General features: G+C 41.4%; 5 protein-coding genes across 20 annotated transcripts in view; 4 read left to right on the top strand and 1 right to left on the bottom strand.

Annotated features, from left to right (window-relative positions):
* The first annotated feature begins 67,264 nt into the window (after positions 1-67,264).
* Positions 67,265-231,525, top strand: rxraa (retinoid X receptor, alpha a). 5 transcript variants are annotated; one of them, XM_015976012.3, is made up of 11 exons: positions 67,265-67,557; positions 111,196-111,309; positions 163,174-163,436; positions 190,499-190,649; positions 199,303-199,482; positions 205,079-205,263; positions 214,817-214,946; positions 219,867-219,999; positions 223,424-223,515; positions 230,985-231,090; positions 231,228-231,525. In XM_015976012.3, the coding sequence occupies exons 1-11, from the start codon at positions 67,530-67,532 to the stop codon at positions 231,373-231,375; spliced, it is 1,530 nt and encodes a 509-aa protein (XP_015831498.3). In that variant the 5' UTR covers positions 67,265-67,529; the 3' UTR covers positions 231,376-231,525. The 5 variants fall into 5 exon arrangements, with proteins under 5 accessions (XP_015831498.3, XP_070408328.1, XP_070408327.1 ...); XM_070552227.1 differs by having other exon boundaries at positions 67,299-67,557; positions 163,174-163,412; positions 205,094-205,263; XM_070552226.1 differs by having other exon boundaries at positions 67,299-67,557; positions 163,174-163,412.
* LOC139070303 (zinc finger protein 862-like) lies at positions 120,610-123,324 on the top strand. The gene is made up of 2 exons (XM_070552224.1): positions 120,610-122,603; positions 123,028-123,324. Exons 1-2 carry the CDS (start codon positions 120,852-120,854, stop codon positions 123,184-123,186), a joined length of 1,911 nt encoding a protein of 636 aa, XP_070408325.1. The 5' UTR covers positions 120,610-120,851; the 3' UTR covers positions 123,187-123,324.
* Positions 231,526-235,337: 3,812 nt separating the features above from the next.
* Positions 235,338-241,798, bottom strand: wdr5 (WD repeat domain 5). The gene is made up of 14 exons (XM_015976048.3): positions 241,612-241,798; positions 240,701-240,804; positions 240,406-240,514; positions 239,926-239,999; positions 239,285-239,374; positions 238,546-238,635; positions 238,386-238,469; positions 238,243-238,298; positions 237,382-237,428; positions 237,212-237,287; positions 237,049-237,082; positions 236,382-236,456; positions 236,221-236,308; positions 235,338-236,148 (listed from the first exon to the last, which is right to left on the bottom strand). Exons 2-14 carry the CDS (start codon positions 240,776-240,778, stop codon positions 236,048-236,050), a joined length of 1,002 nt encoding a protein of 333 aa, XP_015831534.1. The 5' UTR covers positions 240,779-240,804; positions 241,612-241,798; the 3' UTR covers positions 235,338-236,047.
* A 577-nt stretch (positions 241,799-242,375) lies between these two features.
* On the top strand, positions 242,376-251,131 carry LOC107396327 (bromodomain-containing protein 3). Of its 2 annotated transcripts, none has more exons than XM_054744158.2 (10): positions 242,376-242,533; positions 246,961-247,263; positions 248,374-248,511; positions 248,598-248,733; positions 248,810-249,069; positions 249,169-249,297; positions 249,702-249,884; positions 250,403-250,515; positions 250,580-250,854; positions 250,954-251,131. In XM_054744158.2, exons 2-10 carry the CDS (start codon positions 247,069-247,071, stop codon positions 251,046-251,048), a joined length of 1,524 nt encoding a protein of 507 aa, XP_054600133.2. In that variant the 5' UTR covers positions 242,376-242,533; positions 246,961-247,068; the 3' UTR covers positions 251,049-251,131. The 2 variants fall into 2 exon arrangements, with proteins under 2 accessions (XP_054600133.2, XP_015831481.3); XM_015975995.3 differs by having other exon boundaries at positions 248,810-249,075.
* Positions 251,132-262,554: 11,423 nt separating this feature from the next.
* The window catches only part of vav2 (vav 2 guanine nucleotide exchange factor), a 286,917-nt gene continuing 261,113 nt past the window's right edge, over positions 262,555-288,358 (top strand). For all 11 annotated transcript variants that reach the window (XM_015975985.3, XM_015975978.3, XM_015975950.3 and 8 more), the window contains exon 1: positions 262,555-262,980. In XM_015975985.3, coding sequence (XP_015831471.1) covers positions 262,777-262,980 — 204 coding nt within the window. In that variant the 5' untranslated portion in view covers positions 262,555-262,776. The remainder of the gene's footprint in view (positions 262,981-288,358) is intronic.

Raw genomic sequence — 288,358 nt, 5'->3', positions numbered from 1 at the left:
AAATAATTAGTGACTGCTTGTTAGAGACTTCATGTCCCACATGGTTCGCCCCTACCATCATATGGGACGTGAAGTCACGGATCCTGCCTTTATTTGGTTTAATACATATGAGAACTCAAGACTTTGCAGAAAAATGTTGCATTTAAAGGGTTGCATTATAGGTGGTTTCCTGGATAAATGTTTGATATTCTAAAAAGTGGTTTTACCTATCTCATCCATGTCACAGCTGAGATTATATATGATAAAAATAATTTAAACAATATGTTCTTAAAACAACTTAAGTTCAATACCTAATTTCAATTAGCTCAAAGAAATTAGATTATTTGATTTTTTCTTTTTTTTTTTACTCCACAGCAAATGCTGACATTATAATTTATTGTAATGCAGCTGTGTTAGACTTGAGTTTAATGTATAGATATTTGGTAGATCTCACATTATTCATTTTATTGCCTCATTACTTCCTATTAAAGTTTTAACGTTCTTTATGTAATTCCTGCAGGGAGTTTTTCCTGTTTCATCTCATGAAGAACACACTGTAACTCCAGCTTCATAAATCAGTCCAAGGTCCGTAACTAAATGAGTCAAGTTAATAGGTGGAAGTCTTTTTACTTTTTACCCCCTTCTGAGTCTCATGGGCCCTTACCATATGCACCTTTGTGATTCTTTGCAAATGGATCAGGGAGTAGGACACATGAGCGGCTCTCTAGAGATCTACCTCTGGCACTCTCAGGTGATCTGCCTATGTGGATCTGTTTACCCACTGAGCAGCTGCCGTGGGAGGTTTGAGCCCTCTTAAAACTTCACGTCCAGCTATGGTTACAAGCTGCAAAGTCAGTGGAGAGAACGAGGTGGCTTAGAGCCAGGGGGTGCTGTGGATCTCCTGCTGTGGGTTCAAAGAGAGGTCCCCAACAGCTGTAGCTCTCAAGGGAGGTTGCGGGTGTTGTAGGGACAACTCAATCTTACCTCAAAACCCCATGTTGCTGTGTTTGGCTATACAGGCTTTCAAGGAAGAAATATACACTTCTTAGATTTCATCAAAGGAGGAATTACCTTGATAAGTTTCATAGGCTTTACAAGGACTTTGTTTATTTACGACACAAAGCTGTTGGAGCTTTGTGAAGTTCTAGAGGGTACAAGTATTGTGTGTCACAGTTAGAATTTGTTTAATACCATCTTTACAATGTGCACTAACATGATATGAGGTTATATTAGGAAGGCAGTTTCTTTGAAAATGTCTCTAACCTAAAATGGTGATAGTAGCACTGAAAATGACTTCTGGATCCACATTGTGGGAAATTTTAGAGCTTAAAAACCATAAGTTCTTAGTTTGGTTTTATGTGCACTTTTACAGGCAAAGTTATTGGTATTGGCTAGACATCTTAAAGTCAGAAGAAGCTTAGTATGAAAATGTGAGGGTGATGGTTTAGTGCAGTGTTTCCCAACCCAGGCCACACTGTCCTACATGTTTTCCATGTCTCTGCTTCAGCACACCTGATTCACATTGGCTCCTCAGGCCGACATCAAGTGCTGCAGATGCATGTTAATCACTCATTCATTTAAGTCAGGTGTGTGGCAACAGGGAAACACTGGTGTTTTAAAGGGCAACATGGAAAACATGCAGGACAGTGTGCATCGAGGACCAGGGTTGGGAAACACTGGTTTAGTGATAAAGTGTTATTATTTTAATCGACTGGAATGTTAGGCCTTGTCCACATGTAGCTGCCTTTTTTTTAAACAAATATCCGCCCTCCCAAAAAGCAGCGTCCACACCACCTTGTACTTAGAAAAACCTCCATCTACACGTAACCGCATGAGTGCATTTATTCATAGGCATGCCAGACCTGTAGGCAGCAGTAGTTCCCCCAAATCCTATCCATTTCGTCATCCTGCTCAACTTCAACTGAACGTGAAACATGGCGCCTAGCTCATTTGTGTAGATTGTTAAGGTGGTAGAATTGCTAAAAGACAAAAAGCGCTTGAACGATTGATAACGTGACCACAGCTCTGAGGGCATCCATGTTATAGTGTGAACACAGGTCGCACGTGGGCCGTCAGCATTTTTGTTGCAGACAGGGACGTTGTGAAACCTAAAACTCTGGCTGTTTCTGTCCACACAGAAATGCTTAAAACAAAGAAAGCACAAATCTTCACTTTGGCCGTTGCGTAAATCTGCTTTTTTTGTGTGGATGACAGGCTAAATCGTAGAAAATTATCTTCCCTTTGGGAAATACCTGGCTACGTGTGGACAGGGCTTTAGTCGCAGTGGTCAGCAGTAGCTCAAGAGGTTGAGTGGGTTGTCCACTATTTGGAAGGTTGCAGGTTCGATCCCGAGTCTAGAAAGAGAATTCTGCTGATGTATCCTTGAGCAAGACACTTAACCCACCTTGCTTGCTAGTGGTGGTCAGGAAGACTGGTGGTTCCTGTGCTTCATCAAATATTAAATCAGCTGTTTTCATCATCTAAAACATGCAGGAAATATGCTGGAACCAGACTGCAGCACCAGGTATGTCAGCTCAAGTTCCAACAGACCGGTCTGCCCGTCTGAAGTTGCAGCTTGCAAGAGAAAATTTGAACATGTGACACCAATTCTGGCTGCTCTTCATTGACTACCTACTGATTTTACAATTTGTTTGAAATTTATTTTAATGGTTTTTAAGACTGGGTGGCACCGGCCTATTTGACTGAGTTGCTGCAGCCGTATGTCCCAGCTCTGCTCTGAGAGCTAGTTGCGTGTGGCTCTTAGAGCTTTGTTGAGGTTAGGCCCTCCTCATTGGTAGCGGTTTTTAAAATGAAGCTGAATACCCACCTTTATGATCTGGCTTTTAACTTTGCAGGTTAGATGTTGCTGATCTTTCATATGATTTTATTATATCTTTACTTGTTGGTTTTAATTGTCTTTGGTGAATTTATCTATTTTAATTTGTTACTGTGTAGCACTTTGGTGACATGCTTCCTGCCTGTAAGGTGCTGTATGATTAAAGGATGATGATGATGATGATGATGATGATGATGATGATGATGATGATGATGATGATGAAGTAGAATATTCTGGCCACAGGGGGGCGATTGAGGCTGGATCGCCTTTCATTAACCCTGTAAAAGGGTCATTTTAGCACATAGCGGCTCAAAAAAAGGATTTAAAGATGTGAAAAAGTTGTGTGGTATCCCTGCAGAAGTCCTGACTAGATTCTGGAAAATCCATCTAATTTTATTTGTGTGTTCCATTTGGAGCTCAAAAAATAAAAATGCTTTTTTTATTTGTTTGCAAAATCTTTTTATATGTACATTTATTCATCTAGCAGAGGCTTTTCTCCAAAGCCACTTACAGTTGAACCTAAACATGCATGATTTTGGTCAGTGGGAAGAAACTAAACCACCCAAAGAAAACCCACACATGAGTGAGGAGAATATTCAACTCTATTTGGAATGGTCATTGAACTTGCAACCTTCTTGGTGCAAGGCAGCGCTGCTGACAGCAGCACGACCATACAGCCAATGTTCCCAAAGTTTAGTTGTTTTGTAATTACATCTATCTTCAAGGTTTTAGAGAAGTGGACCCCCTCTGCAGTGCTGTCCAGACTTTTTAAAAGTTGCAGGTGACAAAAAAAAGAAATGTTACAGGATGACGATCATTCTTTCTTTGTTAATGCTAACGCAGGCCAAACCCCAGGCCGACCAGGGAGAATCATGGCATCTAATATGATGTTCTTCAATGATGCTAGGCCTGCACCCTGTGTGGTTCAGACCCAATTTTTAGAGATATTTCCAGAGATTATTGGTAAAACTACACATTTAAAATATTCTTGTAGCTTGCTGGCCAAAGTTTGCAGTTGCAGGCCACACAAAATCACTCTGAGGGTCACAAATGGCATGTGACACTTTGAACACCCCATAATCAAATGTGTACTACACAACCACAGTGAGACGTGTGCATGGTTCCACCTAACAGGTTGAATTAACATTATTACACCTTTAGGGAACTGGACTTAATCTTTGCAGCCTAAACATAAGCACACTTCAGGTGTTAGGAGTCCATTTCCTTAGCTTTGATCAGCTAATGATCCTAAGTAGATCCTTAGATAAGGTAAAACTGTAGTACATGTGTATCTGACTTTTCAATCACCCTGCCTATTCTTGTCTCCCCTAGTTAGAATGTCCCGGTAACATGAGACTACATAAATATTTGTCTGACATAACTGTGGGCCCATTCAGCTGATGCTGTGGCTTCGGCTCAGGAACAATAGCCCCCTTATCCCCAGATGTAACTCTACACTCCCCTCCCTGGTCATTATTGATGGCCTAGTAAGTGTTACAGTTACAAACCAATTACTCTGCCATTAATGTTGGATGAGTTGCTCTACAAGTACAGCTTGATGTTTATCGGTTTTCCTCTGTGGTTGCCTTTTTACTTTCATTAAACTGCACACACCTTCTCCCTCACATGGTTTCAGTCTCTGATTAGTAGGAGGTGAGAGTGACAGCTGGCAGTCTTATATGCAGAACACAGGACATTACTCCCCCCAGTTCAAAAGGTAAAGAAGTCAAAAGGTGAGCAACATGTCCTCCCTGTGACTTTGGGAAATCTGTTGACCTGGTAAGGTGATATCAGGACACCAAAAAGGGAAAAAGCAGTGGATGGGAGAGAGAGAGGGGTGAGGATCGGATGAGTTAAGCTGCCACCTCCTCGTGTGGTTTTACCAGGAAAACGAAAGTCTGAGCCTTTAAGTTAATGAACGGTGGGACATTTAAATATTAGCTCCTCTAATATTTTCCCCCACTGTCAAGGAGCAAAAGTGTGTCAGTGGTACCCAATATGTTGCTTTTTTGTGGGGAGATGAGAGACAGTTCACAGATCAGGTCAACACCTTTCACATCGCTGTCAACAGCTTCTGCGGAGAGATCTATTAACTCTTGCTGTCTGTCACAAGAAGACACCAGAAACTCACACTTTAAATGTTTTTACAGCCAGAATGAAGAATAAAAGAGAAATAAATCAATGTGTTTTTTCTTCACAATATCAAAAAGTGTAGCCATTTTGCTATAACCAAAGCAAGAGAAATGATATATTTCTTGTATATTATTTCATCATATATATGGGCAAGAGTCTGAAATGTAAAAGACACATTTTGATAGCTGTTTAAAACAATCAAAGCACATTTATGGACACCTGATGATGTTGTAAAATGGAGATGCTAAACCAGCAGGTCATATTGACACAGTTTTACCTTGTGTTTGTGCCAGCTGGTAGTTTGGATGAAAAGAGCAGTCTTTACTATTGTTTGAGTTATGATACATTTTCATTGTTTACAATATTTTCTCCTGATTCTACCTGTGGTGCTTTGTGATTTATTTATATCTTGCCAGTGTTCGGCAAGCCTCACCTCTGCCAGTGTGGCCCAGGGCAGCTGTAGCTACATTGTAGCTCATCCCCACCAGCGTGTGAATAGGGGAATGACTGAATGTGTTGTGAAGCGCCTTGGGGGGGCTGTAGAACCCTAACAAGGCTCTATACAAATACAGGCCATTTAATCCACTCAAAGCAAGAAAGAAGTAAGCAAATCAAAATTCTTCAGCCGTCTATCAATGTTTTAGATCCTGATCCGATACACGATTGCATACTGTAGCGTGGTCCAGTATCAGGTGGAGATGTCAACAATAGGGTTGTCACGATACTAAAATTTCAAACTCGATTCGATACTGGGGGGAAGAAACTTGATACTCGATTTCGATACTATTTAAAAAACACCAATTTATTGAACAAGTTTATTCAAAAAATAACATTCCTCAATTTATATTGCAAAAATTAAATGTTAAGAATTAAGTGTGTAAAGTGCTTAAACCTTTCAAGTATCATCATTTATTAAAAGGTGTATACAAAAACTGGCAAAAGTTAACACTTTAAATCATGAATTGTCTCACTATATATACACTATTTGCAGAGTGATGTTTTGCTGCTTAAACTCTGTTTAAGGTGCATTTTTGTCATAAGATGTAATGCCATATGTTTTGTTGTGTACTTTTGAACAACTCTGTTGGTCAATAAAGGGAGAAAACGAATTTCTCCACAGTAGGACAAAGGTACATCTACCGGTAATCTTAATAAAAACAGATTGGCGCACGGCAGTGACGTCATTAAAAGCGCCGGTTAGATTAGCCGCAGCTAGTCTGTTTACGCCTAGAAATCCCAGACCCGCTCCAAACGAACAGGGGAATCACGTTAATGATTCCTAACAAAACCTTTCGACATGAAGATGTTTTGGTGCAGATAATGTCTTATTTCGAGGCTGCACCATGGGCGCCCGTCCGCACCTGTTATATGGATATACACTGACGGCGATTCGCCGATGGATCTACGCTAAATACCCCGGGGAATCCAAGTAGCACCAAAGTTGTCAGCGTGAGTAAACAAACGTACTGCATGCTAGAAATGAAGTCCGGGTTGCAATAAACGGGAGTTTTCCTTTAAGCACATAAGCGTGAATATGCAACTACGTGTCGGACTTGGTATGCTAATTAAGTTGGGCTGTGAAGCGCCTCCCAAATTCGCTGTTTATGTTTTTGTTTATTTATTTGGCAGACAAAACTTGGATTGGAGACAACTCGCATGGGAAATTGCAATGTAGCCTTGCGGCGTCTTCTTCTGTTTGTCTGGGGGGCTGAGGCTGCTTTACGGCATCTGGCTGTTGTGCGTGTCGGTGTACTTGAAGAAGGCTGTGTAGAATAGTCCATAATATCGATATCACAGGGATGGAATATCTCATTTAGATACCACTTTTAGCATCGATTTATATCTAGGTATCGATTTTTTTGACAACACTGGTCAACACACACATATCTAAATTTCTCTGGGCGGTGGTGCTGAAGCAATACATCAGCAGCATGCAGAGGAGCATAACCTTAAGAATATGATGAAGAGGAAGCAGGCATTTCCTCTTTGAGAGGGATGGTTTCCGCTGCATGTCCTGCCTGATGAGTGAGATCAGATCCTCTTTCCTTGAACTCTGCCACTACATGATGCACACTTCCCAAAAAAGTTTCACATGGTCATCATTGGATTGATGAAGAATAACCCATAATTACACGTCATATTCAGTTTTAAACTGGAATCACATTTTTTCTCTCTTTATGCATCAGTGATCATTCATGTTCATCCTTGTCAGTAAGGTTTAAAGGTTTTCAAGTGAATAAATGCTGAAAACCTACGTGAACAATAAAGGGACAGGAGCTGTTTAGCTTCTAAATATCAACTCTCCTTTCTTCTTCTGAGGTCCATCTGGTGGGTGTAGAGCAGGAGGTGCTTTATCCGAGTGTCCAGCAAAAATGGAGGGGGTTGAGAGCAGCTAGCTGAAGTTTATAGAGATTTATGACTCCTTTCCCAGATCTTTATTGCCTCCTCCTCTGTGGGTAGTCCTGAGAGACCCACGGTGAGAAGCGACCAGCACCGGGGCTCCTGCAGGTGGGCCTGCCAAAAAGCCCTGTTCATCCAGACTTGTTATGGAGACAAATGGTGTCACGCAGCTCTGCAACCAGACAACAAACAAAGACGAGGAAGAGGAACTGGAGAGATCAACAGTTGCCTGCTCAAAGGGCTGGGGACTTCAACTTGGCCCTCAAAGACTAAAGAGATTTATGGAAGCCTTGGCTTTGCTTTACTGGCTCAAATTAAATCCCTGTCATTGTGGAGTGTTGTGATAAAATCCTGGCATAAGAAACATTTGAACTTGATCCCAGGATGATTATTTTGTGATGCCTAGCCTAAAGCAAGCATTGCCATTTATTTTCTGTTGTTTTCTCTTTTTGCATCATCAGATTTAATTCAAGCAGCAATAGTTTAAAAGCATCATTTTGTCAAATTAATGACAGATGTTACAAATAACACCAACAAATCCAAAAGTGGTTTGAATGAAGGCAACTGGTTTCTTAAAAATGTTTCGCTTCTCATCCAAGGAGCCTTGTCCCCTCTGACTGGAAATGGGAGGGTAAGTTGAAAAAACTGAGTTGTTTGCTAAAATGTACGCTGATATGTCATCCTGTCTCAAACTGATCACTCTAGTCAGAAAATTTCCTATTTTTTAATGTGACTTTTAGGGATACCGATCTCATTTTCCATGAAGAATCACGGTGAGCTTGATTTTTCCTTCGACATCTCCTAATGCACGGCGTTGGTACTGTTGATAATGACAGAATCATGTTTATTGCAGTAGGACACACTTCTTGAGTACCTCACTCCATGATAAGCCTGAGTTAGCTGGCAGAGAGGCAGTAAGTGCACTAATAGCTGGGTACAGTGTGTCCATGAATATTGGATAACTCCACATTTTCATCACATTGACTCTTCCCACTTCGTATAGAGCAAGAAGTGCTAATTAGGCAGAACGTCCCTATGTAAAAGCGTGGTGTTGGTATTCTGTGCTTTAAAGAGTCAGGTAGAAACAGTAGAAACTGTCACCGAATGAAACTTTCAGGCAAAAGAAAAAATCAGAATTCAGAAACCCAAACTGAAACATTAAAGCTTTTTCAGTTGGATCTGCAGGTTAAAGTTGAAGGCGATGTAAAGCAAAAAGTCAAAGAAAGAATCCTAGAATCTTCTGATAAACACAGTAAAGACCAAGCAGAGTTGAGATTGTATATTTAAATAGAGCATCACAGCTTATTGGTCATAAGTAAAGGTAATATCTTTATTGAGCTCTTAAAGCACTAAATTTCCTAAACCCTACACAGAATAGTGACAATAATCACTTGAACTAATGTTATCATCTAAATTATTTTTATTCTTAACTTGAAATAATCACCATTAGACTGGGAGATCAGGGTTCGATTCCTGGTCGGGTCATACCAAAGACTTTGAAAAAATGTGACCCAGTGCCTCCCTGCTTGACACTCAGCATTAAGGGGTTGGATTGGGGGGTTAAACCACCAAATAGTTCCCGACCGCGGCTGTGTCTGCTGCTCACCGCTCCCCCAGGGGATGGGTCAAATGCGGAGAACAAATTTCGCACACACACCTGTGTATGTGAGACAACTAATGGGACTTTAACTTTAACTTTTATTATTAACATCATTACCCACAGTAAATTGTGTTTCTCTGCTTTGCAGCAAGAAAATGGAACAAAATTATTATTATTATAGTTATTTTGTCCTATAACATTCACTGGAAGAGCCATTAGAAAATTAACCTCTGCCATTTTGTTTTTCCAAGAACAACAAACACTAAACCAGTACCTGCATGCAGCTAATGAATTAAAATGGACCTGACAACCATTTACATTTGTTTTCCTGGGCTGATGCTGCTCCATTAGGCTGTAGCTATCTTCGCCCATCATCTCAGACCCTTTTTGCCAAGCTGGAGGAGAACTTTGTTTGGCATTTGGAAGCACTAGAGTAAAACGCAGTTAATTACATTAACTATGGATCCAAAATGTTTAAATCATCCTCTGTTAATGTAGGTGCACAGTTAAAACAAACAATGTCATTTTAGCATTTGAATCGGTCGCCAAGATCCATTTAAAACCATGTTCTATTTTCTGTAAAAAGATTTCCGAACCAGTTTTGGCTAAACATTAAAGTACAAACCACAAAAATGTTGATTTAGATTTAGCCACCTGTCACATCAGTGATGGATGCAATTTTTAAGTGTTTTTGGCATTATTGTTGCATTTTATTTGATGATACAATAATAACAATAGATATGTTCGATATTGGCTTTGCTACCCTTATAGTCTTAATCCTAAAGCTACTTAAGTGAATTTTCAGAACAAGCTAGGTTTTGAACGCAAATAAAATAAAGCAGCTAAAGTGAAATAGTGTTATTTATTTTAAAATATTTTTAGGTGTGATTTTTTTTCACAAAAGTAGAATAAGTAGAAGTAGAAGTCAGTTTTGGTGCAATGAAAAGAATAAGATACTGAATTGAAATTTAAAGCTGCTTTAGCAGAACAAGCTAGGTTTTCAACGCAAATACAGTCACGAAACACTTACCCCTCCCAACTTAGACGCTTCTGCCAGAACCAGAGACCAGCGACGCTGAAAGAAACCAGGCGCCCTTTTCTAGGACCAAACATCTTTTGTTGTCCAGGACTTCAGACGGTGTTTTGCTGTTTGCGACTCTGGTAGTTTGTCCTAAAGTTGCAGTGGTAGCAGCCCGCTGTTCCTCCTTCTCTGCCATTCCCCTGCCATTGTAGATTTAATTTCCGATAACTCGATACTGAAATATGCTGGGTCCCCCCTCATAAAAGAAGAAAGACTAAATTATTTCAGGTAACTAACATCACATATATCTCATCATTCATACTTAAATTTTAAACAGTATCTGTGCAAACTTTGGTCTAATTTAGGCCAGTTGTGTCACACAAGCAAAAATGTCTCTAAAACTAAACCTCAGATATGTCAGATTCTGGAATTTTGACTGAGGAGAAGTAGCTGAAGAGTGCAATGTATAATATGTGCAGGTATGAAACTTTTAAATATGTAGTGTAAAAATTCTTTGGAGTCCTCTGAGTCTGAAAAGCTCCATAGTTGCAGGTCATTTATCATATAAAATAGTAAAACAATTACATTTTGTATTCTTTGAAAAAAATTACATTTCAATGCCAATATCAGTGGCTAATGAATGTAGGCCGATAAAATTGAACACCCCTAGTTAAAAACATTCATGGTATATTTAATTAAATGTGAAAATAAATAATTAGAATGTCTTCAGTATTTGTGTATTACTGTATTTTCTGGACTATAAGCCGCTACTTTTTCCCCACGCTTTGAACCATGCGGCTTATAATGAGGTGCGGCTTTACTGAAGATTTTCCTTCACCTGCCAGGGGGCGCTTTAGCAGAAAGTGAAACAGGTGGAAGTCAAAAGTGGAAATCAAAGAAAGTGCTCATTTTAATTTAGCACATGCAAGCAGCCGGCACAACGAAGATTTGTTTTCAAATCCATACCCCCTCATCATGAAAACTACACGTATGAGTTCATATGATGCCACATTTAAGTTGAAGGCCATCGATCTGGCAGTAAAGGAGGGAAATAGTGCTGCTGCATGTAAGCTTGGCATGAATGAATCCATGGTTCTGCGCTGGAGATGTTAGCGGGAAGAACTCATTCAAGCCAGCTTCACCCGGGATGATGACAGCAACACGGAAAGCGACACTGACATCGCCACAGAAAAGGTATGTGACGAAGCTCTTCTGAGGCTGTTCAACTCCGACACTGAAGAAGAGGACTTTAATGGCTTTAGTGCGCAGGAGGAGGATGAATAAACTAATCAATAACTTTTCTGTTTTGTTTGGTACTGATCAGTTCAGTTACGTTCAGTTAAACTACGTTTTCATTTCAGTAGATATCCGGTAGATATCTGCGGCTTTTAGCCCGGTGCGGCTTATATAAGTACAGTTCCATGTGTTTTTAAAACTTTGTAGGTGTGGCTTATATTGAGGTTCGCTCTATAGTCCGGAAACTGCGGTATTATTATTATTAATATTATTATTATTATTATTTTTTTTATTATTATTGTTGTTGTTGTTGTTGTTGTTGTTACTGATGTTGTTGTTATTGTTGTTGTTGTGTATTGTATCATTATTAGTATTATTAATATTATTATTATTAATATAATTAATATCATTATTATTATTATTATTATTATTGTTGTTGTTGTTGTTGTGTGTTATTATTAGTATTAGTATTATTTTGTATTATTATTATTATTGTTGTTGTTGTTGTGTATCATTATTAGTATTAGCATTATTAAAAGCAGTCTTCTGCCTCAAGTTTTAGTAATACTAAGTCTAATTAGTAACTGTGTTTTGTTTTTAGGCAGTTCATTGTAAGTTCTAGTTTAGCCCTCTTACCTATCCAAAGCATTGAAATTCTGTTTTAAACTGTGTTTTTCTGTTGTCCATTGTAGTAGTTTTTACTGCCTTACTTTTAGTCTCCTTCAGCTTAATCTTTGTTTTCACCGGTAATTCCTGGCTGGCAACATTTAATTCTCTTCTCGATGTTTTCTTGATATTATGTCAGTTTTCTGGTTTTAGTATATGTAATTCCATTTTTAAGTTTTGTGTTTGTTTGTCTTGTCTGTTCTTGTTACTCTAAAAACACACTGAGTTGCCTTTGTGTTGGAAATGTGCTATATAAATAAAGCTGTCTTGTCTTGTCTTCTACATCAGTGTAGAGAAATAGAGTGATGTAACTAGAGTTGTATTTTAATATACTGTAAGTAGATCACTTGTTATAATCAGAAGATGGGCTGTTTTTATCATCAGGGAGTTTAATTAAACACTCTGTATTGACTTTGAGACAAGAAAAGAGAGAGAGTTGGGATCGTTTAAGAATCTTTAATTTCTTAATTATAAATTCTTAACAATCTACCAGGACTAACTCTGTGATGGATGAAAATGGATTTGGATGTTGTGTTGGTGCGTGTGTGTGTGTGTTTTGTTCAGGATCTTTAGGCTGACGGAGCGTATCTGGTTGTTATGACTATGGACCACGAGGCTTCGGAAGCTGATGACATGAGCAGCTATTTTGCCGTGTACGTACCCTGTGGAGTCTCCCAGGTAGATCAGGAAATGCCAGGTCCTAGGACCTCGGATGTGTACTGGAGCTGATTGAAGCAGCGGTCACAGCACGTCAGAGCCCGTCTGAAGGGTCGACCCCGGTACCATCGGCAGCGTCAGCTGGTGGTGCTCTTATTTTGAAGGGATGTCGTCTTGTTGGTAAACAACGGAACTCTCCAGTAGCTTCACAGTTCTCAGTTAAAGAAGAAAGCACATCTGGCCAGGCTGTACTTCTCTTTTGATGACGGTGGAACCCCGTAGGACTTCCAACTGAACAGAACTGAAGTCAAAATGGAACTGAGCTTAAAATGGCATTGCCTTGTTTTATATCTCTGATGTATGTATGTTGTTGATAAGTTTTAGTAAAGCGGATTGGACACTTTAAGTCAACAAGCCAGATTCTCTTGCGGCAGCCGAAAGCTCTGATTGGTTGGAACAATGTGTCATGCGTTTCTATGGAGATGAGGGTCAGTCTGTCTGTGCAGTAGTCCTGTTTTCATTAAACACATAAATCATGACATCTTTATTCCACAGATCATTCACTTGATTATTATTGATCAACATATGTTTCGAATAGCTTTAATCACAAATTAAGTACTTTGATTATTGAAAAGCGTTCTTCTTCTCCTTCTGGCTCTTCTCCTGGAATGTAAACAGTCTGAGGAACACCCGACCTTGGCGTTTTCTACACGGGTGTTACTGTGTACAGGGGCAGCTGTGTGGAGCTGAAAATTATGAAGTTCATAACGTTACATCAGTTTGGGTTAAATATGATGTTGTCAGCTGAAACATTAATCACTGCAGTAGTTTTCTAAAGGGAGGCTCTCATTTGCTTAGATAAACCCAGGTGAAGACCTTTCTGGGTGTGCAGTACAATCACACAGTAAAAGGAGCAAATTCCACTACTGATAAGAGTTGGGATTTAAAAGCACTTCTCTTAATCTAAAGATCAGCAAATGCTTCATAAATTGTTTTTAATAAGAAAATCTAAATAAGGCAATAATTTATAAAAAGGTAAGCTGCACTATGATTTCTGATAAAGTTCTGCTGAAGGAAATGCTGCGTTTGCAGTTTCCCATCGAGGCAAACCCCCCTGCCTTCCCCCCATTCTTCTGTCTAATGAAGACCAGAGCAGAGGATATCTAGACCTCAATCAGCCACAAGTCCACTTCACATATGTTCTGATGAATCTCCGCTCAACTGCTGAGCCCAGCGATCTCATGGGATCACGCAGCTGAGCCTTATCAGCATTCCTCAGAGGACTCGGTCAACAAAACCACATGGCCAGCGCTGACAGGCAACACCCGCGGTGTTTGATCATGTGATATTCTAGGAAGACGGAGGCTGGAGTGTTTGCGCGATTGAGATGCAATTTGTTAAGAAGCTTGGAGAAGACTGTTGATAGAGTGGATGTAAAGAAGGCTTTCTGAGTTAGGCCTCTTTGAGTTTCGCAGCAGAGTTTGGTAATACAAATATTGAAAACCGTTACCTTTATTTGTCTAAAAGAATGCATCATGTATTGTTTTGCAGGTCCAAGTTAAGTCCAACTAACTATACAAAAATTAATATAACGTTGCTAAAAATAATACCGTAATTTCCGGACTATAGAGCGCACCTCAATATAAGCCGCACCAACAAAAAAAAAAGGTTTTCTACACACACACGCCGCACTCAAATACAAGCCGTGGCCCAGCAGCCACATGCAGGTCTCCGGCGCACAGTGCATGTACGGCCATAACATAAGATAATTAGACAGAAAGACGCTACACTGAGGTTTTTCGTTGTTGTTTTAATTCAACAAAACGAATTTTGAATCCGATGAAGACACACGAGAGCAGCAAAAGAAGAAGCAGAAACACAATAAAGAAGTCAGCCGTAACAGATCACTGCACAAGAGAAAACCACATAATGTACTGGGACAACACAAGGATCATGAACACCGAACAACAGAAATACAAAAGATGGATAAGAGAAGCTATCGAGATAAGGAGACGTGGATGTGGGACCATGAACAGAGACAATGGAGTTTACTCGTTGGATCGCGCATGGGACTGCATCATCGGAGAGGGGAGAGCGGGCAGCGGAGGGCAACAACGTCCTCTGCTGCCCACGGATAAACGAAGGAAGTCACGCCACCATCGGCGTCAGCCTGATGATGTTTGCAGCCGCAAACGAAACGTTGCAGGTAAATAAACCTTTTCTGTGTTTTGAAAAGATCTGAAAGATTGAGCTCTGTGACTGTCATGAAACAACTGCATTTCAATTTAGTCACAAAGTATTACAATTACATCTCAGGCTGTTTGCAGTTTGCCTCAGTTTTATTGTCAACTCGGTCTCCAAGCCTTCCCAAACTCCACTTACCTCAAATTCCTCTCTATTTCTGACTCATGGAAGCTAAATTGAAAGGGTTTCAGACATTTGGAGCAACTCTGATCATTTTGAGACATCTTAGAAACCACCCTGAGACTGTTTGTAATTCGTTGGCAACAATCTATGCCCAAAGACACACTGGTGTGTGTGTGTGTGTGTGTGTGTGTGTGTGTGTGTGTGTGTGTGTGTGTGTGTGTGTGTGTGTGTGTGTGTGTGTGTGTGTGTGTGTGTGTGTGTGTGTGTGTGTGTGTGTGTGTGTGTGTGTGATTGACCCTGTAACATGTACAGCTTCAGCGATTTGCAGCTTCTTATATACAGTAGCTATAGTGAATACGGTGGTAAAAGAAGATCAGGCAATATGAGGCTCGTTGGTTCAAGTTGTGTTCTGCAGAAAACAATGACTTATGTTCAGTCTGAGCAGAACAAGTTAAGGCAGGGCTGACTAGCTGCAATGCGCTCTACGAGTAGGAGGGTTGAAGAGGTGGGAGTCCAGGAAGAGGGCAAATTTTATTGTCTGTGAAACTGCTGACTTTCAATTCAGAAGGGAGTTTTTAACTTCCTATCATTAGCAGTTGAGACCATTTTGTTAAAACCAGAAAAGTTTTGGACATTTTAGTTGAAATCTTTTTGATGCAAAAGAGAACTTGGTTTTGCCTGTGGAGAGCTTGGATGAACCACTGGATGGATTAAAGAAAAACTTTCCAAAGGCAATCACGGGATCTTAAACTTGACTTGACGTATGGCGTTTAGCACCAGTCAAGAAGTTGCCATAGCTAATCACCACTGGTAAATCCAAACATGGCTATAACTCTGTTGATGTTACGTATGTTAAAGAGCAAGTCACCCCCTATCAGACTCTAACACCACCTACACTTCCTGTTTGAAAAATGCACCAATTGGAAGCGCTGACAGGCGGACTGAGAGGGCATCACTGCAGCCTGGAGATTCTCCATTAGATATTCTAGCCTCAAACGCACACACTAATACAAATACCCTGTTCAGACAAAGAAACAGCAGCGCACTTTCTAGTCTGGAGGATTTCCCCGGAGGAAAGAGAGGACTTGCTTGTGGCCATCAGAGGTTTGTCCAAGAGTTGAGAAGCAGGGGGACACCCTGGACAAGTTTCCAGTCCACCACAGGGCCTGACAGAGACAACCAGATAAACTCACCTCGGTTTCACACTGAAAGCATTGGTGGCGCGGAACGGCAGCGGAACGGCAATGCTTCAAATAGAATCCAATATAGTCTACGGACTGTTTCAAACCAGCAGCAACGCAACATTTTCCAGGTGAGTCCCTGAAGCGGCACGCCATGCCACTAAACATAGTTTCAATGTAAAATCCCTGGTAAAAACTTCAAAATAAAAGTTCTGCAGTGATGCAAATTTCATATATATGAAGCTTATGTGTGACCCAATGGCTTATTTACACACAGCATCATTCCAGAACTGCAACGGTGTGTTTTTCATGGCTTTATTCCTGGCAGTGCAGAGGAACAACATCATATATGACATCAAACAGCGATATCAAACATGATGTCCTTCTTTTTAGTTTAATGGCGGATTGCATAAGCAAACCTTGACGTGAAGTCTCGAGGGATCTTGTGATCTCGCGAGTCCAGCAAAGAGCACAGCAAGGAAGCTGTGCTGCTGCCAAGACTCTCTCGTTGTGAAAAGGGCCGCTTTGAAGTTCGTGAGTAAACCGGTCCACTGCTGTTTTGTGCCGCCGATGCTTCCAGTGGGGAAACCGGCATTACTAACACCTGGGGACAGTTTTGAGTCTCAAATCAATCTGAACATGCATGTTTTTGATCTGTGCAAGGACACCGAAGCACCCGGAGAAAACCCCACTCATGCATGAGGAGTATACGTGTAAACTTCATGCAGAAAGGAATTCAAACCTGCAACCTTCTTGCCACAGGGCAGTAATACTACCATGATCTCCAGCACAAATATGCATAGAATAAAAATAATTCCTGCATAATCCATTTTATTTTTCATTGAACACCACTGCAGACATTTTATTGTGACCTCTTCAGATCAGGTTATTGGTTCGAGGAAGCTGCACAAATGCCATATTCCCTCTCGCGCAGCTTGACATTAAATATTCAGTGTTCTGTATATTCTGCATCAGCTCCTTCAAATACTTCAGTGGAACCATATAATGTATAGGGCACTCAAGGCTGAATGAAATATTCAAATGCATGTTTTACTGCTGCATCATTGCATTAATAAAAAATATTCCATCCATGCCTTTCTGCACTGCAGCATCTCCAGCCAGATGTGGTCAACCACCCTCAACTTCACTTTAAATGTAGAACATTTCAAATATTAGCATTTGATCGTTTTATATCACAATCTTCTGCTTAGAATTTCTGGAACTGATCTCAACTGCCTTATTAAACTCTCACGATTTTCTTTCATTTTGCTGAAAAGATGATGGGATCTTCAAATTAAGAGGCACATGCCACGGAGAACGATCTGAAAAAGAAATTAAAAAGAAATGTTAAATAGAAAGTTGCAAAGGGGCTTTTCAGGACAGTGTCATCACAGAAATCTGAGCTGATGTTTAAACGGAACGCTCGTGCCCTGGCCTAACCCGCGCAGGACGACCTGAGTTAAACCCACAAGCTGCTGCAGTGTCGCTGTGATTTATTCATCGCCAACCTCAAGGAGATGTAATGAACTGAAGAAGAGTGTTGCCAAGAGACTGAAGCAAATTTGGTGGTTTTGAACTTTCCTGGAACCTGCTGTCGTTTCTTTCACAGGAAAACGCTGTCACTTTAAAAGCTCTCTGAGATGCAGTCCTGCTTCTCCTCGCTGCATGTACACCTCCACCAGAAAAGGGTGTGCACGTGAGAGTTAACAGAATTATGCACAATTTTTTTTCTAACTTTTGCTTTAATTATGACTCAAAGTGTCTTCTTCATGAAATATTCATTTATTCAGAAAATCTCCCAAAGTGGCTCAGACGGTCCGGTGAGGAGATGCGTACTGTTTCGTCATGGGTGTGTCACGTTTTCACGGTACATGCCCATTTTTTCAGGGTTTCTGCTCGAAAGTAACAGGCACCAAGCGAGAAAACAGGAAGTCAGCCAGCTGAGTGGTTTCTTTCTTTTGTCTGCTCTGCACTTTAACCCATAGACGGAAATAGAGCTATGGAAAGTGTGACTTCTGCCACAGGAAAACAAAATGTTCAGCGCGTGTCAAAAATAGTGAAAAACAAGTTCAGTGTCTGGTTTTTGCAATTGGCAAGAATGTCACAACTCTTCCTTTAAAGAGCGCTGCACATTTCGAGGTTAAATTGATTTGGGGTTTAAGATAAACTAATCTTCATCTCCAAACCTGTTGGAAGAGAGCTGAAGCAAAACCACTGTCTCCAGCTCTCTGCATGACTGCTGTTTCTTGCATAGCCTCTGCCAGCTAGTTGTTTTACACTTTCAACATCCTGCACATGGGATGCCGCGAGAGACTGACACTGCTGTTTAGCCGCTGCTTTATTTACAGTCAAAACCTCTTTCTTATGACCCAAAGAATGGGAAGTGAAACGTGCTTTAGAGTCTGATTTAAAAATAGTAACCCTTAATGCTTTTTGGCTCTTTCTTGCATGCACGATGACTAGAATTCAAAGCAGATGCATTTTGCAAGCAAACAAATGATCTGATAATAGAGAAGTGAGTATTTTGGAGAGTGAGGGTCCAGAGGAAGGTCAGAGGCCCCGGTAAACAAATGCCTGTTTATCCATAAACAAATCACTGTGGCCTGTTTAGGGAGAGATGTTACCCCAGGTGACATGGCTCCTCGTCTTTCCCTAAATAAATAATCAGTTTTTTGAAACAAATGAATTGGAACGGCTGAAAAAAGGAAGAATTTTAACCAGAGGCACCTCAACATGGAGGTTAGGGAGACCAAATCTATACCATTAGGTTTTCTGTCCCCCCCGGTCAGACATCGTTATTGAACCCGGTCCTCTTTGCCTTAATTTGTGTTTTTATGGATTATTTTTGCACAAGTTCCAATGTTTGTTTGAGCTTCACTTGGATGCAGATTTAGATGACCAGATGGAGACACAAAACTGCAGGAAAGTATGCAAATATCATCATTGGTAACACTTCACAATAAGTGTCCCTTTATTAATGTTACACAATGCATTATTAAGCATAATTAAACTATGAATGAATGAATGAATGAATGAATGAATGAATGAATGTGTTTATTTCAGTCAATAACATCTTCACACAAAAGAAATTGACCTCCAAACTTAAAACTTAAACAAAGCAATGACTGAAAGGGTTTGGCTGAAGTGAAACGCTTATCTAAGGCCAAATTACAACTTAGTGCATCTACCACACATAATTTTACAGTCAACCGAGTGAGAACAAAATAGTTACAATCAATTATTTACAGTGAAATTAATGATTATTTCACATAGTTTATTTCCAAATCATTCCATACATCTACTCCTCTGACTGAGACACATCTACCTTTTATAATTGTTCTAAATTTACTTTTCTGATAAACACGGATCCTCAAATAATAGCAAGTCTCCCGGAGTTGAAATCGGTCCTGAATGCATTCTGGGAGCTTGTATTAACAACTGCTATTATGTAATGCATTACAAAGCAAACATCCCCTGACCTTTAGTCCTAACAATAAGGACACTTCATAGTTAACAATACCGGAAATGTTCCTAAAGTGCTCCTTTGTTTGTTAATGCTTAATAATGCCCTAAGTGACATTAATAATGGGACCCTTATTGTAAAGTGGTACCTAATCATCAACTTCATTAATGAAGTGCTTCTAGCGACCGAAAAATTGCGCAAACATCGCATTTAAAAGGGACCATTACAATTGTTTAGAGAAATAAAACACACATAGCTAAAAATTAGCAAAAACACCTTCACAGAAAATATGTAAAAATCATCAGGTTGCCCACAAAGGCAAATGAATCAAATCAATCAATCAAAGATACTTCATTAATCCCAGAGGGAAATTAGAGATTCAGTACACACACTTCAGAGATTAGACATACATGGGCAAGACACATGACAAGAACTGGTGACTGTGGTCATTCGCAACCCTGAGTCGCGCTACCTTAATGTAGCGCGACTCAGGGTTGTAATGTCCGCTTCCGGTCGGCAACAAGATGGCGCCTGTGCTTGGCTTAGCCGCAGTCACCGGCCACTTTTTCAAACTTTTCTCCACTAACCTCCTCTTTTCCACCTTGCTCCTGTCTGCGATCTTCTTCAGTAGTGTCCCGCTACCATCTCCCATGATCGCCAGACTCTTTTGTCCTTCCGTTCGTTCACGATCGCCCAAGATGCACCGAGGACGTACCTCCCTGTTTGTTTATCTGAGTGGGGCAATGGCAAACGACGGTCCCGAGCTGCGCACCTCCGGCTATGTTTGTCCAGTCCCGGGAAAATGTCGGAGGAAAAGAGGTAAACGAGCAGGAATCCAGATGAGAATAAGACTTCTCTTAAAGTGTGGGTTATCTAGTAAACATTGGCGCAATCTTCTAGCTTCTTGTCCTTTGTTTGGTGACCTGAGCGCCACTTCCGCATTCCTGCCAGGCCGCGTTGCAGCGCAGTTCATCCGTCCAAGTTTTTTAAGGTCGGGTTATCCTCATTCCTCAGTGGTTTCTCCTCCTGTTCCCTCCATAAGTGGTTTTTATAAACACTGTGGATCTAACCCTGCTAATTTACGTCCACTAACTCCAGCTGTTTCTGTAGTTTCTGATTCCTCCACCTCACTCAGCATGGCTCTATTAAATACCCGCTCTGTTAACAATAAGTCTTTCCTGCTCAATGATTTAATTCTCTCTAAAAACCTGGATTTTCTGTTTCTGACTGAAGTTTGGCAGCAAACATCTGATTATTCTGGTCTGATTGAACTCTGCCCAAGTGGTTATTCTTTTCTTAGCGAGCCCCGCGGTTCTGGTCATGGTGGAGGCTTAGCTGTTGTTTTCAGAGACCATCTTCCATGTAGCTCTATAACCTCTGGTCACTTTGCTTCCATTGAATTGCAGCTGATTAAAGTCGGGCGTAAGAACCCGTTCTACTGTGCTGTGGTCTATCGTCCACCTGGTCCAAACAGTTCTTTCCTTCAGGAGTTTAGTGACTTTCTATCCTCCACTGTGAAGCTGTCCAGACTGGTGATTGTGGGTGATTTTAACATGATCCCTCCGATCTCTTTGCCATGAATTTCTCCAGCCTCATGGACTCCTTCAGCTTTATCCAGCATGTTTCTAGCCCCACACACACCAGGGGGCACACTCTAGACCTTGTTTTTACCCTGAGTCTAAATGCTGACAGTTTTTGTCCTGAGGACGTTTATATTTCAGATCACCATTGCATTTTCTTTAACTTGTCAAGTTTCTGCATCCCCACCTCCTGTTCGCTGTATGGTTAGTTCTCGTTTTCTTAATGAGAGCACAGCTAGCAATTTTTCTGCTCCATAGCAGCTTCAGACCCATCTCTAAACTTCCGTTCATCTCCAAGATTGTGGAAAAGGTTGTGGCTAAACAACTCACAGCTGCTCTTGGTGAACAGAACATCTATGATAGCTTCCAGTTAGGTTTTCTACTGAAACAGCTCTTCTTAGGGTATCTAATGACCTTCTGACTCACAGTGGTGCAGGGGACTGTTCTGTTCTGGTCCTGTTGGACCTGACTGCAGCCTTTGACACTATTGACCATCACCTGCTACTGGAGAGGCTGAGAGGCTGGGTAGGCCTATCAGGATCTGCTCTGATGTGGTTCTCCTCTTATATTTCTGAGCGCTTCTTTTCTGTGGCCGTCTCCAAGTTTAGGTCCTCCACCACCTCCCTTACCCATGGTGTCCCACAAGGTTCTGTGCTGGGGCCTCTGCTCTTCCTCCTCTATCTGCTTCCTCTTCAGCACATCCTGAGCTCCTTCAAAGGAATCTCCTACCATCTTTATGCAGATGACATCCAACTGTGCATCTCCTTTAAGCCCCATGAGATGTCTAAGCTGCAGCTGTTACACACCTGCTTAGACTCTATCAAAACCTGGATGGATGGGAGTTTTCTTCAGCTGAATGAAGATAAGACTGAGATCCTCATCTGTGCCCCAGACAAGGGTAGGTCGGGTTTTCACAGCATCTGTCTGCATTCCTTCGTGGGGGTTTGTTGCTAGCCTCTCAAGGCTGCTAGGGCATCTGATTCGGGTAACAAGACTTTGTTTGGGTCAGGCTGAGATAATTTTCCTCTCTGCCTTCAGTCTTTAAACTGATCATTCCAGTCCGTCAGTGAAGCCAATTTGGGTTTTTAAACTTGTCCATACCATCCAGTGACCCTCTCCGAGATGACATCCATTTTGCGCACTAACACCGGTATCGCAGCTAGAACATTGTCCAGCTTACGATTCACCTCGAGTAACGTCCCAGTCTGTGAAGTCTCCATACGGACGGTGCTTTCCGTGGGTGCGGGTCGCCCTCCAATTGCTCCCGTCTTCCAAAATTTCCAGAAAACCAGATATCCTCCCACTCCAATCAGGAGAAATCCAGTGATCATCAGGCCGAATATCCACAATGACATCCTCAATGGACAGCAGGGAGAGGCATATGATCTTCCATTCCCTCCAGGAATCCAGCATATACCCCGCCGGGTATGTCCCCTGTGGGCATGTGGGAGCCCGCTGCTCCGTTCTCATTGCTGAATAAATCTTATCAATCGCGTTGAATGACCAATTTATCAAATCCATGGTTAAAAATAGGGTTTTTCAGAAGAAATGCAGAGAAGTGCTCTGTGGACAGACAGGACAAAGAGCCTTGGGAAAAAAAGATAAGGGAGCAAAAGAGAGAAGCGTCTGTACTCTGCGAGTGCCAGGAAGAAGTTGTAATGGTATGTGTGTTTTCAGCCGGTTTTTCATAGCTGACGTCAGGCAGAGAGAGGGAGCTTGTTCAAGAGCTTGGGGACCAAGCCCCTCTGGAGCCACACCTAATCTGTGGAAACCCCCCACAGGTCAACATGGTGTGATCCGGCTCATGGGAGGGAGTGTATCGAACCAAAAGGTCAGTTAGGTATGATGAGGCAGTACCCTTCAGGCATTTAAAAGCAAAAGTGAGGAGTCAACTGGATTTCGGAGGCCAAATCAGGTGTAATACTTTCATGGCGTTCAGGGCCCATTGGGAATCTGGCTGCAGCTCTGCAACATTTGAAGCCTAGAGGTGTGGCCTGGTTAACACCACACATAGGGAACTGCAGTAGCCCAAGTGTGATTTCATAAAAGTATGAACCACTGTTTCTAGATGGTACCATTCATTTGATTTCAGCCAGGCAGCAGAGGTTTAAAAAACACAAGTTCATGTGATTCTACAGCTTGAGACCCAGATTGAGTTTTAGGCTGCAATAGCAAATTTGGAAAACAAATTAATGTTCTAACATAGCAGAGCTAAAATATATATTATGGAGATTTTTTTATTTATAAATAAAACAAAAAAACTGTCTACAAACCTCTGCCATTAACATGTTTCGGATCGAAATCAACTACTGGACAATCCAGATGTCCGTCTCACTAAACCACAACACTTCAGCATTCCCCTGGGTCCTCTATTAATTACACACTTGCATATTTAGTAACAGAACACCACTGGTTGGTATGAGGGTTTCTCCACTCAATAATATCAGGAGAAACAGCCAGCTGCTACCACTTCAACTTTAGGACAAACTACCTGAGTCCCAAAAAGAAAACCTCCATTTGAAGTCATATACAACAAGAGCCATTTGGACCTAGAAAACAGTGACAGGTGTTTAGCACACTCTCGTTTTGTCCAGCATCATGGTTCTCTGGTTCCAGCAGAAGCGTCTCAGGGACAACACACAAGGGGAGGGGTAAGTGTTTTGTGTTGAGAAGCTACTAGCCAACCAGACTTTTACTTTCTCCAGATATGCCCAGAGAGTCTTCACAGCACCACCTGTACCCTGATTCAGAGGGCAATAGCTTAGTCAGTCATCATCATAGAAGTGGATTTTAAGCATGTGTATCCAGAATGTTACTCCTGGTGCCAACAGGTAAAGGGAAAACAAATGGTGACCCAGAATGGGTTTAAGACACTTAACCCTTCCACTTTCCTATCAGGTGACCTCGCCAGGACTGGGGGTGGTTAAACACGCTTTATCCCTCTGGAGGCAGGCGTTGCAGATTTGCAACAGTTAAAACCTACCTACCTGGTTACTCCACATATGTATTTCATGAGTATTTTTCAACTCAGAAGTACCTCTGAAGGACATAGTTGTTCATCCTTTTGTCAAAACTTACTTTGAGCCTGAGTGGGTTAAAGTTTATGCCTTTGCAAGGGTGAAGTGATGCACCCCTTAAAAATATTAAAATGAAAAATAAAAATACACCAAAAGTCCATCTGACCCCATTAACAGTGCGGGAGGGTTAAGACATTTCATAAACTGTAATATCACTGCAAATGTTAAACAGATTTTCTTCTTGCAAGTTAGTCACAAAGTGTCTTCAGTCTTGATTTCTTTGGGATTTGTTTTAATTGTATTTGCAATTTTCTGATGCAGCAAATATTAGCTTCATCTTTCATGTCTTCAGTGAGGCATGACTCAGTTTTTCTAATAACAAATACATTCCATTAGAAAATTCAGTCTACTTAACTTTGGCTATAGTTGCCCCCAAGAATATTACTGTTTTCATTTGAAAACTTTCTGTAGACTCCCCTGTCTTAAATGCAACTACAAATCAGTGTGAAATGGCCTGTTGTTGATGGTGTAGTTGTATGGATTTCCAATGTTGCGGAGCTGTGAGGAACAGAGGGGCAAGGCTCTCTGCTGCAGTCATGGAGCATGTTTGCTGTTCATTTTGTTGTGCTTGACTTGCTGGACTCCTGGGTTCAGAAGGGGGTGGAGTTAGAGGACCTGAGGTTAGGAGGTCAATCCGAAAAGAAACAGACAGAAAATGTGCAACAATACCCTCTTTGATTCTAAGGAAAAGCACTGTTATTCAGAGTGAAGCATCATGTAGTAGAACTGTATGCAGCTGATGGCAAGAAGGAGCCTTTTTTTTTTCTAATTGATCCATTTTCTTTATTTTAGAAGAATATTAACATTCCAGCAAGAAGAATCTTACCATAAATAGGAATTGTGTATTTCAACCAAAGAAAATGCAAGTACCTTTCAAGCTCTCTGTCAAAAACTGGGAACCTGTAGCAGACAAGTAAAAAAGTTTCTGCAACAGTTGATTTTCAAATACCAATTTTTGGATCTTATATCAACTCCAATCCCATAAAATCTACCTGGGGCTCTTTCAGGTCAAATATAATAACATTTCTGCCAAATTACCAGTAAAATGTCAACTGAATGGTGGTTTAAAAATTTGCTGAAGCCAAAATGATCATTTTGAGACTGGGGGTGCTCTAAGGTACAGTAGCAGCACTCTACTTTGTGACTCAACTCAGACTAGTTGTTAGCTTATCAGCTTGGTCCAACCATTTCTGCTGAATGGATCTAAAATTTCTTGATTGACTGGTTTGTCTGTAAACTTTGTGGTTTAGAAAGCATTTTTTTACATCATTAATTGTTAACTTATTAAATTTGAGAGGCTTGAGTGTAATCTTACCTTGGCGTGACTTTAACTATCAGTCTGGCTAATTTATGACAGGGGCTCTATTTCCGTTCAAGTGAAGAATAAACTCTAAGAGGTTTATTTGCCCTTTCATAAGCATTCTTCCTATTTTTTAAGTATGCTGGGCAGAGAGTCCAGAAAAAAGAAGCTCCCTTTTCAGACAAGCATCCTTGTCTGGTCAGGACCAATAAAAGTGTCTCCTTCTTCTAGTTACATTGCCCAAATCCATTTACATCTTGTTCTCTTTCTATTAGAAATAAGTGTATATTATGATACAAACAACTTTTAAAAGAACATATCAGATATTTTGTTTGATTTAGTTTAGAAATTCAAACATCAGCTGTCACTCTTGAAAGTTTTGCTGCACGTTGTCATCAGTTGTTGAAAAAATACTAGAAAACAGTTTTCCACTTTCATCTTTTAGGGATGCATTCCTATTGGAAATGGAAAGTGGCCTGTATTTGATATACCTCCTTATACCAAGTCCTAGAGCCCCCCAAGGTGCGTTGAAACGCAATCAGTCATTCCCCCATGCACACACAGATCGACATTTGGCCACATCTGCACTAGGGCTCAAGAACAGGGCGGGGCTGACGAGTACAGGCACCGCCGATCCCTCTGACCACCACCAGCAGGCAGGGTGGGTTAAGTGGCTTGCCCAAGGATGCAAAAGCAGCAATCTCTGCTGCAAGGATGACGCAGGATCGATCCTACCCTGAGCTACTACTGCCCCTTTTAAATTAGCATCAGTTCACTTTTTTACGAGCAATGACTGAAAATTTGTATTTCTGTATCATTCACCAACATGTCTTTAAAGGTGTGGTTGACTTTAATGATTATTTCTGATTATAATTGGTCACTCTGAGTGTTTCATGCAGGCTGAACATGAAAACAGTCTCCTACACCTATGTCCTGCATTAGCTTCTGATAGAAAATAGACGGTGAAACTGTGGGATTTGAAAACCCTGGTCACTCTACGTCACACTGTGAATACCCATACTGACTCATGGACTAGCATTAGCAACTCATTCTCACAGCAGAAACTCCTTTAGGCTTGTTATTTGTGAAGTTAAAACATCCATGTCCCCAAGCAAGCCATCAGTGGTGGCATCACTTTGTTGTTATTCAATCCGAGGTAAGATGTCAAAATATCAGGAAATAAGACTCCAAATCCAGAGGCCCAATCCCAATACTCTCACTGCACTCTATGGTCTCCAAATTCCAACACAGTAACGGATTGTGGGTAATACCCTTTTCCCATGTCCACATCGATTCAGAATTGGCCAAAGTGCGGATCATGGGTGCAAAAGGGGTGTAGTCAACTTCCATACATGAGGATAGGGACATCCTATGCACTAGCACCCCTAGACTGAAATGTGCAATTGAAGGGCGCAAGGGTGGAAGTGCAAGTATTGGGATTGGGCCTCAGACTGGTCCTGCTGGGTCAGGGTTTTGTGGGCTTTATTGTGCCCTGAGTTCCGGCTGCAAGGTATTCATTCCTACTAGAGACCACTGCAAATGCAGTGATGCACCAATATGAAATTTTTGGGCCGATCCCAATATCCGATATCAATATCACTGTTATGGCCTATAACCAATATTTGCCAATGCCGATATACTGACATTAATGCTTCTAAAACTCACAGGAAGAGATAAACAAATGGAAACAAGATGGAAGAACTATTGGTTGTTAATATCAGCCCAGTTTTATTTATTAGACCGATACCGATATATGAAGTAATGACTAACATCGGCTGATACCGATATTGATGCCGATATATTAAGCATCCCTAGCATTGATCAAACGAGTTATCCACACCTTTAAATGTTATTTTGAGCTAAATCGTTATCTCTCCTAAACCAAATTCTTATTAAATTTCAGAGGTCTCCTGAGATGATCAACCAGTAACTCTTAAACAATCATTCCAACTTGCTATAGAGCACTTGTTCTCAGTGTTTAATATGATCTCTCCTTTTGTGCCACAATGTCAGAATGTCAGAGATGCCACTGACCAACTATAGCTGAAACAGTGGAACAACAACAGGAAGCTCTTTCTCACCTAAACACATCTTTTGTGACGCAGCCATATTTGATGTTGTTTAACAAGAAAGCAAAGAATATTATTTATGTCATTTACTGATAATCAACTGTTCCTGCTGGGAAGACACAACATTCATTCTGTTGCATTTTATTTCAGAGTAGGACTATTTATGTTTAATTCTTTTTTCAAGCAAAGGTCATATTTGTGCACATTCTCTTTATGCTCCAAACAAAAGTGTAAAAAAATTGTATCTTCAACCCCATGTTTCATCTGGAAAAAGTTGCATGATTTTATTGATGCAAACTGGAGTTGGTTAGCATGTAGGAACACTGAGATATCATCACAATTCCAATTAATATGGCAAGAGTGTAAGCAAACAGGTGCCTATTTGCACATCAAGAGGTAACAGAGAAACATTAGCATCCTTTTATTGTTGGGGTTAGGTCAAGTTGAAGACTGATGATGTTATATTCTTAGATAAGCATGTTGCACTTCTGCTCTATTTTTAAAACACAATAACTTTCTGTAAATTGATTCAAAGCTGGTGAAAATAATTTAATGGATGCATCCACCTGCTGCAGTGACACAGTGAAGACAGTGGGAGATTTTAGTGAGAAGGAGAGCTAATAGGAAAAGATGAAAATTCTCAGGCAATAGATGGGTCCGTTTAGGTGTTTAAATCTCTGTTTTTCTTCGTGGTTTAATTTAATCGGGATTTTACAGCTTTTAATTCATTCATGTTAGTGTTTTATCTTTGGATGTTTATTGCAATAGCTATAATTCTATTTAGTTATTTCAGGGGAGATTCGTTAGAGATGATTTTATTAATGTCGTCATCGTTGTCATCTTCCTCCGCTTATCCGGGTCCGGGTCCGGGTCGCGGGGGCAGCATCCCAACTAGGGAGCTCCAGATCGTCCTCTCACCAGCCACCTCCACCAGCTCCTCAGGCAGGACCCCAAGGCGTTCCCGGACCAGATTGGAGATGTAACCTCTCCAACGTGTCCTGGGTCGACCCGGGGGCCTCCTGCTGCCAGGACATGCCCGAAACACCTCCCCAGGGGGGCGTCCAGGAGGCATCCTGACCAGATGCCCAAACCACCTCAACTGACTCCTTTCAATCCGGAGGAGCAGCAGTTCTACTCCGAGTCCATCCAGAATGTCCGAGCTCCTCACCCTATCTCTAAGGCTGAGCCCGGCCACCCTACGGAGGAAACTCATTTCGGCCGCTTGTATCCGCAATCTCGTTCTTTCGGTCATTACCCAAAGCTCATGACCATAGGTGAGGATTGGGACGTAGATCGACCGGTAAATCGAGAGCCTGGCTTTCTGGCTCAGCTCCCTCTTGACCACGACAGATCGGATCAGCGTCCGCATCACTGCAGATGCTGAACCAATCCGCCTGTCGATCTCCCGATCCCTCCTACCCTCACTCGTGAACAAGACCCCGAGATACTTAAACTCCTCCACTTGAGGTAGGACCTCTCTCCCGACCCGGAGTTGGCAAGCAACCCTTTTCCGGTTGAGAACCATGGTCTCAGATTTGGAGCTGCTGATCCTCATCCCAGCTGCTTCACACTCGGCCGTGAACCTACCCAGCAAGAGCTGAAGGTCAGAGCTGGATGAAGCTAGGAGGACCACATCATCCGCAAAAAGCAGAGGCGAGATTCTCCTGCCACCAAACTCGACACTCCACACCACGGCAGCACCTAGAAATTCTGTCCATAAAGGTAATGAACAGAACCGGTGACAAAGGGCAGCCCTGGCAGAGTCCAACCCTCACCGAGAACAGGTCCGACTTACTACCGTCTATGCGGACCAAACTCACGCTCCTCTGGTAAAGGGACTGAATGGCCCTTAACAAAAGGCCACCCACACCATACTCCTGGAGCGTCCCCCACAGGGTGCCCCTGGGGACACGGTCATAAGCCTTCTCCAAATCCACAAAACACATGTGGATTGGTTGGGCAAACTCCCATGCCCCCTCCATCACCCTTGCAAGGGTATAGAGCTGGTCCACAGTTTCAAGGCCAGGACGAAAACCACATTGCTCCTCCTCAATCTGAGATTCAACTATCGATCGGACCCTCCTCTCCACTACCTTGGAGTAGACCTTTCCAGGGAGGCTGAGGAGTGTGATCCCCTATAGTTGGAACACACACTCAGGTCACCCTTCTTAAAGATGGGGACCACCCCGGTCTGCCACTCCACAGGAACTGCCCCCGATGACCACGCAATGTTGCAGAGACGTGTCAACCACGACAGCCCTACAACATCCATAGCCTTGAGATACCCAGGATTTTATTCATGTGTTTTCCTAAAACAAATTAGATTTTTTTTCAATTGTTGTTCAGTCTTTGTTTATTTTACCTTTTTGTAGCTGCAAATTTTCAATATTTTGCCTATTTATCTTTTCAAAAATTATACAGAATTCAATACCAGTCTTAGTCTTGTCTTCATGAGTAAATTATATAAACTTTCTTAAAGTTTATTAATCATTAAACATTTTCTTCCCTTTCCAAATGAAGGTGTTCCCCAGCATCCTGAAAGGCTTTGAAAATACAGATCGTTGTCTCAAAATATTGTAAATATTTGCACAATATAAAATGTTTGTTTTTTCATGTTCAAAACCTGTTTGATTTTCTGCAGTTTTACCACAAACGTTGGATGTGAAAATCTGTCAGATATCGGTAGTACCTAGGACTTTGGGAACTCCCATAAATCCTTTTGTCTGATATTCAAGAACGAGTCATGAAGGTAAAAGATCTGGGATGGGAAGCCAAACACTCTTCAGATCCTCTTGGGGAATTTCAAGACATTCCCAAAACCAGAGATTTATTTTATTATTATTATTTCGGAATAGGCCTTCTTCAAACAGATTTTACACTTTAGTTAGATAAAAGCTTTATTTATTTATTCCTAATTTTCCTTGGTCAAGATACCCCCCACCCCAACACAAAAATGGTCACTGCTCAGAATTTGATTGCATCAGCTGGTTTGCAGTTCAGAGCCCTCCAATGCTCTCTGAACTGGTTTAGTGGTCAAAAAGCAAAGACAAGAAAAGGAGAAAACAGAGGCCTTAGAGATTTTCTAAATAAATATATTTTCAAAGTTGGTGAGGTTGACGCTGGAAGACTAAAGCTAGAGGTCCACATCTAATGTCCTGTCTCGGCTGGCCTGGTCATAAATGAGGGTTGGATTGTGCCTGGACAGGAAAGTCATGAGCTTCTGCTCAGATTCTGCTTTGCCACATAGCACATGCAGAGTTTACAACATGACAAGTGCTGCAGCATTAATCTGTGGACATGTGACCTTATTGTTAGGCCAAGTCAACAGCTAAGAATTTTGATACATTTTAAAGTTGAGCAAAAACGATTTGAAATCATGACTTCCATGATGATCTTCACAGGAGCTCAAGATACAAGCAATGTTTCCAGTTCCATGGCCGGGCCGTGACGTAATCCAAGAGGATTCGGGTAGATGGGAGCTGTTCCATCCAGGACTTTGTATGCTAGTGTTAGCTATTTGAATTTGATGTGTGCAGCTAGCGGTAGCCAATGGAGCTCAATGAACAGAGGGGTGACGTGTTCTCTTTTAGACTGATTGAAGACCAGATCCGCCGCTGCATTCTGGACCATTTGAAGAGGTCTCACAGTACCAGCTGGAAAACCGGTTAGAAGGGCATTGCAGTAGTCAAGGCAGGAGATGATAGTAGATTACATCTGGAGCTGGGTGGCAAATTGCGTTAGGCACGGTTTGATCTTTCGTATGTTATAAATATTAGTCATGTTTAACATTTATTAATCTTGCCGGTAAAAGAAATGTTCCTCTTTGTTGTAGAAAGCTGCAAGTTGTTTCTTATCTTTACACTAAAATAACAGTTAGATGATATCATACTTAAAAAATATTGTTTGTGTCTTTTAACTTCTAAATCTGTTCATATCACATCCCCCTGAAGACCCATTCATCCTCTTTTCATATTCCTGCATTTTCTGCTTAAAGCCTAATTTAATTCTTTTTAATCTTGGAAAATCATTCAATATTTATGTTTCATAAACAGGAAGGACAAAATAAAAGTAAGAACAAATACCCCACCCCTGAGGTGTAAACTTGTGTGGTAAACAATGAAAAGACAATTCCACGCTTCTTGTTGATTTTCCTTCAGGCATGTTGGCCCTAGCGCCGTGTTTCTAGATGAGTGGAACAACCAGCGCTGACGCGAGGATCCAAATATTTTCAAATCATGCAGCCCCCTCATGACTCCACCACAAGCACACAGAGGGTTGTTGTCTGAGTCCCACACAGCTCCAGTTAGTCTGATTGTGTGTGTGTGTGTGTGTGTGTGTGTGTGTGTGTGTGTGTGCGCGCGCGTGTGCGTGTGCGTGTGCGCGTGTGCGCGTGTGCGTGTGTGTGTGTGTGTGTGTGTGTGTGTGTGTGTGTGTGTGTGTGCGTGCGTGTGTGTGTGCGTGCATGCATGCATGTGTGTGTGTGTGGGGGGGGGTGTCAAAACAAGTTCTGTCCAAGATTCTGGGGATGATGTTGTTTGTGTCATTGCTGCTGCTGCTGTTAGACATTTAAATATGGATGCTGCAAAAGTGTCTATACAGGCTTGACTAAAGAAAGGAAGGAAAAAAGATCTCAGAAACTCAGGAAATGTGAAATAAAGATGGAGTTTTCCCTAACTCTATGCCAAGGCTGTTTTTCCTGCATTGCAGTTATTGAAACAATAACCTAAATAAATAAATACAATATTACAGCACCAGAAGATCTTAACTGACACTATAAGCCTTAACCACCCAACTTTCAGCAAGATAAACACCTGTAAAGATGTTTGGCATCTTATAAAGGAACATAACGGTCTGCTCACTTTATAAGATTATGGAGAAACTACCCCATTTAAGCAACCAGAATTCCAAATCTCATAATCCCAGACTGCTTAGATCAAAACATAAACTTAATGGAAAAAAAAATACACTAGTTGGAAAATCACAAACAAACATAGTGCAAATCATTCTAACTCTAAATCAAATATTGTGATTCACTAATTAATGAGGTCATAAAATGAGCTGGGCGGTGAAATGTAAAAGTACAGATGTGTTTTTCCCTTTAAGAATGACCTGGATTATAGTTGAGATGTTGAACCTCCAGGTAACTTTATGGACCTATTGTGGGGCCTGAGGGGTTCGTTTATGTGGTAAAATGTAGTGATTATGCTAAATGTCAATGTCTGGAGACCATACGTGTTTGTCATTTACCAAAGAAAAGTGTACTTGGGTAACTGAAATGAGCTGTTTTATCCCCTCCCTGAAAACACTCATCAGGTGCTCTAGGTCTCAACCATTGCAATCAGCTGGTGCATGAACACCTGTTTCCAACTAGTAGCACAGCATAAGTTTGGTTGCACAACTGAAGCGTCAGCGGAAGCGTCAGCCCTTGTGTCTCAGCCCCTCCGGTGTGAAGACACTCCGGAGTAAAGACATACGTGTCTACCTGAGCGTGTCCACAGAGCAGGTACACAGAGCAAACAAACTCGACCCAGACGCTGCTCCATCGACACCCTGCAAAATGTGCCATTATCCTATACCTGTGATCACTGGCTTCAGAAGAAGGTCAACCACAGCAAACCGCTTTTGCAATCTTCAAAACCTCCGCTCGCTAAAACCAACTCCCCCCGAAGACACCCACCTGTCTATGGGACTTTGGAACTGCCAATCAGCTGTAAACAAAGCAGACTTCACTACCGCATATGCAAACCACCTGTCACTCGATGCACTGGCTCTCACTGAGACCTGGATCAAACCATGTGACAATGCTACTCCATCTGCTCTCTCAATTAACCACACTTTCTCCCACACTTCTCATTTATCTGGCCGAGGTGGAGGAACGGTCATGTTAATTTCCAACAAATGGATATACAGTCAGTTGCTACCCATCACTAAATACAACTCCTTTGAATACCATGCCATCCAGGTAACTACCGAAAAAAATCTTTTTGGTTGTCATATATCGCCAACCAGGTCAACTCGGAGACTTTCTTGATGAACTCGACACCCTGCTCTCCTCCATTCCTCAGCACGACTGTCCCACAATGGTCCTTTGAGACATGAATATTCACCTGGACAATCCAAGCTCATCAGGCTTCCTGTCACTAATGTCATCATTTGATCTAAAACTAGTACAAACCTCCAACTCACAAAGCTGGAAAAGCACATGACCTCATTTTCACTAGAATTGTGCCATAGACACAATCTCTGTCACACCGCTGCATCTTTCCGATCATTACTTCATCCATTTCAGCACGACTACAAGGGAGGTCCACTGCTTCCTCCCCAATGGTCTCATTCCGCCGCAACCTCTGCAATCTGGCACCCAACCCCTTCTCCTCTCTTGTTGCCTCGACTCTTCCATCTCCCAGCACATTCTCTGCTTATGAAGTGAATGAAGCCACCGAGTCACTCTGCTCCACACTCTGCTCTTGTCTTAACAACTTGTGCCCTTTAGCCACTAGACCTGCTAGATCCTCTCAGTCACACCCTTGGCTACATGATACCCTCCGGTCTCTACGCACCAATCTTAGAGCTGTGGAACGGAAATGGCGCAAAACAAAAGATCCTGGTGATCAATTGAAATTTCATGAATTACTGTCCTCATTCTCTGCCAGCATCACTGATGCAAAGAAAGCTTTCTACACTGACAAAATTCTCAGTTCTACTGACTCTCAGAAACTATTTTCGACATTCAAAACTCTGCTCACCCCTCCGTCTCCACCTCCTACCAAGAGTCTGTTAGCTGACACCTTTGCCTCATTCTTCACTGACAAAGTGGCAGCTATAAGCAAACAGTTTACTCAACTGGCCACTCCTGAACATTCGCTACCACAAACTCCTTCTAGCCCAACCATCTCAAGCCCTACTGCCTCATTTTTCTCTTTTTCCCCTCTCACTGAGAACTGTGTGTCCAAGCTTCTTACGTGCAGTCACCCTACTACATGCCCACTCAACCCCATTCCGACTAAGCTGCTCCAAGCTATTGCTCCTACAGTGGCCACAGCAGTCACAAGTGATCAACGCTTCACTGACATCCGGTACATTTCCCACCTCTCTCAAGCATGCTCAGGTTAAACCGCTGCTATAAGAAAAAAACATCTTTTCCTCTAAATCATATGGAGAACTACCAACCTATCTCTCTCCTCCCTTTTCTGGCCAAAATTATTGAAAGGGTGGCTTTCAAGCGGATCACAGAATACCTCTCACAAAACTGTCTGCTTGACCCTTACCAATGTGGGTTCAAAAAGTGCCACTCCACTGAAACTACTCTGTTAGCAGTGACAGAATCCTTAAAAGAAGCTGGAGCAACTGTCAAATCCTCAGTGCTTATCCTGCTCGACTTATCCGCTGCATTTGACACTGTCAACCATGGCTTCCTTTTGTCCTCACTCTCTAGCATGGCCATCACAGAGAAAGCACACGCCTGGTTTGAATCGTACCTCACAGGATGACCATTCAGTGTATCTTGGCTTGGACAATCTTCTACCGTACACCATCTTGCCACAGGAGTCCTCCAGGGCTCTGTACTAGGACGTATTCTCTTTGCCATATACACCACCTCACTGAGTGAGATCATTCGATCACATGGCTTCTCCTACCACTGCTATGCAGATGACATCCTGCTCTATGTGTCATTTCCACCGGACGACCACACTGTCTCTGCACGAATACCAAACTGTCTCTCTGACATGTCAAAATGGACGAAATCCCACCATCTCCAACTCAACCTCTCTAAAACTGAACTACTTGTCATCCCAACAAAACCATCCATACAGCACAATATCTCAATCCAAAATAACTTCCTATCTCTGGCTCCTTCAAAGGCAGTTCAAAATCTGGGTGTTGTGATTGATGAACACCTGACCTTTAAAGATCATTTTGCCTCTGTTGCTCGTTCATGCCGCTTTGCGCTGCATGACATACGAAAGACCAGACCATACCTAACCCAACATGCCAACCAGCTCCTGGTGCAATCTACTGTCATCTCACGCCTCGATTACTGCAATGCCCTTCTAACTGGTCTTCCAGCCTGTACTGTGAGACCTCTTCAAATGGTCCAGAATGCAGCGGCGCATCTGGTCTTCAATCAGCCAAAAAGAGCACACGTCACCCCTCTGTTCATTGACGTCACCCCTCTGTTCATTGAGCTCCACTGGCTACCACTAGCTGCACTTATCAATTTTTTGTATGACCTTCTTCACCACTCTCTTTATTCTGCTCTTCCCACCTATTCCACCTTCCTCAGGATCCACTGATTTCCCTCTTTCCTATTCACTCTCTCTCTCTTTCTTACCATTTTTAATCACAATTGTCTATTTTTTGCTCATTTTAAATATATTTTAACCATTTTGTAAATTCTTTTTTATATTCTTACATTTTTTGTTTTTGTGAAGTGCTTCGTGATTTTTATTTTGAGAGGCGCTATAGAAATTATATTTTCTTCTTCTTCTTCTTCTTCTTCTTCTTTTTCTTCTTCAAATTCAAATTCAAATTCAAATTCAAATTCAAATTGCTAACACTAGCATACAAAGTCCGAGAGGGGTACGGCTCCCATCTACCTGAATCCTCTAAGGCTTACGTCTCGGCCCGGCCGCTCCAGTCATCACAGGTTCATCGGCTAGCAGTGCCTACACCACCCTCAGGAAAATCCAGACTCTTCTCATGCATCATTCCACAAATGTGGAATGACCTTTCAAGCACTACCAGAACAGGGGCTTCCTTTATGATTTTCTAGAAACTCCTGAAGACCCTGCTCTTCAGAGCATCTTCTAAACTGGTACTCTCCCTGCACCCGTCCCCCTCTCTACTGTCCACTCTTTGTTCCCTCCTCTCCATGATTCATCATGCTGCCTCACTGCCACCTATGACTGACTGGAAATTGTTTGTTGTTGTTGTTGTTGTTGTTGTTGTTGTTGTTGTTGTTGTTGTTATCATCAAGGGCAACATGCCGATTATCGCTTTGGACAAAAGCGTCTGTGAAATACACAAACATAAACATAAATATAGTTGTATAGGATGAAAGAAAGGACAGTGGTGGTGTCACTTTATTTTTAGTTAAAAACTTAAGGGTTGCAGGGATTTGCTACAGAAGGAGTGAAGGCCACTCATGAAATAAATTATTTGAACAAACTGGTGCCTGAAACCAATACATTTCAGGAGAATCTGCTTCTGCAACTTTTTACAATCTTCCTTTTGTTTGGGTATTTGAGGGTTAAGAGCCCCCAGAGCAATGAATTCTAACAGTCATGAACTACAAAAGTACCACAAGTACCTACAAATTGCTGTGCAAAAACAGAACCTTTGAGGGATTTTGTTTTGTTTCTTTTTTGCTTGTAATCGGTCACTCTAGAGCTTTCCATGCCGGCTGAACATGAAAATTGTCTTCTACACCTATCTCCTGCCTTAGCTTTTGATAGAAAATAGAAGGTGAAACTCTAGGATTTGAGAAGCCTGACAGATCTACGTCACAATCGCTGAAAACCCTGAATGTCTGGTCATTGCCCCTGAGAGCATGGTTCCCCTGATTAGTCTAAAACTTGGTCATTTGTCCTCTGAAGTCAAGGCAAACCTAAGGAATTTGGGTGGTGTTTATGACCAATCAATGTCTCTAGAAGGCCACCCAAAAACATTGGTCAGAGACAGTTTTAATCACTTAAGAAATATCTCCAAACTGCAAAGGTCGGTGTCAAAACATGAACTTGAAATGGTTATCCATGATTTTATCTCCTCCCGTCTGGATTACTGTAACGAACAATTCACATGTTTTAACAAAAAAGCCCTTGACCGCCTTGAGTTGGTCCAGAACTCTTAAGCAAGGCTCCTACCTGAAGCAAACAGAAGAGCTCACATCACTCCTATTCTAATGTCTCTGCATTGGTTACTGATTAACTTTAGAAATCATTTTAGGATCCTGACTATAACTTTCAATGCTCTACATGAGTGTTATATAAATAAAATTTATTTACTTACACACAGGGGCGGATTTAAGACGGAAGAAGATCTGGGGCTTAACACACACACACACACACGCGCGCGCACACACACGCACTAGTCAACATCATATATATTTGTCTTGTACCACATAATTTTTAATCTGAAGCTACATATTAAGCATATTCAGGGCAGAGTATTGTTCCTGTTAGTGTTTAGTGTGAGATGACAGTAAATATTCCCTTTCTTTCTCCAACAACTTTACCTGATAGTAAGCTAACTTTAGGCAAACCAGCAGCACAACAAATATTTTCAAATAAGACTCACAACCCTGAGTCAACACCAGTCTCATCAAAGCTGGGGTTCTGATGTTGTACTTTTTGACTAAAAAATGTCCTTATGTTCATCTTCACACATGCGTTTCAGGCAGAGACAGTAGAAGAAGCCAGGCACTGTAGAAGAAGCCGGCTGCTGAAGGGCTTCTTCTTCAGTGGTGGAGGCTCAGGCAAGCTGTATACAAACTACTGCTAGCTGCTCCCTCTCTGTTGGACTTTGGTACTGCATGTTACTTCCACGCTTGAGATCCGGGGCTTTTCATAAAACATTCGGGGCTTGAGCCCAAGTAGCCAGGCCTAACGCCGCCCCTGCTTACACATCAGTCCTGGACTCACCCATCTTAACAACGGGGAAGGCTGTTGTGGGTTTAGGCAAGGCAGCTTTATTTATAGAGCCATAGGCATCATTTTAACCGGGGATGCCGGGGACATGTCCCCGGCAAAATTTGTGATTGGCAGCTGTGTCCCCCCCACTTTCAAAAATGCCTGCTGATGAGGATTTTTGTTTTACCAGCTCAGATCTTATACCAGGGGTCGGCAACCTATTCCCATCAAAGAGCCATTATTACCCATTTCCCACGGCAATTTTGGACGGACCTTAATAAGCAGTGACTTAAGTGAAGCAGGCAGGTCGCGCTAGAAAATTTCGTTTAAAAAGACGTCATAAATGTGTTCCCCTGTCATTTTTATTTATAAAATATGAAGTAAAAACTCACAGTTTAATTTTCATTCATTTGTCATTAATATGTAGTCTACACCCGTGCGTTAAGTGGACCATCTTCCAGTAAAAGCAAAGCATCCAGCCCACCTCTCCAAATGCGTAAAATGTGCATCACAGCCACTAGTTAGGCGCGCTGCGCGCACCATCAGCTACGTCAGCCCAGACAAGAGCAGAGCAAATAGAGAAAGAATAGAGGATAATTGTGTCTGGACGTGGATGGAGATTACATTTTACAGCAGCCTGATCATCATTTAAATACGTAAACCATCACCTGTCTTCTAGTCCACGCTATCAGCATTATTTTAATTGGTGTGTGTGTGTGTGTGTGTGTGTGTGTGTGTGTGTGTGTGTGTGTGTGTGTGTGTGTGTGTGTGTGTGTGTGTGTGTGTGTTCTTTTAAACAGTTTCACTTCATGTAGGCTAGGAACGTTTCACCTGCCGTGGCCCGACCGCTTCTGCTCCACATAAACTTTGTGCGTGATCAAATGTCTCTACGCGTCATGCGTCTCCATATTAGAGACGGGAACAAGCGCTGTTCAGCCAAAGTTTCATAATTTCATAAAAAGAACATTTTTCCAAGTGACACATCCCTCAGAGAGACCGGGTTTCCAGACTGTTTCAGTGGGAGGAAATCTTATCGCATGCGCCGTGGTTCTGCGCTGCGAACCCCAGATCTTCAGCTCACTGTCCACCGTGGGCGCTTCGAGCCGCGCTGAACACAGTGTCCAGTATAAAGCTCTGATGTTCTGATCGGAATATTTTACCTCCGCGATGTGCGTTAACGATTAAAATGTCAGCTCATCCATGCGCATCAGTGTGCGTCGGGGTAATTCTTTCAAACATCCTTGAGTTCATCTGTCAAAATAAACAGTCAAATGGAAATATATGTAACCTGCCGTTTAACTGTTTTGCCTTCCTGTGAAGATTGTTGCAAAGAGAAACAATTAAACTTGATTAACCCCAGAGCGCATGCAGGAAGGTTCCTCCCACTGAAGCGAGTGTTTTCCCAACCCTGTCTTTCAGAGAGACTTGTCACTTAGAAAATGTTCCCTGATTATGAAACTTTGGCTGAATAGCGCTTGTTCCTGTCTCCAATGTGGCGACACATCCAGGAGCCGTCTGAGGAGAATCCCAGAATCTCACATTGTCTTCAGCTCATAAAGTACCTATATGATTACGCACAAGCGTGACCGGTCAACCACCGCAAACCAGGTTGGACCTGTTCAGGTTTACGCAGACAATCTTTACATTTAGAATTGGCATACAGATGTAAAATTAATGCAGTAAAATATAAAGCATTTTATTTAAATATCCATTCATCATTTTACAAGCACAGAGAGCCGCATCAGATGGATGGAAGAGCCGCATGCGGCTGCAGAGCCACGGATTGCCGATCCCTGTGCTAGCCTACTTTATTGTCCCCAGCAATTTTTAAACCCCACTCAAGTGTATGGTTATTGTCCCCAGCAATTCTGAAAACAAACTGACGCCCTTGTATAGAGCACATTTCAAACACAGAGACAAAGGTGTTTAACAAATTATGAGTGTGTGTGTGTGTGTGTGTGTGTGTGTGTGTGTGTGTGTGTGTGTGTGTGTGTGTGTGTGTGTGTGTGTGTGTGTGTGTGTGTGTGTGTGTGTGTGTGTGTGTGTGTGCGCGTGTGTGTGTGTGTGTGCGTGTGTGTGTGTGTGTGTGTGTGTGTGTGCGCGCATGTGTGCGTGTGTGCATGCGTGCGTGCGTGCGTGTGTGTGTGTCTGTGTGTGTGCACGTGCGTGTGTGTGTGTGTGTGTGTGTGTGTGTGTGTGTGTGTGTGTGTGTGTGTGTGTGTGTGTGTGTGTGTGTGTGTGTGTGTGTGTGTGGCCAATATGTGTAACAGACAAGCTGAAACTATTGTCACAAAAAAGTGAACTAGTATTTGTATTTGAGTATATCTGTTAAGTATTTAAGTGTTACTTAATGATCATTTTTATCAATAACCTTGAAATGTAGCATACCACCACTGCAAGGAAAAATGCTGTTAGTGACTTAGAGATTAAAAGGCCAAATCATGCAGATTCTCTGTTTTAAAAGAAAACTTTATTTTAAACACACAGCCTGATGTGTTGATAAAAAGAAAAAAACAAATGTGTTTATGATGTAGACACCACAGATATTTGAGTTACGTAAATATGACACCAACAACAAAGCAGAATAAAGCAGCTACAGTGAAATAGGTTTATTTTTATTTAAAAATATATTTTAGGTGTAATTTATTTTCACATAAATAGAAATGAGTATGTTTCGGTGCAATGAAAAGAATAAGAAACTGAATTAAAATTTAAAGCTGCTTTAGCAGAACAAGCTAGGTTTTGAACGCAAATACGGTCTTGGAACACTTACCCCTCCCCTAAAGTATCTTCCCTGAGACGCTTCTCCCAGAACCGGGGACCCACGATGTTGGCGGAGATGAGATAGTACTAAACACCAGGCGCCGTTTTCTAAGTCCAAACATTTTTTTTTGTTGTCAATTACTTCAGATGGTGTATTTCTTTTTGGGACTCTGGTAGTTTGTCCAAAATTTGAAGTGGTAGCAGCCAGTTGTTTCTCCTTCTCTGATGTTATTGAGCCATGAACCTCTCACACTAATGGTGCTCTGCTGCTAAATAAGTGAGTGTGTAATAAATGGAGGACCCAGGGAAGTGCTGCAGTGAGAATGGTAACCGGGTGGTCCAATAGTTGCTTTCAGTCTGAAAAGTGTTCTTGGCGGAGGTTTTTAGACAAATGCAAGAATCCATTTTATTGATTATTTAGTTGTTGTTGTTTTTCTTCTACACAATACAATTCTAGCTATATTATGTTAGAACATTGTTAAGAGGCATGAAAACAGTTTTAAGCTCACTTGTTTTCCAAATTTACCAATAGAGTTTAAGGAGGATAAATCATTGATACAAGTTATCTTGGACAAACATACTCTTTTGGAAAACATGTGAACATTGTTCTCATAAAATACCTTGCTACTTGGCACTGTACCATTTCAGCTGATCATCTGTGGGCCAGAAGCAGTCAATGTAATTATAATTGTAAAGACTATACAAAAATCTGTACTGAAAATGATAGCTAACCATGCTACCTGTCAAACCTCTATCAAACCATCTTGAGAATGACTCCAGTGAAGCCACATGAGGGAGACATGAACGAAAGTGGGGGAAAAGCAGATCACGAAGGGCTCCCTCACAAAGCCTGGAGCTGTGAATGTGAGAAATGACTGTTACGCTTTCTTCACAGAATCCCAAGATCGAGAGGGATTTTAGGTCTCTGTCCTCATGGGACTTGAAAAAAGCGATAGAAGGTTATTTTTCGAGAAGCAAAGCAAAGACAGGAGGGGGCAGAAAATACAAGTAAGTAGACTTTCTGAGGTATTGTGATCCTGAATGGGACATCAACTAGAGGAAAATAACAACCCAGAGCTACAAGAGCACAAAACAAAAACAGGACCCATCGTGATAACCCTCTGCCCACCGTTTCACACTCCGATTTCCACAACAAAAACATCTGCACTGAATGCAACATGCCCCTGGGTGATGGTCAGAAATACAAGGGAGGAAAGAAATAACAGTACATGAAACATTTTCATTTTCATTTTTTGTTCGTTAGTTAAAATAACAAAGAACTCTCAAAAGCTATAGGGAAAAGAATATCACTCATGCACCTGCCTTTGCCCACATGTCAGTAACTTCTAGTGAGAGATTAATTGTTGCTACCTACAGCGACTCAGCAGATGCAATCCCCCTCCTCTTTCACCAGAAGAAAAAATGGAACTGAGCAGTTGGGTGCAGACAGGGCATTCATCTCAGGAGTAATTATGCAATAAGTTGTTGACATGCTTTTTGTTATGCTCCTGGGTGTGAGATCGGATGAACGGAGGAGCGGTCACCTTTCTTCTGCTACTGATCCAGTCGACTTTGGTATAAAAGTAGAACAAATAGACATCACTTGGACTGTATTTGAATATTTTGTATGCAGACATGATCTGTTTTACTATGTTACAGCCCAGCAAAAGGCTAAAATTCAAATTTAAAAGAATTCAAACAGATCAATCCCTGAGGTTCTGGTATCGGTCCGACCCAGCCCTACATAGTCTTAAAAAAGGGAGGATTGGAAAATGAAGAAAGTAGGATAAAATTCTGTCCTGGTTTCAGTCCTGCGGCAGAAAAAATAATTGTTTTTTTTTTTGTCCCGATGTCCCAAAAACCTTGAGCATACATTATTATTTCTCTGTATTGAGGCTAATTTTATAGTCCCCATTTAGATTATTATTCCAACAAGCTCAAATTTTGTGATTTCTTGAGGTTTATGCTTTATGTTAGAGAATTCTAAAATAATAGGAAGACAGGTCATACTTGAACCATGACATTTTGAGGATGTGCACAATTCTGGATGCATTCTATACAGGTTGGAGGAAATGGGTGGAGACGAGGATGTCGGTCCAATTCCGTGCATACATTCCCCAGTATGTGCAAGCTACTATTGAGCAATAAACAAAGTTAAACAATGGAAATAAATTATGCAAACAAACACAGTTGTTGGCAAAGCAAAGAAATCCCACCAAGGACATCGGTTCCTCGGATTATCCTTAAAGTGTCAAACTGATTTAGTTGTTTCCAGGCAAAAGAAAAGAAAAAATCTGACACCATCCCCAGTGTGCCCACAGCAGGCGAGCATGAGAGAGGGGAGGCAGCAAGCTGAAGCCTCCCTGGCTGCACACATAGCTTCTCATTGTGTAAAATTAAATATTCCATCTCATCCTGTGTGTGTGTGTTTGTGTGTGTGTGTGTGTGTGTGTGTGGGGGGGGGGGGGGGGGCAAAAGTAATTCAGGGTATTCGCTGGGAAAAAACAGGGAGAGGAACTTTTTTCCCCTCTGTCTTTATGGAAATTAGATAAATTTAGAAATAGGTGAGGAATAAAATCTCCAACACTAAAGATACAAAAGAACCTAAATCCATCCATGGATGAATCATGTTAGGAGGAACAGGAGGAGAGAAAACTAGGGAGGGCATGTGGAGCGGTTGGTCAGCTGCTGGAATATTTCCAGTAAAATCAATGCTGATGGGTCAATTATCATCTGTCCTGTAAGGCAGGGGTCCCTAACACTATATGCATCTGAGTTCAGTGAAGACAGCTTTTCCATGGGCCAATGTGGGGATGACGTGCACAACAAAAAGTGCAAGACTTAAAATTGTATCATTGCACGCATAACAAAATTACAATTATTGTGGATTTTATTTATTCAATGCAACACTGATATAAGTAATTATAGCAATTTTACCCCAAAAATGACTGCAAACAAATCTCAGGAAAATCTAGAAATATCTTAAAAACTATTTAACTAAAAATTGGTTGCACTGCGATTGTTACAGATACATTTGTGTTTCGTGTTTTTTATCTAAAATTCATCAGCAGTGACTTCATCTTTATCTGATTTTGACACAAATGATAATCATTTAATTAAAAGCCTGATGGAAAAATTACTTCAAACTAATGAAAGGAAATCACTTGTTTGCTTCGGATTTACAGAGCTGCATACTCCAAACCCAGTATTCACCCATTACTCAGCTTATCAGCTTTCCATTTAACCCCCTGTGTCTAATGTGTTGGGAATGACCTATCACGTTGCTTAATGCATGCACAATGTTTGTGAATAATGAATGTTGCTGTTCTGGCTGACATGATGCCAAAAGGTGTACAGGAACTCTTTATGTTTGAGTTTGCATATCTTTAAACCAAACTGTGATGAAAGATCTGCTTTTTTTTTCTGGAGCTGAAAGCAGTTTAAACACATAAAATGTGTTAATTTTCATTCGTGTTTATTTTTTGTTGTTCTATTTTAGCCCGTGAATTTTTTCTTTTCTGAGAAACCCAAGATGTCATCATCTTTTAATCTGTGCCGCTGTTCCCATTTGACCAACTGTCCGTGTTAATGTCCCATCGGCCCTTTTGGGCCCATTCATCTTCTTTCTTTGTGCGGATGCCAGTGAGGCATCAGGCCATGGGAACCCAGTGTTCCTAAAGAGCCAGCTTCTATTTGCTGACAGTGACTGAATGAACCTGAGTTTTATTAATAAACAAAAGTTGACGAGTTTGTGGCCTGAGAATCTACAAGTGATTAGACCCTTGTTAGATATTTGCCAGAGCTGGGCTTTGGGAGTCACAGCCACAGCTAGGATCATTAGCGCTGGAGCAATGGATCCCCAACTAGCCTGAGGCTGCTCATCAGTACTTGTCAAAAAAGATGGCATTAGTCACTGTCCAGATGACAGAAGCTCTTGTAAAGGATATCTCACCCCCTGTGGAGAGCCAAGTGTCCTCACAATTAGGTTGCTGACCTCCGGAGTGTTTCTGGTCCTGAGGGGGAGGAATGGGGATGGCTGAAGATAAGGATGGGCCAGAAGTGGGGGTGAGGGCATACGAATCACAGGGCCTCTCCTTTCTGAAGAGGCCCAAGCTGAACTGCCCCTGACCCCATCTGTACAATGAAGTTAGCGGTCTGGTGACTCCTGTGTTCTCTGATGAAGTGGCAGATTCCCAAGTAGAGGAGGGAGAAAGAGTGATGCAAGGCCCCTCAGAAAGAGAAGAGGAAATGTTTATCTGTTTGTTTGATGAGTGCGAGTGTGTGATGGGAGGATGGGGGAGGTTAGAAGGCAACAATGAGAAAAACATATCAAACTTTGGCAGGTTTTTGATCTGATCTGACAACGGTTGGATTCTCTCTGTTGTGGGATGTAACTGACAGCAGCTCAGTCAGAGAGGAGACATGTCCAAAAACTGGACATTTGATGGGTGATCGTACTTTGATGTTGAGGTTGTCTGGGTCTTTAGTCAGAGTTTAGTACTGCCTTTTTAAGATACTTTATTCAGTGTACTTTTAGAGGTTGGGTTCATTACATTGGCCAAGACAGATAGATGCATACATCTAATGGATTTTAAAAGAGATGTGTGAAAGAATGCAAAGATGTTCAGATTTTCTAAAGTGTCTACAAATAGGAAATGAGAAAACTAAAGACTGACCCCACCTCACCTCCTCATAAACAAATAATCATTGTGAGGATTTACTCTCTCTACAATTTCTCCTTCCTTCAGGCCTTCTCTAGAACATCGTCTCGTCTTCCTCCGCTTATCCGGGTCCGGGTCGCGGGGGCAGCATCCCAACTAGGGAGCTCCAGGCCGTCCTCTCCCCGGCCTTGTCCACCAGCTCCTCCGGCAGGACCCCAAGGCGTTCCCGGACCAGATTGGAGATGTAACCTCTCCAACGTGTCCTGGTTCGACCCGGGGGCCTTCTGCCGGCAGGACATGCCCGAAACACCTCCCCGGGGAGGCGTCCAGGAGGCATCCTGACCAGATGCCCAAACCACCTCAACTGGCTCCTTTCGATCCGGAGGAGCAGCGGTTCTACTCCGAGTCCCTCCCGAATGTCCGAGCTCCTCACCCTATCTCTAAGGCTGAGCCCGGCCACCCTACGGAGGAAACTCATTTCGGCCGCTTGTATCCGCGATCTCGTTCTTTCGGTCATTACCCAAAGCTCATGACCATAGGTGAGGATTGGGACGTAGATCGACCGGTAAATCGAGAGCCTGGCTTTCTGGCTCAGCTCCCTCTTCCCCACGACAGATCGGCTCAGCGTCCGCATCACTGCAGACGCCGAACCAATCCGCCTGTCGATCTCCCGATCCCTCCTACCCTCACTCGTGAACAAGACCCCGAGATACTTAAACTCCTCCACTTGAGGTAGGACCTCTCCCCCGACCTGGAGGTGGCAAGCCACCCTTTTCCGGTCGAGAACCATGGTCTCAGATTTGGAGGTGCTGATCCTCATCCCAGCCACTTCACATTCGGCCGCGAACCTACCCAGCAAGAGCTGAAGGTCAGAGCTGGATGAAGCTAGGAGGACCACATCATCCGCAAAAAGCAGAGACGAGATTCTCCTGCCACCAAACTCGACACACTCCACACCACGGCTGCGTCTAGAAATTCTGTCCATAAAAGTGATGAACAGAACTGGTGACAAAGGGCAGCCCTGGCGGAGTCCAACCCTCACTGGGAACAGGTCCGACTTACTACCGGCTATGCGGACCAAACTCACGCTCCTCTGGTAAAGGGACTGAATGGCCCTTAACAGAAAGCCACCCACCCCATACTCCTGGAGCGTCCCCCACAGGGTGCCCCTGGGGACACGGTCATAAGCCTTCTCCAAATCCACAAAGCACATGTGGATTGGTTGGGCAAACTCCCATGCCCCCTCCATCACCCTTGCAAGGGTATAGAGCTGGTCCACAGTTCCACGGCCAGGACGAAAACCACATTGCTCCTCCTCTATCTGAGATTCAACTATCGATCGGACCCTCCTCTCCAGTACCTTGGAGTAGACCTTTCCAGGGAGGCTGAGGAGTGTGATCCCCCTATAGTTGGAACACACCCTCAGGTCACCCTTCTTAAAGATGGGGACCACCACCCCGGTCTGCCACTCCCTAGGAACTGCCCCCGATGACCACGCAATGTTGTAGAGACGTGTCAACCATGAAAGCCCTACAACATCCATAGCCTTGAGATACCCAGGACGAACCTCATCCGCCCCCGGGGCTCCGCCGCTGTGTAGTTGTTTGACTACCTCAGCAACTTCTGCCCCCGAGATCGGACAGTCCATCCCCAGGCCTCCCAACTCTGGTTCCTCCTCGGAATGCGCATTGGTGGGATTGAGGAGCTCCTCAAAGTATTCCTTCCACCGTCCGACTATAGCCTCAGTTGACGTCAGCAGCTCCCCATCCCCACTGTAAACAGTGTGAGCGAGTTGCTGCCTTCCTCTCCTGAGGCGCCGGACAGTTTGCCAGAACCTCTTTGGAGCCGATCGATAGTCTTTCTCCATGGCCTCACCAAACTCCTCCCACGCCCGAGATTTTGCCTCGGCAACTGCCACTGCTGCACCCCGCTTGGCTATCCGGTACCTGTCTGCTGCCTCCGGAGAACCACAGACCAGCCACGCCCTGTAGGCCTCCTTCTTCAGCCTGACGGCTCCCCGAACCTCTGGTGTCCACCAGCGGGTACGGGGGTTGCCACCACGACTGGCACCGGCCACCTTACGACCACAGCTAGCAACAGCCGCCTCGACAATCGCAGAGTGGAACAAGGCCCACTCGGACTCAATGTCCCCCACTGCTCTCGGGACGTGGTCAAAGCTCTGCCGGAGGTGGGAGTTGAAGACCGTCTTGACAGGTTCTTCTGCCAGGCGTTCCCAGCAGACCCTCACTATGTGTTTGGGTCTGCCAGGTCTACGCGGCATGTTCCCTTGCCATCTGATCCAACTCACCACCAGGTGGTGATCAGTTGACAGCTCCGCCCCTCTCTTCACTCGGGTGTCCAAAACATACGGCCGCAGGTCAGATGATACGACTACAAAATCTATCATCGACCTGTGACCTAGGCTGCCCTGGTACCAAGTGTACCGGTGGGCATCCTTATGTTCGAACATGGGTGTTCGTTATGGCCAAACTGCGGCTTGCACAGAAGTCCAATAACAAAACACCGCTCGAGTTCTGATCAGGTGGGCCGTTCCTCCCAATCACACCCCTCCAGGTCAAGCTGTCATTGCCCACGTGAGCATTGAAGTCCCCCAGCAGGACAATGGAGTCCCCTGATGGAGCACTATCTAGCACTCGTCCCAGGGACTCCAAAAAGGGTGGGTACTCTGAACTGATATTTGGCCCATAAGCACAAACAACAGTCAGGACCCGTTCCCCGACCCGAAGGCACAAGGAAGCTACCCTCTTGTCCCCCGGGGTAAACCCCATCACACAGGCAGAGAGTCTCGGGGCTAACAAAAAGCCAACCCCAGCCCTCCGCCTCTCACCCGGAGCAACTCCAGCAAAGTAGAGTGTCCAACCCCTCTCCAGGTCTCGGGTTCCAGAGCCAATGCAATGTGTCGAGGTGAGTCCGACTATATCTAGCCGGTACCGCTCAACCTCTGCCACAAGCTCCGGCTCCTTCCCCGCCAGCGAGGTGACGTTCCATGTCCCAAAAACTAGTTTTCTTGTCCGGGGATTGGACCGCCAAGGCTCCCGTCTTGGTCTGCCACCCGATTCACATTGCACCGGACCCTTCATGTTCCTCCTGCGGGTGGTGGGTCCACAGTTGGACGAGCCCATGTATCCGGTTCGGGCTGGGCCCGGCCGGGCCCCATGGGCGAAAGCCCGGCCACCAGGCGCTCGCTCACGGGCCCCAACCCCAGGCCTGGCTCCAGGGTGGGACCCCGGTAACCCTCCGGGCCGGGTACTCCGACTCTTCGTTTTAACCGCCATGAAAGATCCTTCGAACCGTTCTTTGTCTCACCCTTCACCTAAGACCAATTTGTCATGGGAGACCCTACCAGGGGCACTAAGTGCCCCAGACAACATAGCTCCTAGGATCATTAGGGCACTCAAACTCCTCCACCACGATAAGGTGACGGTTCAAGGAGGAGAACATCCTGTTCCAAACCTTTAATTATTCATTTCCCCACAAAAAATAAAACTTTTTTTTTTCTTTGCCAAAAAAAATCAATGAAGGAAATTTTTATTCAAATGAAACCACTTTTACAGCTTTGTATCAGCAGAATGATGATGTTTGGTGGGTTTGGGGTTGCTTAATGATATAAAAGCAAAACAGTTGAAAACAATGTATTTATAAATGATATAAATGAGAATTTCTTTTTCTTCATCATTTACAACATATTCAACTTAAATAATAAAAAGGCCAGATTTTACTTTTCTATTTATTATCTTCCTTAAAGTTGTTCTCTTGAGTTTTTGATTAGCATGTTTGCTGAAAACCGAGAAAACACTTTTGATTTTGAACAAACTCTACTAAGTATTTAAAAATTCAGTTTATAGAAATTATTAAAGTAATACTTTGTATCTCACTGTTTTCTATTTCCAAATGAAAACTCCACCCACTAAAGGACAAAAGCACAAAAGACTCTAAAAAGCTATTTGCTGGTTCAAGTGCGCCTTAAAAATAAATGTTTGAGTTTATGTTTGTTTCTGAAAGTCAAAGAGCAATATGTAAGAATTCTACAGTGAAATAATCACAAAACAGTCGAATTTCTTAAGGAAGTTTTCATTAAAACAGATTTCATTCTCAACCGGCTGGGAGGTGACAGTGTTTCTCCATTTAAAACAAACCAAAGATGTTCCGTAGTCACTGTGTACGATCTGTGAGCGCGCACCGGCATTTGTAATTGGACACCAGCAGGCAAAGTGCTCCAGAATTGTTTAAAGAAACAAAGCCAGTAACAGTAAAGGTTTTTTCTTGTAACTCTAAGAAGACAGCATTGTTTTGTTTTGTTTTACTCTAATATTGAGTGAAGCAGGCTAGAGGCTAACGTTGGGCTAACAATGCCAATGGTAATGGTGATTTAGAAGCTAACCGTCGACTCTAAAAATATCTCAAGGTACTTCGTCAATTGCCAACAACTTGATATTACAATGAAATGTATGTGTGAAGCGCAGGGCCATGCAGAGACTTTTGAAGGGACGGGTGCTCAAAGTTAAAAACGGGGCACAGAGCAAAATGTTTAAACAGATTCTGTCATGACTTGTGGAAGGCGTCTAACCCAAGACACGCAGAATCAGCACGGGAGTCAGGAGGTAAGAAATTAAAGTATTTTATTAACAAACGGGAACTAAAGGAGCACTGAAAACCAGTGAATGATGCCGTGGGCGATAGTTCAGAGTCCTTAGCTCAGTGAGCTGCGGGGCAAGCGGGGTGCCGAGGTGGACGAGTGTGGCGATCCAGCCGGGCGGGAGGTGAGGAAGCAGAGAGGGGGAGATGCAGGAGCTGTGGAGGAGGATGGGACGTGTTATGAAGATCCGTGATTCTTAGCAGAGTTGGTGAAGGTTGTGGTGATAATCCTAGGAGGGCAAACGGACAGCGCTTCAGGAGCAAGTTCAAAATCGTAACCCAAAAAACAGTCCAAAGTCAAAATCCAAATAATCCAAACACACGAGGGCAAACTACTAAGAGCAAACAAGTACGAGTGGCAGGCGTTACCAAAACTGGAGTAATCACCCAGCTTCGAGTGGTGTCTCCATCCTCCTTTTAAACCCGAGCTCCTAATGATTAATTCGGCACAGCTGGTTCCCCTCTGCTCCTCACCTGTGGAACACAGAACCTCAAAGATGGTTAATTTAGGAGGAGCACTCACCTCGGCACGAGGATCATGACAGATTCACGAGTTTAAAAATTCAGATAATGAGACCCTTGGTTTCAAACAACATAATATAAGCTAGGAAAAATATGCAATTAATTGAATAAATAACTGTTTTTAGTTTTTAAAGTTGGCTTATATCCAGGGATGTTACAGCTACGAGGTAAATAGTAATGGTAAATGGCCTGTATTTGATATAGCACCTTCTAGAGTCCTGGAACCCCCCAAGGCACTTTACAACACAATCAGTCATTCACCCATTCACACACACATTCACTCGCTGGTGGGGATGAGCTACGATGTAGCCACAGCTGTCCCGGGGTGCACTGACAGAGGCGAGGCTGCCGAGCACAGGTGCCACCGGTCCCTCCGACCACCACCAGCAGGCAATGTGGGTTGAGTGTCTTGCCCAAGGACACAACGACAGCAACAGACTGAGCGGGGCTCAAACCTGCAACCTTCCGATTACTAGGCGAACACTTAACTCCTGTGCCACCGTCGCCCCAGCGAGGTGGTCATGCAATGCATTAAAAAAGTAGAAAAAATGGAAAACACCCAAGTTGTCCTTCTATCTGTATTTGAATTTGAAATTGACTAAAGACATCTCATGTAAGAGGTGGTAAAATATGTATCAAATAAAATAAGTAACGACAGAAAGTTATCCAGTGTGATCTACATCTATGTTAGCTGAGATCTTTTCCTGTCTGTAGGGAATTCTTGATCCAAGGCAAGGCAGCTTTATTTATAGAGCACATTTTAAACACAGAGACAATTCAATGTGCTTTACAACTAGCGTGACACGATATGAAAACAACATAAAAACACAAATTAAAATGCACACAGATAGAATTACAGTTTAGAGCTAAAGGAGAAGACAAAGTTACAGGGCAGATTACAGTGGAGATGATGCAGCATAAGAAACGATTTATTTAAATGCTGATGAGTACATCAGGGTTTTTAGTTTTGTTTTAAACAACACTAGGGTTGGGGCAATTCCATGATCTCCATTTGATCTCAACACTAAACCTGAGAACTCTGCTACCAACAATATCCTTTACAGAATATCGGACTGAATACCACCTTCTCTCCTTATAAGGCCACACACACACACACACACACACACACACACACACACACACACACACACACACTTACAAATAGAGTGACATTTCATACCATTTCCAGAATACTGCACATACTATGGCCATAAGTTTGGTTCATGGTGCTGATCCAGAATATTTCCCTCATTATTTATTTCTAGTGTTATAACAACAATGTAATAGTCAATAATAAAAATACATAATAAAGTAATAAAATGTATGAATTTATGCTCACATTCACTTCGACCATCTCTTTGCGGGAAGCAGAATATTCATCACGTTTAACCCTCTCATGACCATAATTATAAATGAGCTACCTGTTTTTTTTATATATATATGTATATATTTTGTTTTATTTTATTTTTTTATGGCTGTAAAATTGTAAGAAAACGTGCAAAATGTTTGTAATGCTGCTCTTATTTTCAGAACAACCTCAGCTTTCAGTGCCTGGTTTGTATTTAGTATGTATGTTTATTAAAGTCTGTAAAAATGCATTTCTAATGTAAAAAAAAAGAAAAACAGCAGATTTGAATATTTTTCATTTATTACTAATTAGGAACATCAAAAGGATTTGGGCAATCAATTTTAAACGAACAACTTAAACTCTGAACCGTTTTGCAAACACGTGTACCCTGGCCTCATGTTTACCTGTTTTATGTTTCTGTTTTCTAATTTTCTGACTGCAGCCCTTTCTGCGACCACAGGTAGGTCTATGCTCTGGTTCAGAGAATGGGATGAAGTCAAATAAATTTTAGGTAACATAAAGTAACACTCATACATCACAACTGTAGGTAGATTTCTACCAGCATTATACCGATCAATAAGCCAGATAAAAGGTAATAATAAAATGTGACAGCTAAACATTTCATACGAAAAGTCAATTAACAAAATACCGCACTGATATAAAATTATATTTTCAGCTAAATAAATATTTATAGTAAATATAAATTATGCTGGATTGCAGCTGAATTTTACATTTAGTAAATAGTTGAGAGTTCAAATAAAAACAAGTTTGATTGTAATCTGTCCCTCCTCACATTACTATCTACAGAAACTAGCCTGGCCTGCCAGACTCGTCCTCTGTTTAACTCTACATAGAGAAAGAGTCTGATAACTCACAGGCAGAGAGGCACATGAGGGGCGGGACTAGGCAGTTCAAAAATAACCAATCAGAAAAAAAAGACAGAAATGCCGACTGTACCGCGCGACGCTGTAGATTTTTAGCTGTAGTAAAAAATGGCTTCTGGCGACAGAGAACATCTTTCTTTAGAAAAAAGGCTTTAAGCGCTTCTACTTGTTGTTTCAAAGGCGTGTCCAAGTCATTTAGAACAGAGGAAAGAGCCGCATCGAACTCCGCTTCATGTTTATGACAAACTTTACGTCCCTGCGAAAGATTCTGCTGTTGTGTCCTTGGGCGAGACACTTAATCCATCTTGTCTACTGGTGGTCTGGAGGGTCTGGTGGTGCTAGTGCTTGGCAGCCTCAGGGCAGCTGTGGCTACATTGTAGCTCATCACCGCCAGGGTGTGAATGTGTGTGTGCATGGGTTAATGACTGATTGTTTTGAAAAGTATCAAATACAGACCATTTATAAAGTTTTCTATGCTGTTCCATCTCTGACCTTAGCTGGGTTTTAAGGTGAAAGCCTGACTGACAGTGAGGTGATCAAGCATCTGTAAGCGTTTTCCCAAGAATAATGATCCAACTTGGATCAGACTGTGTAAAAGTATGCAGAGATAGTTGTGTGACATTGTGTTTCTGGTGTGTGTTTTCTCTGTGCAAACGACGCGGGCATGAGATTTAGCTGACAGGCTCCTGTCATAGTCCACTGCTCCAGTCCACTGAAGGACCCTCTCATTTGTTGACAGCACTGCACTCCTCCTGTTTTTATCTGAAACTTTTCAGGCAGCTCAATGATGACACGTCTCTATTTCTGCTGAGGCCCCCAAGCCTCACCAAGGCCTCCTTACAGATTGGCATACTGGGACTACTGCTTTGCTTGTCTCCAGTGAGCCTTTTGTGATTTGAAATCCTTTTGAATTATTATTTTTTATGTTGGGAGAAGTGACACTTTGGTACAAAAGGCAGAAAAAGGATGAGAATTTAGCATTTTGTCTGAGAAGAATACAGTATCTGTGAAAGAGAGATGTTTACCTTGGCCCTTTTCTTGGAGCGCAGAAAGTTAAACATTTTAAAGGTCATCTTTACTCATATCTATCTGCAGTGGTCTCTAGTAAGAATGAATGCCTTTTAAGTCATTTTTTTGGGGGGAAACCTTCTGTGCACCTGTTTGAGGACAGAGAATTCAGCTGGAAGAGAGATTGGCAGACCACGGCAGGATTTGGCGTCTTACTTCCTGATATTGGGACATCTTGCCTTGGATTGGATAACAGCAAAATAACTCTACCACTGACTCTGTTTGGTTTATGTTATGGATGTTTTGTCTCCATGAATAACAAGCCTGGAGAAGTTCTGCTGTGTAGTGGTGTAGCTGAGATATTGACCTCTCTTTTCTTGACCAACAACTCCCTTCCCCGTCGCGAGTCAAGAAGGGTGAGTCTATGAATGATAATGTGACGTAGATCTATTTTCTGTTCATGAGAAGCTAGTACCGGAGGTAGGGCTAGGAGATTATATTCATAATCAGCTTGCAAGTTCAATTCAGAGTGACTGTTCCTTTTAAAAATAATAACTAATTTCTACATATGCTGCTTTCAAAGAGACAAACGAGCTTTCAATTTTCAATCTGCACACTTTCTTAAGGTTTTCCAGAGTTTTGCTTTTGGCTGATGTGCAGTGTTTCCCCAAAATATTCTGGATATCAAACAAGCGGAAAAGGGCCTGAAATAAATGTCTTGAATGGTGTGTGGATGTCCTGCCTTAGGGGAAAATAGAAAGCATGCATCAAAAACAGAGAGATGAGCCATGTATAGTTTTGTTGCAAATAGTTTTGGTAAACTACCAATTTAGGTGCCAAAATCCTTTTCTGCATTTGATAAATGTATAAATTAAGGAAAAGAAATAGGAAGGAAAGGAGTTGGTGTGACAGGCTGCTGGTGACAAGCTTGAAAACACATATTGGTTTCTAAACGTGTCTATTGAGTGTTGACACAACACTGGTTTATCCCATGGGTTTAGGAGCCTTTTATTCCTTAATGATTTGCAGGACGGAGTTCCATGTCTTAGTAAACAAAAGCCCATGCCCAGGTGCTGGGCTGAAAATAAATAGAGCAGATATAAACTGAAAGACCTTCACAAAGAAAAAACTATTGATCAAGACCAGTTTAAAATGCAAAAAATATACAAACTTGTGGACTGATTTTAAATCTTAGCACAACGCTGCGGAAGTCAAAGAATCGTAAAAAGCTTTTATAGTTCAGATAAGTTTAATCATCCATAACAGGCTTGAGCTTTTAAAGCAGTGAAAAGTTCTACTTTTGTTCTAAATGTTTTTTAACAGCTACTGCTTATGCAACATTTTCAGCTTTTCCTTTACAAAGTGCAGCTAATCTGGAAGCTTCCTTGCCTCTGAGGTGTGAAGGAGCTCCTGCTTTTCCCTATAAAAAAGGCCTGTTGTCAAGACAGAAGTGGATGTAGGTTACAGGATGGAGATGGAGGGAGGTGGGGATGGGGGGGGAGCAAATACAGACGAAAAGGGTTAATGTTTGGGATCAGCAGCCCCTTGAAGTGCAAGACAGTGGTAGGAAGTGTCCAGATTTATGGTGCTCCGTAGCCGTCCGTTGTAGCCGCCTTCACCGTGACAGAGGCCAGCAGACAGAAGGAGTGGAGCAGTAAATCACGAGAGTGTGGCTCACACACACACAAACAAACACGCACGCACGCACGCACACACACACACACAATCTATTCTTACAGCTCTCAGGCAGAGTGTGTGAAGGAAGGGTGGCTCTCCAGGAATCTGCTGACATGATAAAGCTGTTCTTTGATGTAAAAAAAATCTGCTGCGCTCTTTTACAAAAAAAATATCTGGCTTTAACTTCCGAGTTTTAAAAACTCACTTTATTCTCAGTGTATACTCCAACTTTTACTCTTACATTTTTTTTTGTTGTAAAGGCAAGATAGTTTTACTGCAATAACTGAGAAAGGGAAACTGTTGGGTGTGAAAATGAAATCAGAACTTTGAGAAATGTTTCTAACTTATTGGTTGTTTATCAACAAAACATCTTCATCAAAACAATGTAACATCAATTCTTTTTAGCGCAGCTGGATGCGAAAACTTCCTCAAACAGTATTTTCAGGATGACAATTACTATTATGCAGCTTTGAAGCGGCTGGGATGAGGATCAGCACCTCCAAATCTGAGACCATGGTTCTCGACCGGAAAAGGGTGGCTTGCCACCTCCGGGTCGGGGGAGAGGTCCTACCTCAAGTGGAGGAGTTTAAGTATCTCGGGGTCTTGTTCACGAGTGAGGGTAGGAGGGATCGGGAGATCGACAGGCGGATTGGTTCGGCGTCTGCAGTGATGCGGACGCTGAGCCGATCTGTCGTGGGGAAGAGGGAGCTGAGCCAGAAAGCCAGGCTCTCGATTTACCGGTCGATCTACGTCCCAATCCTCACCTATGGTCATGAGCTTTGGGTAATGACCGAAAGAACGAGATCGCGGATACAAGCGGCCGAAATGAGTTTCCTCCGTAGAGTGGCCGGGCTCAGCCTTAGAGATAGGGTGAGGAGCTCGGACATTCGGGAGGGACTCGGAGTAGAACCGCTGCTCCTCCGGATCGAAAGGAGCCAGTTGAGGTGGTTTGGGCATCTGGTCAGGATGCCTCCTGGACGCCTCCCCGGGGAGGTGTTTCGGGCATGTCCTGCCGGCAGAAGGCCCCCGGGTCGACCCAGGACATGTTGGAGAGGTTACATCTCCAATCTGGTCCGGGAACGCCTTGGGGTCCTGCCGGAGGAGCTGGTGGACAAGGCCGGGGAGAGGACGGCCTGGAGCTCCCTAGTTGGGATGCTGCCCCCGCGACCCAGACCCGGATAAGCGGAGGAAGACGAGACGAGACGAGCTTTGCTGCAGGTATTGAACACTTGTTTAATCAATACGTTTGCAGTGGTCTCTAGTGGGAATGGGGGGGCAATCACATGCCCCAGACTCGGTGAGTCAGCAGTCGAAAGTGGCTACAGATGACAATTTGGACTTCTAACTTCTGATATTTGGACATCTTACTTCAGATTGGCTAGCAACAATGTGACTATACCACTGACTCCATTTGCAATGCAAATTTCATGTTTTATCTCCACAAATAACACAAGCCTGGAAGAGTTCTGCCATGTGGTGGAGTTGTTAATGCTAACGGTTAGCTTCTACTAATCAATATGTTCTCTGCTGTTTCCTGGATACCCCATCACAAGCTAAGACAGGTGAGTCCATGAGTGCTAAGTGACAGTGTGACGTAGAACTGTCAGGCTTCTGAAATCCTAGAGTTTCACCATCTGTTTTCTATCAGAAGCTAATGTAGGAGATAGGTGTAGGAGACTATTTTCATGTTCAGCCTGCATGTTAAATGTAGACTGATTGATTATAATCTGAAATAATCAATAAAAAATGTTTATCATCTGCCATTTTGACATTGTCCCAATGGACCACCGACCCCCCGTCCTCTGACAGCCGGCAGGTTATAAAAATGCCAAGGCTGAATTGTCGTCCCAGTCCCCTCCAGACTCAAAGACCAAGAACCATTGATACAGTCACTAATGGGCCAGTTCTGGTGATCCTGTGTGATTAAGATTGTTTGATGAGTTTTAGTAACAGGTGTACTAAATAAAGTGCATTTGAATTCAGTTACATTGAATCTCATAATATTGTGTTGAAAAAACTTTTGTAGAAATAAAAAAATTAGAAGCTATAAAATGACATGAAAATCATCCATTTGTTATTTTATTGTTTTGGGGGAAAAAATAAACAATTCTACTCTGGACACAAAAAAAATGATTGCGTTGTAGGTGTTGTGTGCAAAACATCGGCTTCTGTGAGGTTCCCTAATACATAAAAATAGCACTATTTCTCCTTTCTGCGTCAGCTGGGCTAAACGTATTTCTGGTCCCAATATCACCAAAGGCTGTTTGTGAAACCAAGAAAAATCACTTTGATTTTGGCAAATAAAAACGTATCATTTCTATCACATCCGCAATATCCCGCCGCCTCACAGAGGTTTATTATTAGCTGTGGTCTACTACGTGTGTGCAAGCGACTGTCGGCGCTTGTTGGTGAGCAGGCAGGAAGCCACAGAAGAGGTGTCTTGTTACTCCACTTCACTCTAATGTTCCTCTCAGTGAAATTACTCTCTGTCACTTTCAAGCACCGCTGAACCTGGTCCCTTTTTTAACCATGTAGCCTGATCGCTCAGTGTGCAGAAAGTGCACATTGTCAAACACAGAGAGCAAGAGGTGTTTAACCGTAATATCCTCTGCCTGATGCTAACGCTGGCATGTGTTCCTCAGAGCTTGATGGTGTTAGCAGATAGGGCTTTGACTGCTGTGCCCACGCGGACTCTGGCCCGGTTAGATCATCCATCCTTTCGGCAGACATGAGGCCCCACTTGCTGAGCGTGTGCTGTGTCCTGTGTGTACACAAGATCTGTGGCCTCAGCGGGGAGTGTTTACCCAGCTGAAGTCCAACAGTGTCACACTCTCTCCCATCTGTACTGTGGAAAACTGGAAAGGAAGTAATTCACAACACAACTAATGAATGATGAGTCTGTGAAGTTGGGGTTTTACTAAATCTGTTTAAACAACAGTTTCACTCAACGGAATGTAAAAAATGTAAAAGCTGCACTAGCAAAAGTGTCTTCAAAAGTTATTAAAGTCTAGAAAAGAAAGTTGCCTTTGTTTGACTCAAATATTGTCATTTATGTAGAATCAATTTTCTTCCATTCAAAATTGATAGTCCAAAATTTTAAAAGATCATAAATGTATTAGGGATGGAAAATTTATCGGCATCAATATCGGTGTTGGCCGATGTTAGTCATTTTTTTACATGTCGGTATCGATCCGATTAAAAAAAACGGGCCGATATTATCAACCGATATTTTTTCCAACTTGTCTCCATTTGTTTGCCTGTTTCAGAGGGCGAAGGGGGTGATGTGTATTTGTTTAGTCACGTCACAGTGACTGTAAAGCGTAAATGTGTGTGTGGTGTGTACATTATAACGTAAATTCAGCTTGAATAATTTTTATTCTATACAATATCTGCTGGTTTTAGAAGCATTTATGTCAGTATATCGATATCAGCAAACATTGGTTATCGGCCATAACAGTGATCTTAATATCGGATATCGGTATCGGCCCAAAAATTTCATACCGGTGCATCACTAAAATGTATATATTTTCAGTGTGTTTTCTTCCTCTGAATCTATGAACCTGTAATTAGACTGAGTGGGACCATTTGTGTGTGTGATGATTGTTGAAAAGCATTTTGCAGGATATTAAAATATACGACTTGTACAAGCTAGTCTGTGCATCCTGACTACGTATTCTGCGTTTCAAAGCAGTTTCTTCTGTAACAGCTTCTGCTGTTGTTGTGCACTACTTTCCACTTCAAGGACTGTGTGTTCTGCTTTTCTAAAATCTTTTTTAATGACTTTCCTGCCTGCTGCTGTTTGGTCTGCACTATGAGGTCCTATCTACACCAATCAGAGATGTTTTATGACAAGGGCCTTGCCTCACCACTGGTAACTAAGCCACAAAATTGTTAGCCACTATGATAAATGACTTGCACTTTCATTGTGCTTTTCTGAATCAGAGGACTCCTTAGTGCTACAGTGAATCATTCATCCATTCACACACTGATGGTGATGAGCTACAATGTAGCCACAGCAGTCCTGGGAGGCACTGACAGAGCAAGCCTGCCAAAGAAAGACCCCACCGATCCCTTTGATCACCACCAGCAGGCAAGGTTCTCCAAATTGTATGATTTTGCAAGGAAATTCAGAACCTCCCTGCAAATGCCATCTGCAATTAGTCAACAACAGTCACAGCCTAGCGGAGTGTCAGCACTAAAATTTTAAACACAGGAGAAGTTCTAGCTAAAATAACATCAAACCAGATAGAGCAGTATCAGAACAGGGGCATTGTAAAGGTCACAATTTACATATCCATCTATTTTGGTGAACGTTTTTAGAGGAAAGAGGAGTTATTGGATATTTTAATGCAATTTAATCTGCAGGTTTTGGTGGGAAATAATCAAAGCAAATAAAAAGATGATGGGAAAAATATCAGCCATTGTCATCTAGAGTGTTTGACTACACCTTCAACCCTTTGTACTGTCATCATTCCCCCCCTCAATCTGTCAGCTCCTGCAGCAGTAGGTCCATAATTGTGCAATAACGCTGGCCTGAATTGTAGGTAAGAAGATGATGCTCTTCAGGGAGGATGATTCTCCCCTCCAAGATAAAACCATCCTCAGCCAAGTGCTGACAGGATTTATTGGTGTGTCTTTTTAAATGTAGCCAATTTCACTTTAATATGATATTAAAGAATGATGCATGCCCGGGCTTGACATATTCCCATCGAGGAAGTCTCATCTGCCACAGGCAGCATTCAGAACCCTAAGATGGAACTTTGGTAACCGGGCTGATGGCATCGTCGGTATAGATGGCAGCCCTCAGAATAGATGGCCCCCAATCTATTGGAAAAATATTGTGCATTTTTTCCCCTTTAACTGGGATTTGTGCATTCCCTGAATTTGATGGGCAGACATCAACAAGGGCTTTATCAACCCCATGAAATAAGTTATTGACAGAGTGAGCAGAATTTTATGTTCAAGGAGAAATTGATTTGTAAAGGTGCCAGTCGAATCCTGCTTTGTACAGATTCTTAAGTGATTCCAGGATTTAAACTGAACAGGGAAAAATGACAAGGATCTAGACAAAGTAATTTTGAAATCCTGGCTTTAAACTGTTTTCAAACACGTTTTGGAAAATTTTAATCCAACATGAGACATACATTTGAGAGAATTTAAAGCGTAAAATGTCATAAACATGACTACGCATGTAACGTAAGAATGTCTGATCAAACTTTGAGGTTGGAGGTTTTCTCTTTTTTGCCAACACTACCAGAGTCCCAAAATGAAAAACATCATTTGAAGTCACGGACAACAAAAGATGTTTGGATGTAGAAAATGGTAACTGGTGTTTAGTTCTCTCTACTTTCATCCGGCCTGTTATTTGATTACGTATGTGTATGTTGGGTCCTCCTTCCTGCCTCTGTGCTCGTCTCCAGCATTCTCCGTGTCAGCTTGTGTTGATTTCCGCAGGGGAAGTTGCCTCATTGCTATCCCAAGACAAAGCCCTTACCCTAGGGGGGTTAAGGAATGTGAACCCGGGACATTGACAATTGGGACCTTCCTCTTGGGGCAGACAATGCTGAACACCTCCGAAGGACCTAATGATCCTAAAACACTTTTAGGCTCCCCTTAGCTCACCTTTTTCTCTGCTGTGCTCAGTCAACTGGTCACATTTAAGTGGAATCAGATTTTCAAAGACAGATGTCACTTTACACCTAATCATTCAATCTGCTTAATGTTTTTTTCTTCTCTTTGTGAAAGTGGGCCATAATATTTTTGCCCAAGTATGTGGGTGCTCTTTGATTGCTTTAGCAAACTATCTCAGGAACCGCTGGTCATGTATTTATCAAACACTGAAATAGATCGCTAGCCCCATTTCCATTATCCAAACTTCCAGGTCATTATCCCGGACCTACGCAGCACGTACATGCCTTTATTTCACGGGACTGGACCAAAAGTACCATTTTCTGGGCCGTTTCAGGGATCATCCAAGTACCTGAACTGAGGCATGAACTTGTCAAAGGCCTGATAGAGTTGCTGATTGGGACTTGTGATTAACTAACTCAAAAATCTGAACATGGTGCAAATGTTCATTTAATTCAGTAATTCAACTTAAAGCTGTTATGGTGAATCTACAGAACAAGCTAGGTTTTGGACACAATAGCCTAGGGCACACGGAAGACAGATGTGCTGCGCCATGTCACACCCGCGACGTCATTTTAAAAAGAAGGCATTGTAGTTACTGACAGTGGCTACACAGGGAGCACAATCCCATGCCCCAGAAACACTGATCCGCATGGAGGCGCTGAAGACAGTGCCAGTGCTACTTCAAGCGCGGCTGTTTACGAAATCGTGGAGTATTTTACAACAGACATTACAACGCGGAGCGGCTCTGTGGCACAAACCCAACTGCCAAAACAGGGACGAGGAGCTTATGAATGCTACTTGATTACAGTATTGATAACTTTAAAGTACTATTGATTTTAAAATATTCTAATGAATTGCGTACTTACCCATTTTTATGAAATAGAGTCTCGCAAAGCACGGCCAATCTCTCTTCCAGCTGAATTCTCTGTCCTGTTCTCGACTCCCGCGTGATGTTGTTACTATCGCATGATTTTCCAAGAAACGTTCAGCGGCATAGCGAGTCGTGTGTGACCATTTGATTTCCCAAAACTGCAGCGTTTTCATGGCGCAGTGAATCTGTCATCTGTGTACCCCGGGCTAAACACGGTCACAGGACACTCACCCATCCCCTCGGGTATCTTCACTGAGACGCTTCTGCTGGAACTGAAAACCCGCAATGCTAGATGAAACTAGACAGCACTAAACACCAGTTACCATTTTCTAATCCAAACATCTTTTGTTGTCCGTGACTTCAAATGATGTTTATCATTTTGGGACTCTGGTAGTTTGTCCTAAAGTTGAAGCGGTAGCAGCTGGCTGTTTCTTTTTCTCTGATATTGAGTGGAGAACCTCTCTCATCAGTGGTGTGATCTGGCTAAATACATGAGTGTGTAATGAATGGAGGACCCAGGGAATTGCAGCAGTTCAGCCAGACCAACAACCGGATGCTTCAGTAGATGCTTTTGATCCAAACTGTGTCATTGGCGGCAGTTTTAGACAAATGAGAGAGAACCACTTTATTATTTTTTTTCTTCTTTCTTTTAATCCCCACAATATATTCGTAGCTATGTTGATAAGATGCATGAGTAAAATGTTTTAAGCTAATTTGTTTTCCAAATTTGACATTGGAGCTTTAAAAGATGAAACTAATACATGAGATAGACTCAGTTCATGCAAAGCCAGATATTTCAAGCCTTTATTTGTTGTAATAGTGATGATCATGGCTTACAGCTGATGAAAACCCCACATTCAAAACCTCAGAGAATTAAAATATTGTGAAAAGGTTCAATATTCTAGACTCAAAGTGTCACACTCTAATCAGCTCATTAATCCAAAACACTTGCAAAGGGTTCCTGAGCCTTTAGATCAGGGGTGTCAAACATACAGCCCGCGGGCCGGATCCGGCCCGCAAACGGGTTAAATCCGACCCGCGAGATGGTTGTGTAAACTTTGTTTTCATACTTTACAACGTAGAGTGAAAATAAACGTATCTTTGTGAGCAAGTTTTCTCTGTAATGAGTATAAATAAAACAAAGTTGCGCTCAAGGCTCACACAAGAACGTGAGTCACATCCTGAAGTTGGCTGCCACTCAGGATGTGACTTCTGATACTGATGTTCTGGTGAAAGCTAAAAGATGTTAAGTAAAATGAGTCAAATATACTTTAAGTGCTGCATGAAACTGATCTAGCCATGTGATCTGTAAGCTCTTTGAATCACTGAGGAATGTTTTTTTTTTTTTTTTTTTTTCAAATTTTCAAGTAAACTTCAGGTGTTGTACTTGTACTAGTTTGGATACACTGTCCTCAGGCTCCAGCTTTGTTTTATATTGATTGTATTAAAACAAAGAAAACAATCTGAAGTTGTTTTTAATTTACCGGTCCGGCCCACTTGGGACTAGATTTTCCTCAATGTGGCTCCTGAGCTAAAATGAGTTTGACACCCCTGCTTTAGATGGTCTTGCAGTCTAAGTTCAATTACTGAAATAAATTGAAGTGTTACTGTTGAAGCAGGATGGAAAGATAGAAAATAGGCAGCTGCTTTAAAATAGTTTCTAACGTAGCAGAATCCCTCCCACAATGTCTGGTGCTTTCTTTTGCTATAGAGCACCCACTAAAATGGCCTTTCTGCTGATCACTGAATGCTGGTTTTTAAGTCTCACAGCTGATCTCCCATTGCCCTGAATGGATTAAATTGTGGCAAACTTTGAAGAAGAAGAAGAAGAAGAAGAAGAAGAAGAAGAAGAAGAAGAAGAAGAAGAAGAAGAAGAAGATCTTTTCTAAAGCGCCTCTCAAGATAAAAATCACGAGGCGCTTCACAAAAACAAAAAATGTAAAAATGTTAAAAAAAAATTAGAAAATGATTAAAAATGTATTTAAACTGAGCAAAAAATAGACAATTGTGATTAAAAATGTAAAGAAAGAGAGAGAGTGAATAGGAAAGAGGGAAATCAGTGGATCCTGAGGAAGGTGGAATAGGTAGAGGAGAGCAGAACAAGGAGAGGGTGAAGAAGGTCATACAAAAGGCAGCTTGAACAAGTGAGTTTTCAGCAGCTTTTTAAAGGAGACCACTGAGTCCACTGATCTCAGGCTCAGGGGGAGGGAGGTCCAGAGTCTGGGAGCCACAGCGGCAAATGATCTGTCACCTTTGGTCTTCAGCCTGGTGCTGCACAACCAGTAGGCTTTGATCACTGGACCTCAGGGACCTGCTGGGGGTGTAGGGACTAAGAAGATCACCAATGTATGATGTGCTTGTCCATGTAAGGCTCTATATTATTGACACAATAAAACGTTTTTAATGGCATTAACGCATTAACATTGATGCCTTTTGGTGCTGATCAGCGAAGTCACCCACTGCAGCAATAGTGATGTACTGATGACTTAGTACCCTAAATCTATCTATTTCATCAAGGAATGTTAGGCTTTTCATTTTAAATTCAACAAAAAGGATTGCGATCTGGAGTGATTTTATCATGAATTATAGAAACAGACAAAGTATTTAACCAACTTTCACCTTTTTGATTTAGTCAGTGATTTGTTGGGAATGATCAAAACCTATATTTGTACATTCCTCTGAACTGAGAACTGTCGTCAAAGCCACAGAAAGAAGCCATGATGCCTTCTACGAAAGCACAAAGGACACCAAAAGGCCCATTTATCACCCACTTAAAGAGGAGAGCATGGGGGGACAGACTGTCAAAGCAACCCCAGCAAAGTGTAACGTAACAGCGGTGGTGTCCCATCCCCTGAGGCCACTTAACACACCGCATGAAGTTAAGAAACAAAAGGACATAACTGAGCAAAGATAAAGCAGTTTAGATGTGAGCGAAGATTCAAGGCCACGGCGACCATCACACCTCAGGCGTAGAAAAGAGCTAAAGGAGCCACCAGAAAAATTATGTGGATGAAGGTGAAGGGTCAGGCTGCTATTAATCACGGCTTGAGTCAAGGATTAAATAGCTCGATCCAGACGAAAGATGAGAGAAAGCGTCCAGATTGAGGTGTTTAAAAGGATCGTCTGCCTTATATTATAGATTAAGTGCTCGAGGCAAAACAGCCTTTTGAACTAAGCACAAATATAACTCACTGATCATCCAGCAATCATGATTAAAAAGTGTTCAAGCAGCGGATAGACGAGGGAAATATTCAACAAAGAACCAAGGCAGAATCAGACACTATCATTCTTTCTGCTCACATCTGCAGCTCTGTACAAAAACACACCTTGGATCGGTGCCCATTCAAACTTCAATTTACTCTTTTCTTACACACTCGTCTTTGATCTCCAGTGTGTCATGGCTTGCATTTATTATGAATCACACTTTATTAAAAGCGTGGCAAACACCTTTGAGTCCTTAATAAAAGGAGGCTCGTAACAAGAGAGCCAGAGGAAGCGGCCCTGAGTGAGACCGGACATGGAAAATGTAAAACCTGCCATGTTAGAGGAGACCAGGTGCACACAGAGTTGTGACTTGTGTAAACGGTTGTGTTTAGAACTGTTTAAGTCAGTATCTTAATGGGGCTGCAACAACTGCAACAGACTGAGAATGGCCTTTGAAGAGGAGTTTCCAAAATGTCTCAAAACATTTTGAAAATGTTTACAACTTTCAAACTGGTCACAGAGTCATTGGGGTCATGAAAGTGACAGAAACTCCATCTACAAATAAAACATAATGTTTCTAAAAAGTTGTTTTACTGTTCTTTAGATTCCTTTTCTGGTGATTTCTTTTGGAGGGTATTTGCCTGTGCCGCTTGTAGCTCTAAAGTAATCAGTTTCCACATCAACCATACAACATTTAACATCTAAGCAGCGTGGATCATAATGGAAATGTGTTCCCCACGACCACGGCGGCTCGTCCCTTCCTGTCGTGTCACACAGCTCCTGCAAATGCATTTCTGGGACTGTGTGCCTGGTAGTAACCAGGGGTTGATGAATGGCCTGCATCTTTCTGAGTCAGAGGACTCCAAAGCGCTTTACACTACATGGAATCATTCATTCACTCACACAGCGATAGTGATGAGCTACATTGAAGCAACAGCTGCCCTGGAGCAGGGAAGGGGAAGTGTCTTTGCCCAAGAACACAACTGGCACTGACAGAGCCTGGGTTTGAACCAGCACCCTATTAATTACAGGGCAAACTCCTAACCTGATCTAAGGCAGTTCACCCTCCCCACCTGTTGCTGTGGTCAGAGGGACTGGTTTTTCATTAAACTGTTTACCAGCCCATTCCTAACGGTAACATTCCTAAACCCCTTTTTCATTTTTCGTACAAAGATATTTGCTATGAATGTGCCTCCAATATTTATTTAAACTCAAGACTGAACACATGATTGTTGATCCAGAGATCCACCAGTAATTCCAAAGTCCAGATATAAAACTGGATGGGATCACTCTTTCCAGTCTGTTGCACCTCAATTATGGAATAAACAACACTGTTTCAGCAGTCTGGAGTCATTTAGACTTTCTGATTAAAATGTCTTGTTTTAGTAATCTGTTACTGTTGGTTTTTTAAATCATGTTTTAATTGCAATGCTCTGTTATTGAGGCACTTTTATCAGTAAAAGACAAAAATAAACGTAAGTTTCTGACTTTTTTCTGTGAATTAGACTCAAATTTAAAGGAAAGGGAGTAGAAAAATCTGTGCTGAGCCAACACTCCTGGTTCAGCACATGTGACCAGGTCAGAATAACAGGAGATAAGAAATGAATAGGTAGCTGCCGCTCAGCTGGTGTGGTGCAGAAAACCTCCAACTGGCGAAAAACTGCGCGTTTCTTCTAGTCCTTCTCGAGGATTCCACATGTTGCGTACCCAAGGTCTCATCGTTTTTTTTTTTTTTTTTTTTTTTTTTTTTTTATTGTTTGCGCCGCGTCGCTGCAGCCCGGAGCTCGTCGGTGGGAGTACCCCCTGCCTGCGCAGGTCCCTCTTTTGCTGAGCCGTTCCAGTAGTTGGAGTTGTTGTACAACCGGAGCGCGTCACTGAGCTGCGAGCAGCTGAGTGCGCAAACAGAGGCAGAAACGTTAGGTTATCTTCTGATACGGTCACACATCGACCTGCCACTTCTTCTGCCGCTCACAGCAGCAGTGGAAGAAGAAAGGAGAAGCAGCAGCAGCAGCGTCCCGGTCCGGCTCGCGGAGCTCGAGCTGCCGCTTGTGTGGGAGAAAACTCCCGAACACGCTCGCCTCAGCTGGCATGAGCTAACCGACGACTCCGACATGGAAACCAAACCGTTCCTGTCATTGGGTAAGTTTGTTTGTTTTATGACAAAGCCTCGCTGAGGTGTTTGTAAACGGATTTAGTTGCTCTCGCGCCGCGTAATTCTTTTGTTTCTGTTTTGACAGCGCGTGCGGCTCACCCACATGTTTGGAGCTGCTCACGCGCTTTTATACATCTCTTTAAATGTTGCTAACTGATAAAACTTTGTGTTTTATCGTTTATCTGAGAAAGAAAAGACCCAGATAAGTCAAAGTTAGGTTTAATTCCTGAAGCAACTGAGTGAGCTGATGACAACTCTGATAAGAGCTCAGACTCGCGTTCGTTTCAACTTCTAAACGTTACAAAACAAACTACTTTAAATGTGGGCCTATTTTTGTTTGTTTGGTCGCTTTAGATCATAAAAAATGAACACATTCCATTTTTAACCAGCACCTAAACTTCTTTTGAACTTACCATTTCTGAGAAAATGAACTTAATACTCTATTTTGACCTAAATCTGGAAGGACTTAGCTTTCTCATAAGACGTGTTCCTAATATATAATATAAGAGACCACTTTAATAACGTCGGTGTAACCATTGATAGGTGCCGGTAACCTCACATGTGACCTCTGCACTTAGCTCAAAGTTTACATCTGGACCATGTTTTATGGATGACGTTGTTGAGCAAAGCGTTGCATGGATCATTGTGCAAGAAATGGCACATTTTATGTTCAGCTAAAGCTTATTTTGCACAAATGTCAGTTTATGTTCATTTGAAGCTTCCGGCACATCAAAGTCAGGAAGATCCAGGTGTTTAATCTGAGGTCAGATCTAATTTGCACTAATTGGCCCATTGACGGCCCATTGACTCCCCAGCTTAAACACAGGCACACTCACCATGCTGTAAATCATTAACACTGACTGCTACTGTAAGTTTGCTAAAGTGAACACAGGAGACCCTTGTCCCCCCATACCCTCCCCCAGTATTGTGTCTGCTGCCTTTCTTCATAAGAGCATCATGTTACACCTTGACACACATCACCAGCTGCATCAGGGAGATTCTCAGGGACCTCCTGAGGCACTGGGCAGCTTTCTTCAGTTACAGGCTCTGCTCACTGACACTCCCGCCACAACACCCTTTATGTGGCTTCCCAGAAATACGCTAAACCGCCAATGCTGCACACACTGGCAGGCTGTTATTGCAGGTGCATTGTATTGTGTATCTGTAATGAGAATGATTAGAGTTTCATGCTGCCTGAACGTGCACTAGAACTGCCCATGACAGCATAAACAGACTGGAAAGCTTTAATCTAACAGTCTTTAATGGTCGGTGTAAATCTGAACCCCTTTTCCACATGTGACAGATCTTTAGTGGTATTCTCTTTGAGTCTTTAAGTGATCATTTATGTTTGAAATCACACCAGCAAAAGCAGAATGTTCCTTTGGTTCTTCAAGGACACCCTTAAAGTCCTTGGATTTATTGATTATCCGCTTACTCAGAGTAATTATCTAATGTCGTACTCCATTAGAAATCCTGACATGCATCTTTTTGAGATGACAGCGAGCACATTTTACAGTTATAGATTGGTTGTTGGCCGTGATGACGACACCTGGCTTTTGGCAGCTGATGCTCTGTACTGCATGTGTACTTTGTGCTGATGTGGTCCCACCATCAACTATTGCCCCCTCCCTGCACGTGCACACACACACACACACACACACACACGCACGCACGCACGCACGCACGCACACACACACACACAAACACACACACACTGACATCAAGCAATAAAGACCAAATGGATGACATTGGAAGGAGAGTGTGTCCTTCCATCCCAGCATTAGAGGGATGATCATGACAGTGTGTCAGTGAAATCAACAGTGAGAGATGCCAAAAAAAATCACAAGAGAAAATACATTTAGTCTGTTAATATTGATTTCTCATTTGTTCCATTGCTTTAACCAAATGTATCAACACCAAGCCTACTTTCTCTTCTTACAATAGTCATTTGTTTAATAACATTTATAGTCTTGTCAAATCTATCTTTTTATTTAAAAGCATGTAAATCACAGTAAACTGCACAATGACTGTCTCATTCTCAAAACTATGATCACCCCTGGATTTTTAACGTTGTTTAGACTATAAAGAACCAGTTTTGGACACAAAAATAATAGAAACTGTGAACAAATATGTTGGAATTCTGCAAAAATGGCGACACTTTTCTAATAAGTTTCATCTGAGTCATGGGGAGCATGACTCACCTGTGACAGTTGCACAACTGTTTTGTAATGAAGTCACAAATTGTCTTACTACACTAAACTGAGAAGTGTTCCAGACGGGGTCCACCGCTTACTCTGACTTTTTAAATGAGGAATAACGCTGCATTAATTAACACCAGTGCCCTGCAACTCACACAAGGACTTTTTGAACTTCCGCAACTGTTCTTGGACATTTTTGAAATTCCCTGTTCACAATATTCACCATCAGTCACATGAGGGTGATATTCTGGTGTGACACCTTTTTGTGTCACATTTTGAGTATGTTAAGATCTGGAATCCCATAAAACTTGCCTAAAGTTCTCAGAAAATGACTAACAAAGGTTGTTAAAGTTACAGTGAGCAGTTTCCAGGTCCTTCGCCCTAATGGTTGAAAGTGGAATCACAACTGCCGTGAACAAATCCGCTGTAGTTTGCTGTAGCTAGTGCTAACAACAAGCTAACACTAACATAAGCAAACTAATAATAAAATAAGCCACAACGTAAAAAGATCCACACTGTTGGACAAATATTATTACTTACAAGTTCAGTAGCAACAAAGCCAGGTCACTATCAGTCTATGATTTCTTCTTGTGCTTTTTTTTGAAAATGGGCAAACTGAAAATGCTAACCGCTAGTGTCACAGCGGTAAAGGTAAAGAGCGCCCTCTAGTTTGTGATCAGAAGAGAGCTGCAGAGAGGTGCCAAATAGGAGGATCTTTTGTGATGTCAGTATTCATGTTTCTCTCATTGCATCATGGGACGTGGGTGGCAAGAAACAATGCATTTTGCCTATAATTTGGTTGTTTTGCATGTTTGGAGGAGGATTCAGAAAAAAAAGATGGATCATTCTTGCTGTGTGATTGATAGCTCGGCCCGTGGGAGGCTTGATAAAAAAGTTTTATTGGAATTTCCTCTGTAAATGACCGCAAAATATGAAAGAGATGATAGGAAGCGATCCGAACTCTCAGAAGAAAGCCTGGACTCCTGCAGCAACGGACAGTTTGAGGCTCATTTAGTTCACGGTGAGTCCATGTAACTAAGTAAGAATTTGTTAATTACCGAAGATTTAAAAAAAAAACATTCATCTTTGTGTAATTTTAAATCCAGAGTCATGTTGTATTTGCGTTTTGAATCAGGTGTCAACCCGCGATCATAATAAATAAATGAATACTGATTAATGAAGACTTACCCAGCTTTGCAGTTGCAGTGAGGATATATCCTTTTTCTTTAGCCATCACCCACAGATGACGTAAACAACGCTGTGACTTTCCTCGTCAGCATTAACTGCTGCAATTTGCATGTCCATGGTTTCAGACGAGATCGGCTCAGCTTTCCTTAAAACAAAAAAATCGTAGGCCTCCAGATGATTGAAGATCTTTAATTTTTCATTAGTGAAGGGTCCAGTGCTTCCTGTTGAATAGGAATAAATGTCTCCCCAGCAGATTTGTGGAAAAACACTGGTGAATCGGACTGACGTTTTCTGTCATCCCAGAGGTCCTATGGACTTTTAACAACTTTAATTTTCTCTTTGATAAACATTTTAAGCTTCTCTCTAAACTTCCTCTTGTCTTTAGACTAACTCAACGATCACTGAGATCAGTGTTAAATCTGTTGTTACTTTAGGGATGATTGAAAGGGTTCATTGGCTTTATCTGTTTGGTTATAAACCACAACAAAGGGTCATAAAAACAGAATATTTCCATTTTCATTCCAACATTCAGTATTATAAATCATCAAAATGCCTGAAAATAAAACAAATAAAACAAAATAAAATACCAGAGCCACATGTTTACTAAAAAAAAGTATGGTGATTTGTTTTTGTTTTCTTTTTTGGTCTGATCTCGGTTAGGAACTGACTTAAAGCCAATTTCAGAGGGAACACAGAACTAGAATAAATAACACCTGAGGCTAAATAAGAAATGTCTAAAATTAAGAAATTATGATGTAGACATTTAGATATTATTCTTAAATATGAATCAAATCTATGGCGAAATACCCAGGAACAAGATAATTCATAAGGTTTCCATACAAAGCATTATTAAATATCTGTACGCTGACCTTAAATGAAGAATAAATGTAAGACACAGTCAAGGAATTTTAATGGACATGATTTGTTTTTCTGTAGAGCTTAAGCTTTTAGCGTTTCTTTACTTCTGACTCTGACACTTTTGACTTTTGGATTTCTCATCACCCTTTTTTCACTTGTCTGAGCATCTGATACCTACATAAATTCTCTGACCCTCATTTCCAAAATCAGTGAAGTTCACGGTCTTTGATGAGAAAGTGAGATTCATGGTGGTGTTTGTCTTAAGTTAGGGGGCTGAGGGCTACATTCCTCGTCTGGCAGTAACTCAGGAACAAAGGTAATACAGGGTGTGTGTGTGTGTGTGTGTGTGTGTGTGTGTGTGTGTGTGTGTGTGCGTGCGCACGCGCACTTACGTGCGTGCGTTTGTGAGTGAGTTTGTGTGTGTGTGTGTGTGCATGCGTGCGTGCGTTTGTGAGAGTGTGTGTGTGTGTGTGTGTGTGTGTGACACTGCCAAAAGCATTTGGCCAAGTTTGTCTTTTACGGCCGTCCAGTTTTGTGTTGCTGATGCGATGCTTTTGCTCTCCTTTTGAGAAAAAAGGGGTCCACAGCTGTCATTTTTATTGGAGGAGTTTTATAGCAAGACTTAATGGCTTAAAGTGACAGCTCGCTCTCCCTCTCTTTTCTCCTTTTTTTCTTTCTCACAATCTCACTCATGAGGCCTTTTAACTGAAGCAAGCCAAAGAGAATTTGCTCGCCTTCTGTGTGCCCACCTTTGACTTTCCCACCCCTCACCCATGCTATCATCTAAACTATAAAACATGTTTTTTTATTTTGCAAAATTAGGAAGCACATCAAGAACATCCTGCGTCTTGTTTTTGAACACGTGTGTTGATCATAATTAGAAAACAATATAACTTTATATCTAGAAAGAGGTTCCTTTGGTTTGAGAGAATTAGTATGATCATTTTTTCTCTGCAGTGAATCCAAAACCGTTTTAAAGCTGGACGAATCTTAGGATGACTCAAAAGCTCGTTAATTATTTGTGTAAGGAGCTGCTCTCGCAGGAGGTCTTTTATTGATAATGGACACAATGACCTTTGCACCTCAAACCTTGACCTTTGCTCCCCATATGCTTGATCATTTGAGGAATTTGCCTTTGGCGTTCAGTCCTTTTTTTTAAAGAAACAGTTTAAAGACAGTAACTTGTTGGTCCTTTGTGCCTCACTTTCTTTGATGATTTTTTTCTTTTGTCTACTCTGTTTTTGTTGCTTTGTGCTGTTAGGTTTCAGTCTGAGCTGAAGTGATTGGCATATCTGAAATGAGTCTATAGGAGTATCAAATGGTCTTCAAACACATTTTCTGTTCAAAACACTGAATAAGTTAAAAGTTGGTGTTTACATCTTAAACCCAAATAATGTGTTGTATGCTTATTTTCTTTATAAACAAGCTGCTAATTATTGTTGGGATCCTTTCCATTTACTTATGCTTACAGATGCCTGGTTGTTGCTCAGAGAGCTTTCTCTCCCTGAGTATCAGAATGGTTTTGGCACCGCTGGTTTCAGGGTTTACTGAAGGTCCTCTGAGTGTCTGAATGGCTTTTCTGCAGGCTGGCATTATTCAGGATGCGTACAGCCACTCTTTTGAAGTGGAAACATGGTCTCAGTGGGGATTTGGCCAGATCACACTCATAATTTGTATTGAGAGGAAGGTCAGTTCGCCCTACTCCATCCACAGCTCTCCTCTCTCTTTTCTGTGTGCATCACTAAATGATTTGGGGATTGACTGAGAAAGGCGATGGAGAGGAACTAGAAGTTCACCTAGAAACTCGAGTATGCGTCTTCCCGTGGCACTGGGTCCATTCTGGCCCATTTGTAGGCCAGACGCCTCTTATTGCTGATATAAACAAAATATATATATATATATATATATATATATATATATATATATATATATATATATATATATATATAGTTGACAACTTTTGTTTATACACATACATGTAATCAGGGTCCGAAATTAACACTCGCCACTCGCCAAATGCGAGTAAATTGCTCCATTTGGCGAGTAAATTTTTGAGCTCTACCTGCCACCTGGCGAGTAAATGTTTGCACCAAATTAGTTATGTTTATCAGTCATCTAACACGGATTTCTGATACTTCTCCCGCCTGCATGCAACGTACACAAACGTACGCGAAACGTGAATGCCGCATCCAACGTCATTTCCACCATCCCATTCAGTCAGTTTATCAAGTTAGCCGTTAGCTTCGTGTTAAAACTAGTGGTGAAATGTGGCGGTTTTTAACTGGAGTCAGCCAGCCTTCCAAAAGAAAACTCATCGAACTGGAAGAAAAACCACCAGGACCAGTGGCAACCAGAAGATTTTGTGAAAAGTGGCGAACTGGAGACGGCGGAGTCGTGAGACAATGGCTACATTATGATGGCCACGTAGCGTTGCTGACTTTCACAGACAGCTGTCCCTCGGCATTCTTCAAATATCCAAAAAATGCCCATACTTCCGACTTTGTCTTCTTTGAGGGATAATAAATGTCCCAAGTGCCGTCTCCTCTGGCCATTATTTCAGCTTTAGCTTAAAGAAAGTTTTGGTCGTAAACAACAAAGTGTGCATGTGCCGCCGGCAACTTCAGCAGATGATACGGTGGCTGGTAAGGGTCACCGCACCTACACCGCAGCCACGGTAATCCACCGAGATAATATATATATATATATATATATATATATATATATATATATATATATATATATATATATATATATATATATATATATTTTTTTTTTTTAAACAAGACTGTTATTATTTATTGTCAACTTTTTTACCGGGGTTTACTGCTACACCGGTTACCGTGACAACCCTAGGACACACTTTCAGATATTCTCATGGTGAAGCTGTGTTCTCCAGAGATCAAGGACTAGGACCCAAATGAGGCTGTAATGCTTTGGCACAAAGATGGTGTCAGAAGCAGGAGGCCAGACTTCATGGACAGAGAAAACAAGGAGTTTGACTAGATTTCAATGAAAGAGTTCATAAAAACGTCTCTAAAAATAAATAAATAAACAGTAAAAGTGACAAAAGAGTTGTTTTCCTTATTAATTGATGTTTTAATTATTTTGTCACTCTGTTTGGAATCAACATAATATAGAATAACATGCTTTAGGTAGATCTAAATCATTTATAATTTTGGCCGGTAAAAAATATGCTTGGCCGGTAGATTTTCATCATCTACCGGCCAACTTGGCCGGTGAGTAAAAAATTTAATTTCGGACCCTGCATGTAATTATTGTCCATTTGTCATTATCGAGAGGAACTCCTCAATACACTGTGCTATTGACTTTAGGCCATATTGTCCTACTCCAGCTGATTATTGAGTCCCACTTATTGTATGCTCTGCTCTGTTCTTAGTCTTTTTGATTAGACATGTAATAAAACAATCTTACTTTTCAATCCTACTTGAAAGTAATGATTCATTATGTAAATGATCAACAACCAGTAGGGGTGTGTATTGGTAAGAACTTAGCGATACAACACATATCACAATACGGGGGGACGATATGATGTATTTTGACACTAAAAACCAGACTGAATTGATGGAATTCAATTGGAAATCTCCAGTCAGACACTTTCAAGACACATACAGTGTTAACGCGAGATCTTGTCAGATCAGAATAAGAGCGATAAAAACAGCTGCCACCTAGCTGTGACAGCTGGAATTGCACCACACAGAGGAAGTACAGAAAATGTCTATAAGTAAATTGTAAATAAAGAAAATCGAAGCACTGATTTTAAATACTGAATCAGTATGAGAACACGAAAAATTGTGATATTTCAGTGTACCAATAATTCCTTACATAGGTAAGTAATGTTATTTTTAGGGCTGCACGATGTTAGAAAAGCCTGTGGCATGCAATAACAGTGATTGATATTGCGATGACGATATTACTTGTGATAAATAAAAACTTAACTCAGGAAATAAATTATCAAAAACAAAGAAATAAAAAAAGGGCAAAAGAATCATAAAGATTAGAAAAGCAAAACATTTGAGGAAAGGGAAAAAGAAAATGAACAAGAAAAGGCAATCAGTGGATCCCAGGAAAAGCAAAATCAGCAGAAAGAGCAAAACAAAGCTAACTCAGATGTTTGCTAACCATCAAAATTAAGTGCCGTCAAAAAACATGCTTCCGTTTGACTGACAGAATGCATTATGTGTAGCAAACTTTTGAGCTGACCATTCGTTGTCTGTTCTTTGTGATATGCATATTGCGCATTGCTGATATCGCGATAATGATATATTTGCAATATATTGTGCAGCCCCAGTTATTTTTCATATTTCTTACCCTACAGCAGGGGTGTCAAATATACGGCCCGCGGGCCGGATCCGGCCCGCAAACGGGATAAATCCGGCCCGCGAGATGGTTGTGTAAACTTTATTTTCATACTTTACAATGTAGAGTGAAAATAAACGTATCTTTGTGAGCAAGTTTCCTCTGTAATGAGTATAAATAAAACAAAGCTGCGCTCAAGGCTCACACAAGAACTTGAATCACATCCTGAAGTTGGCTGCCACTCAGGATGTGACTTCTGATATCGATGTGCTGGTGAAAGCTAAAAGATGTAAAGTAAAATGAGTCAAATATACTTTAAGTGCTGCATGAAACTGATCTAGCCATGTGATCCGTAAGCTCTTTGAATCACTAAGGAATGTTTTTTATTTTTATTTTTCAAATTTTCAAGTAAACTTCAGGTGTTGTACTTGTACTATTTTGGATACACTGTCCTCAGGCTCCAGCTTTGTTTTATATTGATTGTATTAAAACAAAGAAAACAATCTGAAGTTGTTTTTAATTTACCGGTCCGGCCCACTTGGGACTAGATTTTCCTCAATGTGGCCCCTGAGCTAAAATGAGTTTGACACCCCTGCTCTACAGTCTTTGCCTTACTCTCTCGTTAAACTAGTGTACAAACAATTTTCTGATAATGTGGGACAGATGTAAGATTAGACCACAGTGGATTTCTCTGTTTACAAGTTCTGTTGTTTTATTTCTGTGTTGGAGGATTCATTCGTATGTAACGTGATCAAAAGCTGGAATAACAGGTTTGATGTTTTTTACAACTCAAAAAAGAAAAGGAATTAGAAAACAGATCCCCACAGTGACTTTTTTTAAATACCATGGTAAATCGAGGTGTGCAAACATTAGTTTACCTGTCGTCTCCACTCATGCATAGTATGTGTGTGTGCATGAACAATCTGGATACACACAGTGGGGTAATTAAGACTGTGCTTCATGCTGCTTCATCACAGTTTCATTTTGAGGTCACTGGCAGTTATGGGAGGCGTCTCGGTACGCCCCACGCCCTCCTCTTTACCCACTACAAAAACCACCGCTGTTAAGATTGTCTGTCACCTTTCCAGATGCCATGGGGCAGGCTTTCACACACCGCCGGGCACGGGGCCACGGAAAACCCACAGTGTGCACAACACCTTGCTTGTGTTCTGCGTAATGCATGTGTGACTGTGTGGAAATGAGTAAATGTTTGGGTGTAAACAGAAAGCAGCAGCTCTGAGAGCTAAAGGGTGACGCTTGTTTATGCATGTATGCACATCTGCAGGCAGCTTCGGTGTAGGTGATTTTACACTTTCTGTGGATTGCTGTTCCAGGCTCGCTTTTAAGTTTTAACAGTCTGCAGTTTGTAAATAAAGAGAATGTAATGATTTACAAACCTATTAAGAAGCATATTTAACAGGTTTAACAAAGGCTCGTGTTTGATTTGATGCCATCAAATCAGTTAAAACTAGAAACACGTTGTGTGTGAAAGCTGAGGAAATCTGATTTACTTTAGGACTTCTCAACTAGAACTGTTTGCAGCCTTGTTTTAATCTAGAATTCATTATATTATACATCCGGAGTCAGGTGAAGAGGCAGCTGGAAAGACTGAACAGGAACAAGGCTGCAGGTCCAGATGGTGTCAGCCCCAGGGTACTGAAGGCCTGTGCAGAGCAGCTCTGTGGGATTCTGCAGCACCTTTTCAACCTCAGCCTGGACCAGGAGAAGGTTTCAGTCCTGTGGAAGACATCCTGTCTTGTTCCAGTTCCAAAGAAAACTCGCCCATCAGTCAATGACGACTACAAACCGGTTGCCCTGATATCCCACATCATGAAGGTCCTGGAGAGACTCCTGTTGGTCCACCTGAATAAGCAAACTAGGACATATCAGGACCCGCTGCAGTTTGCTTATCGCCATGGAGTTGGAGTTGAAGATGCCATCATCCAGCTGCTTCAAACAATCCACTGTCATCTGGACAAAGCAGGCAGCACTGTCAGGGTCATGTTCTTTGATTTCTCCAGTGCATTTAACACAGTCCATCCTGATGTACTTTGCCAGAAACTCCAGAAGACACAGGTGGGGGCCTCAACTATCGCCTGGATTAAAGACTACCTGACAAACAGAGCACAGTTTGTGAGGCTGGAGAACTGCACATCAAACCAGGCGATCAGTAACACTGGAGCACCACAGGGGACTGTACTCTCACCATTCCTTTTCACCCTGTACACCTCAGACTTCCAGTACAAATCAGAGACCTGTCATCTACAGAAATACTCAGATGACTCTGCAGTTGTCGGGGGTATCAGAGATGGACAGGAAGCTGAGTACAGAGAGCTGGTGGAGTGCTTTGTGGCATGGTGCAGAAACAAGCATCTGACCTTGAACGTGAACAAAACAAAGGAGATGATTTTAGACTTCAGAAGAAACAGGGTGGAGTCAAACACTGTTTCCATCATGGGAGAAGAAGTGGAGGTGGTTGAGGAATACAAATACCTTGGAGTTCACCTGGGCAACAGACTGGACTGGAGAAAGAACAGCCAAGCTGTTAACAAGAAGGTACACAGCAGACTGCACTTCTTGAGGACACTTAGGTCCTTCAATGGCTGTAGCAAGATGCTGCAGATCTTCTACAAGTCTGTTGTTGAGAGTGTAATCTCTTCAGCTATCGTCTGTTGGGGTAGCAGCATCAGAAGCAGGGACCTGAAAAGGCTCAACAGCCTAATAAAAAAGGCTGGTTCTGTTCTGGGGACGACTGTGGAACCACTGGAGGAGATAATGCAAAGAAGGATTCTCCAGAGAATCAAGAAAATGATGGACAACCCTGAGCATTCTCTTCACAAGACTGTCCGACAACAGAAGAGTGTCTTCAGTCAGAGGCTTCTTCAGTTTCACTGCAACACTGACCGCTACTGGAGATCCTTCCTGCCAACAACCATTGTAATATACAATAACTTTTTGATGACTTGATTATTATTATTATTATTATTATTATTATTATTATTCTGAGCTACTATGGCAATCAATTTCCCTCTGGGATTAATAAAGTATTTTTTAATTTAATTGAATCTTTTTTCTTCATGTATGAATTTATTTAGCATCAAGCATTTTTTGGCTAAACAGCCGTAAAGCTCTACAGTAACAGAACTCACTTTGACACTGGTTTGCTGAAATAAGCATACTCATATCCTTCTGAGCTAATAAATCTTGGCATCTTCAAAATTCATTCAAAATGTACATTTTTCAGATTCTGAGCTTTAGCCCTGAACTGTTTTAGCCTTTATGGATTTTTAATCATTTCCGTTGCTTGATCTATTTTTATATTTGGGCTCCAGGGTTAGAAAAAAGAAAAAAAAATAGATAAAAGCTGCACTGATGCTGAATTGTGTCAGTCTGCTGATTATTCCACATTTCCTATTATTGATTAGCATATAGTTAAATACTTTGTGTCTATTCAGCACTGTGAGTCGCCTTACTTCTTTTGTTTGTTTTAACTTCATAAAGTTTAGACTTAGAGTCAGGTAAGGTTATTAATCAACCAACCAGTAAATCCACTCATATTTTTACACAATCAATCTTCGTTTGTGCATAATTAGCCAATTACCAAACAGGAAATAGACGCAGCTGCAAACTCACTGCAACCAACTATTTAGGTCTTTAAGTTAAAAGCCTTCTCCTATAAAGTGTCCAAGTTTACTGTTTAAATGGATTTTTATTTAGTTATCTGGTTTATATTTTTGTCAGGTGCAGACTGTTGACCACAAACCCCCCCAAAAAATAAACTACTTAAAATGTCATTTTGTACTGGTCAAGGTTAGCTCCATTCACAGAAAACCACGTACCAGTCAACAGCTAGTGAAAAAATGAGTTTGTTTCAGCTGTTTTGCAATTTTTACCTAAAAAGTGATATAAAATATTTTGTCTTCATTCCCATTTATTACAGAATTGAAATGAAACAGTCCCAACTAACTAATTTGTTTACTTTTCTGCGTTTTTGTTCTTGAAACAGACTTGTCTTGTTGTAAGTTTCAGCTCAAAGGACTCTCAAACATTAGATCATTAATAAAAGCTCATTCCGCATGTCTTGCGTAACAGAAATACCTCAATGTTTGATTGTTACTGCATTTCTTGGCGTTTCTCAAGCTTGTTGTTTATAATGATGATAAATTGTGCTGATGTCTGAGTAGAAGCATACACCATTACTGCATTTTTAAGTTCTTTGTTTAAACACAGGAAAGATTTTTTTTACCTTGCTGACAATGTTGATCACTTCTGCGATCTTCATCAGAGCTAGCCACTAATGTTGGCGCCACTTAGCTCTGAAAAAGAACTTAAAATGCATTCAGAAGAAAAACACGGAATGAGTAAACCATTGCTGTTGGTCAATAGAGCATTTTCCTCTATTCAAAAGAAAAATATTGTCCCAGTCTGCAAAATCTGGTCTTCGGTGTCACCTTTTCTACACACTTAGTTCTGAGTAGCTCTCTGAATAGTTTTAACCATCAACCCAATTAGTCTTTACTGCCTTAATTCATGTTTATGTAGTTTTTCAAAGTTTTTCAAAGGAACATGCTTTTAAATAATTGTTTAAAATCAGTTGCTTAAACCTCTGAAAAATACTTTAAAGGGACTTTTCGGACTTTTTAATTTTTACGCTCACGATTGCCCCCTCAGGCCAAAAGTGTAACGGCAGCTTCAATAGTAGGCTCGTGCACGAGGCGCGCATGCTGTACGTGCACACTCCTTAACAAATATAACAGCTGAGACAGTCCTGTGTGTGTGTTTGTGTGGCCCGGAGGACAGAGGACAGGGGAGCGCACAGCTAATTAATTAAATAATTTGGTTGTGTACCTTTCTCTTCAGCACAGCCGACAAAGCTTTAAGATGGGTCAGCCCTCCTGCATGCTCAGATCATTCCCTTCCCTTGCTTGAAAAATTGTTCCAAAATGAAAGTTGAACCCACATCTTTTTTATCTGTGAATCCAATGCCATTCGGCGAGTCTCAAATAAAAATGTGGGCATCTTACTGTAAAAAAATATACCATTAATTAGGGATGCAACGGTATGCGGTAAAATACCGGACCGTTCGGTACGCCCTGCACGGGACAATCCGCCCTCCTGTCCCGCGGGACTTCGGTACTCCCATTGATTTTGCGCTGCTCTTTTATTTCATGCTTGGCACCATGCGCATTTGCCGGTCCAGGTAGATGAAAGGCCCACCCCCAAGTTAATGTCCAATCACCGTTGTGCATCCGCGTCCTCACTCACAAACTCTTACTACAGTAAGTTGCTGGCTGAGAACGAAGAGACACGAGGAAATGGCGAGCTGCAGTGGAGTTGAAAGGAAAGAGTTTGAAGAGGCACCAGGCTCTTTTAAATCTTTAAATTTGGTTTTCAACATTTAATGAAGACGCTCAACCGACGTTATTCTGTGCCCAGTCGCACACATTTTAGTCAGGTCATCATCCCTGGTCTTTACGACAAAACGCGCAACGCCATCGAGAGTGATTTGGCTAAGGCAGAAAGCCTCGCACTGACAACTGATAGTTGGACTTCTCAGGCAACGCAGAGCTACATGACTGTGACAGCTCACTACATGCTGGACTGGGAGATGAAAAGCGCCGTGCTGCAGACTCGCCCCCTCTATGAAAGCCACACAAATGCGCATTTAGCAGAAGAGATAAAAATGCAGTCACCGAGTGGAAGCTGGAGCGGCCAAACAAAACTATACCCGTCGCCACAGATAATGCTCCAAACATTGTTAATGCAGTTAATGAAACTGTTGAGCTGGGACCCCAGATTAGCTGTTTTGCTCACACTGTGAATCTCGCTGCAAAGAGGGCTGTGTCAATCAACGGTGTGTCCCGCCTCCTTGGGAAAGTGAGGAAAGTTGTCACCTTTTTTCACCACAGCACCACAGCCAACCAAGCACTTGGTTCATTTATTCCATACTGTGATGTTACAGCACAAGCTAACTCCTGTTTGTTAAAACGCAAAATGCACTTTTACTTTTGCATTGCTTACCTCATGTATCACGTATCATGGTTGGGAACCATTAGAATATTTTCAAGTGTCTTTGTTTACATTTTGTAATTTTTTTTAATATATTTTGTATTGCATACAAGTGATAATTGAAAGAGGGTATTAGTGTTCAATGCAGAGAATGTTAACTTATTTCATATACTGATGTTCTTACAATTGTGACATTCTGTTTTCGCTCTGAAGAAAAATAAAATGCATGTTTTGGAATAAACGCTGTCTCCTTCTGCACAAACATGTACCGAACCGTCCCGTGGACCGTGGCCTAAGTACCGAGGTACGGACCGTACCGTGGGCTACCTGTACCGTTGCACCCCTACCATTAATGTAAAAAAGAAACTCTAAATAAACTATGTTCACACCCAGAATTGAACCCAGGTCTTCAGCATGAGAGTCAGACATCTTACAAGGTGAGCTACACACCAGTAACATTCATAGTATCTGTAACTTTTATATCGTTGATGACACCTGAAACAACGTTGAACCAAAGAACGGTTCTGAGCGAAAATGGCTATTTTGTTGCTAATTTGCAGGAAATATCTGGAAGAAAGTTCAACAAAAAGTAGCTAAGGGTCCTCAGAAATGTTGCTAGGTTCATCACTAGGCGTTAGAAACAGCGACAAAGTCGCTGAGTTGGCACTTCCTCACTCTCTGCTGCTAAAGCTACTGATAGCAAATGCTACGGGCTGTGCCTGAGCGTGAACGCGCATGAAGCAGCCTGCTCGACCCGAGCAGCTCTCTTTTTCTGTGATTTTACAGAAAAACAGGCAATCACAGTAAAAATGTCAGGGCTCATTCTACAGGACCAGGGCATTGCAGGAGAATGTATGAAGAAGACATTTATTATTTCTATACATGTTTTGGCTGTCAGACTTCCATAATGCCCCTTTAAGAAGCTTTACCACCTTGAGTTACGTAAAAATGTGACAACTAATACGTGCGACAGCCGTATCTAGTGGACAACTTTTGTTTCTGCTCATACCTGTAGTTATCATCCATTTATCGTTATCGAGATGAAATCCTCAATATATCGTGATACTGATTTTAGGCCTTATCGCCCAGCCCTAGATCATACCAAATACTTTAAAATGTCACCCTGCTTGACACTCAGCTTTAAGGGGTTGGATTGGGGGGTTAAACCACCAAATAGTTCCCGAGTGCAGCCACAGCTGCAGCTCACCACTCTCTACGGGGATGGGAGGAATGCAGAGATGTAATTTCATCAGTGTGTGATGATGACTAATGAGTCTTTAATTCTATTTTCCCCATTTGCTGCTAGATTTATTTTGGTAATTTACATTTACTAAGGCTTCTCCCTCGTAGTTTATATATCTTTACATTTCTTTTGGTGGAATTTAAAATCTAAAATTTGCTGCCGAGTCTGCCAAGACAGAAAGTTTTTCTTCAAACTGAATGACCTTGATTCAAGGAAAAAAGGGGTTTGGTTTCATCTTTCGGAAAGCCTAACTAACCTGTGAGGGCAAAGGCTGCACATCTAATTATGATCAATAGAAAATTCATTACAGAGCATATAGAGTAATCTGGATTATTGGTGAGATGAAGCCTGCAGAGAGGCTAAATCATTGACCTGGGTCTGCGGAGATTCAGAACTTACCGTATTGAGGTCGAACAAATTGTTGCTTTCACTGTAATTTCTCTAATTGTGAAGCATCACAGAGACTAGAGAGAAGATCACATGTGAGATAAGAGTTTCTCTGTGGCTTTCTGCTCTGCCTGCAGTACCGAAAGAGCGATTAACAGTTTGTTGACGCCTGCAGGTCTAGCGTGTTCATACATCCGGCCAGACTGTTGCCTCTCGGCCTCAGCGGCAGATACACACACACTCACACCTGTGTGTCAGCACACACACACACAAACAGGCATGTGCACATACACAGAGCGTCTGTAAAGAGGTCTGAAGAGCTCTGTCACCTATGGTTAAACACCTTGCTGCGACGTCTGGTTTCTGGAATGTTCTTAATGGCAGGAAGGTGAAGGGCGTCGAGAGTGGAAGGGGGAAGGGCTGTCAATCTGGAAAAACTGCACAACGGCGACACTTTAAAACTTGACTTTGTCTGAAAACGTCTGCAAACAAAGATTTCATCTCTTGATTATACTCTTGTATCTTCCTTCCTTTTCCTCTTTGGTTTTTATAAAAAGTTCAGTTCTTGATCCTATTTAAGTTGTTCAGCTCAGTTGGTGTCCTGGTGAAATAAAAAGCAAGCGGTTTCGAATCAGCGATTTAAGGTAGCAGACCTGTTTGACTACAAGCGCTCGTGGAAGTTTTTGAAGTTTGTGTGGCCTCTTTAGAGGAGAAAGTGGAACAACCAAGTTCACTAGTCAACTGAAGACAAGCGGGCGTGCAGGTGCTGGCCATGTCTTCATCATCGCGGTTCAGCATACCAAAGTGTTGACAGCATTTACAAGCAGCTCTCACAAGTTCAAGGGACAAGTTTGGGATCTTCCTAGGCCTGCAGCTATCGATTATTTTAGTAATCGATCAATTAATTGAACAATCGGATAATCCTAATCCTTTATGTTTCCATGAAAATGCGGTAAAAATGTAAACAGAGCAGAACTAGTTGTGAAAAACAAATCAATCAGTATATTTATATCACAACATTTATTTTATTCAGTTCCTTTTCATTTGCTGTCATTAACTCAGCAACATCTTTAGCTGAGAAGGATGGATTTGCCAGGGCCAGATTGCTGAATCCTGCAGATGCAGATTCCTGAAATAGAGAAAAGAAATCTAGTTTACCAGCAGCTGATTGTTTTTCTAACAATAAAATAAATAAACTCCAAAAGAGTTAAACATTTAAACATGCTTTTTCTTTTTGCAATAAAGATAAAACTGCAATGTTACAAATAAAATACCTGAAAAACATGCATGCAAAACCAAAACCGACAAGCAAGTGTTTAGTGACTTTTATCTAGAGGCACTATATAAAATATAATATCATCTTCTTCAAACATTTTAGTCTAATTTTCATACTGACTTGCAATAAAACACGGAGAAAAATAAACACTTGTTGGCTTTTAGGGGTAGCAGCTAAACATTTCTGCTAAAAGCAGCTTCACCCTGTTTGGTTCTGATCTGGGTTCTACCAGCTGATCGCTTCCTAAGGATCTCAGGTCCCTGCTGAGTGTATATATCTGAAGGAGGTCTGACATGTATTCTGACCCCATGGAGGAAGTTTGATTGCATCCAGTCCTTAACTTTCTCCAAACACTAATAGAGTGAGTCTAGAGGACCGCATCACTAGGTGATAGAGCTAGGTAGATCTGGGTGTCATCTGCATAACTATGATAGGCAATATTGTTATTGTTTATGACCTGACCCAGGGGGAGCATGTAGAGATTGAAGAGCAGTGATCCAAGAGTTTAACCTTTGGGGACCCCACATGTCATGATGATCTGGTTTGATTTGTGATCACCAATAGAAAAAACAAAGTCAACAATTTTTTCCATTGATTTTATTGGATTATTCAAGTATTCGTTTCAGCCCTACATCTTCCTGAAAATTAGTTTTTGTTGCATCTTTTAAAAAATTTTGTTTAGTTTAAGCTAAAAACAGTTTTTTTAATTTGCAACAAAACTACCTTTACATGGAGAAAGTGGCAGTACCAGATTAGGTATGTGTGTATATTTAGGTTTCATGTTTGCTTTAACAGTTTTCTCAGCTTCCACTTATGATCATTTGCATAATCTGATTGCCATAATATGTGTGGATTGCAGCAGCATTAGCTGCTGAGATGTCAGCCGCAGATAAAACACAGCTCTGCACAGTCATGGGAACCGAGCCAATCAGTGTGCGGCCGCCGTCAGTTTTGATACGCTGTCACTTGTTACTCATGGACCTGGAGATTTATTAGCCAGCCCAGCGATTAGTGGCCAACACCTGAGCCAAAATGACTTCCTGTCATCTGGCGAGAAGTCCCTGACACTCTGATTTCATGATCTGATATATGCGGAGCGGAGAGAGCGGCGGTGCAGCTGAGAGTCACTGCGCTGTCTGCGAGAGTTAAGGTCAGAGGTTGTGGCGGGGTCAGCCTCTGTGGGAGAGAAGCAGCTTCAGCAGATATGACAGCATTTGTCTGGAGGTGAGGGGAAAGGAAAGGTGATTGAAAGGAAGGGAGGGAGGGGCAGTCCAAATCAGTTTTGAGCCGGAGGGAAAAGGAAGCTAGACGGATGTTGTTTTCATTTTGTTCTTGCTTCATTCTCCGCATAGCTTTCTTTCTCATTAATGCGGCTATTGTTAGTAACGGAATTAATTGTTAATTGATCCAAAAAGCAATAAAACAAGGCAGCTGGTTTTACTCTCTGGCACACACACACACACACACACACACACACACACACACACACACACACACACACACACACACACACACACACACACACACACACACACACACACACACACACACACACACACACACACACACACACGTCTGAGCTGTAGAGAATGAGAGTGGATGTTTATTACAGGATCCTTGTGGATGCTATAGGTGCCCTGGGGGCTATTAAAGCCTTCACTTAAAAGGCCCTATCTGAGAGCAGTAATGTGGGCTGCTTGAAAGAGACAGGGGGTGCAGAAAGGGAGAGAGGAAAATGAGAAGTCCTTGGAACAGCCGAGCAGAAGGAGGGAATAAACACAATGAGCACATCTGGATTGCCTCAGCAGAATATTTGTGCAACATCTGGAAAGCTTCCCTGGAATTTAAGGGTCCCCTCCTTTTTATTTCTTCTCCGTCCTGTTTTCTGCATCTTCAAAGCCACTTACCTTGGTGGAGCAAGCGCGTAAATGCTCCCAAAGTCGTGCACATTGAGCCCCCTACGCAGGTTTTATAGCGGGGCCAAATTGGGCCCATGTGACCAAGTCCCCTTTATGCAGCGGGTTGGCTAATTAAGTGGTGAAGGAGCAACAGGGCACCCGGCTGCAGATCCAGATGGAGGACCAACCTGAGCTAAACACAACCCCTCATAAAAGCCAAAAAAATATATAGATAAATAAAGAAAGAATTCTTCCTTTTTATTTTAACTCAAAGCTTAAAGAACTGCCTCTGTTTGCTTTTCTGTGCATTTCTGATTTAAAAAAAAACAAACAAGAAAATCTATTTTTCTGTTTTATTCAAATGCAGACATCTTTTGTTTTTGCATTAAACCTATTGCCTGTTTTACCTGGAGTCATACTTTCCAGCACATAAAGAGATGCATAGTGAGGTGTTTGTTTGTCTTCGTTGTGAGTTCACGAGACGTTTTTCTCTCTCGTTTATCGCTGGCAAAACAAAGCCTGTGTGATTAAGATTCAGAGGAACTCCGAGCGCCTTCTGTCTTACCTGGGCCAACCCTCTCACAGGTCGCTGACAGGCAGGTACCAGCACTCACAGAAGGAAGGGGGAGCATTAGAGGTGTACATGTTAATGTGGCGATGGAGGTGATCAAAAGGGATGCATCACAGCATTCTGATGGGGCTCAATGACGCCCAGATCCCACCTGAGTGCTCCAGTATGCACCATCAGGAGGAGGGCAGTGATCAAGAGGAGGAAGAAAAGAGGCTGTGTTGAAAGAGGGATGGAGGGAGGAGGGGATGCCAAAGCGGATGATGATAAATGACGGTGAGGAGACAGAGGAGAAACGTGAGGAAAACAATACAGATGTAACCTGATTGTGTAAGGAAATAAAATCACTTTTAGTTTGAGATGTAACAGTGGTATTTTAAAGCCTGTTTCATGTGGATCTGCTTTCTTTCATCATCTGACTATCATTTGCATGAGACGGCAAATATCCTTCCTGTCAGTCATCTTGTTTTATGTGAATAAAACCAAGTGGATTGTTCTTTTCTTGGCCCATGCTGGCTTACATCTTTCCACCTGGTGGATCTGATATGTCGTGCTCCTTTCCAGGAGTGCTTATGTTGATGATCTAGCTGTCTGTGTTTGTGATGTTTGATGTAAACACAGGTCAGGTTGTGCTGTTCTTCATAATTCATATGTAATTTTCTAGCACAGGCAGCAGGAACAGATGAATAAAAAAAGGTTTGATGGCATTTAACCAGGATTTTCCCCCTAACGTTCCTCTTCCTGGGTCGTGCCTCTTTAGAAATTTTTGAATCTGTCATCACCAAGGTCATGTAACCCGCACAACCTCTGCAACAGGAAAACATTTCCCCCGTGCCTTCAGGTTTTTGTGCATGCAGATGATCTGCACGGCCTGGCAGCCTGACCTCGCTTTAGCTTGTCCACCTCCCCGTCCTTTGATCCAAATGAACTCTGCTGCCTTTGACTCTCCTCTTTGCGAGGGTGCACCTCTTTTCAGCTCTAAACTGAGATGACAGACTGTCACTCCTAATTGTCATTTGAGATAAAAGCTTTTTTTTTTTTTGTTTTTCTTTCACCCTGGAAGGCAGAAATATTTTTTTTTCTTCTTTTATTATTTGAGCAGCCAATATGCTTCAGCAGCTCATCGGATCTGGAGGCATCTTGCAGGTAGACGAGCGCTGATGTCATCCGTGGCATTTCGGAAGTACCTCACTCTTTGACCTAAAACTCTCCAGCGTATCAAAATAAACCAGATTCTTGTTGCTGCAGCTTCTGTTTTTGGTTTGCGTGAGGGCTACTCACTTCCCAGCCAAACACCCACCATATATCTCCAAATAAATATTTTTAGCTTAACAAACGGTTTTATTTTCCATCCAAAATGTCTCATAATTCACAAGGAAGTGATGGTGTATATATCCTGACAACAACAGAATCCTGAAGCTTCACAAAAGAGACGGCGCACACGGTTGCTGTGGTGCATTTTTAAAATTTGAATATTCATACCTGACATTTTAACCTAATGTGCCAGGTGGCAGTCTGTCCACAGATCAGCTTCTCCTCCTGGGGGAACAGCAGTCATTACAAACAGGTGATTGGAGAATTAATCTTTCATTTTCATGATTAAACCCACACTGATGCAGCCAGAATAAAAACCTCTTGACAATAGAAAATACATACAGACTTGCTTTTTTTTTCAAGTTCCTAAATCCCATATTTTTAAATTAATGTATCTGATTTCTGCGATGGACTGGCACTCTGTCCAGGGTGTACCCCGCCTGACTGCACATTGATTGCTGGAGAGAGGCACCAGCCTCCCCCGTGACCCTACGTGGACAAGCGGGTTCAGAACATGGATGGATGTATCTGATTTCTAAATTTGACACCTAAATAGTGTAAAAAAGTTTCTATTCATTGGAACTTTAAATGATTCAGTTCAGTGCTTGCAAATCTGCCTGGAAATAAATGAATAACAAATATTTCATACAAACCCATATTAACAATGTACTACACAGTCTCATATAAAATAAAGTATAAACATATTACAATGGTCTCCTCTACCTGATTGATCATCATGATCTTCTGCATGAGGAAGTCTCTCTGCTGATTTGTTGATATTTATGTTTTTCCCTGAGAAGTTCAGCTGGATCGCTTCCAGCTACACAAAGTTTACTGACTGATGTTTGATGATTGAATAATTGTGTGGCCATGCGTTGCCTAAACAGGCATCGCTTTATTAATTTTTACAACTGAATGTCTCATTCAGCAGCTACAAAACCTTCACTTTACACACATTTCTCCTCCATCATGTTGAATAGACTTGTTGATTGTTAATTGGGTAATGACACATTTTTTGCAAACAAAAAGTTGTTTTCTCAAACATCGACAGCAACTAAGAAATGGTTGTGCCATAAAGCAAAGTCCACACTGGAGGCATCAGCGGTGCAGAACGGCAGTGGAACGTTGCTGCTTCAAATAGAATCCATTGTAGTCTATGGAGTTGATCCACACTGGCCACAACACGCAAATTTTCAGGCGTGTTCCAGAAGCTTTTCACCGCACCACTAAAGCCTGGTTTTTGGTTTTGCATCAGCTCCAAGCGGGAAAGACGCACACGCATTGACAAAGACGTTTTGCCTTTGGATATCTCCATCACCAGAGGAGTGTTTCTTTTCTTTTTTTTTTTTTTGAGTTTTTTCGCGAGGTGTTCTTCAAGCTGCTCTCTGTCTCCCACTAGATATGTTTGGCTCTCTTTATTTTTAAGGCACGATGGCGGTGCTGTTAATGAATTTTAAAGGAAGCGGCGTCCTGACCAACCAAAAGCTTGCGCTCTCTGCCTCGTTCGACGGATGTTTAGAAAAGTGGGGTCCATTCCATCCTTGCGTGCTAGTTGGAGAGCCCTCACAACAACGGATAATGGCGTTGCATGTCTCCATGCAAACGCAGAAGCGTAAACTAGGCTTAAAGATAGGACTGGGTTCTATTTTTACTGCAAGCAGCTTCTTGGATGCATCAGCTTCCACAGACATTGGACTAGACAGGAAATCACACACGGTATCAGTGTAAAAGGTCCGGTAACTGTTCAAATAAAAGTCTATTTTCATATCTTTGTAGATTACGTCTGTACATGTGACCTAACAGCTTATTTACTCCCAGAATCTTTGAAGAAGTGCAGTGGTGTGTTTTTCATGGCTTTAATTCTAGTAGTGAAGAGGCACAACGTTATATATCACATCAATCATCGATATCAAACATGATCTCTGTTTTCTTCTTCTTGGTTTAATGGCGGATACCATAAACAAACCATGACCTTTTAAGTCTTGAGGGATTTTGTGATCTCGTGAGTCCAGTGAGGAGGATGGCGGAGCAGCTGAGACTCCCCTGGTGTGAAATAACTCTTCGTTAAGCATGTGAGTAAACCGTCCTGCTGCCGTTGCCTACCACTGATGCCTCCAGCGTGGACTGTAACTCACTGTAACATCCTTCCCCCCACCTGTTCATTATCGCCACATCCCACATGCATAAGAGGCTGGAGAAGCCAGAAAAAGTTATTTTATTATAAATGAAAATTGTTCTAAAGAGTAAAAGCAAATAATTTTTTGTTCTTTATTACATTCTGCTTAATGGTTAATGTCCAATTTTTCAACACTGAATTTTCTTTATACTTTCTCACAGAATACCATATCACTGTTATTAATTTCTTTTTTTCTTTTGTAATCCACAGAACATTTCATTTCCCAGTTCTGAATATTTGCAGGCACTTGGAAATCTGATTAAAATTTTGACCAATATTTTGAATTTTTTATAAAATTACTGTAGGTCAACAGCTCAAGGTTCATTAACAAGAAATCAGAAAAGTTACAAGAAAATCATAGTTTTAGACCCTTAAATATATTTATTTTTTTCCTTCATTTGAATGAACACTCATCTCCCCAGAATGATCAATTTGCCACTTGAGGTCACATATTTCATTTGTGTTTTCTTTAAAAATCCAGCGTTACCATAAAGGAGCCACCTGGTTTGTTCAGCTTCTACAACTCTTTGATTTAGCTGCACTTTGCTGATCCTCTGACCCTGAAAGCCTGGAGGTCAAACCGATTGGGGAGAAGAGCCACGTGCTGGTCTGGGTCATCTGGGGCCTTTCACAACATCGATTGGCTCAGATCTGTTGGGGAATCCCGTGTTAGCTCTTTGACAGAGCAACAGATTTCAGTCCATTCAGTGACACTTACACGTACAGGATGACTCCTGTGTGTGTTTTCTGTTTTCTAATCACCACAGACTTGCATGAATGATTTGTATTTGGTATTCTGGGCTTCACAGGATTGACTGAGCTTATGACGAGCTTAGCCTGCAGTCCTGTGTGTGTGATTGGCAGGTGTGGTTTCCTCTTTGGGAACACCAGGCTGGGACAGCGCAGGGAAAAGTTGACGGGGCTCCAGTGACATTTGCCTTTTCATGACATGTCACCCTTTATCATAGTGTGTGTGCATCACATTTTTAAATTAGACGTTCGACCAGAAAAATATGAGTCACGATAAGACCGCTTCAGTCAGTGTCACTATTAGATGACCTCAATGTTGATGTGAGTTTCCCATTATTCGGAACTTTCTGTCACAATCTTCATTTTTGAATCTTCTCCAACAACTTTGGGGAAACCAAAGACTTACATCAGACTGTGGTGCTACTGAGTAATGATGTTTGGTAGTAGTTCATCGTACTGCATTGATTAAATTTGACAAAGAAAAGAAAATGTTGCCATTTCCACATTTATGGAAATGGGATTTTGGTAAAATGAGGAAAAAACTCAGCTCTCAATGGATTCATCTGACTTCTACAACTTTTTACTACATTCACATATAAATGTATATGAGTGTAACTGTGTTAAATATAAATTAAACTGTAGACCTGGTAGGGCTGGGCAGTAAATCGAAAATTTATCGTTATCGAAATTTCTGACTCTTATCGAGATAAATTTTCCCATGTCAATAAAATTGATAATTAAAAAATGAAAAGATGTGTAGGTTGGCACCGATCATGTCCCTTTAAGAAGCTGTACCACGTAAAAATGTGACTCAGCTAATACATGTGACAGCCTCATCTATTGGACAACTTTAGTTTCTGCTCATATCTGTAGTTGTCGTCCATTTATCGTTATCGAGGTGAAATCCTCAATATATTGTGATATTAATTTTAGGCCATATCACCCAGCTCTAAGACCAGGGATATTCAATTCCGGGCCTTGAGGGCCGATGTCCAGCATGTTTTTATGGTTTATTAAGTCAGACATACCAGATTCAGTGGTTGAATCACCACCACTGCAGTAGGGGTTGCATGACAAGTTTTTTTTAAGTCTACCGTCAAGTAATGAAAATCGAGTCGACTAGTCGTTGGTGATGTCACACACCTGAAGTGGCTGAAATTGACGGTGGGTGCCCAAGCGTTTTCTTCCGACTCACGTGTGTGTGTGTGGGTGGGGGGGGGGGGGGGTCTGTTCGCTGGAGTTTTTGGCAATTAAAATTGCACCCACATTTTCTAAGTTAAACACATCTCTTTTAACGACGGTAGTTTCTGCATCTTGCTTCAGCCCTCTCCCCCCTCCCCCTGCGCAGCGGCCGTAAACTCACTGACGCGCCTGCAGCCTCTCAGAGGTTCTGCTGCTCTAAACATTCAAATAATTATTTCATTTTCTGTTCCTCACTTCTGATTACCTTCAATAGTGTCTGTTTGTTGCAACCAGCAGGTACAAAAACGAACTTGTTTTCATTTGACAATTTTTCTGTCCTATCTGTTTATTATCTTCCTGCATCTCCTCTCAATCCTAAAGAAAAACTGCTACCTGGGTTCATATATATTCACCTTATGAGTTACCTTTGAACTGCAGTTCTAAAAGATCTACCGACCGCAAAAACAGCGGAGTGCTCGCTGCACGCCGGCCGCACTAGTGAGGTGCGTCACCAGAGGACAAAACAGGTGATGCGCTCCGCTCCATGCATCAGGCACAAATAAAAGACAGAAAACATAAATTAGATTCAATTCAATTTTCAAAGATTAATCGATTAATCCCAGAGGGAAATTAGGGAAAAGGAAATGAGCCGACACAAACGATCGCGTGTTGTCAAATTAGTTTTTGAGGTGGCGACACCTAATTTGATAATGTTACTGTGGCCGTGCTCAGGGCGTAGATTTCTGGAGCGCGTCAACGATCAGAGCTTTGCATGCGCAAGCTGGTTAAGGTTAGGATGGCGTGAGGGGAAGGTTAAATTGCAAGAGGGTAAACGTCACAATTCGGTCAAATGTCCGTTTTACGGCAGGTGTCAGACCAATGCTCTGGCACAGCACGTCTCCTCTCAACGCGCAGGGGCTCGTCACCTGCTGTCTTTTCCGAGGACGGTCTTGTCGGTCATTATCACGTGACAGCAACTAGTCGATGAAAGGCATAAAAAGTCACTACAGAGCAGTGAAGTCGACTAGTCGATTAGTTGATACTACCTCTACACTGCAGCAGCTCATCAGGCTCTGCAGAACCCTGTTAACTGATTGAAATCAAGTGTGTTGAAGCAGGGTTAAAACCAAAACGTGCTGAATACTGGCCCTTGAGGCCTTAGACATTTTGCAGATGATGTGGTCCTGTTGGCTTCATCAGAACCTGATCTTCGGCTTTTGCTGGAGCGGTTTGCAGCCGAGTGAAGCAGCTGGGATGAGGAATGACGCAATACTGAGCCAGTGTAACAAACACACAGTGCCGAATGTATCAGGGGTGTTTTTTTTTTTGCAGATTTAAGGTACATTTGTGTGCAGCGCAAGATGCCCAACACTGCCTGTAGCAGTGAAAAACACACCGTGTAAAAGAAGATCGAAATGTCTACAGCAGGGCTATTCAATTCCAAGACTCACTGCCAGCATCTTTGACATTTCTGTTGATCATGGTTCCCTTGGCACATGTCATAAAACTTATTCATCAAAATAATTACATTTTATTATTGCATCGGTTATTACAAAAGTAACAGTTACTAATAAACAGATACATGGATAGCAGTGAATGTGTGCTCAGAGTTGCACAGCTCTACGTGCATCTTTCAAAGGCGTCTTAGACATTTTCTAACCTTTAGTGCCCTGTGCGCATTTGTTTTTATTATTTGTACTTTGTATACATTTGAATATTGGTGTCATAAAATTCCTTCATCACTGTTAAATTCTCAGGCACGTTTGCTGCCAGTTAAAGAAGCTAAAGTATTTGATATCTTTGTTTCGTAGAATTTCACTATACTCTGTGTTTAGCCAGCATAATGGCCAGTGTATGTTACAGCCATTAGTCTGTCACAATGAAGCTGTCTAATGCTGGAACCATGTCCCGTTCTGTTATGATCATTTTCATGCAATCGTGGACTCTGGCTTTGTTTCCTGTCTCAGAGGGGAGAGCTTGCTCAAGTCCTTTTAATACTCACAATGAAAAACCTCGCCTCCAACCAGCATGCAGTGTAGCATCACATTCGCTCTGCCATGCCTCAAACCCCACAGAGGAGAGATCATTTATAAAATGAAATCTACATTTGTTGTGTAGATGACCACATGCTGTAGAAGCTTTAATCCTCCTGCAGTCGATGTCAGTTGTGACTTGACCTAGTTTTGCTTTTTTTCTGTTTCTCTTTCACCCATTTTTTCTTTTCAATAACTCTGAACTTATCTGTTTCTCATTTGATTCTTTTCACTTTTGTTCACCTCCATGTTTTGTGGTGTTCTCTCTTTACTAAGGATTTGGCTTTACTACTCATGATCCAATGATGCATGCAGGATCGTGCAAAGGTCCTGCATTAACCAGGGAGTCAAAATGTTAACCATTCAAAGTGATTGGGATTAACACTCATTGTTTCTTATTGGAAAATAGCTGCATATTAGCCCTGCAGTAGCTCAGGAGGTAGAGCGAGTTGTCCAGTAATCGGAGGGTTGCAGGTTTGATGCTGGCTCCCACCAGAGAATGCTGCTGTTGTGTCCTTGGGCAAGACACTTATCCCACTTAATTCCTGGTGGTTGGAGGGACCGGTGGCATTAGTGTTCAGCAGGCTTCGCCTCTATCAGTGCGCCCCAGGGCAGCTGTGGCTACATTGTAGCTCATTATCACCAGTGTGTGAATGTGTGTGTGAATGACTGACTGTGTTGTGAAGCACCTTGTGGGGTTGTAAAACCCTAAGAAGGCGCTATACAAATACAGGCCATTTACCACTCATTTGGAAATTCATTCATTTGTGTAAATTTTGTATGATTATAATTTCTAATTCACCCGTAAGTTGTGATTAAAAAAAACTTCGACATGTTTTTCTTTTTCTTTCTTTCTTTCTTTCTTTCTTTCTTTCTTTCTTTCTTTCTTTCTTTCTTTCTTTCTTTCTTTCTTTCTTTCTTTTTAGTGACTTTCCGCCTGGCGACAGCAGCCCAAGAAAATAGTTTAAAAAAAATTTCCAATGGCTGTAATGGCAGTAGTGCATTCATGGACCAAAACTTAAAAATCTAGTTTATTCAGATCAACGGCTGATATTTTAGTACATCTCTTCTTCCCAGGGCATGACCTCATTAGCTCAAAGGTTATTACCTCAAAGGATGAGCCAGTATAGTTGACATATAACAGGTAGATTTGCAAAAAGTCTATTTGTGAATTTAAAGCTATAATGGCTAAAACTAGAAAAAGACCCCCCTTTTTTTTGTTAAATCTTTTAAAAATATATGAATTATTTAGCACCAACAAGGTGATTTCTAAGGCATTATTAGCTGGAAACATGATGGTAATATACAGTGGGCATGGAAAGTATTCAGACCCCCCATTAATTTTTCACTCTTTGTTATATTGCAGCCATTTGCTAAAATCAATTCAACTAATTATTTACCTCATTAATGTACACACAGCACCCCATATTGACACATAATTTTAGAAATTAATGCAGATTCATTAAAAAAGGAATTTGAAGTACAACATGGTCCTAAATATTCAGACCCTTTGCTCAGTATTTAGTAGAAGCACCCATTTGAGCTAATACAGCCATGAGTCTTCTTGGTAAAGATGCAACAAGTTTATTACACCTGGATTTGGGGATCCTCTGCCTTTCCTTCTTGCAGATCCTCTCCAGTTCTGTCAGGTTGGATGGTGAATCTTGGTGGACAGCCATTTTTAGGTCTCTCCAGAGATGCTCAATTGGGTTTAAGTTAGGGCTCTGGCTGGGACATTCAAGAACAGTCGCAGAGTTGCCATGAAACTACTCCTTCATTATTTTTGCTGTGTGCTTAGGGTCAATGTCATGTTGGAAGGTAAACCTTCGGCTCAGTCTGAGGTCCTGAGCACTCTGTAGAAAGTTCTTGTCCAGGATATCCCTACTTGGCCACATTCATCATTCCCTCAATTGCAACCAGTCGTCCCGTCCCTGTAGCTGAACCCCCCCCCCCCCCCACATCATGATGCTGTCACCGCCATGCTTCACTGTGGGGGCTGTGTTTGAGAAGTGATGAGCTGTGCCTGGTTTTCTCCACACAAATTAAAGCCAAAAAGTTCTATCTTGGTCTCATCAGACCAGAGATTTGTGTTTCTCACCATCTTGGGTCCTTTAGAGGTCTTTTAGAAAACTCCATGCAGGCTTTCATGTGTCTTGCACTGAGGAAAGGATTCTGACAGGCCACTCTGCCATAAAGCCCTGACTGATGTTTGACTTTCTACAACTTTCTCCCATCACCTGACTGCATCTCTGTAGCTCAGCTATTGATCTTTCAGTTATTCTTTACCCCTCTCACCAAGGCTCTTCTCCCCCGATAGCTCAGTTTGGCCAGATGGCCTGCTCTAAGAAGGGTTCTGGTCATCCCAAACGTCTTTCATTTAAGAATTATGCTCTTGGGAACCTTAACTTCAGCAGATGTTTTTTGTAACCTTGGCCAGATCTGTACCTTGCCACAATTCTGTCTGTGAGCTCTTCAGGCAGTTCCTTTGACCTCATGATTCTCATTTGCTCTGACATGAATTGTGAGTTTTGTAGACAGGTGTGTGGCTTTCCTAATCAAGTCTAATCAGTATAATCAAGTGCTGCTTTGACCAATTAAAACTTGATGTTGTGTGTGTATTTGTGTGTGTGTGTGTGTGTGTGTGTGTGTGTGTGTGTGTACATTGCAAGCTTCATCTGTTACAACATAAGCATTTTATAAGTTTACAGTCAATAATTTCTCACTCAGCTTGTGACTGAATCCCAGACATGACTTCATTACATGCATTTAAATGATAAAGGTTGAAAAAGTCTGTAGTTTGTTAAAAAAAAAAAACTTAAAATTTCAGATCTATTTAAATTATTCCTTAAACTTGAATACCCAAAGTTGGCCTAAATCTGTCATTTCAACATTAAACTACTGCATTTGCTTGGGATTGAGTTGGTGAAAAACACTTCAAACGAATCCATCAAACATAAAAAGGATTTTGTACTGTTTTTGATTCTAAATTCGCCAAATAATTTGGTTTCTGGCACTTTTTTTTATATTGATGCCTTATGAATCCCAGCGTTTAATTTTGGCCTAATCCTGCTTATGAAAAGGAGAATAAAGGGCTTAGGGGAGTCTGTCTGCTTTGCAAAAAGAAATCATTTGGATTTGAGTAGAGAATAGATGGTGTTATTAGATGAATAAATTGGTGCTTATCTACAGTCGTGTTGCGGCTAGTATGGCACACCCATTAGTGGAACGCTGCGGAAGCCTGTTGGAATGGGTGGCATGCCTCCATTCCTGAAGAGCACAGAAGATTACTCAGACTGCAGAATAATACTGTTGCTCATTAACAGCCTTTTCTGAACAACACTTAACTGTTCGCACATATTTCTGGCTTGAATCCATACAAACTATTTTTAGCATTGTCTTTCAAATCCTTTACAGACCGTTATGCCACTGCAGACATAAGTCGATAATATAGCTCGAGTGTTAAAGCTTTCCATGTCAAAGCTCTGAGAACAAAGCACTCTGAGTTAATGCCAGTGGAAGAGAAACTTATCTTTCTTTTTTAATATTTTTTGTTCCATTTTCACAAAGACGCGCTTTAGTTTGGGAATTATATTCAGCATTTGCAGATAAATGGTCTCATCACTGTAGGCATTTCTCCTTTGTGTTGTTAGGGAAGAAAAGATGTTTGTAGAATCGTTTGAATTGAAACTGGAGAAAAATCCAAAATATCTGATAGTTATAGTATTATATTCTTGTTTTGCAGTCATGTTTCATTTAGTGTGAGAAACTTCTTTTCAGGATTTTTCCAATAATCTTTTCAAATTTTTTATAGCTGCTTTTTCCTGTTTAAGGGCACAGGCTTACTGGGCATTCACTTGACATGAGGTAGGGTAGGCTAGACACAAGAACATCGTAACACCTTACATCAATTTTATAGAGGTCCTTCAATCATATTTTAATACATTTACAATGGGCTGTAGTGGGAATGAGTGCCTTGTAAGTCATATTCTAGGGAAAACAAAGCTCTGGTGCACATGTTTCTGCACGTAGAATTAAACCAGTGGAGAGTAGCTTCAGACGACATGATGTCTTTTTTTCTGATATTTCGCCTTTGATTCGATAACAGCAACACAACTCTACCACTAACTGTTCTGCAACGTTGATGTTTTATCTCCTCAAAACACAAGTCTGAAGGAATTCTGCGGTGTGGTGGAGTTGCTAAGGCTAACGGTTAGCTTCTGCTAGTCGACATGTTCTCTGCTTTTCCTGGACGCTACACCAACAACAGCTTTCCCCTTTGCAATTCAAGACAGGTGAGTCCATGAATGTTAAGTGACAGTCAGCGCATTTAGATGCATACCAGAAAACTGAAGTATTGCCCTAAAAAAAACCTCACATCCGGCTGAAAGCGAACTGATTCTAATCAAGCTGAAGCACCTAGATAATGTGGTAGCAATTCGACAACACTCTGCATGTAAATGTGTCAGTCAGACTAATACAGGTTGGACGCGCACATTCTGGAGGTGACAAGACCATGGAAGCGGTCTTCTGACTAGACATTCGTCACTAAGCAATATGGCTAACACCATAAAACAGGACAGTAAGTACCAAATAAGCTGTGCTGCTGGGTTGTTGTTAGACATGCCTAGAGTCAATGTGCATATCCTGTCTCAATTCACTCCCGCCAGCCTCCGTTAACTGCTTGCGTTGCTATAAGCTAACCAGAAGAATGGCGACATGAAAAGGGGCGTGCCACCACCTATTGTACTGGAGTGGAACAAACTTTATTTGAGAGGCCATTTTTTTTATGTGCATGTAAACTAGGATAAAGACTCTCAGCTTATTACAGTAAGATTGACCAGGATCGACATAGATGTCGGTCAGAGCACATGTAACTGTACTGAGTGTGACGTAGGTCTGTCAGGCTTTTCAAACCCTAGAGACTCACTGGCTATTTTTTATCAGAGACTAATGCAGAAGATCAGTGTAGGAGACTATTTTCATGTTCAGCCTGCATGTTAAACTCAGAGTGACCAATTATTTAGAAAGATTTAAACATGGTCTCTTGATGAAGGACCTCTTTAAGTCAGCAAATAACAAATTGTGTATTTTTTGAACTTGCAACTAGTATCCCAGTTGAGAATTGAACCCAAAACCTTCATCTTCTAACTGTGAAGCAGCAGTGGTAACTGTGCAACCCCACAAATACACTCATGGTTTTTACACGTGATTCAAATCCTTGAAAGCATTTAAAAGGCATGCGTTTTATTGAATAAACTGCTTCTGAAATTGATGACTAATGCACACTGTTAATGTAACGTACAGCTCTGAAGTGACCCACATATGCAGCAGGTAGAAGGTGACGCCACATTTAGCAGGCTTTGTTTACAGACAAAGTCACGCGCTCTAACCAGTCACCCAAATGGAGATCTCCCTTGTCCAAGTTGCCAGGGTGCATGATCAATCGGGTCACAGTGACAGGACACACACACTGTCACAGACGCATGACATTCTGTCTCAATCTGCCCCCCTGCTGATATTCTGCATTCCATATTCTGCACTTCAGGCTGTGTGTGTGTGTGTGTGCACGCACGAGCGTGTGTGTGTGCGTGTGGGGCGTCTTGTTCTGTGTGAAAACGAAGCGGTACAAGTGATAATGCTGCAGGATTTCATAATTTTATCCTTCTCAGCAGCAGCACTGCAGGTGCTCTCCATGTCCAAAATGTGCGTAAGCCAGGTCCTTAGTCAACTTTAAGTTGTGCACATTTTTCCGCTAAGTTTTCTTTCATAAATCTGAAAGTTTGCGTGGAAAGTTGCTTACGCAGTTTTCCGACTCCATTTTGTGCGTAAGCAAGCTTGATAAATGAGGCCCCTGATCTTGAGACTGGAGCTAAAGTGATCAGTCAGGCTGACTGCCCTGTTCTTTAAAAGATTGCTGTTAAGACCCTATAATTGCTTTGCAAGAACGTTTAAGTTCAGCTTGACTCATTGTGAAAACGCCTGTGGAATCAGAGCTCTGTGCTTTGAACTTGCCTCTGTCATATTTTCAATGTTTGTGACTCAAAAAAGTTATTTTAGCTAAAGCGTTAAATTGTTTCTTTGCTCTTAGTGCACACATGCATGGCAGATGTGGTTTCAGATATTTTCTCCTTCATTTAGTTTTGCTTTTATCTTCAACACAACAGGCTCAAATATCAGAGTTTTAGTAAGTGAAGAATTAGTAAGAACACATTTCTGAATTGGCTGTTTTTCTTTAAAATGGCATTTTAAAATAACCTAAACATGAATCTCTATTGTGTAAAAACTTGCTTTTGGTTAGTTTAGAAAGAAAAGATGCTGAATATGTTAGGCTTTTTTATGTTTAAACGGTTTCCCTCTGGGATTAATAAAGTATCTTTGATTGATTGATTGATTGATTGATTGATTGATTGATTGATTGTGAGGACGTCAGCATGAGTGATCAGGCGGCTGCTTCCTTTCATTGTTTGAGAGAAATAAATCCAATCTAACAGGTGGCATCACTGTCACCCATAAGATTAGTAATTTGAGTTATGGTTTTTTGCATTTCTTTGGGCAGAGTCTGTAGAAATCAGAACTGAGTCTTTTGTACTTTGTAAAGAGAAGTGTGATTTAGATGGCTCATGCAGAAACTACATTTTGCATGATTGAATAGTGCTGAATTACAGTTATTGGAAAAGTGAAAATGTACTTCTTTGAGAGGCGAAACCATAAAAGCAAATGCCAAAAAAGACAAAAGGCTTTTGGAAAGACAATGTTCTACCTCAGCTTGAGCGATCTGAGAGTTTTAGAAACCAGATGAATACAAAAAGACCCAGGGTGTTGCTTTAGAAAGCTTCAGCCTTCAGTGCTGGATCTGGGCTAGAGAGCATATTGTTCATAAGAAAAAAAAAAAAAAAAACATTGGTGGCAGTACAAGTCCTTCCTTTTGTTGTGTCCTTGGGTGTTTTGCGCTTTCTGTGTTTACATCCTCGGTGTTGTGAATGTGAGATGTACTGGGCTGATGTGGGAGGATGAGGTTAATGGGAGGCTCTGCAGAGATGGAAGCGTGGGCGTGTGGAGTCAATTTAGCAGGCTAACAGGAAGCGTGCTCCGGGATTCAGGCAGGCAGTGAGTGGGACACAGGTCGCCGCTCTGCCCTACACCACGCTTTGTGCTCCTCATCTTTTTACTGCTGCAGATGCATAACAGAATATTTATTAGTTCCTCATGAGGCTAAACTTCAGTTAATGGTGGAGGTAAAGTTCTCTTGATCACTTTAAAATGTCGACCGGAAGACTTGGAGCCATGAACGAAGACCAGAACTTCAGCAGCTAGTTTTGACTTCAGATCAAAACGGCACAAACCAGAACGGCTCTTGCTAAATTCTGGATGAAAAAGATCCACCGTGATCTATTAGAGGAAGCCCATGAACTTGAGTTTTATCTCTCCTTCTGCGGTGGTAATATTTTACTGCTGAGAAAGTTCCAGTGTGTGATTTGCCAAGGGCTGTTTGTGTGGGGAGATAGTCTGTCATGTGAACAGCTACTGTAAAGATCAACAGAGGGATAGTAGATTCTTAAAGGTTTCATGCATCTCTTCCTGTGTGAAAAGAGCCTCTTTTACCATCCTAGTTTTTTTTCCTCACAAATTTGATTAGAGCCATTTGCCCGAGGAGCTGCTCTGGCGGCCAGACTGCAGTGAGACCCTTGTTCTCCTATTTGGCCCGGAGAAAAGTTCTGACAAGCACAAGTAGCCTTTGGACCAGCCCTTGTCTTTCCTTCCCCTCTAACCTCATTTACTCCTTTTTTTGGTTTTCCCTTCCTCCCTCATGTCTGTCTGTGGCAGCTTACCATTGGTCTGGCTTTGGTTCCATCATGTCGCAGCCATGGAGACGAATGACTGTTCTAAATCATCTGCAACTGGAACTTTGGTGTCATCTCCCCAAAACATGGTGGCAGTTTAATGTTTTATGCTGTCCAGAGAGGACTGTACTTTGTCTTTTTGGAAGGAAAGTGAACTTGTGGTGGTGCAACAGAGGAGAGTCCATGTGCCGTTCACTTTTAACTAGTCCCTTAATGAGTTTGCCGACTCTTAATCAAGTTTCAGATTAATGTTAGTGCAGGTGTATGCTTTGGCAAGCCAACAGCCAACGAATTCAACCACGTTTGCAGTTGAGCTAGATTATCAAACCTTTGTGCACAAAGCTTGATTATAGTGGTCATCTCACAGAGATAAATGCATTGGTACTTAGGAGATTTTTGTACTTTTTTAATTCTGCAGCAACAATTTAGTCAATTTGTCTCGTCTGAATTGTGCCCAGAATATAATAAGACTGACATCTCTTTTTTTAAAGTTTCAGTCATGAATTTGATTCCTAGGTTGCCAACCTCTTCTTGAATTTCTCACACAAGCTGACTCACAGAAACCAAAGGTAGTACCTCGCTGTTGGGGACAATTTGCAAACAGCATTCATGGAGGAGTTTCTAAAATCTCAAAATATTTGTGAAATCCTCCATTTTTTAAGGGTGTTTTGGGTCTCTGGAAGTTTGAAAATTCAGTGGGTGGCAGGATAAAGTTATCAAAATGGTCAAAGCAAGCACGCCTCTTTTAGGATGGATTGGTGGAAATCTGGAAAGAACGATTAAGACAAATTACAAATAAACTGAGACAATGTGTGACAAAATTGCAAGATAAAATTCTGCTTTACAGTCACATAGCTGTCACGTTTATCCTTCATGAGAAGTGTTCTCGATCCTTGCAACAAGGATGCAAGCTAATAATTCTAATTTTTCTACATAGAGGAGAAGCTTCTACGATGAAATGTTGCTTTGGATGAAAGTTACTTTAAAGCACTTACCGTAGACATGCACGATCAAGAAGAGTTCAAACTGATTTGTTGATGAGCGTGTTCGGAATAATTACAGTTAACATTTTACTTTTACAGGGATTCTGTTTTACGTGCCCTACCTGTCTATAAGGCTTTCACCGTTGAGACTGCCCTACCAAGCCCAACTGCCAGTTTCATTTTCCTTAGACTGTGTGAAAGTACAATCTTAAATTAGTATCAGACTTTTAGTTCTTATTTTTCCTTTTTTGTTTCTTTTTTTACTTATTCATTTCAAAAGTAGCCAGCTAAGTGTTTAACTGTGCTTCAATGAATAAAGCTGTCCAGTTCTGTTTTTTAACCTTTTATTAGAGGCTCTTTCATCTGTAACGGTTGGTTCTGCAACATTCAGTTGCTATGAGTAACACATTTCAGTCACCTTTGCCTTCCTTTCACGCAAGGACGACTCAGTGTCAGAGTCATTTTCATTGTGATTCTTGTTTTTTTAAAGCGTTTTCCTGCAAGTGATCTGGGTTGTTGTGGCTGAACCTGAAAATGTTGTCTTCCTGCCAAGGTCTTCTGATTTAAGCTTTTGCTAACAAAGCTTTAAGGTGGCCGATGTTGCCCTTGAGGTCCAAAACAAAAGTGCACATGCCTGGAGAAATGAAAATTAAAATATTTTCCTTTTAAATTTTATACGCCTCAGTTTGGACCTGCTTTGGAATTTTCTGAGGAACATTTGATATCAGTGCAGACAGAGAAACATGTGTTAAATGCAGAAAACCATGATTAGCTCATAGGTATCGCCTCCAGTGGTTTCTTCAAGGTTTGCTTTGTTGTTATGAGAGATCTACTTAGGATTTGCTCAGCTAGGGATGAATAAGAGCTCGGAGGCATGTGAGAATGTGGCCTCTTTTTATTTTTTTCCTCTTCAGAATGGATATGTTCTTAGGGGGGAAGGAAGACAGTTTGCTGATGGAGCAAATATGTGCAGGAACATGCAGAATTCTCTCCATGCCGATGATCAGGATCAGACGGAGGCGTAGAGCGTCAAGAGTTTGATTACAGGATGATGGGCGCTAAAGTGCCTTTTAGCTCTTCACTGAAACAGGTCTACAAAACCAGAGTTTCATCAGCAGCTCAAGTACTCTGTCAGAGTCGTGACTTTGAGAGAAAATCTACAATCATCGACAGTTCGCGGTGCTGAGCCTGACTGTGATGATTACCATCCTTACTGACGAACATTCACTTGTTTATCCTTTTGCAAATTATTTTTGGGGGCCAAGGCAAAGTCCTTCATTTGCTTGAGTTTTTTTGGCAAAAAATAAAAAATAATAAAAAGATTTTATTCCAATTTAATGAAAGAAAAAGCAGCAGATGCTCCAGGAAACCAATGAGTGGATTTTACTTGGTGAAAACAGAAGAACGTCTCATGGACATGGAGAAATAACTTGATGGTGGAGAGGAGATCTTTCTCGCAGGTTTCCTTTACCCTCACACAGATCTTGTGAGATCTCCGTTAGAGAGCGGCTGAAGGTGAAAGGCATTCCCGGTGCGATTGATGGTTTGTCCCTCTGTGTGCACTTTACCGCTTCTTTATCCCCCGGAGTCTCGTGGAGGAAGGGCTCTACTTTTATTGCACCTGGGAGATGCATTGAAAGCCTAATGAACTTTAACCTTGGGCTTGATTGCCATGGCAATGTCGGGCACAGAAACAATTGTCAGAACAACTCAGAGCTGAACTAGAATAAATACTTTGCAGGACTTCCTGGATCGTATACATCCCTGCTGCACGTTCACTCTAAATAAGAACTATCTGTAAATGGAGATATTACAGTTTTTGGTCTTGATTTCTCGGTTTTGTACCAACAGCAAATTTACAACCCCATATGTAATTAGAACCTTGTCATTAAGTCTTTCTTTTATTAGGCCTTCTATCAATAAAAGCTCTGCTTTCATTAGCGGAGCGTCTTAAAGGCTTGCCTTCATTACCACAAGGCTGTAAATGCTATATGTGATTTCATTAGCAGCCCAGGCTTAATGAGGAATCCTCCAGCATGTTTACATTGGTTTGATCGCTGCACAGGATAATGAAGTTTGGCTGTTTGTTGCAGGAAAAGTTTGAGCTTTCTCTCCTTTAAAGTTAAAATTTGATAAGATTCGATGATGCAGTTATTAAAGCCAGTCTGCTTAGAAGTGAAAAGCAAGATCAAATACTTTGCAATCAAGGCCCTGCTCAGAAATATATGTGAAGTCATAATGATGCAGTGTGTAAAAGCAGATCTAATGACCAGACATGTACCAACTTTACCACTCATGACAGCAGATCCCGAACCTGCACGTACACGTCTGCCTGCTTTCATCATCCACTTCAAGACCCGAAAAGTTAAATCCTTCGATGAAAATAATTCAGTGTGAAGCCAAGGGGAAGAAAAAGATGGATATGTGCCTCCTAAATCTGTGGTTTGTAAAATATTTTTACAGCTGTCACATAGCTGAATGTTTCATGAGCATTGTAATTATATTTCTTGGAAAAAGGTGGATTTTTAAGTCAAGTAATGAATCAAAAACAACTGACAGTAGTTTGATATAATTTAGCGAAGTGTGTTTACATTGAAAATAGTGAAGTATATAGTTTCTTTTTTCCCCCCAAAAGTCGCTGAGATCGTGTTAAGTTTCAAACTAATTTGTCCCATTTTCCTGCACTTCCAGCGTTCCGTACTTTTACTCTGTCCCGTGGGAACATTATTCCAGGGGATGGCTTGCAGTGTGAGGCATTTTTTTTCCTCTTCATTTTTAGTGGGGGGAGCTGCTGTCTCCTTAATTTACTTTTGATTTTGGAAAAGTGCAGTTTGACTGGTAGCCCGGGCTCATATGCTAATGCCTTAATGTTCAGTGACACTGCTCAGAACTCATACCATGTGTCATTGTTTGCCCTTCAACCCCTTTTGTACAGCCAGAAATGTTTCTTTAAGAACTGATTTATTTGACAAAGATGGAGAAAATTCAGCTTTGTGCGAGTTTATTTTTCACTCTCTATCTTAAACTGATTTTTTTCAACTCAGACATTGGATGGAGTCTTCCATGCCTAAAGTTGGCACTGTTTCTATCAAAAGCTTGGAAAGAAGCCATGTGTACTTATCATCTAGATGTTTATTTAGTTGATTATAAGTGAATAATTTTCTACATTTTATGAAGCATTTTAATGAAATAAAGATTAATTATCCTCACTTCCCTTTTGGTGGCAGCTGATAATTATTTTGCCTGTGTTTGTGTGCTTGTTCATTTCTTTTCTGGCTAAAAATGTAATGACCTTTATTGGTATAGCACCTTCTGGGTTTATGCAACCCCCCCAAGGTGCTTTACAAACAACCAGTCATTCACCTACGCCTGCACACATTCACTGGTGGTGATGAGCTACAATGTAGCCACAGCTGCCCTGCTGTTGTACACAGGTGCCACCGGTCCCTCTGACCACCACCAGCAGGCAAGGACACGATGACTGTGATAGACTGAGTGGGGCTCAAACCTGCAACCTTCTGATGATGAGCCAGGAACTTAAAATTACAAATTTTATTACAAGTTCAAGCATTAACTTCAGGATAGAAATCTACAACTCTTGAATTTTTGAGTCAACTGGATTCAAGATGGCCTACAGAGTTAATTAAACACATAAAGATGACTCAAACTTTGCCATTTTACAGGTATTCAGTTATAATGTGATGCTATTACCCGAGAGGCATGCACAACACATCCCCTGAGTGCAAATTATTAGTGCAACATGGCCATTTAAACTTGTGTACTTACGGAAGACTAGGCAATTTTGGCATGCTTTTACCACCTCCTAGTGTCCGTTTAGTAGAACCGAAGGCAACATTTATCTCCTCGCTGTGTGTTTGTCTTTTTACCACCTTAAGTCCATCAGACCTGACCGGCACTCTAAAGTTGCAAATGCAGTATTCTGGCCATAGAGGGTGGTGGGGGTCTGAGTGACTTTTCATTAATTTCATTTCATTGCAGGGCAGCAGTAGCTCAACAGGTTGAGCGGTTTATCCAGTAATTGGAAGGCTGCAGGTTCGACCCCGGCTCCGGACAGAGAATTCTGCTGTTGTGTCCTTGGGCAAGACACTTAGCCCACCTTGCCTGCTTGTGGTGGTCGGATATCGTGTTAAGTTTCAAATTAATTTTGTTTTCCTGCACTTCCAGCGTTCCGTACTTTTACTCTGTCCTGTGGGAACATTATTTGGAGGGACCGGTGGCGCCTGTGCTCGGCAGCCTCGCCTCTGTCAGTGCGCCCCAGGGCAGCTGTGGCTACATCGTAGCTCATCACCATCAGTTTGTGAATGTGTGTGTGAATGGATGAAGGATACACTGTAGTGTAAAGCGCTTTGGAGTTCTTACTCTGAGAGGTAATACAAGTGCGGGTTATTTATCATTTAACCCAGTGAAGAGTCATTTTATTACATACTGGCTCATGAAAATGATTTAAAAATATGAAAAAGTTGCAGAGTATCCCTTTAATTCAATATATCCGCCACAACCGACTGGTGTAGGAAAATGCAAAGCTAGCTAAGTCAATTTACACAAACTCAGCTAAAGTGTGTTGTAGCGAAGAACAACTGGATGGATTTCATTCAAACTAGCCATCGGACATCCATCAACAACTTAGATTTCTGAGTCAAATTAATTCAACATGGCTGCCTCAGGTGACTGATGTTAGCAAACTCTAAAAGGGTTTTACAGATATTGAGCTAAAATTCAACATGTTTGTAAAAAATTGAACACAAGGTCCAAACTGTTGTGAGTGAAATTGTGTGTGACGTCACAAAATTTCATAATTCCTCTACATAACATGTTCTGAAATAAAAATTAAGGCTGGAAAGAATGCAGACTTCATTTTAAGTCTAATTTAGTTCCTAAATAATCTAGATACTGTTTGAGTGACTCTAAGTGTAATTTGGTCTGTTGCCTTAGAAAAGTGGGAAAAAGCATTTTCCAAATCTGGCAGTATTTGTTAGCTTTAGCTTAGCATAAACAATGTAAGTGAGTAATAACAGCTAGCATTTTGCGTGGAAACAGACCAAATTTCACTTAGGGGTGGAATATCCCTTTAACCTTCAGTCATGATAAAAGGGACTCTTAACAGAAATCTCCCAAATCTGGCAGATAAAATTTATATTACCACATCAGATAAATGTCACCCAAGCTCAGTGTTAATCTGCGACACATTTATAGTGTTTGTTTAGAAACCGTGACAAGTCTTTTTAACTTGCTGGCTGTCGTTGGCAGAATTACCTACATAAATTATCATTGCATTTTATTCATGGCCTTCCAGCGTACCATTATCTCTAATGACATCCATAAAACTGGATTAAAGAGGCGTCACTGTATTTTGGGGCTATTTTCCAACATCTGATATTAATTACAGTTATGGTGCTCGGTAAACAATAGGATAGTAGATCTGAGAAACATGTTTGCTCCTTGTTCAACATTTTCAAAACTCTGTTTCATCTGTTTTACTTCATTTGCAAGATGATCTCAGTCTGTTCATGTTTGTTCTCACTCGAGTTGAGTCTATCTCTCTTAAACGAATCACAGCTTTGAAGAATGGCATCAGACATAAAACGCACCCTTGGTCGCACATCTACATAGCCACACACACACGCATGCACGCACGCGCACACGCTCCCACGTAACACGCACTTGTGTGCTTGCAAAAGCAGGAAAATATCAGCATCCCAGACAGCTTATCATGAGGAACTAATTCAATATCCCTTTGCCTGTTTTAAATGTCACTCTGAGCTCATCTGGAGTGACATGTTTTTCATGCTGGAAATAAAAAAAAGCTTTATTGGGCTCAAAATTGAGTGATGCGGGTGGGGGATAAGGGAAGTAGGGGGTGGTTCCTGTCTGCTGGTGTTGATGTTTGCTCAAAGGTCTTCAGACGGAGCAACTAAAGTTTGTGTGTTCATAACTTTGTCTAAACCAGCGAGATCTCCGTGAGCCGCCCAGTCGATGCAGACAGATGAATTCAAAGTTCTCTCACAAGTTTCTACTTTGGCTTAAAGCTAAGGTGTCAGTCATAGGGCGAAGCACCTCTCATATTTGTGAAGTGTGTTTAAGAAACATCATGAATCTGAGATCGTCATTGGTGTCAATGTCATTCACTTTGACATGCTTTTGATTGTTATTTGGGATTCGTTTACCCGTTTTGCCCCTTTTTTCATCAGTTGTGTGACACAAAGGTGATGTTAGGATGCAGTAAGAAAGCAACAAAACAGAAACTTCTTACTAATCTTATATTTTAGGGTTTTCTAGAGTTTGTTCTTTTTCTCTTTTACTGCACGATGTCATTGATCAGTGAGGGCTTGGCTGGAGGGGTTACTGCCCCCACAGTTGACTCTCCATGGAAAATTTACTGGCCATTTTACGGGGTATTTTCAGGAACTTTCGGAGTAGCTGAAGAGGGGTAGGGAAATGGCCCGGTGCAGTTGCCGAGCAGAACTTTTAGTTAACTCTCACAGTGATTTGTTGTAACTCGGTAGGAAATACCATCCGCAGATGCCATCCAAAACAACATTAGAAGAGTTGTTTGTGAAGCACGATGGAAGAAAAAGACAGTAAGCAACAATCATGCTGATTATAAATCGCCATAACTAAACTCCCACTACCGACAAACACTGTGGAGTGACCTCACAACAACATAATTCATTGAGCTTGTGTAAAAAACTGAGCTTATTCAGGTTATTGAATGCCACATTTTACATCACGCAGCTGCTCTCATCCTCTGAATGGATTAAATTATGAAAAACTTTGATAATGAAACTTTAAATGTTATTAATGTTACTGTGGATGCTGTTTAGCGCTGCTCAGTGACACCACTCCCTGCCGAACGAGTCCTGATATGCTAACGTCTGTGCTAAGTCCTGAAAGGGCTGAATTTCAATGGAAACAAAACAGCTGAGAGGACAGAGCCATCCCATCTCCCGATCAGTTTCCCCAACCCAGAATTTACCCTGAAGTTCCCACAATGGAAACTCGCCTATTGTGCCTATTAAAAGTGACCCCTGTGACCTCAGACACAGACAGTAAGACGACCTCCTTCATCCCCTCCAGGCATCGCCTGGTGTGGCATCTTTGCACACTCTTCTCTGTGCCCGTATGTCACCAGACCAGCATCTTTTCCAGGTCCTCTGCTCTGCAGGCTCTGACATGCATACAGATGCTCCGCTGACCTGAACAGTTAGGAGGTTAAAGCGAGATCCTGTTGTAATTGTAATTATGAAAAACACGGGCTTGGCTGCTCACAGCATTTGAGGCAACCCCTCATTTCCTGTTGATTGCAAAAGAAACACTTTTAATTCTTGTTTTGTTCATTATCTTAATTATTTCCTTTAAAGCACCTTTTCATCTCTCATTTCCCAGGGTTTTTGAAGCCCCAGTGCTCACTGGCTCCTCCCATGCAGCGAGGTCGCTCATCAGAGGCATGTTCATGTTTCAGCGGCGTGTGTCCCCTCCATCAGCGTCGTCTATCCTCAGGTAACTGTACAAACACGCCTGTTGCAACTTGGTCTTTCTCTTTTACCCTCACCTTTCACTAAATTATGACCTCCTTGTGTCCCTGTTTAAGCTCCTTGTTTGTTTTCTTCCTACTAAGTAAATCTCATCGTCATGAGGATCTTGTTTCATCAGTGTACCTCGTGACCTGATGGGACCTAACAAGATGTTCTAATCACTAAAAATGACAATGTCATATATTTTCATTTGTTTTCATTCGACAAAACAAATCAAAATTATTTAGCTTTTTTAAAAACTTGAGATAATTGAGTCCCTTTTTTCAAGTTTGGAGTACATTTCTGTTCTCATTTCCTTTCAGTGGTGCAACAACACCCCTCCACACGCACACACACACACACGCACACACACCATCACCTCCAGTCAGAGGTGGGGCTCTGGGGCCTCCTTGAAGGCAGCGTTCAGTCTGTTTTTTATGATTAATGGTGTCTTTGCATGCCGAGTTGTTTCTGATGGACAAGTTAACAGAGGTGTTTATAGATCAGCCTCTTCCTCCCAGCAGAATGTTCTGATGTGAAGCTAATCAATTACGCAAAACATACCAGTGGACCTGATACATTTATCATTCCTGCCCCAAGGCGTTCTTTCTCTTCCTGTAGCATCAGTGCTGTGAGTTATTGTGCTGCACCATGACGTGAGGGCGAAGCATGATGTGTGCGTCAAAATCTAAACATGAAAAAGTAACTTTAAGAGAGCTTCTGATTCATTTTATTTTAGTCCAAGAACCAGAGCTTTCTTGATGAGCTCTTTTATTGGGGTAGTCTTTGTCAGAAATGCAAGCCTTTTTTAAAAATAGAAACCAAGTGCTTCTCCTCATCCATTTAGTTCTGAGTTAGTTCAGACTTTGGTCTCTTTGTTCCATTTTGCCATTCACTATAAGTGCATAAACCTAGTCCTTGTTCCCTCGCCATATTATTTTTCTCCTCTCTTTTAAGAGCTCTCAGCCACATAAGTGGCTCTAATTTGTTCAGTCGTCCACTCTTTTTAAAAACAACTCACGTGAACATTTCTTTTAGACACTGCTGCTGTGTTCATGTTCTGTTTTTCTGAAATAAGCCAGCAAAGGAACTTAATGTCCGTTCACTTGGAACCATTTTTTACTTTAGTAGAAGCATTTTGTCCTTTTTAAAGGATGCATCAAATGGTTTGAAAGGGTTCAGTCTGACTGAAAACTTCTCTAAATAAAATAAAATAATTCATTCTTTTAAATGTAGTTTGTTTTTTTAGGAATAAAAGATTAAAATCCTATTGACTATCCTTAAAAAAGCTCAAATATTTTTTTTTATTTCAATTGTTTTCTAGAGTGTTTGCTTTAATTGATTTTGATTGTGAATTTAAGCTCAATTGAGCCAATTTTTGTTTTGTTTCATTTTCAGACGTTTTCTTTTCTCAGGAGGAATTAAGGAGCAGGAAAATATTCCTGCAGTTGAGACATAATTTCCATCTGACTCAACAACCCCTGGAGGCAATGATTTATTTGTTTTCTTAATTCTTTTATTTTTATTTACAATTTAAAAAGATTTAAATATCTTCCCACCCCAAAGGAATAGAAGAAGTATTTTATTTTTATTTATATTGGTAAAAAAAAGACAAAACCCCTCTTTTTTCTCAGGCAAACACTTTTTCATGGACAAGTCGAAACACGGCGAGGTGCTTCCACCAACCTCTCCCCCATCTTTGTGTATTTTACTGTTATCTTGATTGATTGCAACATAGTTTACTGTCACAGCTTGTGGCAAGGGTGCACGTGCTCCCAGAACAAATCAGACCATCTGGATTAGAAGAGCAGTCTTACTGGAGTATGTCAAAGGTTTTCCTTATTAGTGTTGTGGATATTTTAGGAGCTGTGGCACTTTTAGTTCCAAGTCACATTGGATAATTTAGTCTGTTGCAAAAAAGTCTTGAGTAGAGGTGGGGTCAAAGTGCTGAAGCAGTTTACCGTTGCTGTCCTTTCTTGTTGCTTTTGCACTGCTTGAGATGTCAGAGTAATTCAGTTGCATGTTAGGAAAGGAAAAGGCAGAGTAGCTGTGTGTTTAGAGGGTGGAAAGCCGCTCCGGAGTCTGAAGTTTATAGACTCTGTAATAATCTCGGCTCTAATTATGGAATGTGTTGCTATAAATCCAGCAATGTCCCGAGATTGTGTGATTGTCCTCCAATCTCGACATTGGGGCCGCCCGTCTGCACCCACAATGACAAGTTGCTGGGGGAGGCACGAGGCGTGCAGCGGGGACCGAGCGGGAGGTTTCTGGGAAGGCGAGCGAACCTCGCCCGGGGGGAGTCGTTTTCAGCTGTGATCTGCTGAACTCCAGGCAGCGCACTGATGTGGCCGGGCTCTGGTTTCAGCGGTTTTACATTGTTTGGGCTTTTCAAAAACAAACTCTTACTGGAACGGGACCGTGAGAAACTCAGCTTTTCCACAGATTCATTTTTTTAATAAAAGCAATGAGGAAAAAGGGGAGTCGTGATGGGGAAATATGTTTTCTTTTTTTTATTATATTTTTTGGATTTGCGGCATATGAGGTGAGGGAGAAGGAGGACGTAAAAAGAGAGACGGCACTGAAAACAGGACTTTCTGAAAAGACCCTCACAATGCAGGCCTTGTGCTGTGATTTGGTCTGTCCTCACCGAGCTGAGCGGAGGAATGGAAAAGATTATCCGCAGGAATGTCTGGGGTGCCCTCAAACAGAGCGGGCCGCGTGACTGGCCAATGGGAGAGAGGCTTCCAGAGCGGCGGGCTAATTTTTTCCTGATGAACTCAGCCGCCTGCTCCACAATGCAGTCTGATTGCCAGGGCTGAACTCACATATGGTCCGTGTTTGCAGGGTCCAAATGACAGGACCACTTCTGCCTGGAGAGAAAAGGGGGGTTGGAGGTCCCATGTTTGTTAGTGACGCCCCCTTCTTTTGTTTCGTTACCATCACAGGGCCCAGAAAAACCAAATTTGACTGTCCTGGACTATCTGAGACCACTTTTTACTTATTCTTCAAATAACCCTAATTCCAAGTAGCATCAGTCCAGTCTCACTTCATCACAGCCTCAAAATTATCTCACCCTTTTAAAAATCCTGCCAGTAAAAGTGGAACCAGTTGACCGTTTCTGCCTGATTAGAAACTGTTTAATCTACACCGTTCAGGACCAAGCCAGAGTAAACTCCTGGAAAATGAACGTTACTGTGACTAATGTTTGGTTTTAGCATCAGCGCTGCAGTAATAATCCACATGGTGGGCCTTAGGAGAGAGGCAGCATGTGTTTGTGGACCTTGCGGTCACACAGCAGGGCCTGAAAACCAGCAGTTGGTGTAAAGGGTGTGAGAGAAGCTTCAGCGAGGAGTTCTAGAAGAGGGTAGCGGGTTACGGCGAGGGCTGACGTCGGGTTAAAGTGGGTCCTCATGTTTCCCATTGCGGGGTCCTGCAGAGGTGAAGAGGGTCACAGAGAGGGGCCTCATTATCCTCGCCATGCTCTGTGCTCCCTGCTCTCTAATTGGCTGGCTGGAGTCCACACTCTCCCAAGCTGCTTCCTGCTGGGTCAGAAGCCAGATCTGCTGGAGGACACCACCCTTACTGGCGCTGGACTCATGATGTGGTACTGTTTTAAAATGGACAGATCACCACTTATCCTGAGTTTTATCTGGTTTATTTTGAGATGGGGAGTAGAGTTTCTCACAACTAGGATGTGAACTGTCAAGCTGCAGTAATTGGCTGTTTGAATGTTTAACTTATCAGTTACTCAGAGATAGACGGGCTGTTTTTTTTCTCCTTGTGGAGTTCAACAGGGGGCCTGAACACCTGATCATTTTTGTCTTCTGCAAAGTTAACTGAACAGACAGAGGTGAAACTAAAGTGTAGTGTCATGAAAAAAGTAGTCAGTGAGCATCTTGAACAGCCCTCGCATCAGGGGAGCTTCTCTCAGACCACACACACTGTAGATGTCCAATTAAAAGATGCTGAAAAGTTGCAAACACATAAGTCGCTCAAAAATATTTATTCGAGACACTTTAGAAATAAAAATAGAAATTCCATGCATATGTTCTGAAATGCTTCCCTGATTTATTTTATTTTTTTGTAAATTACATTTTCAGCTAAAATTTCTCTCCTAAAAAAGTGTTTTATTAGGTTATTATGAAGCTGTTGATAGATAAATATAAATGTTTCATGAATATTGACACATTTTAACAGTATTACAGCAAAATTTTGTTTCAGGTGTTTAAAAACCTGCTTATAAATCATTCTTTCTTTGAAAAATGGTCATTCTGGGAAAAATAATGTCCTCGCATCGGTGTTTCGTGTGAAAAAGACTTCATAGATTTTCCTTCTCTTTCCTATATAGACTTTAAGTTCACAAAATATATATTTTTACTGACACTGTTCAAAACCCACCAGTTTCATAGAATAACTGTTTCCTATTTGACTCACATCTTTCTTCTTCTGGTTTCTTTGGGTGTAGAAAAATAAGTTGGACTAAGGTTAGCTTGCTTCCTCTGTTTCGTGTTCCTGTGAAGAGTTCATTTGCAAAATTAGATAACTTTAATAGTTGTTTAATTATTTACTTATGAACATTTTTATTTGCTGTTACAAATGAAATCTTCATGTGTTTTTGGTTTTTGTTATTTTATTGCAGTTCCAGTCAGTTTAGATATTTATATAATGATACCAAGCTGACAAGAACTACTGAAGGCAGTTGATGTTCCCATATTTCTCTCTCTCTCTCTTAATAGTTTTGACCTTCATAGCAAATTGTGACAAACACATCAGATTACTTAGCTCACATCATCATGCTAAACTCTCATTCTTCCATATTTTGACAAAATTTCATCTCTGAGATTTTTGTTCAAGAATATCTAAAAAATCTTAGGGTTCTTCAGTCCTAAATGTTTCCCAGAATTCATTTTATCCCAGTAAATCTTATATATACACTGCCATTAGAAGAATATACCTAGGCAGCATGGCCGCTGGTGGCCAGCTGCCACTGCAGCGGGGTGCATCTGCAGAGGTGGAGGTCTCTGTGCTGCCTGGTACACACTGATGGCAGCCATCCACGGCGGGTCACTAGAAATCAGAGCGACTAAGCCTTTGATAACTCTCTGAGCCTTTAATCCCCTCGCAACACCATCACAGTGAAATGCTATCTCATTGTTACCGCTCAAACCCAGCAGAGAGCCAGGAGAGCAGGCATCCAGGGACATGAGGGGGGGGGCAGGAGAAGCGGTCACATCTCTGTTGTCATACAGCCATTGTCATCCTGTCGGTGTAAATGAGGGTGGTAATTAGGCTGGAGAGCTGATCTAAATTCTCTAAGGTTATTAATATGAGTTTAAATCGGAGGCGTAGTTGTGCAAAGGAAGCAACATTTAAATTTAAACTATCAGGAGAAAAGCATAATTTAATGTTTAATGAACTTGAGTGCGGGGTACAAATGTATCTATTGTTCACTTTAAAATCAGAGAGAACTCCGCTTTAAAGCCATTTCTTTTAGTTATTTTTAGTCTGATATGTTCTCTGAGGCATTTTATACAGAAGAGGGAAGCTTTCATTGTGTCACAAATTCCAGTGCTCCAGAGTTTTGAGTTTATCCTGACCCCTTGAGTGAGATCAACAGAACAATGTGTGAGGCTTTGTGTCTTGAATAATAATTTTAAAAAATTGTGAAAAAAGAAATCTTGCATTTTTTATTAACATCAATTAACCATGAATAAGGAAGTTCTTGTTCTTAAGGCCCCATGTTGCCAAACGCAGAACATCATGTTGATCACAGCAGTGCACATTTGCTTCTGCAGGAATATTTAGGCAAGTGATCCAAAGGCATGAATACAATTAAGGCTGTATCTCTCTCCTCCTGATTCAGTCTCTGCTCTGACCGTCTGATAGGAGCTCCAGAATCAGCCTGTGGCGTCGCTGAAACATTTTGAACTGCTTGAGCCTGATCTTGAGCTTCGTGTTTACACCAGCGGTGCTGACTAAGTGTTGAGGGACACTGGCCTCATCTAAGTTCTGATAAACAATGATGTGGGGTGATGTGAAAGAGCCAGATTGGCAAGGCAGCCGTAGCGATGACAGGCCGTACCCCGTTCTGTAAACACCAAGAACTGTGTACTTTATGGAATAAATGCTTCTTGACCAATAGACAAAAATAGAACTCCATTTTTCAAAAAGCCATATGTGTTTTGAAAGTAAACAGTAACAGTACTGCAAAATAAGACTCAATTTGGAGAACCTTCATCCATCATATCACCTCCTTTGTTTTTCCTTTGCTTGAGTTGATGGAAAATCAGAAAGGTTTGCATGGAGCATCTGGATTTACTCCAGCTGGGCCAGATATTTTTCCAAGACCAGACCAAAGAAAGAAGCTAATTTATGAGATTTATTTATCCCATAAGTCTCATTTTCATTGCGAACCGAGCGTTTCCTTTTGTTATGTTTTGCCTAAAATAGCTGGTGTTGCTTTGGTTATGGAGGAGCATTTTTCTTGCCCTCTGTTGCTCTGAAAATCAAGTAGAAATTTGGACATTGTATTTATTGAAAAATTCTTATGCTTTGTTATCATGAGCTGAAAATAGTCAGCTAGTTTCAGGTCATCTGCTTACTGTGGTCAACCACTTCCCTCCACGGTAAAAGGGAATTTGAAAGGCAGTGCCAGCAACACATCATCGTACTCTACGCTTCCCTTCAGCTTCAGAGGGGGTGACTCGGGGTGAGAGAAAACACAGACAGTCAGTGATGATGGGGGCGGGGAGGGGGAGACAACTGTTGGTATTTTGACATTAAAGTGATTTGACACGCTTGGCATTATAGCTGGCTCGGTGGTGGGGGGAGGGAGCAACAGTGCAACAGAGCGCTTGATCCGAATGTCACCAATGCCGATCTCATGAAGTGGAAGGTCAGAGCACAGCACCTGCCACCCCAGCTCACACAGGGTCCACCCTTGCGACCCCCCAAAGGGCAAATCGCGATTTGAGGGGCGCACAGTTGGGGACAAAGGGTCAAATGAGCGTGTGTGTGAGTATGTGTCTGTGTATGAGTGCAGTGAGTAAAAGCAGGGTGGTGGAGACCTAACCTCTCTGCAGCACAGCAACAGGCCCACCCGAGTGTGCTAATGCAGGCCAGGACATGCTGGGATGTGAGAGGTGGAAGTGGGGGAGAAGTGTTTGCAACTCCCACGTGCTTTCTCCTCAGAGGAGCGCTCCTTGAGGTGTACAGAGAAAAGAAGGGTGGGAGTGATGGTAATGCAAAGGCTAATGGAAATGTCTTGTCAAAACTCGGTGTTGGCTTGTGAAGTTAGCTGCCCTCAAGGACTGTGGACTGTGGCCGGTGTGACAACATTAGAGCTGTAGCTCCTGTATTACCAAACAAACACAACAACTACTTGGACAGAGGAGGTCTGAAAGTCTAAATAGTGTTAGGGATTACAACAAAATCCGGTATCAGTTGAAGGACGCTTAAAGCCAGCTGCTTACAGCTTGTATCCTTCTAACTCCTGTTTCACACTGAAAGCATCAGCGGTGTGGAACGGCAGCGGAACGTTGCTACTTCAAATATAATCCATTATGGTCTATGGAGTGCTTCAAACCAGCCGCAACACAATTTTTAGGCACATCCCAGAAGCGGCGCACTGCTGAAGATAGGATCGGATTCTATTTTTGTCACAAGCCACTTCAGGGACATGTCAATTTCCACAGTTAGCATAGGGCTAGACAGGAATCACACATGGTTTCAGTGTAAAATCACCGGTAATTTTCAAAATAAAAGCGATACTGCAGCGATGCAATTTCATATATATGAAGCTTATGTGTAACCTAACAGCTTATGTACTCAAAGTATCGATCCAGGAGTGAAGCGGTGCGTTTTTTCATGGCTTTAATCCTGGCTGTGGAGATGAACAACATTATACTGTATATGACATCAAACAGCGATATTGAACGTGATCTGCTTCTTTTTGGTTTAATGACAGATCAAGTCTTGAGGGATCTTGTGATCTCGCGAGTCCAGTTACGAGCACAGCGAGGAAGCCGTTCCGTGGCCAAGACTCTCCCAGTGTGTAATGGACCGCATTGAAGCTCACGAGTAAAACGCAGCCGTTCCACTCTGCTTGATGCTTCCAGTGTGAAACAGGGTTTAGGCAAGGCAGCTTTATATGTAAAGCATATTTTATACACAGAGGCACTTCAGTGTGCTTTCCATTATCAAGAATAACATAAACATTGAAAGTAACATGACAGCACGATTAAAATGCAGTAATTCATTTAGATCAAATTAAATCAGAAAAAGCAAAGTTCAAGGGTGAGCAGTTACAGTGCAGAAGTTGCAGCATAAGAAACAGTAATTCAAAGGCTGATGAATGACGGTTTTTAATTTTGATTTAAAAGTTTCTAGAATTGGGGAACATTTGAGGTCATGAGGAAGCTGATTCCATCTGTGTGCAGCACAGTAACTAAAAGCAGCTTCACCCTGTTCGTGTGGTGCGAGCTTCTAAAAGCTGACTGTTTCCTAAGGATCTCAGAGTCCTGCTGGGCATATATACCTGAAGGAGCTCTGATATGTATTCTGGCCCTATGCCATTGAGTGATTTATAAACTAGTAGAAGTTATTTGAAATCAATGATGTAGTTTACTGGTAACCAGTGTAGAGATTTAAGAACAGGAGTGATGTGTTTGGTTCTCTTGGTACTTGTTAAGACTCTAGCAGCAACATTCTGAATAAGCTGCAGTTGATTCACAGCTTTTTTGGGAAGACCAGACAAAAGACCATTGCAATAGTCCAGCCTGCTGTAGATGAATGAATGCATGACTGAGTTTCTTTAGGTCCTGTCTGGACATGAGACCCCTGAGTCGTGCCATTTGATGCAGATGAGAAAACACTGATCTAGTTACAGCCTTAATGTGACCAATGAAGCTCAGGTCTAAATCAGTTATGACACCAAGATTTCTAACCTGGGTCTTTGTCCTATATATATATACAGGGCCTGAAATTCACTGCGGGATTGCGGGTATTGCGCGTTATATAGTTGCTTCTCGCAAATCCAGTTTTATAATGCGGGAAAGTCCCGCACAGCCTGCAGCGAATGTGGACGTTTGTATCGGAGCCATTAAAATCCCACAACATCGAACCCGTTCTTCATCTTGGTGATTGGCGGCGCGCTGGATTTTTTTTTTCTCTCCACTTATCAAAATACGAGCTCAGTCCCTTGCTAGCAGCAAAGCAGTGCTTCGGTTGTCGGATTTAACGCCTGCATGCAGACATGGACCGCTGGTTAAAACGGAAATCTAACAACGAAGGGAACCTGCTCCCAAAAAAACTGTACAAGAAATCCCCAGCACGGAAGGCAGCGAGGGAGGAGGCGTTGGAGGCAGGGCGGGTGGCAGCGCCGATTCCAGCGATGCTGTGAATGAGACGGATCCTCCGGACTTTCAAAAAGGTAGTGCCACTGAACGTAACGTTAGCAAGCAGCCTAAAGATAAGTTTCAGGCTAACTGGCTCAGACTGTATCCCTGGCTTGAAAATAACAATGGTGAAATGAACTGCTCCATTTGTAAGATGTACGGCGCTGTGCCTTTTGCAAGTCGATGCTACAAAACATCAACTTTACGTCGTCAAGCTGATGGTGTGTCTCACACTGCAGCAATAAAAAGAAAACGTGAGGCGGATTCAGCTAAAAGTGTAATGACCAAAGCTATCGAAGATGCACGTTTACAGTCTGCTGCAGAAATGAAGGGGCTCCTGAAAACTGCATATTTTATTGCAAAAAATGAAATGGCAAAAGCTAAATTTTGCCATGTGGTTAAATTCCTGAAAGAAATGGAGTGTCCTGCTTTCAAAAAACTTACAGAAACATCAAGCTATGGTAGCTACATCAATGAAAAAGGACTGTCAGAAATGCAGCAAGCTATTGCAAGCACACTTGTGGAAGATATTGACAAAGCTGTTGAAAGAAGTCCCGTGTTTTCATTAATATTGGATGAATCTACTGACATTAGTAACACCAAACGACTGATTATCTATGTCAGGTTCATAGATGACAACAACGTCAAAACAAAACTGATAAGGAATTCTGAAATTGCTGATGGAAGAGCAGACACTATTGTTGAAGATGTAAAACAGCTATTGACAGAAAAAAAACTGGATGGAAAAAAACTTGCTGCAGTTTGCACTGATGGAGCTGCTGTAATGACAGGATGCAGACAAGGAGTTATTAAAAAGCTCAGAGAGCTATACAACCCAGACCTGGTAGGAATCCACTGTACGGCTCATCGTCTCGCACTTGCTGCCAGTGATGCAGCCAACTCTGTGCCACAGGTGAAACGGTTTCAGCAGGATTTGAGATCAATTTTTATTTTTTTCAGTAATTCTGCTGTCAGAAGCAACAAGCTGCATGAATTGCAGAAACAGCTGGATGAACCCCAACTGAAGTTCACCCAGCCGCATGCAGTAAGGTGGCTGTCAATTCACAATGCCGTGTCGGTAGTGTGTAGATCACTGAAATCCCTGAGAGATGTCCTGGAGCACATGGCTTCCTCTAATGCACAAGATGCTGACAAAGCTAAAGGTCTGCTACTAGCTGTGAGACAGTTTAACTTTGTGGCTCTTTGTCACATGATGAAGGACGTACTGATGCATGTAGTCCTTCTCTCAAAACATTTTCAAAGAGAAGATCTGGACTTCTCCACAGCACAGCCAATGGTTGAAAGTACCAAAGAAGCCCTGAAGGAAATAATCGTCCACCCTGGCCCTGCAGAAACTGAATTCTTCAGCTCTCTTGATGGAAACAAGTTTAAAGGAGACAAAATTTTTGACTGCCACACCCAAAAACCAGCCTTTGATGACATGAAGAGCAGGTACGTGGGATCTTTAATAACAGAGATTGAGAGAAGATTCCCCTGTGAGACACTGGATGTTCTGTCATGGTTTACGATTTTGGAGCCAAAAAAAGCCATTATGGCAAAAAAGTCCAATAACTTTTCTCATTATGGCCTTGAAAAACTCGACAACCTTCTTGCACACTTCTCAAACTATGTAAGTGCAGTGGATGGACGCTCGGAGTTTGCCTTGCTGAAGCAAACTATGGTTTCCAGTGACTCGTACGCCTCATTGACCTTCCAGCAGTTTGCAGAGGCTGTTTTGAGTGACCATCGGGGTGTGTTCACTGAAATGGAGAAGCTCATTAAGATCGCTTTAGTCATCCCAATTGCCAGTGTGTCATGTGAACGCGGATTCAGCACACAAAACAGGATAAAAACAAGATTCAGAAATTCTCTGAATAACGCAAACCTCTAGCCTAGTGAACTAGACCAAATTCTTGCTTTGCAAAGAATGGTCTAGGCATGCTCCATTGGAACCTCAACAGCTCCTACCAGGACTCTGGCTAGCCAATCACAACTCTCTAGAGGGATTTCAAACACATAAAGAGCTGTGATTGGTCCGTAATCGTGGGCCAATCATAGTGCTCTATCTGCTTAGTGAACAAATCACAGAGCTTTGTCCGCTTTGTGGGCCAATCAGAGCACTCTATATGCCTGGTGGGTGGGATGATGCAACAGAGTGAAACAAGAGTATGTCACATTCATTGTCCAGTGGAATGCGGAGATCATTTGAAAGACAACGGTAGAACCCGCCCCACAACCGAGAGCTGTCAATGGAGCATGGCCAGACTAAATAATACATTTATTTAGTCTGGCTTGCCAGGCTAGCAAACCTCACCAATCTGATGCTGATTTCAGAGCTTGGCCCTCCGCAAGAGCAGTTTGATTTCAACAGAGCTTTCATCAAATGGAAAGAGATGAAGCAGAGGAGACAGAAGACAGAGAGGACAGAGGACCAAGCGGAGCGTGGGAGAACCCCGCTCCAAAACTAATTAGTACTGTGAGCTAACAGATACATTAATGTACATAGTTGCAATCGTGTTTGATGCCACATCAACGAAACTGTTTGTGTTAAAAGTTAAGTTAATGAAAATTCATCAGTTTGAGATAGAGGAATTCAGAGAAAGAAATCAGAGTAAGAAGCGAAGATGAAGACAACAGATAAAGAAGCACAAACAAGAGCAAAGATGCAGCCCAGAGAGTTGGACAACAAACTTCAGCAATGAAAATTGTTAAGATAATTTCTAATACCAGTGCAGCAAAAAGGAGCATTTTTATTTGATTTTTATACTTCAAAGTTATTACAATGGAGAAAGATGCAGTGTTAGAGGCCAAGAAAAAGACAACATTCGGACAAAAGAAAAGAAGGCCACAGATGCAGCTATGAGGACCACTAAGCAAGATTAAAAAAAGTTAATAAATGCATCAATCTGAGGTAAGAATACAACAATGTTAAGGCCTGTTGTTAATCCCACAAGTAGTTCCTGGAAAGTTTATATTTATTTTTTTAACTTCTGTGTGAGGAAAGAAATCAGGCAGAGGAGATGAAACAAAGAAAGGGACAAGAGCAACGAAGATGAGAATGCTGCAGGAATCCAATGAAAGCTGCTTATAAACGTGATGTAAGGTATGATTAGTACAACATAAGACTGCACATTTGGTAATCACCCCCCCCCCCCCCCATATATATAAATTCCCCCTGTACAGACATATGTGAAGGGGGAATTCCCCCCTGTTTTTAGAAGTGAATTTCAGGCCCTGATATATATATATATATATATAGGTATATATATATATATATATATATATATATATATATATATATATATATATATATATATATATATATATAGGGATGAGAATCAGCTCCTCTAAATCTGAGACCATGGTCTTGATTCGGAAAAGGGTAGAATGCCTTCTCCGGGTCAGGGATGAGATCCTGCCCCAATTGGAGGAGTTTAAGTATCTCGGGGTCTTGTTCACGAGTGAGGGAAAACTGGAGCATAAGATCGATAGGCGGATTGGTGCTGCATCTGCAGTGATGCGGGCGTTGTACCGGTCTGTCGTGGTGAAGAGAGAGCTGAGTCAGAAGGCGAAGCTCTCAATTTACCGGTCGATCTACGTTCCTACCCTCACCTATGGTCATGAGCTTTGGGTAGTGACCTAAAGAATGAGATTGCGGATACAAGCGGCCAAAATGAGTTTTCTCCGAAGAGTGGCTGGGCTCTCCCTTAGAGATAGCGTGAGAAGCTCGGTCATTTGGGAGGGGCTCGGAGTAGACCCGCTTCTCCTCCACATCGAGCCAGTTGAGGTGGCTCGGGCATCTGGTCAGGATGACTCCTGGACGCCTCCCTGGTGAGGTTTTCCGGGCACGTCCAACTGGGAAGAGGCCTAAAGGAAGACCCAGGACACGGTGGAGGGACTATGTCTCTCACCTGGCCAAAGAACGCCTTGGGATTCCCCCAGAGGAGCTGGCCCAAGTGGCTGGGGAGAGGGAAGTCTGGGCCTCTCGCCCTAGGCTACTGCCCCCGTGATCCGACTCCGGATAAGCGGATGAAAATGGATGGATGGATGGATCCGTGTGTGTGTGTGTGTGTGTGTCTTATGTGATATTAAGCAGTGGTCTAAGAATTGAGCCTTGTTGCACCCCACGTGTCATGGTGATCAGCTTTGATTTATGATCACCAGTAGAGACAACATAACCCTTTCTTAGCCATATTTTCCTCCAATTAAAACAGTTTAACCACAGGAAGAAATAGGGGAAGAAGAAACATTTTTTTCAAATAGTGCCTCTCAAGATAAACCTCACGAGGCTCTTCACAAGAACAGGGTCATTGCTGTAATCATTTTGGAACTGCAAGTGCACTTTGATGCTATTACAGGTTGTCAACATGTCAACTTAAAGCTGAATTTGCAGATGTGCACAGTGTTATCATAAAATGTATCTTGTGCATTGTGAAATAGTTTCTATACATTTTTACTATCCAGCGTTAGGGTCAGAAGCCAGTATAGAATAGGGGTTCTGAAAAAATCTCCAAAGATCTAAATAAACTCTCTCTTTTTTTTTTTGGTCTGCATGTTTTGCCATAATTTTAACAAATGTCAAAATCAGCGTTCAGATTTGGGTGTAAATGGTCCATCATTTGTTCATTGGTTATTGAATCTACCTGCCTAAAATCAGTCCATAACACCAGGGATCAGCACACCCAGCTCTCTGTCGTTATCTGCCACTGGTCTCGCATTGCATCCAACCTCGATCTGTTCCCATCAGGTGATGGACCCGCATCTGTGGCTTTAGTCCAGTTAACCAAAGTGTGACGACTAGATTCTTACAGATGAGCTCCCCTCACTCCAGTCCTGGCTCCAGGTGTCTAGTTTTGCTATTCTGAGCACACATCATGAGTGTCTCTGAATAACTCTGACTCCTAATCAGTTTTGCCATAAGAGACCCTAGTGACGAAGCAAGAGATGAAACTTCTGATCAGTTCTTCATCTGCAGCAATGAGAATACCTCCCCATGTATATTCTAACCCATACCCATGGTCACAAGGTTTAGATCATGACTAAAAAATGAACACCTATACAGAAGATGCTTTGAATCTGGGTGCTTGGAGTAGATCAACTGTTTATAATCTGTTTCAGTATCCTGGTTTTCTTCCTTTAGAATATTTCTGGGCCAATCTCACTGGGAGGAAACCTTATGGCAGCAACCCAGTGAATGAGATTCCTCAGGAGAAACTGGAAGTGTTGCTGAAGAGTGTGCGTGTTTCCCTCTGGGACCTGTTACCTCGGCGACCTGAGTTGGATAATGGATGGATGGATATTTTCATTATTCTCTTGTTTAACTGGGCTATTATCAGTATAGGCGTTCTTTTATAAAAGTTGGGGTCACCAGTTGCTGATGCCATGATTCTGTTGTTAAGTCTAAAAATCATAGTAAATAGTTGCTCTACTGACCCTACAACTAACACCTTCTCAGGTACATTTAAATACACTTGCTATTTTACTCAGTGCATTATTTAAAACTAATTATTTTTACATCAAGCCATCTGAGGACATCCAGAGGAAGCTATGGCAGCAACTACATTTATACAAAAACTGTGTAAAGTTACAACAAAAAAAATTCTTCAGTGTTTGGCTTTTCATCAGCCTTCCCCTTTCTGCCTGCATTAGCCCAACACGACTCGGCCAGTGACCTGCTGTGATGGGAACCTCATTTACTGGAATTACTCCTCAGCCCAGTCATACTTCTGCCCACCCTCCATGAGTTCCAATTGCAGGGTTACCTGACGCATAGTGGGGGAGCTGTTGGAGAAAGCTGACCTTTATCGTCTGCCCATGTAGATAGCCAATGTGTGACAGAGTAGGAACCATGAAAAAAATGTGCACCAAACGCCACAGGGCCATGGTGTCCACTAGTCCATTACAGTCGCTGATATTGAGCTAATTGAGTGGTGTTGTTGTACAACATGACTTTCAAATGAAGAGAGGGTGGTGTAAAGTGTGGATGTGATGGGTTGTAGATTCAAAGTTGAAAGATTAACACTTTATTTGTGTATTTAAGATGGAGGAAATGTAGTTCATTTTTTTTACATTGTCAGAAATAATTTATATTTATATTAAAACACTTTTCCTATCTAGTCATGCGTTTTTCTGTCTTTTACCCATGTTGCCTGCTCCTTCCTGATGGTGGTTCTGCTCGGTACAAATGTGTTAATATAAAGGTTTGCACTAAACTTTGTGAAACCATCTAAATGATCTAGGCTGTCTGTTACCACTGTTATGATTTGCCCTACAGCATCTGGACAAGAGCTTAGTGCCAGAAAGAAAGTAAAGCCGCGGCCAGCCTAAAGCAGGATCAGCCTTTGGGTTCTGTGTCTGTGTGAGTGCTTGTGTATGTATCCCTGCATCTCCATGTTCTCATTCAGAAGACTCTTTATCTCTTTGCCAGCTATAGTGGAGGGTTTTTGTCCCACCAAGGTGACAATCAGGAGTAGCACCATCCAAAAATGACCTTCTTTCATCCGTTTGGTGTTTTTAACCTCCTGGGCAAAAGGGCCATTAGGATGTGATTGAACATTTATGTCAAAAGCAAAACAAGCAGGAGCAGCTGCCTGTAACCCAAGCTGATAATGAGCATGTATTTGTTTTTATTTAACACCCTCCCTGCCATCTGTTTTGTGTATTGTGATACGCCGGCCGGGCACGTGGGTTTGCGCCTGATGATTACACAACGACCCGGCTAGTTTTGCGCCGTCTCACCCGACACCAGCTCGTTGCCAGATCCATTATTCAGACCTTGCTGGGTGGCACAGCGCCTGAATTGAAACAAGATAAGCAGACGAGCATGATTGAGCGTCAAATGCACATGCAGCAGAGAGAGAGAAAGAGAAATACAAATTGTCCACGCATGGTCACATTTTGACTTTTAAGTGGACACACACTTAGAAGCACACTTAGAGGACGGTATGTCTGGATGCAGTTATGTTTATTACAACAAGAGCTCTTTGTGTTTATCTGCCTCCATCTGCCAGCAGAGGTTGCAGGGGTTAAAGGGGAATTTAGAGCTTGTGGGGAAAACAAACAGGTCTATTATCATTGATGGTGCCTGGGCGTTAGATGATAATGAAAGGTTTTTCTGACTACCTGTTCACATAATCACTATTTGAGAACGCAACACTTTTAGTTTGTGGGAGGGGGGAAATAACGCTTAAGCACAGCAGCTCTGCAGGTTACATAACGATTATAACCTCATCCTCTGGGCTGTGTGCTAAAGTGATGTTTATGACCTGCCTTTACAGCAGCTTTCTGCAAAACCTGAATGAGTTATCTCTGAAGATGTTGATACTGTCTGAAGGAGAGATGAGAAGTTGACTTTGGCCTGATTTAATGGCTGTAGCTGGTGTTTTATCTCTCCAGTTGTTACTTAATATGTAACCATGTCGTCCGACAGCGTTTGTGAGTCGGCACAATTCAAAACAGAGGTACTTCCAGCAAGTTATGGATTTATCACCTTTTTATTTATTTATTCACCCCCCACCCCCCCTCCCCCGTGTCCTGTCTGGCTGTGAAGCAAACAGAATTAATGTCTGAATGCTGGTGATAAGTTACAGATTTTACTCTCAGCTAGAGCATAGTATCAACGCATCTGCTTTTAATGTCACGCCTGATACATAAAACTATTTTTATTGTTTTTTTGAATGGCTTGTAATTTCAACCGGACACAAAGACAGAGGTGAAAGAGAAAGAAAGAGACAAAAGGTGGTGGTGTTGGTGGTCGGGGGGGGGGGGTGGGGGGGGGGGTGGAGGGGGGGGCACAAAAATAAACAATCAATGATGAACAAGAGTCTGCCTCTAGACCTGCAGGAGAAAAAAAGACAAAGAGACACACAACAATACATCAGGAGCAAGCTATCACTGCGTCAACTTGATGAAGAAATATAAAATCAACATTGTTTAACTGAACAATCACACGATAATAAATCACTGTGCATTTAGTGCCAACCACAGCCTTAAGACATGTGTTGAACGTGCCCAAGTCCATACTTATGAGAACACCATGTGAGCACTTGTGTGTGTACATGCGCTTGTATATGTAAGGTTTCTCTATAGGAGCGTCCAATAGAGTGTGAGGTGCCACAGATCTACCCCCCAAAGATGCGTAGGAGATGGAGGTAGCTCCAAGTCTCAGAGATCCAGGAGCTGCCCCAGAGCACAGGGACCCCAAGGAGACCGTGACCAGAAAAGCCCCCGCCCCCCTCGAGAGGCGCAGTGGATTGCCCCGGGAGTCCACAACCAGCAGCCGGCAGAGTCCCGGGAAGAGCCCACCCGCAGCCTCCCACCCCCTAGCCAGCCAAGCCCGGGACCCAGGGGCGGCCACCCCCGCCGGGGACCCAGCAGAGCCTAGGGACCCAGATCCCACCAGGCAGCCACCGGGACTGATCAGGCAGACGCCAAAAATCTTAAACTCTCTGACTCGGGAGCCACAAACACTCAGGCAGACCAAGGCACTGCACTCCACACCAGGTGTGGCAGGGGGAGGGGAGACGAAGATGTTTAGCATCAAAAGAAGTCCCAGGAGAAGGGAGGAGGAAGGGTTAGGGTTTATCACCTTTTTATGATGTTGACGGTAGATATCTCATTTGAATATCTCAAATCTCTTGATCAAAATGTTATGAGCAATTTAACAATGAAAACAACAAGAAAAAGAAATCTTAAATAAAAATGAGGGAGCTGACGCCTAGTGACAGAATGGATGATGTTCAAGAATATCAAATTCAATAACGTCCTAGTTAAAGATCCACTTGTTAGTGTGTGAATTTTGTTCTCAACCTTTGACCAATCCCCTGTGAGAGAGGTGAGCTGCAGACACAGCCGCGCTCGGGAATCATTTGGGAACCATAATTTTCTCTTTTCCCAAAACGCAGCTAAAGGGATTTCTAAGAAGCCTCATCTGATCTCATGAATCTAAAAGCAAATGTAAGTTTGTTTTATTGATCTTTGTTGCCTTAAAGTGGGAGTGTGTAGTTTCCTGGCAGTAGGAGGCAATACATACAGTTCAGGGTAGTTTTACACCGTATCGCCAAAACAAAAGTGGAAATGTTACCTGTGGAGCAGAAAACATGCAACCTCGATGTGACTCCTCAGACTTTGATGGTCTTTTGGTTAGTTCCATCGGCAATTGTAGTTTTCTGGCGCTGTAGTTTCCAGATCGGCTCGGGGTCCTGCGCCTGCCGGTGACGTCATCATACTACGGCAATACCACTCAGCCAACATATATTGCATTTCTTTTTTGATTCTGTTCTTTCACATAGGTTTTGGAAAGAGCCGCCAATGTTTTTCAACAACTGGATAAAATTGTATTCATTTTCAACATTTTCATGGATATTTCCAGAGATTAAAGGTAAAAACTATATATTGCCTCTTTAAGTCTTGTAGTTCTGACATTTGTCTTCACAAGAAATGCATCCAGTCAGAGTCAAATGAAAAGAAATATTGCAAAATAACAATGTAGCTATCAAAGCACAAAAGAGGACTCCAATGCAGAGCTCACACAGTTTAATAAGCTGAAGGGATTCCTGGCAGTACAGCACAACTGAACAAGTCCAAAACTAACTGAATACACTCTCACTAAGGCCCTGTCCACACGTAGCCGGGGATCTGCCAAAACGTAGATATTTTTCTACGTTTTGGCCTGTCATCCACACGAAAACGGAGTTTTTTCACACGAAAACGGATCTTTTTAAAAACTCCGGCCAAAGTGAAGATCTGCGTTTTCTCCGTTTTGGGTGTCTGCGTGTGAACAGACAAAACCGGAGTTTTAAGGTGCGCAACGTCACTTTCCGCGACAAAAAAATGCTGACATCACGTGTGCGACCTGTGTTTACACTAGCCGGCATCATGGAAGCCCTCAGAGCTGCGCTCTGTCACTACCCGATCCATCAATTGTCCAAGCGCTTTCTGCTTGTTTGTTTTTGCAAGCGGAATTACTTCTCCTTGCGGAAGACCACAGACGAAGGACGAGGTTAAGAACGGGGAAGTACTGCCGCCTAAAGGTCTGGCATGTCCTTAACAACGTATTTATCCGGGTACGTGTGGACAGAGTTTTTTTTTAAACGAGGTGGTGTGGATGCAAGTTTTTGGAGGGGCGGATATTCGTTTTTAAAAAACCCCGGCTACGTGTGGACTAGGCCTAAGTGTTACTGAGAGCAGGTTCACTTTATTCAACTGTAGAAGACAAACTGGCAAAGGGATCTGTTTGCAAAGAAGCATAAATGGAGAAGCCAGGACTAGGGCTGCAACAAACGATTATTTGGATAATCGATTAATCGGATGGGGTCTCGACACGATTAATCGATTAATCGGATTACATGGGGAAATTTTTAAAAACTGCTAGGGAAACGTTATTTCTCTCCTTCCTTCACTTTATTTAACACAACATTATTAGAAAACAGTTCAATAGCAGAAAAACAACATGCCATCACCTAAATTGTCTTATAAGGTGTATAGACAGAGACCCTAAGCTACATCTATCTGTGACCTAAAATGCTTGGTCCAAGTTAAACAGCTTAAGGGCAATTCTCATCTGTTTTGTTTGATCTCATCTGTTGACATTTATTTTAAATGTAATTAAACATAGGCTGTGAATTAATCAAAATTGATCACTATTTCCAAAAATGACTGAAAAAATACCAAATAAAACAAAAGTAAATGAATGCCATCCTCCTTGCGATGATGCCCTGGGCAACTGCCATAAAGTCACATCAAGAAATGCTGCTGATCATTCCAATGATCTTAAATAGACTCACATTAGGCCACATGAAAGCAACTGAACCCAAAAATATATTAACCAGTACATAACTGCACTCTCACACAACACGCCTGCAGCAACAGTTAGGACTCCTCCCTCCCTTTTAAAAGCGTTTTTGCTTCCGAGGACATTGTGGTTGTAAAACCACATGCTAGTAGTCTGGCCCCGGTGTGATCAACCAGTTTCTGCGGGAATGTGACGGCAGAACCAGGGCCAGATTAACACTTTGTTGTACCCTGGGCAACAATATTCAAGGGCTCCATCATCACGACCCGAGGATCACCATAATGTGGTCACATACAGAATATTTTACTGTAATATGCAATAAATATACTCAATACTTGAATGCCTGACAACACGTAACCCGCCCAGAGTAACCTTTGACCCACCTCGTGTGGACTGACCAATGAGGAGAGGGTCTTAACTTGAGGCCCTCTCTTCATTGGTCAGTCTGCATGAGACTGACTCTCAACTGACGTTCAGTCAGGCAGCGAAGCGTCTCTGTGCAGCGCAAAAGCCCGGGTGGACAGGTTGTTTAATATAGGGTGATCATATTTCCATTTCCAAACAAGAGGACAGGGGATCTGTGCCTATGACGTCACACTATGGCAACGCCACACAAACCATGTTGAGACACATTTTTTGTAAGAACTAAATTAATATCAGATTCTACCAATAAAAGGGCTCTAAAACAATTCATATGTAAATATTTTGCATATTTAATGCAAAATCTCATTTTTCTGCTTTAGTGCTGCAACAAGGTTTTATTAATAATAAATTATTATACCTTTTGTTTTACTACAGCATCGGTACGCTTCCTGTGCACAGATTATTAAGGATGCTTGTTTCAGCTGTGAGATTAGACGATAGGATCAATGAAAAAATAAGTTGTCACACACTCCATGGAAACTTTCAGAGAATCCACAAATAGTGGCGTTCAAATGGTTTGGGGGGGGGTGTCATTTTGCCTTGGCCCCCAAAATGTCTTGAAACGGCCCTGGGTGTGACTGAGTTTTGAAGGTGATCTGAATTGTATCAGATGTATAAATATGACATGTGTATAACTTATTGTTTTATACAGGTAAAAACGTGTAGTGGAGATATATCTACATTTGACTTTTCAACACTTTGTTTTGTTTTCTTGTTTTTATTTAACTATTTTCCTGTCCTGTCTGTCTCTCATCTTCCTGCATCTCCTCATAATTCTCCAGAAAATCTGTTGCCTGGATTCTTACCTTTTCACCTCATCAGTTACTTTTGAGCAGATCAAAGAGATCTCCTGACCACAAAGCGCAGAGCGCGTTTTCGATGCTGCGTGCGGAGCTCATCACCACAGCACAGGTGATGAGCTCCGCAGTAGCGCGCTTCAGGCACAAATAAGACAGAAAATAGAGAACATGTGCAGACAAGAACGATCGTGTGCTAATTATAGTTTTTTGGTTTTGCCACTTTGAGAATGGACCGTGCGCTGGAAGCAGCTGCCTGGATCGCTGCGCAACATTGCGGAACCGGTTCGCAGCAGCGCAAGTCTGCAGGCTCTCCCTCGCGCTGATCTGCCGGTACCGGCTCTCTCTCGCGCTGATCTGCCGGCTCTCCCTCGCGCTGATCTGCGGCTCTCCCTCGCGCTGATCTGCGGCTCTCCCTCGCGCTGATCTGCCGGTACCGGCTCTCCCTCGCGCTGATCTGACTTGCTCTGGTCTGCGCGCAATGGCGGGCGGGAAGGGGGGGGCTTTTGGAAGAGTTGTGCGACACAACGAATCGATGACGCAATTCGTTGCCAACGCTTTTAGTAATCGATTTTCATCGAATTTCTCGATTCGTTGTTGCAGCCCTAGCCAGGACACAGGTGCAAGACATATGGCTGATTAGTGAGGAGCCTCAGGTCGTGAAGCTGCCTGCAATGAGACAGGAAGTGAATACACAAAATAAAACAGGAAGTACCAGAAATACAATAAAACCAGAAACATGACTGCAAAGCATTCAACCTACAGAACCAATCATGACAGTAGCAAACTAGAAGGAAAATCTTTGTCCCATCAACCATAAAAACGCTAAAACAGAAATCAGACTGAGCAGAAGTAGCAACATCTGGAGAACTGAAGCATCACAGAAACAGGGACAAGTGAACAAACTATACATGTTACGTTTCAGCTGACATTAAAAGCAGCAGTCGTTTCAACTATCGGGGCCAGGAAAGTTTCCTCATGCAACAAAGAAGTGTATTACAGGAAAAACTGGCACATTTAACGTCAAGGCCGGGAAAAAACATCAGTTTACACAAAACATCTGTTTTTGGAAGCCCTGTGTAGCGCAGCCGATGAGAATTAATTTCTAATATAGAATACTTGCCAAAGTGTTCTTTAAAAATACAAGAAGCTGAAGCTTTAGGCAATAAAAAAATATGTAAGAAGCTTCATGTACAAATTAATCTTGCCAGATGTTTCAGTTCTCACATTTTTACTCTACATGAACCTGCACTTAAGGTTTGAATGGTACAAGCAGTGCCATCTCCAAAGTATGTGTAGATCAATAATTAATGGGATGCTGATTTATCTCTGAAGAAAATGAGCTGACTCTACCTGAAGTTGTTTCTTTTTTTACTTGCAATCGCAGGATCAAGTTTCTGTTTGTTATTCCTCATGTCTTGAGTCAACTAAGTCCTTGGGGAAAGTGTGTACTCCTCAGACAAAGCTATGTTCCTGTATGTGTGCTCCTGGGAAGATGCAAAGGATCTCAAATGCCAAAAATCAACAACATGGAGAACTTCTGTGTAGGATACATTATTAATCATATTTATTAAGAAGGCTACAATAATGATTTTGTGTATTTTGTTAACATGCATCCCAGTTTAGCCTCTGACCAGACCTGTGCCGATGAAATATTGATGTTAGACAATTTCCATTAAACTCTATTGAAAAGGATAAATGTAAACCTTTCTGACTCACAGAGCAGCTCATCCTAAGATATTATTATTATTATTATTATTATTATTATTATTATTATTATTATTATTATTATTATTATTATTATTATTATACAGCTGATTAGCAACATTATCTTTAATTCAATTCAAATTTATTTATATAGCGCCAAATCATGACAAGAGTCATCTCAGGGCACTTCACACAGTAAACATTCCAATACAGGTCAGTTCATTAAGCTAATCAGTAAAAAGTTTCCTATATAAGGAACCCAGCAGATTGCATCAAGTCACTGACTGGCGTCAGAGTCTTTACAGCAATCCTCATACTAAGCAAGCATTTAGTGGCAGTGGAGAGGAAAACTCCCTTTTAACAGGAAGAAACTTCAGTATAAGCAGCCATCCGCCATGACTCACTGGGGATCGAGAAGACAGAGCAGACACACGCACACACCAACACCATCCCACACACACACACACACACACACACGCACACACACACACACACACACACACACACACACACACACACACACACACACACACACCACATATATACCAAGTAATGTTTCTATGGTTACATTGTGATTTCTTAGTACATATTCTATTTGGTGAGAGATAAACTTTATTGTGTTTATCCTAGTGAATATATAATTGAACGGGTAAACTAGTAGTAGCACATTCAATGTCAAAGAAAGTAAAATGTTTTTATCAGGAGAGGGAGAATGGTTAAGTGGTTAGCAGCAGTGTTCAAGCTGATGCCCCCCTCCATGAGGCCACCACAGCTCAGCAGAACATCAATGTAGCTTCTTCTGGGGAGAAAAACACTTAGAGAAAAAATAAAGTTAACAGCTGAAATTGCAGGAAATAATACAGTTAAAAAGCAAATTGTAGAAGAAAGTAGCAGAGTGTGGAAAGTGGTCATTGTGTCCTCCAGCAGCCTAAGCCTATAGCAGCAGAACTACAGAGATAACTGGATAACCTAGCCTTTTAGATTGAGGCATGTTGGAGGCAGGGCAAGGGAGAGCTGTCTTTACCGACTGTACACTCCACCTCCCTCTACTCCCCCACTTGTCCAGATCTGGGCTAACATCAGATTTTAACCATAAGCCCTATCAAATAAAAATGTTTTAAGCCTATTCTTTAAAGTAGACAAAGTGTCTGCCTCACAGACTAATGCTGGGAGTTGGTTCCACAAGAGAGGAGCCTGATAGCTAAAAGATTTGCCTCCCATCCTAATTTTAGATATTCTGGGAACCACCAGTAGACCTGCAGTCTGAGAGCGAAATGCGCGGTTAGGAACATATGGAACAATCAGGTCACTGATGTATGATGGAGCTTGATTATTAAGAGCTTTATATGTGAGAAGAAGGACCTTAAAATCTATTCTGAGTTTAACAGGTAGCCAATGTAGGGAAGCTAAGACAGGAGAGATATGATCTCTCCTTTTAATTCTCATCAGAACTCTAGCTGCAGCATTTTGGACAAGCTGAAGACTTTTAACTACATTCTGTGGACTTCCTGAGAGTAATGAATTACAGTAATCCAGTCTTGATGTAATAAATGCATGAACTAGTTTTTCAGCATCACTCCTGGAAAAGATGCTTCTAATCTTAGCAATATTCCAAAGGTGGAAAAAAGAAATCCGACAAACCTGTTTAACCTGGGATTTGAATGACATGTCCTGGTCGACGATAACACCAAGGTTCCTTACTTTGTTCTCTGAGAATATTTTAATGCCTTTTAGGTCAGGTGATTGACTAAGCAATTTCCTTTTCTGAATTTCAGGTCCAAAAATGAGAACTTCAGTCTTGTCGTGATTTACAAGCAGAAAGTTTTGAGTCATCCAATTTTTTATGTCTTCAAGACAAGCCTGTATTCTAATTAACCAATTATGTTCATCGGGGTTAATGGATAGATATAACTAAATATCGTCAGCATAACAGTGGAAGTTTATCCCATGCTGTCTAATGATTTTACCAATTGGGAGTTTATATATAGTAAAAAGAATTGGTCCAAGCACTGAACCCTGTGGTACTCCACAAGTAACCCTGGAGTATGAAGACGATTTGTCATGTACATTTACAAAATGAAATCTATCAGACAGGTAGGATTTAAACCATCCTAGCGCCGTTCCTTTGATCCCTACAACATGTTCAAGTCTTTCTACAAGAACATTGTGATCAACTGTGTCAAAGGCAGCACTGAGATCTAACAAGACTAGAACAGATACAAGATTCTTATCTGAGGCCATGAGAATGTCATTTGTAACCCCGGCTTTCCACGGGAGCCGTCAGCAGCACGTTACTGCAGCAGCACGTCATAGCTGCTGATAGGAACCGCTGTGGTCAACAGAACCTTTTCCACTGGAGCCGTCGGCAGCCGGCAGCAGCGCGAGTTGGCCGCGTCTCAGGAGCAGCATGTCGCGGCCTTTACGCGCCGGTTCTATTTCCTACGCGCGACGCCTCTGAAACGGGTCAAGTTCGACATTTTTGGGGAAGGAAAGACAGGAAATCGGACGCGGAAATGGAGAGAAGCTCCCGAGATTTTCAGAATAAAGAACGTACTGCCTTCCGGTCGCTTTACTTTAAAAAAGGTTACTAACTGTGCGGCCCCGTGAGAAGTTATCACCTAGCTAGCGGTCTCCTTTGTTTTTCAGGTCCGTATTGGCGATTATAAAACGGACAGAACATAAAAACACAAATATTTTGGAGCCATGTTGTAATTTTCTCCTGCTTGTTGTTGTGTTTACTGACGAAGTCACTCGTGTGACTTCGTGCTCTGTCGGTGACAGTTGCTCCCCTGCTGATTCGCGTCTCGTGGGAAGGGCCAAGCAGCAGCTTACGCGAGCAAGACGTGCTGCTGCAGTAACGTGCTGCTGACGGCTCCCGTGGAAACCCGGGGTAACTCGCACTAATGCAGTTTCAGTGCTGTGATACTCTCTAAAACCAGACTGAAATTCCTCAAACAGAGCATTAGTGTTTAAATGCTCACATACTTGGTTGGCCACTATTTTCTCAAGGACTTTGGATAAAAATGGAAGGTTAGATATTGGTCTATAATTCTTTGGGTCATCTGGATCCAGAGAAGGTTTCTTAAGTAAAGGTTTGATTACAGCAACCTTAAAATCCTGTGGTACATATCCATTTACTAAGGATAGATTGATTATATCTAGAATGGGTGCAGTAACCAAAGGAAATGCATCTTTAAATAATTTGGTTGAAATTGGATCTAAAACGCAAGTTGAAGGTTTAGATGAAGCTAATATTTTTGATAACTCTGAAAACTCAACTGGATCAAAACGGTTCAAACACAGATGAGGTTCTACAGTTACCTCTGATGCTGCCTCACTTACTGAGGAAGAAGAAATTGCATCCCTAAAAAGAAAACGTCCCTAAAAAGTTTTGTGAAAATGAGGAGGTGAAGAGGGCATGTTTTCTGCATCAATCTTTTGACCAGCTGATCTTCTGGTCCCCTCTGGAGTTCAAAGGTTGCCTGTAAAGTTTCACCTTCACTCTAATGTTGCAGTGAAGTTTGTTAACAGGCCCATCATCTATTAAAATAGCTTTCATTTGAGTCAGTATTACAATTATAATCACCTGTAAGTTGCTTTGGACAAAAAAGTTTGCTAAATACTTAAACAATTTAATTCAGGTTGTGACTCAGGATTAATCAGAATGTAAAGTAAGTTTTATTTAAGCAAAATTAGGTTGAATTTAAACTTTAAGAAATGTCTCCAAAACATCAAATCATGGCTTTAATTCACCAATTTTTTTAATGCTCCATCTATTTTCCTTTTGGTTAGGAGTTCCTACATAAAAAAACAGCTGACTTTTCTGCTCAGCCACTATAGAAATGTTGTTAATCTCTTGATCATGTGATGGCTCTTTCACAGCGCTGTTGGCCCCTTTGCATTTGACCTCCTGACCCAGAGAGTCTGTCTTTTTCACCTGCTGTTGCTAATCTTGCTCTCAAAAATCCACTTTCGTGCTCGACTTATGACCACATGAGCGACTCTTGCTTGCCGCTTTACCCAAAATACATCCAAGTTGTGAAAACTCTTGAGTTTTCATCAGCAAATTCTTCTCCGTGTTTTCTGCTATCCTCCATCCTTCTCCTCCCCTTCTCTCCCAGCAATATCCCTGAGGTACGAGGGAAATGGAAAAAGAGGAGTAAAAAAAGAACTGAACGAGAGAGATGAGATATTCTACAGGGGATTGTGGGAACCTACTGATAAAGGCTTGCATCTTAATCCGTCCTAAGGCCTGTCTTACGGTGTACTGTGAGCTTTTATGTGATCATTAGGAGTGTGTGCTCGTATGCACATCCACGTGCATGCTGTAGGTGTGTGTGTGTGTATGTGGCTTTTCGTATTTGATATGTTAATGTTGTCTCTTTGCATTCATTGATGCAGCTTCTCGGTCCTTTTGAATCATTTATTTCAAGGCTCTTTAAGATCCTCAGCAGAAACACGACACACCTGTTCACTTTCACGGCAAAGGCAGCACTCCTCCACACACTGAGTGCATAACAGCTTGTTTTAAAGCTCGTAAGTGTATTAAAAGCACTAATTAATATGCTGCAATTCTCGTCTAATGCGGTGCACAAGGTAGCGATTCCTCATCCCCCCCTCAATCTCAGAGGTTACGCCTTCGGCTCCCTTGTTCCTCATTGAGCTTTAGTGGAATTTGGTTGATGTGTGCCGAGGGGAGGAGAGGAGGGAGGCACTCATCTTGTTTCAGTGCTTTATGAGGCGGACGTGTATGTCTGTAATTGCGGTTATGGGTGATTAAACTCTCGATGCCCCTCAGGATCCACAGCCAGCTATCAGTCAGCGTCAGGCCGAGCCACGTAGCGGCCATGCTGGTTCATCTGAGTGAACTTGTCAGACGCTGCTTTGTGGCATTCTGTGACATAAACATGCTGGAGATTTAACTTATGATTTTATTATCTAGAAGGGAAATTGTGAATATGTTGGGTAATTGATTTTTTCAACAAAATGTCCAAATAAATTGCCTATAAAACCAGGAGTTTAGTTATTTCAGTTCTGCTAAAACTTGTGATTCCTTCAAAATACTCACTGTATCAGTATGTTTGGTGTTTTTTTTTCTCTAATGTTTTCTATCAATAAAGATTTTATTATAAAAATGTCTCCAATCCATCGTTAGCTTTACGTTTCTGGTTGAAAGTGAGGAAAATATGTCTATTTTAGTCTAAATATGTATTTTATCTGAGTGTGTTGAATGGGGAGATTTAGAATTAGATTATTGTTATTTCATTGTTTTATGTTTATTAGGAGAATGTAATAATACAGTACTCAAGAGTATTTAAAATGGTAAATTCAATGGTTTAGTATAAAGTTTGCTGTCTCACTTGTTCTTTTTAAGTTTTTCAGGCTTAATATTGACAAACAAAACGAGGTCAAGTGTAATGGCAGAAGTCTTGCAGCCAAATGTGACTGTACATTTTATCACAACGTTTCACTACAGGGCCATGGCCTTCACTGAGGGTAGAGAACCAAGGAAGCTCTTTATGCACAAGTAAAATATTAACGGGAAAAAAATGTATTAGAACTTTCAGGAATGTTAAAAAGAAAAGCATCTGAGTTTCTCACAGTTAAAGAAGTGCAGGCAGCAGGTCATCGTGGAGAAACAAGGATAAATAGCTGCTTACTTTAGAGAGTTTATGATCCACCAAGAAGCCACTACTTAAAATCAAGCAGCATGCTACAAGCTTGTTTTCACATCAGGTCTTCAGCACCAGCTGGTGCCTGCTTAGATGTGATAAGACCATTCATCCATTCATTTGTATGAACTTACTCGTTCCTGTTCTGGGCCACAAAGAGTTGCTGCCCATTTTTCTGCTGGTTTATATCTGACAGCTGACCAGTCAGTGAACTAGTACTTTTCCTTACACTCAAAAAATAATAACAGTGATAATAATAATAATAATAATAATAACAGTAATAATAATAATAATAATAATAATAATGATGGATTCGATTTACATACAGCTTTTCTAGGCATTCAAACACGTTGCTGGTGATGGTAAGCTACTTCGTAGCCACAGCCACTCCGGCTGTGACAGAGGCTGCCATTCACGCCATCGGCCCCTCTGACCACCACCAACTTACATGTGGGCAAGTTGGGCAAAGTGTCTTACCCAAGGACAAAACAACAGAATACCACAGTGGGAGCTGGGTTCAGTCCCACAATTCTCTTAAAACTGAAAGACCCGCTCTACCTCCTGAGCTGCTGCTGCCCCTAACTCACACTCTGGTCCATGACAATAAAATATAACTGATGAGCTTCATCCTTGCTCTGATATTATCATATTATCTGATCTATCATAAAACCTAAATACGTCAAATAAAACAAAATGTAAAGTAAAAATAGGCAGGATTTGAATATGTTGTTTACTCGTTTCATCAATACATTTGCAGTGATTTCTAGTAGGAATGAACACCTTGTAAGTCATATTCTGAGAAAACAAAGCTCTGGTGCACTTGTTTCAATAACAACAAGTTCAGACAGTATTTGGACGTCTCACCTTGGATTGGATAACGGCAACGCAACGCTACCACTGACTCGGTTTGCTCTGCGACGTTTAATGTTTTACCTCCACAAATAACACCAGCCTGTAAGACTTTCTGCTATGTGGTGGTGTTGCTAATGCTAACGGTTAGCTTCTAGTAGTTGAGATGTTCTCTGCTGTTTTCTGCGTGTTAAACCAACAACAGCCTTCCCCATTGCAAGTCAAGGTGGGTGAGTCTATGGACGTTAAGTGACATTGTGACGTAGATGTCAGGCTTTTCAGATGCTAATGCAGGAGATAGGTGTCTGAGACAATTTTCATGTTCAGCCAGCATGAAAAAGTCAGATTGACTGATTATAATCAGAAAAAATTATAAAAAATAGTTTTTTCAGAGAACCACACCTTTAAATCCATACACAGAGGTGTGATTTGGAGAAGGATTAAAGGTATAAAAACTGACGAACACTAACATGTTTTGTTGTGTGGCTTGCTTTACATCCCCTCCTTTTCACTGACGCTGACCATTTGATCCAATGGTCCATTTAATTATGTCTCCAGTTGTGGGATTGAGTTTATAAAAGATCTGTTATTTATCTCCAAGGCAACCTATGACCGCTGGACTCTTGTCATCTGCACTGTTTTGCTCTGATAGTCCTAATAAAAGGGACAGTTTCATTTAGGGGAAGGTCTGCTGGAAGCCAGGATGCTCAAGCTTTATTCACCTCCAGCTGGGTCCAGATGAAACACAAGTGTGTTTGTGTGTGTGTGGTAATGAAGAGACGTGTGTGGATGTGAGTTATCTGTCAAAATGGCCTCCTTCTATTAGTTTGCTGACTTGGCAGCGCCCTTGTACGCTGTTGAATTTGGATGTTTTTTCTCTGCTCCCTCCTCCGGGCTGCGCCCTCAGAGGGAACAAGAAAAAAGAAGGACTCGCTCCCTCCTCTCACCCCAAGGAACATTGTTAGTCATGGCAGAGTGATCCTGCATGGGAGGATGCAGGGTCGCGGGGGCAGGAAAAACAACTTTTGTCAAGCAAAGAAAGAAAGAAAAAGTCAAGAAAAACACAGTGAGAATTAGAAAAGTGAGAAGCAACAAAAATAAAAGTGAAGAAAATGCTCCTGTTGCACCACTTCTGGAGCTTATTCCTGGACCTGACTGAGACAGAGTGTCAGGGTCAGTTCAGGCCAGCCTCGCTCCATGGAGGGCTCCGTCTGTGCAGGCTGGGTGTTGATGCCAGTGTGATAGCACACGAGGACCTCTTACCGTGTGAATTTCCTTTTTATATCACCACACTTCTTTTTTCAACAGCTTTATTTACGCTACAAAAGTTATTTGCAAAGCGTAAGTCCTTCCTCATAGTGTTTTATTTCTTAACCAAATGAGTTTCTGTTCTACGTTAGTAGTCCCAGATTATTTATGGCAGTTGGTGTAGAGTTGTAAAAGACCCAAAATGTTACTACTCTTTGTGTTTTTGTGTATTTTAGTCACTTTCTCCTTTCAGTGGGCAGATTTAAAATAATAAATCTATCTGGACCGGGTGGAAAAACCCAAGCTGCACTTCCTTTCTGAAAGTCTTACTGGACAGCATGTGTTTTTTGGAAAGCTGCCAGTGAAAATGCAAGAGAGGGGAAGTCAGCAGACTGAATGTCTTCTGTTCACCGTTGGTCACATTGACTGTGTCAGGCCGGCCTTTGAGGCTTGTGATCCAGGTGGTCTGTTCTTCGTTGCACCCTCTTCCCCCTCCCCCTCGCCATGTCCAACCCATGCCCACAAACATGCCTGGCATCAGTGGCTTCTTCCCAGGGTGGCGGTGTCTTTCCTCCGCCAATCGCAAAGCCCCTCGGCAGTGGTCACATCGGTGCGAGCCAATGAACAACACCTGTTTCTCCCCAGCTGGGCTGCCAGTGCCAATCATAATCACAACTTTATTTGGACTCTGTCTGAAAGCCAAGCCTAACACATAATTGTTGGCATCCAAGACTCACACTGCTAAAAGAAATATGTATTTCATCCTGTACAAAGGTGCCTTACAGGACACAACTTGGCTTGTGTTGCATCACTGCATTGGTGGGAAAAAAGTATTTTGCTGCAAAGCAACCTTTGATAGGACTGAGAGAGCATTGTTCACTGGTGAGACTGTGGAAGAATGAGTCACTTTTCTGCTTTTAAGAGTGTGAATGCTTTCCTGACTGTACGAACAGCTGGAACTGATAAACACAATCGCATGTGTTTGGGTTTACAGCCGTGGCTTGCTCTGTAGGCTTCTGAGGATTCACAACGTTTAGATGGATGGATGGATGTACTTTTTCATCCCAGCCTGGGAATTTTCTCTGATGCAACAACAAACAATACAACAATAGACTTGTAAGGATGCAAAAACAGAAACAGAGCTGTATCATTTTTTATCTGTAAGTATAATTAAAAAATTGCAGATAAAATGATTTAAAATGTGCAGACATTAATCTTGCATTTAATCAAATCATTTTCCCTTTTTATTTAATGCATTTCATAAATCTTAGACCAGATATATTTGAATAAACAGGATCTTTAAACACCAAATAAAGTTCCACATACTTTAACACGAAAAGTCTTTTTGTAGACCTTATTGTGTCTTTTCCATTACATTAAAACCACCTTAAATCCTTGTCACACAATGCATTTCTCTTAGTTTAAGCTTTAAGTTTATTGGAAAAACTTTAATGCACAGATTTGCTAAATAATAACTGTTTTAAAAGGTTTAGTATTTCAAAGTTTAACTTATACATAAAAATCTGGGCTGTGATGGGCACCTTGCCACTCTTGTGCTTTCGTCAAGGAACTCCTTGTAACTTTGACCAAAAGAGCCCGAGGATGACAACAGGAAAAGGTGGTTTTAGGACTCTCCCGTTCATATTCTGGCTACAGGTGCAAATAGTAAAGCCCGATTCACATGGCAGGATCGTTGTGCCGATTTTTGACCCGATCCTCCCATTCTGACAATTTTAAGAATGAACCCGACTATCAGATAATCCTACCATTTGTTGTGTGCTCTGGTGCACTTGGAAGGATTTATGGACTGCTCTAAATGAAACATGTTGGATTGTCTTGGTCTGATTTTCAGAGACAAACACTCCTCCCCGCCGTGTTTGTTTACTTCAGTCACATTTTACGTCACAAGATTTCTCATATAAGTGGGAAATTTCCATCAGTGAAAGTGGTGCATGTGTAGTAATTGCTGAGGTGCTGCTCACAACACACCTGGTAAATCCGTGATGTTTTATCACCACACAGGGATTCGGTAGAAAATTGTTATACAGCTTAAAAATTCTGTTGTGAGAACCGGGCTTCGTTTAAGCATCACTAAAAATAAGGTTGCAGGTCTTCTTCTAAACAAATTTATAATCCACTGATAGGTTGTTGTTGTTGTTAGCGCACTTCCCACTTTGTCTATGATAAATCGATTTCACTCAAAATCCACCAAAGAAAACATTTTTACGTATTTGAGGCAAACTGCTGTAAAAGCAGAAAAGCACATTTACTAACTTCTAAGTCATCTTTGGTAACATAATAAGCTTGTACCCAAAGCACCTTACTGCTTTAGAAATAATATAATATTCATGGATGTTTAACTGGGTAATTTATTTTACTCAGACCAACCATCCAAACAAGCTGCATTAGTCACATAAATGCAACGGTTTCTTAATCACACTGACACAAACCTTTTCTACTCTAACTTGTTGCTGTGCATGTGAGTTTGTGATCTGCAGCTGCTTGTTTAGATTAGCCAAAAACTGTTTACCCATTCTTCTAATAACTTTCAGAAAATGCCCAGAAACGGTGCTTGTATTAGTTTTTATTGAGGCTTACCAAGTTCATGAATTATTTCATGAACTATGACTTAACCCATGTGGCTTGTCTGAGTGCCATCCCCAGAGCAGATTGACTTTTTCAGGTTTCTAAATTTCACCAGTTTATGTGCACTCTAGGAAAAGGATTTAGCCACGGTGTACCTGCATTTTACTTTAGGAAGTCTGCATAAAGATTTCTCTGAACAAACCTTCAAAAGTATCCAAAGGACATGAAGGAGCAAAGGATCAGTCAGTGGTTCTGTTCGACTCCTCCACCTGGAGACGGATCCAACTCGTGTTTGTGTTGGGGCGACGGTGGCACAGGAGTTAAGTACTCATCCCGTAATCAGAAGGTTGCAGGTTTGAGCCCCTTCAGTCTGTCGCTGTCCTTGTGTCCTTGGGCAAGACACTTAACCCACGTTGCCTGCTGGTGGTGGTCAGAGGGACATTTGGCGCCTGTGCTCGGCAGCCTTGCCTTTGTCAGTGTGCCCCAGGGCAGCTGTGGCTACATTGTAGCTCATCCCCACCAGTGTGTGAATGTGTGTCTGAATGAGTGAATGACTGATTGTGTTGTAAAGCGCCTTGGGGGGTTCCAGGACTCTAGAAGGTGCCAAATCAAATACAGGCCATTTACTATTTGTGTGTGCTGTGAGCCACATTCACTGACAGAAGTGTGGGTCTTCATAATGACAGGGAACATAAACCTTTATGAAAATGCAGAGAGAGAGAGAGAGAGAGAGAGAGAGAGAGAGAGAGCATGGAGGGATGCTGTGAGGCTCGAGAGCTGCAGGTATCTGTAGAGCAGAGCGAGATAGCTGGCAGCGCTCACGCCAGCATGTCTTCCTAGAACATGAAAGACTTGCTGCTCCGAACTGGGATTATCCTCCACCTCTGGGGAGCTCCCTCTGATGAGTGGAGAATTCAGAGGGAAAGATGTGGAAAGAAATTGAAGGAAGCAGGAGCAGAAGAGAGTGAGAAAAAAATGAATGTGAGCGCGAGCACTGAGGAGTGATGAACGCTCGTATATTTCCAGACTTTTTTCCACCATGATGCCAATTCCACTTAAAGTCCTGCTGATTCACCTTATGCCTCAGTTGCCCTTCTTTGTGCGTCTTCCACCCTACGTCCTGAAGAATGTTCCACTCTAGAAGAGCAGGAGATTTATTTGGTGCGCCGCAACATTTTCTTGAAAATTCTCCCTGAAAGCATAAAGATTTGATGTCAGATAAGTTAATATCTCCCAAGAAATATCCAGAATCAATCCTAGTATTACTTTGATTATTAAGACATCTACACTCATTAGTTAAGCCGGGCGTACACTGTGCGACTTTTTCACTCGCAGCGTTCAGCTTCAGCTCAAACTGTACGACTTCCTCGCAGGGCAGATCTCACGAGTCGTGTGCTCACACTGCACGACCCAGTTCTCGCATGCGACCTGACTGCTCACACTGTACGTCTGGTAGCAACACGTCGGCCCTAAAAATGTGCTAAAAATAGCAGTTTTTACTCAACACGTCAGACTTTTTTGTCTTGCCTGTTGTCCTTCGGGAGTGCTGCAGGAGGACACACAGGGATTTATGGGGGTTGGATGAGGAAAACGAAATAAAGTAAATCTGTGTTTTGTGATCAGTTTAATTTGATATGAACACGACAAACACGCTTTCTTGACAATCTTTGTGAGTAAAAAAACGTGTAGAAACAAAAACGAACAGCGTGTGTAATTAGGGAAATAGCGAGCGACCGGCCGGCATTGATGCAGGATTGCGCGCGCATGCGCCGTGAGAGGTTCTGATACTTTTTGGATCGTAGCTGCTCGCAGCTGCTCGCAGCGCCGCTTCAACAGTGCGATACCCTCACGAGGGACGAGCAAAATATTAAACACACCAGAAGTCCCTGCGACCTCACGACTGCTGATCGGCGGCTGGTCACGTGGTGTTAATCGCCTCTCGTAACCCCCTGTACACTACACGACCGCTCGGCGCAAAACTCGCCCCGATGTCGTGGCTTCTCGCACGACTGGAAAATCGGCTCAAAAAAGTGAAAAAGTCGCACAGTGTACGCCCGGCTTTAGGTACAGCATTGGATTGGACCTTTATTACCTTCAGATCTGCTTTAATTGTCATGTCATAGATCCAACAAGATGTTTTCTCTGAGGCTGTAGTCCATATTGATATGATAGAATTACACAGTTACATTCATGGTGTGAAGCTCTTGTTTCCCCACATTCTAAAGGTTCTGGACGGTATTTAGATCTGGTGGCTCAGGCGGTTGGAGTCTAGTGTAGAGTTGAGTGTAGTGGAGCCCATTGTTATGTTCAATAAAGCAGTTATATGTGATCTGAGCTTTGTGACATGGCTCTTCATCCTGCTGGAAGTAGTCATCAGAAGACGGGCATGGACATATTCAGCAACAATACTCAGGTAGGCAGTGGTGTTAAGCCAGGTGGTACTAAGGGGGTCTGTCTGCTTCAAAGTTGGTGTGTTGGTTGGGGCTCAGAGATGGTATTCTGTAGACCTTTGTTGGAGCCGGTGGGTCTTGAGCTTTGAGCACAGTTGATTTATTTCAACATCAACCAGTCTGCCCATTCTTTGATATCAACAAGACATTTTCGCCCACATAACTGCTTCATCTCCTTTCTTTTTCAGCTTCAGGGGTCACTACAACAAGGCATCTGTCTCCATGTAGTCCTATCCTCTGCATCCTCCATCCTCACACCAACTAACTTCATATCCTCTTTCACCGTATCCATAATTCTCCTTGTTGGTCCTCCTCTAAGTTTCCTGCCATCCTCAGCATCCTTCTACCTATGTAATCGTTGTCTGTCCTCTGGACAAGTCCAAACCATGTCAGTCTGTCCTCTCCGACTTTATCTCCAAAAGTAGAGGCCGACCAATATGTTTTTTTAAGGCTGATGGGGTACCAATTTTCTTTTAGAATTTTGTGCCAAAGGTCGATATCTAAAGCTGATTATTAAGGCCAAGATATATATATATATATATATATATCACTTGTAAGTCGCTTTGGACAAAAGCATCTGCTAAATACATATATATATATATATATATATATATATATATATATATATATATATGTTTTAGCAGCACATTGATTATGAAAGACAACTGAACACTCACTGTGTGCAAATAAATGAAATAAGTCAATAAATATCTTAACATTTATTGAACTTCAAATACAAAACTAACTCAAAACATTAAAGAAAATTGTGTGTTGGGGTCTTTCGGGTCCTTTCTTCAATCTAGTAGTGGTGACAGTTGGCCACACGAGTGCCTGATTTATTTTTTATCAGCTTTTAAAAACCTTTTGGCAGATGACCGATATAGAAACAATAGAATATATCAGCCGGCCGGTATGTTGGTCGACCTCTATGCAAAACAGTCCAGGTCGGATGTTTTGAAGATAATGCCAGAGAGTTTTTCCACAAAACTGATGCTCACTGGATTTTTTAAACCATTTTCTGTAAATGCTAGAGATGGTTGTGTGTCAAAATCCTTGTAGATGAGCTGGAATACTCATTTGGTATGAACAACCATGCTATATTCAAAATCAATCACATCCCTTTCCGCTTTCTGATGCTCAGGTGCGACTTCAGTTCTGCCATGAGATTGGCTGATTAAATGTTTGCGTTAGCAAGTGATCGAACAGGTGCACCTAAAGTGGCCGTTGAGTGTATATGAGGTATAGATCATGAATTAAACCTACATAAGAACCAGTTCAGATCAAAACACAACTGACTTTGTGTCTGTGAGTATGTGTACTGGTCATAAAAGCAGAATCCAGTGGAGAGAGACAGAAGAAGGATGTAGGCATGAGGGTGGCAAGGTCAAGCTTCATTGGCTAATGCAACTTTATGTTCCTGATTTTGTTTATTTATCTTGGATTCGTCATGCCTCTGATCCTTCACCACTGCCTGGGAGGTTTTTTCAATCATTATTATTTTTGTGCAATTTGGAGCACCAACCCAAAGTACACACACACTTCATGCAACCCCTGTTCTTACTGAAAGCCCGTGCATTTCCACCCGGCTTCTCAAGGCCTCTTCCTGCAGCACGTACACACATACTTTCTCATCGCCGCCACCCCCTGCCTCATCTCATCTCCACCAAAAGAGTCTGAGCTTTCTTTTCCCTGCAGTTCCTTCTTCCACTCATTGATGAATGCCTCCATCTTTCTTTTTACTGTCTACATCTATTGATCAATCTGTCTTTACCTGCCTTCCCCTTCATTCGAGGCTGTTCCCCAGAGGGAGAAAGAGATGGGGCGGTCCGCTCAGGGCCAGGAGCCAGAACATTCTCCATTTGGATTTTATTAAAAACACATCAGCACCTTATAGACTAATAATCATAAAGAAAGAAAGAAAATTATAAAAAAGGGGGGTGGGAGAAAAACTTGACAGACTTGTTAGATACTTAATAAAGAAACTTTTCTTGAAAAGACTTTGCTTAAATCTCATTTTAAACATTTAGACAAAATTCACACAAACTGACTGGAACTGGACAATCCCAAATCACACATAAGTTTGTGCAAGAAGGCAGTAAATTTGTATATGGGCTTAAAAAATCCTGATCCTTTGTCTGACAAAGGCCGCTTTGGATCCAATCCAGATGTTTCACAGGATCAAACACACACATTAGACACTCCTTTGATATTTATCAGAGCCTCTTTGACACTAATACGAGTGGTCAGTCAACCACAGCCTCCCAACCAAGTTTACAAGTGATAAATTCCTCAGCTCGATGTCACCAGTGGGCAGGGGGTGGGGGGTTTGTATCCATTTTAGGACTCAACCTAATTAATCTTCACAGATGTATGATAGTAAAACTACTGTTCCACTTTTCCACATTAGTTCTGCTTCTATTTCCTGTGTAGAGCTTTTGTTATAATCTGTCACACAGCCTGCATTTCTTTACCGTGCAGAACTTTGAAGCTTGCATCAAATATTGAATGCATCACCGTGCCCAGTTGAGTTTAGTCCAAACAATGTTATCTAGCAGTTTGATGGTAGTTTTGATTCCTTACTTCAGCCTTTGTTGAAAACCACAGCGTTGTGTTTTTCAGTCAGGTTATTATCTGTAGATGTTTAAGGCCTGGCTTTGTGCCTTCAAGTGTGTTGTGGCAGGGAACAGGGCAGATAAGGGCCCGTGTTATGATTCCCATCTCTGGGCTCAACCAAATAGGACGTTTGATGAGCCGGTTCTTCCTCCACAAGGTTTGCTGGTTTGGAGTTGCAGTGATAGACGTAACCACTCCGAGGGCTTGCACTCTTTATTCTAGTGTCACATGGCAACGAAAAGCATTCATATGCCAACAAACATATTCGAAGTCTTATTCGAGTTTACTACCTTTAATCAAACTGTTACTTGCTCAAGTTATTGCAGTTTTCTCCAGAGAAGTAAGCCATGTTCGAATGAATCAGAAGAGAATGAGTAGCAGCGTAATCAACCACTCCTTTCAATCTCTATTGAGGAAAGGCAAACATTTGTCTCGCTTCCTCTGGGATGGGAGTGAGTTGCTGCCTCAAGTGAAGGACTTCAAATATCTCTGTTTTCTCCATGAGTGATGGAAGGATGGAGCAAGAGATGGATTGATGGACCAGGGCCGTTGATCATCTGCAGCAATACGGGTGCCGCTCTGGTCTGTTTTGGAGAAGAAGGAGCTGAGTAAAGCTCTTCCAGCCTCCTTACCTGTGGTTTTGAGGTGTGGATCATGGCCAAAAATAAGCCTGGCTGATTTCCTCCACATAATTCAGCCTGGAGGATAATGTGAGGATGAGCTGCTGCTTCTTTGTATATAAAGGGGTCGTTCGTTGGGCATCTGATTAGGATGCGTTCTGGTCATCTCCCTTTGGAGGTTTTCCAAGCACATCTTACTGGGAGGACACACTAGGGAAATCCCTTTGAAGGGATTGTACATCCTCTCTGGCCCGGGACCGCCTTGGGATTCCTCCGGAAGGAGCTGGGATGTGTTTCAGGGGAGACGGATGTGTGGGATTCCCTACCCCACTTTAATTCAGAAAAGCATTGAGAATCCTGCTAAATAAATAAAAAGAATTATAATTAATTAGAAAACCATTTAAAACTTATATTTCCAAAGTTCATTATTTTTATATCAAGAAATGCACACTGTATTATAGATTACCTTTGATTTTCCATCCTTAAGGACAAGGGGTTGTTTTTTAATGTGATTTGAAGAAATCAGGCAGGTCAGTCCCAGATTTCCTGAAAAGACCACTTTTACATCGACTGCAGATGTGGAACGTTTTTGTCTAAGCTTTTGAGCATTACAATTAGTGTGCACTTACCAGTGAAGCATTTTCAGCAGCAGTTGCTCAGCCACATCTCATGCTGCTTGGCCAAAACGACAGCTCTGAGGACCCGGGATGGAGACGGCGTATTCCCCCTGAGCTGAGGAGAACAATTAGGCCGTATCACCAGATCAGAGTGTTGGCAGTCGAGCTCACAGTTAGCAATAGCGCCTGTAATCTGTAGTTTAGCTGGCACCGAGCTGCGGCTTCTTGGCCTGTTCAGACACTCAAGAGTCACAGAGGGCACAGACACGCCTCAGGAGCCGACGCTTTCATCCACATGCTATCACAGAAATGACACGGGGGAAAAAAATAAAGCCCACAAGAGACAGAAAAATGTGAAAAGAGTGGGAGGGGAAGAATTAAGTATTTAATGAGGGCAGTTGTTTCAGCAGGCAAAAAGAATCAGGTTATATCAACACACAAGTGATGGCCGTAAGTGGCCACCTACTGGGAAGTTATGGGTGGCCTGTGTTGCCACTTTTCCTTGTTTTATCCTAAAAAAAGTTTCTGTGTGTGATGCTGCTACATTCTTGCTGTTTTGTACTCGTTGCTTTCGTGGATTGAGGCCTCGATACAACGTGGTGATGAGGGTTAGAGCTGTCGGAGCAACGCTCCTGATCAGATCTTGTCATGACAAGTATTCCAACCAAATCCGTCATGATTACTTGGCTTTGTACATTTTCCTAAATCCTCACTTACTGCGGAGAGGATTAAAAGTAACGACTGAGGGTGAAAGACATGTAAGCACAGCATTGTTTTCCTCTGTTTGTCTTTGATTTCTCCTGGAGTTTGAGAAGCAGAGAGACATTTAGGAACAAAGCATTCTCTCATCAAGCCTTCTGTGAATTCATGGGTGTTTTTTTTAATAAATCACCAGGATTCTGATCGTTATCTCCAATCTGCAGCTCATCGTTTCTCTAAGGCGCTTTTGTGTATTGTTTAGCAGTAAAACGTGCCCTCCTGTAGCTTGTTTTTGCATTTTATCTTTTAATTTTAACAATTTAAACAAAACGCATTTACTAAGTATTTCTATGCTGTACTATTAATTAAAATATATTTCTAGTAATTTAAATATATAATTTATGTGATTATTTATCGATGTTCTTGTGTCCCTTTCTTTCTGAATCATCAAAAGCTCATAATGGAGCTTCGAAAGTGCTTCTGACAGACTAAAATTATAATTATTGTTTCCACCAAAACTCAGACTCATGTTAAATTATTGTTTGTCAGTGGGTTTGTTCAAATGTAAAAGTAATTGTAGCTTTGACAAGTAATCAGTGATTTAAAATGTCCGAGCAACGTAGGTGAGAGTGAGACTTGTCCCAAAATAAGAATTTTTGTCTTATTATTCAGTTCCATTGTTTTATCGAGCACAGCTATAACGGGATGTATGGCAGAACCATATTTGTTAGCTCAAATATGACACACACACTCACTCACACACACACACACACACACACACACACACACATTCTCATCTTGTATTCGTTGGGAGGGCTGTCTGTGACTTCCATTCAGTTTAGTGGCTGGATTGTGCCTAACCCTAACCAGTCTACTCCTAACCCTAACCTTCACCAAACCCTGTCACACAATACCTCTAAAACTAACAAGAAGAGCTCTGTAGCATTGTATCAAACTTTGCTAATGATGTCCTGAGTTTGCAGGTAAAAAGCTTGTCTTTGGTCAAGACAAGCACACACACACACACACACACACTCATCAACATCAATATTAAACATAGAGGTGGAGCATAAACAAGCATGAGCCATGTGGTTTTGATGGACATTGATCTTGTGCACCATCACCAGTTTTTTTTCACATAAAAGTAGCACAATTCCTGGATGGAGGACATCGGCGATCCTCTGACGTGTCTGTGGGCTTCTGTAGTCTGTTTCTGCCTGAGTTGATCGTCCTGATAGGCTGAAATAGAACATGCTCTCCTGTGACTGGGTGAAAGTTTCAGTTGCAGGTTAAACTGCTTCTACAGCATGAACCGTCCCTGCATGACCTTTTTATGTAGCAGCACTAGCTCAGCAGGGAGAGCAGGTTGTCCAGTAATCGGAAGGTTGCAGGTTTGATCCGGACTCCCGCCAGAGAATGTTGTCAACCTTGGGCAAGACACTTAACCTGCCTTGTCTGCTGGTGGTGGTTGGAGGGGCCGGTGGCATCAGTGTTCTGCAGCCTCACTTCCGTCAGTGCGCCCCAAGGTAGCTGTGGCTACAATGTAGCTCATTATCACCAGCATGTAAATGTGTGATGAATGATTGTATTGTGAAGTGCCTTGGGGGGGTTGTAGAACCCTAAGAAGGCCCTATACAAATACAGACCATTTACTGCATATGTAAGCTGATCATTTCAGGTCCTAAGTGCTGGTGTTACCTAGAAACCTGCGTGGGTTTGGAGGCGGCAATAACGCATGAAGAAAAGCACTAAAAAGGCTCTCAACATATGTTTTAGTAAACATTTTAACAGTAAGCAAGAAACCTTTGCATTGCTGAAAAACCTTTGGTGTATTGTGCAGCCTAATCTGCAAAGTGTGGAAGCATAACTTCCAAAACAGCTAGACAGAAAACTTGTTGGTACAGCTTGCAGCCACTGATGCTACTGGTGTTAGCTTCAAATAAACTCATGTGGACTATTCATTACTGCTGTCATGGGTGCAGAATATTATGCTTTTCTTACCGTGACTCACCAGTTTGGCAGCTCACTTCTTTTCACGCCAGATTCAGGAGGCAGAGGCACTTTTGGGAACTCAGCTGCTTGTCCTCCTGCTGAATTGGAGTGGCGATCTGATTGGCTGAAGGTCTGCAATAATGTGCTGCTACTGCATTCTACTGCATAATCCTTCAGCTCTTCCTTCAAAAAACTAATTTTATATTCATGCCTTTGTTACTGAGCCTCATATGTAGCTAGATTTGGACATGTTTGTCCACTTAACACACACACACACACACACACACACACACACACACACACACACACACACACACACACACACACACACACACACACACACACACACACAAGCACACACACTCAGTCTTATCCACAGAGTAAACACTTCAGACTCAGATATTTACTCTGTTTCACTAGCTGAATGGTCCAGATTAGTCTGTTTATATTGTGGAAGACTATATTTTGAATAATGAGAGCTCATTCATATGCACGCGCACACACACACACACACATGTGCACACACAAGTACATGTGCACAACATGTTGACATTGCAGAGAATCTGATGCAGTAAACAAAAAGGGGGATGAATAATTGGCTGATTTCTGAAAATGCACAGGAGCACTCGGAGACTGAGCTTGGAAGATTGAAATATCAGCCTGTCGTCATGGTGATACAGACATCGGAGGTAAAAATGAAGCTGTTATCCAGACTGCTGTGTTATTTTGGGCTTTGGGTTTCTTATACAGCACACTGAATCTCTTGGGTTTCTTAGCAGAATATTCCCCTTCCTCCTCTTTTTACCTCCTCTGAACACATCCGGAGAAATGCTAATGACTAGCGATCCTGGCTGCGCCTTGCCGCTCTGCGTGCTTCTAAAAGTGACTCACCTGCTTTGTCTAAAATGTCCCTGTGAAAAATGATAATGATAGTAATATAGAGAAAAAAGTGTTCTCCGTCAGGTTTTCTCTTCTCAGAGCAGCAGTTTGATACTGTACTGCACTCAGATAGCAGCTTTATTTAGTCAATTCATGACATTTTTATTGGTTTTCTACCTGGCTTTTGTCCCACAGTCATCATCTAGCCAATCACCCGCCTGCAAAGTGGTATAGAAAACACATTGTTTGTGCTAAGACCAACCTAAAACCCATCTGGATATTTGTGTTGTTTTAGTGTAAATCTCACAAAGTCCCTGAGGAATGGAGGATTGGACAGAAGATATATGGGTATTAACTTAAATCTCTGTGCATCCTTTCGTCAGCTCAATCACACAAAACACTATGATTTCTGCCGTTCGGTCATGATTGAAGAGATTCGGTTTTAGAATGGCTGCTGGACAGAAAGTGTGTGATTTGCTGAGATTTATGAGCTCAGTTTCATTGTTTTTTTTACTCCATCCCACTTGCGCTCCACCAAATCTCCAGTGTTCCCCGAGTAGATGAATAATAGAGGAGGAGCGTTAGCTGCAGAACGAGAGAAACGAGCATCTGTCTGTCTGCGTATCAGCTCATGGCTATGATTGTGTTGTTTTTAAAAGGGAAGACAAAAATAAAACCTTGTAGCCACAACTTTGTTTGAAGTGAAGCAAGAAAAGACATGAAACTACCAATGTCACAAAAAAACAGGCTAATGTCAGATTTCAAAAACCTGTGTTTGTCTCTAATCTGCCCATAGGACGGTTCTGACTGTCATGGCGGGAATTGTGATGCATTTATAATGTGTTGTCCCTCGCTGGTGGCAAAGACAACCCCAGCTTATGGGGCTGAAATGCCAGCTGAGTACTTTGCGGTGTTCGACTCTCTCTTTTGTTGCATGGGTTCCCTCGTGTGTTTATGTTGAAAGCCTTCATCATAAGCTCCACGTGTGTGTCAGCTGTTGGAACAGAGAATTTCCCTCCTCCAAATGATGTTTGAGTGCTAACAACTTCAACTGTTCCAGTATTTTTGGGGAATTTGGGGGAAATTTTTTTTTACTTGCAAATATGTTTGCAATGGTTTTCAGCATGCTGGGGAAAAACACATTGTTACAAGTTCTAGTGACTTGAAACAAGCAAAGATATGAAAATGTGTTTTTATGTCATGACTCCCATCCTTCACCCTCCTCTGCCTCCTCATTTCACCTTCATTCAGCTCACCTGGTCCGTTCACCAAGCTCCTGACAAGCCCTGTTTCCCTGGCAACCACAATCAACTCCATTCTTCTCACCTGTTCCTGTCATCAGTTTCATCCACTTCACCTGCTCCTGACTCCTCAGCTCATCTCACACACCTGCTTCCCCTGCTATTAAAGAACCATCCTGCTATCCAGTCGCTGCCAGATTATTGAACACATTTGCCAGTAAATTCTCCAGCCATCCACCCTGCCTGATCTCTGCCTCCGGACCTTGTCTTTTCTCCTGACCCCTGCCTTGAACTCTGCCTGCCATCACGACCCTCGCCTGTCTTCTACCACGTCTCCAGCCTGCTTCCTGTACCTGCTTGTGCCGATCTGGTTTTGACTCATGCCTGCCCTCCAACTCTGTCTCCTGCCTCGCCCATCTGGTAACTCCACCAAAAATAAAAGACTTTTTTTATATATACTTTAACTGTGTTTGGCGTTATTACGGGTCTTCTGAGTTCAGCTTGTGACATTTTATTTAGCTTTTAGAGAAGGACGGAGCATTTGTGTGCAAAAATCCAAATATTTGAGTAAGTCAGCTTGTTGTTGCAAGTCATAGAAGTTTCTAGTTTGGTGTACATCTACATATTCTATGGATGGTTAGATAAAATAATGGATGGATACATTTTTAGCTTAAATTATACAAATATGGATAGATCAAATGGGAAAATGAATGGATTGATGGTTAAACAACATGATTGACTATTAGATCTCTGCTGATAGAAGTGCTGCTGCTTCACTACAGTTTTTATTAGACTATTTAATGTTTTGTGTTCACTATTCTTTTGGTGAGTATTCTTATGCTTTTTTATTTTAAATGGTTATTTGATTTTTTTATTAGATTATTGAAACATTTACAGAAAAACATACTACTAACATACTACTAACAATTAAAACAGATATAGCTATCAAGTCTGCAGAAAAAATAATAGAAAAAATATCTTTTATATTCAGTTAAAAAGGAGTGGGAAGAAGCTGATGCTTTTTAAAGCCTACCCCAAGTGACTCTACAAAAACACATGTAAATATTTCTATAATTAAATCGCTCTCCATGTCAAAATTACTCAATCCACTCCCCAAGTCTCATTAGATGAACAATAACTCTAACTCACCCATTAACCCTCTCAGGCTCAACATAAGTTTTGATAAAAGGACGAACTACTAAGTCCTTCAGGGGCACTTCTGAGTTAAAAAATGCTCATGAAATACGTATGTGGAGTAACCAGGTAGGCAGGTTTTAATGTTGCAAATCTGCAACGCCGGCTTCCAGAGGGTTGAAATACCACCATGCAGACCACTCAGAGCTGTGTCACATCCTTTGCAATTGGGCATTTTTATATATTATAAATTGATTTAAATTCACACGTTTCTAATTCATCTCATCCAAACTGTTCCATAAATTTACTCCACAGGCCGCCAAACATATTTGTCTCATTGTGTGTGCTTTGTGTTTTCTAAAATTTAGCTCTCCCCTTATAACTTGTAACCCCAAATCCTTTCTTTTAATGTTTTCTGATAATCGATTATTTCTTGATCTGTACATTATTTGTCCAGTTTTAAGTTTTACAATATCTATAAATTTAACAGTATTAGACTCCCAACAAAATGAGTTTGTGTGGTCCAGACATCCCACTTCATGAGTGATTTGTATGCTTTGTATTGTAATGCACAAAGTGACTGTAAACTGCATTTGTGTGTACCAGTAATTTGCTGAATCTCCACACATTAACTCAAATATGATGCAATAATTGAATAGTAGAGGATTTTTCATGATTCCCAGTTTAGCCAATGCCTCTGAAGCAAATGGTAACTGAAGTAAGCTTAAACTTAATTGAGAAGGGTCAGTCTAATTGGTTTTGATGTGATTACAAGATCGGTTGAAAAACAGTTTTAGAAATTTAAAACAAGTTCCTTAAAAGTGGAACACTGATAAACCGTTTTAATTATTATTTCTGATAACCATCTGTCACTCAGAGTTTTTCATGCAGGCGGAACATGAAAATAGTCTCCTACACCTATCTCCTGCATTAGCTTCTGATAGAAAACAGATGGTGAAACTAGGATTTGAAAAACCTGACAGATCTACATCTCTACATGGCAACGAATGAGTTAAGTGACAATGTGATGTCATGAGGGAACCGATGCAACAAAAGAGAGTCGAACACTGCAAAGTGCTAAGCTGGCATTTCCTATCCGACCCATAAGCTGGGGTTGTCTTCAGCGAGGGGCAACACGTTATAAATGTATCACAACTCCTGCCATGACAGTCAGAACCATCTCTAAAGTCGTCATGTTAAATCCAACTGTTCACTTTTTTTACTGTGTGGGCGTTGGAACAAGCCCCCGCACCTGAGAACAAACATCCCAGCTCCAAAGCTGATCTTCATCCGCGTAAGTCAAACGTCACATGATCAGGAAGCGGAAAATCCATTTGTTAGGATTGTTTTGAGCCGCTGTTGTAAAAAAAAAAAAAAAAAAAAAAGTGAGGCGCGAACCGGAAAAGCTTCTGTCGATCACAATTCGACAACGGATTATGAAAGAACAAATAACGCTCGAAATGCGATTCTTCCTGATGTAAGAGGTGAGTCTCCTCTTTGTTTTGGTAGTTTTGGTACTGACATCATCATAGAGCACAACGTTCTGTGACTCTTAAAAAAAGAGTAAAAATGTTGAAAAACACTGGCAGTGAAGGGCTTTTCTGATCAGGAAACGGCTGGCAGGGAATGAGTTAACATTCATGGACTCACCCATCTTCACTAACAAGGAAGGCTGTTGTCGGTTTAGTGTCCAGGAAACAACAGAGAACATCTTGGGTAGTACAAGCTGACTGTTAGCATTAGCAACTCCACCACAGAGCAGAAGCTCCTCCAGGCTGTTACTTGTAGAGGTAAAACATCAACGTTGCAAGTCAGCGGTAGAGTTGCGTTGCTGTTATCCAATCCGGGGCGAGATGCCCAAAGATCAGGAACTAAGATTCCAGAACTTGCCGTCAGCTTGGATGTAGCTCACTTATAGTTCCTAGAAATGGTGTGCCAGTGTATCCACCCCCCCCCCACCCCCCCCCCAAGAAAAACTCACAAGGCATTCATTCCTACAGTTAAAGAGACTATTGCAAATGTACTGATTAAATGAGTAAACCACACCTTTAACATCTGCTGTGATGGAGGAGATTATTGCTATTTGATAAAGCTGCATCCCTTTGTATTTCGGGACATTCTAGTCAGAAATATGCCAATACAGCAATTAATCCACATGCAGACTTTGTTTAAAGAAAAGAAACAGAAAAACCTGTCAAATGTTTCTGTGTGTTTCAGATTACCTCCTTTTCCTGAAAATGTATTCAGGCTGCTCAAAAAAAATGAAGAAAAACATGTCCTTTCTTTGCCCTTCCTCCTGCTGACTATTCACAGCAACTTTGCATCCTTCACACCACATTTTATTTTATTTCTTGTGGTGAACAACGGTAGCCTAGAAATTTAGACCCAACTGTAGCAATAGCAAAAATATTTTGCTCTGCAGGTCTTAATTTACATGTAGATATATAAATATATAGGTACAGATACATAAGTGTACATCAGGACCAGGCTAATGGCACAATCTGTAATGAAGTACAAAAATCTGTCACTCGCCTGTGTGAGTTTACGCTACATTTAAAGTAAACTTTTACTTATTTACTAGATTTAACCTGCACAGACTGGTTGCTCACTGCTAATCGTGCTGACTTGCAAGTAATCGTGTCTGTCCTCTACAAAATTAAATCACGTCAGGCATTCCTTATTCTAAACAAACCAAAACATCTCGTGTAAATGTCATTTTTCTTCCCTTCCTGAGAATCATTATTTATCACATTTCCTCAATCTGAAGAATGCAAACAAGTCAGTTCATTACGTAGTTATGTTCTGGTCACTTATCACTTCTCATCTGCACTGTCTACTTGGCAAATTCCAAATGCAAACGCTGGTGAGTTCTGGAGGATACGTCTTCAGTTTTCCTCCCTGTAATCACACCCAAAACTAACGGCTTAGAAAGGCAACAGGGGGAGAAGCTTTGTTTAGAGGCAGGAGATGCTGAAATGAAGTGGAGGGGCAATAAGTGGAGAACTCTCCTCACACTTGCTGGCAAGATGGACCCTAATTTGCCTATTTGTCTCTGTCTCTGTGCGTTTATGTGCACAGTGATCAAGAGCAATTGGCAGGCGGTGACTGCAGGCGACAAAGACATTTCAGCTCGTATTTGAACCAAGTCAGCTTTTTCCCCTGCTCCCGTTTGCTCTGCTCTGCACTCTGATTTGTTTCACACAAACACTTGTCTAATCTTGCTTGTTTGTTTCATGCTTTTTCAGCAGACCAATGCCCGGTTCCTTATGAACACACCGAAACAGGATGGAGAATGGTTGGAAGAAAACATGGAACATTCTATCTCTTTTTAACTCTCCTATTAACTTTATTTCCTCTTTTTTATTTATTTTTTATTTTTATTTTGCCCCTCCTCATCGAGTCTTATCTAATTTTCTCCTCTCCTTCCCACTCTGTAGAGGATTAGGACAGAATCCTTGATATCCAGCTGTAATCCGACACTGGAAATCCAGCTCCAACAAGAATAAGCACACACACACACACACACACAGAAACCAAAGTTCTGCTCTGGCTGTTCCACTTTGCTAAGAATCAGCAGAAGAAAAGCAAAGACATGAAGGATAAATGAATGAAGCAGAGACGTAAGCAGGCTGGTCTACGTCCCAGCTTGTCCCTGTCATCCTCCTCCAGGTGGGGCCTTCCTGTCAGCTAAACATCCCCCCTTGCCCCCCCTGCTGAGACCTACAATGGCAGATTGGCAACCCTAATACCACAGCTTGCTTTATCTGCCTGAATTAAAACCCAACTGTGGGAATTGCCAGCTCAGGGAGTGTTTTATTTTCTGTTTACTTTATCTTTCTTTCGGGGAATCGTGTGTGTGGGCGCGTTTTGGAGGTTGTGTGTGTGTGTGGTGGTGGTGGGGGTAAATCAGATGGATAAAAGCTTGTAGAGTATCAGTCTGGATATTAAACACTGAACTAATTCATCTACATCTACGGGCATAGCTGTTGTTAGCCCTTTATTAAGAGCAATGTTTTTCCAAAAACTTGTGTGCGTGCGTGCGTGTGAGTGTGTGTGCTTGCATGCAAGGAGTGCTCATTTGCACAGAGTGAGGGAGTGTGCAAAAAGCAAGATGAAGATAAATTTCTTTAATTTGTTGAGAATTAATCAGGATTTAAAGAAAATGTGTGCAGAAATGGAACTAAATGTTTGCACAGACAGCTGTAAGAACAATGGCTGTTTATAAACGGAAGGGAGGATGATAGAAAAAGCCACACTTTAATATAGCTGGTGTTCGTGCTGCCAGAATAGGATTAAACTTCTAGCATTCTTCAGAGGAATGCATCTCACCTGCTGCTCATACTGAGAACTCTACGATTCGAAAGGACTACAAGGCACTCTGTTTTAAAATGATTAAAAAATACTTTATTTTCATGTCATGTAGACCAATGAACATTTCAAGTATTTCAGCTTACAAGCCGAACCCTTCAAACAGACTGAATCTACTAAAACATGTAACTACCTCAAATTCTGTTAAACTAGATGAGTTATAGCAGAAGTGTGCGACCTTTTCAAGATGAGGGCCAAAATTGTCAACATAACGGTCCTCAGGCGGATGAACCGGTGCAAAACTACACGTCATTCCATCACGCTAACCTCTTGACTACCAAGACTGTTACATAGCAATAGTGGCCTAACACACATATCCTGAGCTGGCCATTACATGCATCTTTGTGGACAGGGCGCATGGTTTTTACGGCAGTGTTTTGTCCCCAATGCAGACGTAATTTGTCAGAATATCCACAGAATATTGATGTTTCAGAACCGTGACCAGACCAGATTTTAGAAGTGAATTTAATCAGAAAACTCAGGCCAGATGCTTCCAAGACACATCCAGTGTTACTATGAGATCTTGTTCTGTCAGAATGGAGATGGTAACAACTGCTGCCACATAGCAGTTTGAATTGCACCACACAAAAGAAATACAGTAAATGTTTCCATGTAAAAGCTCAACAAGAAAGTCTGCTGCTTTTAAATATAATTTCTGGATCATAACACAAAATATTGTGATGATATTTCGGTGTATCTATATTTTCAGACTTTCCTATAATGCTGATTAAAGTCATCCGAGGTGGATACACTCCAAAACCTAATCGGTCGTCAAGTAGAAAAACAAATCATTGCTTCTTTACATACTGAAAAGTATGTAAAAGTCTGAAAAGTGACTGAATGTTATGCAGACACTGAATAAGATCATCATGAGCAAAATCATATGATAAGTAAAAATGAAGAAGGAGGAAGCCTGACTTTGGCCTTAGATGTAGAATTAAGAGGTAGAATCATGAGCTTTGGCCTTCGATATAGAAGTAAAGAGGTAGAATCATGAATGAAGGGAAGAAGAGAGTGAGGAGCAGTGCTGAAAGAAGACGGGGTGGGGACTGTACACATACGAACCCTGTTGCCAAAGCTTTGGTATATTAGTATGTCTCTGCTTGTGTTCCTGCCTCTCTAGTATCTTCCGTGTTGACAGCTGATGGCAAGATAGTGCGCTAAATCAAGGCGAAGAGGAGGACTTGAGTCTAGGAGGAAGAAGGCAGACAGACATGCATGTCCTTAGCCTTATCACTTGCTCAGACTGCCATCTCGCTGCAGGGTTCTCCTCAGCTGTGGTGCAAGGTCATGTTTTTCCATCTCCTGGGTCTGCCACCCCACTCATCAACCACATGCATTATACAGTAGGTACATTCTCCACGCTGACCTCCTGCGTTCACCAGAGAAGCACTTTTGAAGCTTTGGGGACCGAGTCAGAGAGAGCAGCTGAGCGGCTGCGTCGACATCGCCAGAATCCCACTTGGCTGGCGCTTTAGCTGTTTTTCCACTATGGACTAAACCCAGTTCAGCTATTTTGGGTGTTTTTGCTGAATTGTCCATTTTCTTGGATGGAGCTCAGACTTGACACCTGCTTTCACACTTCACCAGATGTGCTAGACTTTTGGTGCCAACAGCTGTGGTCTGGAAAAACTCTAATTAGCTCCAGTGTGAAAAGCTTTTTTTTAAGTCTTAAGTAAAATTATGAAACCAGAGGCCTTCAAGTCTGGCTTCTCTCATTTTGAATAACTTTATAAACACAACTCTAAAATCAGAATTTTTCCAACAGATCCATCTGGACATGTGACCTCCTCACCTTTGGGCTCGCCTACATCCCATCGAGGAATGCACCCACCTCTGCTGAGTCCAAGCTCCATGGGTCCCTCTGGTTCTCTCCACTCTCCCATCAGCACCCTGAGTTCCCCGATGAACGGCCTGGCCTCACCCTTCTCTGTTATTAGCTCACCCATGGGACCCCACTCTATGAACTCACCCGGTATGGGCTACGGCCCCAGCGTGAGCCCCCAGGTGAGGCCAGTACCGCACATGCACGTGAGTTCACCAGCATTTTAAAACTAAACACTGTAAAATCAATTTATCATATTTCTTTCCACAGCTTTTACACTTGCACAAATGCAAATATTCATGACTTATCATATAAACTACAAACAAACACCAGATGTTGATATTAAAACATTTTTACAAGGGGCTTCGAACACCAGATTTAGCGGCAGCAAAAACAAAGCCTTGCTTCCAGTCCTGTGTTTATTCTCTGTTTCTTATTGTGTTTTATTAAATTATGCAGATCGGTGCCACACTGGCTTTGGACATTTTTTTTTCCTCTAAGCAGTCACAAAGTTTTAGTTGAGCCAGGTGGTGTCTGTAACCCAACCCCCGGCCCATAGCAGGAACAGTTCTTGGCTTTGGGCGTCAAGAGTGCAACACCAGTTTTACTGGCCTGGATCTGCTGCTTTGGCTGGTGAAACCAAAAGAAAGAGCACTGGTTCCGGACCTTTGGTGGAAATATAAACAAACGGACAAAGCATGCTTGTTCATTTTAGGCAAATCCTGTTATAGTCTTTAAGAAAAAAGTTGAAGTTGGTGCTCTCAGATGGAGATAACATTACAAAAATCTACCCCATTGGTAATGCTTTACAACAATAACCCCTTTTATTAACGTTACTTTGTGCATTTTTAACCAGTAATAAACCAATAAATAAAGTGTTAACAACTGCTAAATGTTAATGTTAATATTAAGTAATGCATTACTAAGCAGAAACCCCCACCCTGGCCCTTAACCTTAAGGACACTTAACAGTTAACAATATCAGGAACATTTAATAAAGGGATTCTTTATTTATTAATGCATAATAATGCACTTAGTACCTTTAATAAAGGGAACCTTATTGTAAAGTGTTACCCAACTATTTATTTCTGATATCTTGGAATTTTAGTGCTTGTTCTTGTGGTGTTTGCACAAAGCTCGTGACCATAAGGGTGGGTTGGATTATTATGGTTGGATTGTGGACAGACTTACGGGCCTTTCCACCAGACATGTAAATGTCACGTTAAGTCCATGAAGTGTAGTATGAGCTGCCGTTATAGTGACTGGGTGTGTTTTCACTGGCCCCAAAGTGTCGTGTTTTACACACACCATAGAAATAGTGTCACACTGCTCTGCTAATTTTACTCTTCAAGTCTATTTTTTGCACGCTGCGTCTCCAGAACGCATCAGGCTCAGCAGTTCAGATCGAACCAGACAGGAAGTCGAACACAAAAGCAATGGAAAACATTTGGCAACTTTAAAAAAATGACGTATATATTCCCTGTTGCTTAACCAGTAAAAATATATACACTATTGCGTTTGGCGCCTCTTTAGCCAAAGTAAACACAAAAGACAATGAACTACAGACCTTACTGGATATTAGAGGTGTGAATCTTCACTCATCTCCCAATTCGATTCGATTACGATTATTGGGTCAGCAATTCAATTCGATTCAATATGTCGATGCATCACGATTATTTCATATTGATTTGTTTTCATCGATAAATAGAAGATGTCAGATAATTGCCTTTTTTAATTAATTAATTAATTTATTTATTCATATATTTTTATCAAAAACGTAATTGACACAACCTGCCATCCCTGAAAAGCTCTCCATTCACAACAGGTTAGAACAAAACATTTTAAACATTTAAGAAGATTTAACAAAGTAAAACATCTGTTTCCTCGTTAAACAGCCACGCCTCAGGCTGAGAAAAACATACTTTGCAAAAACTCACAAAATCAAACTCAAAAAATACTGAAAACCTATAGGACACATCATGTAATAATAAAATACATAATGGGTTCATATATGAGTGTTTAATATCTCTGAGCAGCTTTAGAGTCAAATATTTATGCCACAGTTGAAGGGTGTCAGAAATAACACCAAATGAAATGTTTGACTTAGTTTGTTTTTTATTTGAACCCAGTGGTTCGTTTCTGAAATGTTGGAGAATGAATCAAGTTCTGTTTGATGCAGAAAACAATAAAACATAAAACAAATTCTACACTTCCAATACTATTTAAGATGTGTGTTTTATTCTTTCTGGTAATAACACCAGCAGAAGGCTGTGGGCTGGATTAGGATTAGATTACCCAGTTGATGGATCTTCTTCACTAACCAGCTAACTACAAAACTTTCCACTAACCTGTCCTGTGGGACCCTCACCATGTAACCCTCATGTCCATGCTGTCTCTGGAGGAGCAGACAGGAAACAAGACCTCCTGTAACCTAAAATGAACCAAAGTTTCTTCCCAGTTTTTTAAGTTGAATTTAACATCAGTTTATCATCATGAAACTAAAGTGGAACAAAAACTTCTATCATCTATTTCTCTCTCCTTTTAACTTCTCCGTGTCCCTGAATAAAAGAGACAGATGATTACGCTGCAGCCGCCGTCACTCACCCCTGCCACCTCCCCAAGACCGGATCTACCGACATCACAACACTCGGTATGAGCGCTTCGAGGAGAAATAATAATTAAATAATGAAAATAATAATGCGTGTTTGGAGGAGCGTCCTCTGATGCTCTCTCTTGTGTGAGCAGACAATCTCTCTCTCTCTCTCTCTCTCTCTCTCTCTCTCTCTCTCTCTCGCTCGCTCGCTCGCTGTGCGACAACCCGCTCAATTAACATAATTCACTGCCCAAATCCAACAGAACAGGTCGGGCTGAGCCGGTTCAGTCTCAGGTTAAACTCTAGCGCTCAGCCTGCAGTACCACATAAAGAGGGAACAATACTTGGTATACTTGGTAAATGTGGAGGACACTTACTCTGACAGGTTTGGATGCTGCACTGGTGCCGTCGTTAAAAAAGCAAAACTACATTCCACTATGATGGATTACGGCGTACTCTTCTACGATGCGGAATCGTTTATGTCCGCATCTCGATGCATTGATTATTTGATTAGTTTCCTCAGCTCTACTGGATATATATGCTACTGCCTATCTCTATTGCGTGAACTGCTGAAATCACACAGTCTTGCAGTTCTCTAGTGATTTTTGTGATGTCACTGGGCCAGCTGCATGGAAGGCTTTCGTTAATGTTTCACATCTGAAACGCTCCTGGTAGGATGTGCTGCTGAGTTCGCAGGTAATAATATGTAACGCAACGCTTACGGGTCCAATGGAAAGCCTCGGTTAGTGTCCACATCACTGCAGTCCAAGGGTCACCAAACCAACCTTACACATATGAGTAAATCTTACATTTGTTGGTTGATCTTCCACTCTGTTCTCCCCTCACTCATGAACAAGGTACTCCTCTCCCCTCAAACCGCAGTATGAAATCCACCCCTTCTCTGATCAGACTCGGGTTATGTGGTGCTGATCCTTGATGTTTGTTCCATGGTGTTCCACAGGTCTGTCCTTACCACCTTTGGTGTTCTGTGTTCTATAAACTAAACTTGAATGCCCCAGAAATGCTTAAACATGTGTAGAAGGGCAGCGTTAAACCCACACAGACACACACATATAATTTCCCAAAGCGAGACAGAGGCCCAGCTTTGACCCCTGGCACAGTCAGTCAAGACCTATTCAGGGAGGATTCCACACTCGCTTCAGCTCCGTCACTCCTCCTTTTATATCTGAATCATGCTTGTCATTTTCTCCCTCCATTCCTCTCCTTCTCCATCCTTTGTGCTCTGGCTGCCGCCTTTCCTTCTGTTTCCCTCTTGTTTTCCTTCTTTGTCTTTGTCTCACATCTTCTCAATTTTAACTCCATCTATGAGGCTTCATCAGTAAGCCTTTTTCGTATTATGAACACACACACACATACACACACACACACACACACACACACACACACAATTAAGACATCAAAGCTTGCAGTGGCCCAGTTTCTGTCTGGAGCCATATCTGAAATTAAAATTGTTTCCCTCCATATATTTGCTGGACGTCTTCTTGTGTTTACTGATAATTGTGTTTAAATATGTCGACTAGACACTATTTGTGGTTGAGCTCCTCCTCGCTGTTGTTTAGCTTATCTGCACCTTCTTCACAAAAGAGTCCCATGTGTTACAGCATTTAGGGTGGATTAAGGACGCTTTGAGAGAACGTACATGGTTTTTTGTTTAGGTTTTTTGCTAGAAAGCTCGCGTTCTTCCCCCCACCCTTCAGACTTTTCTCTCTGCTCTATAACTCCAGCACTTTTATCTGTGCCGCTTTTCAAGTCTCATACTATGTATGCTGGTTGACTGTTTGGAAAATAGTTGATTCAGTTTCATCTGTCTTATTTAACCCTCTCAGGCTCAAAATAAGTTTTGATAAAAGGACGAACAAGTAAGTCCGTCAGGGGTACTTCTGAGTTGAAAAATGCTCATGAAATATGTATGTAGAGTAACCAGATAGGCAGGTTTTAACGTTGCAAATCTGCAACGCCTGCCTCCAGAGGGTTCAATCTATTTGGCAGACCTAATTTTACACATTTACCATGAAAATGTACTTCCTGTGTTCCATTGCTGCTATGAAAAGTATCACTCAGATGCTTGGATTGGCTAACTGGGATGACTCACGAGGAAGGAGAACAAAAGCAGTCACCTTGGTCTTATGATGGAGGAAACTGAGAGTTTTAGTACAGAATGTTATTTCCCAAAAAGCAGAAATTGTTCATCTGTTTGCTGCCTCGAACATTCTTTGTCTCATTCTTGGAAATACATAAACCATATGACTGTTTTTAAGACTTCCATAAACGTTTGTATTTACAATCAGAGCGATGAGGGCAGGAGTCTTTCTGCACCTGTGTAGTCTTGAATGTAGTTTTACATTTGTGACATCCCTTTTTTGAACAGAAACTTGTAATGTCGTTAACCCTTGACGTGTTCTTACTTTTTACTTTTTTATTTTCTTTCTTTACAAAAACATTTTAAGGCATTTTTTACATAAAAAATCTCATTAAGGTTACATATCAAGACTTCAGACGTGCAAAAGTTGCAGTTACAATAACGATTATTGTCCAAATTAAACAAAAGCGTTTCTGTTTTTTTGTTAACCCTCCCTCTGTCCTATTGGGTGACCCCGCCAGGAAAGGCTTGTATTAAAGAGAAAATGTTGGAGTCATTAAACTTTTAAATAAATGTAAAAATAAAACTTTTAAGTTTATCCCTTGAGGTCCATGTGGCAGGGGTGAGGTGGTGCTTACCCCTGCCACATGGACCCTAGGGATAAACCATCAGCTCTGCTCAGTGGTCAACTTTCCTTGTGGGGTCACCCAATAGGACAGAGGGAGGGTTAAGAGCTGTAATAGGTATAGGAATAATGAAGTAATAATAATGTAAAGTAAAAATACTCCAAATTTATATCCACCCACTCACTTAATTTTATTTATTTTTTTGTTCAATTTTACTGCGAGTGTTCGGCAGCCTCACCTCTGTCAGTGCGTCCCAGGGCAGCTGTGGCTACATCATAGCTCATCCCCACCAGTGTGTGTGTGTGTGTGTGTGTGTGTGTGTGTGTGTGTGTGTGTGTGTGTGTGTGTGTGTGTGTGTGTGTGTGTGTGTGTGTGTGTGTGTGTGTGTGTGTGTGTGTGTGTGAATGACTGATTGTGTTGTGAAGCGCCTTGGGGGGGTTGTATAACCCTGAGAAGGTGCTATACAGATACAGGCCATTTACCATTTAAACATGTTCCAGTTTATCTCAGCACATTTTTCAGCCAAGTATAGGGACTAAAATGAGCTCTGCCAGGTATTTGACCTGACAATTAAAATGTTAAATTATCTTTAAGATCTGTATTTTATTGTTGAAAACAAAATGTTATCTTCTTTTGGGCAAAATAAACCCGATCTGAATGTTCCTGCCTTAAAGTTATCTAATCTATTTTTATTAATAGTTTTGGGAATTAAAATGAAAAAGCCCTTCATTCTGAGTCACTTTTAAAATAAACAAGTACATTAAAGATTTACAATAATGTTTCTTGATTATAGAAAACTCATTATCGCAAATATTTTTTTTTTTTTTTTGCTGTCACGGTCATTTGTCAGCATGAGTCTGAGTCACGCATTTATTACTAGAATAGAACATCCCACAGTACGCACCATGTGCAGAAGGAGCATTTAAAATGTCATCTGTTGGCAAATATCACTTCTCTTTTACACAATCTTGGTTTCCAGTAAAGAGTGCACTTATGCTTTATTGACAGATTTTAAGTTTTGCTGTTTTAATCAGAAAAATATTTATTGGGCTGTGAGAAAAGTTCACTCTCAAAGTGAAATCTCAAAAAGGCTGTTTCAGGCTGCCTCTCTGGGTCTCCCTGTGTCATCCCGGCGCTCCTTTTCTGTTTTACATGCATCTTTTGACTGCTGCACGGCTCAGAGGTTAAAGATGGTGGTGCTGCCCTGTGGTTGTGAGGCGCGGCACCTCTGATGAGGCTGGATTTGAGTCAGACGGCGTATGCCACTTAGTCTTAACACTCGGCTCACTAGCCTTTTTCAAGAGCACTTAACTGGAACGAGGTCACGCCTCAGCTCGACCCTTTCTGTATTTAAGCGCCGCATATTCATCACGTGACCCTGCCCGTGCCAACCCCACATACTTTATAGGAATATACTTAAGTTTTGATTATTTAAACACTACGTAAGGTGGCCGGTGCCAGTCGTGGTGGCAACCCCCGTACCCGCTGGTGGACACCAGAGGTTCGGGGAGCCGTCAGGCTGAAGAAGGAGGCCTACAGGGCGTGGCTGGTCTGTGGGTCTCCGGAGGCAGCAGACAGGTACCGGATAGCCAAGCGGGGTGCAGCAGTGGCAGTTGCCGAGGCAAAATCTCGGGCGTGGGAGGAGTTTGGTGAGGCCATGGAGAAAGACTATCGATCGGCTCCAAAGAGGTTCTGGCAAACTGTCCGGCGCCTCAGGAGAGGAAGGCAGCAACTCGCTCACACTGTTTACAGTGGGGATGGGGAGCTGCTGACGTCAACTGAGGCTATAGTCGGACGGTGGAAGGAATACTTTGAGGAGCTCCTCAATTCCACCAATGCGCATTCCGAGGAGGAACCAGAGCTGGGAGGCCTGGGGATGGACTGTCCGATCTCGGGGGCAGAAGTTGCTGAGGTAGTCAAACAACTACACAACGGCGGAGCCCCGGGGGCGGATGAGGTTCGTCCTGGGTATCTCAAGGCTATGGATGTTGTAGGGCTGTCATGGTTGACACGTCTCTACAACATTGCGTGGTCATCGGGGGCAGTTCCTAGGGAGTGGCAGACCGGGGTGGTGGTCCCCATCTTTAAGAAGGGTGACCTGAGGGTGTGTTCCAACTATAGGGGGATCACACTCCTCAGCCTCCCTGGAAAGGTCTACGCCAAGGTACTGGAGAGGAGGGTCCGATCGATAGTTGAATCTCAGATAGAGGAGGAGCAATGTGGTTTTCGTCCTGGCCGTGGAACTGTGGACCAGCTCTATACCCTTGCAAGGGTGATGGAGGGGGCATGGGAGTTTGCCCAACCAATCCACATGTGCTTTGTGGATTTGGAGAAGGCTTATGACCGTGTCCCCAGGGGCACCCTGTGGGGGACGCTCCAGGAGTATGGTGTGGGTGGCCTTTTGTTTAGGGCCATTCAGTCCCTTTACCAGAGGAGCGTGAGTTTGGTCCGCATAGCCGGTAGTAAGTCGGACCTGTTCCCAGTGAGGGTTGGACTCCGCCAGGGCTGCCCTTAGTCACCGGTTCTGTTCATCACTTTTATGGACAGAATTTCTAGACGCAGCCGTGGTGTGGAGTGTGTCGAGTTTGGTGGCAGGAGAATCTCGTCTCTGCTTTTTGCGGATGATGTGGTCCTCCTAGCTTCATCCAGCTCTGACCTTCAGCTCTTGCTGGGTAGGTTCGCGGCCGAATGTGAAGCGGCTGGGATGAGGATCAGCACCTCCAAATCTGAGACCATGGTTCTCGACCGGAAAAGGGTGGCTTGCCACCTCCGGGTCGGGGGAGAGGTCCTACCTCAAGTGGAGGAGTTTAAGTATCTCGGGGTCTTGTTCACGAGTGAGGGTAGGAGGGATCGGGAGATCGACAGGCGGATTGGTTCGGCGTCTGCAGTGATGCGGACGCTGAGCCGATCTGTCGTGGGGAAGAGGGAGCTGAGCCAGAAAGCCAGGCTCTCGATTTACCGGTCGATCTACGTCCCAATCCTCACCTATGGTCATGAGCTTTGGGTAATGACCGAAAGAACGAGATCGCGGATACAAGCGGCCGAAATGAGTTTCCTCCGTAGGGTGGCCGGGCTCAGCCTTAGAGATAGGGTGAGGAGCTCGGACATTCGGGAGGGACTCGGAGTAGAACCGCTGCTCCTCCGGATCGAAAGGAGCCAGTTGAGGTGGTTTGGGCATCTGGTCAGGATGCCTCCTGGACGCCTCCCCGGGGAGGTGTTTCGGGCATGTCCTGCCGGCAGAAGGCCCCCGGGTCGACCCAGGACACGTTGGAGAGGTTACATCTCCAATCTGGTCCGGGAACGCCTTGGGGTCCTGCCGGAGGAGCTGGTGGACAAGGCCGGGGAGAGGACGGCCTGGAGCTCCCTAATTGGGATGCTGCCCCCGCGACCCGGACCCGGATAAGCGGAGGAAGACGAAGACGAAGACTACGTAGGTTTTAGAAAATACATTTATTCCCTTTGCTTCATACGGTCCTTGAGAGGTTCTTCTTTGTCATGAACTGCTGTCAAGTTTCATTTCTAGGCACAAACAACATGCAATTGTTTAAAAATCATACTAAACCACTCTGGTTTGGATGAAAATGTGCTTTTGTGCTAAAAATGTGGTAAAGCTTAAAAACAAAGAGGCTTAACCATCCACCACATCAAATATAAACAGGACGGCTTGATGAAAGCTGGGGACAGGATGACCAAAAGTTGCTTTTTGATGGGACTGTTGTCTCTTTCAAAAGCCAGACCACATGTAAAGAAAGAGATGGTCCTTTATCATTGGCCAGTTCTTGCATTTCAAACAACTTTACTTCCCCACAGCTCTGGTCCAAACTTCCAGGCACTCTTGCATACCGTGGCTGTGCCTTTTGTTCTTTTATTTTTACTTTATCATTGTGTTTCAGCAAATTCTGTTTGTCCTCAAGAAATCAGAAAAAAATCATTTTTAAGGAAGAGATTGGCCTTGACTCGAAGTCTCTGAGTGTGTTAGTCTATGGTTTTGCTGCCAGTGCTTTGTTTGCTGAGGTATCTGAGGAGGAGCTTGGAGTATTCGACCCCTAGCATGTGGTCAGGGGTGTTAGTCTGCATATTTTTGATCAAATACCTCGGTGGTCGTGTCTTTTATGGGTCTTCAGCCCCAAACCCTCCATCACAGATGCCACATTTCTTCAAGCAGATGGAATGGATTATACGTACGGCTTGGAATGCATTTCACACTTCCAGCTACAATAGCGATAGTTGTCTGGCTGTTGTCTTTTGCAGAAAAAAGAAGTTCTTTATCATGGAACCACTGCAGGGTCCAACTTTCCATTCTGTGGCCTAAACTGTTCTCCTCTGGCTTCTGCTCCCTCTCTCTCTCTCTGAAACCTCCCCAAGGATCCCAAACCAACAACAGACCTCCAGTTTTTTTGTTTTGTTTTGTTTTTGTTTTTTTAGAGTGCCATAAAAATACATCCAAAGCTTTAGTGTTTTGGAGAAAAATAATCATAAATGAAAAAGAAAACACTGTAAATGTTTTACAAGAAATGAAACTCATGCTTAATAAGTTATAAATGAGCTTTGGTGGTGATGTCATGTTCCCGTTCTGAGTGAGATGTGTTCAGACCGGAGTCGCTAGGAGACCAAAACAAACTCAGGAGCGAGAAGTGGTGGACCCCAGTCACTTCCTGTATGGGAGTAATAAAGGTCCAGTCCTCTACCTAAGGCTTTGATGCTACTGCATGAGGTCATGGTTTCATGGCTGCACAAAGAGTCTGTGTTTAGGCTTTTAAAGCAACAGTTGAGATTCTGTCTCATGTGTTTTAAAGAAAACGATTTCTCCAGGTGGCATTTGGGAGCTGACTCAGATCTACCTATGTTAGTAAAAGGAAGTGCAGCTGATGTGCAGGTTGAGGTTGGTTGTGCTTAGCAAAGAGCACTTAAGTTGTTAGTTTTTCATTGAGAAAACTTGGCGACTCATAGACACAATCCTTTAGTTCAAGTAGATTACACTGCATCTGTTCTGTATTAAAACTGTTCCAAGACTGAATTCATAACTCTCCCATGGCTGGGGAAACATATGTGAGGGTTGTTTTTGGAGGAAAAGCAGGGAGAGCAGCATGCATGACTTAAAATGTGCATTACCCAAAACCCTGAAGGCAGCAGAGTGTAAATACAACAATGGAGCAACTTCACAGACAGTTTTTCATTTACACTTCTTTCAAGTCTCCTTCTTTCCTTCAAACACAGCCGACACTACAGTACATTGCATTAGATTGCTGCTGGCTGTTGGTTTGTTCTGACATGTGCGAGGCTACAAAGGAGACGTCGTTTAGGGGGTGGCAGCCATAAGGTGTTGAGACGGTAACATTAGGTTTAAGTTTCACGAAGAAGTCTACTAATGTTGGCTTATAATGTTGTGGTTTAAATGCCTCAGAGAAACATTTTATTTTGGAGCTTGGAATAATCCTTTCAGAGCTTTAATTACATCTGTCGGTGTGATGTTATTGCAATAGGATACGTCTGTGGACAGACATCAATGCAGCTGCATGCCTGCCATACTTACAGAAGGACTAATTCACTCACACCCACCTGTGGCAATTAAAGTTATGAATAGACGGTGTTAGGTCATATTCTCTGGTTTTCTCCTATTTATGGTGTTTATAATTGACTTTCTAAGAGAGCAATTTAGTTTTATATTTAGTTTGTGTCTATTAAGAATCAAAAGTTGTTTACGTTCAGGTTAAAGAAGTCAAATGTGGGCCAGAAAAACAACATTTATAATGGCCTTGTAATATTTTAAGGTTAAAATGTTGTAAATGTGTGGTTCACTGAAAACCCATTTTTTTAGAATTATTTCTGATTATAATCGGTCACTCAGATTTTTTCATGCAGGGTGAACATGAAAATAGTCTCCTACCTATCTCCTGCATTAGCTTTTGATATTTTGTCTTCCAAATTTTCCAGAAAACCAGATATCCTCCCACTCCAATTAGGAGAAATCCAGTGATCATCAGGCCGAATATCCACACGTCTTCAATGTCCTCAATGGACAGCTGGCTGAGGCATATGATCTTCCACTCCTTCCAGGAATCCAACATATACCCCACCGGGTGTGTCCCCTGTGGACATGTGGGAGCCCCCTGCTCCGTTCTCTTTGTTGAAAAAATCTTATCGATCGCATTGAATGACTAGTTTATCAAATCCATGGTTAGTAAAAATAGAGTTTTTCAGAAGAAATGCAGAGAAGCACTCTGTGGGCAGACAGGACAAAGAGCCTTGGGGAAAAAAAAGATAAGGGAGTGAAAGAGGGAAGAATCTGTATTCCTCGAGTGCCTGAAGTAAAAATAGTAACCGTTATGTAGCAACTCTTCCATAAGCCAGAAGCTCCTCGAGGCTTGAGTGGATATTAAATATCAACGTTGAAAGTCGGTGATAGTCGCATAGCTGTTATCTAATCTGAGGCGAGATGTCCAAATATTAGGAAATAAGAGTCCTTATCCTGTTGTGTTAAGCTCTCCTTTTATGTGGCATTCTGCTAGGTCCTGAAAAAGGCTCATCTGAGCATTTATTCCCCCAAATGAAGCTTGCAAGGCATTCATTCCTACTAAATGATAAATGACCCACACTTGCATAGCGCCTCTCAGAGTGAGAACTCCAAAGCGCCTTACACTACAGTGTATCATTCATCCATTCACACACACACTCACACACCGATGGTGATGAGCTAGAATGTAACCACAGCTGCCCTGGGGTGAACTGACAGATGCAAGGCTGCCAGGCACAGGCGCCACCGGTCCCTCTGACCACCACCAGCAGGCAAGGTGGGTTAATGTCTTGCCCAAGGACACAACAGCAGAATTCTCTGTCCAGAGCCTGGATCGAACCTGCAACCATCCGATTACTGGACAACCCGCTCAACCTGTTGAGCTACTGCTGCCCTAATAAAGGAGTGGCCCCAAGGTCGGATTAACCATATGGGCAACTGGGCAATTGCCCAGGGCCCAGGGCAGCAAGAGCACGAGAAAAATACTGTATCTGTAATCTCCTGCTTTATATTAAACTAGGGTGACCGTACGTCCTCTTTTCCCCGGACATGTCCAATTTTCACTCTCTGTCCGGGACGTCCGGACTGGGGGTTCTTGGTGAAAATGTCCGGCTTTTCATCCAGGAGCAGAGGGAGCTGGATATCATACACATCCAGAGGAGCCGGAAAAATGTTTTCTACCTATATTACATCATTTATGGACTCTTCTGAGCAGAGAGCGGCACAGCGCTGATCGTTGTTGAGCAGCGCTCCAGGCAGCTGCGTCCAGCGCAAGAACCATTCTCAAAGTGGCGCAACCAAAAAACTCTCGTTCATGTCCGCACATGTTCTCTATTTTCTGTCTTATTTGTGCCTGAAGCGCTCTGCTACTGCGGAGCTCATCATCTGTGCTGCAGTGATTTCACCTCACTGATGCAGCATCGAAACGCGCTCTCCGCTTTGTTGTCAGGAGATCCCTTTGGTCTGCTCAAAATTAACTGATGAGGTAAAAAAGTAAGAATCCAGGCAGCAGATTTCCTGGAGAGTTTAGAGGAGATGCAGGAAGATGAGAGACAGACAGGACAGGAAAATAGTTAAATAAAAACAAGAAAACAAAACAAAGTGTTGAAAAGTAAAATGTTGATAGATTTATCTCCACTACACGTTTTTACCTGTATAAAACAATTAAATATTATAAAACAAGTTATACACACATACTACTTATACATCTGATACAATTCAGATCACCTTCATTACTCAGTCACACACTCAGGGCCGTTTCAAGACATTTTGGGGGCCAAGGCAAAATGACAACCCCCCCCCAAAACCATTTGAACGCCACTATTTGTGGATTCTCTGAAAGTTTCCATGGAGTGTGTGACAACTTATTTTTTCATTGATCCTATCGTCTAATCTCACAGCTGAAACAAGCATCCTTAATAATCTGTGCACAGGAAGCTTACTGATGCTGTAGAAAAACAAAAGGTATAATAATTTCTTATTAATAAAACCTTGTTGCAGCACTAAAGCAGAAAAATGAGATTTTGCAATAAATATGCTAAATATTTACATATGAATTGTTTTAGAGCCCTTTTATTGACAGAATCTGATATTAATTTAGTTCTTACAAAAAATAGGTCTGAACATGGTTTGTGTGGCGTTGCCATAGTGTGACGTCATAGGCACAGATCCCCTGTCCTCTTTTTTGGAAATGGAAATATGGTCACCCTACATTAAACAACCTGTCCACCCGGGCTTTTGCGCTGCACAGAGACGCTTTGCTGCCTATGACTTTGAACGTCAGTTGAGAGTCAGTCTCATGCAGACTGACCAATGAAGAGAGGGCCTCAAGTTGAGACCCTCTCCTCATTGGTCAGTCCACACGAGGTGGGTCAGAGGTTACCCTGAGCGGGTTACGTGTTGTCAGGCATTCAAGTATTGAGTATATTTACTGCATATTACAGTAAAATATTCTGTATGTGACCATATTATGGTGATCCTTGGGTCGTGATGATGGGGCCCTTTAATGTTGTTGCCCAGGGTACAACAAAGTGTTAATCTGGCCCTGAGCAGCCCACACCTTTAAAACCAGTAATACTTAACAAGATCATTTGTATTTGTTTAAAATTTTATTTGTGAGTTTTTAAGTACCACTCTTTCCAATAGAAAAAACACATGGAATTGTTGTCTCATTATTTGACGTTGTCTCATTAGGAGCATGCCCCGACATTGTCAAGCATGCACACAAGCTTGTGGGGGCCACGCAAGATACTGAACAGCAATTTGAGTTGCAAAAATTAAGTTTTTGAAATAATGGACTAGACTGCCACATCTTCATTTCACTCCAATTTTAGGGTGTCTACACAATTGAGCTCTCTGTAGGCTGATAACTTTTTATTTCCATTAAAAGACTTGGCATCCTTTTGTTCTTAAGACATTGCCCTGTCGTTATTTGCAGGGTTTCCCTTACATAGGCGTAGCCGTGGCAGCCCGCCATGGCTGAAATCCCACCGCCACGCCTACAAGATCCCAAGTTTGTTTTTTTTGGGGGGGGGGTTTTGCGCTGTTTCCCGAAGAAGCAGCGGGAACTACTATGTTGTCGCTTGTGATCACAGCCGGCAGGCAGGGCAAGGTGGTTACAGCATAAGTTACTGAGTTTAAAATTAGAAAGGTAGCAGTGGATATAATGCTTTTACGTTTACATGTTTCAATAGCATTAAGATAAACGAGTGTTGACCATCTTGACAGGGTTTCCTCCAGTGCTTATTAGGCCAGGTTTTCCTCCCCCCACCAGGCTAAGCATCACTTATTCATGTAAAATTTATTTATTTTTTCGTGTCTGACTTTAACCGCATCTAATACTGTATTACGGCGTGAGCGCAACAGCGACAACTTAAGATCGATGTGTGAGCAGCCTGAGAGGTCGGGTGTTTTCATCTGAACCCTTAAAACCTCCAGCAGGCTATGCTGCACTATTGACGTGTTAGCGCGCGGCGCTAACAACTTAGCAACGTGACATGTCTCGGAGAAAGCGTAAAAACACGTTGGACTCTTCTTCTGAAACGGGAAAATAACACTTCTTCTTAAGCAGAGCACGATGTCGCCTCGGCTCGTTCACGGCCGAGCCGGACTGAGCTCGATAACATTGACCCAGCACAGCCACTGGGTCGTTGGAGCTGCCCCGTGACTGCCTGATGGAAAACCAGCGGGTTTCATCAGACTCGTAAAGTTTCTTGTTTTTGCTGGGGAGCCCCTGTATTTTACCGCCCCCTCCTGCAGTCTTCCCCTATTAACATTTAAAATGATTCTGTAAATTCCGTGTATCAATAGAAAAAATCTCTGCCTCTGCCAGCTGCAGTAAATGTAGTTTCCAAATAATAAATAAGAGGTGCATTCAACTGTGTCTCCTTTGATCCGCATTAGTGATATTTTCAGCACCAGAACAGTAAAGCAAAGAAACAGATTTCTGAGTTTGTTAGTAATTTTATTTATTAGGTGCATCTAACCTGTTCTATTTTTCTCTGAAATGAGATAAAATCAGTGCTTCTATGGGTTGGCTCCTCTCTGCACTAGAAAATTTTACTTTATTTAGAGAAGTGTCATAATTTCTCCCCAAGCACCCCCACCCCCACCCCGGCCGGCCACACCGCCACAGCTGGAAAAATTCCTAGGGGAAACACTGATTTGTATAGATATCCAACTTCATATTGAGATCTGATGTATCTAATGTGTTTCTTTAAAGTGTTCCTTTAATTTTTGTCAGCAGTGTATATTTTTAACCATTTTCTAAATTCTTTTTTATATTTTTACATTTTTTGTTTTTGTGAAGCGCCTTGTGATTTTTATCTTGAGAGGCTCTATAGAAATGATATTTTCTTCTTCTTTTTCTAAAATTGGCATTTTTTTTACTCTCATTGCTGAAAAATGGAGATTTCCCCAACAACCACATAATTCACAGGGCTGTGTTGTCTCACAGAGCACTGTAAAAAGCAGCGCTTCTTTGCATCATTGACCTTCACTTTTTACGTCACACGGCCACTCGCCCGGTCCACCGATTTGAATAAATTATGCCGTGTTTCAACTTAATAATACCTTTAATGTTATTCATGTTCGTGGATGCTTTTTCTCACTGATCTGTGACATCACTCACTGCTGAAACGGTCGCGATACGCTGGCATTTTAGCAAAGTCCTCAAAGAGCTGATTTTGTATGGAGACTAACAGCTGAGAAGACCGAGCAATCGTATCCCTTGATCAATCTCCCCTTCCCAGAAATTTTCCGGAACTCCTATAGTGGAAGCATGGCTAATGCCAGGATTCTTTAGGTCCAAAATAGCGAAAGAGTAGTTCGAGGAGCTTGAAACATCATTTGTTCCTGGATCCAACACCGTAGAGTCCATACCTTAATACCATATGAGATGTGATGGAGAAGGCATTGCAAACATTCTCTATTAAACAGTTTAAATTGAACAAGTTATATCCCTTTACAGTCTTGTGTGTTCTTGAGTCAACTTTTTTAAAGTTCTAAATGTGGGCAAAAAGATTAATGTTATATATGTGCATGTAAAATAGACCAAATATATTCCCAAAACAGTCTCCCAATGAATTATTGAGAAGCTGTGACATCTTAGTTAGAACAGGAGACTAGTTGAGAAATTGTAAAAAAAAAAAAAAAAAAAAAATTTAAATGACCCCAAATGGGAGAAAAAATGTATTACAAGATCTGAGTTTGGAGCTCAGGAAATAGACGTTGTTGTCCATTAGCTGGAAGGATGTTTTTATTCTGAGCACTTTTATTGAGCGTGTCAAAGTGTCCTGTTTCTGAGAAATGGTGAAGCAAAAATTACACCATTTCATTCAAGAACCCTGCAACCCAGCTGGAAAGATCTGGTGCCACTTTAATCTAAAAGCAGTTTGCCTGAACTTCAGTCGAAAAACTCACAGACGGGACCAGACGTTGTTCAAATGATTGTGTTGTTTACTTTCTATGTTGGTTTTAAAGAGGAAAATGATTTGGAGAACGTTGAGAAGTCACTGGTTACGTGATATGCTGGTCCGTTAAAACCTGGATCAGTAGCTGGTGGATTTATAACCCATTATCTACCGAAGCACATATGAGGAGTAATTAATCAACCTGAAACACAGACACAGAAATTCCTTTTGAATTATTGCAAGAATTTGAGCCGAGTGACAAAAGAAGTACCGCTCTGTTCAATCTCATGTAACACACCAGAGGACACTTAGAAAGCTGTAGCGTGGATGTTAACAGGAGAACAGATCGTTTATCACTGAACTGGCGCTCCGCGTTGCTGAAAATACTCTTTTTTTATTTCCAAGTCAAGAGTTTTATTACAACATGGTTGGAAGAAGAAAATGAAAATTTAAACATTTGGATATTAAACCAGTACAAGTTAAACAGCAGACATGTGGAGATTTATCATAAAGAATTGCAGACTGTGACTTTACTTTTGAACATATGAACTGTTTTCCTAACACAACAAGCCAGATGGAGGCAAAAGGAGGCCTACGTTTGGGAAAATACCTGAGGGCTTGTTTTTTTCTTTTTTTTTTTGCATAATTGCACAGAATGGTAAAAATAGATGCTTATTCAGGTTTTCTGTATGTTAGTTAAGATCATTTCACATATTTTTATTGCAGTTCATCTTTGATTGTTTCTTTTGGTGATTGAAATGAAGAAGTTCAGTGGTGTTTATAATTTTACACAATTCACCTTATCTCCAGTCTAACCCATACATCAATCCTTTCCCAGCTCATGACTCATTCTAAATAACTGGCAATTAAACAATAATATACATGGTGACCAATTAACCATAACATTAGGGATACTAGAAATACACTCTTATACAGATTTTACGTTGACACTTTCCACCAATCTAAACACTCTCACTGACAACTTAAAGGGAAACGTCGCCACTTTTCCATATTTTCTTGAGCCAGTATGTGCTAAAATGATCCTTTACATGGTTAATGAAAGGCCACCCAGCTCCTATTGCCCCCGTGGTCAGAATATTCCACTTTCAGACAGGCAGGTTGTTCTGTTGGAACTTAGAACAAATTGAGTGGGCATACCTGGCACTGCAGTCTGCTTCTAGCACATTTCTTGCATGTTTTAGATCATGAACACAGCTGTTTTTTTTTTTTTATTTAGTGACAAATCCCTCCTATAGACACTTAGGAAGGCTGGGGCTGGGGAGACATTTCAGCTGTTAGATTAAGATATTTAAGTTTTGCTTTCGGGTCTACAAACAGACACTAGGGGGTGCTAAAAGCAAGCCCAAACTGCTTAGATCCCTTTTAAATATGGCCTTAGAAATAAGAAACATTTGAAGCTGTTCTTTTTTTATTTTGGTTACTTTAATCATTTTATATTTTTATATTTGTTAGACTTCAGTATGATCATATTGCATCATATACAATTAGATCATAAAGTTGCTATGCACTGATTTTGGTCATGTTTTTGTTTTTTCTGGTAAAGGATCTCTCTGTTAAGGCTGGCTTTGACATGACCCTTGGTTGATTCTTCATCACTAACTTCTCCTCATTCAGCTCTTTCTACCAACTCTGCCTTTCCCGGGATCCACAGATTACCTCTTTTTTATTCATTTTCGTTTTTTGTTTACTTTTCCAATTTTATGATATTGTTTAATCATTTTTTAACCTTATTTTGTTTTTTTTTTTTCTTGTTTTTTTTTATCTTGACAGGCGCTATAAAATATCATTTCATCTTCTTCCTTTTCTTTAGATTCTGTAATGTTGGTTTTGCGTCATTTTTTTCAGGTATTTGTTGGATTATAAAATTAACCCTCTGGAAGCAGGCGTTGCAGATTTGCAACGTTAAAACCTACCTACCTGGTTACTCCACATACGTATTTCATGAGCATTTTTTAACTCAGTAGTACCCCTGAAGGACTTAGTAGTTCGTCCTTTTATCAAAACTTATGTTGGGCCTGAGAGGGTTAATTTACATGAAAATCTGCCTCAGATTTGGGAGTTTGGATGTGGTGGTCACAATGTTATTGCTGAGTTGTCTGTGTTTCAGAAGAATTTGTGTTAACATCAAAATTCAGTCCTGAAGCCTGATCAGTATGTTCAGTTTTTACTACTGAAGTATTGTGTGCAATATTTTTACTGCAAATGACAACTTGAGCAAAACATTACAAGTTTATTCAATTTATCATACCAAGCATTACCCTGCAGAGTTTGCAGCTTTCACAACAAGAAATAGTTACAGAATTACCTGGTAAAACACGCATTTACTGTTCCTTCAGTGTTTGCTGTGGTTCGTTTTATCTGTTCTGGCTCAGTGTGAGATGGCTGTTGTAAACCTTTGAGTTGTCTGGAATAATGCTGGCTTCTGCTAAACTTTGTCCACTGGGAAACGGAAGAGAGGCTGTTTTATTAGAGCTGAGTGTCAATAATCATGAAGCTGTTCTTCAAAAATGCAAACCCAAGAAGAAATTCAATAGAAAACATTCTCATTTGCTGAATAAGTAATCACTATCTGGCTTAACTAGCCCTGCAAGCAAACATTTGAATTTTTAAGGATCCTTAAAATGGTTTTTTGGTAACGCTGAATATAAAAGTTGTAATTAAGTTACAACTGGTTAAACACTTGAATTATGAAGTTAATTTGTTATATTTTTGTTTTCTCAGTAAAATGTAATTCATGCATGTCTTGTTTTTATCAATTTTATCCAAGATTGCATTAAAAACTCACAAAAGGTTTGTGCACTCACAGGGTGTTCTGGGAATTATTGAACTCTGTGAAAAATTAGGCCAGTCTTGGCACCAGCGGGTCAGAGCTGGAATCAGGAGTAGCTGTCGGCCCAGAAACCTAAATCAGTGCATCTCTAATAAAACGTGACTGTCAGTCATTCAATTTGTTGTCTTCGCCCATACTTGTTTTTAAGGCTGAATGATTAACTGCATATACAATTATTTTGCAATGAGACAAAATGAGATTTTCTAATCACAAAGGCTGCAATTTGATTGGCCGCGAGATCTGGGAAATGTACGCACCTCAAACAAGGCAGGGAGAGAAGAAAATGCTGCGCCTGTAATAAAATGACCTCAGGCTCAACAGAATCCAACGCTGCTCAAAGTTTGATACCAAAGAGGACTAGCACATCAGTTGTGTGGAATTATTTTGGCTATTAAAAAGAAGATGCTGTGCAACATCAGGTAATGTGCAGAACCTGCCTTACCTTTATCAACACCTACAAAAGCACAACACCATATTTGAGAGTTGCATGGCTAAAATGTCAGCCGGCTTCAACTTCCAGTAAACCAACTTTCAGCCGACAGAGATCCCTGACAGAGCTGTATAAGAATAATCTATTAATAATGAATCAGATATTGTTTATAATTAAACATTGATTTAATTTTTTAGTTTGTTTCAGTTGAAAAATATGAGATAAGCCCCTTGAGAAAACAATCGCAAATTAAATCACAATTGCAATATTAAAGAAAAACATTGCAGTTAGATTATTTTCCTACTTCGTTCAGCCCTACTTGTCTTCTAGATGAATTGTGTGTGTTAGGTCATTGAACTTGTGTGTGTGTGTGTGTGTGTGTGTGTGTGTGTGTGTGTGTGTGTGTGTGTGTGTGTGTGTGTGTGTGTGTGTGTGTGTGTGTGTGTGTGTGTGTGTGTGTGTGTGTGTGTGTGTGATGGTTTTCAAGCTGAGTGCATCCAACCAGGTGTCATTCAAGCTGATATTCCAGTTTCTCCCAGGAAGGTGGGGGATGCCCTGTTGTGACTATAACACTGAGGGCTGCAGACCGACCAGGTCCATTAACAGGCCTCCCTGAGTGAAACCTGATCCACTATCTCTGCAGATTCGTGTCCAGATAGAACTCACACACATACAAATAAACCACAGCGCCGCGAAGAAAGTCTCTACTCATTCTTGCCACTCTCCGCTGAGCCGATGAGATGAGTGTGCTTTTGAAAGGAAGGTGTCAGGGGTGAAGGGTCACTGGGGGTTATCGTTAGGTTACATCACCACCCGATCCCTGTCCTCACCTCTCACGAGGAAGCCAATTAGGCCTCCTCTTCTTTCAACAGGAGATATGCATCCTATCTGCTGACTTCCTAGCTCTTCTCCTTCTATTTTGGGACGGTTTTAGCATTTTACCTTGAAGCAAAAGTAAATTAAAGCTAGAAAAATGAATCGTTCTTAACTTAAGCAGCTTGCAGCCAGTGAAACAGCGGTGGAGAACAAGATTTCTGACTGTGGATTGTAAAGTGGAACAATCTATTTGTGGTGATGCTGTTCTGCTGGATAAGGGAAAACTTTAAACAGAGTCCTATAACAGTGGCTTTAAAAAAAGAAAGCGTGAGCTCTCACTCTCAAGCAAGGTGCCCTTGAAGTGGAAAACAAGTGAAGATCAACACGAGGAGGCTGTGTATTCAGGAGTGGTGGCTAGGATTTGATATCTCCTTTTGAAGTGTCTTTATGAACAAAGTGCCCAGACTTCTTGAATCGAGCTAAACCCATTTTAAGCGGAGGCCTCCAAGGTTTCTTTCCTTTTTGTTCTCTCCATTCTCAAAGGACATCAACTCTTTGTTTCACCAGCATGTGCGTTAGCATACTAATAGTTCGCAGGACCTGCTGTATCGCCAATACTATTTACACAGTTAATCACAGCTTGACTTATTGTTTTCGTTATTATTAGCATAATTTAAAGCCTAAAGTGTGTGTGTGTGTGTGTGTGTGTGTGTGTGTGTGTGTGTGTGTGTGTGTGTGTGTGTGTGTGTGTGTGTGTGTGTGTGTGTGTGTGTGTGTGTGTGTGTGTGTGTGTGTGTGTGTGTGTGTGTGTGTGTGTGTGTGTGTTAGCTAAATATCTGTAAATGAAATTCTCAGCAAGTCGTCAGTACACAAACATCTATAACTGATAGGCTGAAACAAGATGACCGCCACAGCTAATCTTAACCATTCTGGCAAACATAAAAATGTATAATTTGAGAGCTACACTGTCTTGTGAAACTCAGGATAAAATTTAAGGGGGCATTGTATATAAATCTCTTTTTTTTTCTGCATCTTTTTATGTTGCCATGTGGGTCTCTACTGCCTTTAAAAATACTCCAAATCATCCCTTTTTTGTCCATTTTTGTTTACAGATTTTGGTTTAAATATGCTTCAACAAGTCAATTGAAAATTCCCCTAATGTGACATCACAATAAGGAAAATTGGCATAGAGTCCCCCTGTAGACGTTTAAGGAAGCTTGCGTTCTACTTTGGACCCCTCCCTAATATACAAGCTCCTCACCTGTTGAGGGTGGGTACGCATGGACTGTGACAGAGGCCTGAAATTACTCATTCTGGAAGGTACTGAAACTGTCAAGAATAAAACTGCCAAAAATTGTTTAATGTGAGAGGGGTTTTATATCAACCAGTATAACTTGCTCAGGAGTGTAATTTATTCTCAGAAACAGAGATGCACAAAGAGATTATCCATTAACCAGTTCATCGAAGTTTTACGTTGGTTCATCACATTTGCGCTGAAAAAATCATCTCCACCTAGGGCTGGGCGATAGAGCTTAAAATTAATATCACGATATGTTGAAGATTTCACCTCGATAACAATAAATGGACGATAACTACAGGTATGTGCAGAAACTAAAGTTGTCCACTAGATGGGGCTGTCGCACGTATTAGTTGAGTAACATTCTTACGTGACTTAAGGTGGTACAGCTTCTTAAAGGGACATGAACGTTGCCAACCTAAACACATCTTTTCATTTTTGCTACTATCAAATTTATTGACATGTGAAAATTTTTCACGAAAAGAGTCAGAAATTTTGATAACGATAAATTTTTGATTTATTGCCCAGCCCTAGGTCCTCCTAATGATTTATTAAAAACATTTTCAATTATTTTAAATTGTTCATACTCCCACCACAGTAAAGTTATGAGTTAAGCTCAAAACTGTGTTTTAAAAATCAATCTCCTGTAGGAGACTTTAGCCAGGCAGGTTGGGAGGCAAGTCTTCACCGAATGTCACTAAATCTGAGATCATTTATTCTTGGAAGTTCTTTTCCTTTATCCATCTTTATCAAATGTTTGAAGGTGAGCGCTGTAGCCAAGCCAGCAGATGGCATAGGATATATAATCAGATGTATCACTTTTGTGCAGAATTTGATACCCACAAACAGACACACACCCACTTGGCTGTATGTACTAATCAGATGTCCCTCACAGCAGATTACATAACACCTGTAGCATATGAAGCCTTCATCAGCGGGAGCGCTCCAGCTGCTCGCGTTATTCTGCAAGAAATCTTCTGTCCTGCATTCTTGTCTCCTAAACCCCATTTGTTTGCGTTTCTTTCTCCGTTTGTCACAAGTTTGAGGCTGAGGCTTCTTCTTTGGACCATCACTTGAGCTGTCCAGGTCAATGTGGCTGCACACACATTTGGCATACCTTCATGTGAAGGGTCATATGTGTGTGTGTGTGTGTGTGTGTGTTGTAAGGGAGGGCCCATGTGTTCTATTTCCAGAAGTAGTCGTGAGCTGCTTTAATCCTTCTGCCTTGTCTCCATCACCATGGGCAAAGGAGAAAGAAAGCCCCCCCCCGGTCTGCTCCATACCCCTCAGCACACACTGCAGGGAGCAATGTTGCTGAGATTGAGTTGCATGTTTACTGAAAATAGACTGAGAGGCACGATCTTCACTGTCAGGCAGACAGGGAGTTTGATAGAGACAATCGCAGCTGAGGAGGAAGCTCTGCAAATGCTGCGCTGCAGAGGAAAAAGACTAGACTCTGGCCTTTAAGTGAGGTAAGACCTCACATCGTGCATGTGTATGTGTGTGCCTGTGTGTGTATGAGAGAGTTTGTGAATGAACACGCAGAGAAGTTGTGTTTACACTGTAAGTCCATTTGTGTCCCATAAACTTCCCTTCGATTTTAACATTTTGGGGTCAAAAGTGATGTTCTCAGTAGTAGGTCACAGGTTCCCATTTTTAAATGCATTTTTTTCACTTATTAAAGGAACATCCATTAAATTGCAAAAATGTACCACCTCCATTTAACTTTCCACTGCAAATAATAAGCTTATTTAGAAAGCATGAAGCGTTGTGTGTTTTGTGCATTCAGTGTGTGTTTATTTGCAGAAGTACACAGTTTGTGCAGGAGTTTGTGGCCGTGTCACCAGATCTTTTCATTGTACAGGAAATTAACTTCCTCTTGGATACAGCAGAAACTTCCAGTGCTATTCCTAAATTCCCATTACATATCATCTGCCATGTTGAATCACGTGGAAGTGTGCATGAAGCGGTGTAAAAGACGTCTTTAATTTTCTTTTTGAGGGGATGGGGAAGCACTGTGGTTAGATATATTTCTCCTGTTGGAAGTTCCAGTTATAGAAGCTGCAAGCTGACATAACCGAAGCTGTTAACGAGAAATCAAATTCTGGTTTTAAAGAATTAAAAAAAGACAAAATAGGGTGCCTGGAGCTACAGGAGCTTGTGTACACTTGTATAAAAAGGTATTATATTGTCCTCTGTCACACTTATGGAGCCTTTTCACTTATAGCTGGAAGGTGTAATAACTGGCATAGAGGCTCGATTCATAATTACAAACCAGTTTATCCCAAGTCCAAACACTTCAGATTTTGAAATTTTTTTTAAATTAATATATGTTTTTGATATTTTTCTTATTTTTATCTTTTTATTTACTTATTTATTTTGGTCAAAAAAATAATGAAAATAATTCTTAGAATTCTTAGAAATAGTATTTAATTTGTTGTTTATGTTATCTTGTCTTTTATTCTCATTGAAAATTTCTACGAAGGACCCACTTGAAAATTAGATGGTTGATCTCAAATGGTTCTCGTCCTCCCAAAATATAAGTAAAGGCTAAATGGCCTGTATTTGTACAGCACCGTCTTGTGAAGTGAACAAATACGTTTACCAGTGGATCAAGGTTTTTCAACAAAATTTCTTGATTATTTTTTTTTATCAATTTGCCTGCTTTTGATATAATTAATAGGGATGAGCCGGATACTCGTTTCAGACGAGGATCCGGTACGGATAAAGCATTTTTGACGAATACGAGCATGAAACGAGTAAAACCCGTAAATATCTAATTGTGCTGAAGGAAAATCCTCATTGGGTAACTGACTGTCCACGCTCTGTGATTGGCCAGTCACATAGAGCGCCCGCCCCTCCCTACACACAAAACTCTCTAGCCGGCCGGGAGCGCAGTCCGTCCGGCTCATCCACGCACACACACAGACAGTAACGGATCTCACTGTGATTGCTTCACTGTTGCTCACGTTTCTTCAGTTTTCTCTAGGTTTTCTTCAGCTCGCCTCTTTTTCAGTTGAATATTTAAAGTTACTTTTTTCGTAACTTACCTGGTGCATTTGACAAGACAGAGCTGACGTGCTGCGTCAGTCACTCACTACCTCCGCTCCGGTCGGGTTTTTTATTTTTTTTTACTCCCTCTCTCTCCCTCTCACCCTCTCTATCTCTCTCAGACACACACACCTCTATCCACATTGTTTTGTTTAACTTTGTGTGGGGCAAAATGCCAAGAACGTTAAGAAAAAAATCAGTTTAATCAAATTAAAATTAAAAAATATGTATAAAGTTGTGTCTGGTTCTAGCATTTCATATTTCCTAGTTCCTACTGCATGAGTTCAGTTGTATTAATCCATGCACTCAAATATTAATGTTCTGATTTTATTGAAAAACTTGTTCTGAAATAGTTCCTTTACTATTGTGATCAAAAATATTTAATCTCAATTCTGAGGCTGCTCTGTAAATAGTTTTCAAATAAACAATAAACATAGCAACTTCTGATCAATCCATATCAATTTCAGACTTAAAATAATATATTGATGTAAACCACTCCCACTTCCGGTTAAACCACGCCCACTTCCGGGTTGTGCCACGCCCATTCCGAGTGCAGATACAGATACAGATAATTTAGTTGGTTGAACAGATACAGATACATATACAGATAGTGGTGTACTCGCTCATCCCTAATAATTAACATGATTTGTTGAATGTACAGTTGTACCAAAAATCAGCTGTTGATCACAGTTGGTCAGAATTCAGTGTGCCGGCCTAATCAGTGAACAGCCAATCTGAAAATTAAAAAAACAATTCTGATTTTTAAGTTTTAAGTCAGATCTTCTATGAGGATTTTTTTCACTTTGGGAATCATCATTTTTCAAGGGGCTTCTATTGTTCATATCACTTAAACACTAATGAAAGTTTTTCCAAAACTGTTCTAAGCAAGTATTGGTCCTTTGTGACCAGAATCAGCAGATTTCTATCAGTGGTGTTTGGATTTGTTTTTAACTTTTGTTTTAATTTAATTAAAGGATTGTAAATGATTCTGGTTTGATCTACCTTCAGTCCTCACCTGCTCCTCATATAGAAGCTTTTAAACTAAAAATCAGCATTGCACTGGCGTGATTCATAATAACTTATACATTTAATTAATTTATAAATAGCTTAGAAAATGTTTTTGATCACTTTTCTCTCTCTCTCTCACACACACACACACACACACACACACACACACACAGACTATAACATGAGCTAATTTCAAAGCAAAAAAACAAGTCTTTGTGCTGTTGGTGGCTTCTGATTTGTCGTCATTGTTTTAAAACATGAAAATCAGCTCACTGGATGAGCACATATGGCTGCTTTATCACTCACCCTCTGCTAAATCCACTCCAGCATGTTTTTGTGAGCTAGCTCTAATAGCCACCTTTCCCCTGCTCCGTCCATTACAATTAGTTTCCTTTTTGTTTTAGAATCACAACATTTATCTTCCCTGGAAACAACGTTTAGGTGATTAAAATAATTAGCCTCCTCTTGCTCTACACGTAGCAGAAAGCAGAGAGCGAGCTCACTTTGGGATGAACGTTATCAAAGCTGTTTTCTCAGAATCAGCCAGCAGTTGAAGTCAGACTTAAGGCTGTAGCTACTCTGCTGTTACAACAAATGGTGTCTCTTTATTCTGCTGTACTGTTTAATTTTGCAATGACGTTATGCTAGCAGTGAACATTTTGGAGCCAGCGGGGCTTGTTGAGAGCATGAATAAAGGAGTTTCTGGGGTTGAGTGGTGCAGAATCCTGCTGTTCCAGATTTAGATTTAAACGGAGTGGAAAAGGAAGGAGGAAAGAGAGGGATGGAACCAATGAGAGGGGCGGCTTGGACTGGTGATCGACTGAAACGGGATCAATACACACAAATTGTGTTAATCAGAAATGTTCACTTAACAAACTTGTTTTTTATTTTTATTTTTATTATAGGTTTCCTCCTCTCTGGGTTTGTAGGAATGGGAATTTGTTCAGTGCTTAATGTCATCAGCCAACCTTCAGGCTCTTGTGCAGCGAAGTGTGTGATTTTGCCAGTTTTGAGTTCAGAGGGCTGCTGTGTAATCTGTCGGCTTGTGTGTTTGTGTGTGTTGATGTTTCAGCTGAACTCTCCAATGAACTCGGTCAGCAGCACGGAGGACATTAAGCCTCCATTGGGCCTCAATGGAGTGATGAAGGTTCCAGCCCAGCCCTCGGGCACTGTGCTTTCCCTCACTAAACACATCTGCGCCATCTGCGGTGACCGCTCCTCAGGTGAGTGACCTGTAGAAAAGACTGTTGAAATTCTGCCAAAAACGTGAGTCGTTTGGTCTTCATTACATCTCTAAATACTTTTCTTAAAGAGGAGTATGATGCTTGTTCTTTTTGAAACATGATCGGTAGTTTCACGTGCATGAAGAATGTGACCCCTGCATTAGCCAGTGAAAACAAGTAGACGTGAACCTGACAGATCTATGTCACACTGTCACTTAACATTCATGGACTCACCCATCTTGACTCACAACGAAGACTGATGTTGGTTAAGCATCCAGAAAGCAGCAGAGAACGTCTCAGCTTGTAGAAGCTAACCGTTATCATTAGCAACTCCACTTGTGGATATATAACATCAACGTTGCAGAGCAAATGGATGCTGTGGTAGAGTTGCATTGTTGTTAGCCAATCAGAGCCAAAATGTCCAAATATCATGAATATTAATGAGTAGAACTTCAAATTTCAGTGTGTTCTGCCCCCACTCCTCTTGCTAACTTCTAACAGAACGGAGCGTTTCCTCCACAGAGATTTTTGGATACAAAGGACCACTGCAAATGCATGTATTGAAATAACAAATGCAGGCCCCAAGCCCCACAATGTGGGTGAAAAATTGAGGCCAGAAGCGAGCAAATACTCATTGACTCCCATGTTAAAAATGCCAATTTCACAGCAGAAATAAACATGTTTACAGCCTGGTTCCAAAACATGTTTTTGGTTTAAATTATCTAGTTTACACTCTTGACAACTCTGAGGGGGGTGAATTTTTTTCTCACTCTTCTGTTTAAGTGTATTAAAAGCCTAAAATTCTGTATAATTAATGAGCATCCGACCCACATGACCACAGAGCTAGCTCCGTGGAAAGGCCTCAGTAGAGCCTCGGTCTGGCTTGGAAACTGTTCCGGGATTTGGAGTCTCTGTGTTTGTGTATTCCTTTTTTTTTTTTGGATATTATTTGTGCAATTGTTGGACAAATAACTTGCTGTGGCATTAATTGCACTAATAGAGCATCCAAGGAGTCTCCACTTCATTTTTTTCAGTAAGTAAAATTATATTTATGTATTTTAGGTCACTGCCGAGCTGAGCTTAGATTTTAACATGTACTGTTTAACCATGAAATTTAAATGTAATAGGGTAAAACCCAGTGCATTTAACATAATGCTGCACTTTAGAAAATGGGTTGAAATATAACATGTTGGTGGAGCTGGGTTCCGACTATCGGCTTGTGGAGCTCTCGGGAGACCGATGTTTTCCACCCGTTCTCCCCTCCCCGCAGCTCGGCGCATCTCTGTCTGATCGCGGCTTCTGTCTGCTGCGCGGGCTGCCGGCTTGTGGAGCCTTTCCACCCGGTTCTCCCCAGCGGCAGCTCTGCGCATCTCAGATTGCAGCGGCACTTGTCTGCTGTGCGGCTGCCGGCTTGTGGAGCTCTCGGAGACCTCTGTGTTCCACCCGGTTTTACCCAGCGGTCAGCCCGGCGTATCTCTGACTCAGAAGCTCTGGTGTTGTGCACAGTTGTAGCTAGGTTGCTATCTCCGTTAGCTTAGCTCCCACCTCCGCGTTAGCTTTGGGTTAGCTTCAGGTTTGCTTGTAGCTAGTTCGACCGGGTGTCATCAGTTGATCCCAGCCTTACAGCCCCACTTCTCTTTCCTTTTGTGGAATTGTCTGGGCTTGACGGAACCTGTGACACGGTGAAAATGGCAGTGGTGGCCACATCCCATTTATCTTCAAAAACGTGTTATTGGAGTTTATGGAAACCCATTGTCCAATATTTATATCTCGATGGTAGGCCCACTATAAATGAAGCAAAAAAAAAGGATAAGTAATAAAACTTTAAATTACATTGAGATGTTCATAAATGCAAACTAGCTTAGAAATCAACCCTCAAATCTTCTCTTATAGGAGATGTTGGGGTCTTTGTTGTAGTCCCCATGCATGGGCTTTGATCAGTAAATCAAAACAGTAATTTCTACACTAGCTTGTTTTAATGAAGGTCAGTTAAAACATTTGCTAATCCACATTTTTCACTTTGAATTGAGAAAGCCCATTGAGTGCTTATCAAATGAGAAGCAAAAAATCTTCAGGGAAATAACTGGGTTATCACGAGTTATTGAAATTCTTGGAAATGCTTATAATATATTTAAAATGTGGTATTTTCAAAGTTTTGATAAGCTTGAAGTGAAACTGGGTAAAGCACAGAAACCATTTGACAAGGAAGCATTGACATATATACTGGACAAATCATTTCCATAAGCTCCAATAACACGTTTTTGAGGGGAAATGGGAGGTGGCCACCACCGCCATTTTGACCGTGTCACAGGTTCCGTCAAGCCCAGACAATTCCACAAAAGGGAAGAGAGGTGGAGCTGAGGGTGGGGCTGTAAGGCTGGGATCAACTGACGACACCCGGTCGAACTAGCTACAAGCTAACCTGAAGCTAACCCAAGCTAACGCGGAGGTGGGTGCTAAGCTAACGGAGGTAGCAACCTAGCTACAACCGGAGTTAACTGTGCACAACACCAGAGCTTCTGAGTCAGAGATACGCCCGGCTGACCGCTTGGTAAAACCGGGTGGAACACAGAGGTCTCCTGAGAGCTCCACAAGCCGGCAGCCGCACCGCAGACAAGCGCTGCTGCGATCTGAGAAGCGCAGAGCTGCTACTGGGGAGAACCGGGTGGAAAACATCGGTTTCCATCTGAGCGCTCCGCAAGCCGGCAGCCTGCGCAGCAGACAGGAGCCGCGGCGATCAGATGGACCGAGCTGTGGGGAGCGGAGAAACGGGTGGAAAACAGAGGTCTCCCGAGAGCTCCACAAGCCGATAGTCGGAACCCAGCTCCACCAACATGTTATATTTCAACCCATTTTCTAAAGTGCAGCATTGTGTTAAATGCACTTGGTTTTACCCTATTACATTTAAATTTCATTAAACAGTACATGTTAAAATCTAAGCTCAGTTCAGCAGTGACTTAAAATGCATAAATATAATTTTACTTACCGAAAAAAATGAAGTGGAGACTCCTTGGGCGCTCTATTAGTGCAAATGGTAAAATGGTAAATGGCCTGTATTTGATATAGCGCCTTCTAGAGTCCAAGAACCCCCCAAGGTGCTTTACAACACAATCAGTCATTCACCCATTCACACACACATTCACATGCTGGTGGGGATGAGCTACGATGTAGCCACAGCTGCCCTGGGGTGCACTGACAGAGGCGAGGCTGCCGAGCACTGGCGCCACCGGTCCCTCCGACCACCACCAGCAGGCAACGTGGGTTAAGTGTCTTTTCCAAGGACACAACGACAGCGACAGACTGAGTGGGGCTCGAACCTGCAACCTTCCGATTACGGGGCGAGCACTTAACTCCTGTGCCACCGTCGCCCACACAAACTTTTGAGTTTGTGTGGGCGAAAAGTTGATAGACTGAAAATGGCGGAACAGTTTTCAGGCGAGACCGAGGCTCTTCTGGGGCCTTTCCCCGGAGCTAGCTCTGCGGTCATGTGGGTCGGATGCTCATTAATTATACAGAATTTTAGGCTTTTAATACACTTAAACAGAAGAGTGAGAAAAAAATTCACCCCCCTCAGAGTTGTCATGAATGTAAACTAGATCTATTAAACCTAAAACATGTTTTGGTACCAGGCTGTAAACATGTATATTTCTGCTGTGAAATTGGTATTTTAAACATGGGAGTCAATGAGGATTTGCTCGCTTCTGACACCAGCCCCCAGCGGATGAGGGTGGAACTGCAATTTATTTCACTTCCGCATTGGCCTCAATTTCTGTCCCGCATTGTGGGGGCTTGCAAGGAAGTGAAATAAAATGGTTTAAGCATATAAGTACAATGGAAGAAAAAGGTCTGTTACACTATTTTTTCTTTTAAGTCCATATATATTTAAATTTTTCCTAATGCAGATTTGAAATTTTCAATCACTGGTAAAATATCTGTGAACAGTCATATTTTAAGTTATTTTGTGGTACTGACATTGTGGAATGTGTAAATATGCGGAAAATAGGCAAGGCAAGGCAGCATTATTTATAGAGCACATTTCAAACAAAGAGGAAATTCAATGTGCTTTACGATTATCAGGACATGATTTGAAAACAACATAAAAACACAAATTAAAATACACACAGATAGAATTACAGTTTAGAGCTAAAGGAGAAGACTAAGTAACAAGGCAAATTACAGTGGAGATGACGCAGCATAAAGGCTGATGAGTACATCAGGGTTTTTAGTTTGGGTTTAAACAACACTTGGGTTGGGGCACATCTGAGGTCATGGGGAAGCTGACTCCATATGTGAGCAGCATAGTAACTATAAGCATCTCCACCATGTTTTGTTCTGACCCGTGGTTCTATTGGTTGTATATACAGGATTGAGATCTGACATGTTTTTTGATCCCATGCCATTGAGTGATTTATAAACTAGTAGAAGCACTTTGAAATCTATTCTGTAGTTTACTGGTAACCAGTGTAGAGATCTAAGAACAGGAGTGATGGGCTCCGTTCTCTTAGTTCTTGTTAAGACTCTAGCAGCAGCATTCTGAAGAAGCTGCAGTTGCTTCACAGCTTTTTTGGGAAGACCAGTTAGGAGACCATTGCAGTAGTCCAGCCGACTAGAAATAAAAGCATGAATACGTTTCTCTAAGTCTGGTCTGGACATGAGACCTCTGGCTCTTGAAATCAGATTTTGGCTGAGTTGTAAGAACTACTGAGATTATTTAAGATTATGTAGATTGTATACAGTTGGAAACTTTAATTTAAAAATGGAGCAAAAAATATTTTTGCAAGAAAATCATCTTGCATTACAACTGAATTTACAAAAAGCAGCTAAACACCCAGCATCTCGCCCAGTCCTGCTGTAACCACATGAAGCAACTGCCAAAAAAAAAAAAAAAAAAAAACGAGAGAACCAAACATGATCTCTGGTCAGAGAATAACCTCACAGATCTGTTTGGCAGAACTACACACCACAGCTTCATGTGGTGTGAGACCTTCCTGGAACGACAACAGTCGGTGGATTTCCTCCCAAATCCTGGGTGAGTGGCAGAGAAGCCACACTAGACGGCAGCAGTATGAAAGCACTTGAAAGATACTGGAATCATGTGGCACAAGGTCACATGATTAGATGAAACAAACCCTTACATTGGCTCATTTTTGGGAAGAGAGTGCTGTAAGTGAGTGAAAACCAGCAAAACCATTAGTAATGTTACAGCAGGGCTGGTGTCAAGAAAAAAACGGATTCAACCTATCAAGCTTCAAACATTTTACTGCAGCACACAAATAATGGTCAAGTGCTGCTTTCCTTGGGTGAAGATGAAGCAATGTCAGCCCAAATGTTTCATTAGAGTTTAGAAAATAAATGTAGTCAACACGGAGCAAGACCAGGGGTGGGCAATTATTTTTTCCATGGGGCCACATGAGAAATAGAAAATATTGTGGAGGGCCAGGCCAAAAGGCTGAAGTCAGTTATGCATAATATTAATGGTATTTCTTTATAAAAAGCAGTAAATACCATCGTTTTTTTCAAGCTGGTAAGAGTAGACTATATGTTATAAATGAGCAAAAAGGAAAAAGTGAGGTTGGCTTACAAAAATGTGATTTATTCAAATTTCCCAAGGCAATGGTAAACAAAGTGCGCATTTGGTTTTTGTTAAACATTTGTAACTTATATTAGTTAACAGTTTCAGTTACATTCACTCCAAAACACATTCTGAGTTTCAAATATTGTTGGAAAGAGGTTCTTAGCATTCTACAGACACACAGTATTGTCTGTAAAATAAAACCACTGAACTGTGATCTTGAGAAAGAGGTTTAAAAAAAAAGTGTCCCAGTTCACTGCTAGTTGCCTACATTTGTGGCCCAAACACCTTATTTTGTGTTTTTAAGCGATTTTTTTCTTATTCAGTGAGAGAAATCTAGTCTCTGCTGGGCTTTAACGAGTGCATCAAAGTCAGGTTGAATGTCTGTGGTGGATTTGCGAAGCACAGCTGACAAATGATCATCAGTGAGAGAGGATCTTTACCTGGATTTTGTAAACTTCATCATTGAAAATGTTTGTTCACAAATGTAGGTAGAGCCGAAGAGAACCAACATCTTCTGAGCATGTCTCCTCAGGTTTGGGAAGCTCTCCTCCCTAAGAGAAGAGTAGAAATCCAGCAGAGATCCTGAATCTCTTCTTTCAAGTCCCAAACCCTCTTCAGCACTTTCCCCAGGCTGAGCCATCTGACAGCTGTGTGGAGTCCTCCAAAAGAGCCACAAACTGTCTGTGATCCATTGCCCGTGCCCTGATGAAGTTTATTATTTTAGTAACAACATCAGTAACATGGTTGATCTTTAGCACTGACTTGCACAACACATGTTGGTGTATAATTCAATGCAAAAACACCAATTTTTGATCTGCATCGATTTCTGTCACTTTATCTTGCATGCGTTTCAAAAGTCCGACATTTTTCCCTGTAAGATTTGGACAACCGTCTGTTGTGACAGCTGACAGTCTCTCCCATTTCAATCCCAGAGTGTCCATGCACGCATTTACCTCTGTAAAAAGATCACTCCCCGTCGTTGTCCCTTTCATCGACCGCATTGCTGCCAGCTCCTCTGTGAGCTCCGTTATCCCCGGACATCACAGCTCTCGTCTAAGGCCAATGAGAAAAAGTCAAAACTTGCCACTTCACGTTGCAGCTGAAGCTCCAGGTTCCCCACGGTTCCCCTGGACAGCGGGATTTGCTCAAATGCGCCTTTTTTTTCAGGGCATATTAGTGCTGCGGAGTCCACCATGCACTCTTTGACGAACTCTCCCTCTGAAAACGGCTTGCTGTTTTTAGCTGTTTTGTGGTATATCACAAAGCTGGTCCTGGTTGCTGCATCCCTGGATGTGTGAAGCTTAGTAAAACAGCCTTGCTGCTTTTGCAACTTTGCTAGCAAAGCTTTGGATGTCTGCGCCCTCTCAGCATCAGATGAGTTCTTGTATTTTTCCGAGTGTTTCTTGTCGTAATGCCGACTCAAATTGTAGTCCTTAAACACGGCAATCTCCTCCCCGCAAACCAAACACACGGCTTTGCCTCCGACTTCAGTAAAAATAAAATACTTAGCAGTCCAATTTTTGTTGAAAATCTTGTATTTGGCATCTTTCTATCTTTTTTTTTTTTTTTTTTTTTTTTTTTTTTTTTTTTTTTGCATGAGCGGACATTTCTGGGGCTACAATCACCATGTCAACCGCGGGCACTTGTTGCTATACGTATTGCGTCATTGTGCACGTAAAAAACAACTTCAAAATAAAAGCAATGCAGCCTTAGCCCATGCATGAGGTAAAATGAGAAAGTACATTTATTTTGTAATTTCCAATTAACCTTACGCGGGCCGGTCAAAGTCAACCAAAGGGCCGTATGTGGCCCGCGGGCCGTAAAATGCCCAGGTCTGAGCAAGACTGTGTTTATTCTCGGGGTAAATGGGGTAGAAGAAGCAGATGAACACTTTGGCTCTATTTGAACCCCACATAGTTTTTAAAACCATTTAGGGAAGTTTTCCATTTCTTTCTTTTCAAACTAGTAGAAATGAGGTTGTTCATAGTCATTAGAACTACAATTATTTGGTCTATTTTTAACTCCTTCTTCAGAGCAGATGAATGGTGCTGTGTGGAGCTTCACATGACATGATGAAGTGTGATTGATCTATTACAAAAGGCACAGTTAATGGTCAGACAAATCAAAGTTCTGAATAAAAAAAAAGATCTGTTGTTTGACTCTTGGCTCCTAAAAGTGCTTCTTCCCCATGTCTTTAGACTGCTTAAAAACCCACAGACCCATAAATGCACAGCTACAACCACAGCATCCTCTACTTGAGTTGTTGGTGAGTATCGTGTGCCTAAGTGATGTGACCAGAGAGTCTTAAAAGGCCAAAGAGAAAGGATGAAAATAAAGATCTGAGCCCTTTTGGGCCAAAACACTTAAGATTCTTGTGATATTAGACCAATATGTGCTCAGAAACCAGGTCAATCACCTTAGTTTAAAAAACAGTCTAACTTGTGTTTACCTGGTTACACCTACCACCACCACCACACACACACACACACACACACACACACACAAATACAAGTAAACACACACACTTCACCCCTCAAACAAATAAATCCTTTGTTTGTATATTTTTCTTTTCCACCTTAGAATTAGGTGGATATGCAACACATTGGAGGATTTTATTGGCGTTCTGCGTCATCAGTGCTGTTTGCACCCAAAGGGGGGTGGGAAATGAAAATAGTGTTAAAGAGCGAGTCATGCTTCATTTGGCTTTGCTTGGAGGCTTTATTTATCTTCTCTGGTGGTCTGACCAGCGGAGATCGAACAAAGAAACTGTTTGAGCAACACTGGAGACGGCAAATGGGCTGCATCCGTCATAAATAACAGGGAAAAAAAGAGTTTAATGCAATGAACAGACATGAGAACAAGGTCCTGCTACGTTGGGCCCCTTTTTTCTCCCCATCACATTTTTAACTCCGATAACAATCAGTTCACTTTAACAGGCCTCTGATTATAACTGTTGTTTTGTTTAGAGTTAGATGAAGGTGACCAGTAGAAGAAGTTGCTGTGTTTTTGAGACCACAGAACATTTAATGGACAAATATGACTTTCACAAAACATCGTTGTGTCTTCCTCCCTCTCCAGGTAAACACTATGGCGTATACAGCTGCGAGGGCTGCAAAGGTTTCTTCAAAAGGACCGTGCGCAAGGACTTGACCTACACCTGTCGCGACAACAAAGACTGTGTGATCGATAAACGCCAGAGGAACCGCTGTCAGTACTGCCGCTACCAGAAGTGTTTAGCCATGGGCATGAAGAGAGAAGGTACAGCACATACCGTTGAGGATAAAGTCCTACTTACCCAGACCTTCAGACCTCTGTTAGTCTACATATTTAAACCAAATTAAGGCCTCTAGTTGTGGAAATCTGGTGTCTTTATGACCAGAAAACTGTATAAACAGAAAAAGGGAAAAAGTCATTACTGGGCATCTAAACCGATGAAACAAATAGAAGTAGGAATATGACAAATACATAATTAAAACTGTTGATGTATCTCTGCAAAAAGTGAAAGGTTTCTTACCTGCACATTACATTAGAGGCAAATCTGCAACTATGATGTAAAAGGTTCTCTTCCACGGCTTATTTATGGGGTTGTATCGTGTTAAGTTGCAGAGAAAAGGGCTGTGAACTCAGATCACAGACAGTAGTGAAGAAAGGTGCAAACGGTATCATCATTGCAACAATTAAGAGTATTTAAGTAATTAATCTTGTGTGAATGGTGTTTACAAAGCTGAGATAGCTAATAGTTCTCATAAAATTCTGAAATTGCATGCAAGAGAAAACCTTCTCATGGTCGTGCAACATTATTTCGTGCACATCAGTTGGTGTCAGATGCACATAGAATAATTCTTTCGGTAGCCAGAGAAGCCAAATAAATGTAAACTGTGTTCCAGAAAGACTGCAGATGAGTATAGATTCAAAAGACTTTAGGTAAACAAAGTATATAGCTGCCCTCTTTTCACATTTTACACTCTGACTGCCATCTGCAAACTGTTCTGGTGCAGACGAGAACTTTCTTAACAAGACAGTTTTGCACTTACATATGCAAAAGTTGAGTTGATTTCAGATCATACGAAGGAAATGCAGAGCAGTGAAGATTTTCACGTCGTTTTGTGGGATTATTTTTTAAATATGCACATGCATCTGTCCTTTTTTAGAAGGAGTTAGTGATTCAATCACATGATGAGCCCAATTTACAGGCCATCTTCGGCATCTTTAGTGTTCATGCAAATGACCTAAATGCAAAATACAACGTTTCCTGATTTCTCAGCCCTGTTCAGATTTATCAACAACACATGCTGAGAACAACCACTGTAAATGTAATAGAGTACTTTAGGACCACCCACACATACACTGTCTACCGTCATGAAGATAAATGGAAGAACATACTTGCTTGTGCGCCAACATCGTCATAAAGTTACAACATCTTGAGTTGATTTTTAAATCTCTTGAGCTGGCTTGGTTCAACACCAGGATCAGAGAAAGCACACGAGAAGTTCAGCTTTGCTTTTGGTTGAATTAATCGGCTTTGACTTATTCTTCTTTTCAAATAAGTCATACTCAATAAATGCCTTTCTGTTCGTCCTTGTGGGAAAATAAAACGATGATAATAATGCACAGATTGTGTGAATAAAAGCTGGATTTAATGGCTTACAGCTTGACGCATACAAGTGATGCACACTGATGCTCCGTCTTCAGTTCAACTGAATCCCTGCAGATGTAGTGAGCAGGTGTTCCAGGAGAAGCACAAACACCTTCTTGAACGAGACCATGCTTGTTTTTTTGCACAGAGACCACTTGTTGCTATGGTAATTTTTTTTTTTTTTACTTGACGTTGCATCTTCCAAACCAAAGACTGGCTGAAGTACAGTTGTTGATGGCTGTGTTCTCCTTGTTACTAAACAACAACTCAGATTAGACAAGCTGCTAATTCACATGAGAGTAAATCAGTTATGGTTCCTTTAGGAACCAGGAGGAGTTTTGTTATGTGTGTGGAGGAAAAGCAGGCAGTGAGGTGTGAAGTTTGACACTCCGTGTGGGTGTTAGAAATATTTGTGCTCTCAGCAGTGTTGTTAAGCACTCTTTCGCACATTAAACAAATCAATCACTCTGTCCCTCCACAGTGCTTGCAGTTCTTCAACCAGAGTCCATGGACTATGTATGATGTAGAGAGCATATCAATGTAAATTGAAAAAGCAGGCGCACGTGGACTTGGTGTCGACGCTTTGTTAAACAGAGAGAGCACACGAAACATTTTAGAATCGGCGCCGCCAGAGCCCAATTTTTCTTGACCTTTCCGTGGCCTCTTATCCTGTCCCTCTTGTTTTTATTTATGTCATTGTTGGGCTCTTTGCTCCATTCAAGGATATTATCGTTTACTGCCTCTTGCCTCACTCCCTGTGCTGCCTAACCCCCCCGCACCCCGAGGACTGTGGTTAGAGAACAAGGCAGCAGTTGCCCAAAAGGCTAAGCGAATCCACAGAAAAACAGGATTAAATGAATTTATGCTCCCCCAGTTAGGACAGGAGAGAGAAGGGGAGAATAAAGCTAACATAATTTCAGCCCTCCTCACCTCTGTGTGACTCCAACACAAGTATTCTACCCTTGGGCTGACCTCCACCGCCAGACAGCCGTTCCTCCAAAAGTGGGGCCCCTTTCTCCTTCTCTTCTAACAACTTCTGCTTCCCTTTCCCCCTCACAACAAGACCAAGGCCTCTCCAGTTCAGGACATGAAATAGAAACCAGAGCAGGCTTAAGGAGTCATCCTGCACACCCTTTATATGTGTGTTAGAAAACACCAATGTGTGTGCGTTGAGCTGCTAAAATAGATTTTCTAAAAGCCCCTTTTGCCATACAACACTTTTCCCCCCAATAAAACGTTTATTAATCCGAGGCTGGAAGAAGAAAGCCACAAGACACTAAAACGATTTTTCTGCAGTGTCTTAGACTGAAACAAATTACAGCCTTTTGAAAAGGCATAAACACACTCATACACCTCTTTTTTCACTTGAGGGTGGACGTGCGGTTTCTCCAGCTTCAGCTGTGAGTCTCTGTGTCTCCACACCACACAAACCATTTCCTGTCTCCAAGTCAGTCAGATGACACAATCGACAGTCTGTTTTGGGGCTTTTTAAACAACAAGGTCCTCATTGATTTGGGCTGAATCTTCTTTATTAAGATGATGAGACCTCTATCCATGGTGTAAGGAACCACTGAAAGGCCCCACATTGTTTATGTGTCTTTGACTGGTTTGTGTATAAAACGTTGTGGCCGTTTGTCGTTGAGCACAAGATAAGAAAACACATTTCTTTGATATGAAAAGTGGTAGAACGTTTCCTCACTGCTTTGAAGAGCATTGTGTCCGTCAGGTTCCTTTTTATTCTATTCATCATGCTAAAACTGTAACTGACCTTTCTCAGACACACCATGGACTATGCATAACACAGCTAGTTCTTAAACGCCAACTCAAGCAGGTGCATGCTCACCTGAATCCCAGTTCCTACTGCTGCCCATACAAGGCACGGTCCATCCCTTTGACTATTCTCCCTCAGACAGAGCAGAAGGTTAAGGGACACGTACATGTCCATCTATTCGTCCATCCATTTTCTGCTGCTTATCTGGGGTCAGGTCGTGGGGTAAGTAGCAGCAGGGAGGCCCAAACTTCCCTCTCCCCAGCCACTTGAACCAGCTCCTCTGGGGGAATCCCAAGGCGTTCCCTGGCCAGCCGAGACATAGTCTCTCCAGCGTGTCCTAGGTCTTCCTTCAGGTCTACTCCCAGTTGGACATGCCCGGAAAACTTCACGAGGGAGGTATCCAGGAGGCATCCATACTAGATGCTCGAGCCACCTCAACTAGGTCCTCTCGAAGTGGGGGAGCAGCGGCTCTACTCCGAGCCCCTTCCAGAAGACCAACCTTCTCACTCTATCGCTAAAGGAAAGCCCAGCCACCCTGCAGAGAAAACTAATTTCAGCCGCTTGTATCCACAATCTCATTGTTTAGGCCACTACCCAAAGCTCGTGAACATAGGTAAGAGTAGGAGCGTAGATCAGCCAGTAAGTTGAGAGTTTCTCCTTTTGGCTCAGCTCTGTCTTCACCACGACAGACAGGTACAAAGCCCGCATCATTGCAGACGCAGCATCAATCTGCTTGTCGATCACCCAATCCATCATTCCCTCACTCGTGAACAAGACCCAGAGATACTTAAACTCCTCCACTTGAGGCAGGACCTCATCCCTGACCTAGAGAAGGCATTCTACCCTTTTCCGACTCAAGACCATGGTCTCAGATTTACACATGTGTGTCTTTCATAATTCTGCTAGATGTTGATATTTGTGTTCCTTAATTTTCACTTGTCTCGTGGGCTAATGTGGAAGAACCAAACTACAGGTCACCCATGGCTAATGTTTCCCCCTTTTGGTAACCCTTTCAAAATAAAACAATGACAGAAAAGCAGGAACTTCTCAAATTTATGGCTGAAAAGTGCACTAAATTCTGGACAAGACCAGGGCCCTTTTTAAGTACTTGGTACTACCTCCGCATGGTCATGCTAGTGGGATGTTCATTTAAACTCGTAAAGGGCAACGAGTAAATATTCCAAATAGGACCCCTCTTCAAGAGTCTGATTCCATATCAACTGTTGCCAATCTGTTTTTGAAAAGAGATGCAGCATGTTTGTGTTGTGCAAGCTTAACAGCCTACTTGTAATTACTTTGACGATGATCTCACTATGACTAAAATATCAGTCAGAACGATGGGTTCTTTGCAAGGTTCTAAGAACACTGTCACGCTTTATTTTGTTGATAGTTTTGGGGATGCGCGACACATCCTTTATTGTGGTTTACCATCATAATGGCAGGATCCCAGGGTCTTAGATAACACAAGTGGAATCATCATTAATTAATAATCATTAATTAGAAGCTTCAAGTCAAGGGTGTGACACCATCATGCCATTAGCCTCACGTTAGCATGGTCTGATCTCTTTGAGCGTAGCCACATCCTGACACAAGGACCTAGGACGACTGGTCATACATGTAGTCATCATAGATGTTAAAGCAAGAGTATGGGTGGGATGGAGGGAAACACCTCAGGGATGTTTGGTGAGCACTAAAGGCAGAGCGGAATCGCAGTTACCTTCACGTTTGACAAGTTTTTCCATATTTGCTGCAGTTCAGTCATATTTATCATGTGGAGCATCATCCTGCATAAAGGGGTTATAAAGAAAAGGATAAGGGTCAGCTAAACCCAAGTACACCAAAGCTGGCTTTACAATAAAAAAAATCCAGGATTTCCCCCAGCGCGTTATAAGCCTGGTGGCCCACCAGGCTTTGCTTGGCCACCCGCCAGGCTAAGCATCATGTCCCGCCCCCCTTCCCGACCCTACTGTGTCCGCTGACATGAATGGCGCAACGAAACTAGAGCCCTCCATCAGCTGATACTGGTGAGAAACAGCAGCGGAACGTGTGCCACCCCCGCTCTCACGGAGGAGCGCTGCGGGACGAAGCGTGCGAGCCCCCCACCCCCCCAGACGGACGAATCCGCCAGGCTTAACTCATTTTCTGTGGGAAACCCTGCATCCATTATGTGCTTTTATGAAAACTTGGCAGTTCAAATTGTCTGACTACTTTGTTTTTCCTCTGCATCACCAAATAGTTGGAACATTCTTAACATTTAGGGTGTATTGGCAAATCCACAGTAAGGGTAATTAGAGTTGAACGTTATTCACCGTCACAGAGAGCAATAAGTCATGATTGTCAGCAAAAGGTTTGCTTTGAAAGGAGAGAGATTAAGTGAAGTCTGCACACATTTTAGACGTTTTATTTAATGTGTTTAAAAAATAAACAGCAGTAGTGACCGTAATCAGTTTTGTTACATGCAGCCGTTCAGGAGGAGCGCCAGCGAGCCAAGGAAAAAAGTGAGAATGAGGTGGAGTCCACCAGCTGCGCTAACGAGGACATGCCTGTGGAGAAGATCCTGGAGGCTGAGGATGCGGTGGAACCCAAAACCGAGACCTACATCGAGAGCAACCTTGGTGTGCCGTCGAACTCGGTGAGATTGGAATTTTTTTGGACAATTATTTTCACTTTAATTTTTCAACATATCCTAGCTTTGTGGGCATGTACACTCTAAAAAGTCGAACATGTAGCTTTTTATTCAATCTAATAACTTTTATTTAAAATAGAATAAAATATTGATTTGATTGTGAAACTCTTTGTTTTTGCATTTTTAATCATCACTTTTGATTTGTATGGAACTAAAAATCCAATCAAACCAATCAACACGAAATTTTTATTTCACCCAAAATGTATACTTCTCTTCATGGTCAGCAGATTTTTTTTATTTGAGTCAAATGTGGGCAAGGTGCATTGTGGGTAGTCATGTTCTTAGTTATTTTGTTTTATTTGAGGGTGTTTATGCTTGTTTATTTTGAGGGGGTTGTGTTGTTCTTAGTTATTACTTTATTTACTGTAGCAAATGTGGTGTTACTTGTTATGTCAGTTTGGCACCGTAAGTGTGGAGGTCGATCAGAGGAATGTTCAGCATAAAATAGTTGTTCACACTAAAACCTCTAGAATCAGCGACTTGGGTTCCACTCTCACTTGCTGTTTGCGAGTGTATGATGCATGAGTTAACTGGCATTGTTCAATGTTGCTTCTATAAAAATATAGTTTGATTAATTATCTGGTCTCAACGCGACCATATTATTGGGTTCCTGCAGGGGCTTAAAAATTCATACAAGCATTGAATTTAGGAATCTGGAAATAATACCTTAACAAGTCTTTAAAAAGTCTTGAATTTTGACATCTGGGTCTTAAAATTTGTTCTGTATGTAAATTCTCCGAACTGTATTTGTCCTTTAAAGTTTAATTTGTCAACCACGATAATTTTTATTAAATAACATAGCATAAATAAAGATGGGCAGAACCAATAATTGAGAACGCAGCGCAGCCTCGGATCAAAATACTGTGAACACGTGTCGTGTTCAGCTCCCGCGCTACAGCTGTGATACAAAACGGTAAACATAACAGACTGCACAGACCTTCAGCAGAGGAGAGCGCAGAAAATCTCAGCAGACCATGAGAAAGGTGACTGATGCCTAGGGCTGAGTGCTCAAACTCTGGACCTTTTTGGGACTGAATGAAAACATTCGGTAGGTACTGATGTCAGAAAAAAAGTATAAAAATGTCCAAATGTGCCACCGCGGGTCACATGACTGACCCCATTCACGTTATTAGTGGAGGAGACGCGTTTTCTTTCAAGAGTATAGTCCAGTTCGCAGATGAAAATGCTAAAAAACTCAAACATTTGGATGCATTTAGCAAAAGTAAGCAGCAGCTGAATGCAACACCAGCAAGAAGATTTATGCTGCGGAAACCAGGAATAGCAGCAATTTAACGATTATGCAGGCATCATCTCGAGAGCTGAAACATGGAAAGTCTTTGACTGCAAAAAAATAAACCAGAGTCCATCACCTTCCAAAACACTGGAGGAGTCTGAGGATGGAGGCTGATAAAAGCAGAAATAGGACATAAAACCTACTTAGCTGATGTTTATCAGCATTATAAAGGCAGTTCAGCAGGAGTTTTATTACTGCGATTACTGACATGAAGTCAAGCACTAATGAAGGCTATTTTTAAACATATATTTCAATTTTGGGCCTTTATTGTTTTCACTGTATCTTTGCTCTGTTTTTGCTTAGAAAATATATTGAAATAAAGTATAATAAAAATCTATACAATAAGAACAAAGCCTTTAAGTAGTTTGTTATCCTCTATAGATTTCAACAAAAGTATCATTAAGGTAACGCCATCAAAAACCAAGCATCGGTAAAGTTGTAGTATCAAGAAATTTCTACAGGTACCCAGCCCTACTGACACTGTTATATTTTAAACATGTGTTTTATGTTACCTAGCTCAAACTGCTTTGCTCCTGTTCTCTACCAAGTGTTTTGGCCAAATATAATAAAACAGAAAGATAAATAAATCAACACAAGTTAAATAATGCATTTATTTATTTAATTTTGGCCAGAAGGGCTGTGAAATTATTAATGTTTTATATAAGTGGTCTTGAAAAGGTCTTGAAAAGTCTTGAATTTAACTTGATGAAGCCTATAGGAACCATTGTATTAAGTCATGTTAAATTGGTTGAATGTAAATGCATTAGGTTGGTTCCATTTCAAAATATTAGCTTGGTTCATATACTAAATACAGTATGTGAAGATTTGGATCAAGTCAGAGAATTAAAGTTTGGTCTAGTAAAGTAAGTAAAGTCTGGTTTACATCAATATAAAAAATCAGGTCTTAGTAAGTGAATAAATTTAGTTTCCGTGAAGTCAAATATTTTAGATATGAAAATTTGTCATGGTCTGTGTCTGCTTCTTTCCCCGTGTGTCTCCTGAGGTTCTCCATCCCTCTTTGGATTCTCCTTTTGTGTCTTCTAGCGCCCTCATGTGTCATGTCTGCGTCTCCCTCATGTGTCTCCATTTTTTGCAGCTCTCTAGATATCTCTCTCAGGTCCTGTGTTCCTTTAGTCTTTCAGCTGTTCATTCTATTAGTCTCTTTAGTGTGTTTTTTTCCCACCGGTCTTTGTAGTTCCTTCCCTTTAGAATTTTAGTTATATGGTTTCTGTTTTTAGGTTTACTCATAGGTCATGTTAGTTTCTTCCCTGATTAGTCATTGCTTTCACCTGGTCCTCCCCCCTCACTCCACACACCTGCAGCTCATCTGCCTCCCATTATGCCCCAGTGTATTTAAGCCCTGTCTTGTCTCTGTGTCTTGTCGGTACATTGTTGTTTTGTCAGCATTGTTTTGGTGCTCTGTGTGAGCTTCCTGTCCCGTCCCCAGGTTGTGCTCTAAGTAAGCTTGTTCTCATTTTTCTGGATTTTTGGATTTTGGCTCCCTGCCTTTTGGATTTATTTTTGTTTCATCCTACAATAAAAGGATTTTACTTTATATCAACTCCTGCCTCGTGTCATCCTGGGTTACTGCATTTTGGGTCCAAACAATCCTCTCAGCGTGACAAAATTGGATGTGAATTTTTTTATTTAAGTGAGGTTATTCTTTTTACAGTGCAATGTGTTTTGTTTAGATTTATTCAGGACAGGAATAGACCATATTTGTTCTGTTTACACCAACAGCCTATAAAAGGGTCAGTCTTAATACTTCTGCTTATGTATTACACTTAAATACCCGTATTTGATAAGAGACACACATTATCTTATCAATAAAACACATTTTAGGTTTTAGTAAAATATTGCAACTTTGCTTTGGTGTAAAAACAACTTTTATGGCCACAATAAAAAATCTTGAAGTGCAACAAAACAAAGTATTTGTTCCACCTTTAATTTAAGTTAAAGCTAGTAATGTGTAGTTAGATTGAAGAAAATATCTGTTTCTTCAGAAAATACTATAAATGCTTTTCCCATAGGGCTTTTTCACTGTTTTGTTATGCATATTTTATTTTTATTCCATTTCCAGGCAGTTGTCATCTACACTTTTATTCAATTATATTCATAAATATTAAACTTAGATTGGATGTTTGATTTGACTACTTGATTTCTATGCTACACATGTGGAATTTTCTTGTACTTGGGTAAAAAAGTTTGTTTTTTATACCAAGTTTGAATCAAGCACCCATCTGTCTGCTGGGTGAGGCTGGTAATCAGTTATAAGTCCAACACGTCTTCTCTTATTTGTGATTTTCTCTTCGTTTTGCTCTGAGACATCAGTTCAGCTGTTCACCTCCCTAACTCAGCAGTGAGTTTCTGTCTTTGCTGCGAGCATCAGCTGGGGTGTCTTTGACACAGAGGAGACTAAAGAGTGATGAATAATGCAACAGACAGACTGTTCCTGAAAGCATTCCACAAAGCCGCAGCTTTTTTTCTGGAATTCTGTTGCAACACGCGAAGCAGAGGAGCAGTGCAGCAGACTACCAAAGGGCTGAACAAGGGAGTGAGGGAGGGAGCTTCTGGGATTTATCTGCTTCAGCAGGGAGGGAAATGTCTTGTGAAGTAAAGGTAGAAATGTAAGGGCAGTTATGAGAGTAAATGTGAGCTATTTTGGATGGAAGATGGAGATGTAGGAACTGAGTGTTGACATTGGGGAAAAGAGATGAGTGTGAGAGCGTGAAGGGAGTGGCTGGCAGCTACAAAACGCTAATGTGTGGAGTGTTTTGGGGCTCATCGGGTTGGTCCCTTGGTGTTTGGGACTTGACACCAAAAGGTTAAAAAAAATAACGTTGACAAACTGGTCAAGGCTGGGAATGGGAATCTTCTGGGATTATCTGATGCTGAAAAGAAAAGCACAGCATGATTCCTGTAACCTTCAAAGAACATAAACTTCCAGTTTAACTTTCATGTCTCATACTGTAGCTTTTTTATATCAGTTTGTAGAAGATTTTATCCATTTAGATTTATGTATATTTTAGGTTTTGTCCTCTGAAAGTTTTGAGGCAGCATTTTACAGGGTTGTTAACAAACCTCAATTTGCGGGAAAGTTTCCAAAATATCTAAAAATAGATTCGGGAGGGGTCTTTCCTCAGTTGAGTTGCTGGAAGTCACCAGCAGTCACAGCCCAACTTCCAATTCAACATAGCTTAGTAGAATTAAAGGTGCAATATGTAAGACTGTCGTCAAATTTGGGGACTGCAAACCATTTTTCTAAAAAAAAAAAGTTGCTGTTTCTTGGCTGTTGCCAGTTACGGATCAGCGCCAGAACATTCTTGATGACAAACGAAGATGAGTCATACTTGGTAATTTGATAAGTAGAAGAAGAAGAAAATATCATTTCTATAGCGCCTCTCAAGATAAAAATCACGAGGCGCTTCACAAAAACAAAAAATTGAAAATGTAAAAATATAAAAAAGCATTTAGAAAATGTTTAAAAATATATTTAAAATGAGCAAAAATAATCAATTGTGATTTTAAAGAAAAAATGTTAAGAAAGAGAGAGTGAATAGGAAAGAGGGAAATCAGTGGATCCTGAGGAAGGTGGAATAGGTGGGGGGAGCAGAATAAAGAGAGAGAGGTGAAGAAGGTCATACAAAAGCCATCTTGAACAAGTGAGTCTTCAGCTGCTTTTTAAAGGAGACCACTGAGTCCACTGATCTCAGGCTCAGGGGGAGAGAGTTCCAGAGTCTGGGGGCCACAGCAGCAAATGATCTGTCACCTTTGGTCTTCTGACTGGTGCGCTGCACAACCAGCAGGCTTTGGTCACTGGACCTCAGGGACCTGCTGGGGATGTAGGGACTAAGAAGATCACCAATGTAGGATGGTGCTTGTCCATGTAAGGCCCTATAGACCAGAACTAGGATCTTGAAATGAACCCAGAAGTTGACTGGCAGCCAGTGAAGCTGGAGGAGAAGCGGGGTGATGTGGGTGTGTTTGGAAGTAGGTAAATATAGTGTCATATCTGGTGTTAGCACTCATGTGTTTTACAGTAGAGATCACTTACTCTGGTAATATGATTCCAGCATTAGGATAAGTGCAGTTGTACCTACACTGTCTTGTATAGTTGCTGTTTCTCTAATTATTACCACTTTATATTATTATTTTATCATGATTATATTATTACTTCAGATATTTGCTTATCTCCTATTTTTATCTTTCTTTTTTGCACCAAGTACCAAAGCAATTTTATAATGTTGTGATTCGCACATAAGACAATAAAACCCTTCTGATTCGGATTCTGGTTAAAAAAGAGGATTGCTGTCATATCTGTTGCTATCATGGGATCAATGACTTGATTTCTTTTTCTCTAATTTGAGGAAGCTGACCCGTTCTCTGAAAGCGCTTGTGATTCTGGCAGCATTCATGCCGATCTTACCAGAGTACTTCCCTTCTTCCTGAATGCCATCCCCATATGACTCTTCCCCCACCCCCACCCCCCCTGCTGGTGTCCATTGAGAGGCGCTGCCCCGTGCAACAATTAATCACAAGGCCCAGGTCGTGAGCGTACACCGTGAATAGGCCACTGCCGCTGTCTAATGGCCGAGGTCTGTCCGAGCTGAATAAAAGTGTGTTTATCTCATGGTGACCTAGAACAGGAGTTAAACAGGCGTTAGTAATATGCCTTTAGTCACAGAGAAGAGGTCTCCTCAGGAAGGAGGGAAAAGGAGAGGATTTCTTTGGTTTCTGCTCGTATTAGAAGGTTAATGTTTATTTTTAACTCGGCACACAAAGCATTAAAGTTGTTTGAGCAGTCATTAGCAGATTAGCATTTGAGGATGGTGTATTTCCTCTTCCACAAAGAAAAGTGGGCCACTTGAGTCATTTATTTTCCTGCTGATTTGTATGGGTGCCCAATTTTCTCCCTGTTGTCACACTCGTATAGTCCAGTTCCAACAGAATAATGAAAAATTGAGAAGCAAGTCTTTCTCCACCCTCCTCCACAAGTGATGAAAATTTCATAGGACAGTATGCAAGCTTGCGTTTCTGTAAGTAGCTGGAATGATGGCGATGAAGCACGCTTGAGCTATAGGCATCCTTTGATGAGTCTGAAATTGAAGACGGTTCAGTTTGGGACAGAGATATAAAATGAAAATTCAAAACTTCTTCACTTTTGGTTTGTTGGCTTACTTTCTTTCCCATAAGAGTCTTCACTTTTATTTTAGCTGGCAGAATTTTCTGGATTCCTTTTAATGCCTCAGCTGACAGAATAGTCCGGCGTTGTAGCCTGATAACATCCCGATCGCTGCTCTGTGACCTGAGCAGTAAGTACAGTAATGCGATGCTCATGGATTGTCTTAAGGAAAGCATAAGCTCCTTTCCCCACTGTCATCTCAGCCGACAGAAGCAAAAGAAACGAGGTCAGTGTAAACACGGCTAAGATAGCCATCCAACATTCATGAGACTCGTCGTGTTTAACGAGAATCCGGGGAGTCTTTTTTCTGGTGGCGGTGCACGTTGGTAGCCCCCTTTTGTTGCTTTTTATTTGAGCCTGGCCTGCCCTTTGGAACGAATTAGCTCAATCTGTTTGTGTTTCTGACAGGAAACGCCGCTCACGAAAACTGTCGCCCTGAGCCGCGCCGTCCACTGTTTCCCACGGAGATCAAGTGCTGAAATATTCAGAAGATGCTTGTTGTCTTTCTGTCCCTGTTGGGGGAGAAAAAAAAATAAAGGACGACTTTCAGTTTCCAAAACAGTGACATCTATGTGTCTGGTGTCAATTTTATATACATATATACACACACACACACACACACACACACACACACACACACACACACACACACACACACACACACACACATCTGCAATCCTCTGCAGTCATTGTGACTTTCACACCATAGAGAAGAACGTAGAGGAGCCTGCATTTGATGAATGAAGAACCTGTTTTTTTTTCTCCTTCATCTTCAGCTAATCTTCTCCAGAGAGCTGCTGCTGATGCCAGGATCTTCTGAGCTTTTAGCATCGATCTGTGGGATTTGATTTAGGAAGTCGGGGAGAAGTTATGGACACTTTTTCTTTTGTCAAGAGTTCACTCTCTTGTAGTTTAAGAATGTTTACTTGATTTAATGTTATGCAGAAAAGCGTGTGCTTGTTTAGACATATGCATATGAGGGGAAAGCACACCCGGGAGGACAGTAAAACGACTTGTCAAAGACTGACAGGATTGTTTAGGGTTTATTTGGTTTTTTGTTTTACTGTCCTGATGGAGTAAAGTCTCAATCAGGTAGTCATACTGTATGCACAAATCACATTAGTATTCCACGGTTATTCCCTTCGGCTCAAAGCAGGATCCTTCTGAATCTAACGCACAAGGACAGTTCAGGAGAAGGACTTCTTGTGTTTGAATTAACCAAATTCTCTTCTTGCCTGCTTCTTCAAAAAGAAAAAAGGTTTTTGTGACTGTAGGGTGCAAAGTTTTCTAAACACCAAGTTGAAAGGCCAGTACGAAATGTGGAGTCCTAATCTGACTACAACGCCCAGCATTCAGGGGTTGTTTTCCAACACATGATATTACGGATGTAAATAGTGAGATTTTGAAGAATAAATCATTACATTATTATTTAAAAGTTTTAATATATCTTGTCTTAATTTTAATGATCATATAAATACAAATGCTTTGAAAAATTAAACAAGTTTTTAATATAAATTTCTTTTAATTTTTTCCTTGGGTTAGGGTATTTGTTTACTAATCCTTAATAATGCACTAAGTAACATTAATAAAGGAACTCTTATTGTAACGTGTTCTCTAAATTCACATGTGTTCTTTATGTAAAGTGATAAAAGGTCCAAAAAATGATAGGGCCATGTGATTCTGATTTGCATGAAAATAACCACAAAAGCATTGCAATCTATGATAAACTACAATCGTGTTCACTTTGTAAACATTCTCTTATATATATATATATATATATATATATATATATATATATATATATATATATATTCTTTTTTTAATGACTGAATGTAAAAATGTATATTTTTATTCTTATAGACCTATAAATGTGCATTTTAAGTTAGTCTGTATAAGTTACAGCATGAGGGAAATAACTGTCTTCATAAATTATACTTTAATAAGTTTTAGTCTCCTCTAGATTACACAGCTCTGCCACCTGCTGATATTTGCAGTCTCCTTAAAATGTGAAGGATTCATGTGAAATAATTGTGATTTCATTACTGAGCAAAGTTATGGTGAAAAACGTAAATTAGGCTTAAAATGCTGTGGACTAGGGTCAGTCTCATAACACCCAATCACTAAATCATCATAGCTGTCTACCGCTTCATCAGCATTTAAGAAACTTTTCATTTATAAGCAATAATCTGAAGACCTGAACAGATTATTTTCCTCCTTCATGAATCTCAAATGATGCAAAAATATTAATTGTTAAAAATCTTACTGAAAAATCTGAAATAATATAGAAAAAACTGAGTTAGGTACTGGATCATGGATGTTTTTAGAAGTTTGTTTGAGTCACTTGGCTTCCAAAACCAATCACACAATCTTTATTCTAAATATAACTAAGAGTAAATCTAAGTTATGTTCAGATTATTTGTTGCTTGTTTTACAACCTCTTTCCTGGATTGGTAATAAAGTTCCCCTTCAGGCTCTTCAGCACTTTTGTAGTGGTAGTCTGGAGAGTGTTTCAAGGGCCTCATGAGCTCCCGTAGCTGTCCAAGAGTGTTTCTGCTAAAAGATCCCCAAAGAAAAAGTCCTCTGAGCAAAAGTTGTTTTTTCACCAGCAGCTCTCTGCAGGTATTTCCTCCACAGGCGCAGACAGGATCAGTGTTTGTTTTGTCTTCTTACTTGCCTTTTCCTTTTTACAGGATATCACTCCCAGCACAGCAGCACAAACATTAGTGTCTGTGTGTGTGTGTGTGTGTGTGTGTGTGTGTGTGTGTGTGTGTGTGTGTGTGTGTGTGTGTGTGTGTGTGTGTGTGTGTGTGTGTGTGTGTGTGTGTGTGTGTGTGTGTGTGTGTGTGTGTGTGTGTGTGTGTGTGTGTGTGTGTGTGTGTGTGTGTGTGTGTGTGTGTAGGCACAGCTATTGGTGGCTCATAAGTGTGCAGAGGTCTGGCTCTGGCCCAAAACACACATACACACACACACTTAATAAAACAAAAATATGACTCCTATATTCATTTTAACCTGTTTCCCTGCAGCCCAACGACCCAGTGACAAATATCTGTCAAGCTGCTGACAAACAGCTCTTTACCCTGGTGGAGTGGGCCAAGAGGATCCCACACTTCTCCGAGCTGCCGCTGGACGACCAGGTCATCCTGCTACGGGCAGGTCTGTCAGCATCCACCAGTTCCTTTAAAAATACGTCTATGCTTTTGATCAATTCATTCTGCTGTCTTTATAGTTTTCTTATGCATTCATTCATAATGACGTTGTGGTTTAATAAAATAAATAAGAATAAAATGAATCCCAGATTATGTAGCATTAAAAAAACAGTATCACTTTTTTATTTTTAATAAAGACAAAAACATGACCTTCGTTTGAGCTGTAGGCCATTAAATTCATTAGATTTAAACAAAGAAACTTTTAGTAGGTACAACCACAGCTCACCGTATTTTTCCAAGTAACGTTGAGAATTGTGAATTATGACAGCTGGCAACAAACTGCAAACATTTCAAAACATATTGGTTCTCAGTTTTCTTGCAAGTTACTGACAGATTTTCTCATCTTGAATTAATCTACTCAGCTTCTGAGGGGCAGAAATGTGAGACAGCTCTGGTTGACAACCAAACTGAGACATAATTAAAGCTGCAATGGCAAATCAGAAAAACCAGCTAGCTTTCAAACACAAACACGATCACAGAATTCTCACCTTGGCTATAGAGCTCCGGGAGTTGACGTCACGTTTCCCGGCATGCAACAGTTCAAATCAAAACGGCGCCATTAGGCAGGCAGAAGCCGGCACCTGGGCTATTTGTTATTGTCAGAAAACTCAATCAAACGGGAAATATGGTAGATTTCTGTTGTGTCCCAGGATGCAGAACAGATGCGGACAAGATAAGGGAAGAGCCTTATACAGGATTCCCCAAGATCCGGAACGCTGTAAACGTTGGATCATTGTAATAAAACGCGCTTAGTGACCGGGCTAAAATGAAGCTGTGGGATCCCGAGAGTAAAGGTTTTCACTTATGCAGCGACCGCTTCATATCAGGTACTTAAACTAACGTTTCCTCAACTGTGTGTGGTATTTATTTTAAATGCTTTTATTACGATTCTTAGTGGGCTTCCTAAACTTATTTAGGCGTGGCTTTTTCTGTCTTATTACTCATAGCAACAAGTAAACATCACGTAAAACGTTGCCTCGTGAGTTCTGTGTGCTGCCGTTTACGTGTTTTATGATCACAGCAATTAACCGGCTAAGCTGTATTTAATTTTTAAGCAATGGTTGATCAATTGTCAGATCACACATAAAAAGCACTTTGGATTGCTATTATCTGTCTCACCGAGACAGATCTCAGACAGATCCTGCCTGACATATTTATTTTATTCACGGAAAAAAAAATCAGACTAGTGATTTCTCTTGGCGTTCAGTTTATACATTCAAACAGCACAGCACTCTATTTAAACTACTTATGTGTAAATCTGTTATTTGTCCATCCATCCATTTTCATCCGCTTATCCGGAGTCGGGTTGCGGGGGCATGTAGCGTCGAGAGGCCCTGACTTCCCTCTCCCCAGCCGCCGGAGCCAGCTCCTCCGGGTAAATCCCAAGGGGTTCCCCGGCCAGGTCCAGTAAGAAGTCCGCTCCGACAGCTTCTGGCATTTTTAAAAAGTATCCCAGGGGCACGGTAAGGGTCGGAGATGTTTCGTCTATTTAATTTCTGACTATATAAAACGATTTCTTCGGTTTTAAAGTGTGAAGTAAACTCCGACGAAGTAAAGTCCAAGCGGATCCCGTTCACGTTCATGGTTACGTCCGTGTTTGTTTACCTTTTTTTCCTGCCAAAATGGCGTCTACTAACTGAGAGTCGCGTGGGGTCCGGAGCTCAATTGTCCCTATCGTCTGCTTCCCTGATGTGATTGAGCAGAGAACCTCTTACACCAGTGGTGTTCTGCTGCTAAATGCGTGAGTGCTTAATGAGTGGAGGACCCTGAGTGCAGAAGTGTGGCAGTTCGGCTAGATCAGGGGTTGGCAACCTTTTCCCATCAAAGAGCCATTATTACCCATTTCCCACAGTAAAGAATACACTGGGAGCCACAGCAGTCGAGGCGTTGTGGGTGGAGCCTAACCTAAGACAGCAGGGAGCTGCTTTAACCGATCACAACAGGTGACAGCAACCAATACCAGTCGCTCCTGTACGTCAAAGTTATCTTTCAACAGAAGATCATTAATAAAACAGTTTGTTTAAAATTGATCCAAAAGTTGTAGCCCGTCTGTGTCTACAATGATTCAATATTTTTCACCCTGCTAATGGTTTTAATAGTTGAGCAGGTGAAACTTTTTGAGGCGTCACACATAACTGTTCAGAATACAAATCCAGGCTCTGTCTCATTGGACTGTTGTAATTAAACATTGTACTGAACTAAACTTTGCATTAAACATTGTTGAAAAGGTAAAAAAAGCATCCAATCAGTTAGTTTTTTCCTCATTTACACTGACGGAGATAACGGCGCAGTGTGGTGGCTCTGGTGTTAATCAGGTTTAACGTTTCTGTTTGCAACAATTTTCACAAGAAGGCAAAACAGTTAAATGACAGGGTTCACACTGACCGGATATTTCCCGTATTTGATTGTTTATTTTGACGGAGAAACCTCAAGCCTGCAGATGCACTGACATTTTAATCGTTACGCACATCGTGGAGGTAGCTACATCAATCAGGAAAAGATTCCCATCAGAACATCTGAGCTGGACACTGAGCTCAGCGCAGCTCGCTGCCAGCGCATCCGTAAGGTGGACAGCGAGCTGAAGATGTGTAGATCGGGGGCTTGGAGCGCATCGCAGAACCAGAGCCATGCAGGAAGATTCTGTGTGTTCTAAACCCGGACTCTCAGAGACTTGTCAGTTAAAAAATGTCCCCTGATTATGAATCTTTGGCTGATTTCTGTCTGCAACCCTGCGACGCATCCATGAGCCTGTCTGAGGAACAGTCCAGAATCTCACATCCTCTTCAGCTCAGAAAGCGACATTTCATTATAGAGACATTTGATTACCCACAAGCAGGTGACCTGTTCAGGTTTACGCAGGCAATCTTTAAATTTAGAATTGGCTACAGATAAAAATGAATGCAGTAAAATAAAACACATTGTAATTAAACATTCATTAATTAGTTTACAAGCAGAGAGCCGCATCAGATGGATGAAAGAGCCGCGTGCGGCTCCAGAGCCGCGGGTTGCCGACCCCTGGGCTAGATGGTCCAATAGTTGCTTTCAGACCAAGCCATGTTATTAGAGGAGGTTTTTAGACAAACGCAAAAGAACCCCTTTACTTATTTTCTTTACTCCACATAATATTTATAGCTATAGCTATTGAATCCCATATGTTATTGTTTACATCCTGGTAGCTACACTTTCACACTCGCTGACTGATCAGCAGGACAGCTCCTCCCTTCTGCTGGGTTCACTCGGTTGGTCGGTTCTCCCCGGCTGGCTTTTCGTCCCTGCAGTTGAGCATAATTATGTAAAAAAGCAGATAAGTCATTAGATGGTTAGAACTTGTTTGTTTCTGGGCATGTGGGGCAGATACTATACTTTTTTATTATGTCACTAGACTTTGCCACGATGTGGGTGGTTTATCCACTACAACTGGCCGTTAACCACTGCCTTCAACACATTTTATCATCTGGAAACCTGTAAAATTTAACTTAAGTGTCCTTTTGTCTGCTTGTGCAGCCTACAGCTCTATATGTGTTAAACATGCTGCTAGACAACCAGCTGATAAACACAACTGTGGTGTAAATGGGGAGGTGCTTCTTGTTCTCCAGCCTGGGGATAGGGGGTATAGACACTGCAATGGGTCTATACTAGGTGGAACGTTGTTTGGAGGCATGAACAAAAGTGTTAAGCTAGTCTGTTTAGCAGATTTGCTATTGCAGCTTTAGGCCTCTTTGTGTTTAAATTATGATGTTTAAATGTGCACGACTCAGTTGTTTGAAGATCGGTTGGCAACGTTAAACACAAAAGTAGAAATGCTTGGTGATGAATTCCTGTCTGTAGCTATAGGTGAACAGAATAGTTGTGGTGTGTCCAAGAAACCGTCACCACATCTATCCACAGTATGATTAGAGTAGCTGCAAAATAAGGTGGCTGGACATCCTAATTATTTTAAGACACATTCTCATTTAAAATGCAAAAGTACCGAGCTTTTAAACTGTGGAGAGATAAGAGGAAAAAGTTTGATATTTCAAACTGTATATTCCTGTTGCCTTTTTTTGAACCGAGAATTATTATGACCTGGAACAGCCTCCTCCAGCATCTCCTGTACATGGAAAAGCAAGCCAAGGATAAGAGTGCCAGCATCCTGGAACCGAGTGAATCATTCGTCACGTCGCCAAAGTCATACGCCGAAAGATCTTTTTGGTTCTCCTAACACACTGCCCCTTGTTTCCTGCCTGTCACTCCAAATTACTCTTATTGTATTTTCTGTTCACTTCTAGGAAGATGAAATAAGGCACCTCACACCAATCACTAGCAGAGAAAATAAAATCCTCCCATCATTCCTGCTTATCCATGGCACATACAATGATGGAGATGCTTCAGCGAAGTAGCGAGGGATACATTATTCTGCAGAGCTCGTCTCTCAGGCTTTCTATAAATAACCGCTTTAGTTCTGCTTTATCACAGATAAAAGCATCACAGCTCCACTCATGGCCAACTCAACTGTAGGGAGACGGGGCGAGTGTTGCCAGGCAGAGCAGTTAAAGGAGCCCTGTCACTCACGCAGCAGCATCCTGCGTCTCCACTGTTCCTTGTGCCAGGCCCCCTGCTTTGACACATCAAGCTTGTTGTGTTTATCGTGATGGCAGGCGCGCTTCATCTCTTTTACACGCTTGTCTCTTCAGAAAGCGTGATTCAAATGTCTCCGAGATAACCTGATGCCTGAGAAAGCTGCGGGGTTTTGTGGCGCAGCGTAATTGATTCATTGGGATTCTGTCTGGTTTTAATATCGCCTGAACGTTGTGTGAACTTTTGTCCTGGGTTTTCCTTCTCTTCTTTTTTTCTAACCATACTTTACCTTGATCCGTATCTGTCTCAGGTTGGAATGAACTCCTCATTGCATCATTTTCACATCGCTCGATTGCAGTAAAGGACGGGATTCTGCTGGCGACGGGGCTGCACGTCCACCGCAACAGCGCCCATAGTGCAGGGGTGGGAGCCATCTTTGACAGGTCATTATTATCACAGCACTAAACTTATTTTTTTCAACTTGGTGTGCTCAACGTCATTTAAAAATCACATTACTCACTGTTATTGCTGGTGTTTTAAAGGTATTAATACGGAGAAATTTCCGTCTAATTCATATGAAACATTTAAAGAAAAAAAACATTTTATTAGTATTTTCCAAGAAAATAAAATCAGAGTAGATTAAGTTACATGTTTTTAAACCTGCGTGTGGCATTTAGTATTCTTTTGGCGCAACTCTTTCACTGACTGGAAATCACAGGAACACCTTGCAGAGGGCAAAACAAGCACAGGAATTATTGATTGACTCCACTATATGAAATATGTACACCTGGGTGCACTGGGGGTCTCAGAGAAACCCTGAGCTGCTCAGAAAATGTCAAAAAAAAAAAGCCATGCAAAGTTCAGTCGCACTGACGTCAGGAGCGCGCTGGAACCACCCTGGTGGCTGTTATTGACATTTCAGGGCAGCGAATTGACAGACTGAAAGAAATATCACATGGGACTGTGTGTGTGTGTGTGTGTGTGTGTGTGTGTGTGTGTGTGCGTGCGTGCGTGCGTGCGTGTGTGTTTGGCTTCTGCGGCATTACAGCTTGAGCAGAGAGAATGCAAACTATTTGAAAAGTTACAAAGGTGTTAGGTATTTCTACGATGTCAACCCTAACAAGACCTCTTACAGACCAACTTTTACTGGATGTATTGCGTTTTTTTTTTAGTAGAAATGCTGTTTGAATGCTGCTGAAGACCTGAGCTGAAGCTGAGCTCTCAACAGTAGCTGAATTTTCATAGACCGTCCTAAAAAGAATCTCGAAAAGCAAAAGTTTAAATGACTTTAAGGGAAAAACCTGAAAGTATCAAAAACTGCATCATACAGTAATAGCTTAACATATTATTTAAAGTTTAAATGAAGTTTTCAGGATGAAGTACACCTCAGCTGTCAGCTTTTAAAACAACAATTTTGCTTAATATGCGCACCAGACATTTATTTCTAATGTGTCCAAATTTTCACAAAAAAATTATAAACTACATACACACAGGAGAAATTTAAAAAACTGAGAATAAGGTGCAAAAGTCTTATTTATATCAGTAATTCAACTTAGACTGAGAGACCATCTAAAGGCTCAGGAACTCCTTGCAGATGTTTTGGATTCATTTGCAAGTGAGCCTATGAGTCTAGAATATTAGACCTTTTCTCAATATTCTAATTGTGTAAGGTTTTGAATTGGGGGGTTTCATCAGCGTTAAACTATAATCGTCACAATTATAACAAATAAAGCCTTGAACTATCTGGTTTTGCATATTCATATATTAGTTTCACCTTTTAAATAGACATAATGAAATGAATGAAATTTTGCACCATAGTCAACTTTTTTTCCGTTTTATATTTAATTGGCGAAATACAGTGCCTACCCTACAGCTCAGGCGTGGCGCTGCACCATGGCTGAAATTCTAGCACCACCACAACAAAAGACTCGATGACTCAATACAGTCTGCTGGGTTCCTTAAATAGGAAACTTTTTAATGATCGGCTTGATAAACTGAACTCTATTGGAATGTTTACTTTGTGAAGTGTCTTGAGACGACTCTTGTCGTGATTTGACGCTATATAAATAAACTTAATTGAATTAAAAATGCCGGCACGTTTGCTTGCAGAAGACATGGCAACCCTGCACTCACTGATGCTAAACAGTACATCCCTCCTTCCTTTAATTTGAAAGGAGAAAAACTGACAACCCCCAGAGAAAGCTGAGTATGAATTATAGCCTTCCTTCCAACATGATTGAGACATTATGCTGTTTTGGGATTATTTCACTGTAGAATTCTTACTTTATTCTTACACACTGCACTTTTAACAAAAAATTAAAATAAATCACAATGTCCTCTTTCATTAAAAAAAATCCAGCCTCCCATCTTCCTGGTGCCATGAAATTCAACAAGTTGACATTTTAATGATCTATTACTGCTGCATTAAAAAAAAACAAGCTGGTTAACTCCACTGTGACATGTAGAGCAAAATAAAACTCCATTTAATGTTGAGGAGTGAGGTGCAAAAAGTAAAATCCTGGAAGGGTCTTCAATCATGTTTTATCTCTAGTCTGGGCTAAGAGGTGCAGAGAAAATACTTATTTATTTGTAACATTGTTAATACACAAATGCATCTAAACATAAGCTAAAATAACATTTTTTGCTCTAGGAAACTAACCTAAAACAATAAAACAAGCAAAAAGAAAGTTGGTAACTAACAAAAATGGCAGCTCAAACTTCCTTAACCAATGTGGAAATTAGATTGCATAATGCTTCACCCAAGTACTCAAAAATACATAAAAGGAGCATGCCATGTTTTCAGCTCCACCTGTGGAGACAACAACCTTTAAATAAGACTCAGAAACATCAGGACTAGCATTTTTAAAAATAAGTAATAAAGAATCAGATCATATTATTTTCCTTCAGCTCTGACGATGCCTGTGTTATTCTGATAAGCTCCTGCTGTCTTAGAGCAAACCTTCTGCTTACAGTCATTTCATCCCGAGGATCATCTGCACAATGTTTCTTTTTATTAAATTTTATCAGAATCAACAAGCCAGGTCTTCCTGTCTCCCTTATTACTTCTGCCTCTGCATCCATCAGGTTTAGATTTTACCGATTCAATCATGCAATTCATCAGAGGTTCTTTAGTGCATAATTTGTAATGGAAATAAATATTGAGCGCGTCGTGTTTGTGGTCCTACAGAGACCTGCTGTGCCTCGTCTAGTCTGATCAGCGGCGTGCTCCATGTCTGCATTAATCCAGACTGATTTGGTGGCACAGTTCCACGTCATTTTTGTTTTTTGGTTCTGCTTCTCCTCTTCGGAGTAAATTAAGTTAAAAAGAGCTTCAATTAACTGAACAATCAGAAAGAACATGAGAAAGAGAGGAAAACAAACTTTGTGGAGAGAGAGAGAGGGCGTGATGTTGTCAAGATAGGGGTGAGAAGTTTGAGTGACCCCGCGCGTGAGCCACACCCACATGTGATGTCACACACAGACGGCGAGCTCGCTGGTGTTGGATTACAACGTGTGTTTACTCTGTGGCTTTCCTTTTATAAAAACCACACACTAAATATAATTACTTGGCAGGGTTGTAAACGTTTCCACTGATCTAAACTCGGCATAATGTGGGTTCACAGTGTGGTCGTGGGTGTTTATTTTTAAAAACATGCACGCTGGATATGTGGTCGAAAACATACTTTTAAAATGTAAAGCAGTGATTCACTTAGAAAAAAAGAAAAAGTATACCAATTAGATTCAAGTGGTTTTCTTTGATCTGAACTCTTCGTTGTCTGACATAATACAGAAGCCAAGAACCAAACGATGTTTTAGTCTTGAACGAGCCACAGATCTGACTTTTTGCCTGTTTTTTGTTTTGCTCAGAGTGCTTACAGAACTGGTGTCAAAGATGAGAGACATGCAGATGGATAAGACGGAACTAGGGTGCCTTCGAGCCATCGTCCTTTTCAACCCAGGTAATGATCTGTGTATGTAAACTCCACCCTGCAGCGGGGTTTTTGCTAAAACTGTTTTAACTGCGTATTTCAAAGAGTCACCACTTCAACTTGTTTCAGAAGGAAGAATAGAGCCTTCACATTTATTCATACTGGGATGTACTGGGTTTAAAAAGGTTTGCATCATGAATAAACTGGTCCAAACTAGCATGATTCTAACTGTATTTCAACACTAAAACTCCCAAGGGAGTCATTTTGACCGTTTTCATATTTAAATATGTAATAACTTTAGTTAGATGGATCTCACATTGTCCTGGCTTTCTGACTTTTCCTATTTGCGTTATAATTTCCATAAAATGATGTATCAAAACAGAAATATGGTTGTTTTTGTCTTTGTCTCCCACAAGTCGTCAGCCTGTCGGTTCTATAGTTTACATTGTAAAGTTTTCCCACTGATGATGGACAGCTATAAAGCAACCAACTTTCCAGCTCGCATGCACTCACTCTTCATTCAAACTCATTCAAAACAGCTTTTAGAAGAACATTCTTAGTGAAAGAAGCGTTAGGAATGATGCTGCTTCAGAAAAAGCTGATGAAAACTGGTCAAAAGGAAGCAGGAGAGAGAGCAACGTCGAAGACGATCTGCGACCCTGCACACCCACCCGTGGAAAATAACCGTGTCGGTCACCCAGTGAACAACAGAGAGTGATTCTCCACCAGGACAGCAGGGGGCGTGGACCTTTTCTGGCAGGTCTGCCTATATCTCTGGTGGATGAGTTAATTACTATAAATGCAAATATCTTGAAGGAGGTATGCATTTAAATAGAAATTTTAGGTTCTTGTGTTGATATTGGAATTTGTCAGTGTTCCTATTCTATTAAAGTTTGAGGGGAAAAAACTTTTAAAGTTGCGTGCTAATCCGCTTAAGGAGCAATGGCTGACAGAGAGCGAGTTTTCATTGAGTTGGAACTGTTTGATCTCGAGGAGCAAAAACTGTTGTCACAAAGAATTCAACGGGAGCAAAAGAAACAGCTGCCCCTGTTGTTGGATCGACCAATCACAGACCTGCACTCTCCTTGCCTTCAGTGGCTAGTTAAAAAATTTGGCTCTACTCAATTTGTCCTTGTGTGCCTGTCAGAGAGCCCTTGTGTGGACAGGTAAGGGCACTTTGTGTCTCAGCACCTTTGCAGACAGAGAAGTATTAACTAGGCATAACTCAAGGGATGAGCCTGTGTTGGAAAAGCTCTCATTCACACAGTCTTTCACTAAATCAGCTGTGGTCTATAGTGTGAATGAAGGCTTTGTGAGTTGTTTTCTGTGAAGAAAAAAAAGCTCTTGTGCTCCAAGAAGTAGAGGAGGAGTTGGGGCAGAAATTGACAGGATTCAAAGTCTAACTAGTTAGTGGTGATATTCGAACATCTTGCTTGTGATGGGCAGACTGCAACTGGACTCTTCTACTCTTTGATGGTGGTAAAGGGGTAGAATGCCCGCCTTGTAACCGTAGGGTTGCAGGTTTGAGCCCTTGAGTCTGATGCAGTTGTTTGACATGTTTTAATCACACATTTTATCAGCAACACAACCATTCCCAAAGAGCCATTAGCTAACGATTTACATGCAGTCAATAATAAGCTGAAGGATGACTCAGTCCTCTATACTTGGCCTTTCTTTTCTGGTACACACAATTATTTTGGGACAACATGCAGGTAGTCTGAACATTTTTGAGAGATATTAGTTTATAACGGATTGTTTGCTATGTTGGCATAACGCTGGTTCATTTTCAACCTTCTTTGTTTGTTATGACTGAACAATTGACAGGTTGGAGTTGAAAGGCTTACATAGAAAATATTCTCAGAGGAAAAACAGCCTGGTAGAAGGAATGGATTGAAATAAGAAAAACCTGAGAAAGTCTGAAGAACTTCTCCTAAAGATGGTTTTAAACATTTATAGGAAAGACTGACTTTTGGAAAGTAAGATAACGTTTAAAAAAGGACAATTTAAAGGGTTTATCAAGATGTTTTCACAAATTATTTGTTAGTTGTTAAATAAAATTCCAAGGGCCCTTCATTGATTACCAAAAAGAATCCTCATTAATGCACTCTTATCCAGATCCTTGTCATTTAAGTGCATCTTTCTAGAAAATGTACTCATCTGCAGCTCTTGGTGGTCCCAGAGCAGAACTGAAAGTTTCTTTCATAAAGACCAGCAGGTTGAATTATTGGACAGGTGAAGAAAATGAAATGAAGACAGGAAAACCAGCATTCCCAGTTAGTTCCAGAGAGGAACGTTTCAATAAACCAGTGAGTGAAACCCCGTTCTTCAGAACCATCTAATTACAATAACACTGATCAAATTAAATGAAAGTGTGTTTGTGTGTGTATATATATATATATATATATATATATATATATATATATATATATATATATATATATATATATATATATTAGGGCTGGGACTTGATTAAAAATTTTAATCTAATTAATTACAGGCTTTGTAATTAATTAATCTCAATTAATCGCATTTTAATCGTTCAGGAAAATGTGCTCTCAAAGTAAAACTTTTAATTAAAATTATGAGACAGAGAATCAAACATTAGACATGGTTATTACTGTAAACTAAAGCTTTTAATACAAAAATGCAATTTAATTATTCAAATGTCACTGTGTGATATGAAAGAAAAACCCAAATCAACTAAAATTTATAATTACAAAAAGAAAACACCTGCAAAGGGTTCCTGAGCCTTTAAATAGTCTCTCTGTCTAGTTGAATGACTGAAATAAATTTGACTTTGCACCAGATTCTAATTTTTCCAGTTTCACTTGTTTGTATAATTGGGAGTTTTTATTAGCATTTCTACTCATAATGTAGTAAAAACACATAAATAATAATCCTTCAAAATGACAGTGGAACAGGCACAAATATGATCTAGGACTTAAATGTACTAACTTTTAACACCAGAGCAGGCATGGCATATTCTGAGAATGATCAGGAACACTAACTGGTTCCAGTTGGATGACTGGAGGTTGATGGGATGATAAAAGATCATGGCAAGGAAATAATGATCTGACGAACAGGTGAGCGGACCTTCCTTATAAAGGAAGTTCTGCTGTCACGTTAAGAAGGGGGTGCTGCAGACCCGCAGATTCACGCCTGCAGCAGCGAATCTGGTGTGATCTCCAGCCTGATCACAACTTCCTCGTTCCTAGCTGCCCCTGATACACTTAAGCATCCGCCCCTTAGCTGATGACAGCTTCAACACACCTGCTGCTTAATGATAGTAATGCATGTGATGTTTAGACAGTGACTCGTCTCAGAAACATAGAATTCCCCGACAGAATTGTTTAGAAAATCATCAGAAAAGTTTCAGAGTGTTTCTGTTTTAACTTAAACTTCTGTTTTCAACTTTAAGACACGTTGATTGTGATTGTTTACAGAGTAGTGAGAACACGGAGCGTTCTCCCAGCGGCAGCCAGGTGCCTCTCGTTTGTCTGACTACTTTCATAAACTACTGTTAGGGCACAGAATTATTCTGTCTGGTGCTTTCAGCGCTGCACAGATGTTACGTAAATGTTAAAAATATAGCTTACAACAACTTTTGTAAAGTTTCCGGTGCCACCGGGCAGCCGCAGCAGAGACGATCTCTGAAAAATGTCCGCGACACGGAATCCGTTGTTGTCTGGATGTTTGTTTTTTCCAAGTTAAGAAAAGAGGCGGACGGGTTTCCTAAATCCTGCATCAGTCCAAGCAAGGCAACCTCTTTCTGTTTTTATTCCGTTTTAGTAGCCATTAGCACTGTGCATTGTTGTGTGCATCAGTGATATTCAGTCTACGAGGAAATCGTGCAATGACAAAGGTTCCGCCGTGCTTGAAATGCAAGCTGCGATTAAATGCGTAAATTTTTTTTAACGCGTTATTTTTTTCTAATTAATTAATCGTAATTAACGCGTTAAAGTCCTGGCCCTAATATATATATATATATACATATATATTTTTCCCCAGAAGCTTCACTGAATTTAATCTGATAATAACAGTTCAAACTAAATAAATACCTTACTGTCTAAAGTTTGATTAATAGTTAAAATGGTTTTAATGTTTTTTATTAATATTTTGGCTGAAATCCAGGATTTGTGGTTACCAAAATGACTTTTCCTATTTATGATACTGAAAACCATGTGGGTTAATAAAGAGGCTGGGGATTAGTTTTGATTTGTTGACTAAATTAAATTCTGTCACACAATAAACTTTGTGTAATGTCTGTAAAAATATTTTATCTCAGTTCTGAGAAATGACAGAGTAGTTTGAAATTTATCTTTGTCAATTTTTTGTTTATTTTGCAATTAAATGTTTTTGTGTGAATTTAGATCATTTTTAATGCATGCATTAATTAAAAATTGTTTTTTTATACTTACCTGAGTGCTCCAGCCCCCTTGCTTCATAAAAATGTTTATAGAATCTTTGTTCTGTTTAATTTCTCAGCTAATCTAGGTGTATTTTAGGTATTTTTATTTTACCCTAACCCTTTACTTTTATAATCTAATAGTTGATTTAGTCTCCAGGGGAGGGCAGGGCACATCTTTTCTAGCAGAAGCTAACCATTAGCATTAGCAATGCTGCCACATCGCAGACTTCCGTCAGGCTTGTGTTTTTGTGAGATAAAACATCATTTTTACCCAAGAAAAAATGGCAAAGGGAGGCGATGGTAGAGTTGCATTGCTGTCAGCCAATCAGAGGCAAGATATCCGCTGAATATTATGTATGACCTGCTGGCACAGTGAGGCTTTTTTTTAAATATATTTCTTGCTAATGTTAACCATGGCAATAACGTTGCCATAATAACTCGAAAATGTTGGGATGAGCACCCCAAAAACATGATAATGTGGTGACATGGGGGTGAGCACCCCCAAAATTATAATACACCATATTATCCACGGCTGAGACAGTCGTTTTGATGTAACGTTTGTGGGGTGCACGCTTCCCGAAGAATAATATAAAAGATAATGAATCCTCTGGTTAGGATCAATAAGGGCCCTGCCTGCGGTGGCAGGCCCCTTAATAAAAGTTAAAGTAAGGAGTCAGACTCCAAATCCTACTGTCCAACCCACACACTCACAAACACACTCCTCCAACTAACTTCTACTTCCTGAAACATGAGCGCAAGAGCCTTTTTTCCACAGAGAACAACTCACAAGGCATTCATTGTTGAAACCAGAGACCACTGCAGATGTGTTGAAATAACGAGTGTAGAGACCTACCCATAATGCATTGTGGCTGGTTACTTACATGAACCAAAAATCAGAAAAAATACAGCAACTTACTGTTAAAAGGTAAGATATACCCATAATACATTACAGTTATAATGGCATACTTTAAACAGAAACTATGACAGTTTTACTTGGAAATTTTGATATATTCACTTGTAAATATTCCCAGCCAAGAAAAAGGAAAATAAACCTTTCCTGAAAACCAGAGATAATTTTGTCCAAATTTGTGGGGCTGCATATGACAGCATTACAAAGGATGGATAGTTCATTTCATGATTGCTTATCGTGAAAGTCTATCATGATTGTTTATTAATTTTAAAGTATTACTCCTTCCTTCATAGCATTGTATCACTTTTATCCTCAATGTTAGTTTTGATGATCATAACCAGAGTGCAGAAGCACGAAGAGAGTGTCAGAAAAAGAAGTGGAAGTATTAAAGGTTTGTCCATTAGGAGAAAAATAGATCATCATGTGATCACGTCCTGTCTTTTACTTTAATAATCACCACATTTACTAAAGCTGCTCCTGAATGTGACCCAGGTTTTTAATGACTCGATCCACGTGTCCCTGTGGTATCCAACGTAGATCTAGAACACTGATTCTCGGTGTCCAACATGATGTTCAGGCCATGCCCAGGCCCAACTAACCTTGGTTCATTTTGCTGCTTGATTCCTGTTAATTAGCCGTTTGTAAAACTGGTCTGACTGAGGGAGCAAATGGCTCTCAGGCTGCAAATGAAGAGGGAGGATGGGGAAGGGGGGTGAGGCTAAGAGGCTAAAAAGGGCTCTTCGGTAATTCCTTTCCCACACTGCACAATTTAGTCCAGTCCGGCCATTAAAAACAAGTGTTCATTCATTGTCAGGCAATGGTGAAACGCTTCGGTGACCATTGGTGTTCATCAATGACGTGTTTGTGTTGCGAATCAAAGATGTGTCTTTCATTGGAGTTTAAATTAGCGCAGAATGGGGCGACACATGTTGGTTTAGGGTTAAAACTTAATCTGCAAGTCACAAACCTGTTTCAGGGAAAGATAAAATGAGATTGACTCATTTATGCCCATTCAGCCAACATTTGTTTGAAAATGTTTTAGGATTTTTCTGTAATGAGTAAAAACCTCAAGCTTTGTTATTCTATGGCTGCTGAAGACGATTTGGAGAAACAAAAGTTGTGACAAAAAATGTTTTTTTTTTTTTTTTTGTTGGATTCTCACTTTTGTGATTTGTGAAATAACTGCAAACAAATGTCAACATTCATGTGAATTTTTTGTCCCGCTTTAGCAGCAAAGTGTCTCAACTATGTTTCAATTTAGTTTCGATCTGGTCTCCAACTCCTCCCACGGTTGTTTCGCATTCGTCACACATTCTGACTTAGGCCTGATTTATACTTCTGCATCAGTGCGGAGACACGCAACGCCATTATGCGTCGGTGCAAGGGCTCTCCGATGGGCTCAGAGGGCGACGGAGACTTCCCCAACATTTTAAACATCTGTCGAAAGTGACAGAGACTGCAAGCTTGTGATTGGTCAGGATGCCGCTTCGTGTAAATTCATCACCAGCACCGTCGTTGCCCCGTTAAAAAGTAAAAAGATATTTAGCGGCAGACCCAGAACAGATTGAAGAACGCATTGTGGTAAAACTGAAAATATGAATGTTCATTCACCCATGATAGTAGGAGTACAAAATATGGAGCAAACGTGGACGGAAATTAAAGGAAAAATGAGTTTAGAGGTGGCGACCACATGAAGAGGTGGAGGAGAATGAAGGACAAATTTGTCCGTGTTATAAAGTCTCTGAAATAAATAAACACATTAGTAAATGCACTATCGTGGACCGGATACATGAGTGTGACGGTGGCAGTATACCACAGAAAAACGCTACGCCCTCTGTGTTCCTGGCGGGGAATTGTTTTGCAACACTCTGCTGCCTACGCTTAAGTTCACATGTAAAAACCTTTCCAACACTCCGTGTACATCTCTCACGTTGCGGAGCTCATGGAGAAGTATAAATCAGCCTTTACACAGACTAAATCACAGAGTTCCCAATGAATCCCAAACACTTGTGATGGCTAGATCTTTGAGAGAAAACTTCTAGATTCAGCTGTTATTCAAATTTTTGCCATAATATTTAGATTTTTGATTTTTTTCACTGTTTGAATGAAAAAAATCCGATTTTAAAACAGAATATGTTTGCAGGTTTGTTATAGTTGTTTGTTCTTGTGCTTGTGTTTCAGATTCTAAAGGTTTGTCCAACCCAGGTGAAGTTGAAGCTCTGAGAGAGAAGGTCTACGCGTCTTTAGAGGCCTACTGTAAACACAAGTACCCCGAGCAGCCGGGCAGGTGGGATTAAAATCACAAACATGAATGTATAACTAAAACCTAGCCACGTTGGTTACAAAATAACCAGCATTAATCGTTTTTCTCTGTTGATTCCTTGTTTTATCATCAGTACTGACGCTTGTGTTGTTTCTGAACAGGTTTGCCAAGCTGTTGCTACGGTTACCGGCGCTGCGCTCCATTGGGCTCAAGTGTCTGGAACACCTATTCTTTTTCAAGCTGATCGGCGACACGCCCATCGACACCTTCCTCATGGAGATGCTAGAAGCCCCTCATCAGATGACATAGTAGCAGTAAACCCTCCTAAATCCATCCTCTCTCCTCTTCCTCATGCCCCGCCCCCTCCTCACAAACATCACCTCTGGGAAGAGAGCCGGGCGTTTTATTGAGACTGTACGGAGAACACGCCCCCAGCCCCACGCCGCCGCCTCATCTCCTCTGTTCATTGACTCTCTTTGACTTTGAAAACAAGAAATTCACGATGGGTCTCATTTATAACATGTATAAATATATAAATAAGAAGTTCGTATATATAAAAAACATATATATAAAAATCAGATGACAGCGAAACCAGTGGGACTGAAATGAGGACGACACACACTGAGCCGTCGTTCTCATCTTGACCTCTGACCTTCTTTTCCCTGACCTTCAGCAGACAGCTGAGACGATCGGGTTTTTCAGGCCCACATGAAAGGCTCCACGTTTTGACACCAAATCCACAATGATGTCATTGTGATCGGGACAATCGTAGACTCTTTAAAACCTCTGGGCTGATCAGACCTGTACCCGATTTCAGAAATGGACCATTTTAGGGGGGTACAAAATAACATTTCACCCGAGCAGCAGAACTCAGTCTGACTAAAACACGTCAGCTCTTGCACTAGCTGTTTTTGTTTTTGTTTTGTTTTTTGGGAAGAGTGAGCTTGCCGGAGCTGAACTCAGAGATGGCTTCAGAAGACTGCAAGTTCTCACAAACCTCAGGTCTCCACCCAAATCCGACAGATCCAACCACGTCCTTACTGTATCAACACTGTGTAACCGGGAGGACATCTCATCAACTCGAATCATCAACAAATTTCAGTTAGCTTTCATGCTACGCTAGCGCCTAACGAACTCAGATCTCTGAAAAAGTGACTCAAACGAGGATAATTATTATTCCGCCAGCCTCCGAGCTTTCCAGCCTCCTTAAACATCCTCCCGGCTCTCATCTGATGTCTGTTTCATCACCTCCACACTCAGACGTCCCTCTGCTTGTTGCAGCGGGCATCACCCTTTCCACAAACACCTCTACCTGTATAGAAAGCTACATCCGTACCACAGTATTGAAACAGTTTCACTCTAAAATGGCAGCAATGCACAAATACCTCCATCTCCATCACTTTTACACTCATTTACATGATGCAGGAGAAGCGCTTTTTGTCTCTTCTTTTCAGCAGAGCCATTATTTGTTCATTTGTTTGTTACTTGGCACTTAACCTCATGACAGCGGAGTTCTTAACGGATGTGATTGACCTCGGAGGTGGAGTTTGGGAGCGCTGACACTCACTCTGTGCACTTCTCTGTAGTTTCATTCACATTGAACTGAAATGTGTAGATGTGTTGTTTTTTTGTGTGCATATTCCTCCTGTTTTTGCCTCCCTGATTTTTATTTTTGTCTTTAAATGCTGCAGCTGCTGCAAAACTATGCATTGAGTGCATTTCCAAAGATTGCCGAGGTGGGCGTCCACACTGTTCAGATGTTTGGTAGTTGTTCTGTTCTGGCTTATTCACCCTTGACTGAAGGAAACATCCCTGTTTTAGGAAAAAGTGACATTTAGGAGAGCTTAAAGACACGTTTTTATGGTTAATATGGCAATGTATTAGTTAAAGTGGAGAAAAAACACCTATAGCTTAATTTTCTGTTCATTTTCACTAACAGGTCGACACTCTTTGGACCATAGAAACAAAAACCAAACCTAAGCACTGTGTTTTCAATCACCCTTTGATAAATGCAAGCTTGTAACGCAGTGTGTGTGTGTGTGTGTGTGTGTGTGTGTGTGTGTGTGTGTGTGTGTGTGTGTGTGTGTGTGTGTGTGTGTGTGTGTGTGTGTGTGTGTGTGGAATGTTTCACTTGGATTATAGAATAAACTTGACAGTTACAGCAAACATATTGGTGAAGTAAAAGCTAATTTCCTACATTAATTCCGTGTTTTTACATTGAATTTGATTGATTTTAAAAGTGTTTATCTGTCTGTTGTGTCTGCAGTTTACTAAATTCCAGCTCATTTTTTCTGCTTCTTTAACTTTCACTTTGTTTTTGTCATGATCCGATTAGCCTCAATAATGTTTTGACATCGAATGCATTTTCTGGCTCATATTTAACAAAAGCACCAAATGAGATATGCAACAACAACAAAAACAGAAAATGTCATTTCTATGCTGTTGGCAACCGTTCATCTCCACAGTTTATCCCAAACTCAGGATCCAAATTCACCTTTGGGAATGAAATTCCAAGTCTGAGATCTCAAAATGTTTCCAGAAATCCAATACAACAAAAAAATTACCAACAGCATATTTTCACTATAATTGTACATTTTTTTATAGTTTCAGAAATCACTAGGGCCTCAAGTGCTTGTTGTCATTATGTATGGGTCGTAAACTGAAAAGTGGTTTACATATAGATGACTAGAATCTAAACTTTTAATATTTTCTAGCGACACCTTCACGACTCGACGGAGCACTAACTGACCAAATCACCGGTCATAAAATGCACATATATCAATATTTAGTCCTCGAAATGACCCCCAGTGGTCCTCTCTGTCTCTCTCTCTTCTCTCTACCAGCTTTGAAGTGTCAGATGTACAAACCTGCTGGACTTCATTTAGGGTGAAAGTTTGGGGAAGTGTGAGACGATTGATGCGGTGTATAGTTTGAGCTGTGACCGCCATCTGGTGGAGGAGAATCAGCATTGCAACAGTACTTGAACTTTGCAAGTTTTAAACAGAAAAAAAAACACAAAAGTTTACCCTTCTCTTCAGGCAAATATCATTAGTCACTTATAGCTTTAAGATGAGAAAAAGCAGCAATAACTTTGATCTGAAATATTGGCTTGTTTCGTATTTACAGGAGGTGGCCTCCATTATACAGCCTATCCAGGTGACAGTATTAACTGCCAGCTTGAGCTCCGTTTACAGTATTTCTATTTCGGGGGAAACAGAGAAAATGAAAAATTTTGAGATTTTTCTGCAAAAAGATCTTTTTTTCCCCCTAGAGGGTAATTTTATCAAGAACAGCTGGTGTTAAACTATCAAACGTGTGTTTCCATCTGTTTTCTTGGGTCTTGTGTTTCTCTTTTCTAGCTGACTGTGAGTGGTGACTAAAGCCATTAAATCAATGAATAAAATAAGTGTTTGATGTTCACGCCCCAGCAGGAAAAAAAGACATGGATCTCCATGGAAAAGTTACAAACATCTGTGTAGAATGATTACCTACAAACGCTTTAGAACATGAAGCTATATTTTAATATGTATATTTGTATATATTTATAAAAATATATATATATATATATATATCAGCAGATGTTTTTTTGAAGATTTCCAAATTCTAAAGTTGGAGGAGTCTTTCAGACCAAACCAGGTGGGGTTTTCTTAGACATCAGAGGGATTTGAACTGTTTATCAAACCAGCAGAAGTGCGTCAGCTCAAAACAACCAGCTTCTCAGCCGTTTTCTGTGACCTTGAAAAATTAGGAGAAAAAGACCTTTAATCTCTCCAAAAAACTGTATATGTTGCTTAGCAAATGTGTGTTCGAATAGAAAAGAAGTGTAATCAGGAAAAAGCGGAACTTGTGACACAATCACTGCTTTCTTTGTTGCATTGACAGTAAAATGTTCTAGTTGGAAAAAAAAATGTTGAAAAAAGATCTATTTTTGTACAAAGGTAATTTTAGCCCCGGCTTATGTACTCTGTTCTTTCCCTTCTTTCTGTGGGTTTGTCATGTTCGCTGTGGAAAAGCTTACTCGAGTCTCATGGGGGGGTCAGCTTTGGCACTTTGGTAACTGTCGCCTTTACTTTGCCATTTTCATCCCGTCGCTGCAAGTCGGGAATGTTTCTGCTCATTATAGTTCTTTTTGTTCATTTTCAAGATGAAACGTTTTGCCATCTGTTGTTTGTGGGTTGCTCTAATGTTCTACCATGGACAGAAAAAATGTTATTGAATAAAAGATTAAACTTTGAAGTGATGCTGATTGTGAAGTAAAAACACATGAAACATACAAAACCGGATTTTATTTAGCAGTGGTCAGATGCAAAACAAATATCCACAGGTTCAGCTAGGCAAGATGCTGCTGGATTAGCAAGCGCAGCTGCGAGCTAATCTGTGTGGTGGAATAAAACAAGCTTTATGCCAGTGTGATATATACAGATTTAGTCAGTTTAAACTAAGAAAACACTTTAAAAAAAAGGTTACCATTACTTTAATTCACACAAAACTTTATTTCCCTCATCGAACTATAATTTGCTTAAAAAAACTCAACAATCTGCTGCCAACATCCAATGACATTTGAATTAGATTTCCCGTTTTGGTACCACTTATATAAATAAAAAAGGGTATTTGATGCAAATTTCAGCTTTTCTGTAGTTTTTCCACACAAATGAAGACAACTCATTGGAAGGACCAGTAATCATTACATTTATTGTACAAGAGCTGTTGTGAAGCAGAGGCAAATGCAGTGTGAATTATACTGAAACGTCAGAACCGTCTTTTAAAATAAGTCAGTGTTTCTCTAATGAGACGCAGAGAATCCGGCACCAGAGGGGCGCGTTCGCTGCAGATACGATACGTAGGGCTGAGAGGAGTTTGCCTTTCCCTGCAGAATTTGATCAGCTCTCAGCATCCATTAGAAAAGGGTCCTCATGTTGAACAGCACAATGTAGGAAAAATAATAAAGATGAACAGCCCCAAAACTAAAAAAGGAGGGCGTTTAGCAGTCGCTTTTCCATAGCTTGATGGTTTTGTCGTTTTCTAACGCTGCAGATGCAATGATGTTCTCTGTCGGGTGGCAGGCAGTCGAGATGACGACGTCTGGATGTAGACACAGGAACGTGTTACACACACACACCTCACTTCAGATCTTTTTAAACAAAGCTGCTGTACCTGTGTGCCCCTGGAGTTTCTGCACAATCTCCTTCGTCTGCAGGTTCCAGATATAAACCATGTTGTCCTCCGAGCCAGACACGATCCACTGCAAAAGAGCAGAGGCCCAGCATCAGATCCCAGCTACACTCTGCAGCTCCTTCAGCACTGAGAGGTCATACCTTTCCCCCGGTGACAGAGAAGTTGGCGAATATGCAGTACTTCTCGTTTTTATGGCCCGTGTACGTCTTCAAGCACTGAAATGGTGGAACATTTTTTAAAAGTCAAATTCACACTCTCTGAAATGTCACCATCAATAAATGTATTTTTTATTTATTAGTTCAAAGCAAATGTCTGGTTCAAAAGTAACAGGGTTGGAAACAATCAGCTTATGAAAACTGTAGAAGCAGGCAGGAATCTGGCTCAGCTCTGTTATTGTGATCATTACAAGTAAAAAAGGCATTTCCAAGAGGAAGAAGCTTTACCTTCAGACATTTAAACGCTATTCTTTGTAACAGCTGGTTCTATTGCCAACTTTTGGTTTTAAAAACATTCTAGATGACTCTTTTTTTCCTTTTGGACACATATTTAGATCTGCCAACAGAACCAGTTTCATCACTGACCCACCAAACAAGTTCACACCGTTTTCTCTTCTGGACACCAGTAAAACCAGCTGAAACTGTGTTAACTGGCTAGTTTTTATATTACCTTTTTATATTAGCATCAGAGAGAAATCTTAAAAACTGTAACAACAGAAGAAGTTGCCTTCTCTTTTGCATAGCTATAAAAACTTCTGCCAAAACAAATCCCTGTACATAAAGAGTAACGGATGTCTTTATTTTTGTTTACCTTTCCTTTGCTGTAATCCCACAGCTTCAGCGTGCTGAAAAAGTAGAGAATGTGTTGAATGGTTCCAGTAACAAAACCAAAGTAGAAGAAATGCTTGTTTCTCTGTAGAGAGCGGACATCGTGGCGCTGTGCCGCCCCCTGCAGGGTAAAGCCATGCACTCACTTATCCAGTGTGGCAGCCAGGATGTATTTCCCGTTGGGAGAAAACTTCACAAACGACACTGGAGGGTTGTCATCATCTGACATAAAAGAGCAAACAAGTAGAAACAAACGAGTTTAAACAATAACGTCACAATTTAAAAGATATTTTAAGGGATATTGGTTCAAACTTACCAATGAGAGTTTTTAAACACTGTCCGGATGCAGTGTCCCAGATCCGACTGGACAAAAACAAAACTGTTACTTAATAGGAATAAATAACCATTACCCTGCTGTAGGGTCAAAAAGGCAACTCAGTTAAGTTCTATCGGGCAGCAGAACAGAATACTAATTCCTAGACAGATTGTATTTTGAAAACCCAACTGTAATGGGCTCGACACACGGGAGGCGACAAACGACCGCGAACAGCGAAATTTGTCGCCGTCGCTTTTATTACCTGTCACACGGGAGGCGACCCGCGGCAGCGGCCAGCGGCAAAGCCGTCTACGCATTCTGTTCCGTGGCGAAATCGAAACTTCCGTTGTTTTGTTTGGCTGTGTCAGGTTGGAGGGAATTAAGGTTATTTAAGCGGTTCAGAGTTAAAAAAGCGGTAGATATGATGTTTCACAAGGTGCTGCTAGAGTTATGTGAAATCTTACTTCTGATTTTACTATAAAACATAATAATAATCAACTTCTCCTCCATGTTTGCTCGGAGATGTGCAGAGCATCCTGTCCGCTCATTGGTCAGTGAATGAAACCTCCGTTGATTGGTCCTCGTCCGAGCGACAGCGATGCAAAGTTGAAAATGTTTCAACTTTCTGGGATTGCGTCGCTGGGTCGTCCGTGCACGACACGTGCACGAGCGCAAGATTTCACACGCACGTTTTTCGCGTTTCGCTTAGTAGGAGAGAGACCCGCGATTATCGCTTTGTCACGCATGTCTCATTGAAAATGAATGGAGGAGAGGCGATGTCGCCTCTCGTGTGTCGAGCCCATTAGACGAGCACAGCCAGAGAACCAGAACTAAGATCCTGGTGGAACAGAAGGGACTCACCAGAGGCCGTCGTAGCTGCTGGACACGATCAGGGAACCGTCTCTGTTGAAATGAACCTGCAACATCAAACACGCGTCAGCTGTTCACACAATCCTGTCACATTTAAGAGATAAACTTCAAGTTTAAAAAGAAATAAAACTCACAGCAGAGACAGGATCAGAATGAGCCGGCAATGTCTTCAAACACTTCCCAGTTTTCACATCCCATATCCTGACGCTCTCGTCAAACTACAAACGGGGCAGAGATCAATAAGAACCGTTGTTGGGTTTAAAATCAGAGCTCCACAGTCGGCGGCGTACTCACCGATCCTGACACGATGAGATTGGACTGCGGGTTGAAGTTGCAGCAGAAGACATAGTTGCTGTGACCTTTCAGAGTTTTTAAACACTTTCCCTGAAATCACATAGAAACCGGTTCATGTGGCACATTTCAAATTCAAACACACTAGAGGTTCTTCACTCAAGTTTAATACGTTTGCAGTAGCTCCTAATAGGAATGAATGCCTTGCAAGTCGTAGTGCGGAGGGAAAAAAAGCTCCGGTGCACCTGTTTCAGCACAGAGAAGTTAGAGGAGAAAGTAGCATCAGATGACAGGATTTCAAATTTTACTTCCTGATATTTGGACGTCTCGCCTTAGATTGGATAACAGCAACACAGCTCTACCACTCACTGTTTGCTCTGCAACGCTGATGTTTTATCTGCACAACTAACACAAGCCTGAATGAGCTTCTGCTGTGTGGTGGAGTTGCTAATGCTAACGGTTAGCTTCTACCAGCCGAGATGTTCTATGCTGTTTTCTGGACGCTAAACCAACAATAGCCGTCCTCGTCATGAGCCAAGATGGGTGAGCCCATGAATGTTTAGTGACAGTGTAACGTGGATCTGTCAGGATTTTCTAACCCTAGACTTTCACCATCTATTTTCTAGCTAATCCAGAAGATAGGAGACTTTTGTCATGTTCAGCCTGCATGAAAAACCTCAGAGTAACTAAAATAATCATTAAAAAAGGTTTTTCAATGAACCACACCTTAAAACATTCTTACCGAGTTAACGTCCCAGATCTTCAGAGTTTTGTCATCCGACGCAGAAACAAGAAGGTTGGAGTCAGATGACCAGGCCACATCAGATATTCCCTGGAAAATAAAGAAATTCTAAGATCTCAAGGCTTCAAGGACATAAAATGATACAAGAGTAAACAATGGAGTCATTTCTCATGTTTATCTTCTAAAAATGTAAATACAATCTTGTTCTTGCTTTGAACGACCAAACAGATCAGACTCAAAGTTTTTATTATTCACTGCATGTGAATACCCTCTGCTGCTGCATGGCACTCAAATGGTGTGTTTGGAATAACAGAAGAAAAAAAGAACAGATATAAATATATAAACAGAAGTACATGTTTACTAGATATGTAGCAGCAGTAAATGTATTCACTTTATATTAGACTTATTGCACTGGTGACTGAGGTTTTTGCTCTAATGCGCATGAGAGGGTTTTAGTACATTTAGTTTACTGCTGTGGGGAAGGGGATTGTTTGCACCAACTGGACGGCAAGAGTCCAAAACAGTAATGACCAGGGTGGGAGGAGTCTTTGATGTTTTAGTAAAAGCGGTGAAACTCTACCTAATACAGTCCTGCAGGCAGAAACACAACAGTGCCACAGGTAAGGGTCCCTTCTACTCACAAGTTTGTGTCCAGAAATGGTTTTCTCAAACTTGCCATCATAAGCGCCCCAGATTTTGATGAGTTTATCAGCAGCTGTAACACAAACAATGAAAAAGACATCATGAAAAAGAGAAAAAAAATGACTGAAAAGTTGCAAAATGGTAAAAAATATATAATTTCCCCATTTCAATCATTTCAGCTGATCAGATATTCAAATGAAACGAGTGTACCCAAAGATAAATACTAAAACCAATAAAAATTTCACAATTGCATAAGAATATTTAGTCACTAAAGCACTGCTATTATTGTTATTTACATTTAACTTAGAGCACAAAATACACTTCATCTATGCAGTACAAGTGTTTTATCAAACTTTAAAAAAAGCTCTGGATCAAACATAGTTTCACAAAACCCAATACATTTTATTATGGAATGAAAGAAGATTTATGTTGAGGTAGCTGAGATTTAAACAAGATATGATTCAAAATGAGATGCTTACACGAGCTGGCGAGCCATTCTCCACTTGGACTGAATTTAACCGAGGACACAGCCTTAGTGTGTCCCGCTAGTGTGAATTTCAAACTGTAGTTTGGTTTTGCAGGTGCAGTCTGCAAAAGAAAACCAGTTCTAATTTAGCAAATGAATAAACATGATGAAATACTTTCAATAAAGAAAGAAAAAATCCGAAATAATGCTGGAATATTGACAGTCCTTAACAAAAACTTAGAATTAAACTATCATAAGAGGACAGGGTGGGAGATTACAGGCAATGCCAAAACTTGGGTTTGTCAGACCTTGCTTTGGCTAGCAGAGGCTGATGGGACAACTGGAGGCTTGGTGTCAGTCTCTGGTTTCTTGTCCTCTGTTGCCATGGTGAGGAAATCAGCATCTATTGCACCTGAGACAAAAGAAGAAACCATAAAAAAAGTTAATAAATCAGGCAAGTTAAACCTAAAGATTAAACAACTGGGATAAGTTATTGGGTGGAAATTTTACAATTTCTAACACCCGGAATTTTAAAGTTTGGAGAAATAAGATAAACCCTCCAGCTCGATGACTGCTAATAACCACCATTAAGGTAAACGTGATTAAAAACTATTGTTTTATCTGTTAGCATTAGCTTCCTTTACTGTGATCTAAAATAAACAGTGGGGTTTACTTTAAATAAGATAAATTAAGTATATATCATGTAAATTTTACTTTAATTAGGCTTATTAATAGGCTGTGATGCTCAAAAGTATTTAAATGCCCGTTTAGGGTCCGTTTAGCTATAAAATTAGCTAATGCAGCTAGCTGAAGTTAGCTAACGTTAAATTGCTCTTACTATGAAAACCGATTGAGGCCAACCCCCTTGTCCGGTTACCGTTTACCATCTTGTGTTGCCTTCAAATGCATTGACACCAGCTCGTTTTTGCTTCGAATTATTATTTATGCGAAAAATAAAAGCAAACAAAGGGAGAACGAGTACGTTCGCTGTAAAGTTCAACACCTGAATATACTTGGGTTACCTTCGAACAAAACAACGTGAAGATCTATAGATTAGAGGCTGTCTCGCGGAATAAAATGTATTTTGGCATGAACGCCACAGTTATATGAAGAAGCTAATCGCAGTTTTGACATGCAGTTGATGCTGTTGACAAGTTATGCAGCCACGAAGGGGGCCTCCATTGAAACAATGAAGATTCGGTTTTACACCGATACTTACGTTGATCAATTTAGATCTACAGTCAGACTGGTACTCCTTGCAAATCCTGGAAATCTAAAACAGTCCGTATAATAACTAAAGAGAGATAGAACAAAGAACAAATCAAGCTATTTGCTTGAGGATGTTTGCCTGGTAAAGGAACGAGCTGCGAGGTGAAGCGGGGAATGTGCTTACAGTTTGCGCAGGCGCATGACGTTCAAAAGTGACGGGAACTAATGAGGGACAATTATGAAAAAATCGTTTCGACTGCCGTTTGAAAAGAGCCCAATAGTTTTAATTAATCTTATTTATTACAAGTTTGTATTTTTTAAATTTAAAATGACAAAAATTCTCAACAGAGAATTTGTAGAAGTACATTATGTGAAATACTTCATCTAAATTTCAATGAAAGGCAGTAGCCATTTAAAAACCAGGCTGTGGCTGTCAGAGTCAATCAATATGCAAAAAGGAAAAGTCTACATGAAACAGAAACAAACACACAGCAAACAAAAATCTAAATAAAACAAACAAATTACATATCTTTAATACGTCGTAACCTTATTTTATGCTTTATGTAGTTATGAACTACTGACTGTGATATTTTCATAGTAAATCACTTGCATTTATTTATATAACCCTAACCATTTACTTTTTAGCTCAATACTTTCCACAATTATAAATATGATTTTGTGAAATGCAGATTTCACACTTTTACCATAAATCAGCTGTGAACGCGCTTTGGATTCTCCGGCTCAACAGATGGCGCTATGAGCACCAGACCTGTCCCTTCAGCCGTGGCTGCAATAGGTCGGGGAAGAAGTTTCTAGTTCTTTTTGAACACACTGCACTCTGGTGTTCACTAGTTTGTTTTGGCTTCGGTGAGCTTTCTTCCAAGCCGTGCAGCGTCAAGCTCCCATGTCAACACGCCCTCTTAAATGAGTTGGTAAACACTTCTGTTGTTATTTTCTTATTTTTACTCATTACTTAGCGGTTAGCCTCCTCCATAACAACAATAGGTGTTTAAAGAAGCGGACTTCTTCGCTTCGTTATATGATAATTTAATTCAAGCTTATTTATTGGCGCTACATTTTGCCCCAAATTAAAGCAAACGTTACTTAACCAAAACCTGTAGTTGGTATTTCGAAACTTATATCAACAGTCGGTGTCACAAAGTGTGTTGTCATCCGCTGCAGTGTCCCTTACCAAACCAGCTAGCTAACTTTATGCTAACGAACATCGTGCATACTTGTGTTTTTATTTCACGATAAGTATTTGAAACGTTTTAAAGCCAATCATGTCGCTTTGTCCAAACCTACATTTTAATACATTTTGAGTAAAACCATCTCGCTTATTTAGTCATTTAGTCTCATTCGTACATTACGCCACGTTTTTCACTGTAAACGAAAAGTATTTGACGATATCTTCTGCGTCACCGCTTATGAAAAGCTTTTACAAGTTATTTCGGGAATCTGAAATCATGTTGACAAATGTCTTCTAACTTTAAACTGAGCTTTGTCTCGTGTTCTGTTCTTGTGGCTAACGTGCACGTTGTCACGTCCGCCAGATTTTTTTTCTATAAATATTTTGAACGTGCACGTTGGTTACGAGTCTCCTGGCTTGAAGAAGGCAAAATTTAGAGAGGTCTCTGATTCAACACAGCTGACTGTAATCAGCAGGTAATTAACGACCATCTTCTGCAGAGCTTGATGACTCGTTGAACCTGTAATTTAATCACTGAAACAGGTGTGTTGGAGCAGGGAAACAACAAAAACTTGCTGGATAGTGGAGACCCCTGATGTAAAAGGTTTTTCTGCTTCAGCACACCTGATATGAATCAGCAGTGCTTAACAGACTGCTTTATCCTAACAGGTATCACTGATAAGTACATACATTGTCAAAATATGTAAAAATAATGTTCTTAGGTTATGTCACATGACATAGTTTAAAGTTTTTGTTTGGATTGCTGTAGTTTTTTTTTTTTTACTCTAGTTAGGGTTAGCTTGACAGACAAACTATTTTGTTTTCCTGCGGAAACGGGTTACAATGTCATTAGCTGAATGTCTCATACATCAGATAAAGTAAAGATCAATACATCTCAGGACTTTTTTAGACCTGATTTTTTTTGTCTATTATAATTATGACATGAAGCACACATTACACATTGTGCTTCATCTGTTCAAGGAAACAAATTCCAGTTTGAGTCTGAAGTTAGATCTAGTAAAATAATTGAAAATCAGTTTATGTGGTTGTTGAAAAATAAATTACAGAAGTATGCCCACTGGAAGTCTTGTCAATGTCATTTTTGTTTTTGCAACGTCCGTCCATCCATTTTCATCCGCTTATCCGGAGTCGGGTCGCGGGGGCAGTAGCCTAAGGCGAGAGGCCCAGGCTTCCCTCTCCCCAGCCACTTGGGCCAGCTCCTCCGGGGGAATCCCAAGGCGTTCTTTGGCCAGGTACGAGACAGAGTCCCTCCACCTTGTCCTAGGTCTACCTTCAGGTCTCCTCCCGGTTGGACGTGCCCGTAAAACCTCACCAGGGAGGCGTCTAGGAGGCATCCAGACCAGATGCCCGAGCCACCTCAACTGGCTCCACTCGATGTGGAGGAGCAGCGGGTCTACTCCGAGCTCCTCCCGAATGACCGAGCTTCTCACCCTATCTCTAAGGGAGAGCCCAGCCACTCTTTGGAGAAAACTCATTTCAGCCTCTTGTATCCGCGATCTTGTTCTTTCGGTCACTACCCAAAGCTCATGACCATAGGTGAGGGTAGGAATGTAGATCAACCGGTAAATCGAGAGCTTCACCTTCTGACTCAGCTCTCTCTTCACCACGACAGACCGGTACAACGCCCGCATCACTGCAGATGCAGCACCAATCCGCCTATCGATCTCAAGCTCCAGTTTTCCCTCACTCGTGAACAAGACCCCGAGATACTTAAACTCCTCCACTTGGGGCAGGACCTCATCCCTGACCCAGAGAAGGCATTCTACCCTTTTCCGAATCAAGACCATGGTCTCAGATTTAGAGGAGCTGATTCTCATCCCAGCTGCTTTACACTCGGCTGCAAATCGCTCCAGCGAAAGCTGAAGATCACGTTCTGATGAAGCCAACAGGAAGAAGAAGAAAATATCATTTCTATAGCACCTCTCAAGATAAAAATCACGAGGCGCTTCACAAAAACAAAAAATGTAAAACTATAAAAAAAGCATTTAGAAAATGTTTAAAAATATATTTAAAATGAGCAAAAAAAGAGACTATTGTGATAAAACAAATTTTAAGAAAGAGAGAGAGAAAGGGGTAATCAGTGGTTCCTGAGGAAGGTGGAATAGGTGGGGAGAGCAGAATAAAGAGAGACCACATAATCTGCAAAAAGCAGAGACCTGATCCTCAGGTCACCAAAACGGATGCCCTCCACACCTTGGCTGCACCTAGAAATCCTGTCCATAAAGGTTATGAACAGAATCGGTGACAAAGGGCAGCCTTGGTGGAGTCCAACTCTCACTGGGAGCAAGCCCGACTTACTGCTGGCAATGTGGAACAAGCTCTGACACTGGTCATACAGGGACCTAACAGCCCGTATCAGAGGGCCTGGTACCCATACTCCCTGAGTACCCCCCACAGGGCCCCCTGAGGGACGTGGTCAAACGCCTTCTCCAAATTCACAAAACACATGTAGACTGGTTGGGCAAATTCCCACACACCCTCCAGGATTCCCCTAAGGGTATAGAGCTGGTCCAGTGTTCCACGGCCAGGACGAAAACCACATTGCTCCTCCTGAATCTGAGGTTCAACAATCCAACGGACCCTCCTCTCCAGAGCCTCTGAATAGACCTTACCAGGAAGGCGTGATCCCCCTGTAGTTGGAACACACCCTGCGGTCCCCCTTTTTAAATAAGGGCACCACCACCCCAGTCTGCCAGTTCATTGTGACTGCCCCCGATGTCCACGCGATATTGCAGAGCTGCGCCAGCCAACACATCCCCACAACATCCAGAGCCTTAACTCATTCACTGCCATTGACGACTAAAGTCGTCATTTGCATTCTTTACTGTTTGAGCATCAGAACGAGCCCCCGCGCTGAGAGAACAAGCATCTCAGCCCTGAAGCCAATCATCATCCGCATACGTCACAGATCACATGATCAGGAAGCAACACATCCATGTGTTAGGAGATCGTTTTGGGCCGTTCCTGTAAAAAAAAGTGAGGCACGAACCGGAAAAGCGTCTACCGATCACAATTCGACAACGGATTATGAAAGAACGGATAACGCTCGAAACACACGGCTTCTTCCTGATGTAAGAGGTGAGTCTCCTCTTTGTTTTGGCATCGACATCATTCTAGCGTGCAACGTTCTGTGACTTAAAAAACAGTAAAAACGGTGAGAAACGCTGGCAGCGAAGGCGTTAGTGATCAGGAAATGGCTGGCAGTGAATGAGTTAAGGATCTCCCGGCAGATCTTATCCACCCCTGGAGCCTTGCCACAGAGAAGCTTTTTAACCACCTCAGTGACCTCAGCACCAGAGATTTGAGAGGCCATCCCAAAGTCCCAAGACTCTGCTTCCTCACTGGAAGTCGTTTCGGTGGGATTGAGGAGGTCTTTGAAGTATTCTGCCCACCGATCCACAACGTCCTGAGTAGAGGTCAGCAGCACACCGTCCCCATTATAGATAGTGTTGGTAGTGCACTGCTTTCCCCCCCTGAGGCGCCAGACCAGAATCTCCTTGAAGCCGTACGGAAGTCTTACTCCATGGTCTCACCGAACTCCTCCCATGCCCGGGTTTTTGCCTTGGCAACCACCCGAACCGCATTCCGCTTGGACTGCCGGTACCCGTCAGCTGCCTCTGGAGTCCCACAGGCCAAAAAGACCTGATGGGACTCTTTCTTCAGCTTGACAGCATCCCTAACCGCCGGTGTCCACCAGCGGGTTCGGGGGTTGCCACCATGACAGGCACCGACGTTCCTGCGACCACAGCTTCAGTCGGCCGCCTCAACAATGGAGGCATGGAACAGGGTCCATTCAGACTCAATGTCCCCCACCCACTCCGGAACATTTTGGAAGTTCTGTCAGAGGTGGGAATTGAAGTTCCTTCTGACAGGAGACTCTGCCAGACGTTCCCAGCAGACCCTCGCGATACTTTTAGGCCTGCCTGGTCTGACCGGCATCCTCCCCCACCATCTGAGCCAACTCACCACCAGGTTTTTGCAACGTTTCATCTCATATTTGTATCGGTTTTAAAAAATGTTAAATGCTCATCTATATTTGGCTGTCCTATTTTAGTGCATTTTGTTTATGCAGTCTAATTTTTGGATAAAGAGAATAGCATTATTGTTATAATTATTGTTATTAAAACTGTTTCCTGTTTCATTCAACAGCATGGTTCCATGTGTGGTACGAACTGCAGATCCTCAAGAGTTTTTGCTGAGCTGAAGGACACACCGTGCACGACTGACACAAGATAACAGAAACGTTTTATCGGCATCATGTCAGTGAACACGGGGCCGGGACCTCTTCAGTTTGTGAATCCTCCCCCTCCTGAGGTGACCAATCCTAGCAAGCCAGGGCGGAGGACCAACCAGCTGCAGTTCATGCAGAATGTTGTGGTCAAAGCGCTTTGGCGGCACCACTATGCTTGGCCTTTCCACAACCCTGTTGATGCAGCTGCTCTCAATCTACCAGTGAGTAGCTTGAACTCCATTGATATGTTGTTGGCAGATTGGTCTGATGTCATTTGTGTAATGGGTGTACCGTTTGTTCTGCAAGTAAAAACATCTACGTTTCTGTAATCAAACATTCTAGGTACCATTATTTGGTTTTTGTTTGACAGAAGAAATGTAAGCTTGTAAGGTAAATGCTTAAACAATTGGTCTAATTAATTCATGCATGTTTGCTTTTTTTCTGGCCTAAGTCTTCTGCTGTACAGAAATGTAATAATATATTTACAGTAATTATTAAAAGTTTAAATGCAGCAACCCATTGAGAGTAATGCAAGTGAATTATGTTGTGTGTGTATATAAGCGAAATCTTTGAATATTCATCGGTTTTTCATTCTTTACATCAGTTTATTGTATCTTTTGTTTTTGGGACAAGTAAAAATGCTTCTAAATCCCTAAGATTTCCCCTCTTTGTCTTTTCTTTTATTCTATGAATATTATCGAAACTGTCTCTTTAACTTCTTACTCCTGTTTCACTGTCTTCAGCGCTACTGTGACGGTGGTTTTAAAAGGCTCTTTTATTCATTATTATACTCAACACATCAAATTATTCTTGGTAACAGCTTTCCTGTAACTTTATGGAGTTTGTATTTTAGCAAACTGTGTTTTGTAGTTTCATTTAATGAGAGTGGTGGTAACAATGTAATTATGCTGATTTCAACCTTTACGTAAAGACTCGTCATGATTTGTTTGGTCAAAATTAATTTGATCATAACTTGAGACCAAAATATGATCACTAGCAAATTTTCTAGAATTTTGTTTACTTTTTTGTAAAGTTTAGATTTTTATGACAAATGATAAAATACTTGTAGTTAATATTTTTAAACTTCTGTTTTTGATTCTACGTAAAGTCAAAAAGGCACATATAAAAACGTGATCATTAAAAACTCAGACGTTTCAGCCTCTTCAGAAGTAAACTCTTTGCTTGTTTTGAACACATCTGCTTCTCCCGTCTGTCATTTAAATCCTAGCTCATGTTTTAATGTATGGCTTCAATAACAAGCAAATTATGTCTCTTTATCTGAGAATGTGGAGACCGAAGAACCACCTGAACGGTCTCTTCTTCTTTATCAGGACTATCACAAGGTCATCACCTCTCCCATGGACATGGGCACCATCAAGAAACGGCTGGAGAACAACTACTACTGGAGTGCCAGTGAATGCATGCAGGACTTCAACACCATGTTCACCAACTGCTACATATATAACAAGGCAAGGGGCTGCTGGGTTGTTTAAAGTGATTTATTTCTAAAACAGGAACTGAACTCTTACAGGGTTTTCTTCACCCTCCTCTGCAGCCTACAGATGACATTGTGCTGATGGCCCTTGCCTTGGAAAAGATTTTCCTGCAAAGAGTTGCCCAGATGCCTCCGAAAGAGAAGGAAGTTTGTCCTCATGCAGCCAAAGGTAGAGGCAGGAAGAGTAGCACTGCAGGTGAGGCAGCCGAGGTTAAAGTGTAATGTTTTAGCCTACCATGTAGTATTTATTGCACCTTTACTGTCTTTCTTAGAAAACAGGAAAAGGCGTGAAAGTGCAGAGCAAATGATAAACCATGCAAAGAGTGACGGTCAAGAGAAAGACCTGCAGCAGCAAGAAACTGCTCAGGGAGGCTGGAGCGATCAGCTGAAGTACTGCAACGACATCCTGAAGGATATGCTCTCTAAGAAACACTCGGCCTACGCTTGGCCTTTCTACCTGCCTGTTGATGCTGAAGCTCTTGGGATCCATGATTACCATGACATCATCAAATACCCGATGGACCTCAGCACTGTAAAAGTAGATTCACTAACACAGCCTTGATTTTATTTATCTGTACATACCCTGGCACGCCGCTGAAGATTCACTTTGCTTTTTGTTGTGAATGTGCAGAAAAAGATGGATGACGGAGAATACAAAGACTCACAACAGTTTGCTGCAGATGTCCGGTTAATTTTTTCCAACTGCTACAAATACAACCCCTCACATCACTTTGTCGTTGAAATGGCCAGAAAGCTGCAGGTGTGTTGTGAATCACTCACTCAGTCACTTGTTGTGCTCATCAGGGTTACAGGAGCTGGTGTCTTATCTCTGGCAGACATTGGGCAAGAGGTCGGAGACACCATTGACAGGTCACCGGTCCATCACAGGGACACACGGAGACAAACGACACACACACACACACACAAACTCCAGCCTCTCCCGTAAACCTGACATGCATATGTTTTTGTTTGTGGGAGGAAATTTGTAGTACCCAGAGAAAACCCACACATGCATGGGGAGAACATGCTAACTGCACACAGATAGGTGGGGATTCAAACCTGCAACCTTCTTGCTACCTGCTGAGCCACCATGCAGCCTGTGTTATATGTTAAAAGACTAGTCTTCTGTTTCTAAACAAATGTATTTCTGTTTGAATGCGTCAGGGAGTGTTTGAGCAGAAGTTTGCAAAGATGCCAGATGAGCAGGTGGAGTTAACCACACCGGGTAGCGTCATGGCTGCCGAGAGTGCAGCTCTCTGTGGATCAGACGGCAAACGTTCCTCCAATATGGACCAAACACAGTCTGTGGAAGAACGTTCCTCTTGGCCTTCTGGAGTGCACGACCAGGTGGGTTCCTGTACAAATTTCTGCGTTACAAAATGTTATGCAGCTTTTTAGATATGAGTTTTGTTTTTGCAGACCTATTCGATTCAGCTCTAGTTAAATATCTGAAGTCACGCAGCATACAAACATAACGGCACATCTCTAAGGGGTCTATTCCAAATGCGTGAACGCACGAGCTGGTTCAAGTTCCTGCTTCATGCTGGTTTCTACTTGTTGCTGTGAACACTTTAATACGCGTTGTGTTGGTGCCACCACAAAAGGGAGCCTCATCTGTACTCTGCTGCTGTGGAGTCTGTAACCACGTGTTCTCACGAGTGTCTCCTGTATTCATGTGTGAAAATGGATGTAGATTAAAGAAGAGGAACTAGAGCTGACATAAAACAGTAAATGAGGGGTTTTAAGTTTGAGTTATTACCCCCTCCATTATGTTGCTAATCATTTCTTGGTGTTTTTAGTTCACTTAGAATTTGTGTTTAATATGAGCTTGCATCAAAGTAACCCGTGTTTGTTACACCTCCCAGTTTGAGTCTGTCCACAATCAGCTTGCTGCCCTGTCTGAAAGACCCGTGATGCAGGAAAAGGACAAAAATGAATGCAGCAGACTGAGTAAAAGATTATCAACCTTCATTTCAAGGTAAAATGTTTTAATTAAGTTTTTAGTTTGTAAACAAAGACCTCACATTTTGCCATGATTTCAGACCGCCCTGTGAAAGGATCCAAGACTGGGATTCAGATGGCCAATCTCTGCAGATGTCTTATGAAGAGAAGCACCAGCTGAGCCTGGACATTAACCGTTTACCTGGCACGAGGCTGGGACACGTGGTGGAGATCATTCAGAGCCTAGAGCCTGCCATGTGCAGCTCCAACCTGGATGAGATCGAGATTGACTTCGAGATCCTGAAGACCTCCACGCTGCGTGAGCTCCAACGATATGTCAGGTCCTGCCTTTACAAGAGATTCAAGAAATTTCACAGTAAGTACAAATAATTTCTGCAAACTTCTTTGAGTTATTTGCCTTTGCTGTGAATGGGATTTAACAGTTCTGGTGCTTGTTTTGCTTTACTTTATCCAGAGAAAAGCCAAACTGCCTCCAATCACAGCAACAGTTCTTCAGACGCTTCCACCAGTTCCTCCAGTGAGTCCAGCTCGGATGACAGTGACTCGTGATTTCTGATGTATTTATTTCATGTTAAGTGCCTATTTTTTTATCTTTATACGTTCACTGTTCAGAATTAAACGTTGTTTTCTTATTTTGTGGTTTCACAATTTATTTTTTAAATCATAAAATCTGTGTTTGGCCCTGGCTCTTAAAACTTGCTTCAAGGAAGAGTCAGAAAAACCTTAATAAAAAGTTTCCTCTTTATTACAGCTTACCAGGTACCTTAATACTAGATTCAGTACTTACTCCAAACCAATCAAAAACAGACCCAGGCATGCTCCATCACCAATCCCTACTCTCTCAAACCAAAACGGAAAGGAAGATGTTGCGGCAAGGACCGGTGGAGGAAACTGTCCTGTTTAAAGGTTTCAGTAGTTCACCAGTGCAGCAGTATTTTGGTTTTTGGATGTCTGATAAAAAAGATGATCAATTGAAATGTTTACAGAGAATCTGTTAAAAATCGAGGAGTGCAACCAACTTGTTTAATCATAAATCAATGACATCAAATGGCCAGGGTTGCATTTAAAATATATTTTGTACATTTTATAATTATATTTGTCCAGCCCTACTAAACAGTATGTTATATAATGAAATGATAACTGATATTTATACAGTTGATATTAAAATTAGCAAATAAGTCTATTTTTATTTATTACTTTTAGTTAGTCTGGTACATTCATAAGTTGAAGTCTGATGCACTCATCTTACCACTTCACATTTCTTTAATGTGTTTGCTTTATTTTAAAGTAAACCAAACTTTTTCAGACTTAGGTTTTGGGGTTTGCTTTTTTTTTAAAACTATTTCAAGTAAATGTGACCTAAATTTAACAGTTTTCAAAATTGTCCTAAAATTACCTACTTTCATTAGAAAGTACGTCGTCGTCTTCCTCCGCTTGTCCGGGTCGCAGCGGCAGCATCCCAACTAGGGAGCTCCAGACCGTCCTCTCCCCGGCCACCTCCACCAGCTCCTCCGGCAGGACCATCATCAAAATACGTATTTTCAGAAAAGGAACTTGAGCCTGTTCTCACGCAGCGATGGGTTGTGAGTAATACACCACCCAAGTCTGCATCGATGCAGACTTGGGTGAAGTGTGGATGAAGGGAATATATGGTCTAAACAAAGTATGAAGTGACCCTAAAATTCCTCTCTCAAAGCAGTCTCACTAGTTTAATTGTCAACAGTTTCAGTACCTTCCAGAATGAGCCATTTTAGGATCGGCCCCTTTAAGAAAACGATGTTGCTGGCCATGCCTCCTTATATTCTGGACATTTATCACACAGGAAAATGGGAATTTACTGGTCACATTGCTGCTTTTTCTACCAGCAGCGTAATGGTTAAAGCTCTGTTCAGGGGTGGACTGGGACGACAATTCGGCCCTGCCATTTTTTTTTATCCATCCACCATAAGTAGGGTCTGCATGTGGCGTTGTTTCCATTCTGCTGAATGTGAGAGCGGGGAGGGGGATGCGTCGGTCCAAGATGGGCAAGCGGCCAGTGCCAGATAGGCCGGTCCACCCCTGGCTCTGTTTCACATCTAAATTATTTAAACCCAGAAACAACATAGGTCTTTGACACTAAGCACGTAAATCTCAGTACCACTCCTGTTACAGAGCAACTAACTCCTGAACCAAGCCATTCATGCTTAACGGTGCTAGAAACATGAACGTTCTTTAAAATACATCTCCCTCATCTTCTTAGTCTAAGTGCAGCACCTTCCGTCATAGGTTTGCTGGCCAATCTTGCTGTGTATTGTCAGAAGTTCTCGTATCGAGGTGCACCAAACCTCTCAGTAGAAATGAGGCAAAAGCAGTCTGCCTCAAGCTGGTTTGCCCCCATCAAAAGGTTTTTGTCAATTGGTGCTGGGAATTAGGTATTGCTTTCATTCATCCAGCCATTGTTTTCTACTTAGAGCCCAAGGAAGCCCAAATGTCCCTCTCCCCAGCCAACCAGCTCCTTCGAGGGAATCCTAAGGCCTTTCCTGGCTAGTTTCAAAACACTGGCTGTGTTTCCATTATAGGAGGTCCGGGAAATTTCTGGGAGGGAAAAAGGTGACTAGGAGATTTAATGGCTTGATCCTCTCAGTTGTTTTGTGTCCATACAAATTTAGCCCTTTCAGGTGTCTTTTTTGTGTGTGTTAACAACCATTCAGTGACAGTTACTAACAACAACAGCTGATTAGAGACTATTGGCCTTTTTGAGTACATACCCCAGTTCAGGTACTCCATTGGTTCCTGAAATGACCGGTGAAATGGAGACAGGTGCAAGCCATGAAGGTCCGATAGTGGAAACGGGGCTGCATATCCAACAAATCCTTGTAGTTAACAAAAATATCTAATTTTTAACAACTTTGGTGGGTGGGTTTTTATGCTAATTTACTTGGTTGTGATGTGACAAATGGGGACTTTTTGAAATGACTCACTTTAGGAAATTTTAAAAATGGACAGAAACGAGATGGTAGGATTTTATTGACGTTTGAAGCGTTTATAGAGGCAGTAGTGTCCCACATGACATCACAAAATGTGACAAGCTAAACGAAATATAGTACTTTATGGAAGGTGTTTGGTTTATTGTTTAGGTTTTGTCGGTAACAATTGTGTTGTGTAAGGGACACGTTTTCCCCCTTTAGCTGCAGTGGGAGAGAAAGCTGCACTGACTAAAAACATTAGCTTTACTTCCAGCAGGCCTGCCAACTGCTCTGCAGGCACTGGCATGAGGCCAGTGCTGCCCAGTCCTAACAGCTGGTGCCTTCAGCAGCTTCTGCTCCATTTGATCTCAGCATGCACAGGAAGCTGCTCAGCTTTGCAGTCTGAGAGGTTTATATGAGAAAAATGTGTGAGGCAGAGACGCAGGAAAGATTGCGGAATAAACAGACTTAAAGCAGATACAGCTCATTTAACCACCAGGAGGTGGCGGCAGAAGATCATCTAGAGAGGTTTTGTTTTATTTTGTGTTATTTTGTTTTTACATTCCCAAATTTTCAATCTCCATTTTCACTGTATTTTAATTGTAGTTTGCTTTGAAGTGATGGTTTAAAATATGATGCATCCTACCTTATAAAACAGCTTAGAATGGTGTAAAGTGTTCTTACAAGTACCAGGTTTTTGACCCAACCTGCAGAGTGAGAGGCTTCATCACTTATTTAATTGCCTTCCTGCCTATTTTATTGGGTGCATGCTGCAGCCTGCTGCACCATCCTTGACCTGCATTCCCATCATGCCACATGGAACGTGCCCCTCCATGGTCCCAAGAAGCCTCAGGGCCGGTGTTTGATCAGCGCCACAACTTCAGTGACAACTAATCATTTCTCTTGCTTCTGGCCATCAGTCAGTGCAGGAATGCAGCATTAAAAAAAACACATGCACCTCTGCAAATACATCACACACTCAACTGATCACTTTGATTAATGGGTGTCTGCTTTTCTTTTTAACGCTTTGTCCACCGACCAATAGGAAATAAATTAAAACTCAATTAATTGGGATTGATGTCAACTTTGCTTTGAATCAAAAGGAGCCACGTGAGTGGACGCTCCTGTTTGACGATCAATTCATGCAAATGTGGGCCCTCAAGAACTTTAATTGGAAAATTAGCTGATGCTGTTCTCTGGGAGGTGAAAGTGATTTTATTTTAATATGCTCAATTTGTAGCAGGCTTTATGGTGCTTATTAATCTATTTCTAAACCGTTACTTATGGGTGGAGGGGTTTTGCTGAGCATGGTCTTTTGCTGAATCGTGTCACATTCTCAGTTTATTCACTCCATGAAGCAGCCCAGGACTATGAACCTAAAGTCGCTGAATTGGCAAAGTAACACTGGTAAATACACAGAAACACAACATTTGACTGTTCTGCTGTTAAGGGTCTCAACCTTTTGGTTTTCCTCACCTATACATTGTCAGAGGCTATGTAAATCAATGATAGATCAACTGTTTTACCTGACCTGTTGGTTTTCAGGACAGAAAATGGGGAAAAAAAAAGATACATCTGCTTGTTCAGGAAGTTTGTTGTTTCTGATTATACTCATTAGGACTTAGGCAGTTTTTGATATGTCATAGTTTCAAGAAAACCACTGTTGTTTCAACAAACCCCCCAAATATTCCTTAACACTCGATGTATAATAAATCACATTTTGCAAAAGTGACACTTGCAGCTTCCTGTAATTGTCAGAATGGCAACCAAATTCCCTCTGAGCAAATGTCTGAAGACTGTCAGTCCACATTGTAGGACCAGTTGAAAAAATCTGTTCACCCTCAATGGTTCACAGATTTGCATTTATGCAACTCCCTTTATCTTCTCTCAGATGCAAAAAGTGCCTCACAGACCTTTTTTGATTAAGCCTCTTATGTGACACAATAAGGTGCATCAATAAATGTGTTTTTCTGCCGGCTTCAAACCTTTTAAAGATCATGAAAAGACAACAAAATATGTATTTTCTAATGAAATCAGTTTATTTTAGGACAATTAGTTGATGCTCTTCCTCTTAATGTTTTAGACAAAGCAGCCATGAAGTAAAATTAATTTCAAATAATTGCTTTGTTGTTTGGTTGAAAGTTGTTAATAAAGATTTTCACAGCGACCAGCATCATAGCATGCATTGGTTGTGATCGATGACGCAATGATCCCTGTCTCAATTCGGTACACTTGTGTACTACGCACTCGAACCCTACTGCACACTTTCTCCAAGTGCACTTTGTTGAAGACTGCAGGGCGCAGTGCGAGTTTTGAGATTGGGCCTGTATGATTTTAGTCTTGTTTTTCTTCCTGTCTCTCCTAGTTTATGATGAAGAGAAGCGATAGCCAAGACAGCTCTGTTTGTAGGATTTCGCTCTGCATCTGTCACAGATCGAATGCGCAAAAGCGCCTTCATCTTGGCATGAATTATTTACCTTAAATGTCTTATGAGCATGTTCAATCACAACTGTTATTTAGTTTAAAAGACCCCTTTGTCGAACCAAGCTGGAACCATGATGCTAAGTGGTTTCCTGGTTGCATAACATCAGGAGTAATGCGACCAGCGCTCCATCACGCACCAGAGGCTCAAAATAGTTTACTGCCGGAGCTCGGCAGTAACGTCCCACGTGATCATGACTCCTCCCCCGTTGTACCAAGGCGTATTATGCATTCACAAGTCTGGCAATATTACTACCAAGCATGCCGGCACGAGTGCCACAAAATTCCCACATCGCCATAGCCTGGCCTGCCAGACTCCTCCTCTGTTTAATTCTGCACAGAGAAAGAGAAAGAACATTCTCTGTGCAGAATTAAACAGAGAACGAGTCTGGCAGGCCAGGCTAACATCGCCATACCGCCATGGCGCATTAATAAGACACACCAATGGCGGCAGTATTCGCACTGATTTGCTGGCATGGTGTGTCTTCTAAAAGGGCTATAGACTTAACTTCTGTTTATCCAGACTGAGGCTGGTCAAAGAGTGTCTGTCAAACCAGTTAGCTGACCTGTTCACCCTGAATGAATCAGAACATAACCCTTTCCTCAAATATACATTTTTTATCTATTCTTTATAGGTCTTTGTATAAATTGCAAATATTTCTAAATGTTTGCTCTTCATAGGTAATGCATATGACAAAATGCAAGAATAAAGTTAAAAGAGCGAAAATGCTATAATAATGTTACATTGTGGAGTTTGGTTTCATACGGAAAAAAATGTTTTAAATGTAAATGATTCATTGAAGTAAAAAACGGTTTGTTTCAAAATCTTTGGGCTTAATAATTATGGCAAGAAACGTGTTAGCTTTTTAAGTTATGTAACTTTGCCACTTGTAGAAGTCGACCTTCACATTGAAATTTACATGATCATCCAAATTCCCCCTGAAGCAGTTAGCAGCATGACTCGTGTTTTCAGCTTCACTTGTACACAGAGGCTCCCACTTTATTTTCTTAAAACTATTACCTGTCAAGCATTTGTACAGAAAACAAGGTTTTCTACAGCATTTTTATGCTGAAGGAGAAATTGGCTCAAAATGTTCCATCACTGTGGGGAATCTGGAGCTGGAGACGTGTGGTGAGTGGAGCTGCAGGAACAATGACATGTGACGACAGGGATTCATGCATGAACAGGTAGCATATTGATGTTAGAGGCAATTAAGTGATTCATTGACCAATTGCTTGATCTACATAAAGGACACTGCAGCACGAACAAGAGAGAGGTCCTCAGAGGGAAGAACAAATTCAGAACTGAATGATCCAAGCAGGAGTTTAAATATCTGAAAAATGAAAGGAAGAGTGAAAAGCTGTTGACTGTGACCGTGGTTGGATCCCAGCGGGGAAGCTGAGAGTGGATGATGGATTTTTAAGGAGAATAAAATAGGGAGCATAGATTTTGTTTCTTTTTTTCAGTAAAAGGTGTTAGACATGAAATAATATTGATATTTTAAATTTAAATTAGACGTAAAACAAAAAAAACTGAAGTTAATCCTAAAAAGCAGCAGATTATGGAGTTTTATTCTAATACACTTGTTTAGATTGCTAATAAACAGAATAAGAAATTAAGCTATTTAACAAGTTTATTTTTTACAATATTTCACAAAACTTCCAAAAAACAGAAAAACATGCCATTTTAAAAATTTCGTTTAGCTGTATTTTTTTCTTAAATGAGACTTCTCATGAGCGGCTTGGACTAGTACCACTGCTCCTTCAGCTTGGATAGATGAGAGGTGGTTCTATCCACTTTTTCAGATGATTTATGTCACAAACGGGGACTTTTTGAAACAACTTGTATTAGGCACACAATCCCTAAAACCAAACCTACACAGGAAACAGATGTACTGGTTTTATTCACATTTATTTTTACAGGCAGTGGGGTAGGCAACCCAGGTCTTCGAGTGCTGCTATCCAGCATGTTTTAGCTTTTTCCCAGTTCCAACACACCATCAGCAGGTGATTAACAGGCTTCTGCAGAGCTTGGTGAGCTGCTGAACATGTGATTTAACCACTAAAACATGCTGGATAGGGCCAGGATTGCCTTCCCCTGCTAGAATGCAAGTGGTCAGATTTGCATATTGTGCCAATAAGTTCACACAGCCTGGTGGGTTTTGGGCCATTTCTCAAAGAGTATGAATGAAAACACAATTTTTTTGTCACTCGTGGTCAGTGATGGTGTGAAGCCTTTTACTGTGAAAAATATGTTTGAACTCATTTCAATTCGCCAAAATGACCATGTGAAAATGTTTACCCCAGTTTCTAACCCCGTGTGTTGCCCCCTTTAGCATCAATGGCAGCTTGGAGTCTTACTGAATTACTGCTCCTTGCGGAAGACCACAGATGAAGGACGAGGTTAAGAACGGGGGAAGTACTGCCACCTACAGGTCTGGCATGTCCTTAACATCGTATTTATCCGGGTACGTGTGGACAGAGTTTTTTTTTTTTAAACGCGGTGGTGTGGATGCAAGTTTTTGGAGGGGCGGATATTCATTTTTAAAAAACCCCGGCTACGTGTGGACTAGGCCTAATGGTAAAGCAGTCCAGTCTTCTTGGCAAAAAGCCTCCAGTTCCTGTAAATTCATGGGCCGTCTGTCATGAACAGCGCGTTTGAGCTCTCCGCACAGTGGTTCAATGATATTGAGGTTAGTAGACTGAGATGGCCAATCTAGGACCTTCACTTTATTCTGCTGGAGCCAATGGCAGGGCCACATGGACTTGTGTTTTGGATCACTGTCCTGCTGGAACATCTAAGTGCTACCATTGCACAGCTTTCAGGCTGATGACCACAAATTATCCTCCAGTATTGTTTAATAAGCTGCAGCTTCCATCTTGCCATCATCTTTGACCAGGTTTCCAGTGCCTTGGTAGCTCACATCCCCAAAACACCAGCCAATTTCCCAGTAGGGATGGTGCATCATAGGCCTTGTTGACTCCTCTCCAAAAAGTTCAATTTTGGTCTCATCACTTCAAATGATTTTGTTCCAGAATTGCTGAGGCTTGTTTCTGTGCTGTTTGGCATATTGTCAGAAAAATTATTTGTGGCATTTCCGTACTAATGGCTCTCTTCTGGCAACTTGGCCTTGTTATCCATTTTTGGGGGTGTCCTGCAAGTTAGCAGAAGTTGTTTAAAGGTTTTTCTTTGCATTGTGAACAATTTTTCTACAGTTTGGCTTCAACAGAACCCCCAACTTTCCACTCCATCAGAGTTCTAACACTGCTGAATGGCATTTTTAGTATATTGGATATCTTTTTAAATCCCTTTCCTGTTTCATAGAGCTCAGTCGACTTTTCTCGTAGATCCCTTGACAATTATTTTGCTTTCCCCATGACTCCGAAACTGGAAGCGTCAGTGCAGCTCTGAATGAAAGGTGCAAGGGTATTGTCAGGAGTCCAAAAACTCACACACCTTTTATAGTCACACACTGATTGCAAAGAAACAGATCCCATGTGAGGGTGTTTACCTTTAGCAGCCATTCAAACCCATTTGTGTCAAATTGGGTGCATGTTTCAGGCTGAAATCACAGGGTTGTGTAAACTTTTTGACAGGATCATTTTGATATTTTACTTTGTTGTGGAGATTTGAAATTAATTCACACATTTTTTCTGCACAGTAAATGGTTTCACTGCATCACTGACCGTGAGTAAAGAAGGTTTTTGTGTTTTCATTCAGATTCTTTGAGAAATGGCAAAAAAAAAAAAATAATAATAATAATAATAATCCACCAGGGTGTGTAAACTTATTTTGTTTTTTTCCTCAATAATGGTTTTTGCATCTTTTTATTTTTTTTTGGCAGGATTTTTTTCCCCCTAACCTGTTTTTAGTCACACGTCCTTGAGTTTGACATGTCAAAGTCAGTATAACTTTGGCATTCTGATGTGTTTTACAAAAGACACAATGGCTTTACTCTGTATAGGGCCAAACTGTAGTCAATAATCTGCCAATCTCCTAAATGTTAACAAGAGTGTTCACATGAATTTGTATTATATGCTCCATAACTTTCTCCAGCAGGAAAGTCTAGTGTCAATAAGGGCAGCGAAGAAGCCACGTTTCACACAGAAAAACATTAGACCAATCTTGTGCTAAAGATCCAGAAATTTGATTGTTGATGGGAGTAAAATAATTTCCTCCAAAGAACTTTGTTTTTATTTGCTGTTTGTACTTTAGCGGTTCGGGTACCCAGTAAACAGATTGTCTAGAGACAGGGGCGCCATAAAGGGGGGAAAGGTTAGGACGATTCTAAGGGCCCACGGCTGTCAGAGGGCCCAAAAAAGTTTCAAACTTCAATTTAAAAAATAAAAAAAGTTAAAAATCACACATACTTTACTTTGCAGTATTTTTTCTAATGTAAGGCATTAAAAAAACATATTTTTGTCCCAATGAAATGTATATTTATTCAGAGGTCTCTACTTTATTTTGACAAATTCATTTGATTGGGTTTTGTTTCCACCATTAAAATGTAAATCCCTCTGTTATGGTTCAGATACCTCATGTTAAACTATTATGTATCAATTTGGACTTTACTGAATTTTCCTTCAATAAATTCAGTCTAAAAAAAAACCACTAATATTGTCTGGCTGAATGTTGCAATATATTGCAATGTATCGTACCATCTCCCGGTATCGTGATACATATCGTAACGCCAGAATTCCACCAATACACATCCCTATAAATAAGTAAGAATACATGTAGACATACATAATTAAGCAAAACTGAAACACAAAGTATATATATATATATATATATATATTTTTTTTTTTCTAAAATTTTTCTCCCTTCGCATTTGGGAGGGCGGAACCCCAGCACCCTCTATGGATGAGCCGCCAAGGGGGCCCAACGTGATATATTTTCATGGGGCCCAAAATCCCTGGCAGCCCCCCGTCTAGAGAATAAAAGGCAAATTCTCCCATCAGGCCTGAGCCTTGCCAACAACTAAACACCCTGAGACCATTTATGTGTGGAGCTGCTTCTCAGCCTAGGAAGTGGACTCACAGTTCAGCCTCAGAACACAAATAATGGTACCTAAACACCCTCCTAGAGGACCCCCCCCCCCCCCCCCCCCATTCACGGTTTGGTGATAAACGATTCATTTTTCATTGTGCTGAAGTGGTTAAGTGATAATCAAGTCTATATAGGCAGTGCAGGTCTTCATATTCAGTTCTGATTTTTTACTCACATCTCTTTTTTTAAATTGTTTTTCACATTATAATTAACATGTCACCACTATCAGACTCCAGGCAATTCCCTGACAGGACCCGCTTATGCTGAAGAACACTTGATGTTGCCCATAGCATTTATGTTTTCAACAAAAATAAATATAAAAGCTACACGTCAGAATGTTTGCACTAGTTCCGAAGATGTGTAATCCGAGCAGACAGAGCTGGCTCTGCCATCAGCACCATAATCAAATATGGATGACTTGAGGACAAAAAAGTCAGATTTGGGACAATTATTTTCTGCAGTGTGGATGCAATCCACGTGGTTCAGGAGAGCAGCATGATAACTGGACAGGAAATTCTCCAGACCTCAACCCCATGGAGAATGTGACAAGAGAAATGGGTGTAGAAGCACAAAAAATAAATAAATAAAACCACACACACACTCTGACAAATTTAAAGCATTTATAATAAATAATAATGGTACTGAAAATTTGAAAAATCATTAAATATTTTTCTAAAAAAATACAGAAATACAAAAAATGTTTGCCAGTGTCAAGCAGCTCAAATCTGAGTTAAAAAAAAACTCAATGGGCGCGTGCAGTGCACACTTCATCCGTTAGAGGGCGCTGCCACAATCCTCACTTTTCCAATCCCAAAACTCCCATTTCTGTGCAGCATGGAGCTAGAGCCAGTTTAACAAAGTGAGTACAAACTGTCCAGGGTCGCTTTAGGTGGAGACGCCTGTCACTGCTGGCTCATCTCGTTCAAGTCGAGTCCGGATCTGAAACAGGGTCGGGTCAAATCTCAGCTGCTTCTGGAGTTGGATCCGCAAAGAAAAGAAAAAGGAAACCAACACAGAGGGAGGGAGAGAGAGAGAGGAGAGGTACACGATCAGGGAGGACGTGAACGGAAGAGAAATCTCTGAAACAGCTCAGCAGACCCTGTTAGGAGGCGTTACACTAACGGGATAAACACGGACTTGTTTTGTTTGTTTCGCCCGCCGGACCCCGCGCTTCCGCTGCCGGGGGAGTGATGTGTAGTCGGACTGTTGGAGCGAAGCGCGATCCAAACGTTGTTTCCAGCCTCAGCGGGTTTGTTTCCTTTTTGTTTGCATTTTCCTGCTCGGAAAATACTGGAAGTTCGTGTTGTGTGCGTTCAGCTGTGACGAAACGTCAAATGCAAATGTGGTGAGTGAGTCCGGGGCTTTGTTCAGACTTCAAAACGCTCTTTTGCTTCTGTGGTGAAGTCCGCTTGCTGTTTGACAAACCGCTGCATCCAGCTGTTCCCATATCGCTGCTGCACGTTTGCGCCTTTAAAAAAATCTGATAAACCAAACAAAACTTTTTCTTCCTGTGGAGAATGAAGAGAAGAAAACTGTAGCCGCCTCCTGACGCGGGTCGTTACTAGTCTTCATGCCGGGATCACATGGGAGCTGACATGCGTTTGGACACAGCTGTCTCCTACACAAAGTTTTGAATTTGCATGATTAGAGAGCGGGCTGTGAATGATCCACGCCCCCGGAGCCGTAGGAGACCGACCGAAGCGCCTGCTGCTGGGGCACCGTGAAGCACAGCTCTCTCTGCCGGCCGGGCAGCGGCTCCAGGACTCGGGTTAGAGCTCAGAGACAGCCCTCCGGAGCAGAGATGGAGGAGTGGAGACAATGCGGGCGGTGGTTGATAGACTGCAAGGTCCTGCCCCCGAACCACCGGGTCGTGTGGCCCTCGGCGGCCGTGTTCGACCTGGCACAGGCTCTGAGGGACGGGGTGCTTCTGTGCCAGATGTTGCACAACCTCTCCCCTGGATCAGTGGATCTGAAGGAGATCAATTTCAGACCTCAGATGTCACAGGTGAGACTGCCTCAGTGCAAAAAACCTAAAAAAAAAAGTGTTTTGGTGGACATTGCAATGCCTGTATGTTTTTGCATTTCATCCATAAACTGCTTTGATTGTTTGGAAAGATAAACCTTTCTTCGTCATCTCTAATGATTATGTGATGAAAGCTGAGGTTTTATTGGTCATCTCCTGTAGGGCTTCAGCAGATGAAGGGCTGGATGTATGATCTGTGGGTTGTGTTAGGTTTGACACTTGAGTGATGCTGCAACATCACTTTGGTAAGAAAAGCACAGATTCACGTTTTGGAGTTCAGTGGTCTTGTATAGCGCTGACCTGCTAACATCTCCGAGGACTACAAATAACTGAATGGGGTTTATTTATCTATTAAATGTCTGTTTATTTTCAAAAGTTGGGATTCTGGGAGCAAATCTGGTGTAATTTAAATTAGGCATATCAATGGTGGGTTCAGGGACCAGAAAACAAAGTTTTTTATTCACAGAACAAAGGAAATAAGATTTTTTTTTGTTTCAGATGGACAAATCACAAACTACAAAACATGCTAAATATTGCCCAGTCCAATCATCTCTATCGTTTCTTGGCTCTGATCATTTGACTATCTGCCAGAGATGTAACTGTCACTGGAGTGTTACACATTTCCTCAGCTTTTTAGAAAACACTGAAATCAAAACAGAATATGTTTCTTTGCTGTTTTATTCTTCTTTTATTCTCCCTCAAGTTTGAATACCACTGGGTTTCTGCCATCAAACGTTCAAATAAAGTCTGAAAATTTGCCAGATTAGACCAGAGTTGCCAAAGTGGAGAAAAGTAATTTTGTTGTAATTTATTGCCATGGATGAGAAAGTCAAAACAGCAGTCATCCAGAGGCAACTGTCCTTTGTCTAATATTCTTGGCACACCTTCAGTGACCTGTTTCTGTCATAATAATGTGTGAAAGTGTGTTGCATCTGTCTGTCTGCCCCACAGTCCATGTGTGATGGCTCTCTTTTGAATAAATCTTCCAAAAGCTATTTTATTAGCCAAATCAGCAGGTAGTCAGTTAAAAAATGACTGATTTCAGCTTTTCAAAGGGATTGTTCGATACTTTGCTCAGGTGTCTGTAGATTATTTTCAAGATACTTAGAAAAACAAAAGAAGAATCCAATAATCGGTGATAATAAAAAGCCCCTGGTCTTTTCTGCTCTGTTTGGGAGCCAGCCTCAACGTTTCAGCCCCATGAAGCTACTGGCTTCCTTGATTACACGGCCAGAGAGAGGACTGGATGGCATCCTTTGATCCGCCCACAAATTCTGCTGCCGGCCCTTCAGAGTAAATCTGCAGCGAGGGTGGAAGTGATGTCCACAGTGACAAATTGGGTTAAGCAAAATCCTGGCAGCAGAACAGTAGGGTGTGATTTATGATAAGGAAAAGGTCAGGGTGCGCGTGTGCTTTTTAATACTCTCTCAGCTTTAATGGCTCATCCAAACGAAGGAGAGGTGAAGCAGAGCACTTATGTTATTTCCTTTGGACAACATTTCTTTTCCCATTAATAGACGTGTTCACCCAATGATTGATGGTTCTGAAAATGACTTTTGCCTCTGAATATTCATCTCTGTTAAGTATTTAGTTACTGTACCCTAAATTATGGAAGGTTTTAATGATAGTTTGTGTAATATTTCTAGTTTTGGGCTGCACGGTAGTGCAATTGGTAGCACTGTTGCCTCTCTGCCTGAAGGGTGCCAGTTTGACACCCGCGTGGCCTTTTTGAATGCATGAGTTTTATGAGTGCTTGTGTGTCCTTCCATAGACCAAAAACATGCATGTCAGGTTAATGATACAATGGCAATGCTGCAAAACAAGCTAGCTTAAAACATTTTTAACGCATCTTAACAATGTCCTAACAAAGTAAAGCCATAAATATATTTTGAAGATTTATGTATAAAAAATACTAATGAAATGCTTCTCTCATATTTGTCGAAAAACCTCAGCCAATACACACCTTGGGTCCAAAACCTACCACTGTACCATTGGGTTGTCTGTCTCACTGAACCGCCACATTTCCACATTTACCTGGGTCCTCCATTCATTACGCACGTATGTATTTAGCAGCAGTACACCAGTGGTGTGAGATGTTCTCCGCTCAATAATACCAGAGAAGGAGAAACAGCTGGCTGCTACCACTTCAACCTTAGGGCAAACTACCAAAGTCCCCCCCAAAAAATAACCCAATTCAAAGTCATGGACAACAAAAGACATTTGGACCAAGAAAATGGTGACTGGTGTGTTTAGCGGTCTCATGTTTACTGTGTGTGTTTCTATATCGGGCGGACGTGGCCTAGGGATGACAACCAGTGGGAGGAGTGAGAGTTCTCTGACCATGTTTGTGTTAAAAACCTAGCTTGTTTTGCAAATTTGCCATTGCAGCTATAATTGGACACTTTAAATTGTCCCTAGGTGTGAGTGAGTGTGCTTGTTTGTCACTGTGTGTCCTTTAGGGATGTGTATTGGTGAAATTCTGGCAATATGATGCGTATCACGATACAGAGGAGATGATAGGATATATTGCGGTACATTTAGCCAGACGATATTAGCAATTTTTTTAGACGGAAATTATTTCTGGAAAATTCAATAAAAAAGTCCAAACTGATACGTAACATGTTTAACGTGAGGTATCTGAACCGTAATTGAGAGACATATTTCAGTGGTTGAAACAAAACCTATTGCACACTGCTCCCAAGTAGCGGTCGGCGTTTTAATTGCCCCAAATGAAAAGAAAATACTCAAATGTTTGCATGTAAATTATTAAAAGAAAATTGATACACAGTTTTTGAATATCAATATAATATCGCAGGGAAAAAAAGTCACAATATATTACCATATCAATTTTTTCTGTCCTTGTGATGGACTGGTCACTTATCCACTGTGTTCAACTCCTCTCACCCTATGACTGCTGAAGTTATCAACACCTTTTCAGTAAAGCAAGCTTTCTCAACACGTCATCTGAGTACTCCTGCCAGTCTGTGATAGTGACAAAATTGTGCTTTAGATTAGGAATAGAGTGTTTTATTGTTGCCTTAAGGTTAACTGAGTTCTATCCTCTTTCGCAGTCTGTAACACAAAAGTTTAGATTGGTCCATAAGTCATCGTGCAATAATGTAATTGACTCTGCAAAACCTGGTGACTTGCCAGGACTGTGGCTCACATGTTTACTGTAAGGATGTCTTTGTGACTCGCATAACCATTTCGCAGAAATGCACCACAACATAATTAAGATGGTCAAAGTCACATGTATAATGCTCAGTCTGTTAAAAGTTACATCTAGCTGATTGATTACATACTTTGTTTGCAAACCCATTCTGAACAAGGTTCTTATTGGTGTGTAAAGGGACCAAGGTGTGAAATCAGCTCATAGAGCCACCTACTGGTTGAGATTTTGGTTTCAGGTTGCTAAAAAGAGAAAGGCCTGTTGATAGAAGTTTTTTATGTTTAGGTATGTAATGAATAAAAAGGGTCAATTTTCACCATCAAATTGACACAGTAACCTTTCATACACACCAGAGCTGCAAAGTCAAGGTTACACCAGCTGGAGGATTCAGACGCACAGATCAACCTTTTGCTCACTTATTGTTCAACGCAGACATAAATAAACTGTCAAGGTCTCATGCAAAAGCTCACCTCTCTCTGCATAAAAGCCAGACTGCTGGATTCCTCACTCTGCGTAAAAGTGAATCTACACGAATCCTGCAAGGCTTTACAACTTATAAGTTAATTAATCATATGGTTGAATGAACAAGGTGCTTAAATGAAATGTTTGAATTATCTGTGCTTAAATCAATAAGGTTGAAATGAATGTTGTTCTTACAATGATCCATTGCAGATCTTAGTTGTTGTGGCTCTTAGGGAGCTATTTAAAAATTTGGGCATGTGTCTATCACCCTCTGTGAGCCTGTTAGGGAGCTCTTGTGCTGACATATAATAGTGTTGCATGTCTATGCACCAACGCAGACGGAGAAGTATAAATTAGGCTTACATTGAAAGGATCCAAAACACCCCCTAGGGGTTGGCTACAGTACAATTTTTAAGTCCCATCCCCCCATATAAGCAAATGTGTCACCTTAAGTCAGTTAAACTCTTGTCGATTCAGTCAGCTCTTCCCTTTCTGCTGAGTGTTCAAGTATTTTATCTTAGTAATTTTGTTATTATTAGTTATCTAGTGCTTAAAAAAACACCATGATTGTTTGCAGGAAGTAGGCGGAACGTTTAGCAGCACATCCTGAAAATAGATCCAGAAAGCACTGAGGCGCCTGTAAACGGGATATTTTGGCTTCTCTGTTCAACAATAGAAGAAGGTGGAGGCACGTATCTGTAATTCCTTATGATGCATCACTTGCCTTGGAAGCCTGAACTCGGATCAGGAAAAGACACCCAACTCAACCACATTCCACTTGCCAGTAGAGTCTGATCTTTGTTGCGCTGAATGATCAGACTAATACCAGTGTATATTATATAATATATAATATAATATTGCATTCAAGCACTTTAGGGATGTGTTCACAGATAATGGTTGGACAGTGCTCTGATGTTTGTTTAAATTAATAGTTTATCAGTGTGACTTACAAAAATGAGTGAGAGCAGGTGAGAAAGAGCCGACTTTCCAAAAATAAATACCAACTTTATTTTATCTGATTTCTCCCAAATTTGTGCAGAAAAATTCCAACTAGTGAATTCAAATGCAACTCAGCATATTAACAAACCAGTCGGGCCGATCAGGTAGAACAACAATCACTGTCGGTGACCTCATAGAAAAGCCATGCTTTGCATATGAAGCATGCAGTCAGGCTATGAGCCAGCTGGGTTGGGAAAGACATTTGGCCATTAAAATATTTCTTTGACACGGATAAGACTTGGAAGTGTCGTAGCTTTTGCAAAGTAGAAATGACCCTTCTTTATGCGATGGAATCAACAATTCATTGTGTTTTCATTGTTTATTTATCTTCACCTCAAGGTTGTAAATGGAACCTTAATGAGTGCTGGTGTTGCAGACTCTTTGGAGTTTAAAGAATGAACTCGGAGTGTGATGCCTCAGGCTGTGTCTGAGAGACAAGATTGAGCTGTTTTCTCTGAAGCCGTTTCTTTCTTCTGAAGACTTCTTTTTTTACACTCCCCCACCCCATGTTAGTGAGGTTATTGTGAATTCCTTTGGGATGACTCGAGCAGATATGCATGTGTTGCTGTACTTTTGTTCCTGCTTACGCTTGTTATGCTAAGAATTCTGTGAGTGAGAAATTACAGTACCTGTGTTGTGTTCTGAGTCAATCACTGTTGGTTGAGCCTGCAGAGCTCTCCTGAAGCTTCTCAGTTCTCCGCAGGGCTCCGGATGCCACGCAGAGCCCGCTGCTTCCTACTCACTCTAATTGAGGTTCTTTCTTTTTGTCCACCTTCCACTAGAAATATTGGCTGGTGACAGCTAGCAGCAAGAACGGTTGTGAAATGGAATTTGAGAACTGGTATACGTGGTTTTTTATAAAATAACTTTTATTGCAATTTTAAAGTCTCCCAAGTAAACCTATGCATAGCATGTAGCTTCAGAGTGCAGTTAAACAGCTTGAACCTTACCTTCAGTGTTAAATCAAATGCAAAAGCTGCATTTTAATTAAGTCATTACCAGTCGACACTTGACTGTCGCTCAGCATCCTGTATGTTTTTGGAAAATATGACATATGCTAAATATCTCACAGTTGGCTCATTTTTGCGGTGAAAACACGCCGACTAATGGATCATTTTGGCTAATTTCATCAGTAGAAACTAAAGCTGCATGTTCGTTAGAGCATCAACGTCGCAATGTACATGTGTGCCATAAGTCTGGGCCTGATGTGATGTTGCACGCAAAGGACGTCATTCGGTTAACTGATGCTGTATGCAGCCTTCCACCTATCACAATCATTCTTTTGTTGTGTGAGGAAGCAGACCACAAGGAGCTGAATCACAGACATCATATACTGTACGTAGACACCCCCTGGGCTTGTGCTGCCTATTGGAGCTGCCATAGTGGCCAGCCGCCATCTTTGATAGGTCTCCCAGTAGGGCTGTAGCGAAGCCTCGACGAAGTCGACGGCTCGATTCTAAAAATTTGTCGACGTCAGATCCGGAAGTCGACGCACCGCGCCCACTTGTTGCATCCCCAGGAGTTTGTAAATAGAGGAGGAATCTGCCCGTTTTTCCTCTAGTTCGCCTTCTTCTCCGCCTTCACTAACATCTCCGCCAAATACCGAAGACCCGGAACAACGTCCGTCCACTACTAGATTATTTTCCTGTTTTGCCCCTTCGTCTCCCGGCAACGGACAACAACTTCCGGGGTCAGATGCGCTGCTTCGTGTCTATCGCAGATGTAGAAAATCACCGGGAGCGCTTCTCCCTTCATTAAGGAGCTTCTTTCAGACATGAGGAGAGCTGTTTTGGTGGTAGCAGTCTCTCCTCCGTGCTGGTCTGTTTGCTGCTGGGTGTTTTTGGTTTATTTAAACTTGGTAACTTGAACTTAATGTTGGTAAAGCTACTGTTAGCATCTTCGCTAACAGCTTCTTGCGTTGGGATAAGCTGTTACGTTTTGGTTTAGAGTTCATCTTTTTTGTGGTGTAGATCTCCCTTTTATTACATTTAGAGTGTTGTGGGTTTTCGGTTTAGTGTAAAATATCACCTTGAGTTTGGTTTAACCCGTAACACCACTCGCCTCACGCACATAAGTGACCAAAACAAAGCAGCATGGAGACACTCCATCTTCTACCACCTCTCAGGCAGCAGCCTGCACTCCCAAGTTCTACACGTCACCAGAACATAACCAACCGCAACACAATAAAAGCAGTGTTATACAAAATGGAAGGCCTGTAGTGTTTATTCTCTTACAGTAAGAATTTATCAATTTTTTTGAGGAATTTATTTGAGATTTTCTGGTTTTTGTTAATTGTGCAATAGAAAAATAATCATTAGATTAATTTTCTAAATAGTCATTAGAATAGTCGACTATTCGATAAAATAATCGTCAGAATAATCGTTTTAAAAATAATCGTTTACCCCCAGCCCTATCTCCCAGTGCATTTATTTCTACTGAGGAAGATGCTTACCCAACTAAAAAAAAACACATTTTATTATGCTTTAAAAAAAACTGACATATGTTATGACATAATAGTTAAAATATGAATCCATCTGTTTTCTGTACCCACTTATCCACGCAGGGTCGCGGCAGGGGGTGTTGGTGCCTATCTCCAGCGGTCTCTGGGCAAGCAGGTGTTACTATAGTAATACAGTTAGAAAAAAATTGCAACGTGAATTATTTTCCAATAGCATGCATCCCTAAAAACAGTAATTAATGAAGTATTGTTAATATTCTAGTTCCTATTGTTATTTGCCAGTAGAGTCTGATCATCTATCTATTCTGTTCAGCTGTAACTCACTTGTATGGCGTAAGATGTGTTTGCATTGCTGAATGTTTCCGGTCCGTTACTTTGGGGCAGCCTTTATTTATTTTTCTATACAAATAAAAATCTCATTGACATAAATGAGCTATTAGCTTATTTCTTTAGTAGAATTTAGCGTTTTTTTATCTGATGGGTCTTGCTGGACAGATTTAAAACCGACTTATTAAAGGAAGATGAAACTGTTAGGAACCGCATTCAGAGCCATTTTTACTCTAAGCTATAATGAAGTGACATTGGGTGCTACATGTTTAAGCCTCTCATTAAAGATTTAGATATCTACTTGTTCATTGTTGTTTGACTTTCTGTTAAATCTACAATTTCCGTTGAATTGACCTGTGCACTCACGTGAAGCAAACAGTGTTTTTTTTATTTATCTTTCTGCACAATGAAGAGCAAATCCCACAGAGCCAAAGTTAAACTTTTATCAAATCTGTTTCATTGTGTTTGATTAGTGCTTTAATCACCGTGCATGCTCATGCTCTCTGCAGGTTGCATTTACCCCTCTGAGCTCCACAATAAAATGAAAAACAAAACATGAAGAACATCAGTCCACCTTAAATTCTGAAATCTTGTTTTGAAGCGAGACTGAGCAGGAGGAGGAGGAGGAGGCCAGTGGTGATGACTAAGCTGTAGACGGCACCCCTCTCTCCTCCCTCAGGGGTAATTTAATCTCAGCTTTGGGTCTACCGTTGACCCGTGACCCCAGCGCTCTCCGGATGCAGGTAATACTGTTAATGGAGCTCATTAGTGATACACAGTGGTTTGAACAGCTGGGACGTTGCAGCTGAGAACTAATGGGATTGACAATAAGGAAATGGATTTGTGTGAAGGTTGTCTAACCTTTTATGAGGTAATCCAACCCCTAAGGTCACAAAAATCTTTTAAAGTAAAACTTTTGCTGTTTTTGAGGTTGAGTGTTGACATTTTCCAGGCACGGCTCATAAACAGTGTGCCATTTCTTGTACAGCTGAAACAAAAAGTGGAGCCTTTGCCTCGACCTGTCAGTGTTCATGCCAAGGGAAGTTTTCCCTCCACACTTTAGAAACAGCTGGATGAACACAGCTTGTGCATTTCTCACAGAGGACAATCCATGGGACAAGAGTTGGTTTTTATCAAACCTAGATTCACTTCCACCTTTTCTTTGTGCACAAACGTTTTTATAACTTGATGCTTAGCAGACGTAAGGATTTAACTTTGTAAGATATTTTAACCACCAATACCAAATACCAGAGAAACATTTGTTAACTCGGCTTTTGGAACTTGACACCCTGTATACACGAGCAAAGTCAGGTGTCTACAGGTGCTGGCCAGTAAATTAGAATATCATCAAAAGGTTGAAAATATTTCAGTAATTCCATTCAAAACGTGAAACTTGTACATTATATTCATGCAATGCACACAGACCAATGTATTTCCAATGTTCATTACATTTAAATTTGATATTCATAAGTGACAACTAATGAAAACTCCAAATTTGGTATCTCAAAAAATTAGAATATTCTGAAAAGGCTGAATATAGAAGACACCTGCTGCCACTCTAATCAGCTGATTTACTCAAAACACCTGCAAAGGCCTTTAAAAGGTCCCTCAGTCTTGTTTTGAAGGCACCACAATCATGGGGAAGACTTCTGACTTAACAGCTGTCCAAAAGACAATCATTGACACCTTGCACAAGGAGGGCAAGACACAAAAGGTGATTGCTAAAGAAGCTGGCTGTTCGCAGAGCTCTGTGTCCAAGCACATTAACAGACAGGCGAAGGGACGGAAAAAATGTGGTAGAAAAAAGTGTACAAGCTCTAGGGATAACCGCACCCTGCAGAGAATTGTGACGACAAACCCATTCAAAAATGTGGGGGAGATCCACAAAGAGTGGACTGCAGCTGGAGTCAGCGCTTCAAGAACCACCACGAGGAGACTCATGAAAGACATGGGATTCAGGTGTCGCATTCCGTGTGTCAAGCCACTCTTGAACATGAAACAGCGCAAGAAGCGTCTCGCCTGGGCCAAGGACAAAAAGGACTGGACTGATGCTGAGTGGTCCAAAGTTATGTTTTCTGATGAAAGCAAGTTCTGCATTTCCTTTGGAAATCAAGGACCCAGAGTCTGGAGGAAGAGCGGAGAAGCACAGAATCCACGTTGCATGAGGTCCAGTGTAAAGTTTCCACCGTCAGTGATGGTGTGGGGTGCCATGTCATCTGCCGGTGTTGGCCCACTCTGTTTCCTGAGGTCCAGGGTCAATGCAGCCGTCTACCAGGAAGTTTTAGAGCACTTCATGCTTCCTGCTGCTGACCAACTTTATGGGGATGCAGACTTCACCTTTCAACAGGACTTGGCACCTGCACACAGTGCCAAAACCACCAGCACCTGGTTCAAGGACCATGGTATCCCTGTCCTTGATTGGCCAGCAAACTCGCCTGACCTTAACCCCATAGAAAATCTATGGGGTATTGTGAAGCGGAGGATGCAATACGCTAGACCCAACAATGCAGAGGAGCTGAAGACGACTATCAGAGCAACCTGGGCTCTCATAACACCTGAGCAGTGCCACAGACTGATCGAGTCCATGCCACGCCGCATTACTGCAGTTATTGAGGCAAAAGGAGCCCCGACTAAGTATTGAGTGCTATACATGCACATTCTTTTCATGTTCATTCTTTTCAGTTGGCCAACATTAGAGAAACAAACATTTTTTCATTGGCCTTTAGAATATTCTAATTTTCTGAGATACCAGATTTGATGTTTTCATTGGTTGTCACCTATAAATATCAAAATTAAACGTAATAAACATCGGAAATACATTGGTCTGTGTGCATTGCATGAATATAATGTACAAGTTTCACGTTTTGAATGGAATTACTGAAATATTTTCAACCTTTTGATGATATTCTAATTTACTGGCCAGCACCTGTATAGTTGAAGTGAATTCAAGTGTTTTGTCTTGTTTGATACAGGACCAACTGGGGTGGGGGGTCATATGCAAAACAACATTTGGGGCTGAGCAGTTGTTTCTAAATTTGCACAAACTCCTGGATTTTAATATTTTTTCAATGCAATGTTTTGGGAATTTTCATAATTGTATTTGCATCTTTTCCTCTTTCCTTGCATTTGCTCAAGTGAATATGTGGTCTGTTGGCTGCAGATCTTCACAAACCTACCTTTTTACCAGCCTTTTAGTTGTTGATGCCGTTTCAGGTTGGTGCTGGTGATTATTAACAGGCCTATCCAATCATGGAAATAATCATAGTCATGATAATTTTGATCAATACACACTGAGTTGAGAAACAATATCCAGAGTTCACATTTTAAGGAGAATGTATGGATTTACACCAGCATGTGGCAAAGTTTTGTTGTTTTCGAACTAACCAGATTATACATTTTGAGATCAAATTCCATTTATTCCACTGGAATCAGAATACGTTACCAACAAAAGCACGTGTCTTTGTTTTGAATATCCATCTGACCCAATAAATACATTAGTTTAAAATGCATGTGGACTCCAACATAGCTTTTTATGTGGGGCTGCATGGTGGTGCAGCTGGTAGCTATGTTGCACTGCAGTAAGAAGGTTGCAGGTTAAAGCTCCATTGCAGCCTTTCTGGGTGCAGTTGGCGTGTTCTCCCCATGTATACATGGGTTTACTTCCCAAATACCAAAAACATTCTATTTATTGGACTTAAGTGTAAACTGTATCCATTGTAAGTCACGTTAGATAAAATTGTCTGATAGCGCTGCAAATAAAGCAGTTTAGAGCTGTTAAAGATCTTCTAGCAGGGAATGAATGCAAATGAATTGCAGTTTTGTAAGGAGCAATAATGCATGAAAATAAAAAAATAATTAGGGGAAGTTTATTTTTTGATATGCCTTAAATGCCACCGGTGTGTTTTGCCCTCGTTCTACCAGCATCATTTGCACTGACTTTTTAAACACCACGACAAAATGAAGTCTTTTATAAAGGGCGGAAGTGCACATCAGTTAGAAAATGAGGCGAGACGAGAGAACGTTTACAAAGCAGACATCACAAACCTTTTTCATTGATAATCCCTTTTTTGTTGATTTCTTTATTGCTTTTGTTATCATTTAGAGATGAAAGTGCAAACTTGATTAATTGCACAGAGCGAGTAATTTTACACACAAAACATTTATTGACAGAAGTATTTAATCTGTTCTCTGTTAACCTCTGAGGCACATGTCCTCAGGTAGTTTCAGCTTCATCAAGCTGGAGTCCGTGCGACACAGACCCTACAGGAAGAACTGAAGCAACGAGAGGGTTTTACATGCACTGTGTCCAGCTGCTGCTGCTGCTGCTTCTTCTTTCTAAAGTTTGGACAATTTCATATGAGCCAGATGAGATTTTTCCTCTTTAAACTAATCCATGAGTCTGCTGTTCTGTTCGTACGTTTAAGTAATATTACACCAAAAGACACGCCTTCTCGGAGTCTTAGCTGTTTTTCTTTAAATGTGAGGTATGGATCTTTACAGATGGCTACATTTGTTACTGGTTTCAGGACCAGAAATGACTCAGCCTCTCCAGTATTAAAGCTCCACTTTATTACTTTTACAAACAAACTCACTCGTGTTGAGTTTTGTAATCATCTCCCTCTCTAATGTGTTGTATCATTTGCCACATGATGCATGCATGCATCCTTGGATTAAATCGAGCGAGATGCTAAAAGAGAAGTGTTCCTTCCAGATGAAGACGTTTGTTTCTAATAGCAGAGTTTTTTTTTATTTGTATCTCATTCATTAGTGAGATAACATGTCCCACTAAATCTGAACTAATCCAGTAGGTGTGGTTGATATTCATGAATTGGAAGTGAATAAGCTCACCCATAACATTCTAGTTCTGGAGCTCTGCAGCAGATGCAGTGGTTTGAAGAAAAAAGGAAGTGAATTTGAAATTCAAACATGCTTTTTTAGGTCCGAAAAGGCACGTGTGTTTCTGTTACACGTAACTTGAACCACATACACCTCAAGATTAAGTATCAGAGATACTTGTTGACAATATGCAAATATTTTAGCAGTAAAAAATTTATTTTTATTGGGAGAATTAGAAACTGGATTAACACTGATAAATGCTCATTAAAAAATCTGTGAACGATTGAAGACACATGTTGGTAAGAGGCACAAAAACATTTTTTTTCAGTATATTTGTTTTCCAAAATTGCCATTGCAGCTTTAAAGCAGCTATATCGAATACAGGACAAGCTAGGTTTTAAACGTAAACACAGTCTCAGAACACCCACCCCTTGGGTATCTTCCCTGCATCCACATAAACTGGAACCAGAAACCCTCATGGCCAGAGGAAACCAGACAGCGCTAAACACCAATCGTCGTTCTCTAGATCCAAACAACTTTTGTTGTCCGTGATGTCAAATGATGATTTTAGACAAATGAGAGAACAACTTTATTAAATTTTTCTTTTTTTATCTCCAAAATATATTTATAGTTATACTATGTTAGAACATTGTTATAGAGCCAATGTGTTGTTTTTACCGTTATTATCTGGAAATATCCATCGATAGTTGTTAAATTAATAAAATGATTAAATAGAAAGAAAATAAAATATTGGCGACTTTGTACCATATAACCATAAAAATCGGGTCTAAAATACATAGGGAGCAGGTGTAGCATCTTTGGGGAATGCCATATTAGACGCCATGTTTCCTTCTGGCTAGCTCGGGGTCCTGCGCCTGTCAATGACATCACACTAGATAATTGGTTGAACGTTCAACTTACGGAAGTTACGTTACCACGTTCAAAAACATTTGGGTAGTTAGAAACACAAATTTAATAACAAAACTGGTCAACGTTTTCCAAAACGTGAAAGAACGGAATCAAAACAGAAATGCTAAATATTTTGGCCGAGCGGTATTATCGTAGTTTGATGATGTCATCGGCTGGTGCCGGACCCTGAGCAGATCCAGAAACTACAGTGCTAGAAAACTACAATCGGCATTGCATTCTCTCGATGGAATTAACTGAAGGACCATCAACCATGCCGAGGTCGCGTGCTTTCTGCTCCACAGGAAGCAACATTACGGGTTCCGGTAATGTTTTTAAATTGGCGACTGTCACGGCAATATGCTGTAAAACTACCCTGAAATATATGTACTGCCCTCTGCAGGAAATTACACACTGCCACGTGTCAGGCATGACAAAAAGGTTTTAGGTTCATTTGTCTTCCATATTTGCTTATAAAGCTTTGGGAGTTAAGTGAATGGAAGGCGGAGTGTATACTGGCAAGCATCATATCATTATCACGAGTTTTCGTTGTTCCATCAGAATAAAGGTGGTAAAACTGCTGCATCCTAGCAGTCGGAGTTTGCACCACTAAAGAAATGCTGTAAATATTTGCTTGTAAAATTTAACAAAACATTGATGACATCACTTTCAAATATAAATTAAGTATCATAACAAAATATTTAGTGATATTTCAGTGTATTTGTATTTTCTTACATCCAGCATTAACATAACATAACAAATTATTTAAAAGAGAAAGGTAGAAATACTTTCCTTTTCTTCTGCTTTTTTTCTGCAATAAAAACAAGTTGGATTTTTATTACCAGCAGACATTTAAAGCCATCTGACTGGCATTGTGGACAGGACAGTCTGTCCTGAAAACCAAAGTTTTACATTTTATTAGTTGTGAGTAAAAACTCCACCCAAAGGTTGTGGAAGACACCCATGCATCTTTGTCCTCTCTCTGCATTCCTTTGAGTCTGCATTTAATCAGAAACGTGAGTACAGTGTTTACACGGGGAACTCCTGGGTCAGCCTAATCTTTTTGACTGAGGGGCAGAATAAAGTGATGTCATCTCGAGGCAGATTACAGTAAAACCTAGTAAAGAAAGACTGCCCGGGGGTGAAAAGGCTGAAATTATTTAGTGAAAATATAATGTGAGTATCCTGTTCTAATTATCGTACCTAACTAACCTTTGGAAGCACATTACAGTTGGAGGAAACTGACCCTCTGTGGCAACGAGCTGCCAGCTTTGAAGATCATGAAGCCTTATGGCTGCCGTCTGATTGGTGGTTGTTGGGGGTGATTAACATGGGCATGCAGTGGAATGGTGCCTGAGCCGTTCCAGTGCCAGCCACGCTCTCCTGGCCGCCGTTGCTCAGCAGAGAGAGAGAGAGAGAAGAGGCCACAGTCTCTCCTCTGAAACAGATGGCTGAGTCTCTCTCCTGTAGTTCGTCTCACTCACACTAAACTTGCACTTATTGAAATTTTTACGTTTCTCCTGATTTTTCCTAGGTGATGGCTACCATCTGGCTTCACTGACCGCTGTCATTAACAACACTTACACAGTTAGAAGCCGAATGTGTTTCAGGGCAGCTCTGCCGCGGCGAACTGCTTGTGGCGGTTTCCTGTTGGTCGTGAACAGATAACGATCTGGGTTGAGGGAGACACACACACACACACACACACACACACACACACACACACACACACACACACACACACACACACACACACACACACACACACAATCTAATACATTAGCAGCCTCTTCCAGGGGAGAAGATAAACAGCGTCATATTTTTATTCTGTGCCTTCGCCGGAGGAAGCAGATAACACGGGCGTCGTCGCCTGGTGGCAGCTAAGAATAGTGGTGTTTATTAGCTTCACTGAGTTTGTTTATTTTCTACTAGACTTTTGCCAACAGAATCAGCACAGAAAAGCACCAGTATCCAATTATGAACGTGTATTGATCATATCACATAATTAGCTCTGGGATAGAATGGGAGCAGAGGCAGGGTTACAGCGCTCCACTCGGTCCCGTAAAGGGCCGGTGCTTATTGATCTCTCTTGTTAATCATGCAAACAAAGTGGAATGGTGTTGTGGGTTAGAAGGAGCAGAAGTGATCATTTCCTCCATCTTAAGCTCATTGCTTTATGACTTATAATCAAAACTTTTCCCATTGCTTTGTTGCTGGATGTTAACATCCCATCTGTAAATGATTAATAAATTGTAGTGATGTTCGATACGGGCTTTTGTAAAACCGATATCTGATATACCGATATTGTCTAACTGTTATTTTCCAATACTGACACTGATATATGCTGCCCCCTCATAGAACAAAAAAAAAATCATTTTGAGATGCTACATATCTCCTATCATGCATGCTTAAAGGTGTGGAACAGTGAAGCACCATTTTTATTTACTAATTATTTCTGATTATAATCGGGCACTCTGAGTTTTTCATGAAGGCTTAACATGAAATTAGTCTCCTACACCTATCTCCTGCATTAGTTTCTGTTAGAAAATAGAAACTCTAAGATTTGAAAAGCCTGACAGATCTATGTCACCGTCACTTACATTCACGAACTCACCCATCTTGACCCACGCCAGGGAAGGCTGTTGTTTAGTAGGGTTGGGCATCGTTTGATTTTGAACGATTCCAATTCCTCATTTCGATTCCGGTTCCTATCGATTCCCGATTCCGATTCTTTCAAGACATGACATGCTTTACATGAGCCAGCTAACCACAGGTCCTAGTTGATGAAATAATCTTAACTTCAACATGGATTCTAATTCTATGAACAACAACATCACCTTCATTTAGACTAAAACATGTTTTGGAGAATAAAAGAAAAAGACTTGCAGCACAACCAGTGTGTTTGTTTCTGACCACAACCAAAGTCTGGAAGAAGCCTCTGGGATGAGAGGCTAAATGTCTCCAACATATCCAGAAACGTCCAGCTGTTTTCAGCTAAAACTCTCAGGATGATCATGTCCAGGATGACTGAGAACTACACCTCCATGCTGCAGCAGCATTCAGTCAGGACAGAAAGTGAAACTTAAATGTAGCTGCTGTCAGTAACAATCTAACAGATTTTAAACATTAAAACTCAACAGAAATAGTTCAGAAATTAAAATGTTCACAACTTTGTGTGATTTATTATTATTTATTGTGGCAGAAGCTGGTGTGGTCCACCACAGAGAAAGCTGCTCTAGCATGATGACTTTAATTATTCTACAGGTTATTGTTCATCCTTCTGCCGCTCACGTGTCTGACTGCTGACGCTCCGTGTGTGTTTTTATTTCTGCAGTGAGACAAACTCACCTTACACCGTCCAGAGTTTGTTCTTTAAAGCTTGTATTAAATCCACGTGTTGACGTATTTTAACAAGTTTCCTCCACGCTGCAGGAGTTAAAGTTTACATTACGGAGTAAAAGTTCGGCAGACGCGTTTGTGTAGATTTGGCCGATGCATGCGGGGTGGGGGCAGGGAGGGGGGCCTCGGTGCTGCACACTGGCAGCTGGTGTGATCAGCTCTGAAAAGCGTTGATCACAATTTGCAGATCACGTTTATTTTTCACGGAGGTTGGCCGCGGATTCCTCTTCCGTCAGCATTCTAGGAATCGAAACTAGGAATCGAAATAAAAAACGTTGAGCGATTCCGGGAAAAATGAACAGTTGGAACCGGTTCCAATCGATGCTCGATTCTCGATGCCCAACCCTAGCATCCAGGAAACAGCAGAGAACGTCTCCTCTGGTAGAAGCTAACTGTTAGCGTTAGCAACTCCACCACACAGCAGAATGCCTCCAGGCTTGTGTTAATTGTGGAGATAAAACATCCGTGTCACAGAGCAAACAGAGTCAGTGGTGGAGTTGCGTTGCGGTTATCTAATCCTTGGTGAGATGTCCAAAGATCCAGAATTAAGACTCCAAATCCTGTGGTGTTAAGCTCTCCTCTGATGTGGCAATCTGATAGTTCCTGAAACTCAAATATCTCAGAAGTTTTAAATCAGATCTGTCATATTTTGAGGGAGAGGAGAAGTAGCCGAAGAGCTTTATTTATAATTTGTGCATGGTACCTAAAAGTTGGGCCATTAAGAGTAAAATCCAATATTTTTCAATTTTACATTTTAATGCAGATATCTGCCAATTTTAATGTTAAATCGATAATATCGAACATCCGTGTACATGTTAAAAATCCATTTAGAACTACCTTTAATTCTGTTCTTATTAGAATAAATAAAAAATGTTTTTGTTTTATTTTTTGGTCCAGCTAATCAGACTGGCTCTTCCAGCACTAATAAACAGCTCAGCATGAACCTGGGGCAGCAAATTTTGTTATTAGATTTAATCCAATTTCCCTACGTAGGAAACAAGTCAAAAGTATGATTACAAGCTTAAAGAAGCAAATCTCATAATGTGCTGCAGAAAGAAAACACCTCACCAGAGCTTCAGAATCGTACTCAAGGACAGGCAGAGCACAACGAAGGCAGCGGGGATTTAACCCAGGTTGATGGATGGCCTCGACGCCTCACAGAAAACCACCTTGTCAGTCGTTAACAGATGTTCATTTGTATTCCTGCAGTTCCAAACCAGCCTTCAGAGTCTATTAAATATCTGTTGTAATTTCTTTTTTTATGAATGTATCTGAAATAAGCCGCCATTGTGCATGCTAATGAAATTCTAATTGTCACTGCTAATAAAAGAGGCCAGGGAAGCATTTAATCCTCTGTGGAAGTTATCTTGCTGAACCCTGGCAAATGTGGAAGTCTTTTTTTTCCCCCTGTTGGACAGAGGAGAAGATGAAACCAAAAGGTTTAGTGAGGAGGAGGGGAATGAAAGGCAAAAAGAAAATGGATTCAGTTTGTGTTTTAAGAAGGGCTCTGCGATGGTTTAGATGGTATCAGAATTCTGATTTCAGTTTCAAACAATGAACAACGGCTATTAGAATATTTCAGTCATATTGTGCCTTACAAGCATGCTCTTATTTTTTCATACCTTCTATGAAGTCCAGTTTAGCTTCTCCTGAAGGCTAAACTCATGCAAGTCTTGTGGTGCTTTGAAAGGTTAACGTGAGCAAAGATTGCAGAACAAGAGCAAAACACATTGGCCAGGTATTACATGTGTCAAAAAGTCATAATTTATTTTGAATTAAGAACTCCAGTAGCACTGTGGCTTGGTGTTGTACAACATCTTTCCTTGTGGTCATTTTCAAGCGTGGACACTGTAATGGGCTCGACACACGGAAGGCGACATCGCCTCTCCTCCATTCTTTTTCAATGAGACATGCGCGACAAAGCGATAATCACGGGTCTCCCTCCTACCAAGCGAAATGCGAAAAACGTGCGTGTGAAATTTTGCGCTCGTGCACGTGTCGTGCACAGGCGACCCAGCGACGCAATCCCAGAAAGTTGAAACATTTTCTACTTTTCATCGCTGTCGCTCGGACGAGGACCAATCAACGGAGGTTTCATTCACTGACCAATGAGCGGACAGGATGCTCCGTACATCTCCGAGTAAACATGAAGGAGAAGTTGATTATTATTATGTTTTATATAGTAAAGTCAGAAGTAAGATTTCTCATAACTCTAGCAGCACCTTGTGAAACATCATATCTACCACTTTTTAAACTCTGAACCGCTTAAATAACCTTAATTCCCTCCAACCTGACACAGCCAAACAAAACAACGGAAGTTTCGATTTCGCCATGGAACAGAACGCGTAGACGGCTTTGCCGCTGGCCGCTGCCGCGAATCACCACCCGTGTGTCAGGTAATAAAAGCGACGGCAACAAATTTTGCTGATCACGGTCGTTTGTCGCCTCCCGTGTGTCGAGCCCATAATCCTGCTTGAACACCTGGGCTTGCGTAGAAGCTCTTCTATTCCTATACAGCAGCTTTCTCTACGCACGTTTGTTCATGTAGTTAGCTGGTATGTACAAGACTTTTAAACTAATATCGTTTTACATGAGCTTTCTTTAGTGTGTCAGTTTAGTTATATACCTCTGCAGTGGCAATAAAACAAACTTGAATCTTGAACATTACAGATAATTCTTTGACATATGTGATTTATTGAATGGGCCTGTGCTTTTTATGTTAATCTTTACTGGTTCTATATAATAAAAGTCATTTTGGTCTCAAAATTTCTACTCATCAGTTTTAATCACCACTGAGCTTAACTTTGACACAAATTGGTATCAGCAGTAAGGATGAGCCACATAGCCTCAAATTTATATCACAATATATTGAGCAGGTCATCTCGGTAACAAAAGATGGACGATAACTACTTGCACAGCGGCAGTAAGGGAGACCAGCGCTAGATCGGGTCAAGACTACGCCGGTTCCCACAAAAATCCTTCAACAGCTTCTGCCAGCCGCGCTACCCACTTCCCCTTAAACATTTGATTTGCCCCCCACTTCTTCACCATCTTTCCCTTCTTGTTACAGATCAAATGGGGTGGAGTCAAACGACTACACAATGTCACGTGACACCGCCCCTTCCGGTTCGTAGCACAGCATATTAAAAAAACATGAACATCAGCAACTTAAACACGTCTTAAGTTTTTTTTTTCAAATACCTAATATATTGACATGGGCAAAATGACGTAGGTAATATTTGGTATATTTCCCACCAACAGTCTTCCTAAAATGTTGATTCATGATGGTGTTTCTCACTGTAATCATGCCAAATAAATGACTTGTTTCCATAATCAAGCAGCCTTACAGTGTTGCGTTTGTTTTCTACATTTACATTGTACAAACACCATAAATCTCCTTAGCACAAGAAGAAAATGTAATTTATTGTTAATCACAGCTCTTTGACTCATGCCGTTTTTTCAACATTTATCATCACTTTCCTCAGATTTGATTCCGCACGCGAGAAAAACTCAAGCACAGATTTTCTACTTAATTCCTTCCCTCAGACAATATTGACGATCTCTGTGGTTTTCTTTAACTCGTGTATGTCGTCCTGTGCTCCTTTGATTGATGACATTTCTAAAAACCAATCTCTCAAAAGTGGCAGCCGAAGGGAAAGCAGGTGAACATCCTCAACCGTGTCTCAAAAGGAAAAACAAATGTGAGGAAAGATGCTCAAGCTGTCACCGGCTCGGTGCTGGCATAATGAAAGCACCAGAGTGTGAAGTCGGGAGCTAAACAATTTGGAATTAATGGTGAACGCTCGTGAGTTAAGCTAAAAAAAACAAAAACTAAGCGGAAGCTAAGAGAATCCGATTGAGAGGATGCTTTTAGTGGTTTTCTCTGGTGAAATTGAGCATGTCTCTCACACTGACACACACCGCTCATCTCCCTCTCAGCAACTTATCCTCCATTAACAGACAAAGATGTGCTTTAACAGTAACAACAGCATGGGTTTACAGACCTGGGATCAGCAAACACGTCCACTTATAAAGCTCTTAATCTTCTATCACTCAAAACTTCAGCCATGTTAGGGGACAAAATGGAAAAAAATGCACTTGTTATGGTGGAGTGAATTCATTTGTGCAGCGGTTAGATTATTTGATCCAGAAAATGAGCCAAAATCAGACACAGTCAACTTTGATCAGGCTTTTTTTCCCCCAGACAGGTTCCAGTTAAACTGTTTTATTTTCTAAAGTTTTGTTTTTCCTCTGTGAGAAAACAAACACAAACAAATCTACCACAACCACATCTGTTCAAAAATGCTTTGGAAAGGACCTTCGATGCTTAATTTTTCTCCTTCAGCAAAAACACTACTATACCATTTACTTTGACAGAAAAGTACTTAATTTTGTTTCATAATTCTTAGAAGCAGTTTGTATCACAACAAAACTGTTCATACTGATGGGACTTCAAAACTACTACTACTACTACTACTACTACTACTACTACTACTACTACTAATAATAATAATAATGCTTACTTGTTCCTTAGGATAATCACATTTTTGACCAATCAGGACTAAGCATTCTACTAGGCATTATTTGTGGAAAGGAAGCAGGGGAACAGTAAAGATAAACTGTAAACTACCGTTGTTAACAGAAATGTGTGTTAAATTAGAAAATGTGGGTGCAATTTAAATTACTTGCCCCCCCAATCCACCCCTACCCCTTGTGCGTGTTCCAGCATCCATTTTACCTTTAGTGAACTTTGGTTTGACATCAGTATTTGCGTTCCAGAAATGTTTGATTTACAAATTAAGCACTGGAAAGGACATTATTTTTCTCATCAGGCTGAAGGACGTTGGTGGAATATTTTGAACATTTTATTAGTAATCTATTGCTTTTTCAATTTAGAGATCCTAACCAAAGTTATTTCTTGATGATGTTATCAGTAATAGCCTGAGTATTACTGATGTGGCAGAAGTGGGTACAAAATTGTGGTTCAATGACTTAAAATCTAAATGTGTTCAGGTTGTTCTAACCGGGCCTTTCCACCAGACGCGTAAGAGTTGTGTAACTAGACTAGAATAAGCAGGTAAAGAATTAGGGGTTATTGATGACCATTAGTGATTTTTCCTTGTTCAGAGCGCTGTATCCACTTCAGGGCATCATTCCTATTACAAACTCAGTTTTAACATATTTTGTTTATTTTTTAAATTTCTAACAAGTTTATTCTAAAGTTCTTAAAAGAACACGAAGACAAATGTTTTGAACTGCTTGAAAGTGATTACAACACATACTGTTTGTTGAAATGCTTTTGTAACTATTATAGAAAAATGTGTTCATAGAAGTATTAAACTGATAAAATAACTGAACCAGAACCCAAGTTAACAGTATTTAGGTTTTGTAAAATGAATCGATTCCTTTCGCAAGAACGAAATTGTTCTGTTTTATCTTGCATGGCCGAAGGAGGTTTGATAAATTTCTTTCTGTTTAACTTCCCAATTGGGCCGACCACATCCTATCTGTTACCTGTTTGCTGCCAAAACACTTATTTTTGGACCGGTTATCTGCATCGTTGGCTCTGGGCTGGTTTTGGGTGCAGCTGCAGCCAACAAATGCTCTTTTTATTCACAGACTGGCTCTGCTGGTGGAGCCTCACTTATCAGATTGTTGATGCTCGCTGGTGATTGACAGATGATTCATTTTGTAGAAGTGATATTTGGGAAGTGCCTGAGCTTTTCCAATCATGTTCCTCCTAGAGAATTTTGAGTAGCAAAACCATCTGGAAAGTCAGGTTTGGTCAATGGCTTACAAAATATCATGTAATTATATTAATAAAGTGAGTTCTGCTGTTTGGGGACTAGTGTGAGGTGTATAGTCGTCCCTTCAGGGTAAAAATATCTCAAATGCATCTTAAAGACCAGGTTCACAGAAACAATTTTTTATTTATATATTTTTGAAAATGATCTTCACTTGTTGCCAGTGATTAAAGGGAGTCTTATGTGCTTGTCATTTTGCTGGAGGTTGAAAAATCTGACAAAGTGCTTGTGGAAAATTGTGCTCCCAGGGATTTTTGACCCTAATGACCATCCATTGGTATGGTCTTACTCAAACATAGAAATACTGCTTGCTAGCGATGATTTAGGTAAGTACTTTCCTTATCGCTAGGGAAAATACACACAGTCACTTTAACGTGACCCGCCACAGGGAAGGCTGTTGTTCATTTAGCGTTTAGGAAAGAGCAGAGCACGTCTTGGCTAGTAGAAGCTAGGGCCGTGCAATCTGATGATATAAGATCGTTAAGGATTATAAAGTGATGACAATCTACCAAAACTTGGAGATCGTAGAACCGTGTATTTGCATTCTATCACGTGCCATTATTTCGGAACCCGTTTATCGGCACATTTCTTTCCTCAACCAACTCGTTCTATTCGCTAGTCTGCTTCTGTCGGCACAACAGACACACCGAGAGCAAGCTTAAGGCAGTGTGTTGGCTTCAGCGAGCCTTTTCATTGTAGCAACCGACCAGAGCGTTGTTTATGCCAAATCCCGCCTCTGTGCAATCAGGAAACATCTACGGAAAGTAGTGAGGGACAAATAAAGAGAGAGTGTAATAGAGAGTGTAACCCTGAGTAGAGAATGCATGAGATGAGGATACATCATGAATTTAGCTTAACATGACAGATTTCTTTTTCTCCGGGATCAAGTAATAATTACTAGTAATATTGTGGATGATAGGATATGAGCCACCTCTATACATATATAAATAAGAGAGATAGATAGATAATGGAATTTGAAGATTTTGTTTTTAGGATTCTGAAAATAAGGGGAAGGGGGTTGAGTAATTCCCTCCCTCCTTTCCTCTCCACTTAGCCAGACAACAAGAAACATCTGGCTGGAGAACAGAGTCCAGAACGCACCCCTCCCCACCTGGGATGTGTCCAACAATGCTGGGCTCAGAGCTGGAGTCTGGACGCCCCACTGTTACCCTACCAAACCCTCTGCAAGTGTTGCATTCTTATTGTAACTCGACCCATTTCTCAGAAGCATGCATGGGTGTCTTCTCTTGTCAAGTACTCTCTCTGATGTTCAGAGTGTGTAATTTTCTTTCTCTGAGAAGGATAAAAAGGTGTTATTTTCCTTTCCAAATTTTCATTGTGGCATCCTGGAACTCTTAACAGGAGTTTGTATCCTCAAACTTTCTGTGGAAAAGGTGTTTTCTCACTAATTTTCACGTCTCGAGTGTTGTTTCACCATAGTACCTCATCTATTTCAAGGCTTATTTCCATATTTTTATACCATGTGTTTACTTTCAGAATCAGATGTTCACACATCTATTGAGCACCTCATTTCATGAAGTATCTCATGTCACACACGTGCATTTTCAACACCATTGGTCCCATGAGAATATGTAGCACAGATGCAAAAGCCAAAATTAGAGCTGTTGGATGAAGCAGGCTAACTTCTGCTTTTATACGTTTTTTCATTTGCCTTTTCATTCAGCTGTTTCAGTTTCCCACTCTTTGTGCTCTTGTGTGTACGGTTAGCTCGAACCAGTCAATCTGCCATGTGGACACGCAGTGGTTGGATGCATAGGATGCATTTCCCAAAATGCATGCAAATTGCTCACTATAGCTGCTGTACAGATGAGTTTTGGTGGGTTTTCCCCCAAGAATTTCAACAGAACAAAACTGGTGCCAAAATCAGGATGATAATAACAGAACAACGTCAAATTCTGACCTTCTAGCTGTGAGGTCCAAAAGGTCGATGTCGCAGAATGGATGGATGGGTTTAAAGTTTAATAACAGTTAAAAACAATTACTGAGTTAAAATAAAACATAAAAAGTCACTTAAAATTAATTGGACATCATATTTGATTTTGTATATACGGAAAGACTGAGGTGAAAAATGACACAACTCATTGAAATGAGCAAGGAAGTGCTCATAACATGATGCAATACATTTGTGAAAAAAGTTGTGGCACATTCACAAATTTACAGGAACTGAGAAGGATTGAACATTTGTCTATATCAGCATTATGTGAATTCCTGTAAGAACCTGCTTCTAAGCTAATAAGGAAATAAAACATGGAAGGTCACTACACCCGGATGAGATAAAAGTTCCTGGTATGTTTTTTCAATTTTTAACTTCCTAGTCATTTCATGATATCCTTTTATCACCCTGCATATAAGGAACCACGACTTCAGTAAAATAATATAGCTTATTTTATACAGATTCATTTATCGGTTCATTTATTACCTAATAGTCTTTTTTTATGGACCCTTGTTCCTTAAAAACAATTATGAAGTGAAACAAAACAAGAGTGTCTGTCGTGTTTCATTTAGTGGTTTTGAAAACCAGAGGAACTCAGTTGCTAAAGTTTGATCATATAAAGTTTTACAAATCCAGCTGTTCAACATCTTGACGCTACCAGATGTTTGGTATAAAGCAGCATGAATCATGACTTTCTAGCATCAGTCTGGAATTACGTTTGCTCCTGTAGTTACATATGTTAATGTTAACCTGCACAAGTGTTATTTTTTTGCTTTTTTTGTTGTCACACACAAAACTAGGTCTGTGCCCGCTCTTCAGTATTTAATCGTTAACTCGACGACTAACTTTGGTCACATAATAAATGTATTTTTTCGTGCATGAACCCATCAGCCAACCCCACCTTTAAGCACCTTACTTCCTGGTGTGTGACCTTTTCCACTTTTCTGGCCAACAGTTAGCTGAAGGGTAAGTGTAGGTTGACTTTGCCTGCAGTACTGCTCTTTTATTTTTCCCCTTCTCTTGTTGTTTCAATGAATTTTGACCTT

This window comes from Nothobranchius furzeri, chromosome 6 (genome assembly GCF_043380555.1).
Source record: "Nothobranchius furzeri strain GRZ-AD chromosome 6, NfurGRZ-RIMD1, whole genome shotgun sequence".
Taxonomy (NCBI): domain Eukaryota; kingdom Metazoa; phylum Chordata; class Actinopteri; order Cyprinodontiformes; family Nothobranchiidae; genus Nothobranchius; species Nothobranchius furzeri.
This window is presented reverse-complemented; position numbering and strand designations above follow the sequence as displayed.

Excerpts from the sequence above, each read along its gene's own strand:
- LOC139070303 (XM_070552224.1), top strand. The coding sequence starts at position 120,852 with ATGAACTGCTCCATTTGTAAGATGTACGGCGCTGTGCCTTTTGCAAGT. Across the intron at positions 122,604-123,027 it reads ATTCTCTGAATAACGCAAAC|CTCACCAATCTGATGCTGAT; the intron begins CTCTAGCCTAGT and ends AGGCTAGCAAAC.
- wdr5 (XM_015976048.3), bottom strand. The coding sequence starts at position 240,778 with ATGGCAACAGAGGACAAGAAACCAGAGACTGACACCAAGCCTCCAGTT. Across the intron at positions 240,000-240,405 it reads AGAATGGCTCGCCAGCTCGT|CTGCTGATAAACTCATCAAA; the intron begins GTAAGCATCTCA and ends TTTGTGTTACAG. Across the intron at positions 237,288-237,381 it reads GTGTTTAAAAACTCTCATTG|ATGATGACAACCCTCCAGTG; the intron begins GTAAGTTTGAAC and ends CTTTTATGTCAG.
- LOC107396327 (XM_015975995.3), top strand. The coding sequence starts at position 247,069 with ATGTCAGTGAACACGGGGCCGGGACCTCTTCAGTTTGTGAATCCTCCC. Across the intron at positions 248,734-248,809 it reads CAGGAAGAGTAGCACTGCAG|AAAACAGGAAAAGGCGTGAA; the intron begins GTGAGGCAGCCG and ends TGTCTTTCTTAG. Across the intron at positions 249,298-249,701 it reads AAATGGCCAGAAAGCTGCAG|GGAGTGTTTGAGCAGAAGTT; the intron begins GTGTGTTGTGAA and ends TGAATGCGTCAG.
- rxraa (XM_015976012.3), top strand. The coding sequence starts at position 67,530 with ATGGAAACCAAACCGTTCCTGTCATTGG. Across the intron at positions 190,650-199,302 it reads CTGCGGTGACCGCTCCTCAG|GTAAACACTATGGCGTATAC; the intron begins GTGAGTGACCTG and ends CTCCCTCTCCAG. Across the intron at positions 214,947-219,866 it reads GGTCATCCTGCTACGGGCAG|GTTGGAATGAACTCCTCATT; the intron begins GTCTGTCAGCAT and ends TATCTGTCTCAG.